The 288358-nt window shown below is 44.3% G+C and overlaps 6 protein-coding genes across 12 annotated transcripts; 1 reads left to right on the forward strand and 5 right to left on the reverse strand.

Moving 5' to 3' along the window:
• Positions 1-16217: 16217 nt before the first annotated feature.
• Positions 16218-25511, reverse strand: BNIP1 (BCL2 interacting protein 1). Its single transcript, XM_073355796.1, has 6 exons — positions 25340-25511; positions 24285-24377; positions 23430-23521; positions 21122-21223; positions 20211-20329; positions 16218-17608 (listed from the first exon to the last, which is right to left on the reverse strand). The coding sequence occupies exons 1-6, from the start codon at positions 25421-25423 to the stop codon at positions 17412-17414; spliced, it is 687 nt and encodes a 228-aa protein (XP_073211897.1). The 5' UTR covers positions 25424-25511; the 3' UTR covers positions 16218-17411.
• Positions 25512-28205: 2694 nt separating this feature from the next.
• Positions 28206-64084, reverse strand: CREBRF (CREB3 regulatory factor). 4 transcript variants are annotated; one of them, XM_073355792.1, is made up of 10 exons: positions 63957-64084; positions 53459-53532; positions 52963-53152; positions 50466-50591; positions 48417-49482; positions 38791-38985; positions 35507-35696; positions 34939-35012; positions 34522-34644; positions 28206-34289 (listed from the first exon to the last, which is right to left on the reverse strand). In XM_073355792.1, the coding sequence occupies exons 3-10, from the start codon at positions 53074-53076 to the stop codon at positions 34174-34176; spliced, it is 2004 nt and encodes a 667-aa protein (XP_073211893.1). In that variant the 5' UTR covers positions 53077-53152; positions 53459-53532; positions 63957-64084; the 3' UTR covers positions 28206-34173. The 4 variants fall into 4 exon arrangements, with proteins under 4 accessions (XP_073211893.1, XP_073211892.1, XP_073211894.1 ...); XM_073355791.1 differs by lacking the exon at positions 53459-53532; XM_073355793.1 differs by lacking the exons at positions 34522-34644; positions 53459-53532.
• Positions 64085-71071: 6987 nt separating this feature from the next.
• Positions 71072-85895, reverse strand: ATP6V0E1 (ATPase H+ transporting V0 subunit e1). The gene is made up of 4 exons (XM_073355797.1): positions 85697-85895; positions 82909-82956; positions 75860-75991; positions 71072-71574 (listed from the first exon to the last, which is right to left on the reverse strand). Exons 1-3 carry the CDS (start codon positions 85798-85800, stop codon positions 75898-75900), a joined length of 246 nt encoding a protein of 81 aa, XP_073211898.1. The 5' UTR covers positions 85801-85895; the 3' UTR covers positions 71072-71574; positions 75860-75897.
• A 2617-nt stretch (positions 85896-88512) lies between these two features.
• Positions 88513-95874, reverse strand: RPL26L1 (ribosomal protein L26 like 1). Its single transcript, XM_073355798.1, has 4 exons — positions 95774-95874; positions 94131-94303; positions 92609-92749; positions 88513-88686 (listed from the first exon to the last, which is right to left on the reverse strand). The coding sequence occupies exons 2-4, from the start codon at positions 94296-94298 to the stop codon at positions 88558-88560; spliced, it is 438 nt and encodes a 145-aa protein (XP_073211899.1). The 5' UTR covers positions 94299-94303; positions 95774-95874; the 3' UTR covers positions 88513-88557.
• A 6718-nt stretch (positions 95875-102592) lies between these two features.
• Positions 102593-204082, reverse strand: ERGIC1 (endoplasmic reticulum-golgi intermediate compartment 1). Of its 4 annotated transcripts, XM_073355799.1 has the most exons (11): positions 203820-204082; positions 171781-171873; positions 171273-171334; positions 153256-153328; positions 132280-132374; positions 131257-131381; positions 123038-123142; positions 117503-117563; positions 116908-117008; positions 113918-114040; positions 102593-104831 (listed from the first exon to the last, which is right to left on the reverse strand). In XM_073355799.1, the coding sequence occupies exons 2-11, from the start codon at positions 171825-171827 to the stop codon at positions 104724-104726; spliced, it is 900 nt and encodes a 299-aa protein (XP_073211900.1). In that variant the 5' UTR covers positions 171828-171873; positions 203820-204082; the 3' UTR covers positions 102593-104723. The 4 variants fall into 4 exon arrangements, with proteins under 4 accessions (XP_073211900.1, XP_073211901.1, XP_073211902.1 ...); XM_073355800.1 differs by lacking the exon at positions 171781-171873 and having other exon boundaries at positions 203820-204074; XM_073355801.1 differs by lacking the exons at positions 113918-114040; positions 203820-204082.
• Positions 204083-256799: 52717 nt separating this feature from the next.
• DUSP1 (dual specificity phosphatase 1) lies at positions 256800-259337 on the forward strand. Its single transcript, XM_073355804.1, has 4 exons — positions 256800-257252; positions 257429-257577; positions 257801-258020; positions 258576-259337. Exons 1-4 carry the CDS (start codon positions 256883-256885, stop codon positions 258944-258946), a joined length of 1110 nt encoding a protein of 369 aa, XP_073211905.1. The 5' UTR covers positions 256800-256882; the 3' UTR covers positions 258947-259337.
• The last annotated feature ends 29021 nt before the right edge of the window (positions 259338-288358 follow it).

The following is a 288358-nucleotide window of genomic DNA, read 5'->3' on the forward strand; positions in this document are numbered from 1 at the left end:
ACATGACTCCAGGAGCTGGGGGCTTATATCTACTATTGTAAGAGCTGGCAACACTAAAGAGTGGTCAAACCCAGCCCAAAGTACAAGACTTGTTCACCCTGATGAATTTGCAGGCTAAGTATCCAAATCTCCATTCTGCTGCACTATGTGTAGCCATTTACATCTGTACAAAGTGGGCAAAAAAATCCTTCCAAACCAAAATGGTAACATTTACTCCGCACTTTACACTGGTGCAAACAACTATAGATTGTGCAGGGCAATAGAGACTCAGGCCCTTATAATAATTTCTCCTGTAATCTTCTGCTTTTATCAGGCATTTATCTGAGTTCAGACAGAACAAAAACAAATGGCCAAATCCTTGCTAACACCTATTTAACTGCAGTGTATAATTAATATTCTGGAAAATAGAAGCTTTGTTAAAGATTCAACATTCCTCACCCCTTCAAGGTGTGAGAGCTCACGATATGCATCCTCTGAGACCCTCAAAAAAGTATCCAGCAAACCCAGGAAAGATCAGAGTTGACATCCCTGATATTTGTAAGCAAGCAAGCAAAAACCCCGAAACAAATCCTATCATTCAAAAAGCAGAAATAGCACAAGTCCAGCATTTAAAAAAAAATCCTTTGCAGGTCACTTGTAAGGTGCAATAGTAGTGCCTACAAAAGTCATAGAGCAGCATTGTAACTTCACCTAAATATTCCTGACAGAGCTTTGATTAGTATTATTTATATTGCAACGGCAGAGAGAAGCCAACCAGGTCAGGGCCATGCTGTGGGAGGCACTGGTCAAACATTTAGTAAATGACAGTCCCTGCCCCACTGAGCTTGCAGTTTTAAATCTCTCTCACTGACAGACAGTTTGGCAGAAGTCATTCAGGTGACATCGGGTGACATATCACAGAATGAAATAAAAAGAACTTTGTGTATGAACACATACTCCTTTGTATTACAGCTGTGCCTAGAGTTGAGCTTCTGGGTCTCTTTTCTCCTCCCTTTGGATCAGGCCCTTAGTATGACGTAAATCAGGAGCAACTCCACTGAAGTCAATGGTGTCACAAGGGGTGTAAAACCAATGTAAGAGGTAATGCGAATTAAGCACAAAGACTCACTCAAAGAAAGATCTCTTCCTCCCCAGGGAGAATTCTTTCATGGAAAAACTGAAAAATAAGTCCTGTTTCTTACAGGGAGTGATATTTCAATACTCTCTCCAGTATAGCAGTAAAATGTGCTTCTTGCACATGAGAGATGATCTCCAAAATACTTGTGTTTTAACTAAAAGAATGAGGAGTACTTGTGGCACCTTAGAGACTAACAAATTTATTTTGACATAAGCTTTCGTGGTCTCTAAGGTGCCACAAGTACTCCTTGTTCTTTTTGCTGATACAGACTAACACGTCTACCACTCTGAAACCTGTGTTTTAACTGTGATAATTTCACCCTGTTCATGTCGCAAGGACATATAGGAATTGTCATTCCAGAAAAGACCAATAGTTCATCTAGCCTGGCGTCCTATCTTTCTGCTCGTGTTCATTGTCAGCTCCTGGATGTCTAGTAGGACTTGCTGTTAGAAGACCATCTCCATCAATTCCTGGCATTTTTTTCCCCCACAGTGCCATGTGCCTCCCATTTCAGGAAGCCAGACCTGAGTTTCAGAAGCTCAGATGGACATTAAACTTGAAAGATGCAGTTCAGCTGTTCCAGGTCAGTTACGAATTTAGAAAAGAAATTCACTTCATCACAGTAACTCCTCAGTTTGTTTATGAGAAGATGCACTTCTAGCTGGAGGTTCTGAAACCGCAGTAACAGCTGCTGCTGTGGAGCTCATGCAGATGACTATGATGGATGAAATACCAGGAATAATGGAGATTTACAGCAGAGTAATTAGAAAAGCAGAAAGGAGGTCTTCTATCTCCATTAGACCTTCAGTTTCTTAGATGCCTTTCATTCCAGTTATCATAGGCCTGAACCCTTGTGCTCAGCCACTGGTAAGTGCAGAGCCATTTCTACATAAGTGTAAGGGGAAACAACGGCCCATGGCTCTATCTTTTGCGATTGAGAAATGCCAGTGGTGCCATGAGATGTAGACAAAGATTCGAACAGAAGTAATAGGTCATTTGATTCCTGGCCACGGACACTGCCTGAATGAGAGTACATTGGAACAGCCTGTAAGTACATATTTGAAGAGGACCACAGGTTATTTTCTGGAACATGTGTGTCCTCCTTGATTGACATCAGCCTGCCAGCTTGGTGAGTCTTCTCCTTTTAACATCACAGTGTTCTCTCAAAACCTGAAGCAGAAGCTACAAGAATACTACCCCTTGGAGTGAGGACATAATTCCCTTACCCCTGTTTAGGGGCAAGTAGACTAGATCTCATTTACTTTCTGACTCCCTATCAGCCTCATTCTCTGCTAGAGTTTATTACACAGAGTGGGAGAGGAGAGAAGGCTTATCCATACAGATAATTCAACTAACTGTATAAAATAACCCTCTACTGTCCACTGGAATGGATGAACTGGGTAGGACATATAAGGTCTTTTCCACCTCTAGCATCCATGATTCTATGAAATGGAGCTAGAAATGTAGACAACTGAAAAGCAAAGGTGACTTTTCTGTCTGCAGATTCTCTCTTCTGTTTCTACCCTGCCTAGGAATCTTTCTTAAGAAGGTTGCAACATTGCAAATGTGCTCACAGTTATTGACAACATATTGGTGACATTTATATTTTTCACTGTTCCTGTCTAGGTCATCCAGATATGCAAATATCTATTCTTGGCATCTTCTCTTCTTCCAGTCTTCCTTATTAGTCCATCCTTATCTCTTCTAGCCCAGAGATAAGATTAAAATTAAACCTACTTCGTAGGGATACTGAATGTCACCTGAAGTCTGTTGTTACAGTTTGAAACACCAGCTAAGATAGTCCCTTGAGGGCTACACAAATGTTACTCTGTTTCCTAAAGCTATTATTGATTGTTATTATTATTACAGTAGCACCGACAGTCCCCACATTAGAGTGGGCCCCATAGTGCTAGATGCCATACATGCCTAGTGAAAGCCACTCCCTTCCTCAAAGATCTTTCAAGTTAAAGAGACAAGACAGACAAAGGGTGAGGGGGAAGTGACTTGCCCAAGGTCATTCAGCAGGTCAGTGGCAGAGCCAGTAAGAGAAACTTTGTCTCCGGATTCCTAGTCCAGAGACCTATTCACTACAATTCCCTACTGTTTCTCTATTTAAAAAGTGGGTGATACCACTGGGGTTTTTATGCATTTGCAAAGGTTTTTAATTAATCTGAATTTCATTGGGTGAATAATTCATCACAAATAATTTATTCATATAATTTTGCTTTTTCATCTGTTTGCAAAGTCCTCCCAAGCTTCTCAAATGTGTTATTAAAATGATAAATTTGTAAATTTCTTCAGAATTCCCTTCTCCCACCCCATATTAATAGTTGACAGCCTGTTTGTGGTGAATATTTATTTGAAATTCACACTGGGTTGGTTAATTACTGAAGTCGGTTGGTATTGTTTCTGTTCTCTAACTGGAATACTTCTGTAACTGACTAACCCAATGTGAACTGCAAACATGTCATTCAAAAATTGCTTTCAGCAACCATTTGTGCTTAAAAAATTCACTATTCCCAAATATTTGTGCTAGCTAACCTTGAGCACTGAAATGTTCACAAAGGTAAACATGAGTCACAATAAACTCAATTGTCTATAAATTTTGTAATCAAAACATACTTGCGAACAATTTTTGCCGTTATTTGTGCAGCTATAATCTGAACTTTGTAGCTCCTTGCACAATGCAAGATTCTATAACTGCAGTGTTCCAAGCCACAACAGGATTAAGTTTTTGATAACTGATCCCATTATTTCTTGAATAAACCAGTCTCAAGGTTGACAAGACTGAACAATATTTAGATGAAATATGAGCTGTGCATTCAAAAGAAAGAAGGAGGTAAATATTGCATTAAACTCCTACAATATTTATACAGGATTATTGTTTTTTTTCTTTTTTCTTTTAAAAAGCTGGACATTTCTTGAAGAGCATTCAAAAATTACACTCCATAGCACAAATTACTGCCAAATGTATCCAGTGTAAAATATGCTCCTTCATGGAAGGTCAAATGAATTGTTAAGAGACTGAATGTTTTTAAAACAAAGCAGAAGTGCTTCTAATTGATCTGAGAACACTTCTTTTACACTTTAAATGTTAATTTAGAGACTTGCAAGAGATGCCAGCAGGGAAATAAATCTAACTCATGTCAGCTGGCTTGCATACAATATTTTTACCTATGTGAATGTTTCATTTTTGCCACAGAGGATCTTTTGTACATCTGGCTCTTCTACTAATGTTTTGCAATCTGTTTTCTACTTTTGTATGTTTGATTAATCAATGAGATTCCAGATGTTAGATTTGTATACATAGTAACACACATTTTATATACATACATATGACCCATAAAATAAATAATACCTATCTTATATATAGGACTTTTCATGCATAAACCTCAAAGTGCTTTACAAAGTAGAAATCGTTATCTATCTCCCATACTGATTGGGAAACTAAGGCATGGAGAAGTTAAGTGACTTATCCAAGGTCATCCAGCAGATCAGTGGAGAGCCAAGAATAGAACCCAACTTTCCTGAAATACAGTCCAGTGCTCAATTCACTGGACCACAGCATTTCCTTTAGGTTGTAAACTAGAAAGAAAAGAAAGAAAGACATCTCTCTCCTAAACATCACCAGGGATTGCAGCGGGGGCGGGGGAGGAGAAATTGCAGGAAGAAATGATGAAAATTGCAGGGAATTTTGCTGTTTTTGTAGAACATTACATAAGAACGGCCATACTGCGTCAGACCAAAGGTCCATCTAGCCCAGTATAACTGTGTTCTGACAGTGGCCGATGCCAGGTGCTTCAGAGGGAATGAACAGAAAAGATAATCATCAAGTGATCCATCCCCTGTGTCCCATTCCCAGCGTCTGCAAACAGAGACGAGGGACACCATCCCTGCCCATCCTGACTGATAGCCACTGATAGACCTATCCTCCATTAATTTATCTAGTTCTTTTTTGAACGGTCATATGAAAGCTGTTCCATACCCCTAATTATTACAATATACCATTACATTATTTGGAAAAACACCTCAGCCAAAAAGCCCATGGAAGATTTCCTAGCCCTAAAATACATGTTAGTGAGACACTGATAAAATCATATCTATCTATTTAGAGATGTATATTAATAATCATTGCTCTGGCATATAAGTGCTTTCTCTTCAGTAACAGCAGAATATAATAAAAAGAAAAGGAGTAATTGTGGCACCTTAGAGACTAACCAATTTATTTGAGCATAAGCTTTCGTGAGCTACAGCTCACTTCATCGGATGCAGTGAGCTGTAGCTCACGAAAGCTTATGCTCAAATAAATTGGTTAGTCTCTAAGGTGCCACAAGTACTCCTTTTCTTTTTGCGAATACAGACTAACATTGCTGTTACTCTGAAAACTATGCCCTGCCTCACCAAACCCAAGCTCTAACAAACCACCAGAGGGAGCATTTTTCAGAGGTGTGGGCCCTGCACTGACATCTCCCTGTGCATGCTATGGGGAGATTAAACCTGAAACCAACCAGGAGAATAATGCTGAGGGTCTCTGTCAGGTAATCGGGCTGTCCCAGAACAGTTAAGGCAACCTCACTAAATTCTACTCCACCATTTGCTCTGGTTGAGTTGTTTTTTTGTTTTTAAATGGGTGAGTATAAAATAATTTTTAAAAAATCATTATTGTGGTAAAGACCCATTTTCATGATATTTTTGCAAGGTTGATTGAGGGCTTCATTGGTTATAACCAACATCCTTGAACTATAGCCTAAAGCAGACAGGGTAGCTGGTGTGGATCATGCAGTTCTGGAGATACATGAGAAGAACAGCTTCTTCCACTCTTATAGATATGTTGCTAAGCTTCTAAATATAGTATTTTGCAAGCATGTAGCACCTTTCAATTGAAAGGATTAAAAAATAGCTTACAAACTATAATTTTATAGATGTAGTTATGTTGGATGGTGTTAACGGTTTCCATCAATAACAGACCTGGGTAGGGTCAGTGGGTATATTAAACACCTTCATTCAGGCTAAAAGAATGAGCAATTAAGTGCCCCTTTGTGTTGAGAGACGTGAAATAATAGAAGCCACTACCCAAAGCACTAGCCAACTCTGAGCAGAAGCTATACTACGTGAGCCAACAGTTTTCCCTGTGGACTGATTGCAAGTGCAGGAGCTGGGGCATTAACTGGTTGCAGCTTTCTGTGTCTACATACGTCAGAGGCAGAAAGAGAAGCAGTTGTAAGCATGGTTCTGAGAGAGCGCAAAGAAAAAACATCTTGGGGCACAGGACTCTTTGGAAAGACAGGGTTGTAAACTACGGGCAGGAAACAGCATGCTGTTGCTGCTATTGTATTCAGAGAAACAGGACTTTGTGCACATTCTTTGTAAATAATTAGGATTTCACCAAAGACACATCTGGCACTTATAAAATTTCTCATCAATGGAAGCAACCCAGCAAAGCCCTAAATACTAGCTAACTACTCGGGCTCATGGGCAACTACTGAATATATAACAAACCCCTCCCTACGACTGGTATGCAGCCACCCAGCAGTAGCAGCCAGGGTGACACCAACAAATGTCAACACTGGGGTAAAGGGAAATGTTGACCAAGGACAGTGGAGAACACACACATTTATTGTAAGTGTCCTGGGATATGAACTGAAAGTTGAAGCTCTCTTCTTTAGGAGTTTCCTATCTATCTAACCTACCTGAGAAGGATGAAGGGCTGCCTCAATCCCACAAAGATTAGAAGGAAGTCTCAGTATTTAACCCCTGATGCTTATATCTCTAATCACCTCCAAATGACCATTATTGCAGATGCCACCTTGGGTTTACAATGTATTTGGCTCATTGCACAGACAATTCTATGAATGAATGAATGAATGGTTACATAGTAGCTCACAAGAACTAGAAACTTGGTAAAAATTCAGCTAGAAATTATTCAAAAAGATTAATGGCTGGGTGCACTCTACGGCTACAAAGAATTTTAAAGATCCTGCATAACCTGTATTTGCCAGATTTTTTTTCCATTTGGGGGATCTCAGGCAACAAAAAATGAAGGCAAAGCAACATGCTGGATTGACCGTTCCTCTCTCTTGAAAAGGAGTTCTGCATATTTGCAGACAAGTATGCACATGCACCCTGGATATTCTCAGCCCCCAAAGATTCCAGCCTGACTTGCCTAGCCCTCTTCCTGCTAGCATGTGTCTCTAGGCCACTTGGCATGCGATAGCAGCCGCACACATTTAGTGATGACATTTTAAAAAGTTTTCAAGCTATGAATTCACCATTCCATTCTGGTAAAGCCCATTATGTGGAAAGCATTTAAAAACCTTTCAAATATGCACCTAGATTTTTTCCTTCAATTTGTTTAAATATCATATTCAATTTCCACATAATTTATTCTCTCCCATTCACAGAGTTATCCCTACACTGTTTTTATATCAGTCTGCTCTATAACTGAAGTCAAATAATGCTTCAGACGCAGTGATTTTACAAATCAAGTAAAACCTCAGGCTCTTCAGCATAGCTACACTGGAACTGTTTCTATTTATTTCCTCCAGATTCTAATTCAATAGAATTGCAGTCTCCTAGGAAGCCATTCGAAGTACACTCCTCCCCTCAAGGAAACACAGATTTTCAGAAGTGGTTCAGAAAGAGCTATTTCAGTGTCCTAGGACATGCAGTTTCCCTTTGGATACATCCCTCTGTACACAGCCTTCTCTTCAGCACCAATCTCAACTGTAGTAGTCTGCCTGTGAGCCCCGCTGAAGTTAATTTAGGCTCTGCATGGGAGCAAGGATCAGCCCACATGTATGAGCTTGTAGAATTAGAAAAAGTCCAGAAATCCTCAACATTTGGAGCAAAATATGCATTGAAATTCCCAGATATTTCACTCCTGACCCTGCAACTGCCCAAGTTGTTACAATGTATCAATGTGGGAGAAGAAATTAAGGATGTTATGGACCCCTGCTCAGAAGTCACAGGTACAGCTGTCCTTGAATTAGGATTTCCCTCTGATAGGCATACTGGGGAAAGGAGAGCAGAACACAGCTCTAAATGAAACTGCAGCTTTTGGTCAATAATCATTTACAATACTGTGCGTGCTTGACAATTAATTAGCTTCAAACATTGTTTTTGCTAATAAAGGAGCCCGGAGATACCTGCAATACTTATATCTTCTTGGACTGTAGACCTCACTGAGGTGAGGCATTATTAGACAGAACAATGCAAACAAAATAAAAATCACGTTGCTATCAAGACACCGGTCTAAAATCCCAATAGTAACTCCCATGACTTTTTGTTGTCTTCATCCAGTCTGTACCTTGTCACCTTACTCTTTTCTGGCCAGAGATCATGTCTTCTTAGTCATCTATGAAGCACTGATCACACAGGTAGCACTATATAAATAAATGCTCTGACGGGGTGTAGGTGCTATCAAGCCCCTCATGAACAAGGGTTTAATCTCAACTCAGTTTCCCCCTCCTCTTGCACAGGTGTGCATAAGAAAGGCTTGGGAGACAATGCACTGTGGTGTGGGGGCTTATTGCCTCCCAAGCATCCCTTGTGGCCAGGGGTACCTCTGCGGTACCCCACCTTTGTTTTCTCCTTCACAGGTCTCCTTAAACAAACTTCACGCAGTCCAAAGGAAAATTAAAACATTCCCCACCCAGACTCTAATTTATTTAGTCCTCAGGTGCACTGGACCCTCCAGACCCCAACACCAGTTCAGGGTCTCGCTCTTTCTCTCTCCCCTTAATTGGGGGGTTTCCAGCCCTCTTCCTCAGACCTGGGTCATAGTTCAATGTTTCTGCAGGAGCCATACTTGCTAGCATGGATGGTGTTTTGGGGGCAAGGGGCAAGGAGGGGCATTACACCCTCCCCCTGCAAACTGCAAGTGTCAGGCAGGCAGCCTGAGTGTGCAATGTAATGAGTTCTGCAGAGGAGACTTCTCCCAGCTTGGACCCCTAAGGCAGGGAGTCCGAAAACAGAGCGATTAACAGGCGATTAAGATAAGAAAGGGCTGTTAGGATGTTTCCTAAAGTTAAATGATCTGTTCCAAGCTTGGTGAACTGCAAAAAGTAAGGTTTCAGAGTAGCAGCCGTGTTAGTCTGTATCCACAAAAAGAAAAGGAATACTTGTGGCACCTTAGAGACTAACAAATTTATTTGAGCATAAGCTTTCGTTAGCTACAGCTCACTTCATCAAAAAGTAAGTAGCCTAAATGATAGAAAGTAATTGTAGATTTTTCTACAATTGTTGGATTCAAGAGGTTACTAATATCTTTTTTTGAGAGGATAACTGATTTTTTAGACAAAGGAAATGTAGTAGATCTAATCTACCTGGATATCAGTAAGGCATTTGTTACTGTTTCACATGAGAAATTATTAGTTAAATTGGAGAAGATGGGGATTAATATGAGAACTGAAAGGTGGATAAGGAACTGGTTGAAGGAGAGACTGCAATGGATCATACTGAAAGGTGAACTGTCAAGCTAGAGGGACGTTACTAGTGGAGTTCCTCAAGGGTCAGTCTTGGGACCAATCTTATTTAACATTTTTATTACTGACCTTGGCACAAAAAGTAGGAGTGTGCTAATAACATTTGCAGATGACACAAAGTTGGGAGGTATTGCCAATATGGAGGAAGACCAGAATATCATACAAGAAGATCTGGATGAACTTGTAAACTGGAATGATAGAAATGGGATGATAGAGTATTTAATAGTGCAAAGTGCAAGGTCATGCATTTAGGGACTAACAAGAAGAATTTTTGCTGTAAGATGGGGTTTTATTAGTTGGAAGTGACAGAAGAGGAGGAAGAAAAGGATTACTAGTGGCACCTTAGAGACTAACAAATTTATTTGAGCATAAGCTTTCGTGAGCTACAGCTCACTTCATCGGATGCAGAGAAGGAAGATCTGGGTATACTGGTTGATCACAGGATGACTATGAGCCATCAGTGTGATGTGGCTCTGAAAAAGGCTAACACGGTCCTGGGGTGCATCAGGTGAGGTATTTCTGGTAGAGACAGGGAAGTGTTAGTACCATTATACAAGGCACTGGGGAGACCTCATCTGGAGGTTGCACTGTGTGAAATTTTGGTCTCCCATGTTTAAGAAAGAGGAATTCAAACTGGAACAGGTGCAGATAAGGGCCACTAGGATGATCTGAGGAATGAAAAAACCTGCCTTATGGGAGTAGACTCGAAGAGCTTGGCTTGTTTAGCCTAACCAAAATAAGGCTGAGGGGAGATATGATTGCCCTCTATAAATGTATCAGAGGGATAAATACCAAGGAGGGAGAGGACTTAAATAAGTACCAATGTGGACCCCAGAACAAATGGATATAAAGTTGCCATCAACAAGTTTAGGCTTGAAATTAGGTGAAGGTTTCTAACCATCAGAGAGTGAAATTCTGGAGAAGCCTCCCAAGAGGAGCAGAGGGGGCAAAAAACCTAACTGTCTTCAAGACTGAGTTTGATAAGTTTATGGAGGGGATGGTATGACAGGACTGCCTACAATGGCTCATCGGCAACTGCCTGTAGCCAAAATCCCAAATAGCTAGAGATGAGACACTAGATAGGGAGGGCTCTGAGCTACTACAGAGCATTCTTTCCCAGGTATCTTCCTGGTGGATCTTGTCCACATGCTCAGGGTCTTGCTGATCACCATATTAGTGTTCAGAAAGGAATTTTCCCCTGGGTCAGATTGGTGGAGACCCTGGTGGTTTTCCGCTTCCTCTGAAGAATGGGGCATGGGTCACTTCCAGGTTTAAACTAGTGTAAATGGTGAATTCTCTAACTTGAAGTCTTTAAACCATGATTTGAGGAATTCAGTAACTCAGCCAGAGGTTAGGGGTCTATTACAGGAGTGAGTGGGTGATGTTCTGTGGCCTGCAACATGCAGTAGGTCAGCCTAGACAATCACGATGGTCCCTTTTGACTTTAGTAAGAGTATCTGAGAGAGAATATACATTACAATTTTAAACCAAACCAGTGTCCCTTAAGTGATTTGCCACAAGATGTCAGACCATGTTAGTATTAGAGCTGAGTGGGTCTAATATTTATTCAATTTTCTTTCTTGAGATAGGAATTAGACACAGTGCTCCTGCCAGATAATTTCTAAGTTATCTGCAAAAATAAAAATACAAAAATACAGTATTCAGTTGCTTCAGTAGCTCCTGGAATCATAGCTAAAGTTGATTCCCTCCCCTGAAAATCTGAAATGGTGCCCCTGTGGGCCGGAACAGAATTTCCCCTCCTCCCCCATACACTGCCCCGTTGGCTGGACTGGAGCCACCCCCCTCCCCCAAATATGGAAGTCAAACTACGCCTGTGCTTGCTAGCTACATCTCCTCAGGTTTCTGTTTCCTGAACATCCCGGAACTTTCTACCTGGGGCAGCCTCAACAACCCTCTCTCAGCCACACCCCTGCCCTGTCTTTTCAGTTAGAATCTCCTGATTCCTCTCAGTCTCATCTTGTAGTAAGGGCTGGCTTAGCCCCAGACTCTTCAGCCCAATCACAAGCCACCCTGTTACACTGAGGAAAGACAATGCTTTTGGATAGATAGGCCTCCATAGCCAGGGCCAAAGGAGTGGGTTAAACTCTAGGGAGCTTTTCTATTTAGCTTTTGCTCAGGTTAACTGGCTTCAATTTCTTATCAGAAACACTGTTTCTTGAAGAAAAAGCTTGACTACAGTAAGTCATGCTGCCAGCTTACAGTGACTGATACACATCTTGTGGCAGACAGTCTAAATTACAGGAGTGCATCTGACCCATTTCTATTACATATATCTCTTTATTTTTGTAATGCTAAGTGCCCACCATAGTACCTAGGTGCCATGTACAGTGCATAAGTAAATCACATTTTATGTCCCCAAAAGGATTTAATTTTCACTGTCTTGAGTATCATTGTTCTAGTCATAGCCTTTGGGGAAGCCAAAGCTGAGCTGTTCCATAGGTTTGTTACTGCGGAAAGGCCTCCTCTAATTATCACCTAAATTGTGATGATTTGGAATATAATGACTTCATTCCACACTTCTGGAGAGCATTACATTCCACCTTAATATTACATCAATAATATTCTTATTGTATAGTTTGTAGTCCATTAGTGGTCTGGCACCATTCTTGATGGTCTGTAGAATAAAAGTTCTTGGAAATCAAGCAATGAGGGAATGGCATAACAGGAGAAGACTTGGGGCAAAGGGCAGATCATGTGCTAGCTCACTCTCTCTCAAAGGGTCTAGTTCATGGCTGCCGTATGACCATTTTGCACTAGTATAAATCCCCCTGTTTCTGGGGACTACAAATCTAATACTGATTTACAGAGGGAGGGCCACTATTTTCACAGTAAAAAAAGAATAGAAACTTTTTTTAAAAATGAAAGCTAATGTCATGGAAAGGGCTCATAATTGTAGAGTCGGCCATTTTTTTATTCCTATGATATTCTAGTTACCTACTTCTGGGATCTATAACTCAGTAATATTAAGTCACAAAGCCAACAGAGAAACAGGAAAAGATGCATTTAACAATGGATTTTTACTAAATTGCTACATTTTCAATCTCCATCAGGAAAGTCTGAACTCCTTATAAAACAGAAGTTATTGAATCCCACAGTGCCCTGCGGAGGCCATTTCTTTTATAAGAAACATTTATCTTCTGTACTGAGAGGGCAAAGCAGATAAACCACAAACTTCCTGCAGGGACAGTTGCACTCCATCATTACTTACAGCATGGCTCTACTGTCTGCTCAGCATTCCACTAACTCAGAGATTAAGAGCGATCTATTTTTATACTGCTCTCACATTAGGAAGGAAACATTGAATCAGCTGTAACGTTTGACCACCTGCAGACACTGTGCTTTTAGAACACGAGACCATTTCTCCCAAAGCAAGTCAAATCAATAAAGCAAAACTGCTACAGCTGGTCCAGAAATTTAGCAGGCTGGAAGGGAGAATTCTTTTGACTTCTTTAAATGTATATAAGATGGTAATGCATTACTAATTCAGAAGTCAGACACTCTGCAGCACAGAGGATCAACTAGAACATACTATATTTAAGCAGTGCTTTTCAATGTCAAGGACAGAGACCACTTTCATTTAGTTGTGATGTTGTATACATTTTTGATGCTTCTACATACAGAATACAATAGTTCATGCTTTCCTTTACTGCCCAAAAGAACCAAACCTCAATCTGCTCATGAGAACTCCTTTAATAAAACATATAAAAGCAGCCTTATGGTACTTTTAACTATTTACGGTATAAAAAAAATACATCTAATTGTGATGAAAATGAAGAATTTTCTCCTTTATTCAGGAATGGAACATTCTTACCATCACTTTGTTCTAAACTTTGGGTTCCCTAGGATGCAGTTATAGTTGGGAAGCTTCAAGTCAACTACCCCAGTAAGGAATAATATAAAAAACCATACACTAGATAGATGGATGGTGTATAAATGCCTGGATAAGAGACAGAAAGGATCTGACTGGATGAAAAACAGTTCATGATTCCCCTCTTAAGAAAGGCTCATTATATGTGAAAAGAAAAGGAGGACTTGTGGCACCTTAGAGACTAACCAATTTATTAGAGCATAAGCTTTCGTGAGCTACAGCTCACTTCTTCAGATGCATATCGTGGAAACTGCAGCAGGCTTTATATATACACAGAGAATATGAAACAATACCTATTCCCACCCCACTGTCCTGCTGGTAATAGCTTATCTAAAGTGATTTCCAGCACAAATCCAGGTTTTCTCACCCTCCACCCCCCCACACAAATTCACTCTCCTGCTGGTGATAGCCCATCCAAAGTGATAACTCTTTACACAATGTGCATGACAATTAAGCTGGGCTATTTCCTGCATAAATCCAGGTTCTCACATCCCCCCCACCCCCATACACACACAAACTCACTCTCCTGCTGGTAATAGCTCATCCAAACTGACCACTCTTCAAGTTAAAATCCAAGTTAAACCAGAACATCTGGGGGGGGGGGGTAGGAAAAAACAAGAGGAAACAGGCTACCTTGCATAATGACTTAGCCACTCCAAGTCTCTATTTAAGCCTAAATTAATAGTATCCAATTTGCAAATGAATTCCAATTCAGCAGTTTTTCGCTGGAGTCTGGATTTGAAGTTTTTTTGTTTTAAGATAGCGACCTTCATGTCTGTGATCGCGTGACCAGAGAGATTGAAGTGTTCTCCGACTGGTTTATGAATGTTATAATTCTTGACATCTGATTTGTGTCCATTTATTCTTTTACGTAGAGACTGTCCAGTTTGACCAATGTACATGGCAGAGGGGCATTGCTGGCACATGATGGCATATATCACATTGGTGGATGTGCAGGACCTGCACATCCACCAATGTGATATATGCCATCATGTGCCAGCAATGCCCCTCTGCCATGTACATTGGTCAAACTGGACAGTCTCTACGTAAAAGAATAAATGGACACAAATCAGATGTCAAGAATTATAACATTCATAAACCAGTCGGAGAACACTTCAATCTCTCTGGTCACGCGATCACAGACATGAAGGTCGCTATCTTAAAACAAAAAAACTTCAAATCCAGACTCCAGCGAGAAACTGCTGAATTGGAATTCATTTGCAAATTGGATACTATTAATTTAGGCTTAAATAGAGACTTGGAGTGGCTAAGTCATTATGCAAGGTAGCCTGTTTCCTCTTGTTTTTTCCTACCCCCCCCCCCCAGATGTTCTGGTTTAACTTGGATTTTAACTTGAAGAGTGGTCAGTTTGGATGAGCTATTACCAGCAGGAGAGTGAGTTTGTGTGTGTATGGGGGTGGGGGGGATGTGAGAACCTGGATTTATGCAGGAAATAGCCCAGCTTAATTGTCATGCACATTGTGTAAAGAGTTATCACTTTGGATGGGCTATCACCAGCAGGAGAGTGAATTTGTGTGGGGGGGTGGAGGGTGAGAAAACCTGGATTTGTGCTGGAAATCACTTTAGATAAGCTATTACCAGCAGGACAGTGGGGTGGGAATAGGTATTGTTTCATATTCTCTGTGTATATATAAAGCCTGCTGCAGTTTCCACGATATGCATCTGAAGAAGTGAGCTGTAGCTCACGAAAGCTTATGCTCTAATAAATTGGTTAGTCTCTAAGGTGCCACAAGTCCTCCTTTTCTTTTTGCGAATACAGACTAACACGGCTGTTACTCTGAAACCTGTCATTATATGTGCACGCACTACTGCCCTCTGCTGGATGTAACAGGAGAGCTGCTGGCATAGTTATCACTTCTTTTTCTCCCTATGAAGGACTGGCAACAGCTCTTTCAACTCATCACCTAGAGGCCTCTATTTTCAGAGCTGCTGATGAAAGATTATAGCTCCTATACCCTGTTGGCAGTACCTGCTCACCATGGCAACTGTGTATAGGCATTGGCTTAAATCATAATAATATACTTTGGTCCACCCTCATTACATCCTACTTCTTAAACTCAAACCCATGTCGACAGATGGCAAAAAGGGGGAATTATGCCACCTGATAAGATCTAATAAGGGAATTTTACAAGACAGGACCACCTTGAGGAGTTAGTGCCACTTCCTCTTTCCCAAATGGAACCTAACCTTTAAAGGGATGTCTAGCCAAAAATCTGATATCCTCTAAAATACTGAAATGTAACTGGAAGTATCATCTGGATTCTATTTAGAAGGGCCTTGTTTTTTATTTAACTTAACTTCTAAACAACTGATTTTTTTTTTATAATAGCCACCAGTTTTAGACACCCCCGCACAAACCCAGCATTTCAGGTGTTCCTACTGGTGCTAAGGCAGCAGTTAAATATTTTTCCTAGAGCTACACAGACATCAGTTGAAGGTTCAGCTCACAGTTCTTTCGGTATAAGAAGGTGCTACACAGAGTACTGCATATTGATAATGGTGCTGTTAAACCAAACAAACACGTTTATTGTTATTTCATTCAAAACACAGGGGAGGGGAAGGCAACTCAAGTTTGCCAATCAAAAAAGGTCAAACTATAGGAGGAAGGAAGAAACATTTGAAAATGTACAAGTTGCCAGCACTCTGAAGATGTAAATATTAAGAGGAAATGTATAAAGGGAAACTAAGACAAAAGACTACAGAAAAATTTCCTTGACAATGTGCTTTTAATAAAATATTGCACCAGTAAGAAGAGCTATAATAGAGACTTGTTTTTGCTTTGGTCTTTTGATCAATACAAAATTCTTTTTCAAATTTCAAGAGATGTAATGATGACCAAAGATCTACTCCAAGCGATCTCTAGGGTTCATGTTAAGAAATGTATAATTTTTTGCTATGGTTTTTCTAAGTTCTTTTTGTATCCCCAACTGAAATCCCTTTTCTGTAACTTCACAGTACTCCTTAGGAATTGATCATATGAAATACATTCCTATGCCTCTTACACTAACAGTATGGCAGGAATTCTCTATCCAGCAGTGAGGAAATGTCAGCATCACAAAGCTGTGCTGAATCAAGGCAAATGGGCCTTTCTACTCAAATATCAACTGGAGTCCTCCAAGTGCAGACCTGAAAGGAAGCCACAGAATATATCTGAACTACATTCTCAAAGAAACACAGTAACTTTGGCCTCAAGAAGGCACAAGATGTATTTCCCATATTATAAGACTACATTTGGAACTCGCCTTGTGAAAAGGTGGCATGACAGTTTTCATTCTAAAGCTACTTATTTAATTTCATTCCTGCAGCAGCCATCTTTGTAAGTCAAAGGCAGATTCAGTTTTAAAGTAAGACAGACCTTGTATATACAATTCGGTTCCTTCAATACAGGTGTAATTCCTCCGTTTAAATAAGACTCAATTTACGCAGACACTATAAATAGTTTATTAAAGGAATGTATCTAAGTTTGGGTTTTTTTTATTTGCTTCCATCCTCTTTTCTCTCCTCACATTCCTCATCATCTTACATGCAGCTGATAAGGCACCTCCTGATCAGACTGTTAAGTAACAGGTCATTTCATGCTGAGATGGGAGAAGGGTTGAAAATTAAGACTAGCACCTGCCATGATCACCAACTGCTTCTCTGTTTCCCCAAGCCAGCAGAGACCAGGGTGTTACTTCTGTCCACCTCATTCTTTCTGCTACGGCCCCTATCTGTGCGAGCAAGCTTGCTTGATATCTTAGCCAGGTATTGTACTCCATTTATACCATATAAAGACCTGTCTGCTCTAACCCTCTTTCAGCTAGAACAGTGCTGGAAACCAGTTACACCGACCCTTATTATTATTACCCCATCTCTCTTTCTGGTCTTTCATAATATTTGGTGGTCCATGTGCTTTGGAATTTTACAAAAATGGAAAGAGTCTCTTTTTCAGGATGTAGAGCACAGTGGCCAAAAATAAGGCCAGGGCGAGAAAAATGAGCAGCTTATCCGTCAGTTCTCTGCGGTTGTACTTTGTAATGAGCTTTCGCCCCAACTGTATTGTCCCCGACATGGACTTAAATTCCTCATTCGCATCCAGGATGGTTCGTGAAGAATTGGCTGAAATGAGAAAGTGTAAAGTTTCAGCTGAGTGTGCTTCAAAGCATCTTACAATGGAAACATGCATAAAGGAAATTACATATAGTTTCACCCCCACGGGTTAGTCTGACTAGCGGTAACATCAATGCAGATCATGTTCCTGCAGAATCTTTCACCACACAGGAGCCCTAATATGCCTTGGAAAAAAACACAAAGCAAAAGAAACTAGGAGGGCTGGATGGTTTGCAGATCTGGTAACAGGATGCAGGACCATTCATGCTTAGATTACTGGATCATCAAATCTAGTTCAGGTCACCTGTGAACAGAAGTCATTGCCTTTTGAGGTCTGTGTGAAACAAGTTTGGTGGATTCAGCTCCATTCTTACTAGAGAGAAACTGCCATCACAACTGGCACCATTACTGGCAACTTCAGTGTAGGCCAGCATCTGAGTATGGTCATGGAAACCAAAGTGCTCTCTCACCACTAGAAGTGTCCCTCTGAGCCAGGACAGTAATTCGATGAAAGTCAGGAAGAGTGATGAAGCAGTCAGGGCCTCAACAGATCCCTTAATGGTTCACTTCCAAACATTTTAACATTTGGCTTTCTTTTTTAAAAATGTACAATTTCTCTGTAAAAATTCTAATCTTAGGGTGAGGGTATTAGCTGGACTCCATTGAACAAAGAGTTTGTTTCAGAATACAACAAAATAATGACATGGCATACAGGAGCTTTTTAGTTTGTGTTTTTGCAAAACAATTCTCTCTTCATATTACTAAATAATGAAAAGCAGAAGCCCGAGTCTCCATTTTCTTGCACAATCCACATCCTGTAGCTGAGAAAATGCAGCTGAATTTGTACAGAGCTAAATGAATAAAGAAAGGTCAAACTTCAAATGTGCTGTTCACTCATATGAGCATGCAATATCTTATGAAAGAAATATCATAATCCATCATATCACAAACTCTGATGTCCCATCCTTAAAGAAAGGTCCTTTATCCAAGTGGCAAAGGGAAAATAGTTGTTGTTTCCCATGGTTAGTGACAAAGCATGGCTTCCTTGCTCCACAATCAAATACTGGAAAAAGGACTGTTATTTTTTAGATGTTAAAATTCTAACTACAGACTCAAAATCCACAGCTGGTTTTCTCACAGCAGACAATCTTTGATAGCTCCTCCCATGACAAACTGTAAGCACTATTCAGCCAGAAAATGGGTGACAGAGTGACTGCCAAATCTGTCTTATTTAAAAGGAAAAGAAACATACTTTTTCTGTGTGCAGGAACTGTGCACAGCTGCCATCTCCAGATGGGGGTAGATAGTGAGGGAGAGAAAGTTGCATTATCTAACCTATCCTTTAAATCCCACTCTCTTTCTTTCTCTCTCCAAGCACAGCAAATATAAGAGGCCCAGCTGGCACACATCCGACTTCTAAATGGTTCATGAATCACCAATTTTGACAGCCCACTTGATTTATTGTTCTAGGATCTAAAGGAAAGAGCTGGCCAAGTCCTGGGTTCCTAGTCCTAGATGCATTACTGACACAGCATGTGACCTTGGGTACAAATCACTTGATCTCGTCCTGCCTTAGTCAACCCAGCTGGAGGGCTGGGTATCTTGTATCCATGTTAAACTTCCTTCTATGTGTGGGTATGTCTCTATTTATACAGACACACCCACACATCATATTTTTGTATTTCTTTGATATGACACCATGTATGCTAGGAAAACAGTATAAAATAATGGCAAACAAACTGTCCCTGACATTGTTGCTTTGCCATCAAATTTGCTGTGGAATGTCAGTGATCTCATATCACAGAAAAGATTTTACACAGAACCAAGAGTCTCCAATCAGCTTCTTCCTCTTTCTTCTTTTTCTTAGACGATTTTACAAAACTCGCCACCAGTCAGGAGGATGGTCTGAAATATAACTCCAAGCCACAGCCAGTTGTTATTCTCTGTTTTGTGTGAAAATGTTAGTTCTGGTGACAGGTACTGACTGAAAGTCCTGCAACAGAAGTCGTCTAAGTATCTGCAAAATAAGTTCATCATGGGCAGCGCAGTGCAAATTTCCACTGCACCCTGCCAATTTTCCTCACTCTATCCTGGAAGAGTCACCTCTAGGAATAGAGCATCATTCTCCTTTAAAACAGGTCTGAACCCAGGTCTCCAGAGGCAAAAGACTAGTGCAATAATCCTATACATAAGAACAGTCATACTGGGTCAGACCAAATGTCCATCTAGCCCAGTATCCTGTCTTCCAACAGTGGCCAATGCCTGTTGCTTAAGAGGGAATGAACAGAACAGGCAATCATCAACTCATCCATCCCGTTGTCCACTCCGAGCTTCTGGCAATCAGAGGCTAGGGACACCCAGAGCATGGAATCGCATCCCTGACCACCCTGGCTAACAGCCATTGATAGACCTATCCTCCACAAACTTATCTAATTCTTTTTTGAACTCTGTGATAGTTTTGGCCTTCATAACATCCCCTGGCAATGAGTTCCACAGACTGACTGTGTGTTGTGTGAAGAAGTACTTCCTTTTGGTTGTTTTAAACCTGCTGCCTATTAATTTCAATCAAATTTTTATAATCCATAACCAAAGACTTGGGTTGCATCTGTACCTAGCGTATGCATGGTCTCCTCACTCTGCTGGACCTGCTGAGACATCATTCTGCTAATGCCCATCAGGTTCTCTGTAATTTTACTTGCATTCTCTGCCAGGCTTTCCTTTGTGGTTTTTCTGAAGGAAGAAAGGAAAAATAAAATGGCAAGGAATAAAATCACATCTCTGGGGTGTTTGATGCTTGCTGCTTCTGATAGTAATAGGGTGTTTAGAGCTGGAATTTGGCACCAACCATAGTCGCCTTCAGATGTACAAAGCACATAAACACATTATTTTAATGTGCTCATTCAAATGAGGTAGTTGATTTGAATGTGCACCCAAAATCCTCACTAAAGCCCAAAGTCACTGAATTTTAGAGCAGCAGCCCCTGAGACAGTTACTAGGCAGTGGCTGAGAGAAGGGGTCCAAGCGTCATCAGATGCTGATCCACAAATATACTATTTCATGACACAATATGGAAACAGTGATTAAAGCCACTGCTTTGTTACCTTTTATACCCAGTTTGATGTTCCTCGCCGATTAAATAAGACAAGTGTTTAATTCACAAATTATATAAAACAATCCAATTCTTGGTGTGAAATAATGATATCAGGCAGATTTGTAACTTGTACTTTATGTCTATGATACACTTGATGTAAACCACACAAACTTTGGAGCAGTCTTAACAGTTTCCCCCTTCCTAACAAAAGTGGGAGAATGTACAGTTTAACTGAATATTACAAATCAACCACACCTTTATTTACACAGAAGGTAATAGGTGTCAATAAAAGGACCCACTTTCTAAATGGAACCATGTAGTTTACAGTACACACACACACACACACACAATGTATTACTATTTCTTTTTAGAATAACTGGATACAGCATCTATTGTTTAAATTCTCTAATTACAAAGGAAAGATTTAGTACCTTTGTCTTAATGGGTCTCCTCTTTGCAGCAGTTCATCTTTCTCAGAGTTGTCTATAGCAATTTTGCAAGCTAGATTTGCCTTTCTCCAAGCTGTCTGATTGCTGAAATCACAAGTGTACAATGTTTTAGAATGATGGCGACAGTTCGCAAAGCTAGAAAGATTTTCAGGTGCCAGCCAGATACAAGGCAGTTGGGCACAAATAAATACCACACCCCAACAACATCCCACCTGCTTACCAGTAACAATCAACATGTAAAATATATTATGTGAACTACTTCTACATAAAAGCAACGAGCAGTCGTTGTGGCACCTTAGAGACTAACAAATTTATTTGGGCATAAGCTTTCGTGGGCTAGAACCCAATTCATCAGATGCATGAAGTAGGTTCTAGCCCACGAAAGCTGATGCCCAAATAAATTTGTCAGTCTCTAAGGTGCCACAAGGACTCCTTGTTGTTTTTGCTGATACAGACTAACACGGCTACCACTCTGAAATCTACTTCTACATCATGCTAAGAGTAGAAATATCCCATTCCCTCATACATTTCTCCTCTTCTGTATGTTTAGAGAGCAAGGCAAGGAAGATTATCGTGCAAGCTGTTGAAAATCTAATTACATTCCATCCCTGTTCTGAGTGTCGTCAAGAATAACTATTCAAACAATTCTATTTGACAGAAAGGTAATATATATATATAAAACACAACTCGGAGATTAGAACAAGAGACTGTGCTTCAGGAGATCTGAATTCTATTTTTGACTCTATCATTGATTTACTCGGTGACCTTGTGCAAGTCACTTCCCCTAGGTGTGGTTTTCAAACTTTTTTTCTGGCACCCCAGTTGAAGAAAATTGTTGATTCCTGCGACCCAACAGAGCTGGGGATGAGAGGTTTGAGGTGTGGGAGGGGGCTCTGGGCAGGGGTTTGGGGTGTGGGAGGGGGTCAGGGCTCTGGGCTGGGGGTGCCGGGTCTGGGATGGGGCTGTGGATGAGGGGTGGGGCTCAGGGTTGGGGTGCGGGTTTACCTCTGGTGGCTCCCGGTCAGTGGCGCAGCCAGGGTGCAGAGGCAGGCTTCCCACCTGTCCAGGCACCGCAGACTGTGCTGCGCTCTGGAAGCGGCCAGCAGCAGGTCATAGAATCATAGAATATCAGGGTTGGAAGGGACCCCAGAAGGTCATCTAGTCCAACCCCCTGCTCGAAGCAGGACCAATTCCCAGTTAAATCATCCCAGCCAGGGCTTTGTCAAGCCTGACCTTAAAAACCTCTAAGGAAGGAGATTCTACCACCTCCCTAGGTAACGCATTCCAGTGTTTCACCACCCTCTTAGTGAAAAAGTTTTTCCTAATATCCAATCTAAACCTCCCCCACTGCAACTTGAGACCATTACTCCTCGTTCTGTCATCTGCTACCATTGAGAACAGTCTAGAGCCATCCTCTTTGGAACCCCCTTTCAGGTAGTTGAAAGCAGCTATCAAATCCCCCCTCATTCTTCTCTTCTGCAGGCTAAACAATCCCAGCTCCCTCAGCCTCTCCTCATAAGTCATGTGTTCTAGACCCCTAATCGTTTTTGTTGCCCTTCACTGGACTCTCTCAAATTTATCCACATCCTTCTTGTAGTGTGGGGCCCAAAACTGGACACAGTACTCCAGATGAGGCCTCACCAATGTCGAATAGAGGAGAACGATCACGTCCCTCGATCTGCTCGCTATGCCCCTACTTATACATCCCAAAATGCCATTGGCCTTCTTGGCAACAAGGGCACACTGCTGACTCATATCCAGCTTCTCGTCCACTGTCACCCCTAGGTCCTTTTCCGCAGAACTGCTGCCTAGCCATTCGGTCCCTAGTCTGTAGCGGTGCATTGGATTCTGTCCGTACAGGTCCAGCTCCTAAGCAGAGGTGTGCAAGCAGTTCCTGCCCAATGGGAGTGCGGAGCTAGTGCTCGGCATGGGGGCAGTGCACGGAGCCCTGTGGCCTCCTGCCTCGGAGCCGGACCTGCTGCTGGCCGCTTCTGGGGCGCAGCGTGGTGTCAGAAGAGATAGGGACTAGCCTGTCTTAGCAGGGCAGCACCACTGACGGGACTTTCAATGGCCCAGTCAGCAGTGCTGACCAGAGCTGCCACGACCCAATACCTTACATTCCATGACCCAGTACTGGGTCACGACCCACAGTTTGAAAACCACTGACCTAGGTGACCCCATCTGTAATATGAGGGTAATGAAGCTCACCCACTTTTGTAAAGTGCTTTGAGATCCTAAGTGTGTACGATTAAATGAAGAGTCCGTACATACTGTCACCATCTTTACCTACCTGAGCATTTGTTTTTTATGGTTCTCTACTTCTTGGAGTAAAGCTTGTTTCTCTGATTCTTTATCTCGTTCCTTAGCCATCTGCTCAAGCTCCTTCAATATAAAAGCAGACATACTAAAATCTGAGCATAAGCTGTCACCATCTACAATAATTACTTTTTTCTCCACCAGAGAGAATAACTAACTTGATACTGCTGATACCCTTGGTTTGGATCTAGATTAGTTTAGAATGACTCGTCATGTGCATCCTAACCAGTTGGCTCTTGAACGACCCCAATAACAAGACAAGAGTCAACATACTTTCACATCAGCCAGAGAACACAGAGCAATAAGTAGACTGGCAGGTTAACTTCACTGCTGCTTTTCAGCAGACTATTGGCAACAATGGAAGTGACAAGAATCATGCCAATTTTCCTCTTCTGATTTTAGAGAAAGCTATGAGTATCAGCCCATTTGGAAGGTTACCACTGTAACTAGTGTTTAGGAATTTAATTTTTCCTTTAAAAGTAAATTTAATTTCTGCAGAACTTGTCATCTTAGACTCCATCAATTGCGAAGGAAGCTATACTTGCAAGACACATATTTGTGGGATGAGACCCCAGAATTAACGATTTTTACTTATTATGCTCAATACATAAACAATTAGAAATTCTCAATATTACGGTTTATAAATGGCTCCAAGATACTAGTACTGCAGTGTCACCCTGATACATTTTAACCTTCATTCTACCTAACACACAGGCAAATAAAACTTCTCTTTCTCTAGAAAACCCAGGCAAACCCTATTACGAAGCACCATTAACACCGTTACTGTTACCTGCCAGCATCTCATTTTTGTCGTTATGTTATGCCTCACCTGTATTCTGAGACGTAAATGTTGAAACTTTTCCTTTACTCTGGCATTTAATTCTGTAAGCACACTTAAGGGCCCTTGACAATCACTGATATCCTAAAAGAAATAACAGACAGGTTAGAAGCCATTGATGGGTAATGTAATTTAATTTGCTTATTAATTTATTTAATTAATTTTTGAGAAGGGTGTCTGCTGAATGGCATACAGGCAGAAACGTAGGACTTTTCAATTTGTGGGGAATGTGAATGTTTGCAATGTGATTAAAGATGGGGTTGATGTGAACATTATCAGTATTATGGTTTGGTTTTGTTTTTCACCAGGGACACAGGGCCCATTGCACTAGGCACTGCACAAACACACAGGCAGTGGTTTTGAAATGCTCTATTAACCTTTTAGTGGGGCAGAACTGGCACAGTTTGGGAAAATCAGTTAGCCTGGGCACATCTGAGGACCAGGCACCAGAGAATTAAACTAACATTTCTACTTCCCTTCCACATAAGACCTGCAGGCTCCTAAATGCCAGCTCTCCAAAGCCTCCAAGGGACATGACCATGGCAGAGAGGTTCACAGAGACATGCGCTCATGTATCTGTTTGCAAAGACCCTAGGTGGTGGGCGGGGAAGGATCAAGTCCTTGGGAGAGGTGTCTGGACTGGGAAGAGGTCAGGGCACTGCGCCAACTCCCCAGAGGCGACACACCCGCCCTGGATGTGGCAGGAGGGCAGCGGGCTGAGCTCAGCTGCCAGCGGTGAGCCATCCACCTACTGGGAGGGGTGTGGTGGGAGGGCCGGGCGCGGAGCGAACTCCCCAGCGGTGACCCCCCCGGCTGGGGCGGGAGGGCCGGGCGCTGGGCCCAGCTGCCCCCGGGTGACCCCCCCCCCCACACACAGACCGACCCATCTGCCCCGGGGTGGGGGCGCGGTGGCGGGAGAGTAGGGAGCCGGACTGGGCAGGGGCCAGGGGGCGCTGGCCCCTCTTCAGGAAGGTGCCGGGCGGGGTGGAGGGGTTGGTGTCTGAAGGGGCGCAGGAAATGGGGCCGGGGGCTCCGGATGACGGTACCTGCACCGCCGCTTTAATCTCCAAGTCGAATTTGACAATCTCCTGGTTACAGACCCTCACGGGCACGTCCCCGGCCGCCGCCATCTTGCGAACTACGGGGAGGTAGAGGGATCAAAATCAAAACGCAACCCCCGCCCTCTAGTGGCCGCGCCCTGTCGGCCCAGGGCATGGGAAGCGGATACAGAGCCTCCTTCCCTGGTCCCAGGGCGGGACCTGCCTGTGACCGCTGCCCCAAGGTTGTGGGCGGCAGGAGCAGGGCCCAGGGGGCGGTGCCACTTTGTGTCCAGACACTGAAGTTTCAAAATCTTGATATTGCCACTTCCAGGCCAGTCATGAGTCAGATGCCGCCCCCCCCACAAAAAAAAAAGAGTCAGGGGCTTGGCTTCAAAAACAGGCACTTAAAAAAAGGGAAAAAAAGGTAGGTTCTTGCTTGTGTATTTATACCTGTCTCTGAAAACTTCCACTACGTGCCTCTGACCAAGTGGGTATCGACCCCCACAAGCTTATGCTCCTGGACGTCTGTTAGTCTACAAGGTGCCACAGGACTTTGTGCCGCTTTGTTCTTTTTCTGTGACTTTAAGTTCAAGCTTTTTTTTCCTCAACAAGCATGAGCACTTGAACCAGACTTGTTTTTTAAATTAAAGCGAGCATGCTCACGCAGCCTGCCGCTGCCAGCAACTGAAGAACAACAACTGATTGCAAGACTCATGATAAAGCTCCAGCATTGTGGCAGGGATTTTTCTACATTAGTCCTTCAGAAGGGCTAACACAATCTTGTGAATCATTAAGAAAGGGCTAGACACAGTGATGAGCTGCCAAAATCTTAACCGGTTCCCTCCTCACTCCACAAGGGGGTTGTTGCCCACTCCCGCCCCCTGGGGACTTCTGCCCCATCCAATCCCCCGCATTCCTTGATGCCCTCCTCCTGTCCCCTGACTGCCCCCAGAACTGGGCAGGAGGGGATCGTGGGCCACCATAGTGGGTACCCATCCCACTCCACCCCATCCCTAAGAGCCAGAGTGACCTGCTAGGGAGTCCCAGCGGTGCTTACCTGGGGCAGCTCCCAGGAAGCATCTGGCAGGTCCCTCTAGCACCTTGGGGCAGAGGAGCGTAGCTAGGGGGAGAGCAGGGGGAGCAGCCACTCCCCCCACTGATCACATCAAAAGTGGCACCTTAGGCGCCGACTCTGAGGATGCTCTGGGGCTAGAGCACTCATGGGGAAAATTTGGTGGGTACAGAGCACCCACCAGCAGCTCTCCGCCCAGCCCCAGCTCACCTCCGCTCCGCCACTTCCCCTGAGAGCACTGCCCCACTCTGCTTCTCTGCCCCCTCCCCCGGCTTCCTGTGAATCAGCTGTTTGTCCCCCTCACCTTCCCACAAATCAGCTGTTCGCGCGGGAAGCTGGGGCAGGCTGAGAAGCAGGCGGCGGCTTTGCCCTCAGGCCCAGGGAGGCAGAGGTGAGCTGGGGCGGGGAGCGGTTCCCCTGTGCCCCCCTCCCCGGGTTACCTGCTGAAGCATGGGCGGCCCTCCTCATGCCCCCCTGCCCCTGCTTGCCTCCACCTCCCTGGGCCTGAGTGCGAAGCTGCCGCCTGCTTCTCAGCCTGCCCCAGCTTCCCGCGCGAACAGCTGATTTGTGGGAAGGCGAGGGGGACGGGGGTGGGGATACAGAGAAGTAGAGCGGGGCGGTGCGTTCAGGGGAGGAGGCGGAGCGGAGGTGAGGGGAGCTGGGGCCAGGCACAGGGCAGGGCGGGGTGCTCTGCACCCATCAAATTTTCCCCGTGCATGCTCCGCCCGGAGCACCCACAGACAGTCAGCACCTAAGGCGCCACTTTTGGCTGGTTGTTAAATTTTAGAAGCCCTTTTAGAGGGGCTTCTAAATTTAACAACCAGTTTGTGCGAACCAGTGCGAACCGGCTCTAGCTCACCACTGGATAGACAATAAGACAGAAAATATCATCTTGCCTCTATGTAAATCCATGGTAAGCCCACATCTTGAATACTATGCGCAGATGTGGTCGTCTCATCTCAAAAAAAGATATATTGGAATTGGAAAAGGTTCAGACAAGCAACGAAAATGATTAGGGGTATGGAATGGCTGTTACACACTCTCCACCTGAGAATACAAAAAGAGAAGAGTGTGTTGATGCAGGATCCTGCTTTTTCACCACCTCATCCTAGCATGCACAAAGGGGTTCCTCCCAGCCTCAAGTGTGCAGTTTGCTAAACATACCTTGAAAGGGCAGCAGAGACCAAAGTCCACAGAGACCATATCATAGTTGTTTTGTGGCTTTTGTAAAATAACCTGGTGGTCTCAGTCTAGGTTTTACTGGAGAACTGTCCACATCACTCAAGCACCTTTTCAGCAAGTTGCTGTTACTATGCCGAGGACTGAATGGGGATAGAGATTAAATTATCCTCATATCTAGTAATCATCTCTCTAAAAGGAATATTGAAGCATGATACTGGGGCAATGGGAGAAGCTTACCCTGTTTATGATTGTGCTGTCCCTATTCTATTGGGGGGGGGGGGCGCAAAAGGGAGAAAGAGGAGAAAAGGAGATAGCTCAGTGGGTTGAGCATTGGCCTGTTAAACCCAGGGTTTTGAGTTCAATCCTTGAGGGGGCCATTTATGGATCGGGGCAAAAATTGGGGATTGGTCCTGCTTTGAGCAGGGGGTTGGACTAGATGACCTCCTGAGGTCCCTTCCAACTCTGATATTTTAAGAGGGCTTCAAGTTTCCTGTAATGTCAGTACAACATTCTACAGGGGAAACCCCAGTAATTTTACCTGAGAACTATAGAAGCAACACCTCCGCTGATGCACTGCAGGAGAGAGAACACACCAAATGGGAAGCACAAAAATTTGAGAACTGTTTTTTCTCCACAATTTTTTATTTTAAATTACAAAGGATGTTGCATACATTGATGAGTTTGTATCTGAATAGAAGTGCTAGGGCTCCAGGGTGACAGAGTAAACAAAAATCAATATTTTAATTGTGCCTCTTTAAAAAGAAAACTGCACAACTATTAACCAACATTAAACATTGCAACTCTTAACAGATCATGCTTTTAACAAGGTAAAATTATTTTCTGACAGAGACACAAGACTTTTAGTAAGTTTTTCTGAGCTCCAGTTGGAAATTGACTACAGAATATTGAGGACAGCATTACAAACATGACCCCAAGCATAAGCAGAGCAGGTTGCCACGTTTTGTTAAAAATTATTTTAATTTTTGCCATTCAGTCAGTTCACTATATCCACCATGTGCCATCAGCCTTAGAGTTCATTTTTAGCCACAATTACTGAGCTACAAGACATCTTTTAGACAGATGAAGTATTCTAAAAAGGGTAGGGGAAAAGGGTGGTTCAAATAGACAGAAATGCAGTTAGTAGAATATAGTGTTCTAAGAAAGGTTCAAAAAGCAGCTACATTTATACCACTACATTTTTTTGGTTTTTAACGTCATGAAGAGAAAGGAAAAAAGGAAGTATTGGGATAGAAGATGCATTTGTAATTACAAAGTCCAAGTCAAGAGAATCCTACTCTAACCATTCTACACACCCAAGTTTGGCTTATGCAAGTATCTAACTCTCCAGTATTCCTAACCCATTTAATCTTTAAATGCTGATACAGTACAACAGTATACAGTATATTGCTTGCTTAAAATAAAGAGTTTTGGATTTTTGTCCAGATTAAAAAATAAAATTGAGATTTGTCTTAAATGGATCTGGCTTTATTTTTGGCTCCATTGCTCAATAGAAAGAAAGACAGTTAATAAATGCATAATCAGCATTTGCCTTTGTGGAAGTTAATGAATGTCTAAGAGGCTGAGGGGTATAAATTCAGCACACGCACCTGGTCATGCTATATCCATTAAAAATCATGGCCTATTGTAAAATGTAAATCAAACATCATTAGCAAGGTACCCTTCAGTTTTTGGATGCGGTGAAAAAAATATACTCTAGAGTGCCACTTCTGCAATGCGGACATTGACATATCTCCAATGTAAACTGGGATATTAAAAAAAAGTGGTGTTTTCTCAACATGGTAATGCCCTTTATATGGTTACAACAAGAATCAGCCGCTTCAGCAGTAACTATTTGAAATGTATTTTGCATGATCCCTAGGGTAAACAAAATGAACTGCAGCTCTGTGAATAAGCCAAGGTTTCATCTGGTAGCATACTGAACTAGTGGTATCCAACTGAAACCTTTAACTTTAAAATAAAAAAATCATGATTAGACACATTCTTGAAATTCAGGTCCCAAGGCCAAATAAAGATACTAACATTCATATTACATAATAGGCTATGCCTCAACACCATTTCAGGAAGACTGCTACACAAGTTTGAGGAACAAAATTATATTTTCTATTTCTGCTGAAGGCAACTGTATACAACCCTTTCAAAGTAGATATTTTTAAAAAACTAAGATTTTTCACCTATCTATATGTTTTAAAAATATTTATGGAAGATAAAAGCACATCCATTCTTGACATTTGTGAATAAATTAACAGTTTTATTAAATGAAGGCAAACATCAGATAATGGTATAGATTTTAAAAATGAAATCCAAACTGGCAGAATTGTATTTCAGAAATATGTCTGGTCCTTTTTAGATTACTTAAAAGGCCCACCATGCGTTTTATAAAGGAAGAATTTTGCTTTTTACTGCTATTTTTTTAATCTGGAAAAAAGAGCTTACTAAACTTCAAGCTGATGAACTGAGCACACCTGGACCCGATTCTCACATCAATGTATATCACAGATGTCAGTGTTGTTATTTTTGATTTATACTGCTATGAGAGGAGAATCAAGCACATCCACATCTAACTGGAGACTTAAGAGAGAGACCCCCAAAAAATAAGTCAGAAAACTTTTTTGATAAACTCATGAAAGTCAGAGAAAGCATTAGCTGAAGGGATGTAGTGGAAAATATTTTTTATTTTATTTGTTTAGCCCTAGCACCCCCATCTCCCAAGGCCATTCAAAATTGGTCTTCCATACAAACACAAAGTGACTATTAAGAGAATTTGAAATCAGGTTCATTTGAAGTTCCTTCATGATACTTTTATCATAGTTCTGATTTTGCTTTCAGAAGGGTCAAAGGATTTAACAGGTTCAGGGGAATGAAAAATAAAAACGTTTAGTTCTAAATGTACAAGTAAGGCACAATATAAAGCCACATCATAATCTGGCATGAAGGAAATAGGAACGGACAAGAATCATACATGGTACAGTAGAACACGCAGTCCATCATACTGATTCAAAAAGTGTGGCACCCAAATTCAGGCTGACAAGATCTTAACAAGAGCAGTTTGACAGCATGCTTTAATATGGAAACAAATTCTAGAGAATCCAGTGTATCAGAAAAAAGGGTGAGCTTTTAGTTTTTATTAAATAAAAATGTATAATTGGTTTTGGATGACAGAATTAAAGTGAATATTCACAATGCCTACACTCAAAAATATTCAAGGACTTCATTAAGCTCCACATACCATGTATGAATGCTGAAAGCCTTTAGAGAACTATTCTCTAAAGATCATCCAAAAATGCATGCCACAATTTCCAAAAAACAGAACATGTACATTTGTATTTTTACCCTTATAAGATTTGTTTGTGATAAGAATACACTAAACATATATATTTTAATGACACTAGAGGAAGCAGATTGTTACTGGCATTAAAGTACAACCATTTCTAGACGGTTTAAATGCCACAGAGTCCCCTGGTTAAAATGTAAAGCTGCACAGCTTGCCTATGTCATCTTTATGATAAAGTTAAACCAGCAAAGGTCTTAACTTTACTCTACATTTTACTGCCAGGTTTTATTTAGATCAAGTATCGCTGCAGCATTCTGACCAGCCCAGAGTTAGCAGCAAATGGCAGGAATCATATAAAAACGCAATTTTTTTCTTCTTCTTTTTAAACAAAGTGCTTTTCTAAGATATACATACTTATATAAATAGGTACAAAATAAAGTGTCAACATTAAAAAGCTCAACTATTTAAAAGCTTTTAACTATTTAACTTAAAATAATACATAGAAAACACTGAAATGCAAGGGTACAGAATCCACTAAAGAGATTCAAAGTCTTTTTTGAAATGCTAGACCAAAATCATATTCTGGTTTTCAGACAAAATAAAAAGCTATAAAGCGATGTTAGCTCAGTATTCCTGAGCAGCTAGAAAAGGGCATTTTTCTACCTTATCGTCAGTTTAATTTGTCATGGAAATCCTACCTGATCGCAAAACTACTGTCATCGTATTTTGAAATACTGCCTTGCCTATACAGTTCTGATATAGGGTTTGCACCTTTTTAGCATTGTGAATGTTTAAACACCAGAAAGGACTAACATTATTTCAAATCTCAGTATAGCCATGACTTTAAATTTACACGACATAGACATTCTTTGTCAAGATTTCAATGGCCAAATGCATCTCTGGTGTAACTCTTGGCATTGGTAGAATTACAACAGGGATGCATCTGACCCATTATGTTCTGTTCTGAAGCTACAAACCTGTGCTGCTTCTCCTCCCGCCACATGAAAAAAAGCAAACAAAACAATCTACCCCACACACACAAAAACCCACCCCCAAAAAACCCCAAACCAACAAGACAGTCCCCTGCTCAGGTTTTGCAAATCCTTTAAGCGAATTGTCTACATTTTGACTAGATAGTCCTGGGTACTTTTTCACAAGTCTTGAAGGAAAAAAACTCTATGATACAGTCCAGTAGTGGTATTTTGGCTTCCCTCCACCCTTTTAAGTTTTTCAAAATATCAAGGTGTAGAATAAGTTGTGGACACACTACAAGCATGTAGCAGGATTGCCATTTTCATCTTCCACTCTTTAGTTTACTACTTTTGATTCAGACCATCTTACACTAAAAGTTTAGGTATAAAAATAATCCCCTACCTATACATAAAAGGAGTCACAGTACAAACAAACTTAGCCAAACTACATAAAAGGAGAGAGATTTCCCCAAAGGGAGTGGAAAGAAAACCTTCATGGACTTTTTTTTTGCATTTTTCCAGCAGCTACATTTTAAAGTATTTGGTATTTCTATTCTCAGTAGACAGTGTTTTGTCATTATCTTTAAATAAAAAGGAAAGGGAAGAAAAAGGGGTCCATGAAACCAGAGAATGATCTTGCCTTGACATAAAGGACTTTCTCGTCAAGAGATAAAGCTTTTCATTTGTACTCTAAACACTAACAAAGCAAACTCTTATGAGCAGAGGAGCAAATAAGAACTAATGTGTGTTAGTATTTCCCAATCACAGAAACTACTGAATTAAGAATAAGTCACATATAAGTTTGAAGAAGCTAGTTTTGAAATTTCTGTACAAAAATATAAAAGAAAACTATAAATTTTGTTTCTGTTTTAAGCCTGTGCTGATCCTTTGAAACATCACATGCATAATAATACATCAACTGGAAAAGTGGCAACTAAGGAATTAGATTTGTAGCTCTTTTTCCTCTTTACATATATACATATTACAATAAAAATAATTTTATTTTGGTTGTTTGGTGGAAGTATCCTACAACAAGCTAAATAATTTTTTTAAATTCTCAAAGTTGAAAACTATTTTTCCAATAGCTTACTAAAATCCACATATATTAAACATTTCCTACAGCAAATGCAGAGAAAAAAAAAGATTGAGACTTTGAGATGGTCATCAACTTATCTACTATGGAAGCGAACTAGAAGAACAGCAAAATAATATTATGTATGAATGCTCCTTCTGTAGATAATTGGACCCAAACAAAAAAAAAAAAATTCACAGTTCAGTAAGATCCCTAACCCTGACCTTTAATTTTTTTTTTCTTTTTTGTTTTTTTGTTTTTTTACATTCAGTACAGTATCATGTAAGCTGTGCAAAACTTTACTTAGACTGGCAGTTTGCCATATCAGTTGCATTTGTCTTTGGTACAAAAATAAACAATCGCATTAATGTGCAAGTATTTGTTTTCTTCCGGCCAAGTACCGAAATTGAATTTTCTAGAGCCATCTTTTATACAATACATAGACTCTGTGGCATATATCTACATTTTCAACATATTCTTATATACATTCAAAAATTTGTAAGAGCTGGAACAAATACATGAAACCCCATAATCTTACCATCTATACATCTTGTGTTTTCCTCAGGGTTTTCATCGTACAAAAACTTTACTATCTTATATTTATAGCTCTCCCCCAAAATACAAGGCACAAAGAATATACTTTTTTTCCTCCTCTTACTTTCACAGACATTTAAATACAATATTAAGCTCAGAAAATTAAAGTCTTATATGGCACACTAGCTCTAATGCCGTGTGCACTATGTACAAGTTAATGGGTGCAAAGAAAGCTTACTGGTTTTATTTTTTAGAAGAAAAAAAAGCAGTAATTCTAAAAAAACCCACTAAACTTTGACAGTTTACAAAAGAATGCTTCCTCTTAAATTTTTATTTTACTCAGAGCATAAACCTGCCACAATGTTCGGCATTTTGCTAAAATTTTCACAAGCACAAAACGTGTTTTTGCTTCTAAAGCAAATTATATGATCTGGTCCTAGGTTTAAAAACACCTAATCTCTGTATTTGTGCCTGAAGCAGCTTTAATACTATGTAATACTGGTTTATGCTCCAAAAATGCTAATTAAGCATTTTATATCGTGCGCTTACTTATCCTATTACATTGTTGTTAAAAAAAAAAAAAAAAAAACAGCTATGGAACCTAATTTTAAATGTTTACATAATGCTAAACTGACATGCAGACCAGAATGAAATTTACAGTGGAGTACTTAACACAGGTAGAGCTCTGACCAATGAAATTAGGTGAAATGATGTCTGTTAAACTTTTGACGTTGGTATTCGCAGCCCTACAAGGCCACCAGTGGGGTCTCCTTCTGCAGTTTTCTCTAAAACTTGGTTCACAAATTCTGATGTTTGACCAGCTACAGGTAGTCCTGGAAAGGAAAGTTAGGGATGTACTTTAAGATCTCTTTTATTCCCACATATGTGCATATTTGAATGAATACAAAACACTCAGAAGTCCTGCTGTTGGTCAGTAACCAAGCAGAACGGCTAAAGCTCGGTGATAATTGGGCAGCTGCTCCTATAGAAATATTAGGCTGAAGGGACTCAACACTTGTTACATATCAGTTTTCGAGTATGTGGTTGATTAAGTTGATTCCTTACCAAGAGTATCTTTAATAAGTACATCAAGCTTCTGTTCCATGTTGGGTCCTCTGTCATCTTTAGGACTCTGCACTCGATTAACAATTTCTTGTTTGATAGAGTTGATCACAAACAACAAATTATCTACAGAAAAAGACAACACTGGATCACACAGTAATCTCTCTTGGGCAGGAACTGTGTTTCCCTATGTTTATGTACTGCACTTTATGGCAATGGGTCCTAAAATAGCACAACACAAATAACTAATCAAAAGCAAATCAAGTTATCTTTACGCACTACTTACAAGTTAAATACCAACACCCTTTTCTGCATAAAAAATTGTCCAAAGTAGGACTCTGGTGACGTGAAAATACAAAACATACAACTGTTTGTAGTAAGACAAAGGAAAAACTGTGTAAGTGAAAAAAAGTTAATTACCATATTCTGTGTTGAGACCCCATAGCTTCACTTTATTGGCTTCATACTGGGCTTTCTTCTTTAGTCTGCAAGCCCTGTAAAGGAGAGAGAGTCAATATACCTCTAATCACTATAGAACATTCATTATCGTTAACTTCCATCCGTGCTGCTAGAGATTGTGGCTTATTATCTGCTCCCACATCGTCTTTACAACCACTGCTTGTATTTGGTATCACTCATACACACAAAAATGCAATATGGCAGCAGTGCCTGTAGAATCTCAGATTCCTGTTTGTTAACTTAACAGGGTGGCTTTCAGGGTCTGTGCCAAAATCTATCAGCGAGGCCTGCTTCCAATGGGAAGAAAGTACAATCTAGTTTGCATTTTTCAATGTGAATCAGATGCCCTGGTTGTTTGGGGGATTTTTTTTTTTTTTGATTAAAGCAATACTAACCTTACAATGCTTGTCAAGGATGATGCAGCCTCTCTCTAAGTAAGAAATTCAAAGAGGTCTCATTTGTAAAGCACATGTCTAGAATAATCCCAAATAGGATTAATTCACACAGGTAAAAGCCATTTAAAGTTTACCTGGAAGCTAGTTTGTTCTTTTCTTTTCTTGACCTCGGTCTGGCAGTTAAGGGAAGTTCACTGACTGGTGTCAGGTCACTAATCACCTTATTCAGTTTCCTTAGTTCATTGCCAATCTGGAGAAGTTTTTTGGGGTTAGGAGTCAGGTCTTCCACATCAGTCCTCCGTGACTTCTTTACTGCATATTTTCCTATTTGAATACACAGACAACAGGGTTGAGGGGTGTTAGAATACAGAGATATACATCTGAAAAACATTCTTAAACTGCATCTGGGGAGTAGGTTGGGCTTATTTTTTCAACACTGGAGACCTGGGTGCAACCTGTCAGTTCCTGTGACCTTTTGCAATGTAAAACAGGACCACCACACAATTTGGCACTATTGACGATCCATCCAGAACCAGAAAAGCATGACTGATTGGTTAGGACTGAGATGCATGAGCAGCGATGGGTGGGATCCAGGATGCTCCCTGAACTGTGGATGCTACAAGTCAGGGATGAGGCAAAACAGCAAGATTTCATAACACCTTCCCACTGTAGCTCATTCCATTAATCTCACTTGCATGATCATCAAATTCACACCAAGAAATAAAACAATCCGTTACTCTGTTATCTTCTTTTCTTCATGAAGTGAGAGTAAAGGGTTGGTATCACAATAAAAGACCAGTGGTTGATCTAAGCCAGTGGTTCTTAAACTTTTTTACTGGTGACCCCTTTCACATAGCAAGCCTCTGAGTGCGACCCCCCCCCTATAAATTAAAAACAAGTTTTAATATATTTAACACCATTATAAATGCTGGAGGCAAAACAGGGTTTGGGGTGGAGGCTGACAGCTCACGACCCCCCATGTAATAGCCTTGTGATCCCCTGAGGGATCCCGACCCTCTGTTTGAGAGCCCCTGATCTAAGCATAACCAATGTACAGACTAGCCAAATCCTTGTGGATATCTTTGAGGAAGATCTCTTTATAGATACTAATGAGTATTAAAAACTTATGCAATTCACATATCTCCTGTGTGTCTCTTAGTCAGTTTGGTTTTACTAAGGATAAGTGCATGAAAAATCAGGATCTTTATTCCTTAGGAGTATCTGTTTCTGCTGCACATTTCCCTTCTGAAGATTATTTAAAACAGGAAAGATACTATTTTACTTAAAACAACAAAGATACTGGCTAACACTTTCCCCATAGACATTTCCCAGCTGAACTGATAACTAAAATGGCTTGCCATGAGGCACCAGCTGGCCTTTCACATACATTACCATCCAAAAGTTGCAGAATTTAACAAAGTGCTCAATTCTACAAGCCTTCTGCATACAGAATTGATTGAGTTAAAGGGCAGTTCTATGTACAGAGGTCTTGCAAAACAACCCTCCAAATCATGCCTCTGAAGAAAGTATTGAAGACTTTCTGATAAAAGTGAACAGAAGTGCAAATCCCAATCTGGAATATACCGTATATACTCAATCATAAAACGGTTCATTTATAAACTGACCCCTCCCCCACAAGATGGATAAGTAAAAACGGAAAAAATTTTTAAGACCCATTCATAAGCCGACCCTATAATTCTGGGGTCGGCAAACTTTGGCTCCCAGGCCATCAGGATAAGCCGTTGGCGGGCTGAGATGGTTTCTTTACCTCAAGCGTCCTCACGCACAGAGGTAAACCGAAGTAAACAAAGTGTCCCGGCACATTAGCTGCTTACCCTGACAGGCCGGGACAGCAACTGGTGGGGAAAATTTTTTTGGGGGGGGGGGGGAAGAAGCTCAGGGTCAGGGGAGTAATCCCTATGATCACCCCTCACATGACCCTACCCCTAGCTCGGGACCCCCACACTCTCCCCATTCCATCCCTTCCCACCTTATCTGGCGAGGGCTGAGGAGGAGGTCTCTGGCCTGGCTAGAGCTGCTCCGGCAGGCTAGGCAGCGTGGCCGCAGCCTGCTTCAACGGGCCAGACCGGGCAGCATGGCCACAGCCTGCTCTGGTGGGTGGGGCCGAGCGGTGTGGCTGAAGCCTGCCAGCCCCAGAGCTGTAGCTGCTTTGGAAGCTGGAGGGAGAGCAGTGTGGCGAGAAGTGGAGAGGTTCTGGCCCTGCTGCATCCCTTCTGACTCTACTGCCTCTCCTTGCTCCCTCTGTTGCAGGGAGGGGCTGTGTCCCACCTCTCCTTCTCTATACCCGTTCATAAGCCGACCCCCTTCTCTGATGCTTCCCTTTTTTACGAAAAAAATTGGCTTATGAACGAGTATATACACGGTATATATAATTATATTTGTTAGTGATAAAAATATCACATATTGCACATTTAAATAAACAGAAATGCATTAACTGAATTCAAAAAATTTCCATCCCAAACAGAACAGCAAGTAACATTACTTTTTATAAACAAAGGCTTTGAAAACTATCAGTATTAAAAATGACAGAGGAAGTTTTCAATTTGAGTAGCGCAAGAGGATGTTAACAATACAATTAAGGAAGTTTGTTTATTTCATTAATGTCCAAGTCCCTTCAGAATTATGACCAGGTGGGGAACTGCCTACCAGCAGAGGGCACAAGACAGAAGAACAAACTCTATTCTCAAAACTGTTTGTCCTTGACAGCATCAATAATGTCCAAAATACAGGAAAGTTGGCTTGTAAAAAAAAAAAAAAAAAGTCACAGGATGGAAATATGATATATGTTCACCAAATGGAAAGAGACAGAATATTACTTTAAGGTTCTAAGGGGGTGTAATAAAGAAATTCAAAAAGATACTTAAGTATTCATAGGTATTATTCCAAAACCCTGCCAAGTACACAAGGGTGGAAAGAGTGTGTGAAGAGGAACCAGGCAAGACAGACCTCTACCTTGTTGACTATTCTTTAGTTGACACTTGAATGAAAGTGCATCTGAGTACCATATATTGGTCAACTCTACTGCAAGCAACACTAGATCTGCCTCCCAGTATTGAGGGGCAAAGATCAGGTTTGTTACTAATTTGTGACATTAGCAGTATTGCACAGAGATTTTAGAACATTCAGTATTTTCACTGAGAGACTTCAGAAGTTACAATTCTCAATTCACCCATTTTCCTCTGGAGGGAAAGTATATTGAAGGTTACTAATGTATATGCACTGCCTCTTACCTGGATGCACTACAGATTCCAAACAGTTAAATAAAAATTACACTGTTTCAGTGATTCCTCCTCATGTAGCAAAACAAGAGCTCCCTTACATGAAGTCAGAGACAGCAGCGTTATGTGAAGATGACAGCATCAAAGACACTAACTGGTTACTGGAGAACAACTCTTACCATGATGGAGCCCATTCTTCTGATACATGTTACTTGGTAACGTATCTCGACTCCACTCTGATGGCCTTAGCATTCTTTCTTGTTGTGATGGTGTCAGTTGCTCACTATACTCCCAAAAGTATCTTCGTTTGCCTCTTTTTCGGCAAGATACTGCAGTACTTTCTTTTAAGTCTTCCACTGAATCATTTTCATATCCTAGAGGAATAAATTGCATTAGTCAGCTTATAAACTCAAGGTTGGAAATATTCTAATGTGTCTACAGGTACCAAACCAAGCATTCAAGAAAATACAAGTGAGAAGACTTAGTTAAAGGCCTCAATGGACTTGCTCCACACTATCTAATGAACCATGTTTTTCACCTTGTATGCAACTTGGGCATTTGCCATAAATCCAGCAATAGATGTATAGCCATTGATGCAGCTGCAACTGTGATAGGACAATGATTTCTGAATTGGGGAAAGTCCCCACTGCATCCAAAACCTCTCTATGCTCCGATACCACGGATGATCCAGCTCTCCTCTTCCCCCACAATCTCACCACCACACAATGTGAGAGCTGCCATCTCTGCAATTCTTGTAGTGTTGGATAGCCTTCTTGCACCTCCTTCATTACTTTCTCCTTCAATTCTCAGCAAAAACATTCTAGTTCCCCCTCATTTCTTAAATGAGTCTACCCAGCAACGTAGAATTTTAAACAAAACAAAAAAGCATCCTAAAGGGCAAGTTGGACAAAGAGCAAGATCCTAATCCATCAAGTCAGTCCAGAACAAAACTTTGACACCATCAAAAGCTTGGGGAAAAAAAGATCACCCTTGTAGCATGCCCCGAAAGTCATGATAGCCAGCTTTGTCAGACCAATGGAAGAGAAAGAGTTCCAGTATAGGAGGCCGTCTGTTCAGCACTACCTGCCCCCAGCCCCACCTCTCATCTAAACAACTTGAGCCAAGATCCATTCACTTTGATCCCTTGTCTGCACCTCTTTAATAACAAAAGAGAAGAGATAAATAATCAAATTACAAAGATAAGACACTTTAGAGTTAAATTAGGATGCAGTTTGTATGTAATATTTAAAAATACGTTTGTATACCTCAGTTTTTAATATCTATACCAACAGGTTACAGAATAGACAGTTTTCATTTTGCAACTTTATAGCACTGGTATAGGATTATTTTAGAGCTCTCTTTTATTCTCTGTCCACTTAGTTCTTCACATCAGTTTTATGTAGGACAATTTTTTAAAAGTAAAATATTGAATGTTATTTAAAAACAAATTGCAGAGACAAAAATGGATAATTGGGAACAGGACATGGAATGATGTGAAGTAATAAGTAAACATGTTAGTGGTTTTATTGCACAGATAGAGAATCTCACTTCAATTTTCTCATGCACCAAGAGAGTAGGTAAGCATTGGGATTCTATTTGTTAGTTAATGCTTATTTTCCGTTTTGGAAGACAGGATGATGTGAATTAAATATCAGGGTTTTTTCCACCATGGTTGCCATAATAAATGTAAGAATATAGATTTTATGCCTGGGTTGGTAAACTCCCATGATGATTTGGTAAGTTTGTTCCCTTCTAAAGCCAACTATAATGGCATTCAGTGTATTATAACACCGTGAAAGCATTGCTGTCAAAACCCTATTGCCTCAAAAGGAGAGGTTACTCACCTTGTGCAGGAACTGGAGTTCAAGTGCTCCACTTCAAGAGCACATGCATCCCATGTAACTCTGGTTGGAGACTTTTGGAAGCAATGTCTGTTTGATCCACACATGCACCCTACACATCTTTCTGCCCCACACTGAAGATATTTAGGACTGCACAGGCAAATCACTCCCAGTTCTTTCTTCACCACAAAGTCCCATATAGGAAACTCTCAAGCTGAGGAAGAGGAGAGTGGATAGTGGAGCACCCATAGGGGGGACACATCTCAAAGAACTCCAATTCCTGCACAAGGTGAGTGACCTCACCTTCTTCAAATAGTATCCCTATGGATATTCTATTTCAGGCGACTTCTGAGCAGTATCCTCATTAGAGGAGGGAGCTTTGGAGCGGAGTCCAACACTGAAGAAAAGATTGCAATCCCAAGGGCAGCATCTGATCTAGAAGAATGAAGCATTGCATAATGCTTGGAAAAAGTATGTATCAAGGTCCAAGCCTTGGGAATGTGTTTAAGGCCACTTGCCCTAAATCCAGCAATGTGAAAAAGTTGTGAAAAAGGCTAATATCACTATGGAGTATACTAACAGGAGCGTTGTATGTAAGACACTGGAGATAACTGTCCCACTTTACTCAGCACCGGTGAGGCCTCAGCTGGAGGACTATGTCCAATTCTGGGCATCACACTTTAGGAAATATGTGGACAACTGGAGAGAGTCCAGAGGAGAGCAACAAGATAAAAAGGTTGAGAAAACCTGACCTATGAGAAAAGGTTGAAAAAACTGGGCATGTTTAGTCCTGAGAAAAGAAAGGGGGAGGGGGGGAGAAGAGAATCTGTTAACAGTCTTCAAATATGTTAAGGGCTGTTATAAAGAGGATTGTGATCCACTGAAGGTAGGACAAGTAGTAATGGGCTTAATCTGCAGCAAGGGAGATTTAGGTTAGATATTTGAAAATACGTTCTAACCATAAGGGCATTTAAGCTCTGGAATAGGCTTCCAAGGGAGGCTGTGGAATCCCCATCTCTGGAAGTTTTTAAAAACAGACTGGATAAATACTGGTCAAGGATGGTCCAGGTTTACTTGGTCCTGCCTCAGCACAGGAGGCTGGTCTTGATGACTTCTCAAAGTCCCTTCCAGCACTACCGTTCTAGGAGTCTAAGTAACGCCACCAAGGTACATAGAGATCTTTCAGAATGGGCTCACACTTTAGGAGAAGGGTGTATATGGGCAAATTCATAACAAGAAGTAACATTACTCAGAAATCCTCCTTGAGAGTCTCTGGGAGGAGACTGTGGACCCTTTGGGCCTGTCACCAAATGAGACAAACAGCCTGGGAGATGCTTTAAATGATCTGGTTCTGCCCAAACAGAAGGTTAATGCCCTCCTCATATCCAGGTACAGAAGGAAGCATCCTCCCTGGTCTGATGTAGCTTTGGAGGGGGGTGGGGGGTGCGGAAACTTGGGAGATGGAGGACTTGGTTGATGTGAAACTCAGCCAACACCTTAGAAAGAAACTTAAGATGCGAATGTAATGAAATTTTGTCCCTGAAAACCACTATAAAGGGAGTGTCTGCAATTAAAGTCTGCATTTCTCCAACTCTTCAGGCAGAAGTGATAGCCACCAAGAAAGCAGCCTTCATAGACAGGTAAAGAAGGGAACAACAATTGGCGAGCGATTCGAAGGGGTGTTTCATAAGACATTTAAGTACTAAATTTGAATCCCATATAGGAATGGGTTCTCTAAAGAAAAAGTCTTCTCAACCCCTTCATGAATCCTACTGTTGTGGGATCAGCCAACACGGATAATCCCTCATCTGAGGAATGAAAGCCTGTCATAGTCACCAAATTAACCCTAACAGAATTTAAAGATAATCCTGACTTTAATTCCAACAGATAGTCAAGGACAGGAGGGAGGGAAAAATGAACAGGTGAGAGACGTTGCTTGACAGACCAGTGATGGAATCTCTTCCATTTCTGAAGGTATTTCATGTACACCTTTTCCTACTGTTTAATAACATTTGCTTTAAAATGTAAAGTATTAAATAAGGCTTTCATATGAAATGCTTTAACTGTTTTTCCTTCTTTTCTATATCTTTAACAAAAAAGTTAAAAGGATTTTTAATGATGTGTTTTTCAGGGTACTAAGCAGGCTGACACTGCTATAAACCAAACCCTACCTTGCTTAATACTATAATTTTACACAAGTGACTGGGTCATGTCTACATCTCTGACTCTTTGGGCACCTTTGGACATTCTAAATTAATAGAACTTTATACTGTACAAAACAAAACTGAAAAGACTTACAGGACCATCAAAATACATAACAAAATTCACACTGTAATTCCAAGGATATTTCAAATCTGAAGTTTAGATTAATGAGCCGTTCCTCTTTAGAGCAGTGTCCCAAGACACAAGGAAAACAGAAAAGTTACCAAACATAGATTCTCCAGATAATGAAATGGCTGGGTAGATATTAGACATTCAGGGCATTCTGTAAACAGATGGGTTATTAGTTTTTAGTTAGTTGGACCCATTCTTTTCAAGAGTTGCTTTACAAAACGATGTATTGGGGCCATTGGGAAGGGAAGAGAAGAGAGAAAATTATCTAGTTTGATTTTGACCCTGCCTAGATCAAGTCATTCCAGAGGGGCAGCTATCAAAGCAAGTGCCCTCAGTTTAAAGCAGACGTGGGCAAGGTACGGCCTGCGGACTGCATCCCTCCTGCCTGGCCCCTGAGCTCTTAGCCCGGTAGGCTAGATCCCGGCTCCTTCCCTGCTGTTTCCTCTCCCCTGCAGCCTCAGCTCACTGTGCTGCTGTCGCAATGTTCTGGGCAGCGAGCTCTTGCCAGGCAGCGCAGCTGCCGAGCCATGGCCTGACCCGGTGCTCTGTGCTGTGCAGTGGCGTGGCTGCCTGTCTCGGTGCTCTGGGCGGCACAGCTGTAGCGCCTTCAGCCAGCGGTGCTCCAGGCAGCGCGGGAAGGGGGCAGGGAGTAGGGGGGGGGGTTGGATAGAGGGCATGGGAGTTTGGGGTGGTAGTCAGGGGCAGGGGTGTGGATAGGGGGCAGGGAAGTCACAGGGTGAGAAAGAGGGGTTGAATGGGGGCAGGGGTCCTGGGGGGCCAGTCAGGAAGGAGAGGGGGGTTGGATGGGGCAGGGGTTTCAGGGGTGGTCAGGGGACAGGGAGAAGGGGGGGTTGGGCAGACAGGAATGAGAGGAGGGGTTGGATGGGGCGGCCGGGGGAAGGGAGTGGGAGTCAAGGGTGGCGGGTCCAGGGGCGGTCAGAGGACAGGGGGTGGTGGATGGGGAGGCACAGCCTCCCCTAACCAGCTCTCCATACAATTTTGGAAACTCGATGTGGCCCTCAGGCCAAAAAGTTTGCCCACCCCAGTTTACAGACTAGTACAGGGTTTCTCAAACTGGGGTCTCTGAGGGTACTCCAGGGGGTCTGTGAGTCATGTCCGGGGTTGCTAGCCCCGCTAATCAACTCCTCCCCCCTCCCTCCCAGTGCCTCCTGCATGCCATGGACCAGCTGTTCAGCAGTGTACAGGAAGCACTGGGAGGGAGGGGAAAGAGGCAGAAAGACAGGGAAGAGCAAGGGCAGAGGTTGGACCTTGGGGGAAGGGGTGGAGTAGAGGTGGGGCCTGGGGCTGAGTGGAGGGCTTGGGGATCCATGACAAATTTTAAATCAAAATGGTGGTCCTCAGGTTGCTGAAGTTTGAGAACTGCTGGTCTAGAAAAATAAATGGGTACTGAAAGTTAAGAATATGATCAATCCTACCAAATGCATTCTTTGCTACATTCAGGGAGTCCACATCCAATCAGCTACCTGCGATAATCAAGAGAAGCATCTTTCCTCAAATCAGCAGTTTTCAACCTTTTTGAGCTGAGCCCCCTTTTGAGTTACAATTTTTGGTTGTCCCCACTACCCAGACAGAAATAGACACAATACCTGCCCCTCCCATCCCAGGTTTTCAGGGTAGGGGAAAAGCACGTAAGATGGTCTGTGGGGGTGGAGCCAGTGCCAGGTAAGGAGGCTGCCATGAGCAGAATTTGACTCAGCTGCAGCAGATGTTGACACTGACCCACAGGGTGGCCTGCTGAGGTGAGTCACGGGGTGGAGGTGGAGCTCCTTCCCCAAGCCCTGACACACGGGGCTGGTGTCATCACTTACCCCCCAAACGTTTCTCCATTTCCCCCTAGGAGGGTACACCCCACCATATGAAAACCTCTGCCTCAGAGGGTCTCAAAGAGTTTTGCAAATATTAAGTGATTTAGCCTTACATATTGAGGTAGAAGAATATTTTACAAAGACAGAATATTTAGCCTAACACCATATTGAGGTAGAAGAATATTTTATGAAGACAGAAACTGAAGTACGGATAAGTTAAGTGACTTACCCAATGTCACACAAAGTCAGTGTCTAAGTCAGAGAACATGATCTCTTAACCATCAATTCTGCATTGTAAAAACCAACTAAAACAAAGAGTCCACAAACAAAAAAACCCAGATATGCACCTGGTACATTTTTCCTGAACAGTGGATGAGCTGTCACCCTAATCCCAAAAAGCACACACTATTCATGCTAAGGATAAGGAAAGACTCTCGCACTCTTGTTTAGGATTTAAAATGCACTCTGTGACCTACCCCATTTTGTTTCCCTGTAACTATCCAGTATTATTAGGGTTCAGAGATTTAAAAAAGGAGTATAAAAGTCTGTAAAAATCCTTCTAGACCTGGTTTTCTGGCAAGAACATTTTGGAGCTTGAGAAACTTTGCAGGGTGAATAAAAAAGGGTGACTTCAAAAAAAGTATTTTAACCATACTTTAAAAATAAACTTACTTCAAATTTAATTTGAAGTGCTAACCCAGAATTTGATACCAGTAGTAGCTTCTGCAGGTTCAGAGAGAATATTTTTTTAATTTCAGTTTGTTCAACTATGTCAGTTCAATGACTAATTCATTAAAAGTCAAGAAACGGAGTTGGAGTTGAATGAGATCTACTAGTTCTAAAACTTGAAGAACACAGTGATAAGAAAATCAGTTCAATTCACTAACTACAGATAATACTTCCTTTATTTACTAAATCAGTTTGAAATATCAAAACATGTTTTGATAAATCTTTCTTATGTACCTAGCACATTTTAGGCAGTTTTTTATTTAACTAATAAAAATATTGTGCATTTTGGGGCATTTTAGTTGAATTCCTATTTCGATCCAAATGCAGCTGGACACAAATCATGAATAAAATATTAATCTAGTAAATAATAAATGTGTCATTCACTGTTTTCTAACATAACAAAATGTAATAATTAAGACATTGAATAAAAAATTTATTTATTTAAGCAATTGTATAACTTAACATACGTATAGTTATGCTCCTGGTTATCCAAAGGATTTATTAAATTTAGTGTAATGGCTATATTTAACTGGTAAGTAACCATTAAAAATGCTGATCTGCAACTAATAAGTATCAACCTTTCTTCAGAAAAATAACTGAGTAAAATACAAATCAAGATTAAATGTTTTCTGCTTGCCGATTTATATCACGATTGAAAGTTAAATCAATCCACCCTGACATCTTACTAAATCAGCAGTTCCCAGTCTAAGCAATTTATCAGCTAGACCTCAGATGAACCAGCTAGTGCCTCCTCTTATTCTACTGAATATTCTAATCCAGCATGGAGCTTTGGCTACACCAAAGTGTATCCCAGCCTAAATACTCCCAGATGGGAAGGAGGGAACGGTGCTGCATCAATTCTCAGTATCATAGGAAAGAAGAGCCTAGAATGCCCAGAAATGGTACATATATCAATTTAGAAACTAGTGCCCCCTCGTTCTATTACCTGTATAATGGAAAAGACAGAGGAATTCTGTTTTTATAACAGCTGGTCCTCTATTAGCTAGTGTGCGAGAGAACCTAGACAACCCACCTGGAATCCCATGCAAAGTTGACCTTTGCTGACGTTTGGGCTCCTAATGCTCTTACCATACATTAGCTACACTCCTGCCTCCATGGCAGTAAGGCAACTCCTGAGAAAGGGAGAATGTAGTTAAATAGACAGTCCCCAACCCCTGTCCAAACTGTAATTTCATTTATTTACTAGATTATTCGTCTTTTCGGTTGCAGATGCATTTGCACATAAGATGTGTCTCCACAAAGACTAGGTGAGGAGGATAAGACCTCAAAACAACATTGCTCAATAGAGATTGGCTATCCACTTTTAGGATGTCCATTAAACTATGGATAATGAAGGAGCACGCAGATTATTAGTTTCTCATAGGTTCAGATGAGTCAGTGTTTCATAAACCCACAGAAATGGGGGAGGGGGAGGGGAGGAAAGAAAGGGGAATCAAAAGTAGAAAATATACATGATAGGGGTCAATAAAAACAGTATGTTCTTTGTCCTTTCAGTGAAATGCACCTCTGTGTCAAATTTAACTCTCTACCTTTAGTTTCAGTGTAACAGAATGAAAAGTCTTCCTGCTCTATGCTTGTTTCATCACTCCCTCCATCCCATCTAGGTGTATTTAGGCAGGGATACACTTTGGCATAGCCAAAGCTCCATGCTCGATTAGAAAAAAAAAAGCAACACAAAACCCTGGTATGGTATAATTAGACAAAATGGTGATTTAATCTTTTAGTTCCCCGCTTGGAGTAAATGACCTTCATTATTTACTTGAAGCTCCAGTGAGCTTTTATAGGCCAAGTGGCTTTTTTATTTCTTAGTTACGCTATTGCTACGTGTAGGAGTAGTAGTATTTAATAGAAGGTGGAAGCGATTGCTGGTCAGAAAAAACTTTCAAAAGAGCAATTAATGCAATGCAACTAACTGAAATGCCAGCAATTAAAAAAAAATCCTTTTCAAGATTACATATTATTAAACATGGGAATCTGGTAATGTGGCATAATGGGTCAGGAGTTATACCATATGGCAATCAAGTCATACCACACAAAAACATAACAGAAGCCACTCAAACCTTCAGAAGAATAAGTTGAGAGGATTCCCTACAGAAGCAATGAGGGAAAGCTTAGAGGATGTTAATAAAGACTTGTAATGTACACACAGAAGTAATACAGAGCATATTGAATACCCAATATATTGTTTTATACAAGGTCTACTCATGACCTCCTTACAAACATGCTTGACTGAGACTGCCGATTTAAAGTGGAATTTTTTAACTGCCTTTTGAGTTTCTTCCCCAAAGTTACATATTGTCAAGAGTTTGTACAAGCTATTAATCACTATTCTATGCTAGAAAGCTGTGTAAAACGTGTATACCCACTAATAAAACTAAGCCCCTTAAGTATAGGCCTCTTTGCTTATATTTAATCATTACAGTAATAGTTACTGCCTTGTCACCTTCCAGATGAGGGTTAGTTCTCTGTTTTCTACTTGCAGATGAGAGAAGAGTTCTGTCTCCACAGTCCCATTGAATGCTTGGTCTTTGAGACTGCTAACAGGGGGCCAATTAGGGACAATTATAGGATTGATCTGTGAATTATGGACAATTGTCCAGTAGAATCTAGACAGACTATCAACTGATTTCACATGGGCTACTCAGGCAACTGTCAGGGGATAAAAATTCTCTGGATATACTAAAAGAACAATCTATTGCAGAGACGCAAGGCTCTGTGTATCCCACTATCAATTGATTGACTCAACACATCCCAGCCCAGGAAAGGGATGCAGTTGTGTCCAGTAAGCTGGGAGTCAAGAATTCTACATTCTCTTCCTGGTTTTATTACTGACTCTGTGGGACCCTGACCTTCTCTGTGAAATGGGAAGAATACCTATCTAATGGGTGCTGTGAGGTTTCATGTTTGCATTTGAAATCCTTGGATGGAAGGTCCTATGTAAGGGTAAAGTGTTACCATTTAGATCTATAAATCATTCCAAAGCATATTTCCCCCCAATACTTGCTTGGCAGAAAGAGTTGCCCTCCTCCTAATACACCACAAAATTTAACAAACCTGGTTCAGAGAAAGTATCACTGATGTCATCATCTTTGTCTTCCTCATAATCTTCTTCCTCATCATCATTTTCAGACAGTTCGTGCTCACTGCCAAACCCCTCATCATGGTCCTCATCTTCAATATCTTCCTCATCCTCCTCATCCTCTTCAGGGTCTCCTTTGGTTGGCTGCTCACACAAACTGTCTGTGACAAAGAGAGAATAATTGTGCTCTTCTTTCTTCTGTGAAGGATCTGAGACAGATGTGCTGGCAGAAAGGCTGCTCTCCCCCACAACTAGCCCTGGAGATTCCTGGGGTGGGCTGAGGAGCAGCTCCTGAGTCTCTTTGAAAGGCAAAATAGGAGTATTATGATTCTGAAGGGAATCTATCCCTTTCCTCTCTTGTCTCTTTGCTACAGCTCCACAATAGCATGTGTTCTCCTTTGCCGCATCTGCATGTGCCTGGCTCAACACTGGTTTGCTCTGTGGTAACGGACTGATCTTTACTTTTGCCTTTTTAACATAGTCTTTACATTCAACGTGGCTGTTCACCTTCTCATTATTGTACACATTGGTCTTCATGATTTGTGTGCTTGAAGTGGGCTTGCTTGCCTTTTGAACATAGTCTGACAAAGGTGCCTCAGCCTGAATGTTCTTTGAGGAACATACAGGGGCTGCTGCTCTACTTGTGATTTTTTTCCCAGGTAACAGAGAAGTTAAAGGGTTTTGTTTTACACTGAAGAGTGAATCCGAGTAATAAAGTGAATCTGACACAGGTTGAGAGTCCTCACTGTTAAGCTGGGCTAGAGTTGGAGTTTTACTTATCACCTCTTCATCTTGGTATGGGCTTGAGAAATCATCAAGGCCCAGGTAATCCACTTCTTTTGTTCCCCAGATGTCACAGCTGGTTAGTTTGGTGTACTTAGTTAAGTCTTCACAGTATGTGTCCCACTGCTCCCAGTTTGAGGTGAAAGCAGCTTCATTATCCAGGACATCTGCAAAAGACTCTAGATTTTCAATATCTTTGCAGTCCTCCATAGAAAGGAGGTTGTCTCTGGAGCTCTGCTGATAGTCCATTTCTCTGTCCTGTGCACAATAAGACAAGTTAACAAGGCACATTTTAGAAAAATACTCCCATCCAGCTCCCTGGTCTATAACAAACAAAGCCCCAAAACAAACAAAACCAAACCCCAAAACACTGAGTGCTGGTGAAGTGTACCAGCCTGATGGCACATGAGGCGTTTGTATCCCAAAACCAGACACAGCACAAGTGGCTCAGCATTGCGTTGAAGAATCTTTTTAGGGGAAAGGTCAGAGCATAGTTTCCATGCTCCATCAATTCTGGGCTTCTGTGCGGAGACTGCCAACAAGGGTACCGGACAATTGTGTTATGGTTTTTTGTATTGTGTGCACTCCTAGTCACTGGGAACTGGACTAAGACCAGCAATTCATTTCACATATAAAAGAGCCATCAGATGAAAACTACTTTAGTTCCCTGCTCACCTGGGTCAGATTTATACAAGTGACCAAGAAAAGAAGGGCTCCACGTACCAGCCACCACCAATGCCAGATATCCCAACCCTGAAGAACCTTGTTCTAGCCAGATCAATCAAATAATAAATATGAGCAATCTTTTTTCCTAGTCCATGCATGTCTGGTATAGGAAAAATTGGTTATTTCCAACATAAGCTTAGTTTACATTTTGTTCTGTTCATGTGTCTCTTCTTCAACTTGGGGGAATGTAATGTCTTTCCTAGACAAGACTATACTGCTTGGACTTATGTCGGCAAACAACATCCCAGCAGTGGCAGCGATACACCTATCTGCTCAATCTGAGGCTCCTGAACATAAGACATACCAAAGCCTCTGCTGATAGTTTTAACAGCTTCCTGTACGTGAAACATCCCAGTTGGTGGCCTGATGGTTGGGGACTAAGTCAGTAATAAGTAGTAGTGAATAATCAGACAGCAGACCTTCACTGAACAGCTCCCTACAGACCATCCCCTCATTTACATGGGAAAGGAAGATGCTATCCAAAAGGAAAAACAAAAGGGAAAAAACAAACTTACTAGTTCATACATGAAGTCTGGATCTGAACTATTTGCCAACAGATCTGTGCTCGTCAGCGTCTGTTCTGAAAATGTGTGGCACCGAAAGGCATCTCCAAAAGGAGGGTCCATTCCGCTCACGCTGGGCTACAACAAAATTGTTTGATTTTGTTAAATATATATATATGTATTACATTACATGCGCACTCCTACACCCCATATACCTCAACTTTGAACTTGTTCTATACTTGCATTTGGAAAACTTTAGATAAACATGTAAGCAAACAGCCAGTTAACAATACCCAGTGCTTTTACCCATGACACTCTAAAATTTGTATCCACCATGTAGCTGCTAGATCGGGGTCAGCAACCTTTCAGAAGTGGTGTGCCGAGTCTTCATTTGTTCACTCTAGTTTAAGGTTTCGTGTGCCAGAAATACATTTTAAAGTTTTTAGAAGGTCTCTCTAAGTGTATATTACATACCTGAACTATTGTTGTATGTAAAGTAAACAAGGTTTTTAAAATGTTTAAGAAGCTTCATTTAAAATTAAATTAAAATGCAGATCTTATCAGTTTAATGCAGTGGTTCTTAATCTGGGGTGCGAGATGCCCTTTCTGGGGGTGAGAGACATGTGAGATTTTTTTAGCAGGTAAATCATCGAAAACACAAAATAAGCACAGGCACATAAGTACAACTACTTTGTTTAATCAAACCTAGGTATTTATTAACATCATACATTTTTTAACGACTACTGTAATATACAAAGTTTGAGTTTTTAAGCTAATTGTAGTGTAATTTTTTATAAGGGGTGCGAGAACATGTTTTGAGAACTCCAGACCATCAGCAGGCTGGGTATAGTGTATTAAATGGGGCTGGGTATAGTGTATTAAATTGCTCCCCATAGGAACATACTACTTACCGCTGTCACAGCTGGGGCTCTGAACAGCATGGTAACAGGACAGGGAACGGGGTGGGGGGGGGGGGGAGAGGGAGTTGGATAGGCGTGGGAGTCCCGGGGGACCTGTCAGGGGTGTGGATAGGGATCGGGGCAGTCAGGGGGCGGGAAGTGGGAGGGGGCGGATAGGGGGCAGGCTGTTTGGGGAGGCACAGCCTTCCCTACACAGGTGTAGTGTATTAAAATTTCTCCCTGTAGGAATGTGCTACTTACAGTGTACTACTTACCGCTGCCAGTCCTGGCGCTCCGCAAGTAGCACATTCCTACAGGGAGAAAATTTAATACACTACGCCGGTGGACAGAAGCCCAGACCAGCGGCAGACTGAATGGCTCAGCCTGCCACCAGCCAGGGTCCCGGCCGCCGGCCCGGGATTCCGTTCACCCAGGCCGGCAGCGGACTGAGCGGGGGCAGCGGCCAGGACCCTGGCTGGCAGCAGCGTGCCCAGTAAAAATCGGCTCACATGCAGTCTTTGGCACGCGTGCTGCAGGTTGCCAACCCCTGTGCTAGATAGTTGCTCATTTATTCCTTTTTGTTGTTGACTTGAAATTCTCAGTTGTTTGGTGAGCTTAGTGATATTTTAATGCTTGTAGAAGTGACAGATTAATACTCTAGTCAATACTCTTGTGAATGGGTACTATCAACGTTTTTCATCCACTGCTTCATCAGTGGGCCTTAATCTTCCCTTGCAGCACCCTTACTATTCTAGTCCTGGAAGCTTTAAGTACATCTCAATTATTTCAATCCTGGGTAGAGACGGATGATTTTACCATTTGTGCAACTGGTTTGTAATGGAAGATCTACTGGGTGAATAGGTGGAACTTTGTGTAGAAACATTCTGCAGTTAGGTTAGGATTACTGGCCACAGAAATAATACTATGAAGCAATGGCAGTTGAGGCTAAAAATGAGTTACTGCTATAAGCCTGATTTTTGCTCTCCCCCTAAAATTCACAAAAGAAGTCACACTCGACTCAGACTGGTAGAAGTCAAAATTTCTTCTATAAAATTTGAAATTAACTGGACAAGAGGTTCCTGAATTAGGACACTAGCAGGTCATAATTTGTGGTGTTTGCCTGAAAACCCACCTTGCTAGTAGGTGGTGATCTTGCTGGAAGATGGTAAGTGTGTTCCATTGGCTCACTCTGCAGGTGGCTTATACGCTCATAGACAGAGGGGTAAGTGTGGCTCTCTAGAAAGAGTACCTAGGGTATGGGTTAAGCAGCCGTGAGTTAACAAATCTAAGAGCAGTCAAACTGGAGGAGAAGACTTGACCTTTTAGTTTTGTTTATCCACTGATGATTACTTTATTATTAAATAAAGCCAAACCCTACAAGGGGGACAGCTTTGACTCTACTCAGCATCTTAGCTTTAACTTAAAGCAGATTGGGAAAGGCAACTCACTTGTTATAATTTATACACTTCTTCTGAAGGTTCCTTGTTAGCTCAAAAGAATCTTGTAATTTAACTATAAATTTTAAAAATGCAGCAGTGTATGTGCGTGTAGGGAATACTTTACATAAGTAAATCAACTATCACACATACACACACACACACCAGGCTTACCTGAGGCATTTCCAAGCCCAGATCCCCCAAATCCAATTCCAAACTTCTTGTTTTCTTCACTTTTGGATTCCTTTCCAGCTTTACTTCAGTGTCAGTGGGTAGCATATAACTCATGCAATGAAAGGGATAGAGGTTTTCCCTGAAATAACTTCAGTTCACGCACATGGAGCTCTTCTCTCTTTGTAGACTTCTGTGTAAAATGAAGAGACCAAACACCAAAAGTTAACATTTATTACACTACAAGCTACGTGCCACAAAAAGGAGACAAACACAGGGGTTTTTTTCCTTCAGGAAAAAAAAAAAGTTAGTATCCCAACATGATCATTTCTGAGGGAGCAAAAAACAAAAATCCCCCGCAAAACTGAACAGACCTCATGCTGGAGCATGCCATAAGAATTAGTTCTTCTCTCCTCCCACACCCTAGTTTAAATGAAAAAGCATGGAACAAACAAGACTTGTGCAAACCTTGCTGCTAGTTTAGACTATTTTCCGTTACCTTTTGCTCACTGTGTTTGTATGTCCTCTATTTAGATGCGAGCTCTTCAGGGTAGAGACTGTCTTTTCACATGTCTGGAAAGCGCCCAGCACACTTTTAGGTCAATACAAACAACACTCTTCATACATTTAATATCACAAAGTCAATAAATTCTAGAATGAGACTCATGTAATCATCATATTTTCCAAAGTGGATATTGAGGGCATACCTGTTTTAGTGTTTTCCCCATCCTTTTCTAACAAGGTCAGCCCAGCCACCTCCAGCTACAATTTAATCAGTTTCTCATGCAGTAACATCTAGTGGCAGAAGGAAAGTGCAGCAGGTACACTCACTATTAAAAAGGGGAACTTTCCTATTGGAACTTAAAGTTTGAGCCAATTCCAATGTCTTCCACTGACTTCTGCCTGGGCCTGGGTTGATTTGATCCAATTTATTCAATAGTAATTTCATTGACTCAGTATCTTTTGTAGTCCCTTGGATAGTTCAAATGCATGTCCTAAATAAGGGCTCCTTTCCAACCAATCCTGCATTTGTAACAGCATGAGGAAGCAAGGCTATGAAAAAGCGAAGTATTTGGTGCAAACATGACAAAAAGCTCAAAAGATAAATGATCGTGAGCACAGGAGAAACCAATTTATACATCAGAACTAACTAGCCATATTCATTCCTGGTGTAATTCCACTGACAACTGTTACACCAGGGATGAATTTGGCCAAATATTTATTGGCCTTCCTTCCCACACCCCCAAATACATGAAAGTCTCTTTAAGGAATGATGCGCACTGCCTAGATAAATCAGACAGCAGCAGTGTTGTATGAGCATTAAACTGAAATCCCAACCATCAACCCTGAAACAACAGTGCAGAAATATCAGTAGAAACATATTTCCATTTCTTTGAATGTAATTGTTTTATTTTGCACACAATTCCCTTCTAAAAGGGAAGCCACTTGCTCAGATTATTTAAGTTTATTCTCATTTTTAAATGCAGAAATAGCACTAGAAATGTTCTCCTACCACAGAGTAAACATGCCAGGAAAAAAAAGAATCCCTTTATAGATGAACTAACACAGGAAGGTAAATTATTCCTTCCCACTGAGTTAGTCTAAATTTTGTATCGTGAGTTTAGTATTTTTAAAAAGTCATTTGCATCTTAAGGTAACTGAAAGAGAATGCAAACAAAGCCCCTGCCACAGCAAAATAAAGTGGTTTTTAAATCGCAGAGTCACAAACATAAACAAAAACAAATATAAAAAACCACAAAGTTTCAATAGCCCAAATTTTAACTAGGCAAGACAGGTTCTCATTAAGATAATGCAAATGCTTCCAATGAAGCCACCCCTTTTAGGGCCTACATGTCAAATAAAAACCGGCCAGTCCTTTCTGAAGTAAGATTTTCTTTCTAACCTCATATTTCCAACAATCCCTTTTTTACTTGTGTCAACTGATGTTTCAACTTTCTGTCAGACTGCCTCAGGGCACCAAGTGTGCAGCCCTTGTCTGTCTCAGTGCACTGAAAACTACATACAGAAGAGACATCTACAGAGCAGGCTTGCTCAATGCTGTGAAATTTCACATTAGGTCGCAAAATAGATTTGCTCATTAGTCTAATGCAGTACCAAAACTTTGCACTTTAACTTAAATTTTAAAAAAGTATGGAAACTCATTTTGGAGCCTGGCTCTTCATATTTGTAGCTGGCGACATGGGGGAGGGGAGACAGGGTTGAGGAAATGGATCTCATCTTTCAATACCAATCCGCATGTCACAGTCTCTCTGCAATTCTGTATGTTCAAAGGGATCAATTTTATCTTCCATAAACTTAATATGCCAGCATCTTAACGATTTTGGGCAACCAGAATATCTGAAATTGCAAGTCTATGGAGTGTCAAGACCAAATTCTGCCTTTTTACAATCCACACAACCCCACTGCCTTTGATACACAAGGTATAAAGTCAGGGCAGAATTTTGCCCAACCCCTATGGCAATGCGTTCAGTAATGATTTGACATGACACTTCCCAAAAGCTTCTCTGCTCCTGAATCTCCAGAGTCTGCAAGTGTTATAAAGGTTACTAAGGTGCATAACAAACTTTCATAAATTTAAGTATGGTAGTTGCTGGTCTCCAACATAAACTCATAGTGTCATATTCTCAAATGTCTTGTGCCCTTACTTGACTAGGCAGAATGTATTCAAATAATCATTCTTTTTCATAGTTCTTTTTAAGTTTTTTTCTTAGTCCAAAATCTCATCAGAATACTTCAATGACGGTACTTCAGTCATACTTAGATAAATGCTAATGTTCATACTCTATGGGTAACCTTTGGTATTTACTGGTAGTTTTGATGACAAGACAATTAAATGGAAAGAGACAGTGAGGGGCACACGCTAATGACCCAGTTAGAGATTCTTAGTCTACAGTGTTCTCCACATTTACTATAGAGCAGGACTGCCTTCTATTCTTTTCCATTCCTAAATTCCCTGGAATCATCAAAATCTTTATGATAAAAAAATATTCACACTTACTTTTTTCTGGGGTTGGTAGATCATAATTTAATACACCAATCAACAATGTCTATGGAAACATGGGTTTAAAATCTGAATTGGTTGGAAAGTAAAATGAGTTTGTGGATCTCAAAGAACCCATTTATCCACACAGAACTACTATACAGTTCATCCATTATAAACAGTCTGTGCTTAAGACCACACTAGAACAACCTAGCAGGGATGCTGCAGATCAGGATTCAGCCTACTGAATACAGATTTGAATTAATGGAAAGAACTGTAGTGGGGCTTACAACAGGAGCATAAATAATACTGAAGATCAGCACACTTGCAGAGTTGTATGGGAGCACTTGTCCTTTAAGCAAGTTCCATTAATTTCTTAAATAAACATTAAAGGATACTGGGCATTGGTAATGTAATACACCCTTTCACTTCTAAATCACTGGTGCCCCAGGTGGGTTGTGATCATAAAGTTATAACCAACCACTGTTCAGTGGAGTTTGTAAAATGAAATATTAATCTAAAATCAGTTCCTAGAAGATAAACACACTTTTCCAACTGATTATCTTGCTGGTGATCTTATAGAAATGCTAAATGAACCACAGAGACAACTTTCAAGCTGGACCCTCCAATGTCAGGGTTGTTATATTGATGTGGTAGTGCAGGGGAGCTCGCATTGCCACTTCCTGTGTTTTATTCTCCCAGGTTGTAAATCCATCACCTTTCACCAACATTAAATTCACTCAAAAGAAACCCCGAAGAGAAGTTTCCAAACAACTGCATGAGAATGTAGCTGAATGGCTTTACAATATACACAAAAAGAAAAAGGAGTACTTGTGGCACCTTAGAGACTAACACATTTATTTGACCATAAGCTTTCGTGAGCTACAGCTCCGCTCCGCTGTAGCTCACGAAAGCTTATGCTCAAATAAATGTGTTAGTCTCTAAGGTGCCACAAGTCCTCCTTTTCTTTTTGCGGATACAGACTAACACGGCTGTTACTCTGAAACTTTACAAGATACAGTGCACCTCAAACTGCAATATGAATTTTGTAGTTTAGTTATGAGCAACATTGCTATTTAATGTTTGTAATGTTAGATGCACATTTTGTACTGTTTAAAAGTAGTAAGTATAGCTATATCTTTTGTTAAGGATTTGCACAGTGCCTATTATCACAGCAGCTAAGCACTTAGTTACAGCGTTAAAGTGCATTACATAAACAATTACATTTTCACCATCATGAAAAGTGTTTCAGCTGCTATTAATATGTCAAAGTTCCATTTTTAATACCAGAAGAAAGGGAGGAGAAAACATGTTTGCATGACTTTCCATGTGTACTAATCAATATTTTATTGATATTAATATTTGTACATGATTTGGAAGATGAAGAAATATAGCTTGAAAGTTTCCCCAAACACCTGTTAGGCCTGAGGATGAAGTCTACTAACAGAAGTGACTAGCAGCAGCAGTACTAGCATTGGGGATCGGCCCTGCTTTGAGCAGGGGGTTGGACTAGATGACCTCCTGAGGTCCCTTCCAACCCTGATATTCTATGATAGGTGAAAAAAGCAGATTGGTTTTCAAGACCTGTACGTGGTACTATTAAAACCAGTGGTGGGCAACTTGCAGCCCATCATGGTAATCTGCTGCTGGGCTGCCAGTTTGTTTACATTTGCGTGGCTGCGGTTCGCCGTTCCCAGCCAATGGGAGCTGTGGGAAGCGGCAGCCAGCACGTCCCTGTGGCCTGCGCCACTTCCCACAGCTCCCATTGGACAGGAACGGCAAACCGCGGCCACTGGGAGCTGCAGACAGCTGTGCAAACGTAAGCAAAGTGTCCAGCAGCCTGCCAGTGGATTACCCTGATGGGCTGCGTGCGGCCCGTGGGCTGCCCACCACTGTATTAAACAGAACGCTTTGTCTGCAAGCAGGCATCCACTGGGCTTTAATAGCACAAAACAGTGATCCATACTATTAATAACTTTAAGAAACTACTACAGCAAACAAGAAGAGCATGGTACTAGATTATAAAGACTAAATTCGTAGTTTATTTGAACACATATCCTTATGCAAGAATTTCAGCCAAATAGGTCAAAGGTTACTTGGGCATTCTTCATTTCTGCATATAACATAAGCAGACTAACAGACGCCAGCAACTGATCACTGCATGTCCTATTTCAAAGAGACTTTAAAACAATACTGTTGCACTTAAGAGTCAAAAAAAAAAAAAAAAAAAAAAAAAAACCCTCCAACCACCTATCCCTTTTGTAATAAAATGTTAACTTTTCTGAGCATTTTGGGGTGGGCAAAGGGGCTGGTGTTTGAACGGACATATCGGACTAATTAATATTTTTAAATCATTGAGCCCCACCTGCCTCACTGTTTTGCCGCTGTAGGTGCCAATAGCAACATATTTCAAACAATCGCACCTTAAGCCTAAGGATCTCAAAAGGTAAGCATCATTATTCCTCTTCTAGAAGGACAGGGGATTTGAAGTACAGGGAAGTTAAGTGACTTGCTCCAGGTCATGGCAAGTCAGTGGAAGAACTGGGGATAGGACCCAGATATCTTGATTCATATTCTTGCTCTAACCACTACAGTACATTCATCTTTAAAACTCTAATACTACCAGCACCACTTTCCTCTGAACACCTACTGCATGGACATCTTATTCAAGAAAAACCTCACCAGACCAAGCGGAAAATTGCAGCAGGTTAAGTAGAATTACCGCATCTAGTGAAACAGTGAAGGGCTGTTTTGAATACAGATGAAAATACAAGTGCTAGAGCAGGGATCGGCAACCTTTGCCACTTGGCCCACCAGGGAAAGCCACTGGTGGACTGGGACAGTTTGTTTACCTGTAGTGTCCGCAGGTTCGGCCGATCGCAGCTCCCACTGGCCATGGTTCGCTGTGCCAGGCCAATGGGGGCTGCGGGAAGCGGCATGGGCTTAGGGATATGATGGCCGCCACTTCCCGCAGCCCCCATTGGCAGCTGTGATCGGCCGAACCTGCAGATGCTGCAGGTAAACAAACTGTCCCGGCCCGCCAGCAGCTTTCCCTGACAGGCCGTGTGCAAAGGTTGCCGATCCTTGTGCTAGGGGTTACACTATTTTCAGGCAAGTTATTAGCAGCTTTCAATTAATTCTTAACATCTTTTAACACTTTTTAGGAATCAATTTTAAATGTGAAAGGGATTAATTAGTATATGGATTTTATTCAAGTACTGTAAAACTAGAAAAGAGTTACTTTCACAAGAGATAATAATGAAACTGGTTTCTTCTGCTTATGTTGCATGGGAATTCACTGTTAGAAACAGAACAAAGAAGAGAGAAAACGAACACAAAACTAGGCAATTATATAACTGATCTTTTGGAAAGCGTGTCCTAGCATAAGCAATGCTACAGAGATGTAGAATATGAAGTCATCATCTCCACTCTTCTGCCAGTGCAGGGTACAGGGTGTAGAGCAGAGTCTTTGAGGAGAATGTGAGGGGCGCAAAGAAGGAAGAAATCCTTAATGCTCAGAAAACCCCTGGGTGAAGGGAAATGTAAACTTATTCTAAGCCCTTGTAATGTGGAATTATATTTATAGAAAACAAAAAAAAGTTTTGATATTAACTGCTGTCTCAACACAAAATGCTTCAAACTCACATATTTTATAGCCAAAAAGTGTGCAAGTGTAGTCAATTTATCCATTATCAAACAACTAATAAAAATATAATCCAATTGCCCATGCCATCCAAAAACCTGCAGGAAATGTAAATAAGCAAAAACAGAAGTGTTTATTTTTTCTTAAAATGAGTTATGGCACAGGCTACACTTTAAAGCCTAAGGCAATATATTCAAGTAATCATCCCCTAGCACCGATCTGTTTTTCCTATATATTGTAGATTTTCCTATATATTGGTTATTCTCTGTTACAGTAGAACCTCAGAGTTATGAACAGCTTGGGAATGGCGGTTGTTCCTAACTCTGAAAAGCTTGGAATTCTGAACAAAGAGTTATGGTTGTTCTTTCAAAAGTTTACACCTGAAAAACAACAATACAGCTTTGAAACTTTACCATGCAGAAGAAAAATGCTGTTTTTAACCATCTTAATTTAAATTAAACAAGCACAGAAACAGCTTCCTTACCATGTCAAATCTTTTTAAACTTTCACTTTATTTTTAGTAGTTTGTGTTTAACACAGTACTGTACAGTATTTGCTTTTTTGGTTTTGTCTCTGCGGCTTGATTGCGTATTTCTGGTTCCAAATGAGGTATCTGATTGACCGGTCAGTTCCTAACTCTGAGGTTCTACTGTACCTCAAATAAATAGCTGTCATAGGGTTTTACATGCTTGATCTTCAAGGAATCTCTCTGATGTGGATAAATAATTTTTTCATTGTACAATTGGGAAAACTGGGGTACAGGGTTAAGTGGTATGGTATATCAGAGATGGTCTCCTCTGACCACTAAATAATGCCTCTATCAAACACAGACAATCCTTTTTAAGTTAGCTAGTGTTTCTACAGCACTCGAAAAGTGCTGAGAATTATAATTAATTTCTCACTCCAGGAGCTATACCATCCAGCAATGAGTTTTACAGGCCATGTGATCATTATCCACTTTCCTTCAACATCAACCATATCAGGTTAGTTGGCAATCCGAAGTATATCAATCACCTAAAATATCTCAGACCTAGCAATTTCCACTCCTTATCTAGGATGCCCACAATGAACATGCACCAGATCCCCCAAAAAACTTCTGTATCTACATCTATTATTCTTACTCCAAAAAAAATGTACAAATGTTATAATTCAAAAAACCCACAAGAGTACTTCAGGTGTGCTCAGAAGCAAGCTGTCTGACATAAACAACCTGGATGTCAGCCCACCTTTTTATTACTTTATTTTGAATTCAAGTCTCTTACAGCTTGAAAGACCATGAGTCAAGTCTCATCATACTTACACTGGTTTTACACCAGTGTGACTTCAAGGAGTTACCCCTGATTTACACTGTGAACAAAACAGGCCTACTGTGCTTTCAATCCAGAAATTAATATTTCAGTGTGTACAGTTACAAACTTAAAATAAAGTATCTAGTCTATACTGGAGTTTGAAAAAACTGGAACATTTGTTTTAATTGGTTAGTTCAGCATGAAAGGTAGAAGAATTCTGGTCCTGAAATTAAAACACTAATTATTGGATCAGTTACTGAAAATAATCCTTAAAAAAAAAAAAAACAACCACCCAGTGTGCTTCACCTATGCACATGCCACAGCTGTATTAACAAACTGTCAAATCACAAGTATCAGGGGGTAGCCATGTTAGTCTGTATCCACAAAAACAACAAGGAGTCCGGTGGCACCTTCTCTTCATGTGTCAGTATATAATGCCTGCATCTGAAGAAGTGGTTTTTTTACCCACAAAAGTTTATGCTCAAATAAATCTGTTAGTCTTTAAGGTGTCACTGGACTCCTTGTTGTTTTTGTCAAATCACAGGGATGAGATTAGGGCATGCCTCATAACTCAAAGGGATGGAGAAGTTCAGTAGTTCACAAAAAAAAGTCCCTAATCATACAAAAAGCTCCCTGGCAAGCAGAAGCCAGCTGAAAACCCCACTGAAGTAGAGGAGGGTCCTTGTAGGGGCAGAAATCTACCTATTTGATGACCTGTTGATTTGAAAGAGGCTCTGTGCCAGTTTCCAGCAACACAAAGCTCCTTATAGGAATGATCTCATGGAATGTTAATATTTCCTTATTTATAAGAAAAGAATGGAAGGAAGGATGATCAGAAATCTCATGCTTGGATAAACACCTTAATTTGCTTTAAAAGGGAAGTAATTCAGATTAATATTGGATTAAACTCCACATTTCTAGAATAGTTAGTAAACAGTTTATGACATTTTCTGAATTTTAGATCAAACGTTCTTTGTAGAGCATCAATAATGTGTATGATTATGCCTCATTTACAAAAGCCAGAAGTGAAAAGACTCATGGGGAAGGTGGGAGGGTTTAAGCATGAAAAGAGAGAGAACATAACTTTAAAGAACCAAGTTACAGAGAATCTGTCTCCTTAACAATAAATGAAGATGTTTTACCCTCAGTTTCCTGATACAAACAAACAATATTAGTGATGAGAAGTCCTGCGAGTGACAGCAAGGAATTAGGTCCGCCCTGAGTCAGAGGGTAACTAGGGGGGTTGGTCTGGGTATATGTGGGTATGTATAGTCACAGCAGCAGAGGGGATGGTCCACTAGTTTTGTAAGCTACTTCCTATCCAGCATGTGCCTCCTGACACCCTCTTGGCTTCAGAGAGCAGGAGCTCAATCTTCCAGCCCAATCACCTAGGTCAGGCATCTCCCCTTTCTGCATCGTCCGGAGCCCTACCTGTGCCTCTCCCCGCCACCTCAAAGGGGAAGGGAGCTGCCCTCCCTAGCACACCCCTGGCTGAGCCCGCCTGCCTCCCGCACCTCTGACCCAGCCCCCACAGGCATGGTCTCCCCGCGACAAGCCCTTGTGCCTGGGCCTCGCCCCCTCCTCCTGACCCACTAACACACCTCCCAGCCAACATGGCCGCCCCACCAACCAGCACCGAACGCAGCCTAACCCATGACACAGCCCGCCCCACCCCCTTCCCAACCTGATTGGCCATCCGACCTCCCAAGCTCGCACCCATTGGCCCGAACCGCCGCCACTCATCCGCCCAGCGGCTCTTTCAAGCTAGTGTGAGGCAACATGTAAACAAATCACTTTCAGAGGCTCCTCAGCTAGGCAGTGCCGCCCCCCCACTCCCAAAGGAAAGGAAGTGGGGGGAGCTACTGCTCTTCAGAGGGAAGGGATAAGGGAACCTACTCTCACAAACTCCACCGTCCAGGCATGGGGGGAGCGGGCTTCCCTCACCCCCCCATTCCCCCCGCTGGGGTGCCCATAGGCACCTACTCTTCTCTCCTGGACTAGGAAGATGGGGCAGGAGGCTCGCAGGCAGCTAGGTTCGCCCCACAAATCCCCCTCCAGGAGAGGGGATAAGGACGGATCTCCATGGTAGCTTGTTTCCAGGCCTGTCACAAGCCTAAGACTCCTCCGGGAGCCCACACATTCCCCGCCCCACAACCCCAAACTAGTTACACAGAGTCACAGGGCTGAGCTAGGAGACTCCCTCATCCATTTCCCACCCAGCTGTCGCCTGTCTCCCCTATTTGCACTGATCCCTTATATACTGAGGGCTAAGCAAACCTTTCATCCATAGTACCAGAACCCACAGAGCCCCTGGAGAGAAGGTGCTTTAATCCCCATGATCGTTCAGTGCAGGCTCTGCTCCCCTTGCCACGGCACAGACGCCTGATAGATGTAGGTTGCAATGGAATCCGACAGACCACTGCTAACTCAGTGCACGCCCCTGCACATGCTGCTGCTTTCCTTTGCAGTCTCTTTCAACTCCTTCTGCTACTAACTTGCAGCCATTCATTTCAAAACATACCAAAGGCCCAAGAAGCGACAGCAGTACAATCACTGTGCCAACGGGTCGGAAACCTCAGAAGCAGAGAAACTCAGGCATCTGCTTAGCACGGGGCTGTTCCCATCATACTACCAACAACCGCCCCCTTGAAGGAGCACGGGAAAGTGTCTGCTGCCCTCCACGTCTCTATCCGCGTGGTACCTCCCCCATCCCATACGCCTCTCCAAAACCAGGAGAGGGAATCAGAGGCAGGCACACCCCTTTTTCACCCTGGGATTGTCCTGGCCTCAGTACCCCGGTCCTTCCTTGTGTGTATCAGCGACTCTCCTGATCTACTCTGGATGGAGTTCCTGTACCTCTCTACTGGGTTAAAGGAGCAATAAATGCAGCCCCCCCGCCCCGCCAAGGACTGCACCAGCCTCCACACCGCTGCCCCCAGCCCTTATCCTGCCAGGGGCTACTAGTGCAACAGTCTCCACAGCCTCCGCCCTGTCAGAGGCTGCTGCTACCGCCACCCCCACGACCCCTCCCTGCCCGAGGCTGCTGCAGCAGCCGCTCCCTCACCTGGCGTCCCCCCGACCCAGCGGGGCAAAGGTATGGCTCAGTAGGGGGCGCCGCCCATCCCGCTCCGGCCCGGACCCTCCATGCTGCTTTGGGGTTTGTTTTGTTTATGTCTCTTCCTGACGGGTTCCCGGAAATCGCGTGACTCGCCCCCCTCACGTGAGAAGGGGGGGGTCTGAGAGCAGGCCAATCACAGAGAACAATGCACAGGGCCTATCAGCAGCTGCAGCGCAGGCGGTCCTCTGTCATGTGACAGGGGCGGGCCGCGGAGGGGCCCAGTGGGTGTCGGGGGTATTGGCTCCCAGGCGTTTGCAACGAGCCCTGCAGTTCGTGTCAGGAGTGGCCGAACTTATTGGCCCTCAGACTCCGAGCTGCACATAACCATCTTCAGCGCTTCAAGAGCTGGAGCGTGCCTGCTAGGCCGGGGGGTTTCAGCCTTGCAGGGAGGCGGGTCTCGGGGCTCCAGCCCCATCGGAGGCATCTGCTGGGGCTCAGGACTCCAGTCCTGTGGGGTGCGCCTGCCAGGGCTGGGGGCTTCAGCCTTGCTCCTGCTGAAGCCCCCAGCCCTGGCAGGCGCACCCCACAGCGCTGAATCCCTCAGACCCCCATCCATGCAGGGTGGGAGCCCCTACCTCCACCACCCCACCACAGGGCAGAAGCGTAGGCCCGGTCAGTGAGGAATCAGGGGCTCCGCAAGCCCCACTTTAACTGTAAAAGAGCTGAATCCGGCGTATGGGCCGCAGTTTGGCCACCCCGATATATATGCCATATAGGGTAGCAGGTGGTCCCAAGGGAGTTTCCCCACACAAGGAGCAGTGGGGTCTCCTAGGGAGTCAGCAGAGGGGCATCACCCCATACGCAGGGCTACGGGACTCCAGGGAGTTACTGGTGGTGATTATTTTTATGTAGTTTAAAACCTTAAACCCAAGAATCATGTTTCTGAAGCTCTGCTGAACTTTTGTCCCCTCTTTATCCCTGTTCCTGTATGGCAGTGGTCCCCAATCTTTTGGGGGTTATGCACCCCCTTATCCGGTGTGCCCCCCCCGACCCAGAGCTCCGGGAAGGGGCAGGAGATGCAGACAGGACTAAGGGCAGAGGTTGGGGCCACAGCTGGGGGTGGGGCTGGGAGCAGGAGTGGAGCCAGGGCCAGGCTGCAGTGAAGGCTGGCAGCCAAGCCCCTGGCCAGGTGGGGCTCTGCTCCCAGCCTTGCTCCCAGGTGGGGACACAATGGAACTGGGGGTGGGGGGAGACCTGCTGGGTGTTGCTCCCTGCCCCCCTGGGGGCTTGCCTAGGTCCCACCGGATGTTCCTCCACCCCCCTTGGGGACCTCTGCTGTATGGTATAAACCCTCAATAAAAAATAGTTGAGAGTTTGAGCCACATTTGATACCTAAATCACTCCTGCAGCTGCTGCAGCCTGTAATCAAAGGCTCTGAAGCTAGTGTGCATTGTAGTGATACGTGAGTTTATTTTTTCATTTATTTTTTTCCTGGCCTCCACCCTGTTAAATCCAGATGGGCATTAAACAAATGAACAAACAAGCAAAACCCAGTCTTCATAAGCTTTTCATCCATTTATATCTCTCTGACTTGGAGAATGAATGGGTTTTGGCTTAAAATAGTTTGGTCTCAAAGTAAATTGTAAATAAAAAGACACCTACTCAGCTGTGGAGAAAATTACACATTTTATCCACTCATATCCAATTTCTGCTCCTCAGTGCTGGCTGCTCAAACTCATTATTTCCTATTGGCTAGATGCAAGTGGATGCCTAAGTGGATGTACTGATGAATTTCATTCTATTGCCTATAAGTCTAGGTCTGTTAAATAAACTAGACAGAAAAAAGTGAAAAGATCATTGTCAGCTTCAAAAAGCCTTCCCTGTGTTACTAATTACTCAGATTAAAACCAATATATTTGGAAAACTTTATTTACTTTCTGCTGTTTAGACTGCTCAGTTTACTTTTGTACTTACTTCACACAGGCCAACACAATTATTAGTATTTATTTGACGCTATCCAAGAATATGGTACTTGCCTCACAGTACAAACATGAAGACATGGACACTGTCTTGAAGATCTTAAAATCTATTACCCCAGTCCTACAGTGTGCCAGGCATGAACACAGCAGTCTACCTACACACTACTACATGTTGGCTCAGGACCTAATGTCAAATGGAGGGGTAACAAAACAGTAATGAGAATAAGGGAGGATGGACAGAGCTAACATCAATAAAATAATGTTATCAGCAAAAGCTTATGCACAGCATGATAGAACAAACAATTATTGTTTAAGAATAAATAAATGTCTTTCCCTCATCACAGGTCAAAGAGGAAAGGTTAGTCAGTTGGCAGACCAGTTCTGAAGGGCATTCCATGCATAAAAGACAGTGTGGGTAAAGAGTACTTGTGGCACCTTAGAGACTAACCAATTTATTAGAGCATAAGCTTTCGTGAGCTACAGCTCACTTCCTCAGATGCATATCGTGGAAACTGCACGTGATAAAGCCTGCTGCAGTTTCCACGATATGCATCTGAGGAAGTGAGCTGTAGCTCACGAAAGCTTATGCTCTAATAAATTGGTTAGTCTCTAAGGTGCCACAAGTACTCCTTTTCTTAGTGTGGGTAAAGAAGCGCAAAGAGAAGTAGACAATAGGACAAAAGTAATCTGTAGTGATGGTGACCACATGCACGCCTCTATTCACACTCTACACATTACTGTAATAATTTTTGTACAAAATATGCTTCAGTATTGTTTGAAAACTAATAGCTTGCTGGTTAATAATATCATGGTGGAATATATGTACCAATATGTTAGTTTGTGAACAGAAGGTGAAATCATGACTGAAGTGTGTTTACCAGACAAGTCTGGAGAGTGGGTAAACCTGTTTCTCAAAGACAAAGGACAAGTTGAAACCTCTAGCCAGGTGTCACCAAAGCTGATAAGTAATCACCTACCAAGTGGCCATTCTTGAGCAAGGACGCAGGGCAACAGATCTGCAGATTAGCAAACAGCAGCATGGAGACGTTTTCATCACCAGTCTCTTTGGCTATTGTCTACAGTACACACCTTTTAATGACACAATTGTGCTGCTACAGCCGCGCTGCTAAAAGGCACAGAGTGTAGTTGCTGTTTGTCGGTAGGAGAGAGCGCTCCCACCAACAGAAATACTTCCACCCCCAAAGAGTGGCAGGAGAGCTCTCCTGCCAACAAAGCGCTGTTCACACCACGGCTTTTTGTCGGCAAAACTTTTGGTGTTCGGAAGTGGTTTATTTTTGGGGTTTTTTTTCAAAGGTTCTGTCGTTCAGGTTCCACTGTAGACAAAGCCTTAGTCTCCATCCTCACAGTGGAAATGAACTTTATCTAGGGGTAACCCTTAGGAAAATGCAATTTCAAAGGGTGACTGAATTATAAAAGCAAGGAGCAAAAACACCCCAAGTTCTCTTTCCCTACGCATCTCTCTCTTTTCCATGTAAGATCACAAAAGAAACAGCCTATGGACTTTTGGAGCAGATTGTGACCTGAAAGTTGGTCAGCCCTATTGCTGGGAGCTTGTGGTAAGAATTTTACTTTGAACCAAGTCTAGTTTAAGTTTAGAAAGCATTTTAGCTTTATTTCTCTGGTAACCATTTCTACCTTTAATGCCTTATACTTGTACTCACTTAAAAATCTCTTTATAATTAAACAAACTTGTTTTATTCTTTAATTAAAACTAATCCAGCATTGTCTTTAAACTGAACTGTGTAGGTAATTCCAATTATGGTAGCAAATTGTTGTATATTGATAACCTTAGAGGGGTAATGGACCTAATATTGTCCAGGAGAGGGCTGGATGGTGCAGAACACACATTTTGGGGGGGAAATCCAGGACTGGGAGTGTGTTGGGTTCACCCAGCTAGCAGTAGCCAAGGCTACGGAAAGCCAGAGTGTAGCTTTGTTTTGAGCCCTGTGAAAGCTGGTGTTTCCTAACAGGCAACTGGGGTCAGAATTGCTAGACCAGGCTTATGGCTATCCACAGACACTCAGGGTGTAACATGCATCCTATTTGGCTGTTTGTGAGGAGCCCCAGCAGCAAAGCACTGGGAGACACCCCAGGTTGCAGAGGAAGGCTGATAGCCTGTCACTGGTCTGGATTGCACAGCACAGTGTGAGGAAAGAAGCGAAGAGAGAAGCAGACAAATAGGACAAAATAGTCATCTGTAGAGATGGTTGCAGAAAGAGAGAAAGCCATATTCTGTAGGAATATTCAGTTCTGTCAAAATTGAAATACTTCACAAAAATTGATTTAGTTTTAATGGAATTTCATTTCAGAAGAAAACTCGAAAAAATTCCAACGTCAAAATGTCCTGTTTTGACATTTTCAGAAGACTTTTTTTTGTTTTGAAATGACTTTTCATTGTGCATTTTTAAATTTTGTATCTTATATCGCACATAATTTTAAAAAGACAAAATTGAAAAATGTTTTAATTGATCCAAAACAATTATTAAAAAATTTCCTTTATGAAGGATTTTGGAATTTTGGGGTTTCATTTCAATTTGGAATGAAGTCAAATTTCAAAATCCATTAGGACATGGAATTTCATCCTCTGCACAGCTCTATTAGTCTGCTTATAGTTGGTTTCATTTTTGGGTTTTCATCTACCCACACTATAGTGCCACATTGTATGGGTTGCAAATAGTTCAGAAAAAAATCTAAATCCAAACAGTTTGAACTGCTGTTTACATTTTTAAAAAATTCATTTTTATTAATTTCAAATATTATTGTAAAAATAACTGTTAGCAAGACAAGATCAACAGAAACAACAGCATCAAAATAAAAAAATCAGGTTTGTTCAGAGAGAAAACAGTACTTGGAAATCTTGAAGAGACACCAAATTTAAAAACAACTTGAAAATAATCAGCAAGGTTAGCCGGTCTAGTTTTATACTTAACGTTGTATTAAATGGCAGGAAAAAAACAATGGTGTTAAGAGGCAGTTTTGTAAATCTTTTACATAATTTACATTTTGGGCTTCAAGCTACCTGTCAATGTACAAAGTATGAGATAAAAAGAATAAAGTTCATGGAATGGGTTTCACCTGTGATGACTTTGAAGCAGAGAAGTATCTCCAGAGTCCAGTTGAGTGAGCCTCAGAAATTCAGCTGAAGAAAATACATACCAGATTGAGGAATTTCCCTCTATTTTATGCATCAGCACAGTGAGCTAACACTTCCTCTCTGAGACAGCTGTCAGATAGTTAATGTGAAGAACTTTGGAGGTACCTGCTTTTTTTTTTTAAATGAGTATTATGCGGACCTCTCTTTGATTACTATCATGCTGTCTGCTAAATGGGTGCAATGAGTTAACACAGTCCTGGATGGCTTTTTGCATGTCTGCAGGAAGCCAAAGTCAATAGCTTTAGACAGCCCGAAGTATTAGTGCTTAGCAACCACCACAGGTGTCAAGCTTTTAACATTGTCTCTATCCAAGTTGGGCACAGCACCCCTCTACCTCATGGCAAAGTGGGGAGAGGAGTCTATGGATACAAGAAAATGGAGTTGCCTGGTTTTAAAATGGTGACAGGTTTCAGAGTGGTAGCTGTGTTAGTCTGTATCAGCAAAAAGAACGAGGAGTACTTGTGGCACCTTAGAGACTAACAAATCTGAGCATAAGCTTTTGTGGGCTAAAACCCACTTCATGGGATGCACACGTTGGAAAATTCTGGTTTTTTGCTGGTTTTAAAACGAGATTCTCCCTGAAACTAAGAAGAGGCTTAATAAAAATTTGCATGGAGTTAACCAACTTGTATACTCCTCTTTTGGGGAATAAATTAATAGGAATATTATTTACCTACACAAAAGTCTGCTTTGTGACTATTGCCATGGATTCCCACTTCACCAATCCACCACTTTCCTCATTCTGATACCTCCAAGTAGTTAATTTTGTAAAAGCGCTGAATTATATCCTGTTCCCCAGCATGGCTCATCATTTGTTGCTCAGGCTATAATACATTCATGCTAACACCTGTCTGTGTTTTTTGTAACACAAAGTGGTGAATATCTTCATAACAGACTGTATCTGGGGCTTGTGTATAATAGAGATGCCCCTCCAGCTCTGTATAGATGTGGTTAACTGCACTGGTCACAAAATCCTGGACATGTTTTAAATAGGAAGGAGGGTAAGTGTGTCAAACTCATGTAGGCATGAACTGGGATTTTGATTATACCCTGCATAGAAGAGGTTTGTTCCCCATTTCCTGCACCTCAGTGGTTTCCAATCTCTCCTCATGGAGGCCCAGCTGATATATATGGCTTTCACCAGTTGTCTTTTTTCACATTTGACCTAGAATTAGCATGATCTCTGTTTAGAATTAGAACACCTTTGAGGACTACGTGGAAGCATCAGCTAGTACAAAATGTAGTCCTTGTGCTTTCTGCTGTGTACTGGGTCAATCCAAAGGGTTTGATACCATCAATACCACAAAAGTCCTGGATCAGGTTAGCCAAGTAACAGTATCTCCACTTATGCCTCACTGAAACTGGCCATCTTATCTCCAAGATCAAATTCCCGGCATCAGGTAATAGGGCTTTCTGTGAGGGATTCTCGGCTCTGGAACTCATTTATACTGAAGGGTCTTTCAGAGAATGTCTATTTCTAAGGCACATGCATATATCTATCTATATCTAGTGGTTTTTTTTTCCTGATTGCAGTGTTTAGCATTAGGTAGGGTTGGTTGCTGTAGCATAACTTAAGGCAGTTTATTATTCTAACAGTGATTTTCTTGATGGGGCTTTAGCCCAAAGCACCAAGCTCTATTTTGTCATAGGCCTTTACTATATATATCATGGAAAATATACATACTGAAGTTGAACAGCTTGAAACACTACAAGAAAGAATTGAGAGAGAAAGCAACCAAGTAATTTCCCTCAGTATAGACCACCAGCTGGAGAGTTGGAGTCAGCTGGATAAGAACGCTTACATTCAGATGGTGTAGTGAAATAACAGGCAATGTTAGATACAGGCATATTGAAAGCTCTGAAAGTTTCTAAAGTTGAACTCTTTGACTAACTAAGCAAAATTAACATTACAGAAATCTACCCAAAACCAAAATAACTATACAACCATTAGATGCTTCCCAAGAATGTTTCACATAAAGCAGCAGATTCATTTTAATCTTAAATTTCTGTGTACATGGGAATAAACTTTTTGAGAATACAATCCATTGTAAAAATAAATGCCAAACATGTGGCAGCATCTCCCAGCCACCAGTTTTATTGCACACTTTATTTTTTGCAGCCTAGTGTATGGAAGTTTCATAAAGCTCATGGAGAATGAGCAACACATAGGACAAGGAAGAGGGCTGCCCTCAAACTCACATATCCCAGAAAAAAAAATTAGAACTTAAATTTCAAGTGTAATCGAAACAAGGAGTTTATAACACAGAAAAGGAGGTATAAATCTTATGTATTAGGCACATCGTTAAACAGCATAAAAGGAAACCAGGAGAAAAATATAGGGCTTTGAACAAGCCATTTTAAGCACAATACAAACATTAAGGCATTAAGCAGGTTTGGTATCCAATCAGCTATGTCAAGGGCATCTTTGGATCAATGTAGCTTTTACATCTAGAGGAAATATGTTCTTTACCTGCAAAGCAAAAGGCAAGTCAGTCACTCTTTTTCATCGAGGCAATTTACTAGCTGAAGAGCTGCTCAGTGAATTAACCATGGCTGTTTGCTTTCTAGGAAGATGCTATGCTGTAAAGGAACAGTTGTGGCCAAATAACTACAGAGTATGGACAGAATTCATCTGCTTGGGTGTTTGAAAGTTCTTTCTGAAGAGATCTATCCCCAAATCAGCATAATCTGTGGTGTTAGTACATTTATCATGTTTAATTCGGTCATATTAGAAGCTACCACCTGGGAAGTTGTGCAGTTTTATAAGTGGGCCTGAGGGGATTTCTGGCGGGTGCCCTGGAATTTAGTAGTGTGTGCACAGAATCTCCAAAGTAACGCCAGGGATGCACATCCAAGATCTCTTTCAGTTGCAATCTTGCTCCAGAACTTGCCAAGCAGAAGCCCACTGAAGGTTGTGTGGCTCCATCGGTACACTGATGGCAGAAGGGACAAGCAAGAGATTGGTACTCTTCAATAGCCTAATCAAGGTTGGAGCTCTTAGCTAGTCTGCTCCAGCCTGCAGCCCTGTCAACATGCTTGTGGTTGGCCAAGCATGTTAGAAAGTTTCTTACCTCTGGACAGTAAAAGATGCTTAGAAAACCATGTTGTAATCTTGATCAATACCCAGCATGGTTATTACATGTTTCTTCTGTTCACACAGGCCAGAACACACATGTGTAACTCAGACACACCATGCAAACTGAAGGTTAAAAACCCACACAAGTTGCTTTATAGCTACTTATCACAAGCAGTCAAGCAGAAAGGCACTCAGTCAGTAATTTGGATTCTCTGACAATCATTTGACTGGATTCCAACTCACTCTCCCACCTTTCCTTCAGATGAGGGACTTTCTGGTCATCCTATCACAGGGGTGAGCAATAATTTTTGCAGGGAGGCCACTCCACGAATTTTGGTAAGTCATCACAGGCTGCACATTTCTACTATATTAATGTGGGGTCTGGGAGGGAATTTGGGTGCAGGAGGGAGCTCTGGGCTGGAGCAGAGTGTTGGGGTGCAGGAGAGGGTGAGGAGTGTGGGCTCTGGGAGGGAGTATGGTGCAGGAGGGAGCTCTGGGCTGAGGCAGGGGATTGGGTGCAGGGTCTGGGAGGGAGTTTGGGTGCAGGAGGGGATTCTGACTTGGGGCAGGGGTGCGAGGTGTAGGCTCTGGTTGGAAGGCACTTACCACAGGCAACTCCCAGCCGGCGGCGCAGCAGGGCTCAAGCAGGCTGCCTGCATGCCATGGCCCCATGCCACTCCTGGAAGTGGCTGCGGCTGGCTGCTGCTGGCACATCTCTGGGCACCCCTTGAGGGGGAAGAGGGCAGCAGGTCTCTGTGCGCTGCCCACGCCTACAAGCACCACCCCTGTGGCTCCCATTGGCCGGTTTACAGCCAATGGGAGGAGTGAGGATGGTGCTGGGGGTGGAGGGCAGCACACAGAGCCGCCTCTCCCCTGTCAGGGGTGCGCAGTGACGTGCCAGCAGCAGCCGGCCGCTTCCGGGAGCGGTGTGGGGCCACGGCAGGCAGGCAACCTACCTGAGCACCCCACTGCGCCGCAAGACTTTTAGTGGCCCGGACTTGGAGATCACAAGGGGGCAGAGGAGGCCAGACAGAAATGTTAGACGGGCCGGATCCAGCCCGCAGGCTGTATTTTGCCACCCCTGTTCTATCAGATATTAATCCCCCTTCTTTTCCTCAGTACCAATTTATTTATAATGCTTTGGGATGCTACTCCACTAAAAGGGAAACATCTTCCAATAGATATTTTCCGGATAGCCAAGTCTAGATTCCATCTCTCACTCTAGCTTGTTCCAGCTGCTAGTGGCAGCACAGACCATGGAGCAGACGGTTCATTATTAATTAAAAGCAAGTCCCACCCTCTAGTTCCAAGTGTCCACTCTGTGCAGGTGATTATATTCCAATTCCAATCCCCTGACCTTCTGGGAATATGCCAGCCTTTCTGCCTGTGGTCAAGGTCATTACTCAGCAGAAACAAGACCCAGCACAATCACACAAAACAAATCCAGCTTGGCCACTGTACACTGTTAGAGCTTTCTATCTGCAGCAGATCCCAGCCTACCTTTGGCTTCTACTGAAAAACTAGCAAACAGAGACTTACATACACCACAGTCTGATACTTGTCAGGCTCGGCCTGATTTGGAAACACTAGAGTTTTGCTTAAGGGTTGGTACTCAACAAGCTTTACAACCAACATCCAATTGAGTGGCAATGTCAGCTATCATCCATATACTGCTGTTCAACTCTTTCAAAAGAACAGAAAATTATAGTAGTGAGGGGGGATTAAAGCTGCAAGACAAAGGCAGTAGAACACAGTGCTTTGAATTATTAATTCAGTTTGATCAGCATAAAAAACAAAGTCATGGAATTGGTCCCCACTGTTCTTGTTTGCACAGCAAGTCACCATTTACATCTCCTGCTCCCAAATCCAGCCCTTCAAAGAGGATGCCTGGATTAATTGTGCCTCCAAAAACCATTCAGTCCTGGTGATGGTTTCTGATGTGTCCAGCAGAAGCTTCAAGAGGTATTCCCATAGCACTGCTCAGCTAGTGCCCACGAGGTTTATTTATCTTGTTGGCCAGCACTAAAAATACCACGTTGGTTTGCAAGTTTATGGGGTAGTGCTCCCACACTGTCATGAGCGACCTAGAATCATTCTGGTCATTTGCACCGACTTCCTAGAGAGGAGAGTTGTACTGCATCAAACAAACTGCTCATCTTTATTTTCAAGGACTTTCACCATCTATTCTCACTCTACCCATCATCTCTCATTTGCTGTTGATTCTTGCCTCTAATCGGCCTATGATACCAGCCTCTCTCACGCAACTGTTACATTTTCAAATAAGCACCTTTGTGCTTCCTCCCATGCTGCCCCACCTGCTTGGGGGGAAGCTCTCTATACACATCTGCAAAACTACCTCACTACTCTCCTTAAAACTCCCCTTTGCCACAATACAAAAAACCTGACAATGGTCAGGCTGCTGGCGTGCTGAGACCACTGCCTGTCATGCTGACAAATACTGTCTCATCTCATACTTAGGGTACATCTACACTAGAAATTTAAGTGGACTTATATTAGGTCGACCTGCATCACCGCATACGGTGGTGGCTGTATGTCCACACTACCCTCCTTGGGTCAGTGGTGCACGTCCTCACCAGGAAGGCTTGCAACGACCTAAGGGGGCAGTGTGGGGAGCAGAGAGCCCGGCGCCTCAGCTCTGCTGGCAGCTCCCTGTCAGGAGCCCAGTTGCTCCACAGGCTCCTGGCAGGCCACCCAGGGTGGAGGGCAAGGGGAGGGGCTGAACAGGAGAGAACTGCCCAGGGCTTCTCACCTCCCCCTTGCCCGCTGGAAGTGGGAGGAGGGACCCTGGGCTATAGCTGCCCTGCTTTGTCGTCAATTTCATGGCTCCTGCCGTAAAATTGACAAGACAATCAACAGCCGACTTAAGTAACGCAGCGTCTATCCAGACATTGCGTTGTCCTAACTATACTGACATAAGTCCTATGCCTCTCATGGAGGTAGAGTTATTATGTCAGTGTAGTATGGCTCTTGCATCAGTGGGAGCAAGGCTGTAGTGTAGACACTGACATAATTAGGCAGATGTAAGCTGCCTTATGTTGACCTAAATGGGTAGTGTACACCAGCCCTCAGATTGTAAGATTTTTGGGGCAGGAACCGTCTTTTTGTTCAGTGTTTGTATAGGGCCTAACACAATGGGGTCCTGGTCCATGACTGGGGCTCCTAGGCACAACAATAATACAAATGATAATAATGTTACTCTGGACAGTTAAGGTGGGAGGACTACCTGGTCTGCAGAAAGATAGTCAGGTCGCCTCAACCATAATAGTGTAAGCACTTGATGATTGTTAAATAAGAAAACCAACTTATGATAAGTGTTAAAGAAAAAAGATATCCCCCCCTTCCCATACCCATTTTCAGGACTCTCATTTTGTTGCTAGAAGGAGGAACAGATGGTTCCCTCAACACCACCTGCTGTCACATGGTGTGGCACTCCCCTCCCCATCTTTTCAGAAATCAAGCATCCTAGTTCTAACATCTCAGTCTCCAAATGAGATTAAAGCACCCAGTCCCAAACTCAAATCCTTCATTGTTACAGACTGCGAAAAGATGCTTCCTCTTGTGAAACTGCCCACCCATTATCCATGCTATTGTGTAAGTTTTCACTGAGCATTTAGCAAACCCAAAGACATAACTGGAGAAGGTCTCCAACCATATTTACCTCGTCCACAAAAAAGGCAGCACAGAGGACAGACATCCTTAAGGCCATTGATGATGAAGATACCAGATTGTTTCATTGCTTAACTGTGGACCAAAGAGAGGGTTGAGCTGGGCCAGGATCGCAATCAGCCAACTGAAAGGGGGGGTAAAAAAAAAAAAAAAACACATAAGAGTATGGATGACTTGGCCAAAGCATAAAGGGTATCAGGAGAAGGTAAGACAACATCGCAAAAGGTCTAACACCAAGTCAAAATGCTGCTAAGGCTAAACTCCTAAAAGTCTGACACAGATGAAAGAGCTCTAGCACTGTATTACACCTCAGAAGACTAGCATGTTTGGACTGAGAACTATCTTGTTCAATTTAAAGTGACACTGTCAGTTGGATTTAATAGTATCTTTTTAATTCGTTGCTGCTTCTTCTTGAAAGGTGAAGCGCTCTGGGACACATTCCCATCCTCTGGGCCCATGTTCCAACAACACTGCCTCCAGAGCTACTCAAGGCCTCTCTAAATGGCAGTACAAGGCACGGAGAGTTACTAAAGCACATCACCTTCCAAATAAGGAGTATGCGTCTCATTTACTTTAACCATAACTGTGCCAAAACGTTTAGATATACAGAATATACATGAAATTTGAATTGAAGCAGAACCTCTTTTATACCAATAAACATTACAACGAAGATTAAATTGAGGGACGGAAGTACAATCTAGCAGTTAAAACGAAGGAACAGGAATTGGAAAATTCCTGACCTACTATGCAACATTGGCCAAATCACTTAATCTCTGTGTCTGAGACATCCCCCCCATAAAATCAGAGATACTAGGCTTGGCTTTACAAGGAACATTACGATCCAATAAAAGGTCTTAATGAAATGTATTGAACACTTTCAAACCACCAGCCCCCAATATAATTCTTGTAAGAATAAAAATAGAACAAATTTAGAACGGAAGTCAGAGAAATGGGTGTCTAGATCAAAGAGGTGCAATGCTACTGAAACAATGTCAATGACAACAAAATCCAGATTAGCAGCAGCCTCTCCCTCAGAGCAGCTGACAGACTAACTCAGCAGAAACCACAGCCAGAATGCAGAACAAGAGGAATCTGGGATGTGGAAAATATCCAGGCAAGCTGAACAGAAATAAATATTTCAGTATTATAAGATGTACTTGCTTTGGCTTTTTCTGAATTTGTAATATTGACAAAGAAACCTTATTTTCATGGATTTACATCTATGTAAAATACTAACGCTATAAACATGTTTAGTGAACATACTGACCTATCCATCTGCTCTTTGTAGACTCTTTGTGAGGAGGAGAAAAAGCAGAGCAGCTTTGACTGGGAGCTGCCACAAAATGCATCAAAGTGCTTAGGCAGTCATGGAAAATTCCACATAAACCTGGATGCTTTAACAAGCAAATGAAGTGCAGGTCAGATCAGCTTCAAAATGGCTACAGAAGCCTTAGGCAAAAGATGCAGGGTTAGATAAAAGGAAGGTCAATCCTCTTGGCACTGACAAAATAAATATTTGTAAATTTTAGTGTTGCTTTTAGGGGGGTTTATTATTATTTTTAACACTAAGATTAAGTAGGACACTAGCTAAAGTCAAGCAAATGCTGTGCCCATAGTATGCTAACAACCCCTCACTCCTCACACATTCAATAGTATTCTGAGTGTAAATCAACAACTGAGGCCAGTCACTCATGCTGATATGCACAATGGATATTATGAAGTGGGTAAATGTCTACTCAGGACCAGTAGGAAAATAGCAATTCATTCTCCCTTGTAAACTGAAGAGCCAGAATACTTATTTTGTTATCCCTAGCTACTGCAGGGAAAGGGTCGCTCAGCATCACACACATTATGTTGAACTTAGCCTAATCCTTTTACTATATCAAGCAAATCCCTCAAGTGTTCATTGATTTGATAGAAATTCTCCCCTCCATCACCAGAACTCTATGTGTAGCCCACTTACAAGTTATTTTTCAGATACAAAAGGCAGATTAGAGGGGTACCAGAGTGCATTGTACTAACTGTCATTAACTTCCTGAACTAACACAGGCGGGGGGGAAGGACAGAAACAGTTGATTGCTGTAATAGGATAATTTGCCTCTTTACACTGTGCAGAGAAAGGAACCCCAGACACCAACATACATGCCCAGACCTCTCCCTATGTTCACTGAGATCAGACCCAGAACTGCTGTGAAATAAATGAGCTGGAAGTGCATTCTGAATATTGACATGTCCACAGCTGTACAATTAGGCTCTAGGCAAACACTGTACTGGTTTCAAAAGCTATTTGTTAGGACCATGCTGTTTACCGAACTTCTGAAGCGCAGTGCCATTACAGATTGTTCTTTAGCTTCATTACTTCCCTGCAGTGCTGGGGGTCTGATCACTGAGAACACAGTAGTAGAAGGTAGGGGAGCACAGGGTTCAGTGCTTTGAAAGACAGAACTGTGGAAAGCTTCTCCACACACATTTATCTTACACAGGGCTGCTTTACACGAAACTCTATCAGAGCATAATAAAGTAAACCTCTGTATCCAACATCTAATGTTTTAGTGCTGTTACATTCCACATGCTACCTCCTGCAACAGTCAGTGTTAATTATCATGCTAACTCAAAGAAATGATGGTCCATCATGATCAAGTATAACCATGTCATTTTATTACTGTATAGACTTCAGAGCAATTTTTATTCTAATTCCATTCTAATGGGCTGAGCACTACAATCTGTCTCTCTCTATAGCGGAGTAAGAGCTCAGGTTCTGGTTTCTATTTAGATTCCAGTTTGGGTAATTACAGTCAGCCCACCCAGAATTCTCCTGCAGATGCAACTGATGGAGTGTTCCAAACTCTCTATTTTGAACCACTGGGTACTACTGCTGTGTGCTCCTACACAGATAATATCTTCTACCTCAGAGGTGGCTTCGGTGATCTCAAAATAGATGTAGCGGAGCACCCTGGGTCTTTGATGGAAGGAATTACAGAAAGAAAAACTTCTTATCGAAAAGACAATAGGAAAAAAAGACCTGGAATGGACATTTCAGGCTTTGCTGGTACAGCTTTATGAGCTAAGACTATTACAAAAATGGAACAATTTTCTTCTGTTTAAAAAATAAATAAATAAATAAATAAATAAATAAATAAATAAAGACTACCACTACATACTCTGCTTTGAGTCTCACCATGCTCCTGAGGTTTTGGTTACACTTCTTTTAGCAAGGTACAGCATACAGCACACGCACAAAAGGATATACAGTAAATTGTGTAAAGTTTCCCATAAAGCAACCAAATTTGTACAGCACAGTCAATAAGCTTAATTTGGATGACCCCTACCAACTCCACACGGAGGAAGCCAGTTTATTTTATCGAATGGGAATGACTGCTGTTTAATTGAGATTAAATTGGAATAAATTCAATTTAATGTGGATGTATTTGGCTAGTGCCAAGTAGTTAAGTGGCATTTAATAGTTACAAAACTGAACTTCATTAAGACTGGTGCTATCAAAAGTTAAAAGAAATTATAATAATTTTTATACTTGCATTTTATTTAGTCCAGAATTTCTGGATAAAAGTTTTGTAAAAACTGTATGACGGGGAACAGCCACTTCAGCAGAGTGACAGGTCCTTGCAGGAGAATCTTAAGTACAGGGGACTACACTTGTGACAGTGCAGTTAACATCAAATTTGACTCTGATACCAATATAATAAATACTTTCACACAAAGAACCTTTCATCTAAAATCCCAAAGCTCCAATAGGATTAACAAATGGAATGTAAGTGCAACATTTCCAGAAACTATTTAAAAAAAAAAATCCATAAATATGCAACACAAGGCAATTCCACCCTGGAGCATCAGAAGAGACATCAGTTCTCCTCCACATTTGTAAAAATAGAATCCAAATTCCATGTGATTGACTGTGTATTCACTAAGCCACTTAGGCTTTGTCTACACTAGCACTTTTGTTGGCAAAACTTTTGCTAGTCACTCCACTGACCGAAATAAGTTTCACCAACAAAAGCGCAGGTGTGGATAGCGCTAGGTCGGCGGGAGACGCGATCTCACCAAGATGGCCACCGTTGCTCATTGGGGTGGTTTAATTATGCCAGTGGGAATGCTCTCGCCTGCTGGCATAGAGTGGCTACACAGGAGACCTTACAGTGGTGCAGCTGTGCTGCTGTAAGGTCCGTAGTGTACGCATAGCCTTAGACATCACGTATGAAGACTTTAGCTTCTTCCGCTTTTTCTTTTTTGCAGGGTGCAACTGAGAATGTCAGCGAATAAATCCTGGGAACATGTTTGACAATTTTAATAAATGCAAATAATCTATCCTTCATTCAATAACACACGAGAGCAGATTACAAGACGTTTTAATGAAGAGCAGTTTTATCACTGCCCTATTCCAGGTACAGCAATTGCTAACCTCTTTCAATACTTCCACAACCACCTTTTGTTTGAGGATTTCAAAGCATTCAATCAAGCCTCAGTCATTCTGTGAAGTAAATATCTCCATTTTACAGATAAGGAGTCTGAGGCACAGAAAAGTAAAGAACCTAGTTTCCAGGGATTCCGAGAACCCTTAAATTTAATTAACTTCAAGGGGAACTGCCTCTACTCAGTACCTAAAAAAAAAGCTAGCCTTAAGTGGCTTGTCCAAGACCACAAAGCAAATCAGTGACAGGGCCAAAGTCAGAAATCTGGAATCCCAATTCCTACTCTCCTCAAACTTTCTGTTTGATTTAAAATAAATAAATAAATCAAACTAGAGAGCAGAGACAAACACAGTGCCTCAAAGCTAAATGGGCAGAATCACTGTGCCCGAAAGACCATCAAACACAGCAAAGAGTTACTAGTGTAAGTGAGGATTTTGCTTCTCAGTTTCACTTGTACACATGTACAGTAGATAGCAGTCTTGCCAGGGCCTACCTGATTACTTCACAATGCACTGGATCTCTACGAACCTGAGAAGCAGACTCAGTGACACTCCAAAATTCAAATTATTGGGACCACAGCACTGCTACTAAATACAAATAAACAAGCCATTCACATTTCCCTAGAAAGAGGCAGTATGCTTCCTCTATTAGGAGCTCTGAATCTATCTAAAATCAAGATGCTACAGCCATATTATGCTCCTCTTCTTTCAAATCATAATTTACTTCATCTGCTCATAGTCTAAATGTAATTTTCATGGTGAAATAAAAGGAACACATTATGGATATTTAATCTGGCAAATATTCGTGTTTACACACAGAGTCTAAGGAAGTTGGATAAAGATGCCTCCAGTGACTTTCTATATAATCACCTTCATGAATTCACAGCAGTTAAGTGTATGAGTGTGTGATTTCATTAACATTTTGTGGAATACAATTCCCACATATGCCAGCTGAAAATTCATCAGTAGAGGCTTCTCATTACACTGCATCCAGTAGTTCTCTGACAGCCAAGTCTTGGTCCAATTTAAGTATTAAAATCTACTCTTAGGCATTTCTTAGAACACCCAGCTTCCCCTACCACAATTAGTACTTGCTTTCCACAAGTACAAGACAGCATGGTCCAGGTACTCATCCTTAAATAGGCAGATACCCACACAAGAAATAACTTAACATTTATATTAAGCTATCTATTTGATGGCATGCATCAAAAGCCCTAAGGGTATGTTCTGCTGTTCAGCCAGTAAGTCAAGTTAGGTTAGTATATATTTTGTGAGAGCATAACTATGTTACTAGGTGGTTATTCCTATATAAACTGCAAGTGCGACGGACAGGGCTCCCAGTGCTTATGTACAGACATCTTTTCATATTTAAATATAGATTTTTTTTTAAAATGGCTTTTTTAAAATAGGGTATGTCCTGGTCTAGCATGTTTTTAAAAGTCAGTCAGGAGGCAGATTCCATAAGGCTTCACATGTGAAATACTTCAGGCCTGTTTAACCATAAACAGAAACTGGACCTTGCTTGTATAAAACCTGCATATCACAGCATTCAACCAAGCTAAACCCACACAAGCTCGTGTCCCAAGCCAGCTCAAGATGGAACAAGACAGACCTTACTTTAAACATGCCATGTACTACAAATAATGCAGACACTAAAAATATGGCTTTGTGCTGCCAATCCCTGCACTCAAAGTCCCAGAAATTGAGATATATCCCTCTAAGAGGTTATTTATATTAAGCTCATCACCATGGTATGTTATGAGTGATGGTTTGCAACTAGAGAATGTGTGAACACTCCCAATGTTCGGTCATTGAATTATGAACAAGTCACCTAGCAAGTTGTACCCACAACAGGTATGTCAGTTTACTGTCTGTACTTGTAGAAAAAAAAAAAAAGTGCTGTGTAGAAATGGCCTGAAAGATATTTTGATCTCAATTACAAGGCCCTATCAAGAGGAAGAAATCATTTCACACAATTAAAGGTTTTCACTGCAGACTGTACCTATAACTCATCCATTTATTGACAAGAAAAGATGATATAGGAAGCAAAAAGGGTTGCAAAGTGTTCACAGGAGCGCAGAAGCTGCTCATTAGGTGGCTAAGAAAGAATTGTTATTAATACCATAAAATAAGGCATAATCAAGGAGCACAGTATTGATTTCAGTGGAAGTCAAGGGCTCTTGGCACCTCAAAGGATTTTGGCATAGTTGACCTGCCACTCTATCATAGTAGGTACACACAAACAGTTATTACAATTAATACAAATTATTCGAGAACTGAGAAACCCTCAAGAGGCTTGAGCTGAATAACTCAAGGTCCGTAGAGCAGAAAGCAATAGCCAAGATAAATCAATATAAAAGTACTAAGACTTTGGGTATAAGTCAGAGAATAACACTCATCCAGACTCATTTAAATATATTATCCACTAACCGGAATTTTTTCAAGATTGCTGAAGATATTTAGGAGCATGAGTTCCACTGACTTTCAAAGGGAGTTGTGCTCCTAAATCCCTTTGGTGCTCTGAAAATTTCCCCCTAAACATTTATTCACTGAAGAGGCCTTTTTCATTTTATAAGCTGTGCCATTATTAGGAGGGAAGCATTATTTATACTTACAAGAGGTAACAGCAAACAGCACAGGTCACCAGCATCGTGTTGATAACACTGCAGAAAGAAATAGGAAAAGACAACTGATTAAGAGTCATAGGCACAGAAAATAAACCTAAGAATGCATTTGGCTTTGATCACATGCAAGGTGACTCAAAATATGAATGTTCTCATGACAATCTAATTTCTTGTAATGTAACAGTATAATTAGAAGATAGATGTGCCTCTCTAACCTAGGACTCTGCACAGACTTAGTTTGCCATTTGCAAATAAAAGCATCTCTTTTTTTTGTAGTATAAATATTTAAATACAAAGCACAAGACCACACAGCCTTGTCTAAAAAGACTTCCAAAGAGAAGATCTCATGTAATAAACTTCCTTCTTTGTTACAATTGTTTCTATATAGTAAATCAGAACCAAATCCTAAAGCACCTTTTCTGTTAGATTTATATGTGAACACCCAAAGGCACAGTATATAGAATTCTTCATCTGGACACTCTGTTTGCAGAAAGTCTCACTGAAAACCACGAAATTAAGAGCCAATTATTTTGTTTAAAGTGAATCCTGTTGACTGTAACTATTGTAAAATTAAAGATCTTCAAAGGACAAACAAAATCTTGGAGATAATATGACAGTTGCCCAGAATGGGAAGATCCTTATTGGAGGGGATTGTCAGAACAGGTGTTACTAAAATGATAATAAAGCAACTGAAGCTGTAGCGGTAAAATCGTAGCTGAACAAACATTTCAAAATCCCATATAGATGGGAAAATTATGTTTTCCAAGAAGGAGTCATATGTTCTGACCATGTAGCTCAATGGAAGATGGGTATTCTGTGTCATGACTTTTTTTTTTTAAAATAAAAAAGAGGAATTCCTCTATATGTAGGTTTTTAGTTCTGTAAGAAGAGTTCAACCTAGATAATAAAAATCCTAATCAGCACTGGAAATAGGTAGATCAAGTAACTTGCTTTGGCTTTTCAAGCTATAAAATACATAGATCTGCTCATAAATAGTAACTTTAACATTAATGCTGGTGTTTCTAAAAAGTAAATTAAAGCACAATACAATTATAATGTATACAGTATCTTTCAAATACATTGTACAAGAAATTTTAGAGATGCAAAACAGTGAATGGTCTATATGGTATATATTATACATTATATATATATGGTATGGTATATATTATATACGAGAAGACAATGGTGGTGTTAATTGGGCAAATAAATTATTCAATTCTTGCAGCCACAGGATCATAGGATGGAGGTGTGGGGGGCAAAGTAGCAGCCCCTCCTCCTCCCTGTTGCTCCTGGATGCACTGCCTTGGTGTTGGTTGCTTGGGCTGCCAGCAAGGGTTGGACCCTGCCCCCCTCTGGAGACACCTGGGGCACACACTGGAGCAGCAGGCAGCAGGTGAGTTCCCCACCTTCCCAGGGGTGGTGGGGCTCAGCCTCTGGGCTTCAGCCTCAGGCTTCGGGCTCCATCCCTGGGCCCCATCCTCCAGCTGCAGGGCTTTGGGCTCTGGCTGCGGGGCTTCAGGCTTCAGCCCCCCACTGCCTCCCCCACCCACCCCCATCACCCCTCCCGCGACCCTCCATTTGGGGCTTCATTTGTCCCCAGGCTTGCCAGAGCTGAGTAAGTCTGCTGTGTAAAGTGAAACTTATATGTTTGTTAGTATCACTTTGCACAGCAGACTTACTAGCTAGCAATAAATAAATTGCAATGATTTGGACATGTATTTGTGCACATTTATAGGGTTTTCCCAAAGCTAATTAAGTATTTTAGAAAAGGTATGACAGCAGCTACCAGCAAGAGTTGGTGGCCGCACTCTGAGGCCGCCAAAAAATTTGTCCTGAGAAACCCTGATGATAGGTGCTTATGTGCCCCTTCATCCTAAGAGTGGACTTGCCCCTTCCCAAGTACATAAGAACAGAACAGCCACATCTTATGATTTGGTGGATAAATACAGGGAGAGCATTCCAGTCAGCAGGATGTACAGAGAAAAATGTTCCTGTGTCATTAAAAGAAGCTAAACAAATCTACACTGTAACAGCAGCTGCATATGGGGTCTCAGGCTCAGTCCCCGCAGATGGTCAGCGATCACAGGAAAGCAGCACATTAGTCCGCGCCCCCCATCACGACTCTGCTCAGGAGGGGCAAGTCAGACACATTCAATCAGACACAAAAAATAAATAAAAAGGGAACTACGATGAGCAAGTGGCACAAGACCACTTCTGTCTGCGCCACTGAGATGCAGCAGGACCCCCACCCCTGGGACGGCTGCTGTATTATAGGAGGGTGGAGACACTCATTGCCAAGGGCCCTTCGCTGGTTTTACCGACTATGCCCTGCCCAGGTGCCCGAGAGAGAGAGGATCCCTACAGGCTTTACCGGGGTAACGGGACGGGAGACCCAGCCTGGGGAGAGCTGAAGGGGGAAGGCCCCGACGCCCGTTCTCCAACTGAAATCGAAGAGGACAAAGGCCCCAGGGGAAGAAAGAGCCAGACCCGCTCCCCGGGTGCGGGGGGCCACGGCGGCCACCACAGCAAGGCCAGACTCACAGCGCTGCCTCAGGAGCCTTCTTCCCCTCACAGCCCCCCCACCCCCCAAGGAGCGGCCCTGCCCTGCCCAGTCAGGGTAGGGGGGACACGGGGTCAGCTCCCCACGGGACCGGCTCCCTCGTTGGAGCTCTCCGCCGCCGGAGGGAGGGTAGCCGGGTGGGTGGCCGACACTCTCCAGCCCTGGACGGGGTCGGGGCCAGGGTCCGCTCCGCTTCTCTCCCGGCGGCCCATCACTCACCCACGGTTGGGCCCCTTGGGCACCAGCCAGGGCAGGATGCCGCCGACTATCCCCCAGAAAACGCTCATGACGATGATGGGCACAGTGAGGCCGCCGTACGCCATGGCTGGGGGCTTCGCTCTGGCACACTCGCGACAGCACCACTCCGCGCTCCCCCTCAGCTCGGAGTCGGCCCCCACCACAGCTGCTCGCGGAGCCCCGCCCCAGCCCCGCCGACCAACCAGCGCCCGGCACGTGACATTGGCTTGAGCCCGCCCTCGCCCGGAACCCGCGCTCGACCCGGCCCGAAGTAGGGCGAGGCACGCGCGTGCCCGGGACGGGGCTCGCGACGTCTGCGCGGCTGGCTTAGCCAGGCCGTTCGGCAGTTCGAGGCCCCGCCTTCCGGCCTGGCGGGCGTCCCTGCGCACTTTTGGCTTTGTGTTCTCCCCCCCTCCCCCAGCAGGACACCCCGGTTTCCCGGCACCGCCCTTGGGAATAGCTGGTGCCTACGGCACCGCAGCCACCACCTGCGGGATGGAGCTCAGGCCTCCTGCAGCACAGCGCCAGTCCAGTTTGGGGGTGGTGCAGGCGGCCGCTAGGCCTCGCCCGGCGACTTCCTGATACCTTTCAGCGAGAGGGGTAAGGCGGGCAGTCCCCCAGCACCGCTGGAGGACAGAGCAGGGCTGGCTCCAATCGCCAAGCCCGCAAGCCCGCTGCTCATTCCTCACTGCACAGTTACAGGAGGCAGAGGGAGCAGATAGGTTCCCACTGCCTGGCCGTGCGAAGCAGGCCCTATGGACTCTAGGCTTAAACAAGAAAGGGGACCCCACCGTGCCAGGAGCTGGAGGAGTAGAGGAGGGCAAGCTGTACCCTCGAGAATTGAGTTTAAAACAAGAAGCCCGAAGAAATGGAACAGCTAGCGAAACTCTTCTAAGGGTGTGCTCAGCTGCAGGAGCATCAAGTCCAATCGCTTTGTCCGTGTGAAGTGGTTTCATCTTAGATTCTGCATTTCAAATCTTAGATTGTAAGGGCAGAGACTGTACTTCTGTACAGCACCTCCTGTAGCAAAGGCCTTATCTGACCCCATAACAAAACTGATGGGCCTTTGTTTATACAGCACACATAGGACTATATATACACATTTGGAGAATGTGAAGATAATCCTATCACACTCATATCAGTGGAAAAGCGGCCCTTTGGTCTAAAGCAGTGATTAGAACAAGTAACTTGGGATTCACTTTACAGACCTCACTCTGCCTCCCTGGACAACTTTGCGTTTCACTTTCTCCATCTAAAATTTGAGATAAATACAGTTTCAAAACATGCTGTGAAGATCCAAGGATAGAGGTGGACTAGTTGTTTTGCTAAAATAGTGGAAATACTCTTCCCAGAAGTTATCCAACATGGCCGTGTCAATAGAGTTGATCCATTCCCACATGAACAGAAACTAAAGTAGATTAAGCACTGTGTTTGTACGTGTGGAAATAGGTCTACAAGGGTATGTCTGTACTGGCCATGCCAGCTGACTTGGGCTCAGGCTAAGGGGTTGTTTAATTGCCTTGTAGATGTTCCAGCTTGGGCTGGAGCCCAGGCTCTAGGACAGTGAGATGGGAGGTCCCAGAGCTCAGGCTCATCTATCTCTGCAGTAGACAGCCACATAAGCCCAGTCAACTTGTACAGGCCAGGCATATACTGCAATGTAGACATTCCTAAAGAGACTAGGATGAAGCCTCAATTTATGCAACAGTCTCCAAATTATTAAACACATTCCAAATTAATCTTTCCTCTGGATTCTCACTGCTTCCCATATTTTAGATGGTAAATCTTCAAGGCAGGGGCCGGATTTTTTGTCCAAGCTTATCAGTGATTGATAAGTCATTCGCTATGCCAGTTAGCCATCCAGTAAAAGTGAACTGTTTTCACCAGTCTGCAACAGCTTTCAGTCATTTCTATTACATTCATGTCAAAGCTCATGGAATTATGTTTTACTTACATAAATTCTCAAAAATAGCTAGAACAGACAACTACTGGTAGAATTTCACGAAGTGCTGAAAATGAGGGAAGCCTCTTCTCAAACTTCAGTAATAATTTAAAGGCACATCACAACTCAGTAACTGCACAGAACTAAAATAAAGCTACCACAACAGGGTACTTTAATACCTTGGTCTGTCTTCTTTTACTTCCACTTCATTATATGCCAGTGTAAAACTAATATGCAGACAAGTCTATTTACTTCTTTGAAGACAAAAGTTGGCTGGTGCAAGAGCCTGTGGTTGCAAGCGCTGCACTCATCTGCCTTGAAAACAACACTTTGTAGACTAAAAACATGACCAATTTCTCCCACTTATTTTGCCAAGTATGTGATACTTCAAACCAAATAACTTACGTTCCTTCATGGTTTTATACATGTCTTAAAGTTTCATTTATAGAGATGGAGAGGAGAAAAAACCCAATATATGCACTATTTATTCTAGCCACATGTGCTTTCTCCCCAGTTGTCCTTACAGCCTCCCCCCTGAATCAACTCTTGCTACTATTCTTGATTTCTTGGATTGTAAACTCTTAGGTATAGCGTCTGTCTTTACTGGCTTTGTAAAATGTCATACACATCTCTTGTACTACATAAAGGAATACAAGAACCAATGTGCATGCATGGTGAGAAGATACTAAATCTGCTTTAACCAATTTAAAGCATCCAATGGATAATAAGTGTTCTTTTAATTAGTAGAAGTGCTTTTCTGAGCATCCAATATTAACATGTGAAAGTGGTATGAAGAATAACACCAATCCAGACAGACTGTACCAACGCTTCCAAAAGTAGAACACACAACAATAGGTTTCATTTTAGCAGTTCTTTTAATGGGTGACACACAGGAGACCATTTATTCTTGCATCTTTTCAATGGTTTCTTCCTTGTATTTGCCCTTTTCCTTGCCAACTTGGCGAGACTTTGCTTTGCGTTCCAAGATCTTTTTGCGATCCTTGTCCAGTTTTAGCCTAGTGATCACCACCTAGAGAAAAAGGAGAAATAATAAAAATCTGTAATATTAAAACAAACTCTGGCAGAGAACTGTACCATCCTAACACCTTGGGAGTATCACAGTTAAACCTACTGGCATTATTAAATTCCCAGGATTATCATTTAATTTGATTAGAGTTGTAGCTCAGATATTGCTGTTCTTGCACATTTCAAAACTATATAGGATTCTAGGATAATGCAAACTAAAATTTTTTTCTATTGTCCCTCACAAAAACAAACAAACAAACAAACAAACAAACAAACAAACAAACAAACAAACAAACAAACAAACAAACAAACAAACAAACAAACAAACAAACAAACAAACAAACAGCCCACAAATGCTTCACAGATCTTTTAGAACTGCCTCCCCACTGACAGTCAGGTCCTCTTAATACACAGCATATGAGAACTAGCGGAAAGGAACAAGAAGCATTAATCTGAGTTTCATGTGAATTGGAAAACTGGAACACAAAGGCCAGCACACTGAACAAGCTCTAGAATTGTGTGTATTCATGGACTAAAATAGACGAAGTAGGTGGGGTAATATCCTGGGTTCAACATGTCTGCATATAACAATGGACTGAAATAGACATATATTCAGGTACTTGGGAATTGATAGCCCTAGTGTGCTGTGATAAATTGAACTAATAGATTTTACTTTTAAACTTGTCTTAGCTACAGGTAGACGTTTTGTGGGTGCTAAGCTTATTGCGAACCAGCCAGCCAAAGGACAAAATTATCACTGAGATACATAAGTTTATTGCTTGTATTATTGTTATACCTGCAGACCCCAATCAGGGATTGAGGTTCAACCAGATGCTATACAAAGTATGTGGCTTATGGCTAAAAAGACTATATGCTTTAACCCTTTCCCTGCTGTTCCCTCACTGCATCTGCTCTACTATCCAGAGTTTTCCTCAAAGTCTTAAAGAATGTTATCTGATAAACAAATATGCAAATGTAAAATTCACAACTTGCATCAAGCTGGGATATATAGAATTTGAAGCTAGTGGCCATTACACCATCTAAACTGACACCATATTTGCAGAACTGAAATGGATTACAAGTAATGATCACACCTTCAGAGAGCTTCCTTCACCATTCACTAGCATAAGTACCAAAAATAAGCAACTTAAGCAAAGGTGTCCACAGTAACAACTCCCTCTTTACAGGGCACATGAGATATCCCCATAATTTTGGAAAACACTGCTGCTGTTGGCTGTGCTATTGGTTTAGCAACAAAATACTTAGCATGGCCAATCCATTTATTCAATACAGAATATTTTCAAAATATAAACAATACGTTGACCAGTTTAAAGACAAAGATTATAAATAAAATAGGTTAAAGAAAAGTAGCAATAACTGATGGTCAATATAATTTCATACTTATACTGGGTCTATACAAATAAACCAACAGAGGACCATCTTGGGCAGTATATCATAGGTAGATTCTCAAACATTTCGATTAAAGGTGGCTTTCTTGTAATTATAAATCTGCATTTCCCATGCTCCAGCCTTGAATAAAGTTCTCTCTTTTAGAGATTCACTAAATAGCACAACCAGCCCAAGATCAGCAAACGGCATTGTTTGTACACTGTACAGTTAAATATCTTTCAAACCAAGTTCAGCTCTGAGTCTGTTAGCAAGTTAAAGAATAGCACTAAAATCGTCCCATGTTTGCGTAGTGGATAGAAAGCATCTGGGAAATAATACTAATGGAAAAAGTTTGTCATGCAAACAGCAGACAACATTCCAAATACAATTTTACTGGTCCCCTTTCTTCGAATGCAAGAGCCACCAACCTGTGTGTGCTGTGCTGTAAACATATGACTGCTATCAGAAGGTTGCAGTCTGGCCAGGCAGTTATCAAATCTTATTAACACATGGGTACATTAGTGATTACTTGCCAAGCTCAATTTGCTTCCAGATTCCTGAAGTTATTTCATAATAAGACAGTGATACACACAAGAGTTTCCAATGGGCACCTTAGTTTCCAGACCCTTGCAGCAGCCTACTACTTTTCTGCCTTCCCAACTGGCAAGGAAGTAACAGAACTGGATTAAGCAGTGCTAAAAGAACAATAAGCAGTGCTAGAAAAAACAGATACATAAACCCCTAAATTTGTGAAGTAGTGAGTTAATGAGATATCTACTGTATCTCCCATCAAGCAATATTTGGATACTATTTGCTTTTAAAAAATGCAACTCTGGGATCTAGTTCTAATACATCCGCACAGATCTGAAGTAGGGCTGTACAATCTAGCCAGTATTCATTCTGCTCCTGCCAGCGTTGAAGAAATAAATGCAACATCAATGGGACAAGAGGAGGAATCCTCCTGCTACAGTGAGAGGCAGAAAACTGCAGAATTCCTGCTATCCCCCTAGAACAGCGGTTCTCAAACTGTGGGTCATGACCCCATTTAAAAGGGGTTGCCAGGGCTGGCATTAGACCAGCTGGGGCCCAGGCTTGGGGATGAAGCCCGACGGGGCTCAGGCAGACTCAGGCTTTCATCACCCCTCTTGGGGTCCTGTAGTAATTTTTGTTGTCAGAAGGGGGTTGCAGTGCAATGAAGTTTGAGAACCCCTGCCCTAGAAGTTTACTACATAACCAGACTGTCCTTTTTCCTCTTTTGTATATGCAGCTGGTAATTTCCTTATGGAAACAGAGCTTCCTTAGGAGACACTGCTTTCTTGGTGGGTGGCCCAAGACTGGAATTAACTCCTAAAGGAACTAAGGACCATTAGAAAACTCATTACTTTCCACTCTTAAGTACAAATCAACATCTTCCTGGGGGGTGGGGAGAAAGAATGACAGATGTTAGTCATTTTGCTTAATGCACTACTGGAAGACACACAGCTACTATAATGATGAGTGTGCAAAAAGAACATACATAGAATAGAATGGTAGATGTGATGCATTAGAGATGAGGTCTTATTTCCACTGTGTAGAGTTTTGTGGTGGAACCCATTAGCTCAAATCCAGTCTCTGGGCACAAAACTGTGTTCTTTGGATATAATTCTGTTCCCCTCTATCACATACAGTTTGTTAGAGGTTTCAGAGTAACAGCTGTGTTAGTCTGTATTCGCAAAAAGAAAAGGAGTACTTGTGCCAATTTATTTGAGCATGAGCTTTCGTGAGCTAAGCTGGGTTCATTCAAAACTACCCTTGCCTGGTCAGTGTGGGCCAGACAAAAGTCTTGTTATATCTGCTTCAAACTAGGTTTCTAGCTAGGTTTGCTGTTATTTCATTAGTTCCCTAATTATTCTTAAATGCCTGTCTATGACCAGCAAAACAAGCATTTTCTTCATCTTCACTGAATATAAACCGCCTTAAACCATGTTAGGCTGAAGCCAGAGTCAACCAGCAATATTTTTCTTGGCAGCAACTCCTTCATTTATGGAGGTGTATTTAGATATTTCTAATGCGTCCATCAGAGTGGCAGAAATGCCATATGGGAAGGCTGAAGGATGGATCAGATCAATCCACAACGTATGACAATCCCATTTTCACCACTGCAGAGGACTGGTGTGTGTGTTGGGAGGGGCAGGGGGTGTCCCCCAATATGGCAGTTACTACAATGTGGATGTGCGCTTAACAGTACTTTTGTTTATAAATAACCAAGCTTTTTGGACATTTTACAAAATGTTTTAGCCTTTCACAAGACACTGCAGTTCAGATGCAAATAATTTCTTCATGGTCAATCAATTCACAGCAGGAAACAACCCCAAAATTCGGGTTCCTACTTCCCTGCTGCAACTAGGACATTCCCTTACTGTATTGTTATGCCAGTGCTACGGCTTCTCAAACTACTGTGTGTGCTAGGACAGCACTCTACTTCTATAAACTGCACCTATTTCCAAAGCTAACAGAAATTCCTTTGGGGAATTTCAGTTCCCATACACGTATTATACCTTGCTAGGATGGATTCCAACATGGACTGTTGTGCCGTTGGCCTTCTCACGCTGTACGCGTTCAATGTAGATGACGTATTTTTTTCTGTATACCTGGACTACCTTGCCGATTTGCTGGCCTTTATAATGTCCCCGGACAACCTGACCAAAAAAAAAAACCAGAGCATTTAACTTTCTCAGATTTCACAAATTCAGTCTCAGACATAGATAAGAATAGTAAGATCTTCACAGGCTGAAATCCCACCTTTACGCCTTGTGTGCAACATTACAGTGAGATCTCATATATCGCTCATAGTATGAGCGATATAATGTTCAACTAGATATAAAATATTATGGAAAGGAAGCGTATTTCTCCTTCAGTAAATTAGATTCAGTGAACTCTAAACTGCTTGAAGTTTAAATTATTAAAGGGCTCCTTTTTCTGTATCTGTCCTGTTTGTGGCCTGTAACCAAGTATGACAGGTTTCAGAGTAACAGCCGTGTTAGTCTGTATTCGCAAAAAGAAAAGGAGTACTTGTGGCACCTTAGAGACTAACCAATTTATTTGAGCATGAGCTTTCGTGAGCTACAGCTCACTTCATTGGATGCATACTGTGGAAAGTATAGAAGATCTTTTTATACACACAAAGCATGAAAAAAATGGGTGTTTACCACTACAAAAGGTTTTCTCTCCCCCCACCCCACTCTCCTGCTGGTAACAGCTTATCTAAAGTGATCACTCTCCTTACAATGTGTATGATAATCAAGGTGGGCCATTTCCAGCACAAATCCAGGGTTTAACAAGAACATCTGGGGGTAGGAAAAAACAAGGGGAAATAGGTTACCTTGCATAATGACTTGCATATTTCCCCTTGTCTCCCCCCCCCCCACACACACACGTTCTTGTTAAACCCTGGATTTGTGCTGGAAACGGTCCACCTTGATTATCATACACATTGTAAGGAGAGTGATCACTTTAGATAAGCTATTACCAACAGGAGAGTGGGGTTGGGGGGGGGGGGGGGAGCTGCTGTAGCTCAGGAAAGCTCAAGCTCAAATAAATTGGTTAGTCTCTAAGGTGCCACAAGTACTCCTTTTCTTATTGTAAGGAGAATGATCACTTTAGATAAGCTATTATCAGCAGGAGAGTGGGGTGGGGGGGGGAGAGAAAACCTTTTGTAGTGGTAAACACCCATTTTTTCATGCTTTGTGTGTATAAAAAGATCTTTTATACTTTCCACAGTATGCATCCGATGAAGTGAGCTGTAGCTCACGAAAGCTTATGCTCAAATAAATTGGTTAGTCTCTAAGGTGCCACAAGTACTCCTTTTCTTGTAACCAAGTATGGCTCTCAAAACACTTGTCTTCCACACATTTTTTTCCTTGAGATCTCCCCCACCATAGCCTAGCCTGCTATGAGATTAACTCCAAAGCCCTAACAGCTATTTAAAGTTGTCTGGCCCATCTCTCCTGCAGAGATTCTACATAAAACAAGATGTCCACAAGACTCAAATTTCACAACAAAGACTAAAATGGCACCTACCTGGACTTCGTCATCTTTTCGGATCGGCATAGAGCGGACGTTGTATTTCTGCCTTAGCTCCTTGGAAAGGGGGGAAGACATGATCTTCCTGCGAATGTGAGAGGGTGCATTGAAGTGCCTCTTGCGGTTCTTGCTGCGGTCTGAGGTCACAAAAGGATTGAACTTCATTTTGGCTGCACAAAGAAACATAAAATTGAAACTCTGAGGCATTTATAGCAAAAACAAGCTTGGTGTGAAATTCTGCATATATTAGATATGACACAGTTCCAACTAGATTTCAACAAAATCCTGTAGGCACTTACTTTAGTTTCCATCCACAAATCTCTAGCTTGCATTAACACAAACCTGGGTTTTCAACAAGGTTATATAGCATGTTCCCATACCAATGTGGTGAGGGAGTTCTTCCTGAAAAACCATACTATAAACAATCACCCTGACAGTCTATAGCACTACTTCTGACCCAAAACTCACTGTGTACACCAGTCAGGAAAACTGTGCTAGCAATAACCATAATTAAGCATGGTGGTTGTAACCAGAACAGTTCTATTTCCATTGTGGCCATAACCTAGATATTTGAGGGGGCTTGCATCATTTTGTATGCTTCTATTAAAGAGAAAAATTAAGGTTTAGAGAATATAGCAGTCCTGTAATTCAAGTATGTCTTGGAATTTTAGCACGACGTTTGTGACACCCCACAATATCAGTAACGTCACATAGCAGCTCAGTGTTTTAAAGGCATATTAAGCTCTCGGTGATAGAAACATGTGCCCTCTACCTGCCTATGTTCAAATCCGTGTTCCAATTTGCAGTGAGCTTGGGTTGCACATGAATACAAGACAGGGCTTTGAAACAACCCAATTAAAAATCAGATACTGGACATTGAGGCTTAGTGCTGGCCAAGCTCAGTGGCAGGTGAGAGAGCATGGAACTAAACAAGAGGCAGGAACAGCAGGCCGCAACATAAAAGCTCATCAGCAGAAAAAATACAGGAAAGGAGAGATCAGGAAGAATCAGTTACAAAAACTAAGTATCACAACTGAGGCATACAAGTGAGGGGAATCTGGGGTCTACGAGTACCACTCAGAACAGCCTCCAACGTGCACATTTTTTAAATACTCCACCAGACATGACATAGGAGCGAGGGGTAGCAGAATCTTGGGTTATTTATGTGCCGCCTCCACCCCAAAATAGGGGCAGCATCTCCCTCTCCGGGGCCGACACCTCGGGAGATGTGCAGCCTCCCACCGTCTCACCGCGGAGAAATAGACTATACCGTGGGGCCTTTAATCTCGGCTCCCCGCCTCGAGTCATTTCCCCAACAGGGGGGTTGCTAGCAGGTCTCCCCGAAAAAGGCCAGGCCCCCAGCAGGTGATCGCTCCCGGGGCAATGGGGACACGGGTTGCTCGCTGTGCTTTCCCTCCACCACCCTCCCATTCCCTATTGGGCGCAATCCCACCCTCACCAAGGCCCCAGGCATCTTCTGCAGCCGGGAGCCACCTCCTGCCCCGCCAGGCTCCCCATACAGGCACTACACTGTCGGCCGCACGGCTCCCGAGCTCCCCCTAGCACCCCGGGCACGGGATCGAGGCCCCGTGGGAAGGATGGCAGGGGATTATAGCGGCTCCCCCCAGCGCTTCCCTTACCCCGCTGCTGGCTCCACTATGGCGGCCAGGAAAGAGGACTGGACGCTGCTTCCGCCTGCCCTACGGACTCTAAGTTCTCGCGAGAATCAAAGGGTGAGACTGGGGAGGAAAAGTGAGCAGCGCCACCAGGTGTTCGCCGAGCCATACGGCACCTGCAGCAGGAGGGCGGCTGTTGCAAAAGCAAAAAGCAGCAGATGCTGTCCTAAGCCCCATTGAAGTCAGTGAGGTTGCACAGTAAACCAGGGGCGGGCAAACTTTTTGGCCCGAGGGCCACATGAGGTTTCCGAAATTGTATGGAGGGCTGGTTAGGGGATGCTGTGTCTCTCCAAACAGCTAGGTGTGGCTCAGCCTGGCCCCCAACCTCATCTGACCCCCGGTTTCTCGCCCCGTGACAGCCTCCCCACGACTCCTACCCCATCCAACCCTCCCTGTTCTCTGTCCCCTGATGGCCGCCCTGGGACACTCCTGCCCCATCCGCCACCCTGTGCTCCTGGACCTCACACCCTCCCATCCAACCCCCCCCCCCTTACTGCCTGCCCCCTGGGATGCCTGCCCCCATTCAACCCCCCCATTTCCCACTATCTGAGCGCCCCAAGCCCTATCCATACCCCCACCCCCTCACCACCACCCCAAATTCCCCTGCCCTCTATCCAACCCGCCTGCTCCCTGCCCCCTTACCGTGCTGCCTGGAGCACCGGTGGCTGGCGGCACTACAGCCGTGCCGCCATGCAGCGCCGAGCACCGAGTCAGGCCAGGTTCTGCAGCTGCGCTGCCCCAGGAGCTCGCAGCCCCGCCACCCAGAGCATTGTGCCAACGGTGCAGTGAGCTGAGGCTGCTGGGGAGGAGGAACAGCAGGAGATTGGCCGGGGGCGAGCTTCCCAGGCCAGGAGCTCAGGGGCCGGGCAGGAGGGTCCCACAGGATGTGGCCCACGGGCTGTAGTTTGCCCACCTGTGCAATAAGTGCTTAGTACTGGCAGGGAGCAGAGAACGGATCAGGATGCTGTAGCATAGGGCAGCCTTGCAAACACGGTCATGGAAATTTACCAGCTCAGGCCCAAAAACCTAGGCGCATGGAGAAAAATTAACTATGACTTCCACTTCCTCCTCACCCCCATCACAAAGTAAAAATCAGTTTGCCTCACAAATATGAGAGCAGCCTTTGAGGTGCTGCTCCAGGATTTCCAGTGGGTGGGGGTTTTGCGGAGTTTAAAAAATAAATGGGGGGTAGGGAATATTAAGAAAATTACAATTTATATTCTCCATAATTACCAGGGCTGGATTAACCTTTTGTGGGCCTGGCCCCAAACATATTTGTGGGCCCCCATAGGGGCAAAGAAGCATGGGGTCGGGAGTTCAGTCCCCAGAGCAAGGGGCCAGCCAGGGGCAATTGGGCATAGGATGGTGGGGCCCGCCCCGCTCCACCCAACCCAGTGCAAGGGCACCGTATGCAAACCAACAGTTGCCAGATGCACACTGGCCCATCCACCCCTGTGCTGCCAGCAGTGGGCCCATACCATGCCACACAGCCCCCGATTCCCTATCCCCAGCAGCCCCCAACAGAAATGCACAGCGGCTTGCACACAACCCCCCCTTACAGCCGCACCACTACTGCCCAATGCACTTCCCCACAGCCCACAACCACACAGCACCCACTCAGACCCCCCACTGCCCAGCATCCCAACACTCAGACCTCCCCCCCTCCAAGAGACACCCCACTGGCCAGCAGCCCCCCCCCACCTCCAGAGACCCACTAACTCCCTCACACCCTGCCCCGTGGCCACACTCACCAGCCCTGCTGGAAGGTGATGGTGTCTGCCAGGCTCTGCTGGCAGCGCAGCCAGGGCCGGTCCAGTGCCAGGGCAGGGAATCACTCCAGCCTCCTGGGAGTGGCACGATCAGCCAGGTCAGGGTCTGCCCCAGTCCTGGCAGGACTCCCTCAGGACCCACTTGCCTGGAGATAGGATGACCATACGTCCCCATTTGGCTGGGACAGTTCCCTTCTTAAGCTCTGTACCAGCCATCCTGTGCGCCCCCCTAGCAGGGCGGGGAGGAGGCAATGTGAGGTGTCAAGCAGCAGGGTTTGGGGTGTCAGCCCCAGCCCCAGGTAGAATGGAGCCTGGGGGGGTGGGGGGTGGAAGGTTAGTGCCAGCCCCAGCTCCTGGCAGTGGTGCAGGGAGCGGAGGTGAGGGAGGAGTCAGCCCCTGTCCTGGCAGCAGCATGCAGAGCTCGGGAAGTGGGTGTGGGGGGGTGTCAGCCCCTCGCTGCGGCGTGGGGAGCTGTGGAGGAGGGGTCAACGCCAGTGGCGGATTTAGAGTTAGTGGGGTCCTGTGCTCAGCTTCATTTTTGGGGCCTCTCCTTGGGACCCAGCCAAGAAAAAGAACATTCTCTTATCTCCCCCCCTGCCCCTGTTTTTCATTCTTTTTTTCTTCATCCTCCTCCTATAAGTAATAGCAAGTAAATGAAAATAAAGTGAGGTACCTTGATTGTTTTTGTAGTCTAACTTATTTTTCCACAGACCACTTGAAAATCGCTGAGGGTCTCAGCCGACCACTTAATAATCTTTCCAAATATTGTTTGTACCGTTAGCTAACTATTGTAAAGCGCTTGGGATAAGAGTGCTTTATAAAAAACTGTAAAAAAACATTGGGGTGCGGGGCCTGGCCAGGACTTAGGGTGTGGGAGGGGCCTCAGGGCTGGAAGTACAGGGTCTGGGAGGGAGTTAGAGTGAAGGAGCAGGCTGGGGGTTGGGGTGTAGGGTCTGGCCAGGAGCTAGAATGAGGGAGGGGACTCAGGGTTGGGGCAGGAGGTTGGGGTGTGGAGTGCTTACCTGGGGCAGCTCCCATTTGGTGCAAGGGGTGCAGGTGGGGATGTGCGGGGGTGCAGGAGCCAGGGGGCTGGGGGTTTGTGAGGGGAGGGCAGGGTCTTGGAGGGAGTTAGGGTGTAGGAGCAGGCTGGGGGGGGGAGGTCTGGGGGAGGGCTGGCCAGGTGTTAGGATGCAGGAGGGGGCTCAGGGCTGGGGCAGGAGGTTGGGGTGTGGAGCGCTTACCTGGGGCAGCTCCTGTTTGGTGCTCAGGGTGGGGATGTGGTGGGGGGCAAGAGTCAGGGCAGGGGGCTGGGGTCTTGGGGGGGTTCTCAGCCCCCCTGCCCTGAGCAGGTCATGACAAGGTGTATGGGTAGGGGGAGTGCGGGGGCCCCGCCTTTGCTCCACCCAGCCCCGATTCCATCCCCTGCCCAAAGCCCCCCCCTCCCATCTTTGCTCCGCCCTGCCCCAATTCCACCCTTTGCACCAAGGCCTCCTCCCCGGCCTCTTCTCCATCTCCTTCCCTGAGTGCACTGTGACCCTTTTGGAGCCTGGGCCAGACACCATTGTAAACCTGGTACTGATAATTACCACCATAAAAATAACTTACCTGCATGCTGTATAGGCACCCTTAAACTGCAGCTCTGTTCAGAAAAGCCAAAATGAGGTTGGCTACAGCCATAGTTGAATGTATTCTGATGCAAATAATTTCACTATGATGGGAGGTAATGCTAGGTCATTAAACTATGCAAAGTGCCATTTGGAACAATCCCTCCAGCCTGGCTCAATAGACTTTGGCTAGCAGGACTTGCACAAGTGCTCTAAAAGTAGGTATACAGTACACACAATACTCTGAAATGGCCACTTGTGCTGGAGCTTGGGCTCTGGAACCTAAGGGAGGGAGGGATATCAGCACCACAGCTGGAGCTTTAACTTCAAAGCCCTGTCTATACTGCTATTTTTAGAGTACGAGCATGAGCCCTGCTATCCCAACTGTGTCAACCTGGCTTGCTCCAGACTGCTGTGTAGACATACCCTAAAAGTGTCCTCAAATGAATTTCGTATCCTCAAATGAAAAGCACTACAGAAGCATGACTGTGTTTTGCCCTACCTTGACGGGACCACTTGTAAACTGAAAGGTTGTAGTACTCAGATTTATAAAAGCAGCTTCTGTAATACTCAATTTTCTTTTTAGCAGTATAGTGAGTTCATACACAGGATTGTCACTTCTGGAAACCTGGGTTCAAACCCAGGCTTGAATTCAACTGCAAGCTGGCAGGGCCTGATCCTCTCTCAGTATTTTGAACTGTCACACATGTACAGATATAAATAAACAATATGAAAATTAAAGGGAATATGGTGACTCAAACAAGACATATGATCATCTACATCATTCAATTTTATAAACCCTTCTTCCCTTCAGCCTGACAAACTGTCTGGCTTAATTAACACAATGGTTCAATCAATCATTATAACCGTGTATTGCAAAGGATTTAAAGAAAGAGAAAGTACTTTTATACTGCAAGATACATATTGAAAAGGGCCAGTCATGGAAGGTTCTGAGCACAACCTGCATTGTGCTGAGCAAACACACTACTTCCACTAAAGTCAGCTGGAGTTGAGGAGACTGAGCGCCTCCAAGTTTGAGCCCTACCTATTTTTTATGCCCTGGTAGTGAGTCAGCGTCAATTAAAATTCAAGGAGGCAGTCTACTGTTTCAAATTTCCACCCACGTCAGAATGCTTACCATGATTTCACTGTACACAGCTCATTAAAATAAACAAAAACATTTACAAATGAAAAACCCCATCAAACCTGGTCTTGCAAGGCTAGTGGAATGAGAGGCAAATGGAAATGAAGTTTTATGTGATTATATCCGAAAAGACAATGTTCTTTTAATGTAAAGACTGTTAAGTGAAGCACTCAAAAGTTAGGAAATGCTAGAATTAAAATTGCCTGTGCAACCCTGATTTGGCACCTTTATGCATATGCATTGTGAGAACCTTTAATTATATGATCGCATGCTATTTTTTCCACAGGCTCCTGCCGCATTCAGTGAGCCTTTGTTTCCAAAACTTTAAAAAAAATAAATCAGTCTGAGGCAGGTATCCAGCAAGGAAAATTTTAACCTGAACCATCTTTTTATGGCAAAGTTATAAGCAACTGAAAAGCGGGTCTTAGTTATAATGAACAGCATTGGGGAACCTTAAGTATAGATAAAAGAAAAGGAGTACTTGTGGCACCTTAGAGACTAACCAATTTATTTGAGCATAAGCTTTCGTGAGCTACAGCTCACTTCATCGGATGCACACTGTGGAAAGTGTAGAAGATCTTTTTATACACACAAAGCACGCTGTGTATAAAAAGATCTTCTACACTTTCCACAGTGTGCATCCGATGAAGCGAGCTGTAGCTCACGAAAGCTTATGCTCAAATAAATTGGTTAGTCTCTAAGGTGCCACAAGTACTCCTTTTCTGTTTGCAAATACAGACTAACACGGCTGCTACTCTGAAACCTGTTAAGTATAGATGTCGCTACCTGAACTGCCTATAAAATGACTACTCGGTGATCTTACTTAGTCCAGCTGGTACTCTATTAAACCCTGGTTTGCAAAACATCTGCAAACAGACAGGCACAAACCTCTTCTGAGTATTTGTTTCCACCCCTTCCAAACACTAGCACCACAAGAGAGCCCTGTGTCCCATTTTCCTCAACCAGTCCTCAGCACTCCACATACATTTGAGGAAACACCATATTGCCGTGGACTTTTCACAGATCTGGAAATTGAAACCCTGCTTGCTCCAGGCCCTCAAGCAAAACTGTCTGGGCCCCCATTTCTTCAACTGTGTGATAGGGTTAATGCAGGTTTCAGGGGGCTTATGAGGATTATTTAGTTACTGCGGAGATTAACATCTTCAAAAGTGCTAAGTATTTATTTCTGGGGATGTCCCTCCAAGAAACCCTCAAATCAGTATTTTGATGGAGGTACATGTAAAAGCAAAGTGAGGGGAACAGAAAAGGAGCATCTATGGGATGTCAGAAAACGTTTAATAAAGGAGTTTGCTTGTTCATCTCTCTCAAAAGAGAAGGTGACTTGTAGCAGCCACTTTGCTTTTACAGTAGCAGTCTTTGCTTTTGCTCACAGAAAAATCCAAAGGCTCCATGATATCAGCTTAAAGACAACCCAAATGGGTCTTGGGTTGCATTAACCTCTGTTATCAAGGACACAACCTGGTGCCTTTATCCGGATTCTGTACACACTCCATGTCAATTTCTACCTCAGTCACATTCCTTAAAGATGTCCCTGTCTCAGCAATCTGCAGAGTTTTGGGCTTCTGCCCACACTTTTGCAGAACATTATGCGAACACTAGAGATTCAGGTTTCAGAGTAGCAGCCGTGTTAGTCTGTATTCGCAAAAAGAAAAGGAGTACTTGTGGCACCTTAGAGACTAACAAATTTATCTGAGCATAAGCTTTTGTGAGCCCACTTCAGCTCACTTCATCGGATGCATGAGATTCAGCCTCCCACGCCATCTTCGGCTCCTCAGTACTCTGTAGCAACAGACTCCACTCTCAAGTCCCAGCCCTTCATGGGGGATACTGCTGTGAAGTCACCTACAGTGGAGCTGTAGGGACCTAAAGTATGGGTCAGCTACAACAAGGGGACAGAGATACCCAGAACATACAGCACCATTGGTTTGGCAAAGCTTGAGAGGGTGTGGATCCATTGCCTAGAGACAGGTCCTGAGCTGTGATGTCAAGATCTGGATGATCCTTTTTTCCAAATTCATCTGGAATTTGAAAGGCTGTTGGGGCTCTATCTCTAGAAAAAACTGAACTCACTAGCAGAGTTATGAAACAGCTCTTTGACTGGATTATTTCAATGGATTGTTTTGGAAAGAAAGCAGGTAAGCTGAAACCTACTTGAAAACTAACACAGTTCAATTGGCTGTCCTATAGGCCAAGGACCTCTGTTTTTAAAGTGTGGGACAAAGATGCACTATGCAAGATGCTAAAATCATATCCTTTTAATCCTTTAATCTAACAAGCTCTGAGCAAAAATTCACCAAACGCAAGAGAAAAAACGAGGACATGTTTGCTTTAAGCTTTGGTTGGGAACCATGAATTAGAGGAAATTCCTCAGCAGGCAAAAGAACTGATTATACTGAAAAAATCCCATGTTCCCTCTGCAAAGCAACCACCACCAAGTGGGCAAAAACACACGAACACACACACTGAAATGAAGACAAATGTACTGTTTTCAACTTGATTTCTATAAATGGAAAAAATGTATAAAATCCATCCATACATTAACAGATACAGGAAGTTACAAGATCCAATTCACACCTAAAATAATAGTAATCAGTCCATTAAAAAAAATGGGAAATTCCACCGCTGTAATTTTACAGTAGTTACTACAGGGCAGGTACCAAAAGATTTTTTTCAATATGATTAAAAATTATTGGCTATCTTCCCTACTTCTAAAGCAATGAGACAATTTCAACAGATACATACTGGGCAGATTGAAGTGTTTCTGGCTCTTGCATCAACATGGAATATTCAAGATGCATATAATTACAATGTTCTATTTGGACATTCTCACCTCCAGGAGAGGGCTAAGGACTATAGATACTACTCCAAAGAAAGCCTTAACCCGTTCCAGAACCTGTAAAGTTGACAGACTTGGGGTTTATTGTTTTATGATTTGCAGTAATCCGGGACCACTCAAAATGTCTCCCCCCTCAGGTCACGCAATTTACAAATAGTGCAAAGACTGAAGGGATGTTTAGGGGCCTATGGAGAACGCACTGGTGGGTCAGTCCAGTGCCTAGTGGACTGACTGATGTTCACATCACATACGAACTGTATCTGGCAGAAAATTTCCTCTCATACTCCCCATTGCTGGAGGTCTCAGACAGGTCAAGAATTAAATGAAGGGCCTGGAAACTCAGCTACCCTTTCATCCTAAGAGTTTAGAAATACTGGCAGGAGCCAGTCTGTGAGGAAAGCTTGCCCTGTTACTGCCTGTGCGATATCTGTGACTAGACAGAGGACTTCAGTAACTGCCAGTCTAGGGCTGGTAAAAGATGCCTGGTTCAGTTTAAAAAAAAAAAAAAAAAAAGTGTGCTGGGAATGCAGGCACCTCAAAATCCCAAAGGACAGACGTATTGTGTTTTACAGGTGTGAACCACAGACACAGACAGCACAAGGCACCAAGCTGTGTGCATCCACCCAACGCATCCCAGCATTTCTATGAACAAGTAGCATGGGTGACCCTTTCCAAATAAATCAAATTGCAGACTCCAAATGAGGTGGTCTGTGTTTAAAAAAGGCAGGAGAAAAGGATACAAAGCTAGTATTGCAATGACAACTATTCCCCTTCAAAACAAAAGGCCACATAAAATAGCATAACTCAATTTGGCCATCTAAAACACAAGACCAGATATTCAGTTATTAGGAAGAAATGAAAATATTTTTACATCCAAAGAGTACAACAGAGGCTGTCCCCTTCCCCAGTTACAGGTAGTTTACCCAGGAAAAGGTGGTTGGGGAATTTAATCATATTTGCTCATTTCATCTAGAGAGGGTCAGACCTAAAGAGGAGCTTTTCAATAAGAAACAAAACATCTTGAAGTCATTTTTGCCTTTCTCTCCTTGGGATTGCTGTGAGGACTAAACACTTTCCATTCTTCATCAATGGACACATCACTCTTTTTGGCACTGTGGGTAGAATTTCTTATACATAAGAATTTCCTAATACATAATTTTGCCTTATAAAATACATGATTGTCTAGTCATGCAATTCCAATAGCATGAAAGAGCTGCAAGAGAATTCACTTACATCTTTGAAACCCCTATATACGGAACCTTCCTGACACTAAAGTGTTACTCTGTAGGATCCTGGAGAGTTAATTCATAAATGCAATTTCTACATTAGAAACCTTTTGGGAGGTTTTGTGGGGAGGGGGCTGATGACTCAGAACTTTGAAATGTAGACAGATTTTTGAGTTGTTGAAAAGAGCTTCATTGAATAACTTGACTAAAGAATAATGTATCAATTCAATCAAATAGAAGAAACAGAAACAGGTGTGTGTGGGGGTTCTCATTCTTTACTCCTGCCCCTGGAGCTTTGGATAACGGTTTCATTGCTACTGCATTTTCCCTAATTGGATCTTCTTCCAGGCTTCAGAGGCTGTGAAAATGCATGAGTCAAGGATCCCAGCTACAGTAAACGTTCCTCCAATAATGGCGCAAATCTGAAATTTACAAAAAGAGAGAGTTTAGGGATTTTGTTGATGAGACAGACATTTACACAGCTTGAAACCCAGGGAAAAGGTAAGTGCTTACAGTTATTGTATTTGATAGAATCAATGGGTTATTTTGAGGGGGATCAATGCTGGGGAGATGGTTACATGTCAAGGCATGGGAACTACCAGTCCTACTGAAGGGGAAAGGAACTTATTCACAATACTATTAGCCCATTCTCTCTGCCAGCCCTACTCAAGGATGAAATCACCAAGTTAAACACAATGTCACTTGTCTGGTGTGTATTTACAAGAGTCCCCTCTTTATCCCCAGTATTACAAATATAATTGGATTTTCCCCTAGAGTGAACCTTGATCTCACTTTGTCTGAACCCCCTACTTCTGTTATCTACTTGAGTAAGTACCCAGCCCCTTCATACTCCAGGTTCATGCATAAGACCATTTAAAATAGCTTCAATCTGGTACATTTTAATCTAGTAGCTACCCCAAGAAATACTCCAAGGATTCATCACAGTACTGACACAGGACACATCAGTTATTGCTTTTGAAATGTGCACCTACTATGTAGGGGACCTCCAAAGCATGTCCTCACTGTTCCCCAGCCCACCTCAGAGAGTATTAATATACTAGCACAAGGAAGAATTTAAGGCAAAGGAATCTGACCCACCAGTTTCTATCATATGTTCCAATAAAAAGTACAGCACATCTCAAATGTCTAATAAAAGCACCCTTGTCTCACCTTTGTCCTTTCCCATACTCTGCCACTATTCCAGAGACAAATATCTGAGCAGCCTCCCAAGACAGCAGCAGAAACTCTATCATTTGGCACATGTTAAATACGTCTGAACAGAACGCTAAAAAATGTGCCACAGGGAACAATGTTGCATTGGCCCCCAAGGAACGGGAAGGACTTGTCACATCATAAATCCATCTCTAACTTTTAGGATTCTGTGGTATAAATTGCTCCTTCCCCTGGATGTATGCAGTGTTGCTGTAGCCACGTTGGTCCCAAGATATTAAAGAGACAAGGTGGGTGAGGTAATGTCATTTATTGGACCAATTTCTGCTGGTGAGGGAGACCAGCTTTTGAACTTACACAGAGCTCTTCTTCAGGTAACCAGAAGAGCTCTGTGTAGCTCAAAAGCTTGTCTCTCTCACCAACAGAAGTTGGTCCAATTAAGTTATTACCTCATCCACCCTGTCTTCCTCTGGATCATCTTCTATGTAGAGTAGCCCTCTGGAATCTCACTACTCTCCCTTCCTGCTGACTCACTGGCCTGGTCGTGATTCTGTCCCTCCACACACTCACCTCACTTTGGTGGTTCTGTCCCTCCGTAGTCTTGCAGTTGATGGTACAATATCCTTTCCTGACGCTACTCTTATTGACAAACAGCCTCTCTCTCTGTTTCATAGACTCAGCTATTTTAAAATCTCAGCAGAAAAATCTCTTCTCCCTTATGGCACTTAAATCCCTCCCCAACTAGCTTTAGCACAATGGCTTTTAACTAGGCTTGGCAGGATTTGATTTAAATGGTTAGCTGACAGTAAAAGTCGATTTCACCTGACACTCCATATATCCATCAGTAACAATCAGCAAATGCAGCCTCTCTTTGTGTCTGCAAAGATCCAGGGTCACCGGCCCTATGGCTATGCATAGAGCCCCCTGCTGTCAAGCTGTCATCTCACTCACTCACCGGCTGGGAGCGTGGGGGGCTATCCCCAGGGAGGAGCCATTCAACAGCAAGATGGCCTCCCCTGTGGCCAGGGACTTGTCCTCCTCCTTGCAGTCCTCCGCTTTGCCCTGCCAGGACTGCAACCGTTCCCCCACCTTATGCTTGCAGGGATCGGGAGTCACTAGCCCTGCAGTCACGCAGGGCGCCCCTTGCAGCCCTGCTGTCATGGGCCCCTGCAGTCCCGCTATCAATGCCCCACCACGGTTGCACAGGGAGCCCCTTGGAGCACGGCTATGAAACTGAACATTTATTTTAAACCAATCAATCAGAAAAAGGTTAAAAATAAAAATCTGCATCAGCCACTGAATTGACAAAAAAATAAAAATCAAATTCTGGCAAGCCGACTTTTAATTTAGTCACCACACAACATCTTTCCACTGCAGCTTTCTATCATCCATAGCTGTCTACCTTCCCTTATTTATTGTAGAGCATTTTGCAATGCAGGGCGAACGTGTATTGTTCAGCTCGTAAAGGACGGAGACGAATAAGAGGTAGAGCTGGCAGCAGCACAATAGTTAAGGCATCTAACACTTTCCCTTGTAAGAGCCCATTTTCAATTGTTTATGACTTTGCCAAACTAACTGTTCAGGCTGAAGTTTTCCATTCTGGGTGTCTAACTCAGGCTGAATTATTTAATTAATTAAATGTCAACACAAAAGGAAAGAAAAACAAGCTTAGGGAAAAATGTTTTTCCAGTGTTAAAAAACTCACAACTATTTCACGGAGAAGCTCTAGCACCTTCATGCTTTGGAGCAAGGACTAGAAATATCACAGAGGAGTTGCCTTGGAAGTCAGAGGTGTTTTTTGGTGTCCCTATGAAAATTTACCCAATTTGTCTGAATTCTAAGCCTTGGAAAATCACCAATTGTACTTGCTCACTAGAAGTTTGCAAAGAGCTTGATAGCAAAATTTTCTGAACATTCCATGCCCACAGAGCTCTGTAGCAATCGTGCTGAGCATACTCCACCCCACCAGAGCTCACAGCATTCTCTGGCCTGGGGCTGACCAGGACTTTCTTTGCAACTGCTCCTCACAGCTGTTGCGGGCCATTGTGGTGCCCAGCACCAGAACTGTGTGCACAGCGATTGCCTTTCCTGTGCTCTCAGTGCTCCCTCTGCAGGTGCCTAGGCAGCGTGGAGAAGGAGGAAACCTGACTTGGGAGGGTGGAGGATTAAAGTGAGGGCAGGAGCAGAGGAGGAATGTGACAGAAGGAAACAATTTGGGGAGGGCTGGGGACGTGCTAGGGGACAGAATCAGAAGAATCCGTAATTACTAAAGCATATTCTTCTCCAGAACCTGGGAATCCTGAGTCCCAGTATTCCTCTGTTGGCAAATACCTGTAAAACTACCAATTCAGTGTGTCTCATCACACTCTAGTAGCTGGTGCACACAGCAATAGCAGGCCAAAATCATTTAACACTTAATTAGCTTAAAGAGCAGATGTCTGTTCTGTGGAACTAATGGTTCCAATTGTGCTGATGGCCCATGATGGTATAGGGATCAATATGGTTCTACGTGGGGTTTTTTCCAGATTGCTTTTCGAAAAATTTGGGAAATTACATGAAAAACCCTATGTTAAAAGAACACTTATGTTTAATAGTCACATGCTCAAAAATTAGGAAACAACAGCATTAAGGTTGCTAATGCAACCCTAATTCCCCCTCTGCCCACTCTGTCTGCATATATATGAACTTTGATATAGTCTTTAATTACATGATCACACACTATTTTTCACAAGACCTCTGCCTCATTTAGGCACAGGATGGATGGTGTTCCAGGAATGAATGAGGGCTGTCTAGTAAATGAGGCTGTTGGCCCCGCCTGCTTCATTTGTTACAGAAGTTGCAAAGTGTGTGGTGAATGAGGCAGGAGACTACAAGAAAAAATAAGCAGTGGATTTTATGGTTAAGGAAGTCAAATGCCACCTTGGAGAAATGGATTCTTATCCCTGCCTCTACCAGAGTTCCTATGTGATGCTGGGCAAGTCACAACCAAACTTTTCACAGGGGGCCACTAGCTGTGTGTTTCTCATTTTCTGAGTGCCCACCTTGAATCACTTGGGGCCTGATTTGTGGAAGTGCTGAGTGCTCACAGCTGTGGCTAAAATTAATAGGAGCTGTTCTGTGAACATCTAAAATGTTAAGTACTCCGAAAAGTCAGGCTCTGCGTGTCTGAGTGAGGGCATCCAAAATCTGAAGGCCAAACTTCTGGCCTACTAGTCTCTTTTATAATCAATATATCTCCTTTATATTGCTTCAGTTCCCCATCTGTAAAACGGGGTTGATAACAACCTGGCTACAGAGGGATGCTGTGAGGATAAAATTAATAAATATTTGTGAAGCATTCAATACTACAATGATGAGCACCATAGAAAAGCCCATGAGGAAATTAATAATTCTGTATTCAGTGCGAGGTTTAAATTGTATGCAGTAAATAAGGCATGGGCCAGACCTGAATGATGGGGATAAAAAGAAATATTGAACAGATATCCCATCAGTGAGCACCATCCATCCTGGGCAACGAATGAGGCAGTAAAAATAGTATGTGTTCATGTAATGAGAGTCTCTATAATAATGCATACGAATGAGGGGCCCAAATTAAAGTTGCTACGGTTTTAACTTATGCGTGCTTGCCTTTGCAACCTTAATATTCTTTTAATGTAGTCTTTTTGTATGTCATTCAGACTGCAGCCTGGGGTGGCTCACTGAACGATAGTGACTCTTGGAGCTGGTGAAAGGTGAACAAACTGCAGTGCTTCCTTTGCTCAGGAAGAGGGAGGATTTGGACACATGCCAGATCTTAGAGATGGATGGGAAAACAGAATAAATTATTTAAAGCTTCAGGGCGAAGGGTCAGCAGCTATAGGGAAGTTAGCTGTGCAACTTCGCTGGGAGGGAGCCAACCCTGATTTAGGCCTATTGCACCATATCTGATTTGCCACAGAACAAATCCCACTGGTATGCCACACAGATGAGCAGCAGTGGCCGAGTTAGGTAGGGAGTTTGTTACAGTAATAAACAGCTCTAATGATAGACTAAAGATGAGAGAGAGCAGTGGGGAAGAAATCACTCATTTATAAACATATTTATAACCAGTGATATTTGCGTCCTATGAGCTCAGTGAAACAGCAAGATGCCTCAATGACGGAGGGGCCGGGTGATGTGTTTCTTGCAGCACAGCTGGCATTCTGGCAGATGAAAGCCTCAGAAACCAGAGCACCTGTCAGAGACTTAATTCATAGTTTTGGGGAGTGAGTACACTCTCCACACTCTGCCCCTCTCCCTTGCCACCCCTCTGAATGTGACGCATGGTGACGCTTCAGGGAAAGTGACAGCTGAGGAGGTGGGCTATTTCAGTCCACAGGGGATCAGCTGACAGGAGATTTTACACCACAAAAAATGCTTTTAGAGTTTGCATCAGATGGTAGGAAAATCTGACTTTAGTGCCGCCACAAGAGGGTGGGGGGAACTCACAGAAAAATGCATATTCATCTGCACAGCTCTGTACTGCTGAGTGCTTATGACTCACACACACCTGGCATTTGGCTGGACTCTGCCTCCCAGCACACACAGATTTTGAGTTTGCTGTGACCAACAAAAGAGGCGATACACAAGGTCTCTCTCTGGGTCAATACAGAAGCGATGCTATGTAATTTATTTGTCACAGTCCACCAGTGAGGTTCTAATATGTGCTCAGAGTCCCGTTCTATGGTGGGCTTCACGGGAAGCAGGCACTACACTATTAGTTATTTGTGTCGTGCCATGGGTGCAAAGGAGCTTTATAGATAGAATGACCAGTAGCTGCCTTAAGATATTTACGCCTATCCCACCATGGGGGAAGACAAATAAAAGAAGGGGAGTACGGGTGCAGGGAGACAATAGTGAGCGATCATGTGATGATAACATGGGCAGCACATTGGAGAATTTTAACAGATATGATTAGGGGACTACAGTGCAGTTGCTAGTAATGGAAGGCTGCATGGGTATAATGAAGGGAAGATGAAAGAAGGGCAATGGCAACATGGCTCTGCCTTCCCTAAGTGAAATACCATACTGAGGATCTTCAGGGTTTCTTCATGATCAGATTTTAAGAGCAGAAGGGGCCACTATAATCATGTAGTCTGACTTCCTCCATAAAACAGGCAATATATTTGCATCCAGTAATCCCTGCCCTGAGCTCAATAACTTGTTGTGGAGCTGGTGCGCATGTATTTAAAGCAAAACTCGGTGTTATTCTAAGACAGCTCATGTGATGGGGAGTCCACCACGCTCCTCAATAAGCTGTTGTGATGCTTAATTGTGGTCACTGCTAAAAATTTGCACCTTATTTCCAGTTTGAACTTTTCTAGCTTTGACTTCCAGCCCCTGGATCTTCTTATGCCTTTGCCTGCTAGAATGAAGAGCCCTCTAATATTAGGCATCTTTTCCTAATCTTCCCTTGGGATTGGGGATTCCTACATTGCACCTTTGTAACTATCTGCTTACTCCTCCCCCAGAGCTAACCCTGTGGACTAAAAGGCTGCTCTCTGGCCAACCACCTAGGGGAGCTCACAACTGATAAAATGTGAAATGTTGCATATACCTACACCTTTATCCACCAATGACTTGTCTACACTGCAAAATGTCACTCTGTTAACCAACACGTTAACTACCATGATGTTAAAGACTCTTTAGACAAGAAGAAAAGGAGGACTTGTGGCACCTTAGAGACTAACAAATTTATTTGAGCATAAGCTTCCGTAAGCTACAGCTCACTTCATCAGATGCATTCATTTAGACAAGGAACGTCAAGTTTAACGTTGTGTCAGCTGTTTGTGACTAACTGTAGGGTTCACAACCGGTTGACATGACGGTAATCATGGTAGCCCTGGTCTTCACTTAGTGCTAAATTGTGCTTAACACTATTTGTTAAAATGGGATACTTAAAGCATTTTCTAGCACAATGCTTTTTGCCATGTATAGATTAGACCTCTTGCATGTCACAGAATGAAGTTCTTAATGTCACTGGAAACAAAAGGTGCGGCCACAAGCTAACAAGTGTTAGACTAGAACAGCATTGCAGTTCGGATGGCAGTAATGAAGGCCGTAACATATGGTACAGCGCTGTGTGTTCTGATGTATCAGTCTCAGCTGCTTTGGGATTTTAAAAAGAAATTCCATGCTAGTGCACGATGTCAGACATCCTCTGTTTATCCACAGAACAAATATGGTAAGGACAACAGCAGCACAAGAGTCCACTGGAACTATATTGCGTAGTGCCAACACTTCTTTCTTACCTGACCTCCCAGCACCTCCCTACACACAGCTGGTAGATCTTAGCACCCACTAGTCAACATCTACATCATTCTTCCAACAGACACCCATGCTTAGGGTTCCTACAGACTCAGAAACTAAAAAGTCAGCTGCCTTTGTGGTAACAAACAGGTTTACATTTACAACCCTACCAAAGCCTCTCAGAGTCCAACAGAGTCTTCTCCCAGCTACACCTCCAAGAACATATTTCAGAACTGCAGTGTTTTTGTGACGACTGTATGACCACAGTCTAGTAAACAGGCTGCTCAATAAGGAATGGCAGGTGCTCCCTCCATAGCCCCCTTCTGTGGTTTTTAACTAAGCATCTGCTGCATAGGCAAGAGCTGAGGGGTTTCTGAAGCCTGCCCCACTCAACAATAACTCCAGCTACCACAAGCAGATAATCTTCTGTTGGATCAGAATGCTGTGGCCTCAGCATGCCAGTGACGATGAGCCAGTCTTCGGGGCAATCGTGATGCAGAAGGCCAGGCTGGTAATACTACACGGAAGAGCTAAAATGATAGGAATGATGACAGATCATCGTGTGTCACTGAGATAGGACAAGAAGGCTGAGGACCAAGGCATCTTAATCCCCAGCAACCTTGCTCTCCCTGATCCTTTCACAAAGCTTCCCCACACCTGCATCGACAAACCGAAGAAGCCAGCATACACACACACAGGGGATCAAACCAAACCTTAGACTTCTCAGCCTAGATAAACATAAGGGAGACATGACCTGGAACTGCATCCTGGCCAGAGGGTCCCATTGATATAGCAAAGATCTGCATGGTAGGTAAATACAAAAGGTCTGACACACAAGTGACATCAGCCACCCTCAAGTAACAGGACTAAAGCTGCCATGGATGTACTGTTACCCTCAGGTCTCAATATAACAAATATTAACACAGAACAGCCCAAATGGAGCTACTTAAACTTGGAAGGCAAATTTGGTGGTAGTCAGGGGAGGAAAGTGAAAAGTCTGGAACATTCTCCCCACCAGCTACTTAGACAATTTTGAAGCACAGTGTTTTATTTAACACAGATGCTACAGTTGTTCCCAATCGTAAGATGACCTCTTAGCAACAAGCAAATAGACATGATAGTGAACAGCAGTGCGGAATACTGAAGTATGGACCGGTCCCAGGTTCCAAACCATGCTACCTACCTCCCCCAAAAAGAAAAGACCATGGGACCACAATTTGGGAGGGAGAAGGACAGCAAGAAGCATTAGCAACCAGGTTAGTAAGCCCTAATGTTTTAACCTATTGACCACACTTTGAGACCAGGCAGACATGCTAATTAAAAAAGGGCCCAAACCATGAAGTTCTGGATCTCAACTCTTCTGCCTCAGAGTTTGGGGGTGTTTTGATCCATCTCTAAAGCTGATTGAAAGGAATTTAACGTTTATTGAGAACTCCAAAAACCGAAGCCTCCTAGGGACAGAGCACAGCACATCTAATAAAGCACCATTTATGTTTACAATTCAAATATTCAAACCCCAGTTCCAAACTACAGGTCTTGGGCACCACCAAAGTCAGGTTATTTCAGTCAGTTTATCATAAACACATGAAGCTTACATGTCCCAGCATGTAATGCTACACATTTTTCTGAGTAGCCCAGGTACATAGCACGATGGGTCCTTTAGTCTGTACAAGCTAGGTCCCATTATTAGAGAGGGGGTCTGCTGCAATCTGCTCTTATTGTGTGTCAGTTAGGTTTTGTCCCCATGTTCCTGGCATATTGCCAACGTGCCTCCCTTCCCTCCTAATGCAATGGGCAAAAAGAGCATGGGTACCGCTGGTGCAGGATATTTGTCATTCTTTTGTGCCAAAGCGGTTAAATCAAACCATCAAAGCTTGATCCTCTCTTATCGGATGCTCCACTTTTCCTTCCAGTTTCGATACGTGTAAGCTGGCTAAGGAAGAGCTCAGCTTTACTCTCAGCTCCTGTCATAGTGCTCTGAAGCAGGAACTCAGTTCCCAGATTGGCAAGGAGGGCAGGGGAAGAGCAGGAGAGGGCAAGAAGGAAGAGTCACAGGCTTAAAGTAACTCACCGATGTGATAAACCTGTACAAAGGTTGCCGCCTCTCTGTATATTTCACTGTGATGGGGCTCAGATCATAGCGAAACCAGATAGCGGGGATAATGCGGCCCGTGTGACTGTAGGCAACATACTCCTGGAAAAAGAGAGTGGGGAGAGAGGAAGGCAGAAAGCGTGAGCAATTTTATTTCAAAGAAGTTGATCTCAGAACTGACTCCACTGGGCTGCTCCTCATTCCTACCCAGGAAAATTGCAACATTCTATCAGGAGATAATAATTACCCATAACGATTACACTAAGAAGAGTAACTTGTTCATTTCTGAATGACTATACTCAACAATACTGACAGCACGGTGATGTGGCAGAGAACAAAAAATGCCACTCAGTATGACCCTAATCCAAAGCCCACTGAAGTCAATGAAAGAAAAAAAAAAAAGACAGTTTTGGATCAGTCCCAAGTGGATACATGGATTTTCCAAGTGGTTTTAGATAGAGTTCTAGCACTATTACAATTAAACTGCAGCTAACCCACTGGTAAGTTAAGCAATACAAAGGGAATTTAATTTACACCAGCTTGTCGGCCTGCCCCATGCATTCAGAACAACAAAGCTTTCCCTGTATCTGAGGCCCCAAGCACATTGAGATACAAACAGATTTTTGCCTGCCCAGTGCAAATGGGACAGAGCCGTGTTTAAACCATGTTAAGAAACTTGCTCTAGGCAAGGAGGGGACCTAATGTAGCAGAGAGTTTGCAAACACCTTTTTAAATCTGTTGAGCAGAGACACTCTTAGCTTCACTGTGGACAGGGCCCTTTAATCCACTTCCTATATAGCAGGTACATGTGAAGTATCAGCCAAAGGGCAGCTCTCCAGCAAAAGACAGATCATCCACCATTATGGAGAAACCAGCACTGCAAAAGGGATTTCTAAAACCTGCTTTGAAAATACATCTTAGTTCTATCAGGTCTCACCAAGAAAACATTTAGATGATTTGCTGTATAATATTTTAACTGTGCCCTCAACACAAAGATAAATACCAGCCACTGATATGAGCAGACGAACAAGTCGAGGAGGAGAGTTCTCTTTGAGATACAGCAAATCTTTGAGAAATACCTGAGCATGCCCTCACATTCTGGCCCTTATCCCAGCAGACACCCCTTCCTGTGACACGTGTGCCACTTTTGACTGTTAGACCCAACTCTTCAGGAGATAGGGACAACAACAACCCTAGAGAGGTGGATGAAGGACTAACAAAGACATGTCCACAGGTATAACACGAACAGGATGATCTCTTCTCAGGAAAGGGAGAGGGAACCAACTGAAGCAGCACCATCATGCTCCATCAACCCCACAGGGATTTTTCCTTCCTTTTGAAGTCTCTTCCAGAGGAGGTGGACTGAGCTTCAGTGGACAGAACAGGAGGGGACCCAGACCAGCATATTTTAAGGGCTCCTTGCAGAGCTAACTGGTTGATGCCAGAACTGTAGTGGTGGCTTTGGGTGGAGAGGAAACAGAAGATCTAGGAGATAACGTAGGAGAGGAAACAGACACTCTGCACACATCTCCATCATGGTAGAGAACCACCTCATGGCTAGGGCATCTATACCAGACTATTCCAAAGACTTCCTTCCAATTCCTGCTTCCCTCTTATCAGCATGGGAGTCTAGAGCAGAGGCAGTAATCAGAGACCTTTTTAAAATGTACAGAAAATGCAGACGCAGCTCCATTTGCCTGAACTCTGGTTATGAAGAGAACAGTTTTGACAGAACTGACCTCATTTTTTCCTTCCTTACCTCTGCCCTCAGCAACACAGTCCTGATGATACAGTCTTGGCTGAGGGCCCCAACTGCAATCCTGCTCACAGAAGTATCGAGATCAGCAGCTCAGGATGTATGTTTTCCTAATTAATTTCAGAACTTGTATTGCAAGAGAGTCTTATCTGAAGAGTGGTTGTAACATTAAACAGAAAGAATACATTCTATCCAGGGAGAGAAAGCCATCCAAACTGTCAGGACACTCTGTACAGCACAAGCAGAAAGCACAGGAGACTATCACTAGTCTTGGCACAGCTCATGAGAGCAAAATAAATGAGTGGATATTTTAGCAGAATGGCAGCCTCAGAACCCTCAAGTAGCATGGACACAATAAATTTGCATGCAAATGGTCTGAAGGGAAGTAAGAGCCACTCGATGCTCCACTGGGCCAATGCAATCAAGAGATGTCCTGCAAAAACATCCACAGACATGAAGAGCAAGAACCCTGCCCACCTTCGAGTGACTAGCAAAGGGCAGTACTCCCATAAACAATGCATTATGTTTGCGCTATGTGTTAAAATAATAGTTAATTTTTCAGAGTCTAAAGGCTCTTTAAAGGGAAAATAATTAGCCCCCCATCAATTCAGTCATAGGAATGGCCTGCCAGGTTCCCACACTGTAAAAAGAAGGAGAGTACCAGGCAATAAATCTCTCTGAAACTCCCACTGGCCACTGTTTGCCCTTCCAGGCCAATGGGAGCTGCAATCGGCCGAACCTGTGGACGCGGCAGGTAAACAAACTGGCCCGACCCACCAGGGGGCTTACCCTGGAGGGTCTCATGCCAAAAGGTTGCCAATCCCTGATCTAGAATTACTTCAGGCAATGAAGGTTTTAGGTACAATATATATGGACTTGAGTTAAGCTCACATAGGAGAGTGTGAACTGCAAGGCAACAACTCTCCAGAGAAAGAATAATTAGCACCAGACGCTGAGAAAAATTCTCATGCTACTATAATGTAGCAGGTGCTAAGTATAGAAGAGGTGACTGCAAGAGTCCTTGTTCTAAAGCAATTCAGTTCCCCACTCTTCCAGCAGAGGTTACTGTATGCCTACCAAACACAAATGCTTTATAAACAGAGCGCAATACCAATAGCATGGATTGAGCTTTGTAAGTAAAGAGCTTCCTATGAACTCATTGGGTTTTTCTTCCCCAATGGCCAGCCTATGTAACAGTCACCTCCAGCCTTACCTTGTTTGCTACAGTATACTGGTATGAGTACCGCTGTTTGCCGCTTATATCTTCATACACGGTGGGGACTATCTTCAATATATAATCATGAGATGCAAGGGCTATGAGGCAGAAAGGGAAAGGATAGATTAGCCAGTGAAAAAGCTCATGCCTCCCAGAGGAGGGTGGGAGCTCATGACAGCTATTAGTAAAGGATAGGGGTGATTTTGGTGGTAATGGTGGTAGCAGTAGCAAGTGGGTGGGGGTTAGAAGAGCAGTATACAGATGCAAATACCATAAGCCCCCTGCTCAGACTTGCGACAATCCATGTCATACCCAGCTAGTCCCTCTTGTAGCAGATGATCATAATCAAGCTGCAGAGAATGCCACCTACTACAAAATCCAGGGTGCAAGAGGGGAGGTAGCAAAGGACGCTGTGTATTAGGCCTTCCCTAGGGTCAGGGGTGGGAATGGAAATCCCATTCACTGATGCAGGGATTGTTTTGATTGCTTTTCTGGCCTCCTAATCAGTGTTGCATTAATATCCTGGTTTTTATTTTGCCTTTGCCCACCATCGGTGGGCTGGCTAAGCCCTGAAAGCACTGACAATACATACGGTTTGAGCTGAGTTTGTCTGCTCCCCCTAGGGCATTGAATGCTCCATGAATGTTCTGGACCTGGAGAGCGAGAAAACACATACAGTGGTTATATTATATACTTAGTGCTTTTGGCTTTTGCTTCCCCACCTTTGAAGGCTCCAGTTTGACTCAGTCTTCCCGAATGCAAAGCCTCAACCCAATGAGAAAAAGGCACAAATTATTTTCAGTGACCATTACCACAAGGATTGGCTCCAATTGGTGAGGTTGTAAGATCAATCTCCAAAGATCTAACATTAATGTCCACTCTAAATTGCTTCAGCCAAGGGAGCACTCCCAAATTGGAAGCGACTGGTGGGGAAACACAAGTCAGTCTGAAGCTTTGAGGTGAGTCGCCATGGCAAACGATGACATCATCACACACCAGTCTGCGTTGGTGGGTAGTGTCAACAACCCATAATTAGGATCAATCTCCCAGCTGGAGAATAAAAGCTTGCACTAGCAAGCTCTCATCATTCTATCACATGCAAATAAAACGTAGAGACTATAGCCTGCTGGGAGTCACACTTTAAAGATTCAAATTCAGGGCAGAACCTGGAGCTTTCTATAGCTTTCACTCAGACGCATTCCTAGAACAAACACACCCTCTTTCAAGAATAGTGTAAGGCGACATGCCAGCTAGGTGATCCATTCCTTAGCAGCTGGTTCCAGGCATGCAAGCGTTAGGCACTCCCAACCCCTCACCACAGATCAATTGGATTCCCCCATTACTCCCCACTCCTCTAAGGTACAGGCTAATGGAATTAGTTGAAAACAATAAGGACCAACATCCACTAATAGAATGACTGATTTGGGAAACTTCTGGAATGGTGAAAGCTATACAGAGGTCCTGAAACTGTAGTCAGAGGGTTGCAGTGGTAACACATGCCACATTAAGATATACAGAAGGAGAAGAGATATCCACTAGCCGGGAAATTACTGACAGACAACAGATAAGCAGTTTTGTTTGGAGGAAGAGTTGTGTCCTTCTAGCTTTCACTGCATTAACAAGTCACTGCACCAATTTGCATTGCCCACCATCCTGCCAACAGCTGTAAGCACTTGACTGCATAGGACACATCCACCTGATCCTACGGCATGTTCCCCTGATCAGTATTCCACAGCAAGATGGTTTGGGAAAGAAACAAGCTAACAAGGTCCCTTATCAATATCCTAGGAAAGAAAATTCTAGCAAGACAAATTCCTTGTTTCTCATTAAACTGAACTGATGGAACAGGTAACACGCAGGTGACAAACATAACTGGAAGCACAAATGGGTTTTCTATAATGTCTTTGAGACTGCTGGTATCTCAAAAGGCTTGCACAGTGTCGAGTTGGAGAGTAGCAGTGTAGTAACTAGGCAGGCAGACAGCATTCTGTGCTATAGCTCACACATCCTTGGACATCTAGAGAGGGGGAATGTTTGACTTGGTAACAGGGTTAACCTCAGCTCTTCTTGATACATGCGATAGGAGTCAAACTTCTACTAGGAAAGCCCTTTGAGACAGGCAGAAAGGCCATCACTTTAAGGTCTCATCTGAAAGATGGCACCTGTTATGACACAGCAGCTCTTCCAACCACTCCTTCAGCATCAACATCCAGTAGAAGTCCTGGCAGGAAACATGAAGCCTCAAGCTTCAGATCAGAGGGTAGAGCACATTAATAGCTGAACAGTTAATCCTGGCAGAATCAGGTACTTTTTGAAGACAACTCTGAATACTTTCCCTCTCCAAAAGGAGCCACACTCTGAAGTGACTACACAAAGGAATTAATGGTCAAGCAGAAGTGTCCTCGTATTAGGGGATACTTTGGGGGCAGCTCAGGATAGGAGTCTGCCTAATAACTGTGACCTCTACATAATCTAAAGGAGGGAGCATATGTCAGTGAGGAAGCATACATGCTTGATTTACACGAGATGCTGGCTGCACTACAAGCGACCAACCACTGCAACATGCCAGCAGAATGCCTGGTGGTTTTCAATGTCATAATACCTTGAAGAGGTGGAAAAGCAAGGCAGCTGGTGTTTAGCAGGCATAGATGCATGGATGTGTGTATGGACTGCTGGCTTAGCTCAGCATATTTACAGGCAGCTGTGGTAATTCAAAACTAGTTCAGAAGGGATGAGCTCAGGTAAACATCTATTTCAGAGGACTGTCTGTGCATTATATAACTCCATGAACCATCCAACCCTTCCTAAGGTTCACACACAAGACATCAGAGTTAAGTTTAAACTACCAGGGTAAGGCCAGGGGAAGATGTGTCACTCAATAATAGTTCTAAGACACATGATACATATAAAAGTTCCCCCAATTTCCTTCATCTTAGTGGGTAGCACGTCACTTGCTTCTGCTCCACTTGGTACTTTGGCCTGGTCTACACTAGGGAAATTTACAAAACGTTTTCCTCCAATTCAGCTTGAGCCACTATTAAAACCAATCGGAAACATAGTTTAGACAAGGTTCCAGCAGCCAGACCAGTCTTAAACCACTATTTCAATTAGACTTGCTTTTCAGAAAGTTTAGCTAAAATATTGGTAAAAATGGGTTGCTGGATCCTTGTCTGAACTCTGGTGGTCACCTGTTTTGATGACAGTTCAGCTGAAACAGCGCTAAAACTGGTGGGATACTTTTTGTAAGTTTGCCTAGTACAGACAAGGCCTAGGAGGCCATACACAACAGCATACAGTCAAGGCACAAACAACAGACTTTGGGGGCAAATGTCCAGTGTCTGGAAAACATTCCAAGTTCTTCCAGTGTCAAAAACCCACAAGCTGTAGGTATAATGTCCTGGGAGGCTAGAGTTCAAGAACGCATAGTTACAACACAAAAAAACCTGCCCTTTAAATTATTTCATTCTTCTGTGTAAACAAGGAGAGCGAGGATCCCAGACCAGTAGTTTACTGAGAGCAATGTCTCATTTTTGTGCCACAAGTAGAGGGGTGCCTGGAAGATTCCACCCCCACGACACACATCCCAAATTGGACAGGAGCTAAGCCCAAGGCTCCGCGCAATCATAATTTGATCATCAGCAACATTTACAGTGAGCGGCATCTGATTTTGGTGACTCACATGAACAGAGCTTATTTTGTGGGCACAGCTTGGAGGAGTACCGCCACCATTTCCCAGCCACCTTCCAATCTGGTCATGGATGGCAGGAGATAGCCCCATTTTGCAGACAGGGAAACCGAAGCACCGAGTTGTTAAATGATTTACCCAAGGTCACAAAACATCTGTACGATACAGGTAAGTGACTAGACCCTGATCTACTGAACACCAGTCCCATGCACTAGAGCACGCTGTCAGAGTACTGGAGAGAACACCCCTGACCCATTTTGAGCTCTGCACTTCAAATTCAGGCAGTACTGAGATGAAATGTAGAAAAGGTTAATGAAGCCTAAAGTAGCACAACCTCTGAGACTCCAGTGGGCTTTTCACTATTGGAGAGAGGGGATAAATATTCTCCTAGTCTGTCAGCAAATGGAGGTGGGGAGATCCCTTGAGGGATAATCTGGGAGGTTTTTGCAGTTGGAGTTTATGAAAAACTCACATTTCAGGCCACGACACAATAAGGAACAAGGGAATCAGGCAAGCCCTTCAACCCACTATTAAATCAGCAGATACCCTAAGATAAACACTGAAGAAAGCTCACTCATATCCAGATCACATGAAAATGATCCACACCCCCCACCTCACGAAATCACTCAGGATACGTCTTTTGCTGCAGCTGGAGTATGCTTCCCCCAGTGCAGACCCACTAGCTCTGCTTCAGCTAGGATGCTAAAAAAACAGGGTGGCTGTGGTGGTGGCTCAGGCTAGCCACCCAAGTACATACCCAGGAGGTGAGGTGAGCTTGTGCATGGTTGGCTAGCCTGAGCTGCCGTTCATGCTACTGTGGCTACACTGCTATTTTTAGCATGCTAGCTCAAGCAGAACTAGTGCATCTATGTGCCTGCTCTAGGAAGCACACTCCGCCTGCAGCGTAGACACGCCCTCAGTGGCTCTCACTAGTGCTTGCTCAGACTTGCTAGAAGCAGAGTAATGAACATCTCCTCCCATGTCACATACCCTTTAGCTCATGGGTTTTGCTTACTGTGCCAGCAGCATGTGCACACACATGCATGAAGAGACGGAGGTGACTCAACAGCATGTGTTATTTAGAGGCATGAGATTTCTGAATCAACCTGTAATGGCACACACCAATAGCCAGCTACATCTGGGAGAGTGGCAGACTATATGATGTACTAAATAATTCTATGCTGGGGGACACTATGTCTGCAATCAGACATCTTCTGCCTGTCCCCCTCCATGCCCAAAGCCCTCCAATTGTCCAGCCTTCTCACCACATTCATGCTAACACTCTCCGAAGACTGCAGGATGCAGTGGTGGGAACATTCCCACATAGGACATGTTTCCCATGCAGTCAGCAGTAGCCCCTATTTGCACTTCCTCTTATAGCGGACCACCATGTCTACTAAAGTTAAGATTTATTTTTCATACTTTTCAAAGTGCTTTACACATTAAACCTCCTAATCAATATGCTAATATTTCAGTGCTCCAACACAAGACATGTCCTAAAGGAAGCAGGAGCAGAATGAAATAGAGGACGACAAAGCAATGCTTTAGACTCATTAGCATTACAAAGATTTTGGAGTACGCAGGCATGTGTGGAACAGGGAGCAGCATAATGAAATGTCTGTGTTGAGGAACCAGGATTACAAAGAGGCTCTGTTTAAGCCATACTGGGGGGTAAGTCATGGAATAGGTTTGTGCATGCACCTTTGTATCCCTATGAAGTCAGCTTTCTGGAAGCAAATTACAAAGGTGTGAGTTGTCTCCATTAAGAAGTCAGGAATTATGCAATAACATATAGCACACCAGGTGAAACGCTAGCCATAGGGCAAATGCACACATTCACCTTCTCCCCAGCTGTAGGCTGGCAGCTTTGAGCAACCACTCAATTTGTCCTATGAGAAGGGGGAAGTTGCTAGATGTCTCACTTTCTAATCTTTGATCTCCCTTAGAAGTATAGTGAAAGGAAGGGCAATGGGGCTAGAATTTTTTGCAGTAGCATATGCTCTCAACTACCACACCTATGGTATTGTAGTCCCTTGATGTACATGCCTAGCCTCCACAAAGCCGCTAACTGAAGCTACATGTGCAAAATGAATATTCAAAGCAACTTGCCAAGTGCTGTAGCGGGGAATCTGGACTCAGGATTCCTAAATTCTATTCCTAGTGATGCCAGTGACATCACAACCTTTTTATGCCTCCATTTCCCATCACCATCTGTGCAGCAAGGATAGGGCTACCTATCCATCTTTTCAAAAGCACTGTGAGATCTATAGATGAAACACAGCCACAAAAGTTTTAAGTTCTCTATTGTGAATGAGAATACAGCTCCTCCCTGCCCTTCCCCACCACACACAGCCCTTCTGTAAAATGCTCCAAAATGTAGTAAAAATAAGACTGGTTCCTCTGCCCCTGTAGGCAGCAAGATGGCCCGGATGGAGGACTCACCTGTAACTTATCCCCAAATGAGAGTTTGTGGATGATGTGCGTCATGTCAGGATTCTGAGGCTGTGCAGTGGCACTGTGTGTTGACACATGAAAGTTACCTGGAACCTGCAGTCAGCCAATCATTAAAAAAAAAAAAAAAGGAAACACATGACTATATTTTATTTCCTTAGGCATTATTAGGTATCGCACCACAAAATAGGACCACAAGGATAAGATCATAGACCCGTCTACTCTAGGAACGGCCACTACTTGAAGTTTCAGAGAAAGTTTGAAAGCCCATAACGCACCTGGCCAGTGAGGTAATGCTGCACATAGAGGGGAGATCGGCTTACATCCCAAAATACAAGACCCAAGTGGCCGTATAAACACATTGCATACACTTATTTTCAACAAATCATACCCCAGCATTTCCAGGTCCCAAGACCTAAGGCATACCTTCCCTTTCGCCCATCAAAATGAAGATCCACGATTGCCGCAGGTGAAAAATAATTGTCTAAAATTTTTCTCCCACACTCACACTTATACATGGACCCATTATTGTTTAGCTGCGTAGAAAAGTCCTGGGTACCAGTCTTATATATATAAAAAGAGTTAGAGGCTTCACGTACATACAAACTGGTCAGATTTTCAGCTTCCAGCCCTGACAGTGGCCACCTCAAGAACAGGTTTTGTTAACTTAGGGAAAAAGAGAGTTACCTTTTCTGTAACCGGTGTTCTTCAAGATGTGTTGCTCATGTCCATTTCATATTAGGTGTGTGTGCTCACCACATGCACCGGTGCTGGAAGATTTTCCCTTAGCAGTATCCGTAGGGGAGTGCCTCTGGCGCCCTCTGGAGTGGCACCCGTATGGCACAGTATAAGGGGCGCCACCAGCTCCCACGACCCTCAGTTCCTTCTTGCCGGAAACTCCAATAGTGGGGAAGGAGGGCGGGTTGTGGAATAGACATGACCAACACATCTCAAAAAACACCAGTTACAGAAAAGGTAACTGTCTTTTCTTCTTCGAGTGCTTGCTCATGTCCATTCCATATTAGCGACTCCAAAGCAGTACCTCTGGAGGCGAGTAGGAGTTCACGGACATGTAGATTGCAACACCACTCTACGGAACCAAGTGTCGTCCCTGGCCTGCTGAGTGATGGCATAATGAGTCATGAATGTATGGACAGAAGACCACGTTGCAGCTTTACAGATGTCCTGGATAGGGATGTGTACCAGGAAGGCCGTCAAAGCGGCCTGCGCTCTCATCAAGTGGGCTGTGACAATCGGCGGTGGCAGAACCCCTGCCAGGCCATAACAGGTCCTTATGCATGAAGTGATCCAATTGGAAATCTTCTGCAAGGACACCGGGTGACCCTTCATCCTATCCACTGTAGCAATGAAGATTTGAGTCGATTTTAGGAAAGGCTTAGTGCATTCTAAATAGAAAGCCAAGGCCCTTCGGACGTCCAGCACATGAAGATGCCTCTCCTCACTTGTCTTGTGTGGTTTGGGTCAGAACACCAGGAGGAAGAGGTCCTGGTTCATATGGAAGGTGGATACCACCTTCGACAGGAAGGCCGGGTGGGACCGCAACTGAACCTTATCATTGTAGAAGACAGCGTATGGAGGTCCTGAGATCAAGGCTTTAATTTCAGAGACCCGTCCTGCCGATGTCACCGCCACCAGGAACGCAGCCTTCCGTGACAGGTGGGAAAGGGAGCAGGACCCAGTGGCTCAAAGGGTGAGCTGGCGAGCCTAGAGAGGACCAAGTTAAGATCCCACTGTGGGACAGGAGTCCGTACCTGTGGGAAGAGTCTCTCGAGGCCTCTCAAGAATCTGACCGTCCTGTCATAAGAAAACACCATCTGCACAGTGCCATGTGACCCAGCAGGCACAAGCAAACCCTGGCCATAATCAGAGGGAATGTGGAGAACTCTGTGATGGGGTCCATCAACGTCTGGAACCTTTCTAGCGTCAGGAATGCTCTGGCACGGTCGAGTCGAGCACCGCTTCAATTAACTCTATCCTTTCCACCAGAACTAACATAGATTTTTTGTGGTTCACCAATAGGCCCAGGGAGCGGCACGTGGCTTGCAGCACCATGACATCCTCTTCGACCTGAGACCTGGAGTTGCTCTTGACTAGCCAGTCATTGAGGTACGGGTAGATCTGGATACCCCGACGCCTGAGGTAAGCCGCCACCACGAGCACGCACTTGGTAAACACTCTGGGTGCTGTCTCCAGGCTGAACGGGAGGACCGCAAACTGGTAGTGGTGGGGCCCCACCATAAACTGGAGGAAGCATCTGTGACCTTGAAAGATCGCTATGTGGAAGCATGAGTCCTTCAAGTTGAGGGCGGCATACCAGTCTCCTGGATCCAGGGGAGGGGATAATAGAAGCCAAGGAGACCATGTGGAACTTTAGCTTCTTTAGATACTTGTTGAGGTCCCTCAGGTCCAGGATGGGCCATAGATGGCCCTTGGGATTAACTAGTACTGGGAATAGAACCCCCTTGCTCCTGTACACGAGAGGAACTTCTTTTACTGCACCCAGTTGTAGCAACCCCTTTACCTCTTATGCAACAAGACTCTCATGAGAAGGAGCCCTGAAGAGGGACGGGGAAGTGGGGTGGGAAATAAACTGTAGGGTATAACCCTCCGCCACAGTATTGAGGACGCAGCAGTCTGAAGTTATAGGCATCCATGCGGGGAGGAAAAAATAAAGGCAGTTGGATAACAACGGAACAGACGGATCTGGGGTGAAGTCTGGTAGGTTGCCCTCAAGTTCACCCTCAAAACTATAGCTTGCCCCCCTGCTTATTGCAGATTGAGCCCGACTGGGCAGAGGGAGGAGGTGGGTGGCTTGGGTGGCGCTTGTAGCCCCTACTCTTCTTATGGGGGGAACTCCTTGTGGGTTTGTCTCCCTTGGGTCTGAAATTGCTGCAGTTTGAACCACTTATGGGCTGGACCTGGAACGTACAGCCCCAAAGTTTTCAGGGTAATGTGGGAGTCCTTAAGGCCATGCACTTTACCATCTGTCTGTTCTGCAAACAGGACCTGGCCATCAAAGGGGAAGTCCTGCATCAATTGCCGAGCCTCCGTTGAAAGACCCTCTGTTGACAGACCGAGAGGAGCAGCCAGGATGCCCTTTGCATGGAGATGGCCAAGGCCACGGTACGAGCCACAGAGTCTGCTGTGTCCGAGGCTATTTGGAAGGCCGCTCTCACTGCAGCAGTGCAGTCTTCGAGGATTGCCCGGAATGCCTTCCTGGACCCTTTGGGCAGCGAGACCTCGAGTTTTGCCACAGACTGCCACATATTGTAGTCGTAGCAGCCAAGGAGGGCTTGGTGGTTGGCCACTCTCCACCTAAGGCTGGAAGACTAATACATTTTTCACCCAAACAAACAGTCTCTTCAAGTCTTTATTCTTGGGCGTAGCCCCGGGTTGACTCTGGCTCTCACTCTGATTAATGGCCTCAACTATGAGGGAGTTTGGGGCTGGGTGAGTATAGAGATACTCATGGCCTTTAGTTGGCACAAAATATTTGCACTCAGCCCTTTTTGAGATGGGTGGAAGGAGGTGGGGCTTTGCCCTAGGGCATTAATTATTTTCAATACCCTCCCATGTAGGGGTAAAGCCACTCTAGCAGGTGACGTGGAGCAAAGGACATTGAACAGTGAGTCCTAAGGCTCCTCAAGTTCCTCTTCCTGGAGCCCCTGGTTACAGGCAACCCTCTTCAAAAGCTCCTGATGAGCTCTGGTGTCATCTTGTGGAACTGGGTGAGGGGCACCCGTAATCGCTTCGTCTGGCGATGATGAGGACGAAGCCAGGGCCAAGGGATCCACCACATCCCCCGGTGGTCCAACTGGCTGCTCCCCTAGTTCCTCAGGGGACTTGGTGGGGGAGGAGGGGGCTTCCCCTGCGGGGCCTCCACCTCCAGAGGAGGATGGGATGCCGCGGCTGATGGCCTATCTGAGGCCCCTGCCACCAATCAGGCAGCCTGGGAAGGCTGAGTGAACCCCCATGGATTCCAGGGGTACCACGCTGCTGGCCATTGGCCCAGAGGCTACGGGTCAGTTGCAGTACTTTTGAGGTCGATAGTACCACTGGTGCAGGGGCCTGTCCTGCTACCAGGGACTCCTGATCAGCACTGGAGTTGAAAGCGGAACGGATGCTGCAGAATGACCATAATCAGCTGGCCCGACGGCACTCCTCACCTTGGTGCCCGCTGCTGTGCCTCGGCACTGACCTGTCTGGTTGGGACGAGTTCCTCCCATGGGACCCTGGGGATCTTCGGCGTTCAGCGGATCTACGCCTCACACTGCTTGAGCTGTACCAGGATCTAGAGTGGGACCAGGAGTAAGAGCAGGCCAGTCGTCGATAGAATCTCCCCGATTGAGGGGATTCACATCTTGGCAACAGGTGCTGTCGGGTGGGTGACCGGTGACCCCATTCCACCGATCGGTCGCAGGACCGGTGCCGCAACATTGGAGACCCAATGGGTTGGTCTCAATGCTCATGCCGGGGGGCGCGTGCCATGGCAGGTCTGCACCAGGTTACCAGCAAGCTGCACCTCGAATCCTGCTGTTGGTGCCCAGGGTCTGGAGACAGACGAGGGCTTCTCTGAGCCGGTCTCCGGAAGTCCGAGGCATGACAGCTCCATGCGGGCGAGCGCTGGTGGGATGTCATCCGCAATGGGGAGCGGCGCTGCTGAGGCAGGGAAAGTCGGAACGGTCCCAAGGGTTTGGTACCACCAGAGCCGGTGTGGGCGGCACCAGAAGCGTCAGGATCTCTTGCGTTGCCTGCAGGGCCTCAACAAGACTTAGAGCTGATAGAGGCCCTCATCACCATCTGGTGTGGCAGGCATAGTACGGGAGGGGCTCGACCGCTCAACATGAGCTGGGGCCCGACTCCCTGATGGAGGTGTCAAGTCGCCCAACACAGATCTTGGCTCTCCGCCGGCCCTCTTCTCTCCCTCCTGGGAAGTGGGAGATCTTCCCCGCGCGGGCTTCTTGGCCAGGGAAGGAGATCGGTGCCAGCTCGTAGACGGCACCAGCGGGGCACTCCATACTGATGCTGCAGTGCTCAGGGCTGAGTCGGATCTCTGCTCCGGTGTCAGGGTCAGTGCCAAGTCCATCAGGAGTGCCCTAAGATAGATGTCGGTATCATTTTTAATTCTGGGTTTGAACGACTTAGAGATGCGACACTTGTCGCTTATGTGTCCTTCTCTGAGACATCTTAAACAGCTAAAGGGCGGGCTGCTGATTGGCATGGGCCGCTTACAACGATCACATGGTTTAAAGCCTCGGGATCGGGGCATGCCCTGTCTCTAGGCTGAGTCCCATCTGGGACCAACTAACTAGAACTATACTAAGTGTAAATACTAAACTATTTTACAAAGAAACGTTTGTGAGACACACTGAACACTCTGAAAACTGAATTAAGCAAAAGCTAGCCAAAGCAGCAGAAGTTCCAGCACCATCACTGATGGCAAGAAGGAACTGAGGGTGGGGGGAGCTGGCGGTGCCCCTTATACCACGCCATGCAGGCGCCACTCCAGAGGGCATCAGAGCCGGTCCCCTACGGATACTGCTAGGGGGGAAAAACTTCTGGCACATGTGAGCACACACACCTAATATGGAATGGACATGAACAAGTACTCAAAGAAGAACAGTAACTTCTGCATACATAAAAAGCTACAGTTCACTGTAGCTCACGAAAGCTCATGCTCAAATAAATTGGTTAGTCTCTAAGGTGCCACTAGTACTCCTTTTTCTTTTTGCGAATACAGACTAACACGGCTGCTACTCTGGATTCTGCATACATGGATTTCACCTAAGGGCTTCAGTTGCCATGACAATGTAAAGCAGCTGCTCTCATGTCGTTTTTGATTGGATCACTCTGGAATTCAGACACTTCAGAACATGATTACCAGAACTGCACCATGAAACCTTTCAACAGAGTCAATGCAACTGCTGCTCTGAAAGGGCCAGGTAAATCTTCCTTGGCAGCTCAGTGCAAAGGATTGGTGTCAGAAGAAAAAGATCTTGAGTGCTGATGTGGTTGGCAACACCTAGCAACAACTGATGCATTGTAGAACAGTAGTGGGAGAATTACCACTGGAGCCATTACCTTAATGATCCCGATAGCTCTGCACCAGCGGAGACTGGCATATAAGGGAAGACCACATGGTGCTTAGTTTAGATCCGGGGTTCTGAAACTGGGGGTTGTTACCCTCAGGGATTATGAGGTTATTACACGAGGGGTCGTGAGCTATCAGCCTCCATCCCCAAACCCAGCTTCACCTCCAGCATTTATATTAGTGTTCAATATTTTTTAAAAATGTGTTTTTAATTTATAAAGGGGGTCGCTTGCTGTGTGAAAGGGGTCACCAATACAAAAGTTTGAGAACCACTGCCTTAGATCAAAGCAAGTCTAATCCAAATGGTTGTATGAACACCCGGATACCACTGGGAATGCTTGTATGTGTGCACATGATGTGTGTTACAAGCATACTAGGGAAATGATACTGGGGATGAAGAAGCATAGTCAACATTTAGAACCACACAGACTCATCTCACTGCTGCTCTCTGCATTCTCTCCCATTCACTGTACCCACCGGTTGTCTTGCCATATGCTATCATACACTTGTTAGACTCCAATGGAGCAACAGTTAAGCATGTGCTTAACTTTACACACACAAGCTGTCCCACTGAAGTCAACAGGACTAATCACATACACAGAGTTCAGAGCGGCTTAGCTATCTGCAAGATCAGAGCCTACGATTGTAAGACCATGCCTTCAGTATGTGTGTGTACAGTGTCAAGCACAATGAGACCTAAATCCGCGACTGCGGCCTCTAGACCCTATCATAATGCGAATTAACCCATGCTTACACAGCATGGCTTGTCCTCTTCTAGTGGCTGGACCCAAGAGGTTTGTAAGTCCATACAGCCTTTTTGCTAACAGACTGGGATCTTTTAGCTCAGGCAGTAGAGGTTCATGCTTTTAGAGCCAGAGCCCCTGGGTTTGACCCCTGCCGCCAAAGACCACCCCCAGGAGTGATGTATTACCCAAATAATAAAAACAAAAATTAAAGAGAGTCAAGCAGATCACCCTATTCCTACTTTGTGAGAGAAGAACATACAGCAAGCCTCCTGGCTCTGACCTGTGCCGGAAAGCAGACACATTACACGTACCAGACAGGAACTTCACTTCCTTAGCCTACACTTCAGAGAGCTCTCAGACTTTCAGAACAAAAAGATGAAACTGCACTGAGCTCTATCCCAGCTTAGCAGCTAGTCAGTCATCAGTCTCGCTGGCTGCTTAGTGGGAGAGAGAGACAAAAAAGACTATGCTTCAAGGAACAAGTAAGTCCAAATCATTTTCATGCCACAGCGTAAGCAAGGGGCTCTGCCGGTTATTTTTAGATGTGATTTAACATGCTCTGGGAGGGGGAGAAGGAAGCAGGATTTGGCTGCCTCTGTGGTACATGACAAGGCGTGAATAAAGCCGTCAGTGAGCCACACCCTTCCAATCCCCACATCCCATTTAGTCATCTGCAGCATTACATAGCCAGAGTAACCAATTCTGGACACACCCATCCCGGAGAGGAACCTCCCTAGGCCTGTATATTCATTCCCTCAGAGCATGCCAGAGATCCATTTCTACACAGCACATAGGGTGCACGCACGTGGGTGTTCATGGCACCCCATCTAAACACGAAGACATTTCTGTCAAGCTGGCATCCCCAAATGGGGAACATTCCAATCATTCTGCAGTTCTTGGAATAGGACAGAGTTTGGATCAGAATGTGCCAAAGCTCTTTGCACAGCAGTGAATCATGTACTAGAGGTGCTGTGATTATGGAGGGCAAACAGCAGCCATTCTGCATTCCCCAATAGCTCATACACAACCTAAGACATTAGAGCCTGTTTTAATGAAAGGGGCTGTTGGCCACAACACAGGCCTGTTTTCTGCTATTCAAGAGGTGACACCTAGAATGTTGTTCTAGACAGGGGTATATGGGCGCTTTATTTAATACTTCTATAGGTCTAACTGTGCAGCCTCTCCTCCTAGTGCTATACTGCAGCATCAGAGAGCTGAGCTCATGTCCTGATTTGAAACCACAATACCTGCAGAGCTATTCAGATGTGGGCTTTCAGGAGCACTTTGCATATGGGGCTTGCCAGCTGCTCCCGAACCACCGTACACCCACAACCGGAGTCATTCACACTCACCTTGTTGATGCTGAAGTGGCCCTCAAACCTGCAGCCATCCCCATTATTGAGAGGTACTTTCATTGAGTTGTCAATATGACCAACTTCGTGCCTTCCCATTTCATCCTGAATGTCCAGTCCAACCACTACCCGGTTGGGAGGGGGAAAAGGGAAAGATAAACGTGGAGAAAGTTACAAACAGGAAAAGGTGTGCACAATTCTTTGTGGAGCACAAACAACTTTTTCCTGGCATTCAACAGAATCGTTCAAGTAAATTCACCTCTTAAAGTAAAGGTCATTGCTGCTCATCAGCAGTGATGGAATAATCACCAAAGAGCTTTTCAGCTTCAGAGTATTTTATGAATATTAATTTAGACATTACACCCTTGGGAGGTAGGCCTAATTCCCATTTTTCAGATTGAGAAAGTGAGGCAGAGAAGTTAGGTTATTTGCCAAAGGCCAAATGTGATATCTGAGTCAGACAGCTGTGATTAGAACTCAAAAGGTTTCTTACTCCTGGACACAAAACAGCAGACCATGAAAGAGGAAACCAGATTTAGTCAGATCTCACTAAGGGAGGTGGGTCACTAGTCAGAACTGAAGGAAGACAGAGTCATATTCCATTGCTAGGTAGGGTCGCAAGAAAAAGATAACCTGGCTTAGAATGTGAAGCAGTAGGGTATTTACAGAGACTCAGCCACTGCAGAAATCTGACCTCCCTCCCACACCTGGATTGTGTAAGCATGAGCCACTGGGTTATGTAAACATGGGCACAACTGATTCCCTATAGAGATGACAACACACTATAGAAAAGACGCTCTCTAATGCCTCTCTCTACAGTCATACGCCTCAGAAAGGGAAGAACAATACACTGGACAAGGTAGAGTTTTTATTTCTTCCCTAGGAGAAAAGGGCAACAACATTTCATCAAAATACAGGGTGGGGATTGCTCCCAGATTTCACATTAAATGAGTAAATTTAGAGCTTTGAGTAGCCACCTCCAGAAATACAGCAAGAAATCTAGGCCTGAACGGAGACACTTACATTCACAGTGCAGGTTCGGTAAGCTGATGTTCAGATTCACTTCTATTTTACCTCCGCTCTCTTTGTCTGGGTCGTCTACGTAAAGCTCGTTAACTCTGCAGGGAGATGAGCACAGATGGTTTCACTTTGTAACTCACACACACTGCTACTCTTCAGTAGGGGAATTTGCTCAGGGAGGGAAAGTTAGGGTTAGTTTGTGTGACAGATGCTAAAAATCTCAGGAATTAAGTGAGAAGAAAGCCTTTCCAGAGGATATGAAATCAGATGGGTATAGACACTAGCAACCTGACTCTATAACTTGCACATAGCAATTGCAGGACAGAGGGACTTTACCCACCTCACTCACTCCAGTAGGAAACCAAGTCAACCACTTGCTCTAACCAAAAAAAAAAAAATTAAAAAAAGAAGTTATATACTTCCCCCAAAAGGGGCTTCCACTTGTGACATGAAATAAGACTGCTCTTTCTAGAGGTGAACGGCTAATTAATGCATCAGCCCTCTGCATTATGGGGCTCCTACCCCCCTTAGGAAGAAGGAAGCCTATAATCTGATATATACAAAGTTGTAGCCCTGTCTGTCCCAGGATATGTTGGATGTAAGATGTTCTGAAGAAGAGCTGTGTGTGGCTCAAAAGCTTGTCTCTCTCACCAACAGAAGTTAGTCCAATAAAATATATTATTAGAGAATCAGGGGGGGTGAGGTACTATCGTTTATTAGATCCACATTTGTTGGTGAGAGAGACAAGCTTTTGAGCCACACTGAACTCCTCTGAGGCCTTGTCTACACTACAGAGTTTTGTTGACAAAAGGCAGCTTTTGTCAACAAAACAGTGAATGCATACACACTGCGATGGGACCTTTGGCAGCAAAAGTGCTCTGTTTTGACGACAAAATAAAACCACCCTGATGACAGACATAAGGTTTTTTGCGCAAATTTTTTGTCAACAAAGTGCCAGTGTAGACACCAAGCTTGATTTTACTGGTGTCCCACAATACCCATCCTGACCGCTCTGGTCAGCAGTTTGAACTCCACTACCCAGCAGCCAGGTAAACAACCATCCGCCCTTCCCCCTTAGAAGTCCCAGGAATTTTTGAAATTCCATTTCCTGTTGGCTCGTCATGGAGAGGTCTCATCGCATCTTCCCAGGTGACCATGGTGGCTTATTGCAGCAAACGCTCTCCTGCTGCACCACTACTGAGCTGTTGGATCTGCTCAGTATCTGGGGAGAGGAGTCTGTGCAGTCACAGCTGCACTTGAACCGTAGGAATTGGGATACCTATGGGCAGATTTCTTGAGGCTTGTGCGAAAAGGGCTATGGTCGGGACACACTGCAGTACAGAGCAAATATAAAGGAGCTGAGGCAGCCTACCATAAGGAGAGGGAGGCAAACCGTCGCTCCAGTGCTGCACCTAAGACCCGCTGGCTCTACAAGGAGCTGGATGCTATCCTCTGTGGTGACTCCACCTCTACTGCCAAGAGCCCCGTGGATATTTTGGCGAGCCTGGGGGTAGGGGAAAGAGGACCTAACTCAGAGGACAAAGTCATTAATGAAGAGGTGGAGTTAGACACAATGTGGAGCGCCCGGTGGGGCAGGCTGTCAGGAACTGTTCACCACTCCGGAGGTGTCTAGCCAGTCCCAGCAGTTGCTCTCCAGTGAACAAGAAGCAGGAGAGGAGACACCTGGTAAGTGGCTGTGGTTTGTGTAGCGCAAAGCTGAGTTTAGGGTGTAGAAATGTACAAGGCTAGCTGTGTTTCTGTGTGCTGGACATTCCCCTGTGCAGCTAATCACTATGGTGAAACAGGGGTGTTGATGCACACGGGAATCCTCCAGAGAGATCTCTAGGAAAAAGTTTCCTGGAGGTATTTGGCAATCCTCTGCCGAAGGTTCCTTGGCAGAGCTGCTTTGTTCCTTCCCCCATTGTAGGAAACTTTCCCTCGCCGTTCAGCAATCACTTGTGCAGGCACCAAAGTGGCACACAGGCGAGCAGCACAGGGACCAGGGAGGAAGCCACAAGCATGTGGGAGGCTTGCTTCCCTGCTTACCCTCAGGAGTGAGAGATCTGCTACAATGACCCTCACCTGTGGAAAAGCGTGGGAAAATTTTAGAATTTTTTCCCTAGTCGGCTGCAATGCAACCCTTGTAGGGGAAAAGAGCACCCATGTAGAGCGCCCCCCTCTACCTCCCTAGCCAACACTCACCATGCTTTGGGTGTTCACCAAGATGTTTGCTTGCCAAGGGTCAGTGAGAAAGTGATTATGTTACCAGAGATGTATTTTACTGAAACGTTTCAATGCTGTGCGTGAACTTAATCATGCTTCGGCAGTTGTGGCCTTGAGGAACACCACACACGCACTGGCTGAATGTCTACACCAGATAAGAAAGCACCCAAGAGTGAGCAAAGAAGACATGTTCCGGGAGGTACTTCCCTTCTCCAATGCAGAGAAATGGGAATGCAAGGAGTGGAGGTAAGCCGAAAGGCAGGACAAGAAAGAAAATCAGGAGTTTGTTAAGGACAGTACTGAGCGGATGATTAAAATCATGGAGGAGCAAACGCAGATGCTGAAGTCCTTAATAATGCTGCAGACTGAGCACATGTGTGCCCACCCTCCCCTGCAGCACAGTCAGAACTCTTTTCCATGCCCTCCCCCCAAACTCTGCCTGCACAGTCATTTCCACTGTCGGGAATCCTCGGTTTCCCCTTCACTCCACCGCCTTGGACAACTTTCATAATGATAGCTGGACCTACATACAGATCTGAAAGTCTGCCCTTCCCTGGTTCCTCCTTTCCCACCAAGTCATTGTGTGTGTGTGTGTGTGTACATCCGTGTGTGCTGGTGTGAGTGTGCATCCTGTTTCTTGTGCAATAAAAGGAAAGTTTGTGAACGGAAACTCATCTTTGTTTGTTTCCTACAAATTGAGATAGCAAGCACTACCAATACATACACAGGCAGTTTAATCATTTGCTTACTGGAACGTAAGGCCCCAAATGTCACCATTGCTTCCTAGGAAAACTACATGTCATGTAACATTGCAGCACCAATCACAGAGATATACATGACTGGTTCTCATTTTCAAAGTGTTGCCTCAAAGCCTCCCTGATTTGAATTGCCCCCCTCTGATAGCCCTGGTATCTGGCTGCTCAAAATCAGCAGCCAAGCTGTCTGTCTCAACACTCCACTTCTGAGCAAACCTTTCACCGTTAACTTCACAAAGATTATGCAATGTACATCATGCGGCTATGACCATGGGGATATTATATGACCATATTATCCTCACTGAGGTCTAACCTGCCAGAAAGGCATTGCCAGCGCGCTTTTAATCTGCCAAAGGCACATTCCATGGTCATCCAGCATCTACTCATCCTGTTGTTGAACCGCTCCTTACTGCTGTCCAGGTTTCATGAGCCAGGACTGTAAGGGGTATGCTGGGTCTCCCAGGATCACTATGGGCATTTCAACGTCTCCCCCTGTAATCTTCTGATTTGGAAAGAAAGTCCCCACTGTTAGCTTGCTGTACAGGCCAGTGTTCCTGAAGATGCATGTGTCATGCACCTTCCCGGACCACCCCGCATTGATGTCAGTGAAACGCTCACGGTGATCCACAAGCACCTGCATCACCATGGAGAAGTACCCCTTCCTATCGATGTACTCTGTCATAAGGTGGTCTGGTGCCAAAATAGGAACATGCAATTAATTGCCTTGCACACTTGCATTAACACAGCCTCAACGGTCAACTTCCCCACTCCAAATTGATTCGCAACCAACCAGTAGCAGTCTGGAGTCATCAGCTTCCACACAGTGATCACCATACTCTTCTCCACCGATAGGGCAGCTCTCATTCCGGTGTCCTTGTGACACAGTGCTGGGGTGAGCACCACACACAGTTCCAGGAAGGTGGCTTTCCGCATCCGAAAATTCTGTAGCCACTGCTCATCATCCCAGACCTGCATGATGATGCAATCCCACCATTCAGTGCTTGTTTCCCAAGTCCAAAAGCGACAGTCCACTGTCTGCAGCTGTTCCGTGAATGCCAAAAGCAGTCTGAAGTTGGTCCTATCCATATCAGACAGCATGTCAGGCAACTGGGGGTCTTCTTCAGTTAGGATCTTCGTGATTAACTGCACGGCCATCCGCAATGTCTTCATGACAGTTATCAGAGCATAGGAGAGCAGTGCGGGATCCATCCCTTCACACAGAGATGGCGGGGTGAACAGTAAATAAGGGCCTTTGAAAAAATGCCACAAAAGAAAGCTGGAAACCCATGGAATGTTGGGACAGAAAACAATGCATCATGGGACACTGAGCCTGGTCCCTAGATACACCGTGATCAACTCTGCCTTTCCACAAGGCCTAGTGGCAGAAGGGGTCGAGGTGGACTATGGTAAAGGTACCCACAGTGCATTGCTCACACTGTTGATGATGGTGTCCCAACTGTGGATGTCCCAACTGCTGACAGAGGGAGCGAGTGTGAACATGCAATACCAATTATTATAGCGCTTTTTGAGTGTCGACATAATCTTTGTTGACAATACTCTGTAGTGTAGACAAGGCCTTAGTCTTAACAGCAAAATGCAAGGTGGAACAGATTGTTTAGGGTAAGTAGTTAGCACCTATTGTAAAAGACCATTCAAGGTAGAGTGGCCTGTTAACACCTCTGCGTCAATACAAGATATTACCTCACCCAACTCGTGATATTACCTCACCCAACTCAATACCCTGGGACTGACACAGCTGCAACTACACTGCATATAATCTGATGCATCAGAAAGGGTTTTAGAGAAAGAAGACTGCCACCTATCCCATAAGGGTATGTCTACTCTGCCCACGTTACAGCATTGCTGCAGCAGCACTGTGATGTGGGCAGGGTAGTCACACTTTATGGCCGGGGCAGAGCTCTCCTGGCGATAAAAAAACCCCCCCCGAACAAGTGGTGGTAGCTTTATCGCCAGGAGCTGCAGCTGTCTATATTGGCACTTTTCAGCGCTAAAACTTTTGTTGCACCGGGGGGTGTTTTTTCACACCCCTGAACGACTAAAGTTTTAGCACTGAAAGTGGCGGTGTAGACACAGCCTTAGAAAGGCCCACTTGTGCAGCTGATCACAATCAATTTTTGCCACCCACATTGGGTGGCAGAGGCAGGGGCAGTTTGTGAGATGGGACATTTAGGATTAGTCTCCTCACCTGTGATTAACCCTGCCTGTGCTGGAAAGCTGTCTGAGCTCCTTGCTGGAGGGGAGAGGTGTTTTAGGTTTCTCCGATTCGTGATTCCTAACTTTCGACCCTTCCTTTTTTGGCTGGTGTGCCCCTCTCCCACGCCTCCAATTACATCTCCTTCCCCTGGTGACTCACTTGGAACTCTGCATAGCACTTCAAAACAATGGCATGACATTGAGATGAGGAGCATTTAGGCTAGAAAATATCAGGGGAAAGATTCCTGGATAGCGAGATCCAATAAACTGTGGAACAGTTTTCTGTGCGTGGTAGTATTATATTATAGCACTTTGCACCTCACATGTAAGATGACAAAACACAGACTCAGGTTGGAAGAAGGAATATTTAGGGTTGGCACAAATCTTGTTAGTTCCACCATTTGTGCTTATTTTGAACACTTAAAATATGGCAAAAAAATACAGTGGAGAGACAGCTGGAAGCCCATTTGCGTGGGAGATTTAAAAACTAGTCCAGATAAAGCTCTGGAGAAAATATTGTAGGGAAAATCCTGCACAGGACCAAAGAGATGGATAAAGATTACCGAGGAGATCTTTTCGATCACTGTGCTATCCAGCCAGACCAGATAAGCACATTAGTGGATGTATCTGCCAATATGTGATATATATGATATAATAGTCTACTTTTTGCAAATATGCTTTACTATCTTCAGCAGTGAGAATCCCACATTACTTTTCATCTAGTGCTCAAAAGTGTGCTAAGCCCTTTTGACAAACAAAAAGAAAAATGGTCCCTGGCCAGAGGAGCTAACAGACAATACAGATGAAGGGTGCTAAAAGATGAGGCAAGAGTGCTTTTGCTCTTAGGGCCCATCTCTGGACCATGAGCTTCTAGCTGGTGAATGGCATGACTTATTTATCCAGAAGGAAGTGCAGAGAGAGATGGGTTTGCCTACACGGAAACCAGTAACTACAGGTTCGGTTGAGAAGATAATGATCACCAGATCAGTGAATTTGATTGGCGTTTGACTGAAACCAAAATAGTGTTGGTGTTCAGCTCCACATTGCTACCGTCTCCTTTCTGTTAACTGGCCTGACAAGCTGTTGGTAATAGTTACCTAATATACATTTCAAGTGATTAATAAAAATGACACAGAGGGAAGGGCAAGTCTGCTCATCTGTGACCTGGTTAGAAGTTTCTTGGCTGGGAGCTCCCATTCGTGCTAGAGGATATTAAGCCTTCTATGTATTTATTATTGAGAGATTATGTAGTGCCAAAAATTCAGGCATACCTGCGACATGGCTTCCAGGAGTGACCTCAGCCAAGAGAGGCATTAATCCTAACAGAAATGTTGCAGTTTTCTACATCCCATAAGTGCTTCCAGCAGGCTCCCAGGCTACCAGTCAGTCTGTTTCATAATAGTGTCCGGCTTTCTCCCAGCTCTTCTCTGCTGTCTGAGATTTAGGCCACACTCCGTCACTGCTTTGGGCAGTTTAACATTACCACTGTAAAGGCGCTTCCATGCCCAAGCTAGCAATGGAATGTGTATCAGGTTCAAAAATTCATTGATCACTTCAAAGAGCTGTGGTATACTCCAAGGACATCAATATTTCTATTGGGCATTTTCAGGTTATGAGCCAGCAAGAAAGTCAAATGCAGCTTCATACATGATTAACCCTTACTTCTCTCCAGTGTCAATTATAATAGGGTACTGGAACAGTTCACATGATATAATTTGTGCTTACATAATGCTTTTTCATTTGTGGCTCTCAAAGCTCTTTACAAAGGGACGTAAGCAGTAGAATCACTTCCATTTTAATAAATGGGATACCTGTGGCAGAGAAGTATGGCAATTTGCCCAAGGGTGCAAAGCCAGTGACAGAGTCAGGAACAGAATCTAGGACATCTCACTCCCCATTCCATGCTCCATCCACCAGGTCACAGCTGCATGCCTAATAATGAGCTATAGGCTTAGCTTGCTAAGGGAAGGCCTCAAAGAAAATGTCATCCCCCTTCACTGAACTGGAAGTTTCACTCCCCAAAGACACACTGGAAACGTGCAGCTAAAGCAGAGCTCTCGTGTCAAGGTCACTCTTTCTATGAACTCCCCCTGAGCCACTACTAGGGTCTTCATGGAACTGGTAGATTTCTGTATTATGCCCCTTTATTTTATTTATTTATTTATTTATTATGCCCCTTTATTTATTTTATTTCTGTATTATGCCCCTTTATTATGCCCCTCGCTGTCCAGCTGCCATCCTTCCCCCTAATGCCAAGAAGGGGAATTAAGAGTCTCATGGATTCTTCCCATTATTTAAGCAGTCAACACTGATGTGAAGTGGGAAATAATATGTGCAGTTTGTGACACAGTGACAAGCAGACCTTGCTGGAGGGATAGAGACTCCAGCAAAAGAAAAGGAGTCGGCCCAAGGTATTATGCCACCATGCATACAGCTACCCTTCTGGAGGGCAGGCAATGGGAATGTGAGATTCCTGCACCACGGCTTGGCTCAGACAGTCACAGAAACAATATAATCACGAGGTTGGACGGGGGAGTATTGCAGTTGTGGATTCTAGCTCTTTAGAGGTGGCTGCCTGTAGGGCTGCACTGTAGCCTCAAAGGACGGTTCGAGTCCCTCCCAAAACCAGAGGAGCAGCAGGCAAGCACTGCTGCTTCACGGGTGCTTCTGGTGGCAGGGCAGGGGTTGTGTTTTTTTATTGGCTTTTCTTAGGGACTACTCCTGAGGTGTATGAAAGGGGCAAGTGAGGGCACAAGGGCAGGTGGGGGAAGACACACCTGTCCCACCTCAAGTGCTTGCAGTCACAGTTTCAGGGGAAAGAGCAAGAGAGTTTCCTTACATGGCATAAACCATGATCCACTCAGAAACAATTTGATTTGCTTCTAGAAATACTTCAGATTCCAAGGAGATGTTGCTACGCTCCTTGCTCCCTCATACCCTTTGCTTAGAAACTTGCAGCAGAAGGTTTCAGGGATTCTTTGGCAAGCCTGCAGACAGTGCAAACTGCACATACACATAGAGGGGACAGAAGCAGAGTAAAAAGAAAAGGAGTACTTGTGGCACCTTAGAGACTAACCAATTTATTTATTACTAGTCGAATACAGACTAACATGGCTGTTACTCTGAAAGTAGCAGAGTAGTTTGTTATCACTCAAGGATTTCACCCAGATAAAACATGAGCCACTCCCCAAATTGGAGCCTTATAACTGACATTTGGGATACAACAGCTTTGTTTCTCCAACAAAAAGAGAATGATTTTTTCCAGGGTCCCTGGTCAGTAACATGAAACACTTCAGCACTTGCCGAGATCCAGAAGCCTATGATCCTTCAGACACAAAAGGAGACATGTTTAATCCTTCTGAACCTTAGTCTCTGTCCAAGCCCTCCCAAAGTGGCTCCTCCTGCTCCCTTGCCTGCTTTACTCACCTGGCTCCTCCTCTTTTGGACACCCCCTCCTCGGCTCTTGCTTCACAGGAATCCAGCCTCTTCTGCTGCCTCCCTCAAAGCAAGCTGCCTTTCTTCTGATACATTGTCCTCTCCCAGGCACCAGTGTCTGTCTCACCCCAACAGTTTGAGAAAGGACACCCTGCTGCCAGCGTGCTCCTACTTTGCATTGTTTTCTCAAGTCCAATCGATGACAGTTAGCCTTGCTGGGATTTAAATATTGTGAAGAGAGGGGTCATCTCAAGAGATTTTCCATCTTTCCTAGGTGATGACCCTCATAGACCTCTTCAGGGCTGCTCAGTGTCTCAGACACAGTATCTGAGCCTACCCATTGTTTACCTTGTCCACCTGATGGGCTCCCAGCAGTACAGTCCCCTGCAAAGGCTGCTCAACAATTTCCCATCCACAGACAGAAGAAGAATCAATATTTATACAATGTAATGTCTCATCCTCCCAATTCTTGATAAGGAATCAGAAGTGGGACAGCAAATTCTCGAATAACAAATAAGTTGGACATATGTTATTGCTCTGTCATTTGTAGTTTCCTGCTGTGCTTGCATTCTGGTCACTTCCTCATTTAAAAGGTCACCGTCCATCTCATTTTAGTCTCATTGCTAAATCAAGAGGTGTACAAAACACACAGTCCTACAAAGGAAGGAAATACACTTCTCAGGGAGGTGGGGAAGATGGGAGATCCTCGTTAAAGATGTCAACATCCATTTGAGTCAGCCATTGTAAATGACATAATGGCACAACCGTCCGCTTCCTGTTAACCCGCAAACACGTAGATTAGGATGAACAGCATAACAATTCCCCACCATACAACACCTTTCATTAGATAATCTCAAAGTGTTAGGCAAACATCAAAAAGCCTCTCAACACTCCTGGGAAGTAGGAAACTAAGTATTCCTATCTTCCTTTTACAGGTTGGAACAGTAAGGCATAGAAAAGTGATGTGACTCGTCCAAGGCCAATTAGTGGTAGAGTTAGGAGTGCAACCCAAGAGTCTTGACTGTCTTTCTGTTTCCTCTTCTACAATAAATCTGTTTCATCATTTCTCCAACTGGATGAACTAGTGGAACTGCACCTACAGCTCACTTACCTGGAATAGAAGGTCACGAGTTCTAGACTCCTTGCTCCCTTTGTACAGTTAGGGCTACACGGCAAGTTACTGTGTGACAAACCCAAGTATGAATTCCACACTGCTTCATCTTGCAACATCCCACGTGGATACTGCTACCGTGTGAAGTCCTGGCGTGCAGCTTAACATGATACGCTTTCAAGTGGTAGCGTGTTAAGCCACCCTCTGGGACCGTTCACTGTGCTGTAGCAGTGGAACATGGAACATTATTGTGTGGCAAGCTGGGACACTCTAGATTCACATACTGGCTTGTTGTGCAATAATTTGCCATGTAGACAAGCCCTTAGTGACCAACTGTAGATGTATGTGAGCACTGCAAGATGCAGGTTTGTCCCGTCAGACATGCGCAGGATCTTTTATGGAGAGAGAACAGGTGTCCCAATGGTAAGACTCAAGCCCTGGACAGAATGACGGATTTGGTTGCTGACTACTCATACTTTTATATGAAGGTAATTATTTTACTGTAGGTACTTTAGCCAAGTAGTTGCCTTGCAGTGGGCCATGAGCTTTCATTTGAGAAACAGTCACTAAAACCTAGCCAGTTACTTCAGAATTGCATAACTAACTCTATTCTGGTGCTCTTAACGCAAGTTATTTGATCAACAATAATTGATTTGCCATATTCACACATTTGCCATATTTGTAATGGAATCAAGGCCACACTTCCACTGCACAGCTACCGGCAGATCAACTGGGTTAATTATTTCATTCCCTCTAATTGTGAAATACTTGGAAACATTCTTAACATCACTTCTACAGAGTATTACTTAGGTCACATGATACACACTATTATCTCACTAGTTAGAACACTGTAATAACCACCACCATCTAGAACTAGATCTGGGTTAATTAAAAAAAGGGACAGATTATTTCTATGCTCTTAATTTATGACGTAGCCATGAGATGAGCTAGGGAGGACGTTAAAATTATGATGAGCAACTCCTGGAGGTCCTCAACCTCCAATCGATCCTGCCCAGGAAATACCAGAGACATTCAACACTTACAGCTTTATTTTCCTAACTGTTTGAGTCATTTGCTCAGTGGGACAGGATGTGTGTTTGTGACTGACAACTTAGCAAAAGCTCAGATATGAGACACTGACCTCCTTCTCTTTATCTATCCTTCCCTGCAGAGCCATGGAGCTCTCTTAATTTCTTGTGCCCTATTAGTCACAAAGACTTCAGGTCACCACCATACTCATCAGGAAGCCCCTTTTGAGCTAATCTCTGCTTTCTGTAGCTGGCAAGAGGTATTGCAGTTGAATAATGTAAGGTGCTGCTCTCTCCCACTACGCCTTAGGCATGCTATTTCTGCAGGATATGTAACCTCAGCCAGGAATTAAACCTGAATCTTCCACATGGCTGTGCAGAGAGCTAGCCACCAAGACCATCTAGCAGGTTTGGGAAAAGGAACGGCCACATAATCTCCAGTATACCTAGTGGTTAGTGCTCTGACTGCCATGCTAGAGTTGAACGTGCAATTTCTTTCACTTCCCAGACCAGGCTGTTGCCATACAGAGCATGCAGGCTAAATCAATGGGCGGGGTCAAAGATACTGACCTTTCAACTGGGGAACAAGAGTTATTGACATAACTTCTAATGGTAGTGGAAATTTAAGGAGCATATAGGAAGTTTTAGCAACAAGAAAGCAGAGGAAGATCCATGCATGGGGTAGTCTAACCCAGGCACTGAGGGGAGTAGTACACAGACTTCATCTCGCACAGGCTGTCTTCTTGCCTACACCCATGTGTACACATACTGCACATAGCCACTCTGCAGTAGGGGGACATTAGGTAAGCAATAATACATGATCAGGTATTCGCTAATAGGAGGATATTGATATGCCTCTGGCTAAGGCAGCACAAGGCCAGAGGCTTTGGATTTTTCTCAGCCATCCATACAGTGCAGCTATTTCCATGCGACCTCACTTAGGGAAAGGCATTATTGCTTTAATGCGACTTACTTTATTGCACAAGAGGAGGAGAAAGATTGATGCAGAGTCTCACAATACAGTTGATACAAGCAAAGCAGGTAAGCTTATAAGCTCATCTGATATATCTGCACACACCAGTCCGTCATTATAAACTAGCTGCCACTACAAAATTTCAAGCAGCAAGAGAGATTTGTTGTAGGAGATTTCCTTATAAAAGACACACTAGAAGCCTGCAGGGTAACAAAACCTGGTTGAAAATTAATATGCACTTAAACAATACTTTACATCTTCAAAGCACTTGACAATTAGTCAATCAAACCTCACAACATCCCTGAGAGGTATGTCGGTATCATCGTGGCCATTTCACAGATGGTGACACACAGAGGGAGGCGAGCGATACATTACTCCACCCAAGAAATGCTCAAGGACCACACAGAGCTGGAAGTAGGACCCAGGAGTTCTGTGCTCCCAGGCCCGTACTCCAAAACACTACACTATGCTGCTTCAAATTGTACCATTAGTCTCAGGTCCCATAGGGAAGCAGAGAAACTTACTGTTATTAACACCTGCAATATAGTGGGTTTCCTAGAAGGGAGAGTAATAAGCAAGCAAAACAAAAAATGCCCAGTTCACCAGAATTTATGAACGTGGAAGTACCTTGTTGCCCGATACTCTGTCATTTCCCTAGATGGAGAGAGAAATTCTTCACAAATACAATGTCCCAGTCGCTACCAGTAAGAGATCCTGGTGAGACCATAATGAGCAGAAGTGGATTTTCGTATTCTCAGATTCCCATGCTGGTGGTCCACATGGAATCAGCCCCCTTCACTCACTTTGGTCATCTCACCCGCTCCCATCATGTTCTGATCCTGATTTTACTGCATTATTGCTCACAAACACCTACTCCCAGAACAATTCCCCCTTTTGCTTCCCCATCCCTTGCCATCCCACCCCATTGGGGTCACCATCTATCCCAGGGGTGGGCAAACTTTTTGGCCCAAGGGCCACATCAGGGTTGCGCAACTGAATGGAGGGACGGGTAGGGAAGGCTGTGGCTCCCCAAACAGCCTGGCTCCTGCCCCCTATCCACCCCCTCCCACGTCCTGCCCCCCTCAGAACCCCCAACCCATCCAACCCCCGCTGCTCCTTGACCCCTGACCGCTCCCCCCCCCCCTGCTCCTGGTCCCCTGACTGCCACAACCCCTATCCACACCCCCGCCCCTAACCACCCCCAGGACCCCACTGCCTATCCAACTCCTCCTGCTCCCCGTCCCCTGACTGCCCCACCCTCAGAACCTCCACCCCATCCAACCGCCCCCTGCTCCCTGTCCCCTGACTGCCCCTCGGGACTCCCTACCCCATATCCAATCCCCCTGCTCCCCACCCCCTTATCATGCCAGAGCCAGCCATGCCACCGCGCTGCCGGACAGGAGCGGCGGGACAGAGCGCTTCCCGCACGGCGGCATCGCTGTGGGGCAAGGGGACAGCAGGGGAGGGGCCAAGGGCTAGCCTCCCCGGCCAGGAGCTCAGGGGCCAGGCAGGATGGTCCCGTGGGCCAGACGTGGCCCGCAGATCATAGTTTGCCCACCTCTGATCTATCCCAAACTTTGATAAGACAGTCTTGTATTCTGTCAGATGGGTTTCGAGAAGTCACAGCACCTGAAGTGTCTTTGAGAAGACACATCATCATGCTGACAATGTCAAGATGTACATCAGCTTGACAAGACCTCAGAGACTTTAGTTCTTGTCACTCTGAAGGCACTCTTAAGCCAGGAAACATAAATCTCTCCCTCTCTACCTCCCTCACCCACAAAACTTGCTCAATCACAGATAATCACACACAAAACTTGCTCAATTAAATCGGCTAAGGTCAGGAAAGAAGAGTTGTTTACTCTCCTTGAAATTTACATTTTAAAAATCAAACCAGACACGACTCAGGATAACCAGGGGAAGAGAAGTAATGTATTACTGGATGTAGTTCTCCACTTTCTAGCTGTTCAAATTTTGTTTTAAATTAAGGAAATCCCAAAGACCTGGCTCTAGAGATCAGGTGATCCTGAGCATTTTATAGAACAATGAATTACTAACTGAAGAGAGAAGGAAAGGGAAACAGAAAACACCATATATGAAGTAAGCCAGGGAGTAGGGTTGCCACCTTTCTAATTTCAGAAAACCAAGCACCCTTGCCCCGCGCCCTGCCAGAGGCCCACTCCTGCTCACTCCATCCTGCCATCTCCATCGCTTGCTCTCCCCATCCTTGTTCACTTTCACTGGGCTGGGGCAGGGGTGTGTGTGGAGGGGTGAGGGCTCTGCCTGGGGGTGCAGGCTCTGGGGTGGGGCCAGGGTTGAGGGGTTCAGGGTGCAGGAGGGTGCTCAGAGTTGGGGCCAAGGGGTTCAGAGCGTGGAAGGGAGCACCAGGCTAGGGTGAGGGGAGGGAGGGTGCAGGCTCTGGGGTGGGGCCAGGGTTGAGGGGTTCAGGGTGCAGGAGGGTGCTTGGAGCTGGGGCCAAGGGGTTCAGAGCGTGGGAGGGAGCTCCAGGCTGGGGTGTGTGGGGGGGCACTCCAGCTAGGGGTGCAGGCTCTGGGGTGGGGTCAGGGATGAGGGGTTTGGGGTGCAGGAGGGGGCTCCGGGCTGGGGGTTCAGTGTGTGGGTGTGGGGTGCAGGCTCTGGCAGGGAGTTCAGGTGCGGGAGGGGGTTTGGGGTCCGGGCTCTGGGTGGTGCAGTTTGCGGGGGCCCTGGGAGGCACTGATATCAGGGGGCCCCTTAAATAGCAGTTGCACCAGCGCTGCCCTGGCATTTCCCAGGCCTCAGAGGCTGCTCTAACGACTATGAATCTTGGACACATGGCTCGGCCAGCACACCAAAGTCAAAAATTCTTCCTGCTCTATGGAATGTGGGTGGGTGGGAGAATTCCCCACAAGTGACACACACACCCCACTGCTGCCCTCGGCTTGCTGCTCCCCTAGCATAGCCCAAATCACTGCAGCTCTAGGGAGAGCGCTGCTCCAAGCCCCCTTCTCCTCCCGCACCATTTGCAATGACCCCCTGCGTGTCCCCCCAGTTCTGGCTGCTGGCTGGGGCTTCCGCACCAAGCTGATGTCCAACTCTGCTCAGACTCATTCCCAGGGACAGTAGCTCAGCTTCAGCCCCATCCTTCCATGCAGCCCATTCATCTCCAGGGGAGACTGACCAGCTCACAGCCCCTTACCTGCTAGCCACATGGTCCCGAAACAAGCCAGGTACAGCAGCCCGCGGGGAGCAAGCTATGGGGCCTGTGGCAGGCAGCAGTAGCTCACTCTGGCCCCCTCTCCTGCCGCCTGCTGCATGCCACCCCTGGAGAGCCGGGCTGACTCCTCTCTCCAGGAGGCTGGGTAGGGAGGGGGCTGAAGCACTTCCTAAAGACTACAATGCCTGCTCTGCAGGGAGCCCCCAGCCACCACGGAGGCTGCTGCCCAGGGTTAACCCTGCCAGCCCCAGCCTGCAGCCAAATGCCTTTCCCAGCACCTCCGCTGGGATCCACCCCCTACCTGCTGGGGCTCACACCGCCCCCAAGCTCCACAGAGAGCGCTGCTGCAGGCTCCCTCCTCATCCCATCGACGACCAGACTTTTAACGGGCCCGGTCGGCAGGGCCAACTGGAGCTCCCAGGGTCCTTTTTCGACCGGGCTTTCCAGTCGAAAACTGGACACCTGGCAACCCTACCAGGGAGACACATTAAAACAAGTTACAACCTATATTTCACTACTATCTTTGACCACCCAAGGTTAAGATTTTCAGGGAGAGTACACTCTTGTGCCAAGGTAGTCGAACACTGGAAGAGGCAGTTCTCTAACAGGCACACAACAAAGCCTGACACATGTTTTAAATCAAGAGGTGGCTAATCAGTCCCATACAGCATGGGACACACACATACCCTGCACCCCACTGGCTGATTAGGTTCCTCTTTTTAATCTGGTATTGGTGCTAATTTAAAAAAATTGTTCTCATTTTATTCAGTGCGTGTTTTTGAGAGGTCACAGACACACTGTCAACCATATTTCCAAGTAAAGTTTGTGGCAGGGACAAGAGGTAAGGGGAGATTTTAACAACTATGCCACCAGTACAGCGTGTCTCTGAATATCAGAGATAGGACCCCAGCTCTATTTCAGCTGAACAGAAAAGCTTTCAGCGTTAACCTTTACTAATGACCAGTTGCACATACATCGTTCATCTCTTCCAAAAGGTCGGTCTTGGAGTGTTGTAAGAAGACAGACAAAGCAATATGCCCATTTTACAGATGGGGAAATGGGAAGAAGTAGTATCTTGCCTCAAGTCATGCAGTCATTAGCAGAGCTGGGAACAAAACCCAGAGACTCATGGCTCACGTGCCCCTGCTTTAACCACTAAGCACCATAACATCATGAAATTTTGATGGGTTGGACACCACTCACCTTTAGTCAAATGTGTGTAAAACAAGCTCACTGCACTGGGCTGGAGTTACAGGAAACAAGTTGCAGCAAAGAGCAAGGGAACTCCTACTGTAGGAAAGAGAGGGATGTGCAACTGCCTTTTTTAATATACATACTACCCTTTGATCAACCATGAGATACTTTGAAAAGGGTTGGGTTTGTGTACAAACTACAGCCTGACTAACATATCCATCACACTCAACATGAAATCCAGTATGTAGCTGGAAAGAAATGATTGGACAGGAAAAGAGCAGCTTTCCCTCAAAGGAATGAAAGTTTTCCTAAGATACATCACTAAATGGAAAAGATGAGTGAATGCTTGAGAATTTTGTTTCAACGAGGAGGATTCCAAACACTGTTAAACAATGAACTGGACTACTGTAGTGGAATTAGACACACAACACCAAGGTCACAGAGGGATGATTTGGTTAAAGAAGGAGAGGTTACTTAACTTGTACAATAACTGGAGTTCTTTGAGATGTGTCCCCCTAGGTGCTCCACATCCAGATGCATGCATGCCCAGGCACTCTAGATATGAGATTTTTGTCAGCACTATCCGCAGGTCTGCACATACACCCGAGTCATCCTCATGCTCCAGTACAAGGGTATGTAGGGAAGGGTGGACCTGCCGACACGCCAATTCCTTCTCAACCATGAAAGTCTAATGAGAGATTCTGAGGCAGAGGGGAAGGCAGGCAGTGGAACACCCACAGGACACACATCTCGAAGAAATCCAGTTACCGTACAAGGTAAGTAACCTCTCCTTCTTTGAGTAGTGTCGCTATGGGTGTTCCATGCCAGGAGACTCCCAAGCAGTACCTCAATTACAGAAGAGGGTGCCAAGGAGGTGGATTCAGTACAGATCACAGAACAGCATCACCAAAAGCCACATCAGCTCTGTAACCAAGCATGACAGCGTAATGCACATGGTAAAATATGTGCAGCAAAGATCTTGGCTGCCCTGCAGACATCCAAGATAGCCATTCTGAAAAATATACCTACAGAGGTAGATTGAGCCCTGGTGGAGTAAGCAATAACTCTTGGAGGGGGATGAACCCCCAAGGCTTCGTAATAGGACAAGTCACATCCTGAAACCCATTTAGCCAGTCTTTGGGTGGAGGTAGGACACCCTTTAATTTGTTCTGCAATAGAGACAAAGAGTCTAGTGGAAGACCTAAAGGATCTAGTCCTGTCAAGGTAAAACGCAAGAGCTCTTTTCACATGTAGTGTATGGAGGCTTGTTCCTTTTCTTGAAGAGCGAGGCTTGGGATAAAACACTAGTAGGTGAATCTCCTGATTAACATGGAATTATACAGTGAGGGTGTGGACATAGTGTCACCTTATCGCAACAGAACACTGTGTATGGTTGTCCAGACATCAAGGCTCCAAGTTCCCATACTCTCCTAGCTGAGGTGATGGCTATGATGAGGAATGAAGTCTTGGCCTCTGATGTGGAGTAGGATGTGCTGGCAAGCGTAATGAACCACTCTGAGGTCTAGTATATTGAGATGCAGCATCACCTCCTCAGGGGTCCATTTGCCCTACGCTGTGAGGTTCTGGGAATGCGCACTCCAACCTACCAGGCAAGGGTCTGTGGTGAGGATCCTCATGGGAGGAAGCTGTAGGAATGAAATTCCCATGCATATCTTTTGTGGGTCCTTCCACCAATTTAGCAAATTGAGGACCCTCCATGTTAGACAGTCAATTGGATAGACTGTGCTTGTTGGGGACATAGACATTCTCAGCCAGGCTTGAAGATACCAAGATGTAGCCTTGCTAAGGGTGTCACAACCATACAGGATATCACGTAGCCCAGAAGCTGTAGGCAAGCCCTTAATAGGGTTTGCAGGCTCTGTTATACTGTTGAAACAAGGTTGGACATTGTGGCAAGTCTGTCCTTAGGCAAGTATGCTCTGGTGGTGAAGGAATACAGAGTGGCCCCAATGAAGTTTACGTATTGAGTGGCTGTGAGGGTAGACTCTTCTGTATTAAGGCAGAGGCCCACTAAATACAACAGAGGCAGGGCTTTGCTGGTTGCTGTCTGTGCCTTGAGAAATGAGCAAACTTTCAGGTGCCAACCCTCCAGGTAGGGAAAGACAATGATTCCCATCTGGCAAAGATAGACTGTGACAGCCAGTAGGACCTTGGTAAAGACCCTTGGTGCAGTGAAAAGGCTGAAGGGTATGACGCAATACAGATAGTGGTCTCTGCCTACCACAAAATGTAGGAATTGTCTGGGTGAGGGATGCAGGATGTTAAGTGTCCTGAAGGTTGAAGACGACAAACCAATCTTGCAGATCCAGAGACGGAGTTATTGCAGTAAGGTTGCCATTCTGAACTGCTGAGCATGGATAAAGGTTTTCAAAGTCCCAAGGTCCACAACCGGTCTCTAGCCTCCATTTTTCATAGGGCCCTGACACTGAAAATAAAACCCTTTCCCAACGAAGTCCAGTGGAACAGGTTCGATCAGATCCAGATTAGGAGGTCTGATACCTCCTGTCCCAAGAGATCCTCATGAGAAGGGTCCCTGAAGAGGGACGGGGATGAGTGGGAGGGCAGTAAAGAGCTGAATTGGATGACACAGCCTGCAGAAATCACCTCCAGGACTTAATCTGTCTGAGGTGACAAGCTCCCAGGAAGGTAGAAAATGGGGAAGTTGATCCCTATAAAGATGGAGGAGTGCAGCACAGGATCTGGAATGGGAGACAGTTTGTGATCCTCAACCAGTGCGTCAAAACGGACGATTTGAGGGTGTAGCTGACTGGGAGGTGATGGCTACGGAGGGCACTTTCTTAGTGAATCTACAATTCTTCCAGGGGGTCTTAGCCAGTCTCGTGGGCTGGTAGTGGACTGAACAAGATCATTTAGCTATCGGAATTCTGCTGTATTTTCTCTTTGTTTCAGATGTATAGATGCCCAGGGATTGTAGTGTCGCCTGGGGATCTTTGAGAGAATGAAGGGACTTATTTGTGGTGTCACTAAACAACTTGGGCCCTTGAAAGGAATGTCCAAAACTGTATTTGTACCTCACAGGAGAGGCCAGAGGACTGCAGCCAGGAAGCTCGGAACATGACTACTGTCACAGCCATGGAACGTGCAGCTGTGTCGGCAGCACTGAGTGAGCCCTGGAGAGATGCCTTGGCAACTGTCTAGCCTTCTGCAATGACGGCCTGAGATTGCTCTCTCTGATCCTGAAGCAGGTGTTCAATAAAAAGTGAGAACTTAAAATAGTGTGTGAAATCACACTTTGCCATCAGGGCTCGGTAATTGACTGCTATTAACCGCAAAGAGTCCTAGGAATAGCTCTTGCAGCTCAGAAGATGTAGACATTTTGGCTCTTTGTGCAATGGTGTTCAATGGAACCGATGTCGCCTGTTCTGTTTGTCAATGGCCTCAACAACTAGAGAGTTGGGTGTAGGGTGGGAGAAAAAGTACTCTGAGCCTCTGGGTGGAATATAATTTTGTCGGCCCTTTTGCACATAGGCGGGATAATAGCTGGAGTTTGCTGGGCTGGGGCCAGCAGAGCATCATTGATAGGCAAGGCAGTCTTGCCCTGAGGAGACATAGGAAGGCTGTCAAAGAAGGAATGTTGGGGCTCCCATATTTCCTCCAACAAAATTGGTAGGGCATTTGCTACACGTTTCATAGGTTCTTGAAAGGCCTTGAAATCATCAAGATAAGATGATGAAGGAGGCATGACAGCCTCGTCTGGTGAGGAGGTGATTTTCCTTCCTCCTCACCAGTGGAGCTGGTTCTTGCTTCTCTGTGAGATGTGCCTGTGGGGCAAGGCTCGAGATGTGCCTGTAGGGCATGACGATTTCCGCTAGGCTTGGGAGTCCCTGTGTTTAGGAAAGACTGAGCCTGGTGCCAATGTCAGTGCTGCTTTAGGTGGCTTCTCACTACGTGGCTTCCTAGATGGTGCCATGGGGTCAGTACTGGAAGGAATGGGAGCCTCAGCGGTACCCACATTGGGACACAAAGTCTCCTGAGGCCCAGATCAAGGGTGACTTTCCCCTTCTCTTATCTCGTTCCAGAAAATTGGGATCCTTTTAATGTGAAGGTGTGGATGGTACCGTAGGACCCACAGGGTCTTTGCTTACTGCCAGAGCAGAGGTAGTCAGTGGATCCAATTTGCAGGGTCTGAGTCACTCCCCTATATGTCTCAGGAGTGCTCCATCAACAGGAGTTTCAGCCTGTGCTCCCTCAATTTCTTAGATCTGCTCTGAAATGTTGAGCAGTTCTTACATTTGGAGGGGACGTAAGTCTCTCCCAGGTAGTGGAAGCAACATGAATGTCCATGGCAAGTCTGCAGGGTTTGAAGCCCAGGATCTTAGCCATAACCCATACTCAAGGCAGCAGATCAAGGCCTGAGAAAAAAAACAAAAACAAAGGCCCAGACTGGGCAAAGAAAGAAGGGAAGGGGGAACCCCCACAAAAAAGTACAAACTGTGCTAAATAACAGAAAAAAATAGTTAAAATAATTAAAGTAAAGGAAAATACTAGAGAATAAGGAAAAAATAAGCAAGAAGCATAGCAAACCGCATGGCTAGCTAATGAACACAGTGACACTCCACCTCAAGCTACAGGTGGTTGATAAGGTGCTAGAACGGCGGTGGGTCCGCCCCAACCTATATGCCCTCATACACAAGGCGTCTAGGGTGCAGGCATGGACCCATGGACACTGCTGATGAAAATCTGCGATCAAGTGCCTGGGTACATCCTGATGCAGAGCACCCATCGGGACACTACCCAATGAAGAATCACTTGGGGAAAAAAAGAAAAAAAAAACCCTATAAAACAAACTTTCAATAGCTTTTACTTACATTTCAGTGGCTATGAATCCGGTGAGCTCAGACAGGAAAAGAAACAGTATGAAGAGACAGCAGCAGACAGAAACTGGAAGAGATAGGTGTGGGGGGAAGGATTAGTTTAAAAAACTTTCAAAAGATTTTGATTTGTTTTCATACACACACTGGTTTGCCACTGGTTCCCCCACCCCCCATTACTCTGCCCCCTAGGCATAGCTGGGAGCTACCACCAGGTTCAGGGGCAGCAATTCAGGTTACGTCAGCAGAATATGATGGCACCAGTGGGAAACATGGTCTGGAATCTCAGCTCTGAATCAGAATGTAGGCTCCTGATCAGTGCCTATGTTCTGAGGGCAACTTCCAGCCTTAAGTGTAAGATCCACCTCCCACCCCACCTTTGACTCCTGTTTTTAATGTCCTACGTTGCTGGCAGCCAACCCTCCCTCCGGAAAGATTGCTCCATTATATGCCTTCTTCAAAGCACTTGCCAATGACAACAGGGAAAGAGGATCTCCTGCGGGGGGTCTGGAAGGAATCCTCCTCTCCCCACACTATTATAGCACTACACACTATCAAGTCACTGTCAAAGGCAGGTTCATAGATCAGATGAGTCGATGTTCTGAGACTGTGGGATATGGAGATAACAGCATCAGCTCTACAATGAGGGAAGATTCCCAGTAATCCAGAGAACAAGAGACCTACAGTGACTCTGACAGCAGGTCTCTCAACCGGCCACTGGTGTGCATTTTCTCTCTAATCCAACTAACCTAGCATGTATTCAGTCCAGACGATATCTCATGGGGAGCCAAAAGAAGCAACCCTTCCTCTGTAGTTTGTGCATTAACAACTATTCCTTACCAGGACACTGCTCAGCCCACTGTGCAAGCAGTCAGCCTCATGTGATAGTTACAGAGCCACTAACCCACAGTGGGGGGGATGGGAGGAAAAGAGACTCAGGAGGGTAAGAGAGACTGTAAGTGCTTGAGGAGTAGTAGGGGAGCAGAAAGGAGACGCAGTGATGTGGCAACCACAGTCCTGACCTGGCTGGGATTTACATTTGTATTAAACAAGCATTCCCCACATTCCAGCTCCCACGTGAATCACCACAAAGGAGTAGTTCAGGAAATGGCATGTAATCACAGAGGAACAATGAGAGCATTATGACCCCAGCTCACACTCCCTCAGTCCCAGGGAGTAACATTAGTGTCCTACCAGGGTCCTAATGACTGGGCATTCCATGGTAATGACCACCTCACCCCAAAAACACAACCACTGAGATACAGAGGACCGAGAACCATGTAGGGTGACCCTTCTCCCTCAACTTTATTCCACTTGGCTGATACAGCCTCAATTTCATCTCCATTCCCTCAGGGGACTCCCAGAATGGTTATGAGGAGGGAAGGTGCTGTAGCCACCATTGCTGTCCAAGACTGAGGCGAAGTTTGGAGGCAAGGAGAGGAAGAAGAAGATAGTTGAGACAAAACACCAAGATGGAGCCTAGATGTCTCAAAGCTTTGTGCCTCGTCCTTCCAATCCATCAGCGCTATAACTCCGTGGAAAGGCAAATTCCTGCCTTGCTTCCCCCTTCCTCAGCAGTGTCATCTCAGAGCTCACTTACTCTAGCAGGCGGAAGGATTAACAGAGACGTCAAAAGCCATTAAATGGCTCATTCTTTAAACAGGAAAAAGAAAGAGGAAAGGAAAACTAAGGCTGAGAATAGTAGGAAGATGTGGAAGGGAGGAGATACTTTAAGGGAAACCTTCACAGAAGCACACACACAGTTCCTTCCATCTCTGTGCCTTTGGCAGGGAGAAGAATTCAACATGCCACTGCTACCCCCGGAAGCCTCTGGCCTAGTGCACAACAATGTATTGTTGTACAACACTGGTGTACAACAATGGGTGTGAGGAGGGGAAGCTTTTACCTAGAGCACTGAGGCAAATTCCTAGGAGGAGAAGTACTGGGAGACCTTTGTTCATACCTAACTGAACCAGCACAAACTGGTAGGTCAGGATGCTTCTTATTCATAAGCAACCAAACAGCAGGGAGGTCAGGTCAAGTCCTTGGCAGTACACACATGAAGTCTCTCTTGCACATACTGCATAGAGCACATCAGTCAGAATTTTAAACAAATAAACCCTTTGCACTGAAATCACAATGACAGACTGGTAAGATCACCTGCCACTTACATGACTCTCTTCCCTCAACTCCCTTCACAGGCTTCCTCTTCTCTTCAACATCCCATTCAAGACTCTTGTCTTCCTGTAAAGGTCCTCCACAATAACATGCCAGCTCTCTCTGCTCTCATTCCCTCTTACTCAAACCCTGAGCTGCTCTCTGCAACACTCCATTTTTTGTAGGTTTCTTTCACTTCCATCTTCACATCTTCTTCTGTGCCATTATCTCTGGAACATTTTGCCTTCTCCCTTCCAGATACACCAAACATCTGCCCTCTTGCAAATCTTCCCTTCAGACCTGCTCCTCCACTGAAGATTTGCAGCACTACACTTAACAAATAAAGTAGAGGTAAATTGTACTGGCCATAATTAGTGAGTTTGGGTGCCCAGTCTGAGCTACCTTGCAGGGGCTTGATTTTTAGAGGACAAGGGCTCAGCACTTTCAGAAAAAATCATGCAGCTTCTGAAAAATCACGCAGCTGAAGTTGTGCACCCAAAAATAACTAAGTCACTTTGGAAAATGTGGGCTACTATATAATTACATGCATGCTGTTTGGAAACCAGACCTTCATCTGAACACCCTGTGTACCGGAACTGTATTGTCTGTCTAATTTATAACGGAAGCCTTTCAGGCACAGAACATAAATTCCTCTATACTTACAGAATACCAAGCACATAGAATATTCCCATAATGAAGGCTTGCACAAATTTACTTCAGTCAGTTATTTAACAAGGGAAACCTTTATCTGCCTCTACATGAATGCACGATTCCCTAGGTCACACATTTGTTATGCTTGGAATAGTAGTTAAAAGACTAGAGGCAGATTAAGAAGATAACTGCTTTATTACAATGGTTAATTCAATTGTGGGAGCATGCGTACTGCAGTGTTCCCCCAGAGCTGTTAAGAACCAGCTCTGACCTGTTGTCATAGAAATCCACCTACAAAACTCCAAATATATTAAAGTTTAAAAGCATTACTAGCATTGGAACACGCTGCTATTGGCTGACCAGAAAACTTAAGTAGAGCTGAGTGAGAAACTGTTTTCCCCTTTGTAAAAGTTTGAGGGGTGTGTTTGTTTTTTAAATTTCCATATTCAATTGAGATGAAAAGTCAAAGTCTCAAACGTTCACAAACCAAAAATGCAAAACAAAATTAGTTCAGGTCAAAATGTTTAGGTTTTGATTATTCTTTTACTCTACTTCGCTTAATTTTTAAAACAAAAATTGTTTCAAAACAGAAAACTAATTTTTCATTTAGAAAATGTCAAAACAGACATTGACTATTTCTAACCTTTTTTTCAAAAGCTTTCAATCAAGAAATTGGTTGAAACCAACCCCTTCCTCATGAGAAGTTTGGGTTTAGACAAATTGTCATTTTTCAACTAAAAAACTTTGTCAAAAAATTCCTGACCAGCTCTAACCTGGAGGATAGGATGCTTGCTAAGCAAATGTTCAGGACTGCCTTCTTCAAGCTAACTTGATGCAACAAGCACCTCCATCTATGCACCCCAGCCCCTTTTTTCCATCCCCTTTAAAAAAATAAAATAAAAAGATGAAATTCAAAGCAAAAGCAGATTAATGCTTAATTAATGAATGCATATTGAGAACATAGATGCAGGTCTATATTATGGCATACACCAACAGCAGGTATATGTACAATTATACAAACTGCTAGGAAGCGCAAGGAGGGGTCAAGTCCCAGTGGCCATGCAAGTCATAACAGATATTTCCTGATGTGTATTAAAACTCCAGCCTCCACACAGTATTGCTGTAGAACATTACCCAGCCCTGGTCTACACTAGGAGTTTAGGTCGAATTTAGCAGTGTTAAATCAATGTAAACCTGCACCCGTCCACATGATGAAGCCCTTTTTTTCCAACTTAAAGGGCTCTTAAAATCGATTTCCTTAATCCACCTCTGACAAGTAGATTAGCGCTTAAATCGGCCTCGCCGGGTCGAATTTGGGGTACTGTGGATGCAATTAGACGGTATTGGCCTCTGGGAGCTATCCCAGAGTGCTCTATTGTGACCGCTCTGGACAGCACTCTCAACTTAGATGCACTAGCCAGGTAGACAGGAAAAGGCCCGTGAACTTTTGAATTTCAATTTCCTGTTTGCATGGTCACCTGCAGCTTGCCACGCTGGCCAGAGTTCATCAGCAGAGGTGACCATGCAGAGCTCATCAGCAGAGGTGACTATGATGGAGTCCCAGAATCGCAAAAGAGCTCCAGCATGGACCGAACAGGAAGTACGTGATCTGATCGCTGTATGGGGAGAGAAATCTGTGCTATCAGAACTATGTTCCAGTTTTCGAAATGCCAAAACGTTTGTCAAAATCTCCCAGGGCATGAAGGACAGAGGCCAGAACAGGGACCCGAAGCAATGCTGCGTGAAACTTAAGGAGCTGAGGCAAGCCTACCAGAAAACCAGAGAGGCAAAAGGCCGCTCCGGGTCAGAGCCCCAAACATGCCGCTTCTATGATGAGCTGCATGCCATTTTAGGAGGTTCAGCCACCACGACCCCAACCGTGTTGTTTGACTCCTTCAATGGAGATGGAGGCAACACAGAAGCAGGTTTTGGGGACGAGGAAGATGATGATGATGAAATTGTAGATAGCTCACAGCAAGCAAGCGGAGAAACCGGTTTTCCCGACAGCTAGGAACTGTTTCTCACCCTGGACCTGGAGGCAGTCCCCCCCGAACTCACCCAAGGCTGCCTCCCAGACCCGCAGGCGGAGAAGGGACCTCTGGTGAGTGTACCTTTTAAAATACTATACATGGTTTAAAAGCAAGCATGTTTAATGATTAATTTGCCCTGGCATTTGCGGCTCTCCTGGATGTACGCCCAAAGCCTTTCGTTTCTGGGGAGGGCAGCCTTATTCCACCCACCATGGTAGGACACTTTACCACACCAGGCCAGTAGCACGTATTCAGGAATCACTGTAGAACAAAGCATTGCAGTGTATGTTTGCTGGCGTTCAAACAACATCCGTTCTTTATCTCTCTGTGTTATCCTCAGAAGAGTGATATCATTCATGGTCACCTGGTTGAAATAGGGTGCTTTTCTTAAGGGGACATGCAGAGGTGCCCGTTTCTGCTGGACTGTTTGCCTGTGGCTGAACAGAAATATTCCCCACTGTTAGCCAGGGGCAGGGATGAGGGGCTAGCCACTTGGTGTGGGGAGGCAAAATGCGACCTTGGAACGAAAGCACATGTGCTGTGTCTGTAATGTTAACAGCAAGGTTTACCGTGAAAGAGTGTAGCCATTGTTCTAGAAAATGTGTCTTTTTAAATACCACTGCCTCTTTTTTTTTCTCCACCAGCTTCATGTGTTTCAATGATCACAGGATCTTCTCCTTCCCAGAGGCTAATGAAGATTAGAAGGCGAAAAAAACGCACTCGTGATGAAATGTTCTCTGAGCTCATGGTATCCTCCCACACTGACATAGCACCGATGACTGTATGGAGGCAGACAATGTCAGAGTGCAGGAAAGCACAATATGATCGGGTGGAGAGGTGGCGGGCTGAAGAGAGTAAGTGGCAGACTGAAGAGAGGGCTGAAGCTCAAATGTGGCGGTAGCGTGATGAGAGGAGGCAGGATTCAATGCTGAGGCTGCTGGAGGACCAAACCAATATGCTCCAGCGTATGGTTGAGCTGCAGGAAAGGCAGCAGGAGCACAGACCGCCGCTACAGCCCCTGTGTAACCAACCGCCCTCCTCCCCAAGTTCCATAGCCTCCTCAGCCAGATGCCCAAGAACGTGGTGGGGGGGCCTCCGGCCACTCCACCCCAGAGGATTGCCCAAGCAACAGAAGGCTGGCATTCAATAAGTTTTAAAGTTTTAAACTTTTAAAGTGCTGTGTGGCCTTGTCCTTCCCTCCTCCACCACCCCTCCTGGTGCTTCCCTCCTCCACCACCCCTCCCGGGCTACCTTGGTAGTTATCCCCCTATTTGTGTGATGAATGAATAAAGAATGCATGAATGTGAAGCAACAATGACTTTATTGCCTCTGACAACGGTGATCAAAGGGAAGAGGGGAGGGTGGTTAGCTTACAGGGAAGTAGAGTGAACCAAGGGGCGGTGGGTTTCATCATGGAGAAACAAACAGAACTTTCACACCGTAGCCTGTCCAGTCATGAAACTGGTTTTCAAAGCTTCTCTGATGCGCACCGCGCCCTCCTGTGCTCTTCTAACCACCCTGGTGTCTGGCTGTACGAAACCAGCAGCCAGGCGATTTGCCTCAACCTCCCACCCCGCCATAAACGTCTCCCCCTTACTCTCACAGATATTATGGAGTGCACAGCAAGTAGTAATAACAGTGGGACTATTGGTTTCACTGAGGTCTAACCGAGTCAGTAAACTGCGCCTGCGCGCTTTTAAACGTTCAAATGCACATTCTACCACCATTCTGCACTTGCTCAGCCTATAGTTGAACAGCTCCTTACTACTATCCAGGGTGCCTGTGTACTGCTTCATGAGCCAGGGCATTAAGGGGTAGGTTGGGTCCCCAAGGATACATATAGGCATTTCAACGTCCCCAACGGTTATTTTCTGGTCTAGGAATAAAGTCCCTTCCTGCAGCTTTTGAAACAGACCAGAGTTCCTGAAGATGCGAGCGTCATGTACCTTTCCCGGCCATCCCACGTTGATGTTGGTGAAACACGCCTTGTGATCCACCAGAGCTTGCAGCACTATTGAAAAGTACCCCTTGCGGTTTATGTACTCGCCGACTTGGTGCTCCGGTCGGGATAGGGATATGGGTTCCATCTGTGGCTCCACCACAGTTAGAGAATCCCATTGCAGCAAAGCCATCCACTATCACCTGCACATTTCCCAGGGTCATTACCCTGGATATCAGCAGATCTTTGATTGCGTTGGCTACTTACATCACAGCAGCCCCCACAGTAGATTTGCCGCTCCAAATTGATTCCCAACTGACCAGTAGCTGTCTGGTGTTGCAAGCTTCCACAGGGCTATTGCCACTTGCTTCTCAACTGTGAGGGCTGTTCTCATCTTGGTATTCTTGGGCCTCAGGGCAGGGGAAAGCAAGTCACAAAGTTCCATAAAAGTGCCCTTACGCATGCGAAAGTTTTGCAACCACTGGGAATCGTCCCACACCTGCAACACTATGCGGTCCCACAAGTCTGTGCTTGTTTCCCGAGCCCAGAATCGGTGTTCCACCACATGAACCTGCCCCATTAGCACCATGATGCCCACATTGCCAGGGTCCCTGCTTTGACAGAAGTCTGTGTCCATGTCCTCATCACTCAGGTTACTGCGCTGACATCGCCTACTCGCCCAGTATCGCTTTGCCAGGTTCCGGTGCTGCATATACTGCTGGATAATGCGCGTGATGTTTAATGTGCTCCTAATTGCCAAAGTGATCTGAGCGGGCTCCATGCTTGCCGTGGTATGGCGTCTGCACAGAAAAAAGGCGCGGAACGATTGTCTGCCGTTGCCCTGATGGAGGGAGGGGCGACTGACGACATGGCTTACAGGGTTGGCTTACAGGGAATTAAAATCAACAAAGGGGGTGGCTTTGCGAGAAACTGAATGGCCCCTTCAAGGATAGAACTCAAAACCTCACGGATAGAACTCAAAACTGGGTTTGGCAGGCCGTTGATTTCACAAAGGGAAGGAGGAGAAAATGAATACAAAACAAATCTGGTCTATTTCTTGTTTTGAGCCACTTCATCTATCTTTATACATCTTGCTGGCAGCAGACTGTGCAGTACGACCGCTAGCCGTCATCATCTCCTGGGTGCTCAGCAGAAGACGGTGCAGTATGACGACTAGCCATCATCTTCTGCTGGCTGGAGGTTAAAAGACAGTGCACTGCCGGTAGGACTGAATCGCCACGAGACGAAACTTAAAAGGGAAATGACCTGGCTGAGTCACTCCCATGTTTGCCCAGGCGCCCAATTAAAAGGACTACGTCGATGATGGCTACCAGTCATGCTGCACTTTCTGCTGCCAAAAGGCAATTAACTGCTGCTGTGTAGCAGTGCAGTACCACGTCTGCCAGCACCCAGGAGACATACGGTGACGGTTTGCTGAGCGGGCTCCATGCTTGCCGTGGTATGGTGTCTGCACAGGTAACTCAAGAAAAAAGGCGCAAAACGATTGTCTGCCCTTGCTTTCACGGAGGGAGGGAGGTAACGGGGGTCTGACGATATGTACCCAGAACCACCCGCGACAATGTTTTAGCCCCATCAGGCACTGGGATTTCTACCCAGAATTCAGATGGGCGGCGGAGACTGAGGGAACTGTGGGATAGCTACCCACGGTGCGACGCTCCGGAAGTCGACGGTTGCCTCGGTACTGTGGACACACTCCGCCGACTACATGCACTGAGAGCACTTGTGTGGGGACACACACAATCAACTGTATAAAACCGCTTTCTACAAAACTGACTTCTATAAATTCGACCTAATTTTGTAGTGTAGACATATCCCCAGTGTGTACAACAAGTACATGTAAGCTATGCATCCACACCGAGTGCTAAATCATGGGATTGGCAGAGCTGCAGACTCCTATTATGATGTCAGGCAGCTCATGCCCATCCAGATACCAACTGTCAGATTGCCTGGGCATGTGCTGCTGCAGCCCACATACCCAAACATGGCCACTTTGTCACAGTGATACTTAGGGCTGCTGACTGTTTCAGCACCACAGACACTGTGACAGAGGGAGGGAGGCAATGTTGACACGGGGACTGAATGGAGTGGTATATGTACTGTTCAGTGGTTTGGAGGATGGAAAGTGGAAAAAAAAAAAGAAAAAAACGACTATTCAATGAAGGAGATTTTAATTGTGGTATAATATGAGGGCCTGAAACTACTGTGTTCTAATCATCTCCAGAAACTCTATGCATTGATAAAGGAGGCAGTGGGCATTTAGGTTTTTCCAGCCCTCATCTCACCATATCTGAGTGGATTGCTCTAGTTCCTCCAGTCCTAATGAAATTTAGATTTATATTAATGATTGTTTTTACCTGCAGTAGGAATGATTGCACTGTGAATCTCAGATACCTATGTTGTGTGCCATACCCGTTAAATCCCCTGTGATTGCAAAGCTGAGAGTGTCAGATTATACCTCTCCCCAATATTGGGTTTCTAGCAGTTAGTGACTGGCACTGCCCTGCAGGAGTACAGGTGTGATTCCCAGTCGTTGTCAAGGACCAATCCCTTATTTGTGAGACAGCAGGGATACAGTAGTAAGCTTTAACACTGTGCACAAATCAGGGGACTGCTGTTCAATGCTACGTCCTACTTCTACTCAGAGATTTCTAACATATGTCAAGGATCAGCTGGTTCTAGTTAAAGAAGGAAATGGATGAAAAGTTGAAACTCAATGGTCTTATCTGTTTCTGGAAGGGAATATTTGAACGAATGAGAGCTCTTTGGCTAACCATGCTAGAGCAACCAGTGCTTTGGTACTATAGACCCCAAAACTCTGCCCCAGTCTTTGAGGTGGTGCTTTAAATGTTTCTTCCTCCCTCTTAATTGCAGGTCCTCATTGCACTTCACCTCCAACTTCTAAGTCACCCCGATTCAGAGCAGGCAGAGCAGCCTCTCAGCAGAAGTTTTCTACTTGTGAGAAGCTGAGACTCTGCTGAAGTAGTGACAACTAAGCATATGACACTGGTACTCTTCAGGGGATCTACAGCTACGTCAGCTGTCATTGGAATCTTTCTGGACTCTGGGTGCTGGCTTCTCCTCAGTGGGACTCAAGCAGGCTTCACCAACAGCAGCACTGTGGTGGTGGTGGTGGTGGTTTTCATCAGAGTACTCCCTTGCTACAGGCAGCAGCTGCTTACTGTTCATGTACTGCTTGAGGAAGGAGATATCTGAGGAGGTTGTCAAACCCTCCCTCTGGACCACTGCCAGAAGTGCCCAGCCCACAGAGAATCAACAAAAGGTAGACAGACACCAAAGAAACCCATCAGCTGGCTCCTGAGCATCCCCTGTGTTTTAATGTGCCCCCGCCCATCGTATCAAGATATGCTACCCATACTCCCATCAGACAGGGATGAACTTCAGCGCTTCCCATCTTGGATGCTTCTGTCTCCCAGAACCTGATCAGCTCAACAGTCCCTAGTGCAGGCAGCATTGAGACGCCAAACCTTCCAGTAAGCTGCCATGGTGAGAAGCAGCATTTTACAACCCAAAAGTGACTGTGGGAGTCTGGCTGACAAACACGCTTCTATTCCAGAAAGCTTCAGTACCATGCGAGTTCCCTTCCAGAGGCAACGCTGGATCAGTGCCTATGCAGCAGTTATATGGAAAGTGCAGGACTGTAAGCAATCAGCTGCTACAAACTGTTTTAGAACTTCAAGCAAGTTGGATGCTCAGAAATGCAACCATAGTCATCTAATCTATTCTACTACCATAGTCATTTCATTTATTCTAGGGCCCTGGTAAAAATTCTTTATGGGGAATTAATCCCCCACCATTAAATGGAATCAAGATGAGGTGTGGAACTGTCATTCCCCAAATGGAAGGGAAGTTTTGGGGCCTCGACACACTCTAAGAGTCCCCTCCTAACAACAGATCTTAGGGGCCTCCAAACTTATCAACAGGTTCATGCAGACCTTATGGCTGTGCTTGGGGGCGGGAGTGTCTACGCAAACTACTGTGCTGGCATTCTGAATAATCTTAGCAGCTGCACCATGACTACAGGAGAGCGGGGTCAATGCTGGAGTAATTCAGTGTTTGGGAGAGCCAGAGAGGCAAGGACCCTCTGAAGAGAAATGGTTTGGTAAAACATCTCATCCAGTTCTTTGGTCAGGAGTCTCCACAGCTCACACAGCCCTTCACTTCACATCCTTCTGATTCATGGTTACTGACTCAGTTCTATTCAGCGCCTGTCTCCACCAAGGGATATGTGTCAGCAACGAATACAGGGCCACTGACCCAATCTCAGAGCATGAGTGAATGGGGCACAACTACGTGATCAAAGAGAGGCAGTGTGGAACGGAACAGGAAAGCTGCATTAGGCATCTAATTACCAATTTAGCAGGATCAGCTAGATCTGTATTTACCACTCCATGCAGAGCACTCAGTGATAATGATGGTGTGAAATTGCATTACTCAGCCAATCTGAAAAGGAGGAAGGAAGAAGAAAGGCCCAAGGCAAAAAAATTTACATCAACCAAAAACTATGCACCGATACATGGGCTGGGGAGTGGATTGTTATAGGTAGGGCCCTACCAAATTCATGGTCCATTTTGGTCAACTTCACGGTCGTAGGATTTTTAAAACTGCGTATTTCATGATTTCAGATATTTAAATCTGAAATTTCACGGTGTTCTAATTGTAGGGGTCCTGACCCGAAAGGGAGTTGGGGGTGGGGGCCAAGGTTATTGTAGGGGAAATTGCAGGTCTGCTACCCTTACTTCTGTGCTGCTTACACCCAGCACTGCCATTAAAGCTGGGTGGCTGGAGAGCCACAGCTGCTGGCCAGGAGCCCAGCTCTGCTGCCACCAGCAGCAGCGCAGAAGTAAGGGTAGCATGGTATGGTACTGCCACCCTTACTTCTGCACTGCTACCTTCAGAGCTGGGCCCTTGGTCAGCACCACTCTCTCCAGCCACCCATATCTGAAGGCAGCAGCAGAGAAGTAAGGGTGGCCCTACCGCAATCCCCCTAAAATAACTTTGCCGCCCCCTTGCAACTCCCTTTTGGGTCAGGACTCCCAATTTGAGAAACGCTGGTCTCCCCTCGTTAAATCTGATCTTTTGTGTACTTTTACACTATACTACACAGATTTCGGGGGGGAGACCAGCGTTTCTCAAATTGGGAGTCCTGACCCAAAAGAGTTGCAGGGGGGTAGCAAAGTTATTTTAGGGGGATTGTGGTATGGCCCCCTTATTTCTCTGCTGCTGCCAGATTTCACGTCCACGAAGCATTTTACATGGCCGTGAATTTGGAAGGACTCTAGTTATAGGCAATTTATGGCAAGGTGAAAAATAAAGACAAAAAAATTGCAGAAAATAAGTCATGTTGGGCTCTCTTCTCCTCGCCAGCTCTTTCTCTGATCCCACAGGAATCCCATCTTTATTGCCACCCCACCACTCCAGCTCTCTCCGACTGATAACAGTGATCATCATAGAATCATAGACTTTAATGTCAGAAGGGACCATTATGATCGTCTAGTCTGACCTCCTGCACAACGCAGGCCACGGAATCTCACCCACCAACTCCTATAACAAACCCCTAACTTATGTCTGAGCTATTGAAGTCCTCAAATCGTGGTTTAAAGACTTCAAGGTGTAGAGAATCCTCCAGCAAGTGACCAGTGCCCCACGCTGTAGAAGAAGGCGAAAAACCCCCAAGGCCTCTTCCAATCTGCCCTGGGGGAAAATTCCTTCCCAACCCCAAATATGGCGATCAGCTAAACCCTGAGCATGTGGGCAAGACTCACCAGCCAGACACCCAGGAAAGAATTCTCTGTAGTAACTCAGATCCCATCCCATCTAACATCCCATCACAGGCCATTGGGCATATCTACCACTAGTAGTCGAAGATCAATTAATTGCCAAAATTAGGCTATCCCATCATATCATCTCCTCCATAAACTTATCAAGCTTCGTCTTGAAGCCAGATGTGTCTTTTGCCCCCACTGCTTCCCTTGGAAGGCTGTTCCAGAACTTCACTCCTCTGATGGTTAGAAACCTTTGTCTAATTTCAAGTCTAAACTTCCTGATGGCCCCAGTTTATATCCATTTGTTCTTGTGTTCACATTGGTACTGAGCTTAAATAATTCTTCTCCCTCCGTGGTATTTATCCCTCTGATATATTTATAGAGAGCAATCATATCTCCTCTCAGCCTCCTTTTGGTTAGGCTAAACAAGCCAAGCTCATTGAGTTTCCTTTCATAAAACAGGTTTTCCATTCCTCGGATCATCCTAGTAGCCCTTCTCTGTACCTGATCCAGTTTGAATTCATCCTTCTTAAACATGGGAGACCAGAACTGCACACAATATTCCAGATGCGGTCTCACCAGTGCCTCGTATAACGGTACTAACACCTCCTTACCTCTACTGGAAATACCTTGCCTGATGCATCCCAAGACCGCATTAGCTTTTTTCACAGCTATATCACATTGGCGGCTCATAGTCATCCCGTGATCAACCAATACTCCAAGGTCCTTCTCCTCCTCTGTTACTTCCAAGTAATGCATCCCCAGTTTATAACAGAAATTCTTGTTATTAATCCCTAAATGCATGACCTTGCACTTTTCACTATTAAATTTCATCCTATTACTATTACTCCAGTTTACAAGGTCATCCAGATCTTCCTGTATGATATCCCGGTCCTTCTCTGTATTGGCAATACCTCCCAGCTTTGTGTCATCCGCAAACTTTATTAGCACATTCCCACTTTTTGTGCCAAGAACAGTAATAAAAAAATTAAATAAGATTGGTCCCAAAACTGATCCCTGAGGAACTCCACTAGTAACCTCCTTCCAGTGACAATTCACCTTTCAGTGTGACCCGCTGTAGTCTCCCCTTTAACCAGTTCCTTATCCACCTTTCAATTTTCATATTGACCCCCATCTTTTCCAATTTAGCTAATAATTCTCCATGTGGAACTGTATCAAATCCCTTACTGAAATCAAGGTAGATTACATCCACTGTGTTCCCTTTGTCTAAAAAATCTGTACCTTCTCAAAGAAGGAGATCAGTTTGGTTTGACACGATTTACCTTTTGTAAAGCCATGTTGTATTTTGTCCCAATTACCATTGACCTCAATGTCCTTAACGACTTTCTCCTTCAACTTTTTTTCCAAGACCTTGCATACTACGGATGTCAAACTAACAGGCCTGTAGTTACCCGGATTGCTGTTTTTACCTTTCTTAAAAATAGGAACTATGTTAGCAATTCTCCAGTCATACGATACAAACCCTGAGTTTACAGATTGATTAAAAATTCTTGCTAACAGGCTTGTAATTTCATGTGCCAGTTCCTTTAATATCCTTGGATGAAGATTATCCGGGTCCCCCGATTTAGTCCCATTAAGTTGTTCGAGTTTGGCTTCTACCTCGGATGTGGCAATATCTACCTCCATATCCTCATTCCCATTTGTCGTCCTACCATTATCTCTAAGCTCCTCATTAGCCTCGTTAAAGACTGAGGCAAAGTATTTGTTTAGATATTGGGCCATGCCTAAATTATCCTTAACCTCCATCCTCAGTGTTAAGCGGTCCCACTTCTTCTTTCTTTGTTTTCTTTTTATTTATATGGCTATAGAACCTTTTACTATTGCTTTTAAATTCCCTTTGCAAGGTCCAACTCTACATGGCTTTTGGCCTCTCTCACTTTATCCCTACATATTCTTACCTCAGTAAGGTAGCCTTTCTTGCTAATCCCTCCCATCTTCCACTCCTTGTAGGCTTTCCGCTTTTTCTTAATCACCTCTCTGAGATGCTTGCTCAACCAGCTTGGTCTACAACTCCTGCCTATGAATTTCCCCTTTCTTGGGATGCAGGCTTCTAATAGTTTCTGCAACTTTGACTTGAAGTAATTCCAGGCCTCCTCCGCCTTTAGATCCACAAGTTTTCAGTCCAATCCACTTCTCTAACTAATTTCCTTAATTTTTAAAGTTAGCCTTTTTGAAATCAAAAACCCTAGTCACAGATCTATTTTTGTTTATCCTTCCATTTAGTTTGAACTGAATTAGCTCATGATAGCTCGAACCAAGGTTGTCCTCTACAATTATTTCTTCTATGAGGTCCTCACTGCTCACCAAAACCAAATCTCAAATGGCATCCCCTCTTGTTAGTTCAGCAACTACTTGGTGAAGGAATCCATCAGCTATCATATCCAGGAAAATCTGAGCCCAATTATTATTACTAGCACTTGTCCTCCAGTGTATATCTGGGAATTTAAAGTCTCCCATGATCACACAATTCCCATTAATATTTACTTCTTTAAAAACATTAACGAGGTCTCTATCCATATCCACATCAGATACCGTCAGTCTATAGCACACCCAAGCATTATCCCAGGGCAGGCTCTAGTAGCTTTCTTCTCCAATGTGATTTTTGCCCAGACAGACTCTGTTTTATCCATTCCATCACCTCTTATTTCTTTACAGTCTACCTCATCATTGATATACAATGCTACTCCATCACCTTTGACTTTATTTCCGTCTTTCCTAAATGGCACATACCCTTCAATACCTGTACTCCAGTCATGACTACTATTCCACCATGTTTCTGTTATCTCTATAATATCTGGTTTCACTTCCTGCACCAGTAGATCTAGTTCCTCCATTTTGTTACCTAGGCTCCTCGCATTAGTGTAAAAACATCTTAATTTTTGTCGTTTGGCTTCGCTCATATTCTTTACCTGATTGGGCACAGACATTCTACCGCCAATATTACCTATTAGATTGGTATGTACACTGCCCTTCCACCTTATGTCCATTGTCCTACTCATGGCTGTATCCTTTCTTTCTTTGTTTTCTTCCCTCTCAAAGAGAATAACTGGCGTGGAGATTACCTGGACATCTCCCAGCCATCTCCCCCGAATTCCTAGTTTAAAGCTCTCTTGATCAGTTGTGCCACCCTCCAACCTAGAAGTCTATTTCCCTCTTTACTCAGGTGAAGTCCATCCTGAGAGAACAGTCCTCTGTCCATGAATGCTTCCCAGTGGCCATACATTATGAAATGCTAAGGAAGGTTAGAGAGGCTACAAGAGCAGAAAGCACAATAATAATAATGGGTGATTTCGACTGGCCTCTTATTGATTGGGTAAATGTCACCTCAGGGCATAATGGAGGGATAAAATTTCTAGATACCATAATGACTGCTTCATGAAGCAGCTAGTCCTGGAACCCACAAGGGGAGAGGCAATTCTTGATTTAGTCCTAAGTGGAGCACAGGATTTGGTCCAAGATGTGACTACGGCTGAACTGCTCAGTAATAATGACCATCATCTAATTAAATTTAACATCCTTGTAAGGGAGAAAATACCAAAGAGACCCAATACTAAAAGCAGGAACGACATAAAAATGAGGCCACTTGTTTGATGGAAATTAAATGGAACTGTCACAAAGGGAAAATGCCTGCAAGCAGCATGGGAACTATTTAAAAAGACCATGACAAAGACTCCGACTAAATGCATACCTCAAATCAGAAAAGACAATAAGAGGACCAAAGTCATCCCACCCTGGCTAAAGAGCAGAATAATGAAGGCCATTCAAGGCAAAAAAGCATCCTTTAAAATTTGGAAGTCAAATGCTAGATGCACAAACTCGGGCAGATAAAATGTAAAAGTACAGTAAGACAGGCCAAGAAGGACTTTGAGAAGCAACTTGTTTAAGATGCAAAAACTAGTAGTAAGGGTTTTTATTTTTGTTTTTTAAAGTATATCAGAAACAGGAAGCCTGACAAACTGGCAGTGGGGCCACCAGACAACCAAGGTGTTAAAAGAGCACTCAAGGGAGACAAGGCCATTGCAGAGAAGCTAAATGAGTTCTTTGTATTGATCTTCACTGCAGAGGATGTGCAGGAAGATTCCCACATGAGTGCTGTTCTTTTTGGGCGACAAATCTGCAGTATTGTCCCACATTGTAGGGGGCAAACTGATAGAAACTATAGTAAAGAACAGAATTTTCAGATAGATAAGTAAATATGATTTGTTGGGGAAGAGTCAATATGGTTTTCGTAAAGGGGAGTCATGCCTCACCAATCTATTAGAGCTCTTTGAGGGAGTCAACAAGCACATGGATAAAGCTGATCCAGTCGATATAGTATATCTGGATTTTCAGAATGCCTGTGATAAGGTCCCTCATCAAAGTCTCTTAAGGAAATTAAGTGGTCATAGGATAACAGGGAAGATCCTCTCCTAGATCAGTAACTGGTTAAAAGATAGGAAAGAAAGGATAGAAATAAATGATCAGTTTTCACAATAGAGAGAGGTGTCTATGCTGGAACGAGTGCTGTTCAACATATTCATTAATGATCCAGAAAAGGGATCAATTAATTAATGATCCAGAAGCGGCAAAGTCTCCAGATTATACGAATTATTTAAGATACTAGAGTCCCAAAGCTAGGGTTGCTAGGTATTCCTAGCAGCATCCAGTCAGCACAGATGTTGGCCGAAGTAACCGGCCTCCATCACTCTGGGGTAGGAAGAGCAGCACCTGAAGCCACATGGAGGAGCTGCTCTCTGCTCAGCTGCTGACACCTGACAGAGACCAGTGGCTGGCTTCCAGACCAGGCTCCAAGAGGTAGGTGGCATTGCAGGGGAGTAGGACAAGGGGACAACAATTGTCCTAGCCCTCACCCCTTGCTACGGAGACTGATCCCTCCCTGTCCCAGACCCTTGCTAGGGGGACCAACCCCCTGCTGTGCCCCGATTGGGCAGGTAGGTAAGCTCCATGTCAGCAACTCCCAGACTGGCTCTGCAGGCAGCTGGTGAGTCCTGGGAGAGCGGGGATTGGGAAAGAGAAGTGAGCAGGGGGTGAGGCCTTGGGGGAAGAAGCGGGTTAAGAATTGCAAAGTCTATTTGGAGCAGGCCCACACCCATCAAGGGGGGGAGCTAGGAGCTCCCCATCTACTTCAGCCCGTGTCAGAGTTAAATGGTTGGTAGTTCAGAGCCTGCTTTTAACAACTCCCTTTTTGCCATTTTCTGTCCATGTGGTTCTAAAACAAATTGCCTTAAGGGGTTGTTCAGCTCCTCCGTACAAGAGCACAGACTGGTCACAGCAAGCTGCCTCAGCTACAGAAGATGTCTGTTCTCACGTGTTTAATATCCCTTTAAAAATCAGACCTTTTAGAGGGACGCCAGAAGAAATACTAATTTTGGACTGGGGTATGCACAGGCGGCAATGAAAGCTGGTACTTACTAATAGCTCCTGTGTAGGTTGGCTGTGTAAGGTCTTTTGGCACCTTCCTGTAGATATCAAACCTGAAAGAGGAAAAGCAACAGCCATAAAACAGGTGGAATATTTTAATATACTTCATGTCCCTGTAGGGTTCAATGATGCTCAGGATTTTTCCATTCAGGTTTCCAACAACATTTTTCATTTTGCAGAAGGGCATGAAAAAAAAAAAAACACCGACAAACCCTTTCCTTTTGTACAGTTATGTAACTGCGCTACTTTTTGGCTCCACCTTTGCAAGCTCCCCCCTCTACCTCCTTTGCCTTGCTCTCTGGGTCTCTGCACTCCAGCTAGTTAGCTAGCATTGGGGGAAAATAGGTTATGGTGGACAAATTATAGACCATTGTATAATCAGTGATGTCATCAGAAAGAGTATTCTTTTCCCTTTTCAAATTTTTTGTATGCAAACTATGGGCTCATGAATGCAAGGAACCCAGTACAAACCAGGCAGGCTCTCTACACACATGCTCACCTCCACTTTGGACATGGGTGGAATATCAGACAGGCAGCTAGTGTCATGGGACTGGGCAGTCATTTTGGAGGCACTGACAAGCATATCCAGGGACTAGGAGAAGAACAATACAGACATATATCTTCATTTAGGGAAATAAAGTTTTGAATCCAGATCTCTGGAGACTAAATGCCCGCACATTGACCTACTGGACCCCGTCTTTTTCTGCTTTTCACAGCAGGATCCACACAACAGATTTTCTAAAAGGAACATCTCCCAAGCCCCAAACCTGAATTACAGAAACATAGTTGTGTCTTTTAAATTAATCCTGCTGTAACGAGCAAAGCTGTTCAGTCAATCAGCTCCTACGTACTAGGAACAAAAATGCAGAAAGGCAACCTAATTAAATAATAGGTCTGTTAAGACTGAAGACAGAAGAGCTCCTTTCACCTGAACCCACCCAGGTTCTCATGTGGAACAGGGAGCAGGTATTTCAATCTTCCCCTAACTGAAATCATTAAAAACAAAGAAAGGTGACATGGCAGCAGAGATTCATGGAAGAAGCCTGCAAAAAGCTCCAGGGAGCTCTGACTTCAGTTGCCAGGAAAGATAATCCATAAAGCAACTTGCAACTTGTGTGTGTGTGTCTGGTGGGGGGAAAAGCTGCAAACACCAATCTCCCAGCAATAATTAAAAAAGTCAAGGTGTTGAGGTAAGAAACCTATACTTGGACAACAGATGCAGGGAGAAAAACCAGCCAAGCATTTTGCTTCCTCTCCCAAGAAAAGAAAACTAGTTTAATATTAGACCATTATTTCTATTCAGTCATGTCTTTTAATATCAACATGGCTCAGCTTTGCTATTTTAAACTCCCATAGTTAAACTTTCACTGCCTTATGATCTTGGCGATATAATTTCCAATCAACTTGTGCTCCACCACACCCAGCCGCAACGCAGGTCTGACATCAGATTTTCCAAGACTCAATAAAAACTAATTAGTCCATTAAAAAAAACAACAACCCACACCCTGAAGTGTGAAGTGACTGGTTCCCCCACAAAATAGCCTTGGGTTTTTTGTTGTTGTTTTTTTTAAATGTCCTAGTGGTGCATGAGCTTTGATGATTTTTCCAGCTCAGGATCGCGGGTCTCCCAAGTTCACCCTGAAGTCCTTGTCTCCAGCTGCAGTGAGATAGATAAGACCTCTCCAGTTCCAAACTGGACACTATAATAACCTGCATTTTCACACAGAGAAGATACAAGGCTAAGATTCATTTTACCACCCTCTCTTTGACTTTCTAAAATTCAATAGGTATCTTCATTTTAAAGCACAAGTTAAAGTATTTTGTTTATAGTCAACCTCATTATTTATCTAAGGGTCTCAAAGCACTTCACAGCTCCCTGTGAGGTAAGGAAGCATCATCATCCCCATTTTCCAGATAGGGGACACAGCACTACAGAGAAGTTAAATGACTTGCACAAGGTTGTACAACAAACTTGGCAGAGCCAAAAAAAGTCTCCCACTCTAGCCATTAGCAGCCATGGCATTGCTGTATTTTATCTACCCACTCTGGACTAGTCTAATTAGTCTATGGGCCAGCAGCACTTAACTAGCCTCCCACCTAGAGGGATCTCTTGTTGAGCACGGAGAGCTCAGGGTAGAAGACCTTCACTCTGCTGCTACAATCTGTGCTATGCCTATTATGGGTCAGAGGTCACCAGCTCCAAGGTCACCTATCCAGCACCTTTCACTAGCACCAAATCTGCTATTTTTGGGGGCAGTTCGAAGATAACTAGAATGCCTTTCTGAATTCTTTCATCATTAGTCTGACTAGAACACCAATATAGTAAGCTCCTTAGCACACCACCTGGAGGCAGAATGGGTTAACAAAGACTAGCACCTGCCTGCCACAGACCTACTAGAAGACTTTTCTATTGTTTAATTTTATTCAGGATTCAAAGTTGGGGGTGATGGTTTGGGAGGGAGGGAGGGAGGGAAGAGAAACAGGAAAGTATAATAATAAAATTAATCTTATGGTTACGGCCATAGGAACATTACATATCTGGGTTCAATGCCTGACTAAGCCACAGAACAAATCACTTTAATCATCCGGTGTCCCAGTTACCCACCTGTGAAATCCTCCCCTGGTGTGCTGGGAGACTAAACTCATTAGTGTCTGTGAGGTGCTTAGATACTGCACTAATGGGGCCAAGTACATACACAGAGGGAACTGACACCCCCCCCCCCTTGCCAGCTTTTGCTCATGCATGATGTAACTAACAGAGCATGCGTTGCTGGATGCTTATAGCACTATACATTTTTATTACTCTATTCACTGCCACCCCCCTAAACACATTACTAATGCTCCTGAACTAAACAGCCCATTTATGGGTTTGCAGCCACCCTGAGAACATCTGGAAAGTGCTGTTTACATTTTTTCCACATACACCAAAGCAACAGCAGCAGCAGATGATAAAGTGACCCAGAACAGCTGATGACATCATGGTCTCACAGGAGGAGGAAATAGCTGAACTTCCTGCTCATGGCCCATTAAACGCTCAACACTGGCGTCGTCTCACTGAAATCACAATAATGGATTGGCAAGGCGAGAAAGTCAATGGAGAGGGAGGCAGAGCAAGGGCTTTGGAGTGTTACTGAACAACTGTAAAATAGGAAATAGCTCTATGCTGAATGTAGTAAAACCACCGCCATGTGTACACTATAAAAGGAAGCGTGTTTTTAGAGTGAGAAATGTTCACTAGTTTTGAAGCTATGACCCATCGCAGGATAAAAATAAATGCAGAATATATAGGTATTTGAATACTTGAAAAGCTGCTTTTAAAACAGATGACTAAAATGGGAGAGGGCGCTAAGTGGCACTCACTTCCTAAAGGCCTCTTTACACCCCCACCCCCAAAACCAAATATTTTTAGATTTATTTATACAGGAAATCTCTAAAGAGGGACAGAGTCAAAGTTGGTGGGACAAACCACCAACATAAACTGACCTGTGACCTGTCATGTGCATTTATCTGCTGGTTGTAATCACCTACTGAAAAAAAATCTAGCCTCTCCATTTTCCATGCTGCTTCAGTTGCATTCCCCGTCCTCTCCCATGTAATAAAAATCACAGCTAGAGACAGAACTGAGCCAAAACTCTAGATCGTAATACTCCTCAACTCTGCGAGCCTTTGGAGCCAGATCCAGACTTCAGGACCCAAGCCTCTCTCGAATCACACCACTTTGTACCTCTATAGTATCTGTCACGTGAGAATCTCAAAGCACTTTACAAACATTTAATACCCAAAGTGCACCAAAAAAATGAACCTATAGCCTGAAGAGCTCACAGTCTGAAGACCCATTATGTCTACACAGCATTTTGGAGCTCAAGGAAGCAAGCCTCAGAGCCCAGGTCAACAGACTCGGGCTAGCAGGGCTCATGCTAGTGCTCTAAAAATAGCTCTGTAGACAGCAGTTTGATGTTTCAGTTCAGGCTGGAGCTTGGGCTTTGAAAGCTGGGGAGAGGGGCAGGCTTCAGAGCCCAACCTGCAACTGCAAAGCGAAGTCTAAACAGCTATTTTTAGAGCTCTAGCATGAACCCTGCTACCCTGAGTCTGTTGACCCGGGCTGGGAGGCTCCCTCCCGTGGACTCCAAAATGCTGTATAGACATATCCATATGCATAGTACAGTACAGTGCAAAGTGAGTGGATTGCATCTGATAAGTGGAATGCTTTGTGGAACTGGCAAGCTTTTAGAAGGGGACAGGAAGGGTTCCCATAACAAACAGTGGAGGAAGGACAGTGGTGAGATTGGATTGTAGGCAGAAAGGAGCTTGGATTGTAGGCAGAAAAGAGAGCTTAGGGAGGAAGTACAAGCTTAAACTTCACACGGGGCGAACGCCGATACATGGCCTAAGTAGCAGAAAAGGCAGGTGAACTAGGCAACTGCATTTAGGGTTGGAGCAGGATGCTGCAACGGTCAGGACAGACAACAGCACTAGCAGCAGGGATCACGAGAGGGATAGGTTAAGAGATCTGGAAAGAAAACACAACACAACTAGACAGCAGAACTCATGGCCACACAGAAGTCATTGAGGCCAAGAGCCTAGCAGGAATGGGGGTGAGGGAAAAGAGACTGGAGATGTATAAATAAGCCTAACTTATCTGTGGAAGTGCTCACAAATTTGGAAGATATTATGTTCTAGAACTAGATCATAAAGGTTTATAAGCTAACCACTAAATATAAATAATTAAAAATTATTACCATAGCCTAGTACAATGGGGCCCTAAGTGCTAAAAATCTACATCTGGCAACGATCCTGGATGGAGGTCACCTGTGGAGGAAAAGTTGTAATACTTAGCATCGTCCTTGGTGGCAAGCAAGTCTATTATGGGAGATCCCCAATGACAGAATATTGGTCCCGTGATGGATCTGTGCAAGGACCATTTACATTTGGTCATAGATTGCCTACTCAGGAATTCCATTAGGCCAGTGGCTATCAAGCTTTCCATACTACTGTCCCCCTTTCAGGAGTCTGATTTGTCTTGCATACCCCCAAGTTTCACCTCACTTAAAAGCTACTTGCTTACAAAATCAGACATAAAAATATAAAAAAAAAAACCAGCACACTATTACGGAAAAATTGTTTACTTTCTTATTTTGACCATATAATTATAAAATAAATCAATTAGAATATAAATATTGTACTTACATTTCAGTATATCGTATATAGGAGCAGTATAAACAAGTCATTGTCTGTATGAAATTTTAGTTTGTACTGACTTCGCTAGTGCATTTTATGTTGCCTGTTGTAAAACTAGGCAAATATCTAGAGGAGTTGATGTACCCCCTGGAAGACCTTTGCATACCTTTAGGGGTACACCTATCCCTGGTTGAGAACCACTGCACTAGGCTATTGCTGACTTCTAGGAGGCGCAGGGACTTTGGGGTTGCCCCACTCACACTTTTTTGAGAGTGAAACCATATCACAGAGATGTCAGGTACCAGCCCTCGGGTCACTCTTAGAAGATCAAAGACAGGCATCCCTGCTCGATGCCAGAGGGAAGGCGTAATCCAGCAAAGAAAATATGACTTTTTGTACAGCGGTGTTATGGAATAATGTTTCAGCTCCAGTCCTGGGCACCTCTCTTGTACAGACTATGTCCGTGGAGGGGATCTCAATAATCATGTGAGGGCATATCACTGACCCATAATTGGCATGGTCTGCATTTAAGTCTGTACTAGTTCACTGTGCATCATTCCTGCCCTAATGGCAGACTTCAACACTTTGTCCTTGGAGCGAAGCTTGTCCCCTCCTTACAGGATGGTATCTCCCTGTGCCTGAATCCATGCTTGGGCTCTGCTCAGCTCTTTCAGTCTCACCTTTATCAGCTCTGATAACAAAATTGTTGGCATCAGGAGTGCTGGCCCTGAGACCAGCGCTGGCATAGAGGCAACTTGCGCTGGGGTGGTCAGCGGAGCTGGTGCCAATTCTTACTGCATCTCCTTTCCTGCTTACCTTTCGCTGAACCCTAAGGTAGTGTGTGTGCTTACAGGAGCAGACACTAACAAAGACCCTTTCAGTCATTCTTTGGAGGCAGTCACCTCCTCTGAGTCTGAAGTGACAAGTGTATCAAATGTTTGAGGAGATGCAGCTTCAAATCACATGTCCCTAGATGTACGAGCTCTCAAAAGAGAAGGATTTACACAACGAGCACCTATCTGGGATGTGACTCTCCTCCAGAGAGAACAGGCATCAACTGTGCCCATCAACTGGGAGGCGAGTCCATTGCAGGCTGGGCAGGATTCAAAGCCAAATGATTCGGAGTCTGCCACATTAGTTGGCATGAAGCACATTACCCCACTGTACAGAGAAGTGTACAGGTTTCTTTGGGGCGGGAGGCGGGCATATTACTGACCTGACACTAGCATAGCAGGTGCCAATCCAAAGGATCCCAAAGCATTTTAAATAAACTCAAAGGTCACATCATTGGTATGCGGCATGTAAGCACCTCAGAGGTGGTACACCTTACAGCTTTTGTAAGAGTGACATGAAATTCTGCAATAGCATTCCTTTAAGATACAGTGATCTGCGTACACAAAAAGGAAGTGCATACCTAAGAATGTGAGAAGTGGCAACAAAGGAAAAGAAATCAAGCTGTCTGGTAGGTAAGTATTAGCAGCACAGCAGCAAAGGGAACCCTTGGCATCCAGAGGAATTCATTTGATGGGAACCAAGATGTTCTCCTCCTCCATCTAGACGAGTATCTCTGGGTACACTTCACTGTATTTTAAAACCCATCGAAGTGAATCACAGAGCTTGAGTCTGCAGATGTGGGGTTGCGCGATTGCACTAAAAACACCTGTGCAGACTTTGTGCTTGTGCTCTGAACCCCACCCCTACCGCAGGCTTTAGAGCTCATGCTGTAACTCAAGCCCAAATGTCTACACAGCTGTTTTTAGAATCATAGCATGAGCCCTGCAAGCCTGAGTCTGTAGACCCAGGCTTGAAGACTTGCTGCCACAGGTTTAAAAACTCAGTGTAGACATACCCTCACTACCTAGTATACAGGAACTGCTCCTGTCAATGCATGCAGGAACAGTGATGTTTGCAGATCCCCTCATTGGGCCTGGAGGAGCACTGTGGGCCCACCATAAAGCAATGCACGTAGGGAGAACAGAATAGCAGCCTCCCGACCAGAAAGGGCAAACGATGCTGAGCATGCCACCCAACCCAGCCTTTCAGAGTAGTTAAGTGACTCTCGGGGTCATTCTATTTCCACGTACTAGTGAATCATTCTGGTGAGTCACTACAGAGAGACATTAAATTCCTTAACCACCTACTCTCAGCAAGACCGCAGACAAAACTGAGGTTGGGGGAGGAGGAAGATACACACACGCGCGCGCACACACACACACACCTACGCTTGTTTACTGAATTTTGGGGAGGGGAAGAGGTGTTCCACTTTTTGTTTAGAGGACTGCATTTTATATCCCACAAAATTATCTCAGCAGCCAAGCAAAACCGCAACACGCACAACCTCGCTGCCGAACAGAATTCACACACCAGCAATAGCTAAATGATGAAATTTGCAAAGAGATGATTCCCTTCCCCCACCATGCCACCCCATTTCATATGATTCAGATTTGACTTCAATGCTTAGAGTGGGTTGTTGTTTTTTCCCCCCACTAAAACTGAAGTGTATTTTTCCAAAGCAGAACTGCATATTAAAGATCAGCTTCCCCTGCCCCATCCATCTGCTTTTTGACAGACACTGGCCCCAGAGTGGCTGGTCTTGCATTAGTACAGCATGTACTGAGAAACGAAGGTGCCTAGGAGATGTGGTCAGAGCAAAGCATTGTTCTTCTCCTATTCCCCATGCTAAGAGTGGTTGTTCATTTCATGAGGACAAATTATGTACCTGATGTCACTGAAATGAGAAAAAAAAAATTGATTACACTGGGGCTGATGTATCTATGGCTGGTCAGTAAAACGGTCATAAGCCAAGCCATCTGAACTCCATGCCTATGATAAGAACATAAGAATGTGGATGATGAAAGAACCATGGAGTCTCCACCTTCTGCAGTAACCAGCTCCTGGCAAAAGTACTACTTTTCCGCAAGCACGTCTCATCCAGAAATTAACCCATCCTGGATTAAGAAGAACCGGGTCAGGTCAAGTTTAGCCTGAAATACAGGCTGCATTAAGACAAGCTTTTTACGAAACTTCACACCACGAAAAATGTTTATTTTAATTCTTCTTTTACTAGAAAGTTTAAACATACATTCCCTCACAACAACTGCAACCCAAGCACTATACCACCGTGCTAGTACAGGAGTACCTGAAAGTAAAACAGACTAGTCTCTTTTAATTGGGTGACGTTAAAGGAAAGCAAATGCACAGTCATATAATAGATTTGTAAAGTCTTTCAGTGTTTTAATAAACAAAGATAGTATTTGTAAGATTTTTAAGTCAGAGTGTCCCTGTTAATTAGTTGAACATGAATAATCCCTAGACGTCACCTAATGTGTGTGTTAGAATCATAAAATCATAGAATATCAGAGTTGGAAGGGACCTCAAGAAGTCATCTAGTCCAACCCCCTGCTCAAAGCAGGACCAGTCTCCAACTAAATCATCCCAGCCAGGGCTTTGTCAAGCCTGGCCTTAAAAACTTCAAAGGAAGGAGATTCCACCACCTCCCTAGGTATCACATTCCAGTGCTTCACCACCCTCCTAGTGAAAAAGTTTTGCCTAATATCCAACCTAAACCTCCCCCACTGCAACTTGAGACCATTACTCCTCGTTCTGTCATCTGCTACCACTGAGAACAGTCTAGATCCATCCTCTTTGGAACCCCCTTTCAGGTAGTTGAAAGCAGCTATCAAATCCCCCCTCATCCTTCTCTTCCGCAGACTAAACAATCCCAGTTCCCTCAGCCTCTCCTCATAAGTCATGCATTCCAGTCCCCTAATCATTTTTGTTGCCCTCCGCTGGATTCTTTCCAATTTTTTCACATCCTTCTTGAAGTGTGGGCCCCAAAACTGGACACAGTACTCCAGATGAGGCCTCACCAATGTTGAATAGAGGGGAACGATCAGTCCCTCAATCTGCTGGCAATGCCCCTACTTATACATCCCAAAATGCCATTGGCCTTCTTGGCAACAAGGGCACACCGTTGACTCATATCCAGCTTCTCGTAAACCGTCACCCCTAGGTCCTTTTCTGCAGAACTGCTGCCTAGCCATTCGGTCCCTAGTCTTTAGCGGTGCATGGGATTCTTCCGTCCTAAGTGCAGGACTCTGCATTTGTCCTTGTTGAACCTCATCAGATTTCTTTTGGCCCAATCTTCTAATTTGTCTAGATCCCGCTGTATCCTCTCCCTACCCTGCAGCATATCTACCTCTCCTCCCAGTTTAGTGTCATCTGCAAACTTGCTGAGGGTGCAATCCACGCCATTCTCCAGATCATTAATGAAGATACTGAACAAAACCGGCCCCAGGACTGACCCTTGGGGCACTCCACTTGATACCGGCTGCCAACTAGACATGGAGCCATTGATCACTAGACGTTGAGCCCGACAATCTAGACAGCTTTCTAGCCACCTTATAGTCCATTCATCCAGCCCATACTCCTTTAACTTGCGGGCAAGTGTTAACTGTCCTCTGGGTGAAAATGCTCAAATGATTTTGGGCAAGAGTACCACAGGACAGAGAAAAAAGTACGACTGTGTGCAGCAGCTATATTCATTGTTAAACAGTCACTAATTCCTGGTGTCTCTCATCACTCTCAAAGCCCAGGCTAGCACAGAGTGAAAAATAACAATTTAGAATAATCAATTACCTTGGGATCAGTCTGTAAACACGAAAAAGGTGACATTTGCTGAATCAATCTGTGAATTTCTTTAGCAATTAACTCTTAACTTGCTAGTACCACAGATTTTACAGTCAAAATTTGCTTTCAAATAATATTTGAGCTAAACATTTTGTTGACCTAGTCGAGCTGGAAATTCAAGTAGAGTTCAAAAACTGAGGATTTTATTGAGTTAAGGTATGAAAACGGAGAATGCAAGCATTAGAATATTCCCCGGGTTAGGACATGTCAGTATCAAATTCAGGCAGCCCCCACATTTTCATTAGGCTGCACACTGTTGTATTGACAATGCAGAATGGCACTGGAGGCATTTGTGTTCCACCATACATGCTGTGGTCTTGAGGCCTGTTGCTGGCAGAGAGCTAACCACTCATCCTGGGTAGGGAGCTATGTCCCTTACATCGCAATCACTGGTTCTGCAATATAACTAGGTTTGGCAGGTTTGATTTAAATAACTAGTGATCAGTAAAGGTCGATTTCATCTGACACACTGAAATAGATGAAAAAAAAATCTATTGATAACAGTTGGCTCCTAGAGCCTACAGGGATCCAGCATCACTGGCCCCGCGACCACGTAGAGCCATCTGCAGCCCTGGTCACTCGCTCACCGGCTGGCCATCCCCCGGAAAGGGCCGTTCAGCAGTGGGGTGGTCTCCCCTGCAGCAGGAGGTGCGTCCTCCTTCTCACTGTCCTGGCCAGGGGTCTCTGCCCTGCCAAGCCAGGACCCTCACCACGTGCCTCCAGGGATCTGGTGTCACCAACCTTGTGGCCGTGCAGGGAGCCCCGTGCAGCACCACTGGGAACGTTTATTTAAAAGACAAATATCAGAAAAAAACTAAGGTTAAAAATATCAATCAATAATTAACCATCAAATTTACAAAAATAAATAAATAATGAATTCTGCCAACCCAATATATATAAGGCCTCCAGAGGAATAAACAGAAAAACAAGATAAAACCTGGCAAGGGAAAAAAACTCTCAAACTTGACAGTTTGAACTGCCCCAAAAGATTTCTGGTTCAGGAACAATCTCAGTCCTCTTACATCCTCTCTGGGTAGAATAAACTATACTGAGCCAAGGTTAGGTTCCTGCTCAGGGAGAGGGGATGTTGGCGGACAGCAGCAACATACACAGAACACGGTTTTTTAAATAAAAAGAGAGACACGACTCTATGCTAGTCACGCTGAGACTGCTTCCTGGGCAGAAGTACTCAAACATCAGGCAGGAGTCATGCAGCTCACTATAGTGAAGTATGTAATGAGAGTGGTGGAAAACCCACTTCACAGTGACACATCTGCAGTCAAGAGGGAAGCTGAAGAGTCATCGAGCCCACACTCTCCAAGGGCACTACTGTCTGTCATGACAGAACTCAGACCTGTCTAGGGCTGGTTATTGGCGTTTCCTAATGGGAGGCCCCTGGGGCTCCCCCACATCACAGAACCACACAGTATTGTCTGCACGGGGTTATTTCACCCCTATGCAGTGGGACAGGGAACGAGGGCAAGAAGAGCACTGCATTTTCTGAACTAACTCACACATGTTCTCATACCACAGGACCATTTATACAACGTGAAAACAACCTCCAAACCAGGCACGCCTGCTATCACTAAATGTTTAGGCCATACCATCCAGGATAAAAAAAATAAAACCAGGTTAGGAAACCTGCTTTAAAATGTTTCATCCAAGTGCAACTTTATTGCCAGTATGGAGGGGGCACAATTTGGTTAAAGCCATTTTCAGAACCTGGTTGCCCTTAGGCCCTTACCCCTGGATGGAACTGTGCTATTTACAACTTTGTTCAGAAATAGTTGGCAAGCACAGCTCTGCTCCCACGTAGTTTCATAACACTGCAAAAGAGAAGGTTCCAATGAATCCAACGTGCATGAAGTAGATTTTGTTAAACAAAGTCTACGTGGGACACCATCAACTTGAAATCTAGCCACTTAAAAAACAAAGTATGAGTTACCTGTTTCACCTGAAACTATTCGTATTTGCCCTTGGATCCTCTAGCCCTTTTCTGTGGCCTTACAGACATTTGCAGGGGACAGATGGACAGACACACACAAAAATACAACTCTGTAGCTGTGTGAAAGAGCCACACCAAGATGGGATGTTATTATAAAAAGGAGAAACACAATAAACCTGACAATACATGATCACTTTATCAATTGCATACGGTAAAATTAAAAAATATAAAGATTTCAATCTACTTTAGTTCTAGTAACTTCAGTTCTTGTTTCACCTATTAATATTACTTTTTAAATTGACAAGTGTTCCTTTCACCTAAACTTGCAGTTTCCTTTTTGCTTACAAACTAGACAGTTTCTCTCTCTTTAGAAGCACTCAAGGGCATTTGAATTGGATTTTTGACAGACCTTCATACCAAGAAAGAAGATTCAGATCTATAGCTCCTTCGTGGAACCAAAGAAAGATGAAATGGTATACAACGGTGCTAGCAGTAGTCTCTTGAATAGAACTGGGTACTGCATCCATCTCCATTACTGGCTTTTCCCTATTGCCCCCTCACCCTGTCAAATCTTTCCTGCAAATCAGAGAAGATGTGTGTGCATGTTCATGTATTCATGTCCATCCTTGACAGTCAGATTAAGTGAGAAACCTACGACACCAAGAGCCTCATTGCAAACCAAAAAGAGCTGAACCAAATAGAGTTTTCCCACAGACCTCATATATCAAGAATCCAGCAAGGTAATGTTTCCTTTTTACAAAAGGTTTGAATGATAAAAATGCATCTAGGCATATGCCACTGCCTGGCTGACATGACAGAGAGCATGCTCATTTCTTGCAGAGAGTGCACTCCTTAAACATACTGGTCAGTAATTGGGAGACAAGAGGAGGAAGAGACTAACACAGTACTACACATTTAACTTGCCATAGGCATGCTGCATAACAGTGTTATACCCACATACATTCATTTTAAGGAGGCCTCATTGTTCTTGGACATTGACTTGACTGTGCCAGCTAGAAATCTAACAGCTTAAGTGTCCACTGTAGCATTCTCTTCAGATGATCTGGAAAATTCTGTGACCTGGTGTTTCTCCCAGAGCAGAGGTATTCGCTGAAGAGACCAACAGTCAACAGGCTGCACTGGATGAGAAGGCAAAGATATATAAAACTGCAGCGACACAAATGCAGCTCTTGACCATCTTCAATATGGAGGTGCTGCATGCAGTGACTCTGGCTTCTAACAGGCCAGAGAGCACCAACTGCTGCTCATCTGTAGTTTCTCTGTGAACACTTAAAATTTGGCTTGTTTAGAAGGATGTAATCTAAAAACTAATTATATACTACAAAACCATCTGTAGTTATTCCATGTAACAACTGCGTAAGGACAAAGTTCAACAACTGCTGGTGAACTTGGCCAAGAAACTATTTCTATTCAGCTGTCATGAAAGGCACAAATCTTCTTTAAAAATTAAGTGAAGAGGATGAATTTAGCCTCAAAAACAAGAAAAAACAGAATCTTGGGGTTTGCCAGCCTCCCCTCCACCCACATACCAATCTCCCCAACTGCTGTCTCTGCCTCCTTCCCTGGGCATTTCTATTCTACTGTTGTATCATGAGCGTGCCACTCAGAAGGCGGAGTTGGGTGGTGGAGTCTATCAATCCAGATGTCATACACCCAGCCAGGACAGATAATCAAATCTCCCAAGATCAGTGTAGTTGTTCCTATTTTTATATTTGCCATTTCACGATACAGGAGATGCATTAGCAATTCAGCATGTCAGACATCTGTGTAACACACAGGCTTTTTTTGAGGGAAGACTGAGCAACCACAATCCAAATTTAGAAAGCATGTTAAAGAATATTCATAAAGGAGGATTTTTGTTCAGGTGAAGTGAGCTGAAATGATGGCCCTACAGAATCATGTTCTCCATTAGTATACAGAACAGGCTGCCCCTACACAGCCACCACCACCACCTCAATATTTTTCTGGAGGAAGCACCTCTAGTGCCAAGAAAGGAGTTTGCAGACCATGGCTCTTTCACAGTCTCTGCTTCTGTTCAGACTTCCTACCAAGGTGCCACCTTTTTGTGTGGATGCCTGTCCATTTGGAATTCAGAACCCACCAGCTCATTTTGCATAAATCAAACAACTAATAATTTGAGGATTGGAGACAGGGAGCACAGAGAAAAAAATCACTATAAATTTGGGCCAGATTAAGTCAGAATGATTTGTAGGCTAATTCTATTTCCAAAAAAGTTTTTAGGAAAGGCTGGATGTTGTATGGAGGAGATGAGAGTCAGTCACCAAATTGCCCTGAGAAGTTTTCTCCTCCTCCTCAACTTCAGTGTATTTAGGGCAGGGGTGGGTAAACTTTTTGGCCCGAGGGCCACATCAGGGAATTGAAATTGTATGGTGGGCCACGAATGCTCACAAAATTGGGGTTGGGGTGGGGGTCTAGGGTGGGGCTGGGGATGAGGAGTTTGGGGTATAGGAGGGTGCTCAGAGCTGGGACCAAGGGGCTCAGAGGGCGGGAGGGGGATCAGGGCTGGGGCAGGGGGCAGGTTCCGGCTGGGGGTGTGGGCTCTAGGGTGGGGCTGGGGATGAGAGGTTTGGCATGCAGGAGGATGCTCCAGGCTGAGATCGAGGGGTCTGGAGTACGGGAGGAGGATCAGAGCTGGGGCTGGGGGTTGGTGGGTGGGGAGAGGTTCAGGGAGTGCAGGCTTCGAGTAGCGCTTACCTCAAGCTGTTCCCAGAAGCAGCAGCATGTCCATTCTCTGACTCCTATGCAGAGGCACGGCCAGGTGGCTCTCCACACTGCCTCATCCATAGGCACTGCCCCTGCAGCTCGCATTGGAGTGCGTAGGAGCTGGAGCAGGGCCATGCTGAGGCTTGTGGGAGCTGTGTGGTATGGCCCCTGACCCTGTGTCCCAGCTGGAGTGCCGGAGCGGGGCTGAGCCACATGGTGGAGCCCCGACCCTGTGCCCCAGCCAGAGCGGGGCCAACCCACATGGTGTGGCGCCGACGCAGCACCCCGGCCGGAGTGCCAAAGCAGGGCCAAGCTGTGTGGTGCAGCCCCTGACCCAACACCCTGGCCAGAGCGGGGCCGAGCCACACGGTGTGGTTTACGGGCCAGCTTAAAACAGCTCGTGGGCCAGATCCAGCCCATGGGCCGCAGTTTGCCCACCCCTGATTTAGGGGGTGGGGGAGAGGAAAGAAGGACTCGCTACATTTTTTGCCACCTTCTACATGCTTCATGGAATCACAGTAGGCCTGAGTTTAGGAGGCGACCTTTTTCAGCCTCGGGGAGTTACAGCTCTGGATAGTCATATTGATGGCAGAGTTGGAGCGAGAGGCACGTCCTTCTTCCTAACTCCCTGTGGTATTTCTGTGGCATCCATTCTATATCTGCTAGCTGATTTACTGAACAGCGTTTGTACCCCTATGGTACATCAGCTACCTGGGCACAGAGAAAGTCATAATAGGACACAGAAACAAAGGAAAGCCAGGGAATAAAGTATTACGGGAATTGGAAGCATGAAGGAACATGAGTTAAAAGCCTACCTCTAGCTCCTCAACAACTTGAGGTACAAGGGGAGGAATGCTTGCCACCATTTAAATTCAAAGAAAAAAGCCCTTCACTAAATACTTTGTGAGGTAGTTCAGGATGCAAGATGGTCAGTGCAGGGCACGTGTGTAAAAATGCGTGTGCACACACAACACACACGCACGCTTGCTTTCCCTTCCCCCTGTTTCTTCTAGGGAATATGAAAGAGCAAAGCAGATTTTTACAGCACAACTCCATGAAGAGAGGGGGCCTGGAGGTGCCTCATGTTCCACCATTACAGCTACCTCCTCTGCCAAGACACCAAAAAACGAAACAAAAAACAAAATAGAGGAGAAATTACAAGGTGCTAGAAAAACTACATAAAGGGAGACATGAAAGAGGAACAAGAACATACACATAACCTTCTAGTGCTCTTAGGAGAGCAGATTTTACCACACAAAGCAAGCCACACAATACAGGGCTAGAAAAACAAGTTGTGAAGAACCACCAACTGTTCTTTCATTTCCTTGGGTCACTGCTCTGAAACAATGACTTTGGGACAATTCGTCTTTGCTTTGTCAGTAATGGTGGGCTAACAGCCCTTGAATGCTAGACAATTAGAGCAGTCCCATGAATGCCAAAAGAATAACAAGGCTGCCACACACTCTAACACAGGTGGCCATCTCAAGTGGCCCGGGACCAGTCCATAACTTGTACTATACCCCTGACTAAATCTTGGGGTGCTCATGGGGGGTGGCCCAGGTGGCACCACGGGTGCTGGGGGAGCGGCAGCCCGGGCCGTGGGTGCTGCTGCAGGTGTTGGGGGGGCAGTTCAGAGTGAGCCTCAAGTGCTGGTGGGGCTGCCCAGGGGGTGCCGTGGGTGTGCAGGGTCGGGGGAGGGCTATGGGTGTACAGCCTTCCCTTTTTACTTCCCTAGCAGCTTCTTACAAAAGGAGGAGAGTGCCAGGTAAAACGTTTTCAAAAAGCAAATTTCTTACCATTATTATTACTAAGAACAATTTTTTTAAAACCCCTATTTACTTTTCAACACTTAGGACCACTGTCCAAGCTGAGTGAAAAGGAAAAGGTAAAACAATCAGAACAGCTGTGTCTAATTCACGTTGAGATTACCATGCACAAGCACATTGCGGTCTGAATCATAGAATTTAAGGCCAAAAGGGACCCTCAGATTATCTAGTCTGAACTCCTGTATCATAGGCCACCAACACCACCTAGCACCCACACACTAAACCCAACAACTAAAATTAGACCAAAGCGTTACAGCCCACGGGAGATTAAATGATTACGTGTCACAGGCAGAGAACAGGAGGGACTGAGATGCACCAGTGCCCGACGCCCACGTAATGGAACAGAAATGGTTATGTGAACTATACCCAGATAATTCTGGCAGGTGATCCGCACCCACACACAGCAAAGGAAGGTGAAAAATCCCCAGTGTCGCTGCCATTCTGACCAGGGGGGAAATTCCTTCCCAACCCCATGTGTATGGGCAAGATCAAGCCAGCCAAGCACCTGAGAGAGAGAGTATGTCTCGTGCCACCTCAGAGTCCTCCCTGTCCAATGTCCCATATCTAGCCAAGGCCATCCATGATGCTTCAGAGGAAAGACTTTTTTTTTTAAATCCCTTCCTGACCCTTTCAGGTGGCCAGCAAAAACCCCCCATGAAGCATGAACTTTCAGGATCAATTGAAAGAAAAACAGACACACTTCTGAAGTTTTGATTTGGGAGGGTGGGATGTTCATTTTGTTTTGTTTTGTTTTTTGTCTACTATTGTTGAAAGCCATATCTAAAGTCACAGTGACTCAGATTAGAGAAAAGGTTACTATTTTTTCCAGTTTGTTTACTTTGTGAATTTTACAGCAGTCTGGGTAGGGTTAAGGTTACTTTTCCCCTCATTTGGGTGTTTCACATAGCAAATGGGGAAAAGAAAAGAAAAAAAGTATGATTGTAAAAAACAAACAAAAGAAAACACCCACATTTCTCGGGGAGAGTTAGTGGTATAGTGTCTTTTTTTTAAAAAATGGTTAAATTTCAAGTTGAAGATGTCCCTTTAAATACAAACAAAATATTCATGGTGAGGAAATGGTTTTAATTGCCTGTTTTTTTCCAATCTGTTGCTATCCATGTTGTACCTATTCTGGGTGTAGATCTAGGATCTCACTCTCCAGAGCAGTTAAATAAGGCAGAACGTACCTTTCAACAGTACTAAATTCACTTACAAAAAGCAGAAAGAAAAAAAACAAATGCCTTAACCTATTGCCTTAGTTTAAACTGTGTGACAAGGGTAAGCTATAGCTGTACAAACCACTTTTTCCATTCTTTAGGAAAATAGTAATTTAAGATTTTATTTTGAGATCCTTTGTTTCCAGGAAGTTCCTTTGTTTCCTATCTAAAGGCAGCTACCAGCTCTGACGTATAGGGCAGAACACTTTGCACTTCTAATACAATGCTTGATAAATACTAATTATTCTTCCTGCAATGAAGCTGGCAAACGTTACCATCCCAATTTGACAGATGAGGAAACAGACATTGCGAGATTAAGGAACTCGCCCAATATTACACAGGAAGTCAGTAGCAGACCCGGAATAAGAACTCAGGAGTTCCTTGCTCTTACTGCTTCACTTTGAGTTTGTTTCTCTTTGTTTAGACAAAGTTTCCATATTTCCCATCTAATGGGAGGGGAGAGTGTAACATGAGGGAGAGGTGTTGGGACATATAAAGGCAGTAGAGTTCTGTGGTTAGGATGAAGGACTGGAAGTTAGTAGATCTGATTCTATTCTATTCCAGGCTCTGACTCACTGGGTGATTTTGGTCAAGTCACTTAACCTTTGTTCTTCGCTTTCTCCATCTGTAGAGTGGGGCTAATAATACTAACCTAAATTTGTAAAGTGCTTTGAGATCTACAAATGAAAAGCTCCAAAAGTGCTAAATGTCTAAGATCAAAGGTTTTTTTTTAAAAAAAAAATATATTTTGGAAGGTCTTTACTAGGGAAATTCAAGGAGTTTGTGAAAACCCCATGATACGTGTACTTTAAGAGCCATGGCTTTGATTCATGACAGTACTTAAACACATGCATTAAGCATAAATGACATCGTGAATAGGGATGCTTTCCTGAATAGAGGCCCAGTTTTCAGAAGGGTGTAAGCTAAACTGCATGTTCCTGTAAATCAAAATTTACATATGCAAACTGGGCACACACTGAGTCTGGCACACTGAGTCTGGCCCTGAATATTTGAGTGAAGATGGACAAACACACATTCAAAGCAGAATGAATAAGTCGCTTATTAAAAATACCAGCAAGTTACTAAAACACATTATGAGATTAGCACCTGCATAACAGTTGATAAGATGCAAATATCCTTAAGCAATCAACTGGCCTTATTTACAATAGTGCATTAAATATGTACTTCAGAAGGCCAGTTTTAGAAGGGTAATCTTTTTTCAGCTTCAGAATTACACAATGAAAACAGTTTGTTCTGAACTGTTTGAAGCAAGTTCCAATACGAACTGGAAAATTCAGGGAGGTGGAGGGTTTAATGTAGTTTTAAATTAACTTCTTTGTTTTAAAAACAGATAAGGTTGGGACTGCCACAAGACAAGTCACCTACACAATACACACACTCCTGCCACCTCACCACTTCTCATCAGTGCTCCTCTGATGTCCCTCCCGCCCTTCCTCTTTAACCTGATAGCTCTTTGCACTTTTAGATCCAAGGGTAAAGGACAGGAATAGATTTCTCTGCCAGCCAGTTCCCCCTCTTAATTCTGATCCCAAAGACATTCTGAAACAGAGAAAGTTTCTCAAACAAGGATGAGTACTGAGAACAAGCTAATGAGGTTAACATTATGTAGGATTGGCACATTCTGTTTTAATGCAGACAGTACATTCATACAAGTAGAGCCCGTAGATAACTGGACTGTAAGGGAACAGGGAGGAGAGGACATCAAAAACACTCTTGGCAGGAGTGTGGGTGCTTACATAGTATGGTGGTACCTAGATTGCAGTGTCATAACCTGCACCCACTGCCTATCTTCATACAGAACTCCTAGAACAGTGGTCACCCACCGGTGGATTGCGATCTCCGGCGGCACAGCGGGGCTGCTGCTAAGACAGGCTCCCTGCCTCCCACGGCCCCACGCCACTCCTGAAAGTGGCCAGCGCAGCCCTGGGGGCAGGAGGGCAGGAGTCTCCCTTCGCTTGCTTCTCCTGCCTGCAAGCACTGCCCCCACAGCTCCCACTGGCCGGGAACAGGGAGCTGTGGCCAATGGGAACTGCGGGGGTGGTGCCTGCAGAGACAGGCAGCGCACAGAGCCATGTGCCACCCGCCTCCCCCCAGGAAGCACAGGAGCGCATTGGCCCCTTCCAGGAGTGGCGTGGAGCCAGGGTAGGCAAGGACCCTGCCCTAGCGGCAGCCATGCTGCACCACCAACTGGAAGCCGCTGGCGGTAAGTGCTGCCTGGTGGGAGGCCGCACCCCAACCCCCAGCTCCCTCCCAGAGCCAGAACCCCAAACCTCCTCCTGCACCCAAACCCCAGCCCTGAGCTCCCTCCCAGAGCCAGCACCCCAACCCCCTGCCCAGTCCTGACCCCCCGCCCAGAGCCAGCACGCTGTACCCTCTTCTGCACCCCAACATTCTGCTCCAGCCCAGAGCCCCCTCGTACACCCTAACCCCCTGCCCCAGGCTCAGCCCAGAGCCCCCTCCCACACTGCGAACCCCTCGGCTCCAGCCCAGAGCCTGCACCCCCTCCCAAACCCCTACCCCAGCCCAATGAAAGTGAGTGAGGGTGGGGGAGAGCGAGTGGGGGGGTGGAGTGAGTGGGGCGGGGATTTGGAGAAGGGGCAAGGGCCTCAGGGAAGGGGCGGGGTAGATCTTGGGGTGCCCTTAAATTCAAAAAAAGTGATCTTGGGCATAAAAAGGTTGGAGACCACTGTCCTAGAGGCATCTGCCTATAGAAAAAAATATATATAAAGAAAACCAAACAAGTTACTTTTAGAACAAAAGGTACATTTACCCCCACTTGAACGCTTCAATAAGAGGATGCAAAAAGCTAAGAAAATTCTGTTCCTTTGTTGAATTGACTTCTTTGCCAAGAACCTAGTTCTCCTACCCCTGCTCCTCCCATCAGTCATACTATTCTGTATTATGCCTTATTAGCCAACTATATTCTGTTATGAGTTTGGCAATCTTGGTCCGCAAGTGCTTGTGTGGGTTGCTCTCCATCCTCCAGGAATATCAAATAAATCACTGTCATTGAAATGTGCCAACAGAACAAACTGCTTCAGAGAATGGAAAGAATGGAAAAGAGAGAGCTCAGAAGAAGCAGTAGAACACATACTTTTCCTTTGAAATTGTATATTAGGCACAACTACATTTCAGTGGAAATTAGGAGGGAGACAGTATTTCTAGACTGAGAGAGACTTAGCTGTGGATTTGTGCCAAGGAGTGATTTTTTTTTCTTCTTTTAGACAGTGAGAATAAAATGCCAAAACGAAGGATAGCAGAGTGTGAGGGAGAGATTTTTTTTTTTTTAAATAAAGTGAGCAAACCACACCTTGCTTCATCAAAAAAAGAGAAAAATGTAATGAAGAAAAAATGTCCAAGTAAGGGGACTGGTATTTAAAAGGAACCAAACCCACTGCTGGACTGAAAGCAAGAAAGAACGTAATTCTGAATGAAGCAATTAACACAACCAACAGGCAGGATGTCCACTTGGTCTTTAGGAGCCAAGACTAAAAGTCATTAGACTCAACTGCTGTCCTGCACTCTACAATGCCATGAAACAAAATCTGATCAAGTAAAGAAAGCATCAGAATCATACTAGAACTGAAAACATGTTAACTGTGGTACATAGCTGTTGCTAGTACTAACCTCACATGGTTTTCCTGAACAGTGAAGGACAGTATTTTGTCAGGATAATGGGAAGTGTGGGGGATGCCAAGAGGTGAGGAAGATAGAAGAACAGTCACTTGTTGATGTGGTTTGGACCTCCATGGTTTTCAGAGAAACCATGCTCCACTCAAGGAGACGACGATTTCGCCACCCCAAGCAGGGAAATTGCTAGAGCTCTGCTATCTATAACTGATTATGCTCCTACTGTACAAGTACTGTGAGAATTTCAAATGAAAAGTGCTCTGCAAGTAATATGTCCCTTTCAGAGATCGGGTAACTGAGGCACAGAAAGGTTACATTCTTTGCCCAAGGCCACAAAGAGCTGACTGAGTCAGGAATGAGTCCCAGGAGTCCAGACACCTTGTCCCAAGGACTAGACAATGCCGCCTCACTGTATACACCCTGTGACACATGGCCAGGGAGGGCTAAGCAGACTAATTGACCCAGGTTCAACCTTTAGAGACATTTTAGAAAAGTATGTAAATGGTAATCAGGGCCATTCCATGTTAGATAGGCTAGAACTTTAAAATGCAAACCTATATTGTTAGAGAATTAGAGGGGATACTAATTGTATGTGTTTAGTTATCTTATTAGATGTTAACCATGTAAACAGACAGTTCCTGTCTATTACTATAGCTATTGATTCAAAGATCAAAGGGAATATTAACATTTAGATGAATCTTGGGTGTAATAATGTCACTGTATATATGTCTCTTTAAAGTTTGTGATAAATGGCTTAATGGATAAATTGCCTTATGTTAATTTGTGTAGCTAATTACCATTGATGCTTAGGAAATTGGTCTACTTCTGAGTCTCTATGATTGCCTAATGTTCGTCTAAGGAATGTATGGTCAAGAGGCCTCTAGAAAACTGTATAAACGACTCTTGGGACCTGATCCTTTCATCTCCGATCTGCTTGATACTTTATGCAGGGGAAGCTTGAGTTGTAAGACTGAGATCTACAGTCCAATCTGGATTGCATTGAATATGAACATTGGACTTATTTTGCAGCTACAAAGTTCTTCATCTCTACTATAAAACTGATCTCAGAATGGTACTCATGTCTGTCTGTATACTGATCTTTTAATCAATTCTCTCTCTCTTTTCTTTAATAAATTTTAGTGTAGTTAATAAGAATTCACTGTAAGCGTGTATTTGAATAAGATCTGAAATATTCATTAACTTGGGAGGTAATGTGCCTGATCCTTTGAGATTGGTAGAACTTTCTTATATGATAAATAAGATTTTCAGTAATCCTCATCATATTTGACTTGGGTTTCTGGGTGGAGGCCTAAGGCTGGGTTGCTTTAAGGGAACTGTGTTTTGGCTTCTGGGTAACCAGTAAGGTATTACAAAAGCTGTTTTGAGGCTAGCTTGGTGTATCTAAGTACTGGAATGACCACCAACTTTGGGGATTGTCTGCCCCATTCTTTGCAGTTTGCCCTAATTAAGTAACCTCAGTGTGGTTCCCGTGGGACCCTGGCCACACACCCAAAGCACTGAAGAGTCCCCCTACGTTCCTAAAGTAAAATTGGACAATATTGTACAGACAAATATCATTCCTAATACACTAGATTTCAGGCCACAATACGCTCCTTTTTCCAGGGACACCAAGATGGCTCCAAATATTTTCTGGCTGCTGGTATATCAAGCAGCATCTCAGTAACTATCCTGTGACAAAGCTCAAAAGGTGCAGCTGCCAGATAAGGTTCTCTTATCTGCTGCTCTCTTCCCTTCCGGACCAATTAGAATTTAAATTCCCTAGCACCCTTCTATGATCTTTGTATTCTTTTCCAATTACAGAGGATTCATCTCAGTAACCAACCATTTGAACTGACATGAACAAATTCAGCTGGACCATCTTTTACTTCCTTAAAAGGCTTAGTTGGGGCCAGTATTGCGGTCCCAGCTTACCTTCCAGAAAAGAAAGATTTGATAGTTATCTAGGATCCCAATTTCACTATGGCCTCCCCACAAAATCCATAAAATCTCTAATTTATTCTCCTGCACCTGCTGTGCTACAGTCATCCATTGAAGCCAACGGAATATTAAGAGTTGTAGTTCAGTAACATTCCCTATCTGAGCCATTGCTTGTCTGCTATGGAGCATTTATTACAGCAATGTTTCTGTCACAAACCTTTTACTGCATCAAGGACAGCCAGGGTTAAAAAAAATTTAGGTGAAACATACCACTAAGACTTCCACTTACTGTGTTCAAACCCTGTAAGGTGCACAGGCAGTGGGAGTACCTTTGATTTCCTTTTGAAACAGATTGTATTACCACAGGATTAGCTCAGATCAGACAGCATCTGGCTTTCAGTGCGGTTCCTGTTTCTGGCCCAGTTTCCAAGAAAAGTTTACGAAGGAGCAAGGCACACTATCAAATGCCAGTGAGGGAGAGGAGACAGTTACATCTTATAATTTGGATGGGACTTAAATCAATGCTCTCCAACAAGGCTAAATCTTATGACAGTCCACAGGCCCAGTTCTAATCTGTGAAGTTACTCCCAATTTACACCAAACATCAGTATCAATGCCCAAGACTTCACCCTGGTTACGAAACATGGTTACAGTCAGATCTACACTACAAGTTGCAACAGTGTTTTAGCAGGATCCCCAAAAGTATTTTACCTGGAGCATGGATTGGCCTATGGGCAGATGGCAGGGAGAAGGGGGGCAAATGACTTCGGTCGAAGTCTCACTATTTCAAACTAAAATTGAAGAGAGGTATGAGAAAGTGGATTTGTTATGTTACCTTAACATGGATTTGTGCCCGTTACAAAGCGTTCATTTGTTATAAATGTCAAATCTGTATTTCTGACTCCTTGTGGTTTTTCCTGATAAAAGTTTAAGATATGCTTCATTAAAGAAGATTTTTCTTAAATGCTACAACAACCTGCAAAAGCAGTTCAAAAGCTGCCACCTTTTTAATCACACTCTATCCAACTGAAGTCTCTCTTTACAATGGGTATTTTCAGTCACTGAACAGCAGAGTTACTAGCCAGTTAACTCTGATTTCAGAGCACTGATCACTATCCACACTTTCAAGAGTTTAGAAAACTGCTTTAGGACATGGGAGATTTTGTAGTGTGGATGGGGGAAAAGATTATTATTTCAACCAGCCTTTTGCAGATTAAGTTTTCCCTGCTTTTGGGCTCAACACAGGATTAACTGGATGAAGTTCTGGGACTTCTGTCATACAGGAGGTCAGACTGATCTAATGGCCCCTTCTGGCCTTAAAAATCTATGAATCTTTTCAATAGGTATGTACATATGTTTTACACTCAAGCTCTCTCAAGCTTCCACTACCCTTGGTTAATTCATGCAATGTTGCTACAATCCTGTGCGCAACATCTGATGCAACTGTTTGCAAGTCAATGAACTATGATGTCACAAAGTGAAGATTGTGGCTTCAATGAATGAACTAAGAAAGACAACTATCTTGGTAAAGTGAAGTCAAGAAGAAACAAGTCAAAGCTAACTGAAGCTTAATATTTTTCTTCTGTCTTTGGAGTAAAAACCTTGCACTTGAGCAATTAGATTTTAGAAGGAACAGAGGGGCTATTAAGGATACCTGAAAATAAAATAGTATTTATATATGGATACATGGATACATATAATCACATTACCTATGGCACAAGCTTCACTAAAGTTCTTGACACTTCTAGAGCTTCTGCACATCCCAACACTTCCTCAGCTTCTTGCATGTCTAGTTAACTCCTGGGATTCTACAGTAATTCCCCCCCAAAGACATCTTGTTTATTTTAAACAAACTTGGGGGCAAGCCAGTATCCCGATTGATACCAAACTGTGGCAATTACATACGATTCCCGCATCAGGTGCATTTGGAGAGGTTGTGTGTCACTCTACACTGTGCCATATCACTGGTGAACACATACCCCTTTCCACCCTGGCGGCGACTGTGTTATAACATAAAAAAATATGGAATGACAGGTATTGTGTAAACAAGTGCTTAGTTATCACTTTACAGCTAATAAAAATGCAGCTCTCTCTGGAGTGTAAAGCAGCAGCTATTTAACAGCACAGAGCAACACTACAATTTTTACTTATGCATGCATAAATTAGGCCACAGAGCGAAGAGTACACCACCCAGCTGAATCATATACAAGAGTCCATGGAGGACCTTTATCAATTCTGCTGAATAAAGGCATGGTATGAACATCAAGAATTATTGTCACTAAAGTTAATGTCCCAATTCACATAATTTACTATAGGGCACATACCAAGGTTTGCACACTGTGATTCTAAAGCAAAAAAAAAAATAAGCGCAACACATCTCATCAGGAAAAAGCCATGCAAGTGGAAAGCTGGCATTAATTCCCCACCCTTACAGAAACACACACCCACTGCTACCTAGCACCAGCACTTTATATTCTACACAAAGGGCACCCAGAGCTTGTTTGAAAAAGTGTTTTTGCCAAATGAACTACCACTGTACATTAATGCAGCTAGTTAAACAACATACAGCAAAAGCAAACAGACAGATTGATAAAAAGCAAACTACTACTGGGCTATCAGCAATGCAGACTCATTTGAGTCCCTACCAAGCACCTTGGAGATTCCAAATTGAAACTATCGACCAAATATGTACTTTTCCATTAGGCATTTGATATGGATCTGGAAATAGTGATGCGTCATTTAGTCAGGAACTCTACTCAAAAACATACAAATGGTGAATTTATAGAAAAGGAGATATGGAAAAGATGTTCTCCCAACTAACCAGCATTTTGAGTGTCACATCAGGATTTCGAGTTGCAAATCTTATGAATCTGTCAAAGAAAAAAAGAGTCAGGAAGGAAAGTTGTGTGTGTCTTCTTTAGAAGTTTGAGGACTGAAAAAAAAAAAACCAACACTTTTTTCCTGGGGCTCACAAGTAAATGCAGAAGTTCTTTATGGAATCATAGAATTCAGAAAAGAAATTTTGTAAGATTTTAGAGTAGTCAATAATCTGTCAGTTTGAAGCCAGTTTTTAATGGGTAGACAGGGAGAGAAAAAGGGCAACATAACACTGCCCTATAGTTCCTGCTGCAGTCTGCTTCACCAGCTTCTCTAATACTCCAGGCTGTGTAATTCAAGCATTACTTTGTCCATTAGCCATCACAATGGATGAGTTTAAGCTAAAAAAAAAACCCAAAACAAACACATATATGCTTTACCCTCCACTAAAAGCAACACGGTTGAAAGCATGTCAGCTTCAATTAGAGATGGTCCTACTCGCTCAGGAAAGACAAATAAGAACTGAAACAAACATTTGCCCATCCCCCAACAAAAAGTATGCTTTAAGGTGTGGATTACAATAGTCATCCCAGGGACAGCCTCCTTTCAAAAAAAAAAAAAAAAGTTTTTTACAGTTGTGCTTAGGGGCCAACTGAGAATAGGGCTCCATTGTGCTAGGCTCCATACCAACGGAATAAGAGACAACTCCTGCCACTGAGCACTTCCAGTCTGAGGCCAGGCCTACACTAGAAACTTCTGCTAGTACACTATAGTAATTTTGGTTGAGTGTCACTTTTTTTATATTGCCAAAAGCCCTGGGGTAGATACAGTCATACTTGTACACAAATGCTTTTGTCAGTACAGCTCATTTTGCTCAGGAAACTGGGATAAGCTATACAGGCAAAAAAAATATTTGTTGTCACTATAAGCTGCATCTACACTGGGAAGGTTTGCCGATATAGCTATACAGGTAAAGGCAAACCTTTTCTAGTGTACACTAGGCTTTATCATTTAAATCTAAATCCCCTCTAAGCCTGGCTCCTTCCCCATGCCTCTGAAACCTGTGCCCAATGTACTGGTGAGCTCTATTATTCTACTCACAACATCAAGCAATAAAAAAAAACAGCAAAATTATTAAATGATGGGAAGTAAGTTCTGAATTGCTCCATTAGCTATAAATGGTGATTTACTATCCAATGCCGGAATAGCACAGCACTGGGATCTATTAGCACATAACTTTGGAATTGCCCACAGTTAAAACAAGATCTTAGTTACAGTTACTTTAGTTTATACTTGCTCGCAGGCTGAATAACAGCAGTTTAATGGTCCTGAAAGAATTCAAAAGCCTCTGTGGCTACTCCACAGCCAACTGTAACTAGCTTTGAAATGAGAACTGCCAGACAGTCAGCCACAAGGACAACAATAATACATGTGGCAAAGTTTCTCTCTCCACCTTGTTACCCAGTTTCCAATGCACAGACACTGTTCAATGACCTGTTCATTGTACTTAGAATTATGAAGAACATTTATAATTCCAGGGTCTCTTTCCTCTCAGAGATACTGCTCTCTACTGAAGCAAGGTCTAGCAAGCAGTTACATCATGCATCAGACACATTTTTGCCACACAATCCTCATTCAAGATGGGCCAAAGTTACAGTTTAATTTACGCATGCTTCTAACTTTCACACAAGTTGCACATGGTAGCAGGGCCGGATTAAGACCTTTAGAGGCCCTAAGCACTGAAAAGATTATGGTGCCCCCCAATATGTAATTCAAAATAAAAACAATACGATACCGTAAATTAAAATTTTATTTTTCGAAATCACACAAAACTTACATGTATGCTGAAATTAAAGTAGCTTCTTTCTAGATTTTCTGATTGCAAAATTTTGGATAAATTCATCGAAGCTGACTTGACGAAGCATGTCTGCTTCCATACACAATAGGGAAAGTGAATCAAGTCTGTCCTGACACATTGTTGTTCTCTGAGGGTTTTTTATTCTTTTCAGCTGAGAAAAAGAGCGTTCTGCGGAGCAGTTAGTAATCATCAATGTTAGAAAGATATGTAGTGGTTTGGAAATACACATTGTATTCCATCTTTCAATATTGTGTCATGAAGATCAATGTGACTGAATTTCATTTTTCCTGTTTCATGAAACTTTGCACGCATATAACAGTGGAACTGCCATACTTCTCCACAGAGATTCATGTTCAAGTCAACAGGGTATGAGTCAACTAGCTTTCGGGAACCTTGTGAATACTGTTCGTCAGATAAGTCCATATCATTTAGAAAAGAAAATCTACTTGATACCTCTTTGTACACTTCATCTCTCCTCTTCGTATGAGCTTCAAGTGTATCGATTATAGCGTAGTAATTAGATATGAGAAATTTGTCTCTAGGATTCAATGCTACTTCTGTTGCACTGCTATCATTTGCTTGTTTTTTCCTGATTCACTTGAGGGACTGGGCTTCTTTGTAGTTAGTATCAGGCAAGATATCTTTTGATATGTCTTCAAATCTTTCAAAATCATTCCTCAAAATGTGTAAGTGGTCTGCTAATGATTGACAGAGGTCTGCACATGTTTTCAAATCCAATTCTTTTTCCTGGAGAGCTTGACTTGTGTGAACAAAGTGTTGTAAAATTTCATTCCACATGGTCAACATGAATACAAACTCTAGTTCTTGCATCTTGTTTGCAATGGTTTCTGCCTCTTGTATAGTTTCTCCCTTTTGTGTTTGATCTTCAATTATACTTTCTAATGCATCCACAATCTTTGGGTAGGACTCCAGAATTGCACTTGTTGCCACTGCATGTGCCTCCCAGCGAGTATTATAAAGAGATTTCAACACACAATCATTGCCCAAATATGTTTTAAGAACTGTTTTTGAAATATCAAATTTTTGAAAAAAAAAAAATCTCTTTTTTTGGTGCCCCCTGCTTTGCTGGTGCCCTAAGCACGTGCTTAGTCTGCCTATTGGGTAATCCAGCCCTGCGCGGTAGCATGCATGCACAGGCACATGAAGGCAGCGTGGGTTCCTAGAAACATCTGCAGCTCCCCATAAAACCTGCAGCCCCAGTTGTTTGGCGACTGTAGTAGAAAGGGTGGTGTGGGATGAAGGTGTTCTGACATGAAAAACAGAGACCAGGGTAGGTGTGGAAACATTTGCATTTCATTTGTAGCCAAATATTGGCTGAGAGAATAAAAAGGCACCAAGGCTGTGCATTATTAGGATAAGATGTTTTGTCGGAAGGGCATATACCTGAATGGCATGTGCTTCAGTCTTAATACAGACCTAAAGTAGTATGCACCAGAGATTTCAACCTATAAAGTAAGGTCTTAATTGCTTACCTACTTCACAGATGGATTGCAGGGATTAGTCATTATGTATAAAATGCTGTGAAGATGAACAGCACTAGATAAGTGCTCAAGTATTATTAAAACCCTAATGCCCTCTGGTTGTTCATTCATTCTAAACTAATTTCAAGTGAACACATTTCATTATATTTTAAATTGAAATGAATTCAGTGTTCCTGAAAATGGACAGCTTGACAGCACAAGAGATAAAAGTTCTATTTATCCACAAACAGATACTGCATGGAGCAGGGCTACAGCACAAGCTTTCCCCTGACTCCTCTAGGAGTGAGGGTGTTCAGTCTTCATAGGCTCTTCAGTCTTTGGCCTCTCATGCAATTACTAGCATCTGTGACATGTATCCATGTCCACTAGTAGATGGATTGGGACTCACCAGCTCATTTTATATGCTGGTTGCTGAAAAGCTGTGAAAAGGCAAATTTTGGTCACTACTGATCTAGGAGATAGGAGCTACAGCCACAGCTTCTCACGACGATTTGCAGTCTTGGTCTCATCTCTATTCAGGGCAGCAAATACACGTTCCTTCATGTTTGGCTGGCCAAAAGGTTGTTTTTTTCCTGGCAGATGAAGACCTCACTCCATTCATACCTTTATCATCTCCAGTCCAGACTATTGCAATCCACTCTATCTAGAGCTACTCTGCAGGGCAACATAGTTCTTACAGAAAAGCGCTGTGTAGTTTGAAAATTTGTCCCTCACCAACAGAAGTTGGTCCAATAAAAGATATTACCTCACCCACCTTGTCTCTCTAGTATCCTGGGACCGACACGGCTGCAACACCGCATAGTTATATTTTGTCAGACATGATAATTAATTTCTGTACCAAAAAACTGGTATATCCCAGAACCCAGTAGTTTGAGACAATTTTATGATTGTCATCTTAGATGAAAGCTAAACAGTTTTTTTTTTGTAGTTTACATTATGTAAGATGACACATTTTAAAAAAATCTATTTTTAGCCCTCTGGGTTGCCAAGAAACAAAGAATGCAAAGTTTATCTGTGATTTTGAAATCTCTCAAATATAGCTCTGAACCAACACCTCCAAATTCTGGGGAAGTTTGGATCAAACTTTATAACCCCAGGTTCATTTAATTTCTCTGCCTCATCCTGTTGTGAACCATCAGCCCTTTCCTTTATTTTAGTGAGCTTGTGTTTCCACCTGGGTTTTGAAACTTGGGAACAAGAGGAATTGCATTTATCAAGCCACCTGAAATACACCTCCCTCTCATACTATTATAGCAGTTGCTCCAGATCCCATTATAAGCCCTATTTTTCCACATACCTCTACTGTCTGCAAATAGAGGCCTCTGAGGTTTGAAATTGGCAGCCTATCTCCAAAGCTGAGGAATAATTCTACCACCAAGTTTCACGCAAATCAGACGGGGGCTTTGAAGCCACGGACCGCCCAAAATCCAGTATGACTTAGTGAAATTGCATTGTTTCCAGCTAAGCAATACTCCACTGTGCTCATTCCACTAGAAGCAATTACCCACTGGAGCAATAGTGCCTCAAAGAACACAACGAAAATCCCACTGAACTGTATAAATAAGAGTCCTGATTTGGAGTTATGGTGGACAGAGAGAAAATGACAGTTTTGTTTGGGAGGGGTAAGGTACTGTAATGTTCCCAGTTCCTCCTAGCATCTCACCTCCTGAAACCAAAGGCATCCCAAAGAGGGCACAGATAAGATTCTATAGCTTCTTAGTTGGGAAGTATCATCTTAATTTTACATTTCCCAGTTCTCCAATGTTTACCGTGCATTTTTAATTGTAAGGGGCACATGAGGACACCTTAACTGCATATTTTCTGCTCTTCCAGTGCAAGTTTGGGGAATTAAAAACTCATGCTCAGGAAGAGCATGATGACTACAAGGAACTATTTTGCCATTGCAAACCTCATGTTAACCAAGTTTTTTAAATATGAATCTAAGTATCTATGAGGCTACATGAAGCATGCACGGCAACCTCATTTATAGGTCTGTGTCTCAAGACATAGGTTTGCTAACAGGAATGCAGGAGAGTACAGGTTGAGATGTCCGTGCTATTTTGATTGATGAGAACGTCAATGCTGTCAGTAGCAACAACACACAAAGCTTTAGTTACATGTAGCCTTATCATAACAGGCAGCCCCCTAAAGAAGCTTTCGTACTTGGTAAGAGCATTATACTGGGAACAAAGACCTGTCAGTGCCTCTCCCTGCAAGGAGAAGAAGAGAGGGCAGAGTGCTCAACTCAGCTCTTTTGTTATTGTTTGTGTCTAAAGTAATGAAACACCCCCTCCACCCAGCCAGTTTAGGAATCATGCATCATCAAACAAAGGGTTCTACCTCTCCCCCCAGCACACCCACATGACCTCAATGCTCTCTATAAAGATCCTCAACACCCACTTTACACAACATTATTACATAACAGCATTGTTGGAAGAACCTCCAACTTCCCATGCACCTTCCCCTCAAAACCTAGTCCCCTTCCCCTGGCATCCTGCCCGCCCCCAGCCTCAGGGCGGCCTCCATACCCTCTCCCCAGACTGCTCTGCGGCTTGTGTTTCATTTCAGCCTGTGTGAGATCATAAGCAGTTTGAGGCAGGACTTTACCTTGTTTTTGCACAGCACTGGGCACATTTATGGTGTTATATAGTAACATGTTTTCTTACACAAAGATCACACCCCTGCCTGTGTTTCAGCGAGCGCTACCCAGTGCTTACGAGACACTCGCACAGGTTGCGCCCTGAACTAATGTACACGTGGGAAAAAGCTCGGCCGGGGGCGTTCAGCGTCCCCAGATGAGGCTAGGCCAGGTTTGGCTGCGGAACGGATACAACTGTGCACTGCACGCTACGAGGGAAGAACATCACCGAGCAACGGGGCACCAGCTCGGGGCGGAGGAGCAGCCCCCAGGTGCCCAGGGCTGCAAGGATCCTGTGACTCTTTTCTTCCCCCACTCCATGCACGGCTGGAGGGAAGGGGCTGCATCGACCCCTCCCGCAGCGCGGGACGCCTTGGCGGATATCGCCGCGGACAGCATGGGATGCTCCGGGTGTCCCCCTCCCGCGTGCACTAGAGGCCCTAGACCCCGGCCTCGCGCCGCGGTAAGGTCCGCGCGCAAGCAGCCCCCGGGGCCCCTCCCCGCGCGCGGGGGCGGGGGGCGCCCCGCACTCACCTCCTGAAGTCAAAGGGCATGTTGGTGGCGGGTGCGGCGCAGCCTCCGGCCCCTCCCCCGGCTCTCTCAGCCTCGCTCGTGCCGGCCCGGCTGCAGGGCCAGGAAGTGATGGGCCGCGAACCGCGTCCCCATTGGGCGGCCGGCACCGGCCACCCCAGCCGCTTCCGCCGCCGAGTTAAAGGGCCAGGAGAGGCCAGGCGGCGCGGCCGGTTCCGGGCCTGGAGGAGCCGCTGCCTGGCCTTGGGCTGGCACTCAGGAGAGCTGGCTGTGCCACTGCCCTGCTGGGGGACCCTGGGCAAGGGCTTCCCTCTCTGTGCCTCTGCCGGAACCCCCTCCCTCTTCGTGTGTACAGGCTGTGAGCTCTTCGGGGTAAGCATTGCGTGTTTGTACAGCGCCTAGCACAGGGGGCCTGACCCCGCTAGGGGCCTTTCAGCCCAAACAGTAATCACCCTTCCTACATACTGAGCTACTCCAGGGGCAGTTGGGGCTGCACTGCAGGGAGAGCCTGGGCCCAGTAAACTGCAGCCTGTCTTTGAAAGGGGATGCCTCAGATCATCATCTCTGTGTCCAGCAGTCAGTGGAAACTGAAAAAGCAGCTGAGGAAGGGGCTCAGGTTCCTTACAACTCCAAGGAAGGTGTAAAGATAACTTTCGCTGGCTGCGGAATAACTAGTCACTGCTTTGGGAAAGGGGGTTGACAGAGTGGTGTCACCTACAGCACAAGTTATATCACAGCACAGAAAAGAAACATGGTTACAGCCAAAATACCTCCTCTTGGCGGTTAATCAAGAAAAGGGATCAAAGGGAAGAGGAAATTCGCAGAACTCTATGCATACCACACTGCCTTCCTTGGTGGTTCCACCACTTTCATGGTCTTCTTGTGTCTGTTGCCATCTGCCTCCTCCCTAGTGACCCACCTCTCTCCATTTTACCCTTCTCTGGTGGCTCAGCAGGAAACCAAGACTATATTTAGAAGCAAGATTAGTTTAGATTGGAACAAGCAGAGAAACATTTCTTAATGGTGAGATCCATTAGGCTGTGTAATAGGTTCCTAAGGGAAGGGATGAAAACTTCAGTACCGGGCAAACTGGTTGAAACCATAGTAAAGAACAAAACTGTCATACACATAGATGAACACAATTTGTTGGGGAAGAGTTAACATGTTTTTTATATTATTTTATTTTTATAAAGGGAAATCATGCCTCACCAATCTACTAGAATTCTTTGCAGATGATACAAAACTACTCACAATAGTTAAGTCCCAGGCAGACTGCAAAGAGCTACAAAAGGATCTCTCAAAACTGGGTTACTGGGCAACAAAATGGCAGATGAAATTTAATGTTGATAAATGCAAAGTAATGCACAGTGGAAAACATAATCCCAACTAGACATATAAAAAGATGGGGTCTAAACTAACTGTTACCACTCAAAAAAAGAGATCTTGGAGTCATTGTGGATAGTTTTCTGAAAACATCCACTCAATGTGCTGTAGCAGTCAAAAAAGCTAACAGAATGTTGGGAATCATTAAGAAAGGAATAGATAATAAATAGAAAATATCATATTGCCTCTATATAAATCCATGGTATACCCACATCTTAAATACTGCATGCAGATGTGGTCGCCACATCTCAAAAAAGATATATTAGAATTGGAAAAGATTCAGAAAAGGGCAACAAAAATGATTAGGGGTATGGAACGGCTGCCATATGAGGAGAGATTAATAAGACTTGGACCTTGCAGCTTGGAAAAAAGATGACTAAGGGGGGATATGATAGAGATCTATAAAATCATGACTGGTGTGGAGAAAGTAAATAGGGAAGGGTTATTTACTCCTCATAACACAAGAATTAGGAGTCACCAAATGAAATTAATAGGCAGCAGGTTTAAAACAAACAAAAAGAAGTATTTTTTTCACACAATGCACAGTCAACCTATGGAACTCCTTGTCAGAGGATATTGTGAAGGCCAAGACTATAACAGGGTTCAAAAAAGAACTAAGTAAATTCATTGAGGATAGGTTCATCAATAGCTATTAGCCAGGATGGGCAGGGATGGTTCCCTAGCCTCTGTTTGCCAGAAGCTGGGAATGGGCGACAAGGAGTGAATCACTTGATGATTACCTGTTCTGTTCATTCCCTCTGGGGCATCTGGCATTGGCCACTGTCAGATGGGAGGATACTGGGCTGGATGGACCTTTGGTCTGACCCAGTATGGCCATTCTTATGTTCTTTTCTTGGGATATGTGAAACTAGACTGGAGGAAGCCCTGGAGATTAGACTGTAGGGAACAATCCTGCAGAAGTCCCTTGGAATGAATAAAAAATATCGAATAGACCTTTTGTAACTCAGATGTCTATATTATCTGACATTAGTGGGATATTTCTCTTAAATGATTAGCAGTGAGCTAGTTAACATACTCAGCTGAAATTTAACAGCCCATCAAAATTAGTAGGGCAATTTCCAGCTCTCATAAGGTAGAGCTGGTTAGACAGGCTTGGGTAGAGGGTCCTATAGTGCAAAAAAACCAAAACAGTGCTGATTCAGGTACAGCCTAGAATACATACTAGCAAGAACCAAACAGTGTTAGCTGCTACAGTCACCTAGTATTAGCCATATTGTGTTGAAGACATAAACCATGTAAGCCAAGCAAGTTACTAAACTGGTTACAAACTCAAAAACACAGAGCCTTAGGCAGCCTAAAACACAGTAGCTCTGACTACATATTTAGGAATACATACAACACAGCAATAGGTCACATGGGGAAGTTTTTCTTTGAAACATAAAGGTCAAATTCTGAAGAAATCGATGGGCACCGCATCATGCCAGAATAACTTTATGGCCTGATACAGCTCACAGCCCTGCCAAGAAAAGGAGAACTTAATGCCCTTAGATAAGACCCCTCGTCATTACATTGTTTAATTACCTAAGGCTTCTAGAAAGCTTGAGATAAGAACAGGAATTTGACTGCAGTCCAGCTGGGTGCGGTTGCTTAGATCATGCTGTGTGTTAGGTTAAGAACTAAAAGCAAGAGTTTATGTGGCATGATTATAGCATAATTGGAGTTGAAATAAGTAAGCTGATACTGATGACTGGATCTGAAAGTAACTGTCTTTTTCATAAAGAAACAATAAATTATCACTCTCCTGATGATAGTAATCTTAATACTACCTCATGTTTCTCTTCAAAGTGCTTTACTACCATTAATTGATCCTCCTAACTCCTTTGAAGTTGGTAAGTAAATATCATTATGAACATTTTTCAGATGAAGAAACCCAGGCAGAGAGGTGAAATTACTCACCTAGGACAACGCGGGGTCTGTTTCACATTCAAGATTAGCAACCAGGAGTTTCTAGCTCCTAGTTCTATGTTCACAAAAGTACAAAAAATAACATTCCATATTCCTGACTGCTTTCTTACAGATGAAACACATCATTGGTGACTCTCTCTGGATTCATAACCAGTGTCTCATAGATTAAAGATAGAGAAATAATAAAATGGTCTTGTAATTAAGGCGAGATTGCTACTTCCTCCCAGATGAATTCAGTACCATTCTACTTCAGCAGTAGAACAGGAGTCTTACTTTGATGATCCACTCTGGGATGCTGGTGGATCTTGTTGGATTCCAAAGTTCTCTGGAAGATAAATCCATCCCTACCTTAAAGATGAGAAAACAGACAGAATGGGGTTCACAGCTGGAGTAAATGACAACCAGAGAAAGAACTTGGGTTTTCTAGACTTCCAAACATTGGCTTGTACCCCCTGCCTATACTGTCTCCCAAAAAAACCTATTTGTCCCCCAAGATCATAGACACTAGAGAGGGAAAAAAATCTTTATCTCTCTGTTTGTTCAGGATTTTTCCCTACAGTATGTTTTCTAGTCTTTTACTCAATCTAGTTTTAAAAGTCCCAAATGATGGGAGTTTTACTCTTTCCATGGAAGACTATTCCCCAGCCAAATACACTTCATTGTCAAGAAACTTTTACCGATGTTCAGCCTACATTTTCCTCTATTTTATTGTAAGTAATTATTCCCCTTGTGTCTCCTTGTGGAGCTGTGATGATTTATAACAGCTGAGGATCTGGCCCAGAACTGGGCTTAGGTGTTTATGCCCTAGCCAATATTTTATCAACTGTTATGTATCTTCAGTTATTGTTAACCACAGTAGACGTATTTATCTTAGTCAGTCCTTACAAGTCAGCCCTTCTAGTTCTCTGATTGTTGCCGTTCTCTGCATTCTTTCCAGTTTGCCAATATCTTTCTGATAACATGGAGTCCAGAATTCTTTATATGACTTGCTTTAATCACCTACCTCAATCATTTATTCCATAAATTTGTTTTTCTTGGTAAAATGATGTCTGCCTAAATTACCTAGGTATTCCTAATATTTAGATTATATGACATCCCTTAGTTTTAACTCCTCATTAATGTATCTTTATAAATTATATTGATTTTTCATAATTTTGATAATCTCTATTGTATCAACCCAAAGTCTCTTCATTTCTAAACAGAGTAATCCCAGTTCTCTTCACATTCTGTACAAATCTGTTTAATAAATATCCTTTAAGGCTCACATCAAATGGTCACTTTTTTCTTTTGAGATCTCTTACTCATTGTTCAGTGCTATTTGATAACCTCTGGCTTGGACTCTGGTGCTCAAGCATGAATTGGAAATGTACTATAGATACATTGACTAGGTCACGAGCAGTCATTATTTATCAAGGTAAATCTGTGACGCTTTGCTCTTGACCTGTATATGTACAGTCACCATTCGGGTCAATTATGTTTTGTTCAAAGGTTGATATGCGCAGTCATTGAGCTTACTCAGTTATGCACTGTCTTCTGTTGCTTAAGAGTGTATGCAAGCTGCTGAACTGTAGTAGCCCTTCATTTGGGAGGGTATATCAGGGTGTGTGCTGTACTGTTTTGTCATTGTGCATTTATTAGCCAAGTATATGTGTAGTCCTCATGTCACCACAGGTTTATGGGAGTGCATTTGTTTTCAGGGTGTGGTTAGTTGAGTTCTCTTGAATTCTACAGGGTGTGTCAGTGACTGCACAATGTGTCAAACAAATGACATTAAGGACAAGAAAACAGTTCAGAGAAGCAAAAAGAAAAGGTTAAAAATGTACTTTTTAAAGTAAATGGAGAAATTCATGTGAGTGAACAAGTTGGGTGGAGAATTTGCAGTTAGGTGAGGACTTGATTGTTAATTGAATTCACATAGCATGCTTAGTACTAGACCAGCATGAAGGCTCAGTTCCTGTCCCCAGGCACTCACAATCTAAACTGGGCATGGACAATATTGTTCAAGCACATAAAAAGACCAAAATCTAGGTCTAATTTTGATGTGGTACAGAAATTTATCATCATATTTTTTAAATCACTGGTGAATTAATCACAGGTTACAGACGGGTAGCCATGTTAGTCTGTATCAGCAAAAACAACGAGGCGTCCTTGTAGCACCTTAGAGACTAACACATTTATTTGGGCATCAGCTTTCATGGGCTATAACCCACTTCATCAGATGCATGAAGTGAAAAAAAGTAGGCAGGTATAAATATACAGCACATGAAAAGATGGGAGTTGCCTTACCAAGTGTGGGGTTCCGTGCTAACAAGGCCAATTCAATTAGGGTGGATGTGGCCCATTTCCAACAGTTGGCAAGAAGGTGTGAGTATCAACAGAGGGAAAATTATTTTTTGTAGTGACCCAGCCACTCCCAGTCTTTCTTCAGGCCTAATTTGATAGTGTCAAGTCTGCAAATAAATTCCAGTTCTACAGTTTCTCGTTGAAGTCTGTTCTTGAAGTTTTTTTGTTGAAGAATGACCACTTTTAAGTCTGTTATTGAGTGTCCAGGGAGCTTCTTCAACCTCCTCTTTGTTTTTGGTGAATTAATGATATAAATAGATTTTAAATTAATATTACAATAAATTACTATAAACTTATCTGCCTGTCTAGGTACCTAAATGATCCCCCTGCTGTGGTATCTGAGCATCTCCCCAGTGTAGACATCATAACCACAACCTCTCCCTTCTTCCTTCCCACCCTGAAGAAGTAACTTGATTATTTCATAGCTCGTGTGAGCGTGTGAAGAATTTACTAAGGGAAAGCCACATTGACAAGATGAGTTTTGCATTTAGTTCTCACCTCACTGTGGTCATTCTTATCCCTTGTAGGAATGAGATCCATAGACTTGCTCCAGCTCCTGTGACAGCTCTGCCTTCTGCATTCACAAGCACACACACCCATTAATCACTATTTTCTAGATCCAGTAAAATGTAGCGGTCCCAAGAGGACATGGCCAGAAGGAGATGCAATCACTCAGATAACTGGATCCAATCCAACAGAGGGCTTTAAATATCAGGACAGAGCTCTTGGCCAGCACCTTGTTCAACGAGGAGGCATGCAGACAGCCAAATGGTGGGGTGGTGTGTTCATGGGAAGTAGGTGGACTGCTGCATGAAGGACCAGGTTTTCCAGGTTGTGGCTTTTATCTTAGATAGCAGCTGCAACATCCCTGAAAGTTATGAATGAATGGATCAGTCTGTAGCCAAGACTACATCTGACAGGAGGGAGTGGGCTCTTCAGGCCAATCCCAGATTGAAATGGGTGGGGGGAAGGGTGTTGTTGTTTGGTGGTAGAATGGCTATCTGAGCATTTTGTACTGTTGAGGAGTCCAAGAACGCCCCATGGCAGTAGGCCCATTTAACATTCTGAGAGCAGAGATCCGTACAAGAGGAGAATTTTTCACAGGAGACAATTTATTGGAAGCATGCCCTGGTCTAGCACCGTCACTTCAGTCTTCCCCAGAATCAACTTTAGGCAGCTGCTCTTTATTAAGGTGCTGATTTCAGCTAAGCAGTAAGAAAGCTGGGATGTGGTGCTGTTTACATTTGATGTAAAGGAGATAGAGAGCAGTGTGTCATCCACTTATAGCTGTCCCACGGGTTTTCTTTGGGGAATGGACCAAGCCTTGTGGGACTCCATAGGTGAGGGCCTTGGAAGTGGATCTCTTTGCCTTTTTCATTGTAGTGACATAGGCTCATAATAATTCCTCATCTACAAGCCGGTCTGTAGCAGGCTGCATTTTCTGTCATTTCAGTTTTCTTTTCTCATTTGTTGTGTTGCTAATTAAATGAAAACCATAGTGATTTGTGGGGCCCTTGGAATGGGAGGGAGCACTTCAGTGCCAGATAATCAATAGCAGAAGTCAGAGTAGATGTAGCAAGTCTTTTAAAGAGAGGGTATTTGCTGGGGCCCTGTTTTCAGAGATGCTGAGCAGCCACAGCTTCCAGTGATTTCCACTGGAGTTTTGGTCACTCCCTACTTCTGAAAATTTAGCTGTAAGAGCTTGATTTTCAGACATGGACTGTGATTTGGAATGATTGTTTTTGAGTGCCCAGCTTGGCAAACCTTGCAGAGAGGCCAAGCACCAGCAACTCCCATTCACTTCAATTTGGAGCTGTGGGTGTTCAGTTAGGCCAAAATCATAAATTTGGGCTTTCAAATAGGCACCCCAAATCTGTTACCAGTTTTGAAAGTGTTGGCTTCTGCCAACAGTGAGCACCAAACACAGGAGGTACATAGAAGCATAGCTTAGAAGGAGTGTGGCCAGCAGGAAGGCGAGTAGGAGGTAATGAGAGCAGAGGTATAGGCAGAGGCATATTAGTCCTGGGCTTTGAAAGTGAAAATAAGAAGCCTGAATGTGATGTAGTAAGAAAGAAATAAGTCTAAGCCAGTGGGCTCACTCCTCAGAAACAAAACAAGTCCAGTCAAGCAAGGGTTTCGTTCAGAGGAGGCTGTTTATAAAATAGAGATCAGACCAAGTTATATTAAGCAAAAGTGTAATAAAACTCCCTCAGCCTGCAGTTCAAGGTTCCTGAGTGCAAAATTACTCCCTAAAAGAATCATTCTCCCCTGTGCCTCCCAAGTAGCCAGTTGATGGTTCTTTCCTAAGCATCTGGACTAAGGGAGGAGCAAAACTGATTTGAAATAACCCCTTATTCACTGGGGACTTCTTGGAACCCCTGTACCCTCTCACACTGTGATAGAGGGACTGCAGTAGAGATTGTGTTTTAATTGGACCGGTCTCACTTTTTGTAGTACTTCAAGGTTTCTGAACAGAAAGGATCCGAGTTGGGTTGTCACATGTCCAGTTTTGGACTGGACAGTCCACTCAAAAAGAGGAGGACCTGGCAGTGGCTAGTCAGCACTGCTGACTGGACGCTAAAAGTCCAGTTACCAGCGTAACCGCAATCAGCCTCCCTGCTGAGAGGACAGGAAGAGCGGCAACTGCTCAGCTGCAGTTGATGATGGAGAGAACTGGTTGGCTCCCAGATATGGCTCCAGCCTCTCCAACGGAGAGGTAGATACTGCTGCTGCCCGGGGAGATCCTGTCCACCCCTCTTTCCAGCTGTGCCCCGATTTCCTGGCTCTGGGGAGTGACTCCGCTCCCCCCCCCACACACTGCAAACAGTGCATCCCCCCCACCCCCACCGCTGTCCATTACTGCCTCTCTTCTCTCACACACACACACACACACACATATACAGTGCATGCCTCCCCTGCCCCTTACTGCCTCTCCCCACCACATACACACACCACTATCACCCCGCTGCCAGTTAGTGGTACCCCAACTCCTGTGCCCTGTCTGCCAGTTAGTGCCCCCACCTACAGCATGCCCCATCAATGCCAGTTACTGCCCCCTCCACACCTCCACCTACCCCTCAATGACACAGCTCTCCCCAAAATCCCAGTGCCCACACGCACAGTATTCCCCCTCAATGCCAGTTAGTGCCCCTATAATCCCATCTCCCCTCAATGCCAATTACTGCGCCCCCACATCTTTGGGAAGTAGGGCAAATCTACAGTTTTTTGTGAGTTATCAAGAGTGTGGAGTAATACATTTCTATTCAAACAATATTCTGAGATGCTCATTCTAGTGACAATTTTTAAAATAAAGTTTGATTTAAAATACAATACTTTCTTAACCAGCCAAAAATAATTTGCCAGCTTTTCAAAGAACAATGTAGACACCTAAGAAGACTTAATTTCTACAAAAGAAATCTTACTGTGCATAATATGCCAGAAGCCATAAAATTTGTACCAAATTGAGATTCTAAAACAGAAACAAGATGATTAGGACTATGAAAAATGGGGCGATAGCTAGCAGCAGCCTGGCAAATGGGTTGCTGCATTTTATAGCAGAATTACATATGCTGTCCAGTTTGTTCGGCATTATCTTGGGATATTATGTTTTAGCAAGGCATTCTTGTTTGTATACCTGAAACTTTCCTTTTCTACATTTGTGGAACTTCTCATTTGCCCTCGCCCCAAGAAAAAACTGACATTCCTATATTGGTTGGTATTTAATAGCACATAGAAAAGAGGTGGGATCAGCTTTTAACCAAGTTATAGGAAGATTTTTAAACTTTGTTTTTGGATATTAGTGTTATTGGTACTTCTCACTTAATGTAGATGCACTTGAATCTGTTTAACCCTCACTTAAATCAGTTTAATTTAATTTAGTAATTGGTTGATCACAGGATGACTATGAGCCGCCAATGTGATATGGCCGTGAAAAAACCTAATGCGGTCTTGGGATGCATCAGGCAAGGTATTTCCAGTAGAGGTAAGGAGGTGTTAGTACTGTTATACGAGGCACTGGTGAGACCTCATCTGAAATATTGTGTGCAGTTCTGGTCTCCCATGTTTAAGAAGGATGAATTCAAACTGGATCAGGTACAGAGAAGGGCTACTAGGATGATCCGAGGAATGGAAAACCTGTCTTATGAAAGGACGCTCAAAGAGCTTGGCTTGTTTAGCCTAACTAAAAGAAGGCTGAGAGGAGATATGATTGTTCTCTATAAATATATCAGAGGGATAAATACCACGGAGGGAGAAGAATTATTTAAGCTCAGTACCAATGTGGACACAAGAACAAATGGATATAAACTGGGGCCATCAGGAAGTTTAGACTTGAAATTAGACTAAGGTTTCTAACCATCAAAGGAGTGAAGTTCTGGAACAGCCTTCCAAGGGAAGCAGTGGGGGCAAAAGACATACCTGGCTTCAGGACTAAGTTTGATAAGTTTATGGAGGGGATGATATGATGGGATTGCCTAATTTAGGCAATTAATTGATCTTCGACTACTAGTGGTAGATATGCCCAATGGCCTGTGATGGGATGTTAGATGGGATGGGATCTGAGTTACTACAGAGAATTCTTTCCTGGGTGTCTGGCTGGTGAGTCTTGCCCACATGCTCAGGGTTTAGCTGATCACCATATTTGGGGTCGGGAAGGAATTTTCCTCCAGGACAAATTGGCCCTGGAGGTTTTTCGCCTTCCTCTGCAGCGTGGGGCACGGGACACTTGCTGGAGGATTCTCTGCACTTTGAAGTCTTTAAACCACGATTTGAGGACTTCAATAGCTCAGACATAGGTTAGGGGTTTGTTACAGGAGTGGGTGCGTGAGATTCTGTGGCCTGCGTTGTGCAGGAGGTCAGACTAGACTATCATAATGGTCCCTTCTGACCTTAAAGTCTATGATTCTATGAGTACATGGTAAACAAGGATTAAGTGGGTTTAAATGCATCTACATTAGGGGGTATCACCTATTTAACTATGCAGATTTCAAATTAATTTAGTTAAGACTGTACAACTTTTCTAATACAGATAAGCCTTAAGTATTAGACCACAATTACAAAAAGATGCACATTGAGTAAATGTCAATATGTATTGGTATAATACCACACTGAATCTGCTCATTAGGTTTGCTTCATTTGAGTGTGCAATCAGTTTTCTCTTTTAAAAAGTCCTTGAGAAGGTGTGTGGGGAAAGCCTACATATAAAAGAGGTGAGACATTTAATGAATACTTCTGAGGCTAGATGGTTTTTCTACATGAATTTTCTGTGGAGAATTTTGTTGTAGGAAGGAATCTAGTATGAGAAAGAAGTTTTCCAAAGGCAAAGAACAAACACCTCTTTTACCCTCCTCATTCTGTTCTAAGTCTCATGAATCAGCTTGCTCAATCACAGCTTCCTGGGAGGGGGAAGTGAGCAGGGAAGTGAGGGGTGTGGCCTCAGGAAGAGGCATGGCAGGGGACATGGCCTCCGGGGAAGAGGCAGGGCAGGGGTGTCTGGTTTTCAGCAATTAGAAAGTTGGCAACTGACTAATTTAGGGACTGGACTCGACTAGTTGCAAGCACTGATCTTAGCTACTGTAGGTTAATGCAGTACGTCTGTGCCACAATTTACGGTTCACCCCTCCCCTATGAGCGCCATCAAAAGGGAACATATCACAGCTGGTGGCATTCTGAAGAATTCAGACTTCCTGAACTTATCAAATAATTGAATCACACCCGTCAAGAAACAAGTGGGCTCAGAAGATTCCATGCTACTAAAATACTTCAGAAGTTGACATTTTACTACACTATATTACTGTCTGCCTGTAACAGGACACCACCCACCAAGCAGGCCCATTTGTGGCATGGCCCTGCAGGCCCACTGCCCTCCTTCTTACAGCATTCTGCTTCCAGACTAGAGTACTTACACCAAGGTTCCCTCTTTGTGGGGCTTATTTATTAACTCTCATAAAGCATACAAACTCTTTAGACCCTCAAGACCACCTGTCTTCTGTAAGCCTCGGTACTAGTGTAGGCAGGCAGGTATCCCCTCCTAAGTTCAGGAATCCCACAGCCTCTTTCTGGCCTGTGTAATAACTCAAGTAGGCTTACCCTCCTTACATGAAGGAGTACCACAGCTCTCCGCCTGGACCTGGGTTATGACTCAGGCCAGCTGCAGGCCTCAGCCAGCTTCTCCCCAGCTAAGCCCTTTTATGCAGGCTTGGGAGAGCGAAGTCAGTAGGCAGGCATCTGCTGCTAGCTTCTGTGGTAGCTCTTTAGAAGCACCCTCCTTCAGTTGTGCTCTGGTAGCCATTTATTGGGCCCAGGAGCTCTGGGACCTTCCCATCCCATAGGGTCCTAGAGCCCAAGCTCCAGCCCAAGCCCAGAAGTCTACAAAGCAATGAAACAGCCCCGCAGCCCAAGCCCCACAAGCCCAAGTCGACTGGCATGGGCCAGCCATGGGTTTTTCTTTGCTGAATAGACATACCCTTGATTACTTACAGGTGAGGCAAGAGCATTGTTCTTCTTTAAAAAGTCAGAGGTAGAGTGGGCCAGTCACCCTCTGATTCTGCCAAAATGATAGTCATGGGCTACCCGTGAAATTCTTTGGCCTGTGTAGGAGGTCAGATTAGATGATCTAGTGGTCCCTTCTGGCCTTAAAAATCCATGGATCCGTAGGTCACAGGGGCCCAGCTGACCTTGCGATCTGTATGCAGTTCACAAAGATAGCCATTCTATTAATTATGGTTTTCCCCCAAATCCTAAAGAATGTTTCCCTCACCACATTTATATTTCACTTCATAGAATCATAGAATATCAGGGTTGGAAGGGACCTCAGGAGGTCATCTAGTCCAACCCCCTGCTCAAAGCAGGACCAATTCCCAAATAAATCATCCCAGCCAGGGCTTTGTCAAGCCTGACCTTAAAAGTATCTAAGGAAGGAGATTCCACCACCTCCCTAGGTAACGCATTCCAGTGTTTCACCACCCTCCTAGTGAAAAAGTTTTGCCTAATATCCAACCTAAACCTCTCCCACTGCAACTTGAGACCATTACTCCTCCTTCTGTCATCAGCTACCACTGAGAACAGTCTAGATCCATCCTCTTTGGAACCCCCTTTCAGGTAGTTGAAAGCAGCTATCAAATCCCCCCTCATTCTTCTCTTCCGCAGACTAAACAATCCCAGTTCCCTCAGCCTCTCTTCGTAAGTCATGTGTTCCAGTCCCCTAATCATTTTTGTTGCCCTCCGCTGAACTCTTTCCAATTTTTCCACATCCTTCTTGTAGTGGGGGGCCCAAAACTGGACACAGTACCCCAGATGAGGCCTTACCAATGTCAAATAGAGGGGACCGATCACGTCTCTCAATCTGCTGGCAATGCCCCTACGTATACATCCCAAAATGCCATTGGCCTTCTTGGCAACAAGGGCACACTGTTGACTCATATCCAGCTTCTTGTCCACTGTAACCCCTAGGTCCTTTTCTGCAGAACTGCTGCCTAGCCATTCGGTCCCTAGTCTGTAGCGGTGCATGGGATTCTTCCATCCTAAGTGCAGGACTCTGCACTTGTCCTTGTTAAACCTCATCAGATTTCTTTTGGCCCAATACTCTAACTTGTCTAGGTCCCTCTGTATCCTATCCCTACCCTCCAACGTATCTACCTCTCCTCCCAGTTTACTGTCATCTGCAAACTTGCTGAGGGTGCAATCCACACCATCCTCCAGATCATTTATGAAGATATTGAACAAAACCAGCCCCAGGACCGACCCTTGGGGCACTCCACTTGATACCGGCTGCCAACTACACATGGAGCCATTGATCACTAGCCGTTGAGCCCGACAATCTAGCCAACTTTCTATCCACCTTATAGTCCATTCATCCAGCCCATACTTCTTTAACTTGCTGGCAAGAATACTGTGGGAGACATGTCAAAAGCTTTGCTAAAGTCAAGGAAAGTCATCCACCGCTTTCCCCTCATCCACAGAGCCAGGTATCTTGTCATAGAAGGCAATTAGATTAGTCAGGCATGACTTGCCCTTGGTGAATCCATACTGACTGTTCCTGATCACTTTCCTCTCCTCTAAGCGCTTCAGAATTGATTCCTTGAGAACCTGCTCCATGATTTTTCCAGGGACTGAGGTGAGGCTGACTTGCCTGTAGTTCCCTGGATCCTCCTTCTTCCCTTTTTTAATGATGGGCACTACATTAGCCTTTTTCCAGTCGTCTGGGACTTCCCCGGATTGCCATGAGTTTTCAAAAATAATGGCCAATGGTTCTGCAATCACATCCGCCAACTCCTTTATCATTCTTGGATGCAGCACATCCGGCCCCATGGATTTGTGCTCATCCAGCTTTTATAAATAGTCCCGAACCAATTCTTTCTCCACAGAGGGCTGGCCACCTCCTCCCCATGCTGTGCTGCCCAGTGCAGTAGTCTGGGAGCTGATCTTGTTCGTGAAGACCGAGGCAAAAAAAGCATTAAGTACATTAGCTTTTTCCACATCCTCTGTCACTAGGTTCCTCCCTCATTCAGTAAGGGGCCCACGCTTTCCTTGACTTTCTTCTTATTGCTAACATACCTGAAGAAACCCTTCCTGTTACTTTTAACATCTCTTGCTAACTGCAACTCCAGGTGTGATTTGGCCTTCCTGATTTCACTCCTGCATCCCCGAGCAATATTTTTATACTCTTCCCTGGTCATTTGTCCAATCTTCCACTTCTCGTAAGCTTCTTTTTTGTGTTCCAGATCAGCAAGGATTTCACTGTTAAGCCGAGCTGGTCGCTTGCCATATTTACTATTCTTTCTACACATCGGGATGGTTTGTCCCGTAACCTTAAAATACAGCCAGCTCTCCTGGACTCCTTTCCCCCTCATGTTATTCTCCCAGGGGATCCTGCCCATCAGTTCCCGGACAGAGTTAAAGTCTGCTTTTCTGAAGTCCAGGGTCCGTATTCTGCTGCTCTCTTTTCTTCCCTGTGTCAGGATCCTGAACTCGACCATCTCATGGTCACTGCCTCCCAGGTTCCCATCCACTTTAGCTTCCCCTACTGATTCTTCCTGGTTTGTGAGCAGCAGGTCAAGAAGAGCTCTGCCCCTAGTCTTCCCTTTACTCCATTTTTTAGAAGCCCCCCACACTCTCATTTACATTATGTTTCTCTCATTTCTAAGTTTTGTCTTTCTTTTGAGGGTTTATTCTGAAATAATTTGGTGACTTCCCAGCTTCACCCCTACTTACTCAATCTCCTCCCTGAAATCTTGATGGAAACACACTGATATACCATAAGACAGAGGGAGGTTTCCAGTTCCATTTACTCCCGTGGAAATTGCCTGCTGTGCCCTTTCCATTTCAGTAGATGGTTGTTGCTGGTAAGAGCAGTGACAATAACATCAAAGTCTGAAAATAAAATATTGAAGAGTCAAATCTACCCCTAACTTCAGAGGAGTTACAATAGGGATGAATTTAGCCCATTATTACTGGTTGTATTGTCACAAACATATTGGCCTCTTATACTTACAGGGAGAAATTAGATTTGCCTTTCTCTGCATGTATGCCCTAAACCAGGTGACCAGAAGCCAGGACTTCTGTGTTCACTTTGGACCTCTCACAGTGTGTTTTTGAGCAGCCGTGGGCAAGACAGCCCTGTGCCTCAGTTTTCCCATCTGTAAAATGGTGTGAAAATAAATTATGTTAATAAATGTAAGACCCTTTGGAAATTGGCAAAGTAATGTATATGAGGGGATAGGTTTGCAAGAAATGGATACATAAGGCTTATGTTTAAGCCGTCAACTTGGGATAACTTGAGCTATTAGTGAATAACTCTCACCAACAATAACAGAAGCCATGCACATAACTTTCCCCATACCAGAGGAAAATTTTACCTTCTGAACGTTTGCACATTTCCCTGAACCAGACGCTGATCAAATCACATGGATGCTGCGTGAGCGTGTAACCGGAAGCTGATGTGCTCACTTACCGCCCAGAAGCTCGTCACAGTGACAAGCTGAAGCTGTGAAAGAAAAAATGACTCATGCTTAGAGCTTTATGTAAATGAGAAGCCTCTGTTGTCATTTCCTGTTTTCCCAACAAGCCAGGCTGAGTTCAGTTCAGTTACAAGATGTACTTTGCTCCCGCTCTCTTCTTCTCGAAGCAGTGCTATTATGGGAGGGAGGACATGGTTTTCGAACTGCACAGCATTGTTGATAGGGCAATGAGGCAGAATGGCAAGTCATTCTGAATGTGAAAGCCTCTTGGAATGCTGGGCTGACTATACAGTCCTGGTGCCTGCTGTGGATTGCAAAAGTCACTAAATCTTTACATGCTGACCGTAAATGTTGAGTTGGAATTGAAAAAGGAGAAGTTGTGGACTGCAGTGAAGCCTTCTCCCCACTGGGAACTGATCGTTTTTGGGTAGTTTGAAGGGTATTTTTTTCTTGTTAGAGTCCCTCGTTTAGTTCAGTAATGACGTAAGAAAAAGTCCTGCTGTTGAGGGCACCACATTGTGTGCCATCTCATAACAAACCTCACATAGGCAGCCTACTCCAGGCAACGGCAGTGAAGATGAGCAGTGAAAACAGCCAAATGCACCAGATGTGAAGTGTCTGACCAGGCAAACCCATCAGATAATATTATTCAAGATATAATTCTGATTATTCTTTCAATTGCCCAAGCAGAAATCAGGTGCAACTCCACTGAAGTCCATGGAGTTACACGAGTGTAAAACTGATGCAACTAAACGGGAGGAGAATCAGGCTCAGGCCCAAAGACTGAGTCTTTCAGCTATTCTTGTTTCTCCTGTGCATCATCCAGTGACCCGTGTGTGTACATAGTGCCAGCAGATATAGCATAGCAGTGTCTCTGTAGAGGACTGAACTTTAGCGAGCCAAAAGGCATGATAAACTCTGGCAAACTAGAACACGTTTGCCTTGCATTGGGTACATTAGGTAGAATTATAGAAAGAAATCTAAGATCCTTACACACGCCAAATTTAATTGACTTCACTGGGAGTTTTACTTGAGTAAGGACTTCACGATCTGAAATTAGAGATGAAAAAGAAAGGTTACTCTTCTTGTCCAGCCCCAGGGATCATAGAAGGATTGTTCCCTACAGTTGATTCTCCAGTGCTTTGCTCTGTCAATTGAAACCAGCACAAGTCTTCCACAACTTCCCTTTGGAGATTATAATACTATCTAACAGATTTCGTTGTGAGAAACTATTTCCTGATATTCAGCCTATTTCTACATATATGTCACTTCATCCCTTTATTTATGGTTATCCCCCAACTCAAACCACCTTAACCAATTCTTTTCACACCCAACAGGCACTATAGAAAGGGATCATACTCTACCATGGTCTTAGGCCATGTCTACACTATGAAATTAGGTTGAATTTCTAGAATTTGGTTTTGTAGAAAGCGTTTTTATACAGTCGATTCTGTGTGTCCCCACACAAATGCTCTAAGTGCATTTAGTTGGCGGAGTGCGTCCACAGTACCGAGGCAACTGTCGACTTCCGGAGCGTTGCACTGTGGGTAGCTATCCCACAGTTCCTTCAGTCTCCGCCTCCCATTTGAATTCTGGGTAGAAATCCCAATGCCTGATGGGGCAAAAACATTGTCGCGGGTGGTTCTGGGTACATATAGTCAGGCTCCCCTTCCCTCCCTCCCTCCGTGAAAGCAACAGCAGACAATCGTTTTATGCCTTTTTTCCTGGGTTACCCGAGCAGACACCATACCACGGCAAGCATGGAGCCCACTCAGCTCACCGTCACCGTATGTCTCCTGGGTGTCGGTAGACATGGTACTGCATTGCTACGCAGCAACCGCTCATTGCTTTTTGGCAGCAGATAGTGCAGTATGACTGGTAGCCGTTGTCAACGTACTCCTGGGTGCTCTTTTAACCAACCTTGATGAGGTCAGGGGCACCTGGGCAAACCTGGAAGTAACTCAGCCACGTCATTACCCTTTTAAGTTTCATTTCATGGTGATTCATTCCTGCCGGCAGTCCTACTGCACCATCTTTTAATGAGCAGCCAGGAGATGATGATGGCCTGCAGTCATACTGCACCGTCTTCTGCCGAGCACCCGGGACATGACAATGGCCAGCAGTAGTACTGCACAGTCTGCTGCCAGCAAGATGTATAAAGATAGATGAAGTGGATCAAAACAAGAAATAGACCAGATTTGGTTTGTATTCATTTTCTCCTCCCTCCCTCCATGAAATCAACGGCCTGCTAAACCCAGGGTTTTGAGTTCTGTCCTTGAGGGGGCCATTCTGTTTCTCCTTGATGCAAAGCCACCCCCTTTGTTGATTTTAATTCCCTGTAAGCCAACCCTGTCAGCCATGTTGTCAGTCGGCCCTTCCTCCGCCAGAGCAACGGCAGACAATTGCTTTGCGCCCTTTTCCCTGGATTACCCGAGCAGACGCCATAGCACAGCAAGCATGGAGCCCGTTCAGTTCACCGCAGCAGTTATGACCATTGTAAACACCTCGTGCATTATCATGCAGTTTATGCAGAACCAGCCTGAGAAACCAGGTGAGGAGGTGACGGCGGTGATGAGGACATGAACACAGAATTCTCTAACTCAGAATTCTCACAGTCCCCAGCAATTTGGAGATCATGTTGTTAATGGGGCAGGCTCATGCTGTGGAATGCTGATTCTGGGCCTGGGAAACAAGCACAGAGTGGTAGGACCGGATAGTGTTGCAGGCTTGGGACAATTCCTAGTGGCTCTGAAACTTTTGCCTGTGTAAGGGCACTTTTATGGAACTTTGTGACTTGCTTTCCCCTGCCCTGAAGTGCAAGAATACCGAGATGAGAGCAGCCCTCACAGTTCACAAGTGAGTGGCGATAGCCCTGTGGAAGCTTGCAACACCAGACAGCTACCCGTCGGTCGGTAATCAATTTGGGGTGGGCAAATCAACTGTGGGGGGTTGCTGTGATGCAAGTAGCCAATGCAATCATTGAGCTGCTGCTATCAAAGATAGTGATTCTGGGAAATGTGCAGGTCATACTAGATGGCTTTTCTGCAATGGGATTCCCTAACTGTGGTGGGGCTATAGACGGAATGCATGGCCCTATCTTGGGACCAGACCACCAAGGCAGCCAGTACATAAACCGCAAGGGGTACTTTTCAATGGTGCTGCAAGCACTGGTGGATCACAAGGGACATTTCACCAACATCAATGTGGGATGGCCGGGAAAAGTTCATGGCGCTCGTGTCTTCAGGAACTCTGGTCTGTTTAAATGGCTGCAGGAAGGGATTTACTTCCCAGATCAGAAAATAACTGTTGGGGATGTTGAAATACCTATAGTTATCCTTGGGGACCCAACCTACCCCTTAATGCCCTGGCTCATGAAGCAGTACACAGGCACCCTGGATAGTAGTAAGGAGCTGTTCAACTATAGGCTGAGCAAGTGCAGAATGGTGGTAGAGTGTGTATTTGGACGTTTAAAGGGTCGCTGGCGCAGTTTACTGACTCGCTCACACCTCAGCTAAACCAGTATTCCCATTGTTATTGCTGCTTGCTGTGTGCTCCATAATCCCTGTGAGAGTAAGGGGGAGATGTTTATGGTGGGGTGGGAGGTTGATGCAAATCGTCTGGCTGCTGAATACGCACAGCCAGACACCAGGGCGCTTAGAAGAGCACAGCAGGAAGCGCTGTGCATCAGAGAAGCTTTGAAAACCAGTTTCATGACTGGCCAGGGTACTGTGTGACACTTCTGTTTGTTTCTCCTTGATGAAAATCCGCCCCCTTGGTTGCCTCTAAATTCCCTGTAAGCCACCCGCACCCCCCCACCCTTCGATCACAGCTTGCTTGCAAAGGAAAGAAAGTCAATATCATTTAAAAAATTTGTATTCTTTACTAATTGATTATAAAAATAGGGAGATAACTCGCAAGGTAGCCCAGGTGGGGTGTGGGAGGAGGGTAGGAGGGAAGGAAAAGGCCACTTTAAAACTTCTTGAATGACAGCCTTCTGTTGCTTGGGCTGTCCACTGGGGTGGAGTGGTTGAGTGCCCAGAGCCTCCTTCCGCCACGTTCTTGGGCATCTGAGTGAGGAGGCTATGGAACTTGGGGAGGAGGGAGGGTAGTTAAACAGGGGCTGCAGCGGCAGTCTGTGATCCTGCTGCCGTTCATGAACCTCCACCAGACGCCAGAGCATGTCCGTTTGATCCCGCAGTAGCCCCAGCATTGCCTCATGCCTCCTCTGATCTTCCTGCCGCCACCTTTCCTCACGTTCATCGGCCGCTTTCCTGTACTCTGCTATTGTGTTCCTCCACACGTTCTGCTGAGCTCTGTCAGTGCCAGACGACTGCATAAGCTCAGACAACATTTCATCGCGCATGCTTTTTTTTTTTGCCGCCTTATCTGAAATAGCCTTTGGGACGGAGGAGGGAGGCTTGAAACATTTGCAGCTGCTGGAAGAAAAAAAGGGAGTGAAGTATTTTAAAAGATACATTTTACAGAACAATGGCTATACTCTTTCATGGTGAACAACACTATTCACATTACATAGCACATGTGATTTTGGTACAAGGTCGCATTTTGCATCTTATAGTGAGTGCCTGTGGCTTTGGTGTTAGAGATCACACACACAGTGCCGGGCAACAGAGTTCGGCTTGCAGGCGGCCATGGTAAGCCATAGTCTTTCGGCTTCTGCAACCTTTATAACAGCAGTGCCCACCCCTCACATACCAAACAAAGCACTTTGAGTTGGCCATTTAGTGCTGCGGTTTTCCTGTTAACGTGCAGCAGCAGAAACCAAACTAACCCTCCCCCCCCCCCCATCCAATTCTCTGGAATGATTGCTTTACCCCTCCCCCCACCGCGTGGCTGTGTGAAGATCAGGGATGATCCCTGCTAGCCAAATGCGAACAGCTCAGCGCCAATGCCCCACCTCCCCCGCACACCGCGTGGCTAACTGTGGGGAGGATTTCTTTTCAGGCACAGGCAAACAGCCCAGTAGGAACGGCCACCTCTGAATATCATCTTAATTAAATTCCCCTATTTCAACCAGGTTACCATGAATGATATCACTCTCCTGAGGATATCACAGAGAGATAGAGAATGGATGTTGCTTGAATGCCAGCAAACACCGGGACCATACGCTGCCATGCTTTGTTATGCAATGATTCCAGACTACATGCTGCTGGCCTGCCGTGGTAAAGTGTCCTACCATGGAGAACGGAATAAGGCTGCCCTCCCCAGAAACCTTTTGCAAAGGCTTTGGGAGTAGATCCAGGAGAGCTTCATGGAGATGTCCCTGGAGGATTTCCGCTCCATCCCCAGACACGTTAACAGACTTTTCCAGTAGCTGTACTGGCCACAAATGCATTCCAAGTCCTCAGGGCTACTTAATCATTAAAAAACGCTTGCTTTTATAATGTGTATTATATTTAAAAAGGTACACTCCCCAGAGGTCCCTTCTCCGGCTTGGTTGGGTTGGGACGGTATTTCAGTCAGGGTGATAAAAAGATCCTGGCTGTCGGGGAGAACGGTGTGCTGTGTGCTCTCCTCAAGCTCATCGTCCTCCTCATCTTCCCCAACCGCAAAATCCTCAGCCATGGCAAAGAGTACCCCATCATTGGAGTCCACAGACGGGTGGAGTAGTGGCGGCGGCCCCCCCTAGAATTGCACGCAGCTCAGTGTAGAAGCGGCATGTCTGGGGCTCCGTCCCAGTGCGTCCGTTTGATTCTTTGGTTTTCTGGTATGCCTGTCTGAGCTCCTTAAGTTTCACATGGCACTGTGTTGCATCCCTGCTGTAGCCTCTGTCCCTCATGGCCTCGGAGATATTTTGAAATGTTTTGGCATTTCGTCTTTTGGAACATAGTTCTGATAGCACAGTTTCCTCTCCCCATACAGCGAACAGATCCAGTACCTCCCGTTTGGTCCATGCTGGAGCTCTTTTTTCATTCTGGGACTGCATGGTCACCTGTGCTGATGAGTTCACCTGGCCAAACAGGAAATGAGATTAAAAAGTTCCTGGGGCTTTTCCTGTACACTTGGCCAGTGCATCCGAGTTCAGAGTGCTGCCCAGAGCAATCACAATGGTGGACTGTGGGATAGCTCCTGGAGGCCAATACCTTCGAATTGCATCCACACTAACCCTAATTCAAAACGGCGATGTCGATTTCAGCTCTAATCCCCTCGTTGGGGAGGTGTACAGAAATCGGTTTTAAGAGCCCTTTATGTTGAAAAAAATAGCTTCGTTGTGTGGACGGGTGCAGGGTTAATTCGATGTAATGCTGCTAAATCTGACAAACTCGTAGTGTACACCAGGCCTAAGTTTCATAAAGTTCTGTGTATGTAGTTCTTGAATCCTTTCCTCATTAGTTGATCATCCAATCCACTGCCCCTGATTCAAGCCTCCATAACAGCAAGCCGATATAAATTATTTTAACCTTAGTCTTACTGGACTTCCATCTATATTAATTTGCATGCTTTAATTCTTATAAAAATCCGCTGTAAATCTTCCAGACAGAAGTGAACTGGTGCCCTGATTAAAGGCAACATTTCTCATTTGTTTTAAGGGTCATACTCATGACCTTTAAAGTCCCTCCATGAGCTGAGTCCTTCATATATTTTTGATATTTTAGTTGCCTGTTCTCTACCAGACCCCACAGCTTAAAGGCTAAAAACTGCCATCTTTCTGTCTGCAAGCCTTTGGGGTATGGCATTTTCTCAATGGACACCCCATCCATGGAGCATGCTGCCTCCTGTCTTTAGAAATGTGACTCACTAACGAATTCTGCAAGTACCATGGATGAAAATTCTGTTCTTCCAGCCTGGCATTCAGTTAGCGTTTGCTGAATCTTCTGCATCTGGTGTTTTAGTTATCTCATAAGGTTCTGTGAGATACAATAACACTCTGTACAAGTAGCTTTTTTTCTTTTTTTTTAAACAGGTAGTATTATACATTATGGGTGAAATCATGGCCCTTTTGAAGTCAATGGCAGTTTTGCCATTGACTTCTGTGGGGCCAGGATTTCACTCTGTGGATATGTCTACATAGCAGCTTCGAGATGTGATTCCCAGCTTGGCTAGACAGACATGCTAGCTCTGCTCAAGCTACTCTGCTAAAAACAGCAGTGTGGCCACAGTAGCCCAGGCAGCAACTCAGGCTAGCTGCCTGTGTATAATCCCACCCGACTCCCTGGGTAGTATGTACTTGGCTGACTAGCCCAAGCTGCTGTCCTTGTCTCTATGGTCACTGCTATTTATAGTGCACTAGCTCAAGCAGAGCTAGCACGTGTATGACTATCTGAGCTGGGAATTACATCTCCCAGCTGCTGTGTAACATATGCTATGTATGGTCTGTCCCTGCCTTGCTAAAATACTATATGCTTATCCCCTCACACCTGTGATATATCAATGTTAAGTATTTATCTAACTAAAGGGTTATTAATACCAATAGTTCGTGGTCTTTTCAAAGGTGTTTTTGAGCATCAAGAAACTGATGCATCTAAGGTAATATTGTATGATGAAGATGCAGTTGTGAAATAATATTACCTTACCTTTCTCTTGCACCTTTCATCTGAGGATCTTAGTGTACTTTACAGAGATTAATTAATTCTCATAATGCTTCCTTAGAAATAGTTAAAAGTTATTGTTCCAAGTTTACAAATGTGGAAACCAAGTCATAGAGAGGTTAAATGATATGACCAGTGCCCCACCATGAGGCAATGGTAGTTTTGTGGATGGAACCCAGGAGTTCTGTTCACTTCTCGTATGTATGGATTGTAGTTGTAGCCATGTCAGTCCCAGGATATTAGAGAGACAAGATGGGGAGTCCAGGATGTACACCTTCACATGCTTAAAATCGCCTTCACCAAAAAGGTCACTCCACCAGAGAAGTAGATTGCATCATGGAATGGGTCAACCAAATACCCCGAGAGAGTATTTATTCAAAAGAGAAATAAAACCCCCTTTGACTGCACATCCCTAATTGTCACTGACCACCCCACACTGGATCCCATACGGGATATCATCAGACAACTACAACTCATACTCAATGGGGATCCCATCCTGAAATCTTTCCTGAACCCCCATTCCTAGCCTTCAAACAACCTTGCAACCTCGCCAAGCTCATAATCAGAAGCAAGCTCCCCACAGACCAGGACAAACCAACTCAAAATAGCTCCAGATCCTGCCAGAACAACAGATGCAAAATCTGCAGACATATCTCGACTGCTACAATGATCAGCACCCCAGACAACACACCTTTCAAGATCCATGGTCTTACACACACCTATCACAATATGTAGTTCACCTCATCCAGTGCACTAAATGCCCCAGTAACAACTATGAGAGTGAAAACAGACAGTCACTACACTCTCAAATGAACTCACACAGGAAAATGATAAAAGACAAAAACACCACATCACCTGTGAGTAAACATTTTTCACAAATTTCAGAGTGGTAGCCGTGTTAGTCTGTATCAGCAAAAAGAACGAGGAGTACTTGTGGCACCTTAGAGACTAACAAATTTATTTGAGCAAAAGCTTTCGTGGGCTAAAACCCACTTCATCGGATGCATGCAGTGGAAAATACAGTAGGAAGATGTATACACACACAGAGAACATGAAAAAATTGGTGTTGCCATCCACACTATAACAAGAGTGATCAATTAAGGTGAGCTACTATCAGCAGGAGAAAAAAACCTTTTGTAGTGATAATCAGGATGGCCCATTTCCAACAGTTGACAAGAAGGTGAGAGTAACAGTATGGGGGGGGGGAATAAGCATGGGGAAATAGTTTTACTTTGTGTAATGACCCATCCACTCCCAGTCTTTATTCAAGCCTAATTTAATGGTGTCCAGTTTGCAAATTAATTCGAATTCAGGAGTCTCTGATTGGAGTCTGTTTTTGACGTTTTTTTGTTGTAATATTGCGACTTTTAGGTCTGTAATCAAGTGACCAGGGAGATTGAAGTGTTCTCTGACTAGTTTTTGAATGTTATAATTCTTGATGTCTGATTTGTGTCCATTTATTCTTTTACATAGAGACTGTACCGTTTGGCCAATGTACATGGCAGAGGGTTATTGCTGGCACATGGTGGCATATATCACATTGGTAGATGTGCAGGTGAATGAGCCTCTGATAGTGTGGCTGATGTGATTAGGTCCTATGATGGCGTTCCCTGAATAGATATGTGGACAGAGTTGGCAATGGGTTTTGTTGCAAGAATAGGTTCCTGGGTTAGTGTTTTTGTTGTGTGATGTGTGGTTGCTGGTGAGTAGTTGCTTCAGGTTGGGGGACTGTCTGTAAGCAATGACTGGCCTGTCTCCCAAGATTTCTACAAAGGAAAAAGGACACTTCACTATCTAAACTACTACATGCCACAAGGGGCCACAACAGTGGTTCCCTTAACCCACCCAGCAATATTGTTAATCTATCCAGCTGTACTCTTAGTCCAGCAGAAGAATCTGTCCTATCTCGGGGCCTCTCCTTCTGCCCCTCCACCCCCATGAACATGATACAGTTTTGTGGTGACCTAGAATCCTATTTTCAATGTCTCCAACTCAAGGAATATTTCCAACACACCTCTGAACAGCATACTAATGCACAGAGACCTTCCTACCAACACTACAAAACGAAGGATTCTGGGTGGACTCCTCCTGAAAGTCTAAACAGACTGGACTTCTACATAGAGTGCTTTCGCTGACTTGCACGGGCTGAAATTGTGGAAAAGCAGCGTCATTTGCCCCATAACCTCAGCCGTGCAGAACACCATGCCATCCACAGCCTCAGAAACAACTCTGACATCATAATAAAAAAGGCTAACAAAGGAGATGCTGTTGTCGTCATGAATAGGTCGGAATATGAACAAGAGGCTACTAGGCAGCTCTCCAACACCACATTCTACAAGCCATTACCCTCTGATCCCACTGAGGGTTACCATAAGAAACTACACCATCTGCTCAAGAAACTCCCTGAAAAAGTACAAGAACAAATCTGCACAGACACACCCCTAGAACTCCGACCAGGGGTATTTTATCTGCTGTCCAAGTTACATAAACCTGGAAATCCTGGACTCCCCATCATCTCAGGCATTGGCACCCTGACAGTAGGATTGTCTGGCTATGTAGACTCCCTCCTCAGGCCCTACTCTACCAGCACTCCTAGCTATCTTCGAGACACCACTGACTTCCTGAGGAAACTACAATCCTTTGGTGATCTTCCAGAAAACACCATCCTGGCCACTATGGATGTAGAAGCCCTCTACACCAACATTCCACACAAAGATGAACTACAAGCCGTCAGGAACAGTATCCCCGATAATGTCACGGCAAACCTGATGGCTGAACTTTGTGACTTTGTCCTCACCCATAACTATTTCACATTTGGGAACAATGTATACCTTCAAGTCAGCAGTACTGCTATGGGTACCCACATGGCCCCACAGTATGCCAACATTTTTATGGCTGAATTAGAACAACAGTTCTTCAGCTTTCGTCCCCTAACGCCCCTACTCTACTTGCACTACATCGATGACATCTTCATCATCTGGACCTCACATGGAAAAGAAGCCCTTGAGGAATTCCACCATGATTTCAACAATTTCCATCCCACCATCAACCTCAGCCTGGACCAGTCCACACAAGAGATCCACTTCCTGGACACTACAGTGCTAATAAGCAATGGTCACATAAACACCACCCTATACCAGAAACCTACTGACCACTGTACTTACCTACATGCCTCCAGCTTTCATCCAGACCACACCACACGATCCATTGTCTACAGCCAAGCTCTAAGATACAACCGCATTTGCTCCAACCCCTCAGACAGAGACAAACACCTACAAGATCTCTATCAAGCATTCTTACAACTATAACACCCACCTGCTGAAGTGAAGAAACAGATTGACAGAGCCAGAAGAGTATCCAGAAGTTACCTACTACAGGACAGGCCCAACAAAGAAAGTAACAGAACGCCACTAACCGTCACCTTCAGCCCCCAACTAAAACCTCTCCAGCGCATCATCAAGGATCTACAACCTATCCTGAAGGATGATCCCTCACTCTCACAGATCTTGGGAGACAGGCCAGTCCTTGATTACAGTCAGTCCCCCAACCTGAAGCAACTACTCACCAGCAACCACACATCACACAACAAACACACTAACACAGGAACTTTATCCTTGCAACAAAACCCGTTGCCAACTCTGCCCACATATCTATTCAGGGGACACCATCATAGGACCTAATCACATCAGCCACACTATCAGAGGCTCATTCACCTGCACATCTACCAATGTGATATATGCCACCATGTGCCAGCAATAACCCTCTGCCATGTACATTGGCCAAACGGTACAGTCTCTAAGTAAAAGAATAAATGGACACAAATCAGACATCAAGAATTATAACATTCAAAAACTAGTCAGAGAACACTTAAATCTCCCTGGTTACTCGATTACAGACCTAAAAGTCGCAATATTACAACAAAAAAATGTCAAAAACAGACTCCAATCAGAGACTGCTGAATTCAAATTAATTTGCAAACTGGACACCATTAAATTAGGCTTGAATAAAGACTGGGAGTGGATGGGTCATTACACAAAGTAAAACTATTTCCCCATGCTTATTTCCCCACCCTCCCCCACTGTTACTCTCACCTTCTTGTCAACTGTTGGAAATGGGCCATCCTGATTCATCCAACAGTGTTTCATGTTCTCTGTGTGTATAAATCTCCCCACTGTATTTTCCACTGCATGCATCCGATGAAGTGAGCTGTTGCTCACGAAAGCTTATGCTCAAATAAATTTGTTAGTCTCTAAGGTGCCACAAGTACTCCTTTTCTTTTTACTTACAATAAACAATCTGTTCCACCTTGCATTTTGGTGTGATGCTGGGAGTATCTTTCCCAGACCTGAAGAAGAGCTCTGTGTGGCTTGGAACCTTGTTTCTCTCACTAACAGAAGTTGGTCCTATAAAAGATATATTACATCACCTGCCTTGTCTGACTTCTTATATGGTAACATTCTGAATCAAAGATATTGCTGTATTCACAGTGATTGATATATAACTCTGTGTTACATCAAAGTGAATGGGTACCTGACCGGATTCTCTCTGATTTACAGGGTTGTCACCTGTTCTGCACAGGAGAGTCCCAGTTTTCACAGGTCCTATTAAACTGGGTTTGCAGGACATTCCTATGGGGGTGTTGAATCATCCTGACACCAACACAAGGTGGATCATTTGACATGATAAAGTTGCATCAGTATGGGAAAATGCAAAAGTTGTAACGCTATGACACAGTCATTTTGTATGTAATTACTTAAAGGAGGATGTCTTGCTGTAAGGTGTGTGTAACCCATGGTCAGTTATGTTCCCACAGTCACCCAATGACTTGGCAATCTTTCTGTCCTCTTCCTGCAGACTTTGGGAAGTTATAACTTACGATGGAAACAAAGTTGGTGGGAAACTGGGCCCACCCTCTACTCCGGGTTCCAGCCCAGGGCCCTGTGGAATGCAGCTGTCTAGAGTGCCTCCTGGAACAGCTGTGCGACAGCTACAACTCCCTGGGCTTCCTCCCCAACACATTCTTTATTCTCACCATAGGACCTTCCTCCTGGTGTCTGATAATGCTTGTACTCCTCAGTCCTCCAACAGTATGCGTTCTCGTTCTCACTCTCAGCTCCTAGCGCCTCTTGCTCCCCACTCCTTACATGCACACCACAACTGAACTGAGCTCCTTGTTAAACCCAGGTGCCCTGATTAGCCTGCCTTAATTGATTCTAGCAGCTTCTTGATTGGCTGCAGGTGTTCTAATCAGCCTGTCTTAATTGTCTCCAGAAGGTTCCTGATTGTTCTGGAACCTTCCCTGTTACCTTACCCAGGGAAAAGGGACCTACTTAACCTGGAGCTAATATATCTGCCTTCTACTACTCTCCTGTAGCCCTCCGGCCCAACCCTGTCACACTACACAATTCAAATAACAAACAGTGTAAGTGAGCAGTGTGCAAACATACCATAGGCTAAAAATTGTTTTTCCAAATTATTAGGTAAATATTTAGGGATAACGGATGCATTCACAGAAGTGCAGAATTGGTTCATGAAATAGAAAAAAGGGCTATAACTTGCAAAAATAGTTCTGTCAACTGTATTTGTAAGAGTCTGTGCTTTATAAAACATAAACAAAGAACTGAACTGCTGCTCAACCTTTGGGAAAGGTTTATGTTGCACCATATCTTATCTGCTACTTCCTGTTTCGGCACAGTAATGTTGATTTCACATCATTGGCACATGCAATGTACAAAAGGTTTGGGGGTCACAATTCACTGGTGACACAAGTAAACAACAATGTAGTTTGCTCCTGCTGTTCTGGTTTATTAGAGAGAAGAGCTGATTGTGATGCTTCCCACCTGTGAGGCACCTCACTACCATCTGTATTTAGTGTGAGGAAGCCTTGTCTGTGCCTGCTATGGTTCAGCTCCCCAACTCCACTGGCCACGGGCAACACAGGCACTCCCTTCTAGACATACGCATGTCTCTCTGTTGGTTAGCGATAGGCATGCTCCAACCCCTGAGCCCTCCAAACCTCTCCCTGAAGTGTACAGCTCCTACTCCACTGGACACTCATAGTATTCACAGATTCGCTGCTCCCAAAGGAGCAGCACAGCACAGCGTACCAGTTACACCTCAGATCACCGCTCTGCTTAACACACAGCACCTAGATATGTTCATAGTGAGAACACGTATAGGTTTATTTAACAAAGGATAAAGAGTCTGGTAATAGCAAGTAGAAGTCATGATATTACACAGGGTACAATCTGGACCGATGAACAGCTGTGTCCCCTTAGTTCTCTAACCTGGGGTGCGTTTTATACTGCTTCGTCGTGAGAGTTATCAGTCCTGGTCTCCTCACGCACAGCCTCCAGCATGTAAATTGCTCCCAGTTATACTGTGTGAGTGTTATAGCCAACCAATTATGAATTACACTGCAGAACAACACCAGCAAATTCCCAGTCCCATACTTTCCCCCAGAAATGTGCATCTTGTACTGCCCAGCTCTCTCTGGACAATAGAAGCTCATATAAAGTCCATCATTTTATTAATAAGAATTGATATGCACAAATCCTGTTGTCCCAAATGGACTTTCTCAAACACTTCTGTCTAAACACTCTGATTTAGATAAAACAACAAAAAAAGTTTATTGACTATAAAAGATAAATTTTAAGTGATTACAAGCAATGAGACATAAAAGTCAGAATTTTGGTTACAAGAAAATAAAAGTAAAACGCCACTAATACCTAACTTAACAAGCTAAGTGAATTCAAAGCAAAAGTCTCTCTCACCACGTTACAGCAATCTTGCTGTCTAAATTCCTTTCCGTCAGGATCCCTCCGCAAGTCCAGAGCTATTTCCTTTGTTCTTCAGACATTGTGGATGCCATGGGTAGAGAAAAAGGGAGGAAGAAATAATTTGGGGTGCCTCCTCTGTGTGGAGGGAAAAGTCTGTGTGGAGAAAGTCTGTGTGGACAGGAACCTCCAGCTTCTTTCTTCATCAAGATGTAGATTTTCGCCCAAGTCTGGATTCAAATCCAATTCAAATTCAAATCCAGACTCCAGCGAGAAACTGCTGAATTGGAATTCATTTGCAAATTGGATACTATTAATTTAGGCTTAAATAGAGACTGGGAGTGGCTAAGTCATTATGCAAGGTAGCCTATTTCCCCTTGTTTTTTTCTAACACTGCCCCCCCCCCGACGTTCTGGTTAAACTTGGATTTATGCTGGAAATGGCTCACCTTGATTATCATGCACGTTGTAAGGAGGTTGGTCAGTTTGGATGAGCTATTGCCAGCAGGAGAGTGAGTTTGTGTGGGGGGGGGGCGGAGGGTGAGAAAACCTGGATTTGTGCTGGAAGTGGCCCAACTTGATGATCACTTTAGATAAGCTATTACCAGCAGGAGAGTGGGGTGGAAGGAGGTATTGTTTCATGGTCTCTATGTGTATATATAATGTCTTCTGCAGTTTCCACAGTATGCATCCGATGAAGTGAGCTGTAGCTCACGAAAGCTCATGCTCAAATAAATTGGTTAGTCTCTAAGGTGCCACAAGTACTCCTTTTCTTTTTGCGAATACAGACTAACACGGCTGTTACTCTGAAATACCATACCATGACACCCTTACTTCTGCGCTGCTGCCTTCAGAGGTGGATGTTTGGAGAATGGCGGCTACTGACCAAGGACCCAGCTCTGCAGGCAGCAGCTCAGAAGTAAGGGTGGCAATACCATCCCATCCCATCCCATCCTTATGTCTGCGCTGCTGGTGGTGGCAGTTCTGCCTTCAGAGCTGGGGTGCCTGGCCAGCAGCCGCCGCTCTCCAGCCGCCCAGCTCTGAAGGCAGCACCGCCTCACCAGCAGCAGTGCAGAAGTAAGGGTAGCAGTACAGCAATCCCCCTACAATAATCTTGCGACCCTTCCACCCTCCCCCCTTCCTTTTTGCATCAGGACACCTACAATTACAACACGGTGAAATTTCAGATTTAAATAGCTGAAATCATGAAATTTATTATTTGTAAAAATTATTTTTAAAATCTATGATTGTGAAATTGACCAAAATGGACCATGAATTTTTCAGGTACAAAAAGTGTTGTATTGGCAGTCCTCAAGGCTAATGGCTTCTATTTATCAACAAACTAGGAATAGCATGCTGTCACCTGTGTACACCCTTCAACCCTGACATGGGAGGAGGAGGAGATAGCTTTGTCACATTGTTTTATTATTGCCCATAAAAGTTGGCACTGCACACATTTGTTTAGCTGTTCATAAGTGCTGGGACTCTGCCCAGTTGTTTGTTATTAATGGGTTATTTATGAATGCTGAGCAAAGGAAGATTATAGTTGTTTAGAAACAGCATTCTAGAAAGCACCTGTCCCTACAACCCATCACTGTTACTGAGAGAAGTGGCTTTTTAGTAATTGCCAAACTGTTTTGTTGGCGGGGCAGGGGGGACTAGCTGAACCAGTGCAGTTGCAATGCTTGTGGCTTCTTGTTCACACCAGGAAGAAACCAGTGTTGATGTCACAATTTTACACCTTTTCAGCTAATATAGGAGGGGCTGGGCAGTCCTAGAGGGGAAGGCTGGGTTAGTGGTTAACCTGGGATTTGAGCAACCCAGGTTTAATTCTCTGTTCTGCCACAGACTTCCTGTATGACCATGGGTAAGCCACTTAGAGTACGTCTACGCTGCAAAAGAAACCGCACAGCAATAAGTCTCAGACTCTGCGTCAATTGACTCGGGTTCATGCTATGGGGCTAAAAATAGCAGTGTAGACATTCCTGCTCAGGCTACACCATGGGTTCTGAAACCTGGGGAGGGAAAAGCCTGGACCCCAGCTAAGTGGGAATGTCTACACAGCTATTTTTAGCCCTGTAGTGTGAGCCTGAGTCAGTTCACCCCGGCTCTGAGTCTCGCTGCTGCAGGGTTTTTTGGGTTTTGCAGTGTAGATGTACCCTTAGCTTCTCTGTGCCCCTGTTCCCTATCTGTAAAATGGTGACAGGGCCCATTCTTGCAGTACCAGCATTGAGGAATATAGCTTGTTCCAAAAGGATAGGTTTGGGGGGAAAGGAGGAGGTGTTGCGCTGTATGTCAAGAATATATACACTTGCTCCAAAGTCCAAGAGGAAGTGAGCAACAAACCTACTGAGAGTCGCTGAGTGAGGTTAACAAGGGGAAAGAACAGTAGCAATGTTCTGGTGGGAGTCTATTGTAGACCATCAAATTAGGAAGAGGAAGTGGATGAGTCATTCTACAAGCAGGTAACAAGATTAGCTAACACACATGAGCTCATATGAATGGGGGATTTTAACTTCCCTAATATCTGTTGGAAGACTATTGCAGCAAAATTCTTAGCGTGTGTAGGGGACCACTTTCTGATTCAGAAAGTTGAGGAAACCAGAGGTCGTCCATTTTGGATCTGGTTTTAATCAACAGGGATGAATTAGTTGTGAAGGTGGTTGGGAACTTGGGAAGAAGTGATCATGATCTGATAGAATTCAAGAGCCTATTGAAAGGAGGACATGAAAATGGGGGGAGACCAGATTTCACGATCCGTGATGTGTTTTTCGTGACCATGAATTTGGAAGGGCCCTACTTATATCCAGCTCCCCATAGTTCCAAGGAGTGTTCCAGGCACAGGACTGCCAGCACCCCTTCTGTGCTCTCTTTCTTCTGTAAATCCCCCCTACACCAGAAGCCAGGATGGGGGGGGGGGGACAAGGAGCTGCTGCCACACAGGGATTCTCTGTACTATCTAGGTATTTATACAGCCCTCAGCACCATAGCTTCTGAGCACCTCACAACCATTAGTAGATTTTATCCTCACATCTCCCTGTGACTAAGGGCAAGTCTACACTACAATGCTACATTGGCGTAGCTGCACCAATCTGGTGAAGACGTGCTATGCCGATGGGAGAGCGCTCTCCCTTTGGCATAATTACTTCACCTCTTGTGGAGGTGGAGTAATTATGCCATGTCGATGGGAGGGCGTCTCCCGCCAACATAGCGCCGATGTGGACAGTGCTTAAGTTGATGTAACTTGCGTCAGTCCAGGGAGTGACTATTTTATGACGTAAGTTACATCAACTGAAGCAGTAATGTAGACCAGCCCATAGTGTGTACTATCCCCATTTTAAAGACAGGCAACTGAGGCACATGTAGATTAAGTGACTTGAAGAGGCAGGAATTGAAGGCAGTTCTCCAGCATCCCTGTCCAGTGCCCCCACTAAATAAACTAGACCATCCTTCCTCCATACACAGGGGAGATTCCAAGAGGGCTAAATCCAGTAGGTTTCCAACCTACTTTGTAGAACCAGAGTAGAGCAAAACATCTGATATGGACCTAAAAATCAAGCCCTGAGTGTTAACTTACTAGAAAAGCTGTTATATTTTATAAAGGTGACTAAGAATGGCACATAAAAATAGACTCAATTCAGAGCGCAATGAGTAAAGGTCATTCTCTTGTTTGTGCATTATTTACACAAGCAACTGTGCCACACAGAGTCATAAGCACACCGGTGAGTTTCCTGAACAGCTCAATATTGCGAAAGTTGGCTACACTGGACAAGCCACAATCACAGTTTGGCTGGGTGTTGCCTGTTCATTACCAAACAAGTCAGAAAAACCACCATGAAGTCCAATCAGTTCTCAGGAGAGCAATCAATTAGAAAGGATTCCAGGCAGGTAGTTCTGAAGGAGTGTATGCTCGATTTCAGACCACACATCAGGATAAATACCCGCCTCTTTGCTTTTCAGGGGAAAGAAATTCTTGTGTGTGTTATCTGAGTGCGCTGATGTGTATTTAACTACAAACTTTACTCAGCTTCATACTCCTATGTTACATGTCCCAGTGTCACTCGGTCCTGAGGGAAGGTCCCTGTCTTAATCATCCTGTAGCCATATTCATTCAGTCCTTTTCACTGATTTACCTGAAATGAACTTAGTTTCCTCTCTAACAATAGACAAGTTGTTTTGGTAGGAATGCCAGGCTCCTGGTGCTCCTTGAAATATCTGGCATCAGCCAGTGTGCTGAGGCTCCATGTTTTTAATATCTTTATTCTCACAACACCCTTGTGAGGTAGAGCAATGCTATTATAGAATCATAGAGCTAGAAGGGACCACATGGGTCATCTAGTCTAACCCTCTGCCAAGATGCAGGATTTGTTATGTCTACACCATATCAGATAGCTATCCAGCCTCCAGTGAAGAAGCTTCCACAACCTCCTGAGACAGTCTGTTCCATTGTCCTACTGTTCTTACATTAGGAAGTTTTTCCTGAGATTTAATCTAAATCTGCTATGATGTAGTTTACATCCCTTGCCTCTTGTCCTGCCCTCTGTGGAAAAAGAGAACAACTTTTCTCCGTCTTTTTTATGGCAGTCTTTTAAGTATCTGAAGACCGCTATCATATTGTCCCATAATCTCCTCTTTTCCAAACTAAACATATCCAGTTCCTTCAGCCTTTGCTCATATGGCTTGTATTCCATCCCTTTGATCATCTTTGTCGGTTTCCTCTGGATCCTTTCCAGTTTCTCTACATCCTTTCTATACATTGGTTACCCAAACTGGACACAGTACTCCTGAGGCCTAACCAGTGCCAAGTAGAGCGGTAGTATCACCTCCCGTGACTTGCATGCTATGCCTCTGTTAATGCAACCTAAAATTGCATTTGCTTTTTTTGCAAGAGCATCACATTGCTGACTCATGTTGAGGTTGTGATGCACCACAACTCCCAGATCCTTCTCAGCAAAGCTGCTGCCAAGCCAGTTTTCTCCCATTCTGTATTTGTGCATTTGGTTTTTCTTCCCTAAGTGTAGCACCTTACATTTGTCTTTCTTGAATTTCATTTTGTTCTCAATAGCCCAGTTCTCCAGTTTATCAAGATCCCTCTTAATTTTAGCTCTATCCTCCAAAGTGTTGGCAACCCCCATAGCTTTGTGTCATCTTCAAACTTGATCAGTGTGCTCTCTATACCTATAGCCACATCATTAATAAAGATGTGAACACCAGACCTAGAACAGATCCCTGTGGAACCCCTCTTGAGACCTCACTCCAATCCACCAGCTCTGAAGGCAGCACCCCGTCAGCAGCAGCACAGAAGTAAGGGTGGCAATACCATACCATGACACCTTTACTTCTGCGCTGTTGCCTTCAGAGGTGGGTGGTTGGAGAATGGTGGCTGCTGACCAGGGGCCCAGCTCTGAAGCCAGCAGAGCAGAAGTAACGGTGGCAGTACCATACCATGCTATCCTTACTTCTGCGCTGCTGGTGCCTGGCCAGTAGCTGCCACTCTCTGGCCGCCTCGCTATGAAGGCAGCACCGCCTCGCCAGCAGTAGTGCAGAAGTAAGGGTAGCAGTGCAGCAACCCCCCTACAAGAACCTTGTGACCTCCCCACTCCTTTTTGGGTCAGGACACCTACAATTACAACACAGTGAAATTTCAGATTTCAATAGCTGAAATCATGAAATTTATGACTTTTAAAATCCTATGACCTTGAAATTGACCAAAATAGACCATAAATTTGGTAGGGCCCTAGATATAAGACAGAGCAGCCTTCAGAGCCCCATTTGATATGTATGTCCTGGTAGCATAACCCCCAAGGTAAACAGTCATATACCATTTTTAATCTGAGGATTTATCTGAAAGAACTTTACAAATGAGGCTAAGTATAATTATCCCTGTTTTACCATTGGAGAAACTGAGGCACATGGCATCTGAAGGACTTGTCCCAGGTCACACAGCAAGTAAGAGGCTGGAATAAAACCTAGCAGTCTTCATTTCTGTTCCCCTGCAAGAACCCCTGGACACACTGTCTCCCACATAATAATGCTTATCACAGAGTCTTAATTAATTTAATATGTAAAATACTTAGACTCCCTTTGATGACAGGTGCTGTATAATTACTCTAATATTTTTAAACTAATATCTCCAACTGTTATACAGTAGTAAGGTGAACGATGAGTAACAACTACAAAAATTTGCTATTTTGGGAAATAACAGAGTATTTCATTCCAGCTGTTTTAGGTCACAAACATTTTTGAGAGGATTTAATGTTTCTGTTTCTGTTGAAAGACTGAAAAGAATGCAAATAAGCAAACATACAGTGTGTTCTGGGACACTAACTTTGCAGGAGAGAGTTCCCCCCAGGAGGGTGACTAACAGCTGCATGCGGGACACAATTTACATGTTCTCTGACTCTGGTGCAATCACTTGGATACTTGAATAACTCACACCACAGCAGGTCGTCCACTCCTTAAGCTGACAGCACTGCTGAAAATCACACATCTATTGACTGAATCTGGTAGAGGCGTTTTGAGTGTTGTTTCAAAGAAATCGTTTAGAGTTATTTCAAGAAAAAAAATAGCTCAGAAGATTTGGAATCTATCACCGAACAGGGTTGGTTTTTAGTTTTGTTTACATATTCTGTGACATTTTCCAAGTAACTGTTGGTTTCAGTTATTGCTGCTACTTCTCTTCATTCCCTAAAGTGAATTTGATGCTGCTGAAAAGTGTCTGTCATAGGGTGGCCCTGACTGGAGCATCCTCCTGTGGCAGGCCACAGTACAACAAGCATGCCTGCCTCAGTTTCCCTCCTTCAGAGTCTCCAGAAATAGTCCAAAGAGTTTCTGAGTACAAATGGCCCTTGTGGGGTTAGTTTATTGCAAAAGAAAGCCCCATGCACATAAACCATAAGAAAACAAGTTCCATCATCAAGTAACACAACAATAGTCCAGACAGTACACCAAGTAGCGCCGTGGCATCCCTCATCACTCCTCAGCTTTCCAGTACAGCCCTGGCATCCCTCACTGTGCCCCGGCTCTCCAGCTCAGACCTGACATCCCTCACCACTCCCCAGCCTTCATTCCTTCTGGCCTTGGCGCATTGGCTCAGGAAGATCATCCAGATAGCCTCTCTACTGGTCTCCTACCCCTACACTCTTTTCAGATCCTCAGCACTGGCTTTGGCTCCTGAAAGTCAGCAGGTTAGCCCCTCCATTGACTTCCTGATCATTCCTTTCTCTTTCTAGGGAGGGCTTGTAGCAAGCTTTCTGCTCTCTGCAGCTTTTCCTAGAGCCCTCCTCTCCAGTCTCCTCTTCTCTCATCCTTTATAGCCCGAGGTGCTGTCCCAGTCCCACCCTCTTAATTGGCCAATGAGAGCGCCTGTTCTGGCATGGGGATGCTGGACCTCCTTCATTTACTGGGGCCAGCCATCCGGTGACAGTGCCATTTTGTCAGCCCTCGACAATTGAATCCTCTATTATCCATAGAGCAAGTACATCATAGGAAGTATTAAGGCAAATATCCCATACTCTGCCCCACCAATGTGCCTCTAGCTTGCTGTGGAAGGACAATTTGTTATGGTAAGTGGGAAGTTCACTCTCTTCTCTGTTGTCCATTAAACCCTTGTTTTTTCCACTAAGACCAGAGAGTGCTCTTTGTGTTGTGGGCACCTGTCCCACTAGAAAATAGACTGAAACCCACCAACTCATTCTTCATAGGCCACCAAACGCCTACCAAAAGGTAAGGACATTTGGTCAGTACCTGAACTATGTCCCTCCATCCAGTCCCACATCTCAGCCTGTCTCACTGACAACTCCTCTGGGATGTGTCCAGATTAAACTTAATGAGGCCAAAACTGAATGTCATTACTTTCCTCTGAAACCTTCCTTTCTCTATCACTGTTGGCAGAATCACATTTTCCAAGACATTTAGGTTCCTTAACTGGTGGTTATCTCGGACTGCTGTCTACTAGACCAACTCATGCAGGCCATTTCCAAACCTCACCACTTGGTCCTCCATAACATTTCCAAGATCTGGATTTTTTTTCTCTATATCCAGTTGACCAGCATTCTCAACCAGGCCTCAGCATCTCCCAACTTGACGACTGTAGTCTCCTCCACTCTGGCCTTTCTGACACCCACCTTGTCCTTGTTAGGGGCCATCCAAACTGCTGCTGTTAAGATAATCTTCTCTGCATTCAACCCACCTCCAAGTCTTTCTGCAGGCTCCCTCTCCTCCATCACATGAAATGCAATTGTCTTGTCACTTTCAGAGCTCTTCACAACTCTGCGTCTCCCTAGTTATCCGTGCTTGTATCTTATCATGGATCCCCTGCTCCCTCTAATCCACTAAGGGTGTCAGCTTTGATGGACCATTTGTTCACTTCTCCCACAAGTGCCTTTGTGTTTTCTTTCACAACAACTTTTATGCATTGACCCCCCTCACTCACCACCACCACCAAATTAGTCTAGAAAACTCTTAACCTGTCTTCCTTCAAATCCCTCTCAAAACCCACTTCTTTCATGGTGCCTATTGGAAATTCCCAACTGATAATGGTTAGGAAGATGGCAAGCAGGGACAATTGATGTCTGTGTATATATCAATATCTATATCTATCTTATAGCTCAAAAAGAAAAAGGAGAGAGAGTGATTCAAAACCAATTAACTGAACATGTAGTGAGCTCATAGTAATTATATGTTTCTATCTCTCTTCCCTAATTGTTTGTTACACTCACTTATTGCATCTTGTCTTAGATTGCAAGCTCTTTAGGTCAAGGACCATGCCTTGCTACCATATGTATGTGTATATGCCTCTGGGTAATGCAATAATAATAATAAATAACACCGACTAATTAATAGCAACGTTAACTGATTCACATTGGTACCCTAGATGTAAAAAGCTCCCCTTCTTATTAACAATCTCCCTGAACCATCCAGTCCCATGGGGCAGGTAAGTGATGCAGATGGGGCCAGTAGATCCATGAACTGGATGGGTCCACTGGAAACCCGGGACGGGGATGATATAGCAGGCATAGCCAGGAGTGCAATATTGTTGAAGGCCAGTCTGTACAGGTACTCCATGCCGTGCTACCATATTGGGGTGGTGATTTTGTTTCCTGCCCAACATCCTTGGCGCTCCCTGGCCTTTTGTGGTAATCCCAGTAGACTGCATTATAATTCTTCAGATGATCCCTTTTGTTTTTTTATGGTCAGGGTTTGTTGCTAATGCAGGACCAATATCCCCAGGAGTGAGTTGACCATTGCTGTGTTCCAAAACCTACTTGTCATTGGAACCAGTAGAAAGTAGCTGAAAATTTTCATTTGCAATTTTTACTGAGGGCCGCAAATCCTTTTACTTAGGAATTGTGTGTGTGACCAGAATTTCACCTTTCAGCTCTCTATGCCTTCATTTTCCTGTCTGTAATGATAACAGTTTACCTATCTCCAGGAGTGCCAAGAGGGTCCAATAGTTGCTGTTTGTAAAGCGCTTTGAAAATATTGTAGAATCTGGAAGTGCAAGGTATTTTCCCCACCCTGGTAGAAGTAGCATTCTTAACTTTGGATTATTTGTGTAAATGCTGTGAAATCATTGACTGCCTTATACATGATCCCTGCAAGCTCTGCACTCACTTCATAGCACTGAGCTAATTCTAACAAAGTCCTTGAGGCAAGAAGCAAGGGAGAAACTCATAACTGAAACGAAATATATAAGTGAAAATGAAAACCAGGTAGCCCTGTACTGTTACAGCTCAACTGTTTAATGAGGTTTCTCACTGTGACTATAAACACTGGAAGCACTTGTACAGGAGAGATAACAAGACTGTTAGGAAAGATTTTTAATGACTGTTCCCAGGAGCAATCAGATGAGCTGCAAATCTGCACGTACCAGCTGTCATAGTGCTGGACTCGCTTACTTCAGGCTTTTCTAAGTAGGAAATGTTATGATCAAAATCCAAACTAAGTATCACATGGAGTTTCCTGGTGCTGGGGAGCATTCTCCACCCCTGTTACTCATAGATTCAAGCCCCTTCATTTTAAGGTATAGGCTAGGTAGTGGCTGACCATGCATGGGTGCACAAGGGGTAGGGCAGAGGTCACAAGGATTTTTCTCCTGTTTGTGCCTCAGGGCAGGGGCTAGGCACACCTAGTGCACTGCTTGCACTATAGAGCACCTCTCCTCACCCCCTGCTTCTTCCATTCTATTAGCCAGTGGGGCTCAGTCAGCTGATGGGAAGCACACACTGAGCCTTTATAAAGAGCATAGTGCTCCTGGAGGCATTATCTTCAGGTACAGTGCCTCTTGGAGCTCCCCCTGGGGCAATGATTCTCTGCACCATCCCATGCTACAGGCATTGAGTTTCCCTTGCCTTAAGCATGAAGAAGAGAGACTTGATTGACTGATCTGGACTGAAGCCTGAAAGCTCCAGCCACAATGAAGAAATGAAAATATTTTTCTTCATATTTACATTTTTCTCTCCCAGTGCTCTGGACACAGTTGGAGCTTTTTGGCTGGCTGTCAGTGATGTTGTCCCCAAGCATATAGTCACCGGTAATGCCAAATTTGTTTTCCTTGATTCAGAGCCTGAATTTCATATCATAGAAGCAATAAGACCCTCCCAAGCTACTACAATTCTAAATGGGTGGCCACGTGCCTTGTGACCAGGGCTGGTAGAAGACAGACTGCCCCATGTATACTAACTCTCCTTTGAGTTAATGGGAAAGGATCTATACATATAAGTTGCATGATCTGTCTCTCAATCCCTCTTCCTCTAGGCCAGAATCAGATCCTTAGCTGTTATAAATTGGTGTAACTCCAATTAATTAAACCTTCTGTATGGTACTTCTATTGACTTCAGTGGAGTTACACATATTTACACCAGCTCAGGATCTGGCCTGTAATATTTATCTATCTATCTAGTCACATTTATGACCAAAATAAACCATTTTTGGTTAGGTATTAAATATGAATCATGCCCCATTGCTAATTAAAAAGAAATCATGAAACCCTCAGTGGGAAAAGTTCTGAGTAATAGCAATGGTGCAGGGACTGGAATCCAACCAATGTCCAAGTGACTGTCCACAAAAACATTTCTAACTTACAAAGGTGGCGTAAGCATGATTTAAAAGAAAAAATAGAAAACTATATCCAGTTTTAAAAAAGCAAACTAAAATATTTTTAGCCTTGCTGGTCTCCTGATCTTACACTAATGGGAACCGTATGCATTGGGATTGGCTGACATTCTTGGTAAATGACATCACTGCAGCATTCCAGATGTTCCAAGGGGTTCTTTGGGAATGAGTGTTTGTCTCTCTGTTTCTCACCCTTATTTTCTGCCTTTCCTGACCATCTGTAACTTACATTCAAAGGCACCTGAGGGAATTAGACACCCAAAGCCTATTGAAATGTGTTGGGAACTGGGCACCTCACTCTAGCTGGCTCCATTGAAAATCCCAGCTTATAAAACAGAGGTTCTGACTTTTAATAATGAGAGTTATTTAGTATGGCTACCTTGATACCAGTGTATTGCAGTATTCTACAGTAGTGGGCCACTCTAGTGTAAAACTATGGTAGTATATTATGCAAAGGAATGGAGCCTGGTGGTTGTGTTGTGTTGGTATTGCTTGAAACAGCTGCCTTGTTACACCCCGAAGGTGGCTGCTCTTCAGGAGTGGATGAAAAAAACCCTAATTATAGGGGTTGATTGAACTGTGCTTAGCCCAGGAATGGAGCAAGGGCTAAAGGGGGTTTTAAGCCCCCTTTGTACCTTCCCACACTCTAGGACTCTACTAGGGCTTCCTGGAGCCTGGTGTAAATTAGAACAGCATTGGGGGTGCTCTAACTTATGCTCAGCTACAAACTAGTAGCTAAGAACAGCCAAAGTACATCCATTCCCATTCCCCCAGCCATGATCTCATCATAGTACCTACACCAGGAGCTATGAGGAAGCAGTGAAGCGCTATCATAGCTAGCACTACATTATCCAGGGAAGCCCCTATAATAGTGATATTCTCTAGTGAGTATATCCTCTACTTTGATGGCCTCTTTACCAAGGCAGCATCATAACATTGTCACAGGGCAAAGGAGAACCTGGCCTGTAGTTTCTAAGGCACTTTGGGTTGGAAGGTGCCGTTAGAGATAAGCTATGGTATTGTTATTATTATCACAATATACTTTCCATTTCCAGTGAGCTCTTACTAGCTGGCACATGCTGCAAATCTAGCTGAACACAGTGTTTTGGGAAAGCCATCATATTGATCTGGATGATAACTTCCATCACAGAAGTTGGTCCAATAAAAGTTATTACCTCACCCACCTTGTATCTCTAATATCCTGGGACCAGCATGGCTACAACACTGCATACTTCCATCAAGTTAGTTTCATAACCAAGGTTTTCTGAGCTTGGGGGTTTTGTGTGTGTTAGTGCTGGTAATGTGACTGAAATATTCTGGTGATTCATTTTTAGTCCAGAGCGCTGAATCAACCATGTAGAACACAGCTTTCTTCTCCCAAACCACTATCTTTTCCGTCCTTCCTCGTCATTTCTGCAAGAGGATGATTCATGTCTCTTTTATTTACTATTTCAGAATCTGCCTCAGGCTTTTATCAAATTTCACTTCTTCTTCTTCCTCTTTTTCATGAAACAGTCAGACCTGTGAGAAGGAAACCAATCACCAGGCACCAAGATATCAGGTTGAGGCTCATGGTATGTAAACCTGAACAGAATAAAATAGAGGGAGAAATCCTGTAAATAATTAAACTAATCATTGGTCCAAGAGTCAAAATTCAGATACCGAGATACATTCTCTGTGTTTCAAAGTTCTGGGGTGCTCAAGTCTGGGGTTTTGTTCAAGCCCAGTTCCTATAAAACCATTTTGAAGTCAGAGCTATATTTTGACGTCAGAGACCCTCAGCAATTTTCAAGTGGTCCGTGGCAAAAAAAAATGTTTGAGAACCACTGGTCTAGGATAACTGGCTTTTCATCATGATCTTAAGGTAATCAAACCCAGCAGGGGAGTGAGTTCTAGAATCAGAGACTCCTAATAAAGAATGTCCTCCCATCCATTCCTTCCAGTTCAAACCAAGGAGCTATCGGTCTAAGTGCCTCAGCTGATCACAGCAGGTGCAGTGTGACACAGGGAAAGATGTATCTCTCAGGTGACCTTCTAGATCACTCTTGTTTGAATCTGTCTTTAAATCAGGAATGACTTAAAGATGTTATCTCAGGGTGCTTTGGTGGCTTATATGAAATGACAACTCATGCCTGATCCAAAGTTTGCTTAAATCAATGAAAAGCTTCTAGCTGAGCATGCTGGCTCTATGGTTTTCCTACTTTCTTCGTTAGCAAGAGAGTTTTTGACACTATGGGAGTGGTCAAACTTGTTCTGTAGGAAGCATAGTCCTATTAAAAGCCCTCCTCCTGGGCCTCTATCTAAATAGACCTCAGCATTCTGTGCAGAGTATGAGGTGAAATCAGACTTTGCAGCTGGCTCCAGGATCCACAGAACGTTTGGAATATGAGTCTGGCCAACCCCCCTGAGGAGCGTGCCATGTTTGGTAAAATTCATTTCAGCCAGATCTTTCTTATGACTTCAGCACTTATTCATTCCAGTTGGAAAACAAAGTGTTTGCCAAAAGCACAGGAGAAAACTAGCAAGATGAACATTTTGTAAGCTTACCTGAGGCAAAAGGATCTCGTTGGAGGGTAATATCTCAGGTAGATTAGATCAGGTAAACACTGACCTGTGTAAAGTCAGGTGGGTAGTGAGGTGGCACTGACAAGGCACAGGGGACAATGACGAGACATCACATGAGCAAAGAATTGTATGAATAAAGCTATACAGGGGTATGCCACATGGTTCCATTAGAGGCAATAGACACAGAACACCACATACGTGAGTCAGTTCCCATATATTCAAATGTGCTTTGAGAAACAAAACAGGAGGATAAGGTTTGACTTTTTTCCCCAGCCTAAAGGTTTTCATATTCAAAACAGCCAAGCGCTGTTCCCTTCTATGACTAATCCTATGTTTTCACTAGCTTCTCTCTTACACACAAACATGACCTCACACTATCACATGAGAATCAAGTCATAGTGCAAATATGTTAACACACTTTATAGTGAAAATGAATAAGCTGTTCTGTGTTTACTGATACTGGGGTTAATGGACAATCAGAAGGTGCTACTCAAAGATTAGCTATTTGCATGGGTAAACTCAAAAGCTAGTGCTGGGGACAAACAGATACTACAGAGAAAAGAAAACAAGGTAACTAAATAGATTCAGAGGGGTTACAGACAGTAATGTAAATTGAACTCCCTTTATGCTTGGACTCCCCTACACTCAGATTCCTTTAGACCTACTCACACCAACTGAACAACTGTCAGACTGTCCAAGTTGGTGTAACTTGCACATTAAGCAGGCAGAAGTTGTGAATTTATATAGGTGACCATTTTAGCTTACACCTCTTTACACTCTCCTGCTAGTTGCTTTTGCTGCTACCTTCCTCTCTTCCATCCCCTCAGCCACTACTGTTCCTTACACTTCATTAGACATACCGGGACAAGTGTAGGGGTGATGTGCAGTGCTTCCATTATTGGGAAAAAAAAGAGGGGCCCTGAATGTCAAGTGGCTTGCTTTAGTGTAAACAATAGTGAGAAGTAAGGGGACCTTGCTTTAATGTAAACAATAGTGTGAAGTGCAGGAGCCCCTAACAGTACTAAGGGTCCAAGTCCCCCCCACATCAGGCTTCCCTGTCATTTGAGCATTGGTGATGTGTGAGGCAGAGGGTGTTGCTTAGATGTTGGTAAGTGTATTTAAGTGTAAGGAGCCCTGATTCCTGGGATCAGTGGAGATGCATTGGCATAGGACCTCAGAGGGAGGCAAAACTGGCTTTACATCACATTGGCAACTCCCCAATTCTATAGCTGGCCCCTGACTATTGTAAATGACTCCCAGCTGCCTATGGTTCCCAGGGGCTGTTCTGGCAGCCATCAGTAGCTAGATCACACAGGAGCTCTGGTCATGTCCTTTCTTTCTTCCTCAGCAATGCTTCCTACACCGGGGGAATTTGGGGGTAGCTGGTTAAACTGGCTTTATGGCTCCACTGCATCAGCAGACTAGTGCAAACAGCTGTAGCTTATAGAGAACTGGGCCCTGGAGTGCAGAGGGAACCTAATTTGGTGTAACAGATGCATTGAGGGGACCAGAAGGTGTAAGTTACATCAAATTAGAGTCCTTCCTCCTTCTAGGCTTACTTAGATTCACATCTGAATCAGGGCCCTGGTTCTCTAAATTCTTCAGGACAGGTATCATCGAGTCATATTCTGAGCTCATTCACCCTGAAATCTAGAGTTACTCCTCGTTTATACCAGTGTTACTGAAATCGGAATCTGACCCTATACTTTTCACTTGTCTACTAAATACCATGTGCATTTGTGGAGCTATATGTGTAATCAACAATAATAACAAAAGGGAGAAAGTCAGAAGAGCAACCTACAGTTTGCATTGCCCCAAGGAGCATCATCACAATCTTTGCTACACAGCTGCTGATTTCAGAGCTTAAGAACTCACATATGATCACTGCACCCACAGGATGCTGGAATCAGCTGACTAACAATAGATCCATGTCTCATATTTCTGCATGAGAGCAACACACCTCTTATCGCTATCTGGTTACAAGGTACGTCACTCATTTTCTATTCAAATTTACCTCCCTTCCACAAAAACTTGCTCTTACCTCACTGCTCATTAGTGTATGTTACTGATAAATGGGTAGCGGTGATGAATTATTGGATACCATTAGAGAGAATACTCACCCTGTTTAGGGTACTCACAGGAGGAGGGCTCCCCAGGCAGCAAGCCAGAATGTTTAGTTTGGTTCTTTGAATATTAACCTGGCCCTGAATAAGTATAAGTAATGTATGATGTACTATGTTAAAGTTTTATTGTAACTTTCCCTTAATAAAAAGTTTCAAAGAGAGAATGACACATTTTACCCAGTGCTTAATTTCCAAAGACAAAGGTGCTGGGGCTCAAGCAATAACAATGGCGTCCTCCACACAGTGTGACCTCACACTTGAACGTATATGCGTAGTCGTGCTGCATGGAAGGTAATATTCTGTTCTACAAAATGGCATCCTCTGCCCAGAGTAACCTGGCATGCACCATACGTATGAGGTCACGCCTTGCATGCCTCTGACAGAAGAGGTGCAGGGGCTGCGGCCTGACATGAAGAGATGCTGGGGCTGAGCTCCAGCAAGCCCTGGCACAAATTATGCTCTGATTTTACATATATCTAGTGCCTTTCATTCTGAAGGATCCCAGCTTTACAAATACTGTAGCTTCACAACCACTATCAGGTGAGTAATTCCTACATCCAGTACATTTCATGTTTCACTGCAGATGGTTAGTTAATTAACTGTAATGCTAATTTGGCTAACATCATGAGTACTGCTGCCCTGATCCTGCCAGGTGCTGAGTGCCTGCTGAATGGTGCTATTCTCCCACAGATTTCAACGAGAGGGACAGTGCATTTCTGAAAATCAAGGCCAAGGTATCCCAAGCTGGACACCCAAAATCAGTGGTTGCTTTTGAAAATTGGCCCTCAAGTGACTTGCTCAAGGCTATACAGTAACTCAGTGTCAGAGTAAGGAATAGAAGATAGATCTGCTGGCTCCCAGGGCCAGTTCAAGCAAATCGGGGGTCTGCTGTAAAATCATTCTCTTGGGCCATCCCCAGCTTCAAGGACCAAGTTTCAGTGTATGGCCTTTTTTCCCTACTTGCCCCAAACTAGACTTTGGAGGCAGTGATCATTCTTGGGCTAGCCAGATGATATGTCCAGAACTGGATTTTAGTGCAGGCATTTAGTGGAACAGTGGGTGGAGGTTTTCTGCTGACCAAGAGAAGAGGAAGTCTAAGATACACCCCAGCCAGGGCTGAGATAAAGGAGGAGATGTTGTTACTCCCCAAAGGGGGGGGGGGGCTACTTGTCTGTATGCCAGTCAAACTCCTTACTATAATCACTGTACCACTGAACCTCTATATTACTGAGTTTCCAGTTAGTAAGAAGCAGTTCACACTGCATACAACCAGACATGAGCATATACAGAAAATACCATATTAGATTTTCAGCTTTCCTTTCATCGGATAAGACCCCCAACCTAGGTCCTCCTGTTGCATTGTCTGGACTGGCCCTGTGAACAATTAAATACATTCCCTCACCTCTGCAACATTATGAAGTTGATAAAATTAGAACACGGCCAGAACTCAACAAGAAGATGCAGTCCCCATCCTGGATTTAAATGTGTAAAGGAATCTAGTTATCTGTAGTATATCTGATTGGTAATTCTATATTGATTATATTTTACCTGTTAATTCCTTCATCCCTTTCCCCCCCTCCCACTTGTTATATACTAGATCAACACAAATGTTTATAAACAGAAATGCTGGGTTGTGAAACTGAATTTAGAGAAAATGTTACACATGCTAAAGAAATGAATCCAGTACATTTCCAGTTTCCCCCACATGTCTGTCTCACTGTTGAATTGATCTTTCATATCTTTATTCAGGCAAAGGACATGTTGAGTCAGTAAAGCACAAAAGGTCACATCCAAACCTGCTATAATTCTGATTTCCGTGGAGTTTCGCTCACTTACATGAGGTCTGAATTTGGCCCTGAGTCACCACTTCAGAAGTCTCTATCACCAGTTTAGCTCTCTACGGGTTAAAAGCTAAGAAGGAGAATACCAAGTGTATGGTAGAAATCTGTGTAAGTGGAAGGATCCCGGCTCAGAGGTTATCTGTGATCAACACAGGATTGGTAAACAAATCAGCATCAGAGTCAATCAGTGTAGAAGCTTTCTGTGGTCTTTTTTTTATTACACTTCTAGATAAGTGTCAGTTTGGAATGTGAAGCCCCTTCCCTCTGAAAAAAGATAATGAAGTCTTCCCTCCCACTGTCCATACACACAAAGAGACAGCAAACATGTAAAGGCACAACAAATGTGACTATGAATTCACGCTGATCTCACTGTGCCATGAGTCTCCTACCCCATGATCATGGTATCATCTTCATGTGGTTTTCATGTCTACAGACTTGTTAGACGTACTATAAAATAACAGTGAACTCACAGTCCCACGACTCTAACATTAAAATAATGTGGAATCTGGACTAATGTGGGTTACCTGACATGGTCAAATTAAAGATCCACCTCCCTCCTTCGCACAAGTGCACAGTCCTTTTCTATCGTTGTTGTTATTATTTTCACAATGACATTTTAGCCTGATTGGAAACAGAGACTTGTTTAGGAGTAAGGGGTTAACTTGGAATTTCCTGACTTTTTTTAAACCAGGAAGTCAAACCCTAATTTAAGTGAATTGACTTAAACTAAACTCTTTAAATGTGACTTTAACACTCTGTTTTGAGCTTTCATTACCTTAGCTTTTAAAGGATGTTTATTTTTAATAAATAAGAGACAACGGCAAGGAAATTATTCTTTGGTGTTATCAGAGCTTAATTTTCTTCCTACTGACACAGGTTTTACACTGGTGTAATTCCATTTATATTGATCATGTGCCTCCTGCTTTGTTGTAGTGTGAGCAAAGTCAGAATCAAAGCTCTCCTCCTTTGGTGACAAAACCAACTAGCACAACTGATGCTGCCCTTATTTGGGTGGATTCCCCTAGAATACAGGGTGCCATAGTGGCATGGACAGTGTTCTTTTTGCACCTCCCTAGAGAAGCTAGAGTGTATCTGGCCCAATATTTAATATTCTGGTGCTGATTAATAACAATGTTATGGAAAAGGCTAGTTGCTATTGAGGTGCATTCTAACTATTGTTCAAAGACTAGAAATATGATTCTTCATGTAAGTGCAGGAAAAGTAAAGGCGTCCGAGATGGAAAAAAATCCATTTTTATTTTACTTTTATGCTCAAGTAATTTTAAAGCAGCCAAACCACAAGTTGTTAAATTTGGTTAAATCAGTGAAAAGAAAACGTGCCCCCAGGCTGATACCTGGCAGGATAATATTGGTACAGCTAAGTTATAGTGCAGCCATGCTACCTTGGGTCGTGGTCTTGTCCAAACTCACAGGGCTGGCCCAGATCAGTTCTTGAATGGGAGACCTCCAAGGAAGAATCCAGAATTCTGGAGGAAATAGTGTTGCGAGATGGCCCTTGGCCCTTTGGGTCAGTGCTGGCCCAGTGCCCTAGCCCGGCGCTAGGAGGCACTGTGCTGCTGACAGTGCTGTCCTTCAGATGAAACATTAAACTGAGGTTCTGACCTCTTGGTTCATGGTTACTAAGGGCATGTCTACAGTACAAAACTAAGTGGAACTAACTTATCTTGGCATACAGCTACCACAGTAATTACATCGCTCGTATGTGTCTACACTTTACTCCTTGTTTCGTTGGTGTGCGTCCTCACTAGGGGCACTTATACTAATTGTACTATCAGTGTGGGGCATTGTGGGATGGCTTCTGAAAGCCAGTAACAGCTGATGTAAGCAACGCTGTGTCTACACTGACAGTGCATTGCCCTAACTACATGAACATTGATTCTATGCCTCTCATGAGGTGGAGTTATTAAGTCAGTGTAGCGGGGCGGTTACGTTGGTGGAAGCAAAATTTTAGTGTAGACACTTATGTAATTAGGTCCACGTAAACTGCCTTCCGTCGACCTAACTCTGTAGTGTAGATCAGGCCTAACAATTCCCTTGGTGCTTTTTACAACCGTAGGGGTATTAAGAGACCAATATTCTAGTCAAATTCCATCTCAGAATTACATTCTCTTTTCCTGCTGTATTTTCAGCTGGATATGGGATTCTTGCAGAGACAAGGTGGGTGAGGTAATATCTTTTATTGGACCAACTTCTGTTGGTGAGAGAGACAAGATTTCGAGCCACACAGAGCTCTTCTTCAGGTCTCGAAAAGATACTCCCAGCGTCACAGCAAAATGCAAGGTGAAACAGATTGTTTAGCATATAAGTAGGTAGCACATACTGTAAGGGAGCATTCTAGGTAGAGTGACCCATTAACACCTCTGCAGATATAGGACAAAAAGAGGGGGTTAGTGGGTTACAGATTGTTGTAAAAAGCCATAAATCCACTGTCTCTGTTCAGTCCATGATTTTTAGTGTCTAGCAGAGTAATGAAATTAAGCTCCCAGGCTTGACTTTTGAAAGTGTTGTGCAGGTTTCCTTTGGGGATGAGGACTGATAGGTCAGATATTTTGTGAAAAATGTTCACCCACAGGTGATGTGGTGTTTTTGTCTTTTTTAATTTTCCTGTGTGAGTTTATTCAAGAGTGTAGTGCTTGTCTAGTTTCACCCCCATACTAAATTATTTCAGTGTGCCACATTAAACTACTGCTGCATTCCACCCTCCTCCTAGCCGGCATGATTCCTGTGTATATACTTGTATATGCACTAAGTAGGAGTTCTGCCAAGACAATAAACTCTAAATAAGGGCCTCAGCTCTTTGCCTGTCCTTTCTTGACTGCTTTTTTTTTGGGGTATGAAAAGGCTATTAATTAATTATTAATAATTATCACTATTATTATTCCCCTAAAAGAGATTTGTGGAGGCCTGGTCAGTAAAAGTTTGATTGGAGCATTGTAAAGGCTGAGGGTTATGAATAATAACCTTGCTAATGGCAGCATCTTATGCAGCACATCCAACAGACTATGTGACCTATTCTAACCGGCCACTCTAGTGTGAGCAGAATATTTCACTGATCATGCTGCATGGGCATTAATGATTCACTGGAAACGATGTGTTGTAAACTGCCTCCACGGTTCTAGTAAGTGAGTAGCTGATGGGGGGCTGGAACATCAAGCACTGGAACATACGAATCCTTCACTCACAATCTGTCTCTAAGTCATGGTGTTATTATAATAGCAATAATAAATAAATAGAAATGAAAAAGTGCAGCCCTGTGTTTATTTTTAAGGGGGGAAAAACAGATTTTCTTTGAGTCTGCAGCTTTGGCAGAGGAGTCACGGTTTGGCAGAATGGATGCAATTGCACAATCAGTTAATCAGTTTCAGACTGGCGATTAGTCAGTATATCCCCAGTTATCTGAGGAGAAAATTCTGGATGGCTCTGGGGCACTTGATCAGATACAGATCAGCAGGGAACTAGTTGGAGAGGGTCTAGAAGGTTGCGGGGCACTTTGTTGTTTATGGACTGTCAGGGACTTACTGAAAAACTTCTGGAACATTCTGAGGCAGTTGGCCAGTAATAGTTTGTCAGGAGCCCAGGGAGAAAGTTCTGGAAAGTCCCAGAAAAAATGTGGCAGTCTGGGAGTTAGAAAGTGTGACTGGGAGTCCAAAGCAGTTTGAGGAAATGAGAACAGTGAAAAGTTTGTGTTGAAAGGAGCAGCTGGAGAAGAGGAATGGTAAGAGAGTACTGCTGCGTGGTGAGGGAAGGAACAAGGCCGAGAAGAGAAAAGCAGTTGTACGGGGGCAAGACTGGGAGAGAAGCAGGAGTCACAACAAGTGGGCAATAGGGAAAAGGGAAGGTAGAGAGACATGGGGAGCCCATCGGGAGGGACAGAGAAAACACAGAGCAAGGGAAAAAGCAGGCTGAGAGACTGCTTTAGAAGCCAGGCACCCAGAAAGGGGAAGCGAAAGTAACTGTGATTGGAAGCCCTGAGTAAGAAATACCCCAGTGGGTTGATGGAAGCTGATCACCCACAGGGAGAAATAACTTTTGGGAAGCCTTGCTACATTTGTGAAGGGGAAAAAAATCAGAGACTGAACAGCTCTACTGCCAGTTATTTGGTAGCCCTGATTTCAGTGGGAATTTTGAGTACGCAAAGAATGCAGTCCCAGGCCTAGAGTTTATATTGCTTTTTCTTCCATACAAAACAAACTAGGGAATATTCCCCAATATATACACACACACAAGTCTTTTAGGTATCTCAAATATACATTTAAAAGATGTCTATGTCTATTCTGTCCACCCTGTGATGCTTTTCTCAGTACCCCTTTCACATACCAGACCTATGAGGTAATGTGAAACAGTAACTGTCAATAGGGGTGTGTGTGTAAGTGTAAAGAGAAATAATATGAAGAGTCTGTGCCTGCAGTCCCATTCCTAATCTATAAGGGAACATGGACACAAACTAATATTGTTTTGAAGACAAGAGGAACCACTGCCACTTGTGCTTGAAAAGAACCTCACTTAGCTTCTTAGCAGTGTGGGGTCTATGACACTGGATGGGAGTGCTCTAATTCCACCCAGCAGAGGGCAGTAAGAGAGCTATACATCCTAGTCATGTCATCGCACTAGGCATGGGGTGAGTGTGTGGGAATTCTTACATGCCAAACAGATAAGAGACTGGGGCACAGTACATACTCTGACGGGGGAGAGTGTACATGTTCTTCAGCTTTCCGGTGTACATTGTGTGCCTTTTCATAATGCCGGGAGGCCTGGTCGTTTCTGCCCGCAGCGCTGGGGAGCATAGGGTTGCATCAGTTGATTTCCTGCCTGATCAGGGTGGAAGGTTTGTATGTGTGTATGTGTTTTGCATTGAAGCGACTGCAAGAGTGCCGATGACGCGAGTACTCCTGGGCAGGGAGTGTCTGCTCAACACCCCTGCAAGTGACGTCTTCCTGAAGCAGTCATGTGATCCAGTCTCATTCACAAGAAAAAGGAGGCGGGGCGGCGGCAAGCTGACTATATAAGGCCACGCGCAAGGTTGCAGCGAGCAAGGAAAGTGCTAAACCCGAGGAGGGCGCGCAAAGAGCTGCTAGTGAAGGGAGGCTCCCGCAGCAAACAGCAACCTCAAATCAAGCCAGGGGCGCTACCCCCTCGGACCCAGACTCTGCCTTTGCGATACAGAGGGGGCGGCTGGAGTTAAAACAAGGAGTTTACAAGAAGCGCCGGCTGATTTTTTTTTTTTTTTTAAGAAACTCTAATAGCAGAAACCAAGGAACCCCTGAGAAGAAACAAAGGAGGCGGGAGAGGAAACAGCCCCCAGGCACAGACAAAGGGGACTCGCCTTCTCCCATCCGAACGAGCACTTTGAGCTTGCCAGAGACCAACAACCTACCCCCCCGCTCTCTCCCCGCCGGAGTCCTGCATTTGGGGGCCCGACCAGCCGTTCCGAGCTCTCCTCCCCCCAGCTCCTCTCACCCCGTGCTCCGAGCTATGGTCAACATGCAAGTGTGCGCCCTGGATTGCGAGACGCTGCGGGGGCTCCTGCAGGACCGAGCTGCCCAGTGCCTGGTGCTGGACTGCCGCTCCTTCTTCTCCTTCAACTCCGCGCACATCCTGGGCTCCTCCAACGTTCGCTTCAGCACCATCGTCAAGCGGCGGGCCAAGGGGGCCATGGGGCTGGAGCACATCCTCCCCAACGAGGAGCTGCGGGGCCGCCTGCTCAGCGGGGGATACCAAGCCGTGGTGCTGCTGGACGAGCGCAGCTCGGACCTGGAGCTGCCCAAGCGGGACAGCACCATCATGCTGGCCGTGAACACCCTCTGCAGGGAGGCCAGGGATACCCGCATCTGCTTCCTCAAGGGTGAGTCCCGGGAGGGCTCAGGGCACGGGTGGCATCAGTGGTGAGCCTGGGAAGAGGGAGATGCTGGCTGGCACAATGTGGCCTGTGTGTTTTCAGGGGGGCGCGGAGAATTTATGCTTCACCCATGCTAATAAGACCTTTCGCTTTTTTTTTTTTTTCCCCCCTTGCCATTCCAGGAGGGTATGAAGCCTTCTCTTCTGCCTGCGCTGAGCTGTGTACCAAGCCAGCTGCGCCCACCGGCCTGACCCTGCCTCTGAGTGCCAACAGCATGCCCAGCAGTGCGGATTCTGGCTGCAGCTCTTGTGGCACCCCACTCTATGACCAGGTCAGTAGGAAACAGGCAACGAAATAAGGGATCATTTGAATTGACGATAGCCCTGGAGGCTGAGTATCTCCAGAGGTGATGCCCAGATGCAGATACATTTAATACTAAAACCGGGTAAAGAGAGCAAACATCTGCTTGCCTGCATGTAACAAAAGAAGAGGGGGCTATTTTAAATTACAGAGTGCAATTAACGGATCCTCTTCCTTTGCCTCTTCTCTTTTAGGGTGGGCCAGTGGAAATCCTACCATTTCTCTACTTGGGCAGTGCCTATCATGCCTCCAGAAAGGACATGCTGGATGCTTTGGGGATCACAGCTTTAATCAACGTCTCGGCAAACTGCCCCAACCATTTTGAGGGGCATTACCAGTACAAAAGCATCCCCGTGGAGGACAACCACAAGGCTGACATCAGCTCCTGGTTTAACGAAGCCATTGACTTCATAGGTAAATAAGTACTCTCTGCAGCCTGTGCTTCCAAAGAATCAGTTTGCATTATCCTTGAGGCAGAAATCTCAGTGGAAAACTCTAGCATGGTTTAATTTTAAAATACATGGGAAACTGTTTCCTCAGTGATTAAAGTAACATGAAATAAATGTATAGCTATTTTATTAGGGTCTGTACTTCCTACGATGCTGTATTGCTAAATGCTGAGAAGATCCTTAACTTTATAAAGCTGTCTGAAATATTGACTCCCATAACAGAAAGCAGTTAGTAAACTTAGTCTGGTATTCCACCAATAGGTTTTTATTTTTTAAATAGAGATGACTGTTTCAAACAAGTATCAGTGGCTGAAGGAAACTATATTTGTATCCTTGGAATTAGAATTTAGTATAGGTTTCCCTCAGGACAAGAGTCTCCTTTGTGTGTGAAGTGCCATGCACAGCTAGAGTGTTATGGAAAGAACAAATTAAAAAAAATGTGAAATACCAGCTTGTGTTTCTGTAGCATTGCAGCAACCTGACCCATGTGTTAACCATGTCATTTAATTGATTATTTCAGATTCTGTTAAAAATGATGGCGGAAGGGTATTTGTGCACTGCCAGGCTGGCATCTCCCGCTCAGCGACTATCTGCCTTGCTTATCTCATGAGGACCAACCGAGTCAAACTAGACGAGGCCTTTGAGTTTGTGAAGCAGAGGAGAAGCATCATCTCTCCAAATTTCAGCTTCATGGGGCAGCTACTTCAGTTTGAATCTCAAGTCCTAGCCCCTAACTGCTCAGCAGAGGCTGGAAGCCCTGCCATGTCTGTATTGGACAGAGGAACATCAACCACCACTGTCTTTAACTTCCCCGTCTCTATCCCTGTACACCCTTCATCCAGTGCTTTAAGCTATCTACAGAGTCCCATCACCACTTCTCCGAGCTGCTGAAGGGTAGATGAAAATTTATTCAGAACACAAAAACTTGACTCTTGTCTAAAAAGTGCAATAACCCTGGGGACAGTGTCTTCAATCATTTTAGTTCACATGGGGTTCCATTCATCCCAGAACAAGCACATTGTCACAAGCACAGAGGGGCTGATTTGACTCCAGAGAGCTAGTTCGTTCCTGAGTTTGTTGGCATATTTTTTGACCGATATCTGGATGTCTACAAAGGAGACAAAGAACACAGAACATTTCTTTCTTCTCCTGAGTTATTTCTCCTTTGTCAGTTCTAAAAGATTAGTCCTTGTTAAGTAGCATACCTATCGGTATTACCATGTCTGGACATTCTAAGCAACAGTGACACTGTCCCCTTTTATATGAAAGTCCTGTTATTTATTTATTTTTATGTAGACGCATTGTTCTTGCCTTCACAAGTCTGAAGTTTCATTTCTAGAGAAACCAAATACCTCAGTATTTTTTGGGTACTGTAATCCTGTAAATACATCTTAAACTGTTCACATTTCCTAAGCACTGACGTGAAAGCACCAGTTGAGTGCTTTTTTTTTTTTAGTTGTGCAAGGTTGTATGTTTGCTGATTTATTTATGATGTGAAATAATATATTTCTTCTTATGAAAGAAGACATGGTTTTGTTACATGATTATAACTTTTTATACAAACAGAATAAATTATGACATTTCTATTGAAATCTGGATGTATAAAGTCTTATGTTTTCAGGATGTCTGCCTAAACCTCACCTAGGCTGTCTTCCAGCTAAGGCTGCACAGGAGAAAAGTCTTGAGTTCAAGTCCTTCTGCTTAACTTTGTGATCATAAGGAAATCTCTCAACCCCCTGGTGTCTCAGTCAACCCACCTGGAAAAATGGGTTTGTGAAGGGTAGGGACCTCACTGAAAACTAGATTCTGCATCTGAGCTAAACTCTACATGAATATGTAAATGATCAATAAACTTGTGGTTCAAACAGTAGTATAATAGCAACACTCTGTCCCCTGCTTTAATAAATCATATTATAAACACTCCAGGCCACCTTCTCAGTAGTGTGAAGTGGTGTTAGCTGCATTGATATCAGGGCTATGCCAATTTACATCAGCTGAGAAACTGGTAGATGACTAGCAGTCACCCTACTGTGAAACAAAATAGATCCCTTCTTTGAGGACCTTCCTTATTACTTATTTACTCTTAACACATTAAAGGTTAAGTCTAAAATCTGGCCCACCACTAACAATTGGCCCATATTTGTAAAGCTTCCGTTAAGGAGCCTAGTGACTTTCTTTGCCACCCTGAATGCTTCTCTTTCCAGCCCAGAATATTTCTATTACCCCAAATGAAGTGCCTGCCCTCTTGTGCCATGCACAGTACACAAATCTGGGCATATCTACAACAGGAGATAGTTTAAACTGTGTAGAGAGCACATATTTTATTTCTCACACACTATTTCAAATTTTGCTCTCTTCCTGCAGATTTGCACAAGCATGTCTCTGTTGACTCCAGGGGAGTTACTCTGCATTTATATTGATGTAACAGAGGAGAAGCTATTTCATTATGTGCTGTAACAGAGACAGGAAATTTAGCCAATGAATAGTCATGCCACCTTGAAGGTAAGACCTACAAGAACCTATAACATACAATGAAACAGTATCAACAAGGAGCCCGTTGGCACCTTAAAGACTAACAGATGCAGTTGAAGAAGTGGAGTTTTTACCCATGAAAGCTTATGCTCAAATGAATCTGTTAGTCTTTAAGGTGCCACCAGACTCCTTGTCGTTTTTGTGGATACAGACTAACACGGCTACCCCCCTGATAAATGCAGCAGTATGAGATTAGTTGTGCACAGCCCTGTGGGTGGTGTAGCATCAGGCTATCCCACTGGGAGTTGTGGGAGAGATTGTATGCTCAGGATTGCAGTTGCTGTGCCACCCAGGTACTTCCCTCTGAGCCAAGGTAATGCTGCAGGTAGAGGGTGGGTATGGGTATTTCCCCACCTGCTTCCCTCTATATTTAGAGTAATTAATCGCACTCACAATGCTAGCCTTGTGCTCAGAAGAGTTCCAGAGCTGCAACTGTGGCTGGCTTCTTGCACCAACTGGACATGATCAGGTACTGTATCTTTAAAATCCAGTGGATCTAATTCTTCTTCTGGATATTATGCAGCCTCATCGAAGATGGGTTTGCACAGATGCAGATAAAAGTAGAATTTGACCCTGTCTCTTTACTTGAAACTAAGGCACTTATAATTAAAGTAGACTCTCAAGTCCAAGGTTATGCGTGAGCTCTTACTGAGTATATAATAGCTGCTGTTTGCCCACACAACCAGTGCTGAGCCAGACACCACATACTTCATTGCTTTGTAAAGCCCTGTGAGATAACTGAAGTGTTAATGTAAATCCATTCTATGTAAAATCCAGTTCTGTTCTCTTGGGAGGAGGTACCCTTAAAAGTTAAGATGATTGCACAACTAGGTCTGAAATTCTCCCAGATGAAATATTCCATAGACGCTGCTCTGCCTTCAGGCGTATATGTTAGCAATCAGTGAGCCACAACCTGACCCCAAGGGACAAAAACAAATGGAACAGCAATAGGGAAGTAAACAAACATCCCTATTCACTGACAACTGAAGCGAGAACCCTTTCCCCCTCCTGCCCACAACTGATTGCATACATGAGCCTCCTACTGGAATTGAATTATCCTCCCACAGAGCCTCTCCCACTCCCCAAATCCCGGAATGCTACCCACCCCCTTTCCTTGTTCCATGGAAATGAACTTGGAAGGTTTTATTGTTCCATGGAATTACACCCACCACCACATTCCCTGAAAAATGAGTAAGGCTATTTCTGAATACGTGAACCTCGTTACACCTGCAGTGATCAGCGGAACAAGCGTTCATCTTCAAAGCAAAGCTTATTCAGTGGAAAAATACAACCTTGGCTGTGGTGCAACTGACAAAAACAAAAAAGAGATCCTGCCCATTAATCACAGTTCGAACAGAATTCTGCTCCCCATCAGCCGTGGAGGTTTGTTTATATGTTTCTGGGAACAATAAAACTCATTACCTGGCAGCTGGTTGTTTTTACAACCTAAACAGGCACCTGACAGAGGGGCACAAAAAGAGCTGCTTCAGCACAAACCACATTTCTGAAAAACAAGCCAATTCAACCTGGTTAAAACTTTCTCTGCTAGGCAAAAAATACATTTCTAGTTCTAAAGGGTTGCAATGTATGCTCATAATCTTAATCACAGCTATTACAGTAGTGCCTAGGGACCAACCAAGATTTGGTCCCCGTTGTGCTAGGTGCTGTACAAACACAGAGTGGAAGACAGGCTCTGCCCCAAAGAAGGGGAAGTCCAAATAGATGAAGACCTGGGGATATAACATACAAGCAGAGAGATCACTGTGAGAATGACAAACATCATATTAGTGCCACAAATTTGGGAGCAGATGGTGAGGTTTAGATGGAGAGGATTAGCTACTCAGAAAGACAAGCGAAGGGATAAGGGTGAAGGGGACAGAGCATTGCAAAGAGGTAGGTGAGGAAGTTACCAGGGGTAGGTGTCGAATGCAGGTGAGTGAAGAGACTATGAAAGGGGGGTGGGAGAGGACAGGAGGGGGCTGGAGCAAACAGCCAGTTATGAGGGCAGAGAAAGACAAGTTGCAACTATAGAGAGTGTAATTAATTATGCTCAGTGTTTTATTTGCAGGAGAGGAAGTCAGGGTAATTCAGCCTAACTAAACTTCATTTTGCCAGCTCTAAATGCTCAGGGGATGATTTTGCCCTTCTGCTCCACTATATATGTTCTGCCTGCTGTGAATTATCATTTGCTCAGTATACCATGACATACTATTTAGCATGGCTCATAAGGGCTTTGAGACCCACCCTCCACTGATTCTCACAATCACAATCTATGGATTGCATACTGAGAGGTGTTTCCAGGCCGCTCAGGATAAGACCCTATATTTTGTATCAGGCCTTTAATCCCCTAGTGAGTGAGGCACAAAAATGGTGTGTATAACTTTAAGATTATATAAGTTTGTCATTACACAGTTGCCTATGTCCCCATGGAAACAGACTACTAGGAGTTTCCCTTTTGTGAGAAAGGCAGTAACATCACTTCCTGTTGCTGACAAATCAATTTGTCCTGAAGTGATAAAAAGGCATGTTTAGCGTTTACAGCAGCCGGTTCCAGGCTTTGTTGGTTGCCAAGCAGAACCACAAACGCACATACATGCTGAACGCTGGCCATTTTGTCTACTTTTGAGGGGGACCCCATCAGATAGATGTGAACATATTTAAGGACCTGAAAAAGCACAGCACAGAAAAAAGCAGGCAGCCATTCAATCACAAAATGCACACACCCAAAAGGCAACATATAACACAAGCACATAGCACCTTACAAACACAAAACACACAACCAGCATACACAGCACACATAATGAACATATAACAACATACACACCGTGCCAGATCAGATGCAGCTGCGGTAATGCCCATGTCCAAAGCTTCTGTCTTCCTTCTATAATCAGCACTTTTAAAGGGAGCTATGTGAATTAGTTCAGTGACTGTACAACTTAATGACAGGTTTCAGAGTAGCAGCTGTGTTAGTCTGTATTCGCAAAAAGAAAAGGAGGACTTGTGGCACCTTAGAGACTAACCAATTTATTAGAGCATCAGCTTTCGTGAGCTACAGCTCACTTCATCGGATGCAACTTCATCCGATGAAGTGAACTGTAGCTCACAAAAGCTTATGCTCAAATAAACTGGTTAGTCTCTAAGGTGCCACAAGTCCTCCTTTTCTTTTTGTACAACATAAGTAGTTCTTGGTATTAGCCCAGCAGAGACCAGGTTACATTAGGCCATCAGGTACTTGTTGGAAAGGGACATTACATGATTATGATCACACATGAGGCATCCAGCTCAACTAGTTAGCGCCTGTTTTTTCTTCTGTCTGGCTTCCATACCACGGGTAGGAAAGAGGCAGGTTTTATCTCCAGTGGTTTGAAAATCATTTTCAAACTGAGTTTAAACACAGTTCCAAATAAACCACTTTCTAGCATAGTTTGACTGGTTATTGTGAATGAAGCACTACTCTATAAGAACCATGTTCTAGGCTGGGCTGTGTCCTACTGTGTTAAAAACTGACATTTAAACACAGTTTCTTTCAGTCCCATCTGCACTATGACAACTGCCCCGATGGATGACTTGGTTAAAGCACAGTTGTCATGGATAAAACACAGTTTGGGTTTACAGCATAGATGGGACTAAACTCAGTTTTGCGTGTTCCCAAACTGTGCTGAAATCTGTAGTTGTATTCAGGCTAGGAGTATGGTTAAAATTCAGTTCACTCCCATCTACAATACAAGACCAAACTGTGTTGGGCAGCAACCTTTGTAACCAGCCCTCCCTCCACTGCCGTGGTAGTTATTACAGTATAGAAGGGTCAGTGAGTGTGGAGAGTGGGGCAAGGCAAGAGGCGAGGTTAGGCTTCAGGACACAGGTAGCCAGGCCAGGTGGTTCTCTCTAGTTCAAGTCAGGAATATAAAAGGCCGAGAGACTTTGTGAAACAAGAGGGAGGGACACACAGTCCTGAAAACAGAAACAACTAGAGATCAGGCAGCTCAGGGAGGAGCTCAAGCTTGAATTTCATAGGCCAGATGCTCAGCTGGTGTAAATTGACAGTATGACTTCAATAGATGCCAATTTACATCTGCTGAGGACTTGGCTCTATGCTTGTGAGTACAGCTCTGCTTCAGGCCTTTGTTACTTGAAATTAAGGGGTGAGTTTTCAGATAATTTTATATATGAACAGCAGAGTTACGCTGTCTGGAGTCCCGCTATGGGTGGGACAAGAGAGGGTAAAGGATACTTTTCTTTTTAGGCTAAATGCATGAGTTACTAACCCTTGATTATATAGAAGGTAGTTCTAGGGCCAGGTCCTACTGGCACACTCTGAACGGATAGCTTTAGTGCTTTACACAGTCAAGAATGACTTTGTCATTCTAAAACCACTAACTGGAAACAAAGCAATGAAGGAGTTTCTACTTTATTTCATTTTATAGCATGGAGAAAACCTGCCCTGCCACTTCCAAAGAACATGTTCTGTAGATCAAGAGAGGATTTCCATTTCCAGGGCTGTCCAGCTGGCAAATTTAGGGGACAGAGGTATAAGTATTCAAGGGAGGTTAATGAGCCCCTTGTTCACCCAGGAATACTTCCTCCACCTCTGTGCCCCATTTTGAGTGAGCCTAAGGAGAACCATAGATGCTTACCCAGTCTCTCTCTGCTCTAGGTATGAGAGGCTGAGGTTAATCTTAGGTCCCTCTGAGGATTGCTGAGTTGGCTCTTTTCTAACGGGGTTTTCCTGAATGGATCTCTCAAGCCCTTAGATTTGCATGCACTTCCTGGTAGACACTGAAATGAGTAGTGCTGGGCTTCCCCTATCTTGACACTGCTAAGATGCAAAAGAGTGAGTGGGAGGTGAAGCTAGTGACAGCCCATAGGTACATTACAGCTCCTGCTGATGTCACTTGTCCAGAGGAATTGGCAATGAATAGCTTGTGCCACTCAGTGGTGACACCCCCAGCCAAGGCATTCCTGTGGGGATCCTGTCCAGTGCTCCTCAGCTACAACATCCCCTAGTTTCTGGGATCCAGAGTCTCAAGAGTGTAGGATGTATATCAGTATAAGAATGAGGAGACCCTCAAGGATCCAGTGGGGGGCATGGAGAGGATTTTTAAGGATCTTACAGGGCTGTAGAAAGGATCCTCGGTGATCCATTAGGGAAATGGAGAGGATTATATAGTGATAAAGGAGGGATCTTCAGGAATCCAATAGGCTTATAAAAGGGATCCTGACCTCAGGGATCCATTAGGGAGCTACTCTTCCTCCTAGACCTCTTGGATGGGCTCTTGTATTCTTTCCATTCCTGAATCCTTGATCTTACTCCCAACCAAGACAGCTGAGCATAGCCCACCCCAGTAGGTAGCTAGCCACTAGCAGATATGCTGAGCTGTCACCTGATGCTCCACCTGACTGTTATGCCTGGGCCTCTGTCACCTTCTATGGATCCTGGCTTAACTAGGCCCCTGTTTGGCAAACCAGTCTGGGCTGTGTGAGTAGCACTTTCATCAGTCAACTTATTTCCAATGCCCTATCAGACAGGGCCTATCAGAAGGCCATAGAGAAGGGTACTTTCCCCACAGGATGATGATTACACATTAGGGCAGGGGTTCTCAAACTTCATTGCATCCCGACCCCCTTCACACAACAAAAATTACCACACAACCCCAGGAGTGGGGACCAAAGCCTGAGCCCGCCCGAGCCCTGTTGCCCCAGGCGGGGGAAGGGGGGGCTCAAAGTTGAACCCCAAGGGCTTCAGCCCCAGCCAGAGGGCCTATAATCTGAGCCCCATCACCCAGGGCAGAAGCCCTCAGGCTTTGGCTTTGATCCCAGGTGGTGGGACTCGGGCTTTGGCTTTGGCCCTGGGTGCCAACAAGTCTAAGCCAGCCCTCGCAACCCCACTGACTTTGGGATCCCAACCCACAGTTTGAGACCCGCTACATTAGGGTGATCCTTGTCATAGCTGTGTTGCCTGCTCCTAAAAATGTAAGCCACATTTAAAAACTAACTATAACCAAGTCAGGGGATTCAAATACAGTTCAGTTGTCTTCTCACCTTGTCACAACATGCTAAAAGTTTCTAGGGACCAAGGATAAAGTACAATGGAGTTGATGTAAGCAGGTCCTAACCCCACTTCTTTAGCAGTGGGGTCTGTGTAACTGGCTTTGTCAATTTTCAGCTCCCAAGTTTCTGTGTGAGGAGACATCCCAAAGTACCTTGCATCCCAGGGAAGGGGACATATTGAAGGATATCCAAAAGCATTACTAGCAGTTGAGGCACTATGGGAGAACAGGTCAGGTCTTCCAAGGATGCATTGGTACAAGCCCAGTCGTATAGCAGGGTAGGTACAGCATGGTTATATCTGGTAAAATATTACAACATGGACAAGTTGAAACCATATTTGCTGCTGTAAACTGCTCAGAATTCACATTACATGAACATAATTCTCCTTGAGACCTAGGAGTTTTTGCACTCTGTGATGTTTACCCCATAATACTTTATAGAAATATGCTTATGAATGTAAATATGACATAACTGGAATATGTTTTATGCTACATATGCCATGTAACATATCTTTGCAAATGTTATGTTCTACTGAACGTATTCATCCTATTCGTATGCACGTATCATTTTTATATCTGAAGTTATGAGCATTGGCTCTATGCTTGTATTTAAAGTGTTTGCTGTAGAAAGCACCTAAGGCAGATTTGGTCAACATAGTGTGAAAGGGTTATTCAAGTCATTGGGAGTACCTGGCCAACAATGGACCTTGACAGACGCCAATCCACTTCTGAGCTTTCCTGGGAATGTTCGGGCTAACATGGCATTGGCCTGCAAAGAACTGGGTCATGCCTGGACATGTGACTTGCCCATATGACTCCATCTTGTAGCTGTAATTCTATACAGGGGGAGAGAGGGGTTTCTACCCACAAGAGGGAGACTATATAAGCCTCTGGGAAACCCCTCCATTTTGTCTTCAGCTGGCTCAAGAGATAGCCTCTCCACCCCAAAGGATGCCTGAAAGAAACTGGAACAAAGGCCAGTAACTACAGGGGTGTGAGTGATTGCTGAACCCAGACTAGAAGGAGGCTAGTCTGTCAAAAAAGCTTATTGGAACATCTCTGAGGATGAGATTTACCTGCATTCAGTTTCCTACTGTATTAGGCTTAGACTTGCGTGTTTTATTTTATTTTGTTTGGTAATTTACTTTGTTCTGTCTGTTATTACTTGGAACCACTTAAATCCTACTTTTTGTATTTAATAAAATCATTTTTTTACTTATTAATTAACCCAGAGTAAGTATTAATACCTGGGGGACAAACAGCTGCGCATATCTCTCTATCAGTGAACAATTTATGAGTTCGCATCCTTCTTCTCTGATCCCCTCCTCCCTCCCATAGTCTGGGATTTATTTAGTAAATGGATTTATTTGGGGTTTGGACCCCATTGGGAACTGGATATCTGAGTGCTGGAGACAGGAGCACTTCTTAAACTGTTTTCAGTTAAGCCTGCAGCTTGTGGGGGACGTGGTTCAGACTTAGTTCTGTGTTTGCAGCAGGCAAGCATGTCTGGCTCAAACAAGACAAGGTACTGAAGTCCCAAGCTGGCAGGGAAAACGGGCTCAGAGGTAGTCTAGGCACATCAGGTGGCAGTCCCAAAGGGGCTTCTGTGATCCAACCCGTCACACGTGCCTCCCCCTGGACCCTCTCAAGAACCCAGCTATTCAACCGTGTAGCTGTAGCACATTACACAATAATTCCCACCCCCTTCTACTGATCAGGAATGGACTGCAAGGACAGAAGCAATTTCAAAGGCAGAAACACCCTTTCAGCCTCTATTTTTTTGCTGTCATTCCCTTCACACTGATCACTGCTTCCAGATGCCAGTGGCCACCTCATTGCAGAGCTAACCCCAACTTTCAGCACCTTTTCTTTCTTCTTCTTCTTCTTTTTTTTTTTTTTTGAGACTTGTCCCTGGAAGCCAAAGCCAGATGGTCTTTTTATAACCTCCTTTCATTACACTGTTTACTGATTCTCTTCCAAACTCCAATGATGGTTGACGTCAGGGCCCTACATTTGGGCTCCTTGTACTTTTATTCCGCGCTAATGCATTCCTTATGCTCTCGGAATGTGAAATGCAATGTGAGCTGGTTGGAGGTGGGGGAAGGGGAGTAGACTATGGGAGGGAGGAGGGGATCAGAGAAGAAGGATGCTAACCAGCATGTAGCCCTCTGTGTACCAGCAGCTAATTGGTGCAAAGGAGAGCACTATGGTCATTTATGGCATTGTGTTTGTGGCATGCCTGCTCATTGGGGTACCCATCTGTCCATCCACACAGACAGCAGAGTGGATTAATGGCACCAAGGGCTACACACTGAGCTATTTTTAATAGGCTTGGGCTGGATCCCAAGGATTGTTCACTCTATTCCTGGTGCAAACTGATCTTCCTGAAAGATGTGGACATTTTTATTGTGAAATGCATGATTTTTGGTTTCAAGTCAACTAAAGAGAGAAAGCACTAGGAAAAAGGTGGAGGAAAGGCAACTAAACAGGAGGGGAGTGTTAAAGGGTGTCAGGAGACATAAATGACTTGGAAGGGGGAGTGTGCTCTGCCTCCATTGAATGGTCGTTGCCAATTTTAAACTCACTCATCAGGAATTAAAGAAGACAAGGTTTCATTTTACAGATGGGGGTTTACTGAGGGCACTGGAGGGCTGTGCCTTTGCTTGAAATAGAAAGCAGGGGAGTTTTAAATTCTTAAACATTTTAAAAGGGAAAAACAATGATGGAGGTAAATGCAGGGCTGCTAGGTTACCAGCTGCCATTACCCACTCTGGAACCACCTCTCACCTCAAATCAAGTGGCTCTGAAAAGCAGCAAAACACCTTCCTTCTCCCTGGATTTGGGGAAATTCCTAAGAAGAATGAAGCAACAACTGTTATTATTTGTGTTACAGCAGCATCTAGAAGCCCTGGCTGAGATTGGGGCTCCATTGTGTTAGGTGCTGTACATTCACATAGGAGAAGATAGTTCTCCTTTGGCTCCCAGGTGAGTACTAGTCCATTGTACACCAAGGGCCAAGCAATCAAATGTAGACATCTATACTGCAGGTCAGAAAGTTGCATGTGCACCTACTACACACCTGAAACTTGCATTTATCTGAGTTTTGCCAATGCAAACAATATGCCTATATTTGAAAATGTGACTATAGTTTTTAACATCCTCTCAGCACAAGTGGGCAGACAGCCACACAGACTTTACAGAAAATCGGACAATCAGATGAATAAATTGTTTCTTTTAAGCAAACAGGAGATCACCATTCTCATTTCTAATTTTATGATCATTTGTAGGGGATAACGTCCCTCATCCCATTACATGAGCTATTTCTTGTCTGAAGTGACAAGCAGGATCTCAATGCCTGCAGAACTAAACCCTGATGTTTCAGATGCCTCAAAGCTAAGACCTGCTGCATGTGTAAAGACCACCACACCCAACTTGGGAAGGCTTTTTCTAAAAATCATGAATCCAAAGTGGAAATATTTGGTATTTCCAAAGGATTTGTCTGGGCACAAGATTAATGGCAACTTTGCTTTTGATATGTTCTTTTGGAGGAAAGTTTAGTGTTTTGAAGCTGGAAGAAAATTTTCTACTTTTTGACTTCTGATCAGGACTGTTTTAATACTGTCTATAAAGAGCTGACTCGAGGAGGTAGACGACAACATACCTCCCTCCTACCAACCCTCACAAGAAAGGAGTGAGTAATAACACTGACCGAAGTATCTTGAGCTGTCCAATAAGTAGACACAGACCAGTAGATTAAGTATGCCAGTCTTGGGCTGGCATTTCCTACTCACTGTGCCATGTTACTAATGCCAGCAGATATGAAGATATATATAGTGTGACATTGCACTCCATATGTTTTATGGAAATATGTTTATGAGTGTGATGTAACTGGAATATGCTTCATGCAAAAGGTCTCTTGTGAGGTATCATTACATAGCTTATGATCTACTGAGCACGTTCATACTATTTGTTTGCATGTATTATTTCTATGTCTGGAGTTAGGAGAATAAGATATAAACTTGTATTACTGATGTAAACATGTTAAGTGGAAGCCATTAAGGGTGCTTCAGAATCAATGACCTGTGAATGGGTTTGTCTACCTGCAAGCCTGCCTATGTACCTGTCTTCCAGCTACTGGTTAATGAAGAAGAAGGTCTTACAGTGACATGTGATCATGTCACCTGAACTGGAATCCATCTTAAACTGGGTGCTTTTCCATTTAGAAGGAGGGGTAGGGATCCAGAGAAACAAAAGATTCCGCCTTGTGCCAAAGATATAAAAGGGGGTGGAACAGAACAAAGGGGGCTACCAGTCATGAGAAATCCTCTACTTACCATCTGAGCTGGAACTAACAAGGATTGTACTGGGGAAAGGATTGGGCCCAGACTAGGAAGGAGTCTAATCTGTGAAAGAAGCTTATTGGAACATCTCTGAGGGTGAGATTTACCTTTATTCAGTTTCTTAATGTATTAGGCTTAGATTTGTGTGTTTTGTTTTATTTTGCTTCGTAACTTACTTTGTTCTGTCTGTTAGTACATGGAACAACTTAAACCCTACTTTTTATACTTAATAAAATCACTTTTGTCTATTAATTAATCCAGAGTAAGTGATTAATACCAGGGGGGCAAACAGCTGTGCATATCTCTCTATCAGTGTTATAGAGGGTGGACAATTTATGTGTTTACTCTGTATAAGCTTTATACAGAATAAAAGCGATGTATTTGGGGTTTGGATATCATTGGAAACTGGGTGTCTGGGTGTTGGAGACAGGAGTACTTGCTGAGCTGTTTTCAGTTAAGTCTGCAGCTTTGGGGCCGTGGTTCAGACCCGGGGTCTGTGTCGCAGCAGGCTAGCGTGTCCGGCTCAACAAGACAGGGTTCTGAAATCCCAAGCTGGCAGGGGAAACGGGCTCAGAGGTAGTCTCAGCACATCAGGTGACAGTCCCAAAGGGGTCTCTGTGTCTGAACCCGTCATATATAGATTCATAGATTTTTAAGGCCTGAAGAGACCATTCTGAACAATCATCTGGTCTGACCTCCTGCATAACACAAACCATACTTCTGCTCGAACTAAAGCATATTTTTTAGAAAGGCATCCAACTTGATTTAAAGACTTCAAGTGATAGAGAAATAGACTATCATTATCATCATTATTATTTGTATTCCAGGAGAGTGACATGTGGGCTAGTGGACAGACTGGTGGGTAGGACTCTCGGGTCTCTTTATGGCTCTATTTGATTTTGTTTCCCTTTGTGTCTCAGTTTGACTTTGTGTCTCAGATTACGTCTCTGTAAAATGGGGATGACACTGACCAGATAACAACAGGGATATTATGAGGTTTAATTAATGAATGTTTATAAAATTACTTTGAGACTCTTGGATGAAACGCAATGCAGGATAAAGTATTATTATGATATAGTGAGCTGGTAACAAACAGAGCATGCTGCACTGGCAGAATACAGACCTACTAGTTCTTTTCCCATGAAATACGCAATACATTTTTCGGGTGGAATTTTCGAAAGTACCATTGGCCTAACTCTGCTCCTATTGAAATCGGTGGCAACCGTTGGACCAATGCGGAGTCCTTCTAAAAATTTCATCCATAAGGTTGTCTATAAATCAGTGCTGCAGCTGGAGCCCGTCAGGTAAGCTATTGCAAGGGCTGGAAACATTCCCTAGCAGCTTCATCTCCAGAGTTAATTATCTTTATTAGTAATATTAATACTTTGCACTGTGCAGAGTTCAGCCTTTTCTCACAATCCCTCGTGGGGAAGGGAAGTATTATTGTCCCCATTTTGCACATAGGGAAAGTGAGACCCAGAGAGATTATGACTTATCCAAGGCCACAGAGGGAGTCCTAGTGGGATTAACACTCAGAGCCTTTTGTTCTTAGGCCTGTGGATGGACCACTAGGGGTATGTCTACACAGCCTGCGGCAGCGAGCCTCCAGCCCAGGTCACCAGACTTGGGTTAGCGGGGCTGCCACTAGCTCTCTCAAAACAGCTGTGTAGACGGCACTTGGAAGCTGCGGCTCAGGCTGGAATCTGGGCTCTGAAGCCTTGGGAGGGGAGTGGGCGTAAGAGCCCGACCTCCAGCCCAAGCTGCAATTTCGAAGCACTGTCTGCACAGCTATTTTTAGAGCATTAGTACAAGCCCAAGTCTGCCGACCTGGGCTCGGAGGCTCACTGCTGCTGGCTGTGCAGACATAGCCTTAGGGTACGTGCCCACAGCCAAGCTCGGACCTAGGTGTCTGGGTGGCCTTGTGCAGCTAGGGCCCGAGCAACCACCCATGCCACAACATCCATGCTGCTGTTTTTAGCGGCCAAGCTGAGTTAGTTCAAGATTGTCCCTGGGCTGGGAATCTTACCTCCCAGCCCCAGGGCACATAAACCCATACAGTTCACTGTTCAGTTTAGCACAGTGGCCCTTTAATGAGGGAGTGCTGCACTTCTGAATGGCATGGAAGAGGCCCTTGTCAACAGCCAAGTATTTTTATATCTCAGAAAATTCAGTAAGGTCACTTTGCTGCTCAAGATCAAAGCTACATGCAGATTTGCAGAGGACTGCCTTTGTAAAATGGTCCGTTTTATGGGGATGGATGAGTGATCAAAGATGTGTTTCCTCAGCAGCAGGTTTCCTTTGTCTTTTGCATCCAGCTGAACTGGAGCGTCTTGTGATATGTTCCCCCAAACCAGGCACAGCCCTGCCCTGGCAGCATGGAAGGTTAAATGGCCATCGAGGGCCAGTATCTCCTTGAAAAAAGAAAAGGAGTACTTGTGGCACCTTAGAGACTAACCAATTTATTTGACCATAAGCTTTCGTGAGCTACAGCTCACTTCATCGGATGCATACTGTGGAAAGTGTAGAAGATCTTTTTATACACACAAAGCATGAAAAAATACCTCCCCCCACCCCACTCTCCTGCTGGTAATAGCTTATCTAAAGTGATCACTCTCCTTACAATGTGTATGATAATCCAGTTGGGCCATTTCCAGCACAAATCCAGGGTTTAACAAGAACATCTGGGGGGGGGGAGGTTCCCCTTGTTTTTTCCTACCCCCCCCCCCCAGAAGTTCTTGTTAAACCCAGGATTTGTGCTGGAAATGGCCACCTTGATTATCATACACATTGTAAGGAGAGTGGTCACTTTAGATAAGCTATTACCAACAGGAGAGTGGGTTTGTGTGTGTGTGTGTTGGGGGGGGGGGGGTTTGAGAAAACCTGGATTTGTGCTGGAAATGGCCCAACTTGTTTATCGTACACATTGTAAGGAGAGTGATCACTTTAGATAAGTATAACCAGCAGGAGAGTGGGGTGGGGGGAGGTATTTTTTCAAGCTTTGTGTGTAGAAAAAGATCTTCTACACTTTCCACAGTGTGCATCCGATGAAGCGAGCTGTAGCTCACGGAAGCTTATGCTCAAATAAATTGGTTAGTCTCTAAGGTGCCACAAGTCCTCCTTTTCTTTTTGTGAATACAGACTAACACGGCTATTACTCTGAAACCTGTCTCCTTGAAGAGCATGTGTTCTCTTTCTCAACCTTTTCCATCTTACACCAACTTTTTCACCACTTTTTCACCAAGGTGAGGGCCTTGTTTCTGTCCCCTTCTTAGAGTGTTTTAACAAACATAGTGTTTCTTTGTATCTGAGCTTCTGAAGTTCATGCCAACTTTTGCCCAAGCCTCTCCCAGGAATAAAATCAGCCATTGTTGCCCTTTGAACAGATCCCTGTCTTTGTTTCCTCTGATCGTATGATCAGCTCTCTCTTCTAAAAGGCCTTTTAGCCATTAGCACATATTGGGCCTGATTCCCCTTTGTGTTGTGATTTACACTTGTGAAAAGTAGGTGTAAGACAGAAACAAGTCAGCGCACTCCACTTGCCGATAGTGGTGGTAGCACTTTGCACTACCTATGCACGTGTAAAAATGCCTACAAAGGGGCAAGGCATGGGAGAATCAGGCCCACTGTATAAGTGCTTTACCTGTGTGCAGTTATTCTAGTCCTAGACCCTCCCCTTTTCCCCAGCTGCCAACGCACCCCAGTCCATAGCATCCCCACTTATTCTAGTCCTGGACCATCACACACCTCTGCCAGTGTACCTCAGTCTGATCTGCACATCCCCCTATTATTCAAATCCTGTGCCTAGCTCTCGTTTTTTGTCACTCCCCCGATCCTGGAGACCCCACTGGCTGATGAGTACTGCACAAGATCTCTTGCAAGCTGATCTAGATGCAGTGTTTCTCAAATGTGGCTGCCGTTGCTGCATGTGGCCACCAGGGCCTTTCCTTTCGGCCACAGCCCTCTGGGTTGTGATGGGAGGGTCGGGGCGGGGGGAGGGAGCAAAGCAGTGGCCCTTCTCCCAGGGCCACCAGCAGTGGCCTGCCCCCCTCCAGAGAGAAAAACTCTGGCGGTGCAGGCAGCTGGTGATTTCCCCACTTTCCCAGGGGTAGGAGTGGCAGGCTTCAGCCACAGGGCTTTGGGCTCTGTCCATGAAGTGGCAGGCTCAGGTTCCAGGCTCTGGCCCCAGGCTCACTGCCCCGGCATCGTCCCTGCGCCCCGCTGCCTGTCTGTCCACCTTCCCATTCAGGACTTAAACTTGTCCCAGGGCTTGCCGGAGCTGAGTAAGTCTGCTGTGAAAAGTGATATTAAGAAATATACAAATATCACTTTTCACAGAAGAAGACTTACCAGCTAGCAAGTCTTAGAAGAAGAAAAAGTGCAACCGAAAAAGCAAAATAAACAACAACAAAAAGACAAGAACATGCAAAGCGCCTTATTTGTGTTTCTATTCTGTTTAGGTCCAGTAAAGAATAGAGACAACTGTAAATTGTTTTTATTACTGAGTCTGAAAAAAAACCCCTACATAAATAAATTACAATGATTTGGACATGTATGTGTGCATATTTATTTGTTTTTCCTAAACTTATTTAAGTATTTTAGGAAAAATTGTCAGCACAGCCACTGTCAAGAGTTGGTGGCCACATTCTGAGGCCACCAAAATTTTTGTTGTGAGAACCCCTGCTAGAGATACTTCCCTGATGACTCTTCTTGTAGGGATTTTCATGTGAAAAGCTTGGCTTTTTCTTTCAAGCCAGTAATGGGTGAAAAAACGTTTCCTGAGAGACAGTGGAGGGGATATGTAATGATTCTCCAGGAACAGTGACCTGGGATGGCTCAGTTTGATCTGCCTCCAGGGAGTGGCTATTGCCAACTCTACAGTCACTTGTCAGGAATGAAGGGGCCGTGGTTGTGTTTATAGACACGCTCCACTGTTTGTCCAGTTGCCTGGTGGATGCTGTGGGTTGTTTATCCCCTTCCCAGGCCGTGTGAATTGCTGCTGCCTCTTGGTGTGGAGTTCAAATAGGGTCCAGGATACCGGAGGCCCGACAGTAATGTCCAGAGCTCATGCACTAAAAAAAGCTCTTGTCTCGCTACCCGCTGGATCTGCTGACCAGCCAGCAAAGGCCTTTCCTGCTGCATGAGGGAGTGGCCACAGGTTGGCGTGCCAACATGAGGAGCAGCAGCAATGAGGAAGTGACTCAGGCGGATGGGTGCCACCATGGAGGAGTGCTCAATGAATCTGCCTGCCCAGGTGTTTCTAACCTGCTTATTGCTGGGGTATCTGAGCAAGGGGTCTCACCCCCGTAGCACCATTTCATCTGCCCAGCAGAGCTGTCGGTGTGCGGTGACTTCTCGGCTACAGATACTTGCTTTTTGGGGCAGAGACTGTATCTTTTCACGTGTCTGTACAGGGCCCATCACAACAGGGGCCCAATCCCGACTGGGTGCTACTGTAATGTGGAACAAATTGATGGGATGCAGCTATCAAATAGAGGAAGGGAAACTACTTCTCTAAGGCCTCGTTTGCATTTGAAAAGATTTGCAGTTATAGCTTATACCAGTAGATGTACACGGGAAACCCCCTAGCTCAGCTTATACCAGCAAGACGTTCTTTTACAAGGATAGCTTAAATCAGTTTTCTGAATGGAATAAATCTGAGTCACATCCTATGTGAAGTGGTACTGGAGCCTGTCCATGAGCACCCATGGTTCATTCATTTATGCTGGCTTTCCACCATGGGAAGTACTGGAGGCTTCTTCTTCAACCCCTGCTGCTTTCTTCTGCATAATTCCTTGCCAGCTCGTGTGCAGTGGAGACATCTGGAGCCCTCCTTACTCTTCTGGGAATGCAACGCTCCTTCAGGTGACAGAGAGACTGATCTTTCAAGCCATGGATGTGTCTCTGCTTCTGGATGTTCAAGCCACAGGAGAAGATCCTTTGCTAACAACACCTGCTGGATTTACACCCCAATGCAATCACCACACATGGGAACCAACTGGTCCTTTCTGCCTCATGCACTGATGTAACACTGCAAGAGCTGTGTGGCTTGGGAGCTAATCGCTTTAGCCAGTAATCAGCCTATATTCGGTGACCCGCTGCCATTGTTCCATTCACTTTCCTCTCCTCCTGTTTCTGAAAGGAGGGATTGTTTACGTGAGGTCAAGAAAACAGGATCTAGCTTGAAGGAGGGTGGGAACCTGAAGGGCAGCTTGAGCCTTCCTGCCTGGGCTTCTTGCGGGGAGCTGATGACGTTAATATCTCAGGAAGGAACACAGTGTTCCCGAAGGGAGCCCGAGACATTCCATTCATAACTAAGCAAGGATCTGGCACGTCACCCCTCTCCACCTCGCCCCCCGTTCATCACATAAGCCAGTCTCCAGGAGAGTCCCACAGGGAGTTGAGGCTATTATTGAAACCCATTTCCATGGCAGATTTCCAGATTTATATTTCTTTTCAGATGAAACAGGGAAGCAAACGCCTCCCAAAAGTGTCCAGCTGGCAACCTTTGCACTTGCTGTACTTTTCCAGTGCATTCAGTGCCCATCAGCACAGGGTATGCTATGTCTATGGGGCAGAAGAGTGTTTTTCTGGTGTCAATGAGTGTGCTTTGCGGCCCCTCAAGTCTCAGGAAGCAGAAGCGGGGATCTCAGTGGGCTAGTGCTCACTGACATAAAATTCCCTTGGATTCCAGGCTCCCAACAGGCCAAAGGGAGAAGCACCAATCGCATTGTGCCCTCAAACCCCCTTATGTTTCATATTCTATCTTGAGGCCAAAAATGAGGCTAGGAACCAGGAGCTTGAGTTACTCAATCACCTTGGGCAAGTCTTTTTAACCTCTCAGTGCCTTGGTTTCCCATGTCTAGAATGGAGAAAAAGATCCTTACCTACTTCACTGGGGCTGTATTAAATAGTGAGTGCTTGTGTGGCACTTGGGAAATATAACATGTTATATAGGATAGTTATCTGTCTGTTGCATTTTGCTCTGTCCCTCCTAGCAACAGCTGGCTCTGTAGCCTCAAGCCCTCTTAGGACACACCTCATGGAGATGCCAATAATTTTTTTGTTAATGGTATTTCTGCTATTATTTCAAAGCTTCAGCGAATGGTAACAGGCAGGTGAGTGCATACGCTCCTCTCCTCCTTCCAGACATGCTTTCTGAGCCCTGACCTGTGACAGGTACAGAGCCAGCCTTGCCTAAACACTGCAGCCTAACAGTGTAGTGCAGTAAAGCACCAAAGAAGCTTAGATTGATCAGTGTGTGTATGTGTAGATGATACTGCTTCAGATTGATGCATCTCTGAGCTGTCTGCAGGCTTCTGCCCAAGAAATGGATTCCAGGCCCCTTGAGAAATACAGTGTTTGAGAGACAGAAACTGAAAGCTTGGAGCAAATTAGTCATCCCTGTACCCTAGTAACGCTGGCAAAAAACAGCCTCAAACACAACAGAGCTGAGTGTTTGTGCAATCCCAGCAAGGCTCTTGGGTAGTAGCCGCTGCAAACCCTGCACTTCTCCTTATAAAGAGGGAGCTAGCAAAAGGAGGAAGGGGAATAAAGCTCCTTATATATCAGCAGTGTGAAATGAGCCCTCAAAAAACCCTCCTGCCCCATTTCCCAGTGACATCACTCTCCGTCAAAATCCAAGGCTCATACATTTGGGGCTGGGATAGCAGATGGGCCTGCCAGGAGCTGGACAGTGCATGAGGATTTAATAATGATCCCTGGGCACCTTTCCCCCCACCAGATCAGGTCTTTCACTCCTGAGTGGGAGCCACATAGGTCAGAACAGCTGCAGTAGTCGGAGGACTATCAAGGACCACACACAAACTTGAGCGAGGTACTTGGCCTCTGACTCTGCTCCAGCCCAGCATTTCTAGGCCAAGGGAGAGCTCAGTTTCCAAGTTTTGTTCAGCCCTTGACCTTTCTGCTGAGACTTCCAACAAGGGATGTGGAAAATGGACTGAGAAGCCAAACTCCACTCACCAGGGCCAGTGAATGCTGTTGGATATAGAGGACGCCCATGGGCACAGTTCATGTGGTGACCCAAGGATGAAAGGTGCTGTATCCCCTGACACATCCAGCCTCCCTGGCATCAGATCCCTGAGACTAGTATTAAAATAGGGGTCAGTGCTCCTTGTTTATTACCAGCCTTTTTGGATGAAAGGCCAAATTCACTCAGAATGCTGCACACCTTCGATTTGAGGATCCCAAAGCACCATACATTCATTCTCAAAGCCACCTGTGACATAGGCCAGGATTACTATTGCCATTTTAGAGAGCGGTTTTAGGGAATTGTAGGTGACTTGCCCGCACCGTGATTCAGTCAGAGATGGGAATAGAACCATGAATAAGATATCCTGTGTTAGCTGCTAGAAAACACTTTTTCCTTTCAAGGGGCTTTTGTTATCCTGCTTTTCAGTTACAGCTGGGACCACATCAAAATTCAGGGTCCAAAGACTCAGACAACAGGAAAGGTCCACTGGGCCCCAATCGGTGGCCAGAACCTTCCCCACAAAATCAGAAACCTTTGCAGCCTGAATCCATTGTTGTGCTTTCCTCTTTTGGTCTCCTCTCTGCCTTGCCAGCTGTAGGGGAGAGTGGGGGAATGCGAGAGTCTGGCTGGAGCACACACTCACTGGCCAAGAAGGAACTCGGCCGAGAAGCTCTCTGGAATGCCTGCAGCCCGATTTAACCAGTTCCAGATTTGCACAGTTTACGTCAGTGCCTGAAATGAGAAATGGGTCTCACTTAACCACAGCAAAACATAGCAACAGCAGGGCTGGTGGCGGCACAGGAACCTGTTTTTCAGGGCTGTTGTAAGTGAAGCAAGCGGCAAGGCTTCGGGGAACTGAAGGCTGGCTCAGGGTCATGCTACAGATGCTGTGGGAATGGTAACTCAGCATCCCAAAGGCTGCTGAACTGGTGCCATTCAGATATACAGGGAGCGCAGACCCCGATGCACAACAAAGCCCAGCTGCACAGTGGGGTTTGAAGTGAGAATGGCCAAGGATGGGGTCAGTGGATCCTCTGCTGCATGGATCCACTGGGCACTGCCCCCTTGCAGAAATGTTGAGGCTATGCAGGGTCTCAAGAGCTGCTCCATGGTATGGAGACCCCCGTCTGCAGAATCTACCTACACTACACCACTCAGGCTCGGCTCAGGGACATAGTTTATGTCTCTGCATCCAGGACTCCTGGAGATTTGAGACATCTGCTGTGCCTTTTAGAATGTCAGAGGATTAGATGGGCTGGGAAGGGGCTAGTTCCCCCCACCCCCAGTGAAAGGTCCCACTTTGGCTGGAGGATTCTTAGATGATATTAACTGTTTCAGTGGGTCTGAAGTAAAGTCCTGGACCAAGCCCCTGTGAGTTATGGGGCCTCTCAAATCTAGATCCATACTTCACAGTTGGTCCCTAACTCCATAATAAGCCAAACCAACCCATGGATATGAACACTCTGAGTTCAGAAAGTTCAGTTTTGGCTCATCCAGGCCCATTTCTCAAATTAATATGGACTGGGGTCCTTCCATCTCTGGGTGGCTTCTGCTCTCACCCTCTCAGACACTCCTGGGATAGCTATCCAGGGCCTGACTCCATGGGTCAGTACAAACTAGCCTGGGGATGCAGCTGCAGTTTGCTGAGTTCCTGTGCAGGAGAACCGGGGCTCAATCAGCCACACCATCAGGGGCTCGTTCATCTGCACATCTACCAATGTGATATATGCCATCATGTGCCAGCAACGCCCCTCTGCCATGTACCTTGGCCAAACCGGACAGTCTCTATGCAAAAGAATAAATGGACACAAATCTGACATCAGGAATCATAACATTCAAAAACCAGTAGGAGAACATCCAGACCTTCCTGAAGGAGATGTTCCAGAATGATCTCCAGCAGAAGTGGAACTAGCCCCCTGGGCAATGCAGACCTGTGAGGACATAGGCCCAGGTCCTCAAAGGTATTTAGGCTCCTAACTTCCATTGATTTCAGCATGTCAGGAAATCCAGGCCATTGTAACGGAACTGTTCAACTGCTTAGTCTGGCACTTTACCTCCACCAGAGATACTGATGGAAATCAACATTGTGCTCTGTCCTAGCTCACTGTGCAATGCTCTTCAGGGCAGGGAGAGGGGTTTAGGGATTCCTAACTCTACAGATGATCAGCTGATGCTCTGCAGCGAGAGTCAGATTATCACTATCATAGCTGCACAGCCACAACTGTTATTAATGGTTATAAAAAGAGTCATTCCTTTTAAAAATCCACAGTCACACCTTGGCTCTGTGGCCCCCTGTGGACATGATATCCCAGGTCGGTTACATGCTGCAGGATGCAGTGTTTCCATTTATTGCTTCTAAATTGACAGCCATTTATAACTTCCACAAGAATCATGTGATTCTTGTATTATGAGACAGCACAAAGAGTGAGATAGCTCAGCTTTCACTTTCTACCTCACCTCAAATACCTCAATCACACTCCACCTTTTTCCTCCCCTTTCCATGCTAAACAATCATAGTTTGTGTCATTTCTCATCATATGTAGCTTTTGGCCGTACAGCTAACCAACCTGTGTGGCTTTTCTCTGGATGCAATTTCTAGAAGAGGTTTGTTTCAGTAGTGACCATTTTGTGTCACCAAAGACCCCCACCCTGCCAGTTGTTACATGTTCCCGTCCCTTGGATATCAGGAAATGGATAGTCAGACGATGCAGGGACTTATGATTCAGGAAAGTATTGGCTTTCAAACCAAAAACCTACAGGCAGGCACAGGGCCTGAGGAAATAATTCCTGAGAACAGATCTGTTACTGCTCACCGTTGTGCAGTATGGACTTCTGTGCATGCCATTGCGTGGAATGGTAGAACAAAGATTTCCTACATCCTGATGGCCTGTGTTCATGGGAGACCGTGTGATCTAGTGGGCAGGGCACTGGACTGGGAGTCAGGAGATTTTAGTTCTTATCCTCACTTTGCATCCCACCCTTTGTCTGTCCTATCTATTTAGATTGTAAACACTTTGGGACAGGGACTCAGTGCTCTCACTATGAGTTTGGTTGGTGCCTGGCACAACAGACTCTAATCTCAGCCTCTATGTGCTGCAATAATAATACTAATTAATAATAATTAATTAATTAATAATTTAATTATAATAAATCATTAATAAAGCTGCTTTCCAGAAAGAAAGGAGATATCCAATATCTCCAGAAAACTTCAGCTGAAACTGAACCAAGCTCCCTTCTTTTGGTCTCCCAGGGAAGGGTGTGCTGTCCTGGTGGAAGATAAAAGATCCACAAAAAAAAACCATTTTGAGTAGAGCCAGGGTAATTCAGGTGTCCTGGATAGTTAATATTATTATTTATATTATGCTAGCACCTGGGAGCCCAGTCTTGGACCATGGCCCCCTTGTGCACAGTACAAACACAAAATGTATTCTAATGTCCAAGGCTGCATGAGTGCTATGGCTGGTAGCTAAATTGCCACTCTTGTTTGCCTTCACACTCACTATGGTGCCCCTGGCTAACTCATGGCTTTGTAAAGCCCTCTGAGAGATCGGCAGTAGGTGCCATAATAACCCCAGGGATAAGAGAGATTCTAAATAGCGGAAAGTTTTAATTGCTGGATCTTAACTGTGGTATAGGGGTGATGGAAGCAGGTGGGGGAGAGAAGTGAATCAATGGGTTTGTGGATAAAAGGCTTTGTTCCTGATATTCAGCTCCACTGATGGTGGTGGCCGTGGGAGCCCTACTGTAGACAAGGTGCAGATGGCTACTGATACTTTAATCATTTTGTCTTGTTGACCTGTTCTGCTTTATGTGGTGAAAATGCCAGCACCCTGCTGGAGCCTGTTAGTGAACAGAGAAAAAACCTAATGTCGATCCTGGCACTGCTCACCCACTAATCCTGCAAGCCAGAGACTGGGGCTTTTGTTTCAGCCACGTGAATGTTCTTTCTTCAAGGAGCCTATTCCTGACCCACTAACAATGCCTTGCTCTCTAGGGGGGAAGCTGACAGGCCGATGGACACATTTGATGCACTGGTATAATACCTAGCTGCTTTGTGAGGAGCTGGATAAATGCCATAGGAATTATAGCTAGTAACAATGATACCTAGCTCTGGTATAGATAGCACTTTTCATCACATGTAGATCCCAATGTGCTTTACCAAGGACGTCAGGATCATCAACGCCATTTTACAGATGGGAGAAACTGAAGCACAGAGAGATTAAAGTGACTTGCCCAAAGTCATCAAGCAGGGCAGTGAAAGAGCCAACAATAGACCCCAGGTCTCAGTGCTCTAGATATTAACTGTCACTGCTTTTATCAGCTTCTAAGTGCTTTACAAACTTGCATTGTTCCCCACAACACCCCTGTGAGTTAGGTCAGCCTAATTATCTCCATTTTACAGGTGGGGAAACTGAGGCACAGATGTGAAGTGATTCATCCTAAACCACAGTGGGAGTTGGTGTCAGAGATGAGATGATACTTCAGGACCTCTTGGCTGCCAGTCCTGCATTCAGGCCACTAGATCTTATTTTCCCAGTGTTACGCTACATCCTGGATCAGGAGAGTGTGGACTACAGGGGTCCTTCTCAAACTGCGTCTTCAAGAAAATCAAATAAAATGGAATCTCAAGTGAGGAGGCAGAGAATGACCCCTGAAGAACTGAATTTTTGCCACACCCCTTGCTAATCAACAGACATTTCCTTATTCAATACCTCTGTCCGCAGAGAAGGGGTCCCCACACATTCTTGTTGGAGCCACTGTATGTTTCTCCCCTCCCTTTACACTTTGCAGCTGCCTCCATACTCCCCAACACTTATTCCTGTAGCAAGGCTCTGACACTGATTCAAGAACCAACCAGACAGAAGACTGCTTAGCTGATGAGATCTGATTGCATCACTGCCCAGTCGGCTATGGCTAGAGGCTAAACTGCACTCTTCTCCTGGAAAGCGTGCCATCATTTTCATCTGCAGCTGTAACGTTGTTTTTGCAGCCTCTAGCTTATAGATATTGCAAAGGAAAACAGTTTCGTATCCTCCTCCACAAACAGCGGGAAAAGATCTTTCCTTTGGTTTAACTGGGTGTTTAGTAGAACCGGCTTAGCATCACAGACTGAACAGTTAATGAGAGTTAATGAGAGTATTGTACAAGTTTAGTGCATAGTTACAATGTTATTACAGCATTGTTAACACAGCCCATTTTCTTATCCTGTGGAATGAAGTGATGTTGAGGCCCAAGAACAAGTCTTAAAGGACAGATAATGTGAAAATGTAAAGCCCCCATATTCAATACAATAGAAGATATGATAGAATCCACACCACTGTGGTTTCACTTAGATGCAATATTCCTTTTTCTTGTCCTAGACAGTTGTGCACTGTTGCTGTGACCTGTTAAATGGCTGCTATGCTCCACCCCAGAAATGGCTGCATTTATGTAGAATGTGAGCCAAAGTATTCACAGAAAAAGATGCAATTCCTACCCCAAAGAGAGTACAATCTAAATAGTGTACAGCTTCATTAGTGGCTTTCTTAATGGTGTTCCTTTAGCTTGCTCCCTGCATGACAGCCTTTCAACTGGCTAACGCAAAACAGTAAAAATTGTAAAGTGCATAGGTATCTTTTGCAGTGAAGGGTGTTATTGAAATATAATACTGTAGTGCCCAACATGGTAGAGCCTGGCTCTTTGATTTTGCAGTACCCAATACAATACAATTATGGTAGAGGTATCTGCTACCATAATACAACTACTGCTACTAATTAAATACATAAACTTCAGAAAATAGCTATATAATTGTCTCTTTCTACCACCTCCTGGGCATAATGGGAAACTGCAGGACCGTGCTGTTAGATACACTTTATTGCCCTCTGCAGACATCTCCTAGGAAAACAGCTCACTTATGGGTAAGGTTAAGATTTTGTCACAGTTATTTTTAGTAAAAGGAACCTGAAAGGTCACAAGCAATAAACAAAAATTAACAGAAGCCTGGGACCTGTCTGTTACTTTTACTAAAAATAATAGGGGTGGGCTGCTGACGGGGGGGCTAACTGAAGCCCAAGGGATGGGGGAAGAGAGCCCAAGCCCAGCTGTCGGGCTCCAGCACTCATCATCCCTGGGCTCTGGGACTCCCCGCTGCCCACAGTGGCTGAGAGCCCTGGGGTCTCCTGCTGCCTGCGGTGGCTGAGGGCTCCAGGCCCCCTTCCCAGCTGTGGTGGCTGAGAGCTCAGGGCTCCTCTGCATCCTGTGGCACCTCAGAGCTCCAGAGCCCCCCGCTGGCTGGCAGCTCTGGCCCCACTGGCCCAGGGCTGAAGCAGAAAATATCACGAAGGTCTCTGAAAGTCATGGAACCTGTGAGTTCCGTGACCTCCGTGACATAATTTTATCCATGTCATTTATGAGTAACACAGAGGTCTATTTTTGTTGGAGGCTGGAAGTTTTCCTATTGTTCGAGGTTCATTGACCCTCACTGTATGATTGAAAAAGGCTCTAGTGAAAATCAATTGCAAAGAGACACTCCTTGTAGGTAAAGAGATTACAGTTTCTGTTGTACCCAGGTCAAATCCCAGATGATGGGGGAAGAAATCTCAGGATCTGTGGCTGCTTTCCACCTGGCCTAATACTGAAATCCTTCATTGTGTTTCTGGTCCCTATTAGCAGGGCATTGCAACAATGTGAGAGGGAGCCAGGTCCCTAGGATACCTGATCTGGAGTAGCTCATTGTAGGACATGCCCTTTTTGCTGCAGCTGCTGGCTGGCTTGTTAGTAGCTTTGGACTTCCAGTTTGCCTTTCTTCACTCAACAAAGGTGACCCCTGAAATAAGAATATGTGTGTGTGTCATAAATATAAAAGAAAGAGTAACATAAAATCCCTCCGTGGCAGCTGTACTGAATCGCTTTACCTGTAAGGGGTTAAGAAGCTCAAATAACCTGGTTGGCACCTGAACAGAAGGACCAATAAGGAAAGAAGATGCTTTCAGATCTGGGGCGGGGGAGATTTTGTTTGTGCTTTGTTTATTGGTTCCCTCTCTGGATAGAGAGAGAGACCAGACAGGTACAACATCTCCTAAAAACATACCTGAAATGATCCATCTAAGATTACAAAAATTGTAAGTAAGGCAAAGAAATGCATTAGCTTATCTTTTGTTTTAGCTTGAGAATTTTCCCTATGCTAAGAGGTAGTTTTATTCATGTTTTTGTAACTGTGAAGCTGAGTCCAGAGAGGAGTCCTCTGTGTTTTAAACCTTTTTATTACCTTGTAAAGTTACCTTCCATCCTGATTTTTCAGGTGTGATTCTTTTACTTTTTTCTTTATAATAAAGAACCTAATTGATTTTAGTGTCCTAAAAATAAAGGGTTTGGTCTGTACTTACATTAAAGGCAATTGGTTGGTATATTATTCTCAAGCCTCCCCAGAAAAGGGGGTGAAAGGGCTTGGGGGATATTTTGTGGGAATAGGGATTCCAAGTGGCCCATCCTTGAATTTTTGTTTAAATCACTTGGTGGTGGCAGCAATGCCGTCCAAGGACAAGGAAAGGAGTTTGTGCCTTGGGGAAGTTTTTAACCTAAGCTGGTAGAATATAAGCTTAGGGGGTCTTTCATGCGGGTCCCCACATCTGTACCCCAGAGTTCGGAGTGGGGAGGGAACCCTGACAGCGTGTGTGTGGAGAAACAAAGTGGGTGAGGTAATATCTTTTATTGGACTAACTTCTGCTGATGAGAGACAAACTTTGAAGCTTACATAGAGGTAGGGTGACCATACATCCCGTTTTGGCCGGGACCGTCCCTTCTTTAAGCCCTCTCCTGGCCGTCCCAACTTTTTTGGCAAAAGTGGGCATTTGTCCTGTTTGCTCTTGCCAACTTGATCAGGAACATGTGTGTGGGGCGAGCGGTGATGCCAGCCCCGTGTGGGGAGGGAGGATGACGACGGGGATAGGCAGGGCTCATGCCAGCAGCGACACCAGCCCCAGCCTTTGGGAAATATGGTCACCCTATTTAGTATCTGCATTGCTGCTTGCCCAAGCCCTGCCTAGCCCCTGTGACAGACAAGCCTCATGTGGTGTGCTGTTTTTCCTTTGGAAATATCGTCCCCGTACATAGAGCTCTTCTTCAGGTTTGGGAAATGTGTCACAGCTAAATACAAGGTGCAACAGATTGTTTAGGGTAAGTAGTTAACACAAATTTCAAGGGACCATTCAAGGTGAAGTGGCCCAAATACACCTCTACAGTCATAGCGGGGAAAGGAGAAAAGAAAGCTGGGGGGTGGGGGCTAGTGGGTTAGAACATAAGAATGGCCATACTGTGTCAGACCAAAGGTCCATCTAGCCCAGTATCCTGTCTTCCAACAGTGGCCAATGCCAGGTACCCCAGAGAGAATGAACAGAACAGGTAATTGTCAAGTGATCCATCCCCTGTTGCCCATTCCCAGCTTCTGGCAAACAGAGGCTAGGGACACCATCCCTGCCCATCCTGATTAATAGCCATTGATGGACCTATCCTCCATGAATTTATATAGTTATTTTTTGAACCCTATTATAGTCTTGGCCTTCACAACAACCTCTGGCAATGAGTTCCACAGGTTGACTGTGTTGTGTGAAAAAATGTTTCCTTTTGTTTTAAATCTCCTGCTTATTAATTACATTTGGTGACCCCTAGTTCTTGTGTTATGAGGAGGAGTAAACAACACTTCCTTATCTACTTTCTCGACACTAGTCATGATTTTATAGACCTCTATCATACGACACTTTAGCTGTCTCTTTTCCAAGCTGAAAAGTCCCAGTCTTATTAATCTCTCCTCATATGGCAGCCGTTCCATACCCCTAATAATTTTTGTTGCCCTTTTCTGAACCTTTTCCAAGTCCGATATATCTTTTTTGAGATGTGGTGACCACATCTGCATACGTACCATGGATTTATATAGAGGCAATATGATATTTTCTGTCTTATTATCTATCCCTTTCTTAATGATTCCCAACATTCTGTTAACGTTTTTAACTGCTGCTGTACATTGAGTGGATGTTTTCAGAGAACTATCCACAATGACTCCAAATTCTCTTTTTTGAGTGGTAACAGCTAATTTAGACCCCATCATTTTATATGTCTAGTTGGGACTATGTTTCCCAGTGTGTATTGCTTTGCATTGATCAACGTTGAATTTCATCTGCCATTTTGTTGCCCAGTCACGCAGTTTTGAGAGATCCTTTTGTAGCTCTTTGCAGTCTGCCTGGGATTTAATTATCGTGAGTAATTTTGTATCATGTGCAAATTTTTCCACCTCACTGATTACGCCTTTTTCCAGATGATTTATGAATATGTTAAATAGGACTGGGCGCAATACAGACCCCTGCGGGACACCACTATTTACCTCTCTCCATTTTGAAAACTCACCATTTATTCCTACCTT

This window comes from Lepidochelys kempii, chromosome 8 (assembly GCF_965140265.1).
Source record: "Lepidochelys kempii isolate rLepKem1 chromosome 8, rLepKem1.hap2, whole genome shotgun sequence".
Taxonomy (NCBI): Eukaryota; Metazoa; Chordata; order Testudines; family Cheloniidae; genus Lepidochelys; species Lepidochelys kempii.

Coding starts and splice junctions, on each gene's coding strand:
- BNIP1 (XM_073355796.1), bottom strand. CDS start 25,423: ATGGCGGCGGCCGGGGACGTGCCCGTGAGGGTCTGTAACCAGGAGATT. Junction 23,522..24,284: donor ATTTACGTCTCAGAATACAG/GTGAGGCATAAC, acceptor TTTATATTGAAG/GAGCTTGAGCAGATGGCTAA. Junction 17,609..20,210: donor GGAGACCATGCATACGCTAG/GTACAGATGCAA, acceptor TTCTCATTTCAG/CCAATTCTTCACGAACCATC.
- CREBRF (XM_073355791.1), bottom strand. CDS start 53,076: ATGAGTTATATGCTACCCACTGACACTGAAGTAAAGCTGGAAAGGAAT. Junction 50,592..52,962: donor TGGGCTTGGAAATGCCTCAG/GTAAGCCTGGTG, acceptor ATTTTGTTGTAG/CCCAGCGTGAGCGGAATGGA. Junction 34,645..34,938: donor GGGTCTCAACACAGAATATG/GTAATTAACTTT, acceptor CTTTTTCTGTAG/ATAATTTGTTGTTTGTGATC.
- ATP6V0E1 (XM_073355797.1), bottom strand. CDS start 85,800: ATGGCGTACGGCGGCCTCACTGTGCCCATCATCGTCATGAGCGTTTTC. Junction 82,957..85,696: donor CCCAAGGGGCCCAACCGTGG/GTGAGTGATGGG, acceptor TTCTTTCTGCAG/TGTTATCAACACGATGCTGG. Junction 75,992..82,908: donor GCTGTTTGCTGTTACCTCTT/GTAAGTATAAAT, acceptor CCCCCCTTTCAG/TTGGCTGATTGCGATCCTGG.
- RPL26L1 (XM_073355798.1), bottom strand. CDS start 94,298: ATGAAGTTCAATCCTTTTGTGACCTCAGACCGCAGCAAGAACCGCAAG. Junction 92,750..94,130: donor GAAAAGATGACGAAGTCCAG/GTAGGTGCCATT, acceptor TTTTTTGGTCAG/GTTGTCCGGGGACATTATAA. Junction 88,687..92,608: donor TTGGAATCCATCCTAGCAAG/GTATAATACGTG, acceptor CTTTTTCTCTAG/GTGGTGATCACTAGGCTAAA.
- ERGIC1 (XM_073355799.1), bottom strand. CDS start 171,827: ATGACACTAGCTGCCTGTCTGATATTCCACCCATGTCCAAAGTGGAG. Junction 153,329..171,272: donor AACCTACACAGGAGCTATTA/GTAAGTACCAGC, acceptor TATCTCTTCCAG/TTTCTGTCTGCTGCTGTCTC. Junction 131,382..132,279: donor ACCGAACCTGCACTGTGAAT/GTAAGTGTCTCC, acceptor CCAACCGGGTAG/TGGTTGGACTGGACATTCAG.
- DUSP1 (XM_073355804.1), top strand. CDS start 256,883: ATGGTCAACATGCAAGTGTGCGCCCTGGATTGCGAGACGCTGCGGGGG. Junction 257,578..257,800: donor GCACCCCACTCTATGACCAG/GTCAGTAGGAAA, acceptor CTTCTCTTTTAG/GGTGGGCCAGTGGAAATCCT. Junction 258,021..258,575: donor CGAAGCCATTGACTTCATAG/GTAAATAAGTAC, acceptor TGATTATTTCAG/ATTCTGTTAAAAATGATGGC.